The 275,916-nt window shown below is 44.1% G+C and overlaps 3 protein-coding genes across 3 annotated transcripts in view; 2 read left to right on the forward strand and 1 right to left on the reverse strand.

Moving 5' to 3' along the window:
* Positions 1-28,810: 28,810 nt before the first annotated feature.
* DBF4B (DBF4B-CDC7 kinase regulatory subunit) lies at positions 28,811-62,385 on the forward strand. Its single transcript, XM_073607716.1, has 13 exons — positions 28,811-29,194; positions 37,540-37,572; positions 37,905-38,044; positions 40,180-40,317; positions 40,446-40,496; positions 42,153-42,213; positions 43,639-43,691; positions 43,804-43,846; positions 44,717-44,762; positions 45,406-45,528; positions 46,247-46,346; positions 46,445-46,554; positions 59,017-62,385. The coding sequence occupies exons 1-13, from the start codon at positions 28,915-28,917 to the stop codon at positions 60,782-60,784; spliced, it is 2,946 nt and encodes a 981-aa protein (XP_073463817.1). The 5' UTR covers positions 28,811-28,914; the 3' UTR covers positions 60,785-62,385.
* Positions 62,386-122,244: 59,859 nt separating this feature from the next.
* Positions 122,245-220,769, forward strand: ADAM11 (ADAM metallopeptidase domain 11). Its single transcript, XM_073607717.1, has 27 exons — positions 122,245-122,503; positions 136,213-136,400; positions 144,533-144,609; positions 147,111-147,174; positions 157,281-157,375; positions 160,967-161,027; positions 162,152-162,206; positions 163,829-163,884; positions 166,263-166,337; positions 166,841-166,909; positions 170,638-170,804; positions 173,084-173,168; positions 178,803-178,893; positions 178,987-179,038; positions 181,286-181,385; positions 182,236-182,307; positions 183,811-183,906; positions 184,456-184,536; positions 185,857-185,907; positions 188,614-188,677; positions 191,930-192,029; positions 200,362-200,481; positions 201,206-201,374; positions 202,068-202,182; positions 207,059-207,149; positions 213,993-214,010; positions 216,506-220,769. Exons 1-27 carry the CDS (start codon positions 122,443-122,445, stop codon positions 216,519-216,521), a joined length of 2,289 nt encoding a protein of 762 aa, XP_073463818.1. The 5' UTR covers positions 122,245-122,442; the 3' UTR covers positions 216,522-220,769.
* Positions 220,770-254,711: 33,942 nt separating this feature from the next.
* The window catches only part of GJC1 (gap junction protein gamma 1), a 47,480-nt gene continuing 26,275 nt past the window's right edge, over positions 254,712-275,916 (reverse strand). Inside the window, exons 2-3 of the mRNA XM_073607718.1 lie at positions 257,954-258,027; positions 254,712-256,588 (exon numbers count right to left, since the gene is read on the reverse strand). Of these exons, the coding sequence (XP_073463819.1) occupies positions 255,402-256,574 (1,173 nt within the window). The 5' untranslated portion in view covers positions 256,575-256,588; positions 257,954-258,027 and the 3' untranslated portion in view covers positions 254,712-255,401. The remainder of the gene's footprint in view (positions 256,589-257,953; positions 258,028-275,916) is intronic.

Genomic DNA, 275,916 nt, shown 5'->3' on the forward strand with positions numbered 1-275,916 from the left:
GGTGCGCACGTTCGATGACATATGAAAGTGTAGGTGCATCAGTGCCAAAAATTTCTCGCATCCAGGAATATAAAATTTTTTCGGCGTCAGCGCCCTCTGCACGCTCCAGGGAACCCCACAAAGCGGAGGTTCTTCCTGCAGGAACCGTTCTCTAGGTCATCAATTTTGGCGCGGAATGCCGCCATCTCGCTGGTAGTATCATGCATTGTAATTGATAGTGGGTGTACAGTATCTTCTAGGGTGCTTATTTGTTCCTCTGTGGCCCCAGTTCTGTCACGTAAGTTCTGCACATCCTGTTTCAGGAGGGAGAAATCCATGTGCATGGAGGCTATCTGTGTGCTGAGTGAAGCCTTATAGTCCTGTATAGCCATCATGATATTAGACAGTATGGGCTCCTTAGGGGGAGGAATCTATGTTCTGGCAATTGCTGGCTGTCTGTGGGGAGTCCTGGGACAGCAGGGGCTTGGTTTGTCTGCCTATGTGCCGGCGCCATCATGCCGCCAGAACCAAATGAGTTGATCTGCCGCTGATGGGGGGGCCATGGCGGGCCGTATTTCACCATGGTAGCCAGCCTGGTGTATTCCCACAGCCGTGGGGAAGGTTTCGGTGCCTTTTGGGAGGATTTAGGACCTAGGATGCTGGCAGGATGTTTGTCGGGAGCTGGAGCAGTGTTTCTATGTGGCCACTCGCTCCACCATCAAGCCACGCCCCCCTCAGATCTCATTTACACTAAAATTCAAAAAGTCATTTTTTTTTTTTTTTTTTAAGAGCATTGGGCAGAAGTGATGTTTGACATCGCTCCCCCCCCAATGCTATGGAGCCATCTTTGCTTCACTCGGCATCCAGGCTGTGAGGAGAGCAGACGCGATTGTCTCCGGTGAGCGGCGGAAATGTCCGAAGTGGGGGTCCTCTCCTGATTAAAAGTGATCTCAAATCCGCCGCTGAGACCACTTTTATCTGAAAGAGGACCAGAAGCCGTTTTTAAAAATACCGGGGTTATGACAGCTAGCTGCTGCCATAACAATATTTAGTGTCAAAGTACTGATGTAAAATGACAGTGGGTGGTCCTCACATGGTCCAATCTGCATATATGTGAACTCAGCCTAAATGCCATAGGTGCATGTCTACAAAACTGAGTGTCTTTCTACATGGGTAGGAACTCTGGGAAATGGGAACCCTCAGTTAAAAAAGGAAATAAAAAAAAAAAAAAAAAAAAAAAAAGTAATTAATCCTTTTGCATTAAATTTTTTTTATTTTTTTTTTTTTTTTTTTTTATACTCTACCCACAGACTTCCACAACTTCGTTACTGTTGTGGGCTTTGCATGGCAATAGCAATCTTCTGATCCCTGGTGCAATGCTTTACAGGCTTCAAAAAATAAAAAAAATGCACATATTTGCAGGTAAAAAAAAAAAAAACGTGCATTTATTATTTCTAAAAGGTGAACTTATCCTCTTTAACCATCTCCTCTTCCTCCAGACTGGGCTCACAGCCAAGAGGTGGCACCTCCGTTAGGCCTCTTTCACACGAGGGATCCGTATGTCCGTTTTTCATCCTTCCGTTTTCGGATGAAAAACGGACATACATGTATCCCTATGGAGCGCCGGATGTCAGCGGTGACATGTCCGCTGACATCCGACCCGCTCCGATCTGAAAAGTGTAACGGAGGAAAAACCTACTTTTCCATCCGTGATCGGATCGGGTGACGACTGACACTACGGTCCGTCATCATCCGATCCCCCACAGGGGAGAGCGGCTCTCTGACAGGTCCGTAGCTGCACAGTGTGCAGCGATGGACCTGTCATCTTTCTGATCGGCGGAGCAATCCCCGCTGAGCAAGCGGGTGTTCACGGGGCGGATCATTACTGATCCGCCCCGTGTGAAAGAGCCCTAAATGCATGTCTGTGGTCCCTCTCTGCAAACATGGCCTGAGAAGGGCTGATTGCTGACACTGACCCACCCTACTCTTAGATCCCCTTTCGTGCTAAAGGGCTAAAAATAGCACCTGAAAAACGCCTCCCCAATGTGAAAGCCCGAGAGCTTTCACACAGGTGGGCTGTGCTAGCAGGATATTTAAAAAAAAAAAAAAAAAAAAACCCTGCAAACAGCATATCTGGAGCGGTGTATACACTGCTCCTAAACTGCCCCTGCCCATTGAAATGAATGGGCACTGCTGCCAAAGTGCTATGGCACATTTAACCCTTTCTGTTGCCAAATAGTGCCACTAAAACAGTGGTAAAGCACAGCTAAAACTAGCAGTGCTTTACTGCTAACACTGCCTGCAGCTCAGTGTGAAAGGCACTTCAGGGGCTGGTCCTCCTCCTATTCTGCCAAAGGGAAACCATTACAACAATGAAAGAAGTGAACGCCTGCGCGGTTGGTGTATGTGTATTGATAAAGGAAAGTGTAGCAATGCAGAAAATAAAAATTCCAAGGCTCAATGAAGGATGATGATGCTGCTGCAGTCACAAATGTTCCCACAGTGTACAGACTAACTATAAGGTGTGCTGTTCTGCAAATTCAGTGTGTAAAACAAATGTTACTGCTACCTACCATAAATAACTAAAAACAAACATGTCCAAAATTCATATCTTTAATAAAATGTAGGTACACAAGTTAAAAAAAAAAAAATCTGTCTATACAGTAGTGAAAAAAAATGTGTGTAGCCATAGTCTATCAATTTTCTTCACTTCTCGGGGGGGGGGGGAACCCACTAACAGGTCAGGTTTGCAAGATAACTGAAATACATCACAGTATTCTAGTCTGCATCTCCAAGGTAATATGTAAAACCTGGCCTGTTAGTGGGTCCTGAGGACAAGAGTTGAGAACCACTGCTTTTAAAGTCTCCAATACTGATCTAGGTTTGTCCATTGTGTAGGAGGCCAAAAACTCTGGTTTTAATAACCACAATCCAAATGGCAAGAATGCTTAAAAAAAACAAAAAAAAAAAAACACAAAGTTAAGAGAATCTGGCTGTGCCATGAGGTTCTGAAGTAATAGCTGGAGCATCCCTTGTGGACAGGATATCTATGGATTATACAACAGCTTTTTGATAGTCATTTTGTGTATATTCTGTACGGGAGGGTGAGAGTTTAGTGAGCACAGAAGTGACACATGACTGCACTGTCTTTGCCCTCTTTTTCTGGCTGTCTTTTATTAACAGCACTGACATCATGAGATTGAAAGCTGATGATACAGTTCTGCAGACTGCTTGTTTACTAGATTCCCGAGTCCATCTGGCCCACATGGACTGAAGAATCTAGTAAACAAGTAGTCTGCAGAACTGTACAAGTCTGGGCTCCCCCTAAGGCCCCTTTCACACTAGGGCGGGGGCAAAGCACTGCTATTGTTAGCGGCGCTTTACTGTTGGTATTTGGCTGCTAGCGGGGCGGTTTTACCCCCCCCCCCCCAGCAGCCGAGAAATGGGTAAAAACCACCGCAAAGCCCCTCTGCAGAGGCACTTTGCCGGCGATATAGCCGCGCTGTCAAATTGATTTCAGTGGGCAGGAGCGGTGTATACACCGCTCTGAAGATGCTGCTAGCAGGACTTTTTTCCCTGTCCTACTAGCGCACCGCTCCAGTATGAAAGCCCTCGGGGCTTTCACACTGGAGAGACAGCAGCGGCTGTTTCAGGGTGGTTTGCAGGCGCTATTATTAGCACCTGCAAACCGCCCCAGTGTGAAAGGGCCCTAACAACAAGAACAAGCTCTCTAGAAAGGATGATACAAATCATTTACCGCTGACAGCGGTGCTTACAATGATTAACTTTTATTTATGAAAAATATTCATGGAAAAACTGCTGTAACTGTTTTAGAAAGGGTGAGCTAGTGATCAGCTTCCATTTGTTAGTTTATTTAAATCTGCTAGTACATCTAACCATCCCCTCACCTGGACTGTCAATGCTTCTGTCTAAATGGCCTCTGTGCTCCTTAATCCAGAGTGGTGTCACTGTAATATACACTCACTGGCCACTTGGTTAGGTTCACCTGTGCAAATGCTTGGTAACACAAATTGCTAATCAGTCAATCACATGGCAGCAACTCAATGCATTTAAGCATCTAGACGTGGTGAAGACGACTCGCTGAATTTCAAACCGAGCGTCAGAATGGCAAAGAAAGGGGTTTAGAGTCACTTTGAACGTGGCTGGTCTTAGCATTTCAAAATAACTGCTGATCTACTGGGATTTTCACGCACAACGATCTCTGGGTTTACTGAGAATGGTCCGAAAAACAGAAAATATCCAGTGAGCGGCGGTTGTGTGGACAAAAATGCCTTGCTGATGTCAGAGGAGAATGGAGACTTGTTCGGGATGACAGAAAGGCAACAGTAACTCAAATACCCATCTCTGAAAACACAACACATTGAACCTTGAACCAGATGGGCTACAGCAGAAGATCACACCAGGTGCCACTTCTGTCAGCTAAGAACAGGAAACTGCGGCTACAATTCACACAGGATCACCAAAATTAGATATTGTAAAAACGTTTTTTGGTCTGATGAGTCTCCATTTCAGATGGTCGGGTCAGAATTTGGCGTAAACAACATAAAAGCATGGATCCATCCTGCCTTGTATCAACAGTTAAGGCTGGTGGTGAAATGATGTGGGGAATATTTTATTGGCACACTTTGGGCCCCTTAGTACCAATTGAACATTGTTTAATCACCACGGCCTACCTGAGTATTGTTGCTGACCATGTCCATCCCTTTATGACTACAGTGTTTCCATTTTCTGATGGCTCCAGCAGGATAATGCACCATGTCACAAAGCTCAAATCATCTCACCACTGGTTTCTTGAACATGACAATGAGGTCCCTGTACTCCAATGGCCTCCACAGTCACCAGATCTCAATCCAATAAAGCACCTTTGGGATGTGGTGGAATGGGAGTTTCACATCATGGATGTGCAGCTGACAAATCTGTGTGATGTTATGCCACTATGGACCAAAATCTCTGAGGAATGTTTCCAACACCTTGTTGAATCTATGCCACGTAGAATGAAGGCAAAAGAGGTTCCAACCCTGTACTAGCATGGTGTACCTAATAAAGAGGTGAGTGTAGGTGTATGTTATTTGCTAGATGCCCAGGGGAAACAGAAGTAAAAAGCCTAAAAAAAAAAAAGAAACCTATTGCAGCCACCACATCAGATGATTAGTAAGCTGCAATATAATACATTTTGGGGTTTAATAGCACTATAAAGCTGGATTCCAGCCAGAGATAAAAAAAAAAAAACCCTCTAATAATATTTTTTTTTTTTTTTTAAATACAAGCAGCAGAATATTCCCATTTGATGTGTTATGAGACTTGCACTTCCCTGCACTGCAGACCTCGGATTGGTAAAGGGTGAAGTAACACACCAGAGACACTAAATTACTAGAAGGCCATCTTTTAGCAGCTCAGCTTCCCCTTCCCAGCAGCACCTGCTCTGTGTTAAGGCAGGCTGTTGAGTCACTGCTGGGAGGTAGAGCAGGGGGAGCTGAGCTGCTGAGTCACTGCCAGGAAGAGGGAGGAGAGTGAGCTCAGATGCTGAATCACAGTATGTGGGGTGGGGGTGCTGAGCTAACTTGGAAAATAAGACCTGTTGCACATGGGCTTCAGCTTGCATAAGCAGTGTGTACAGCAAGCTTTTATGAAACTTTTAGCAAGTTTTAAGCAGCTTTCTTGAAGCCTTTAGATCAGGGATATGCAATTAGCAGACCTCCAGCTGTTGCAGAACTCCAAGTCCCATGAGGCATAGCAAGTCTCTGACAGCCACAGGCAGAAGCATGATGGGACTTGTAGTTTTGCAACAGCTGGAGGTCCGCTAATTGCGTATCCCTGCTTTAGAGTGTCCTTCAGCTCCTGTTCTGACGATGAATTTCTCCACAGTGCCTGTAGCTACAGAGGTCAGTTGTTTTACCGCTTAACCACTTACCAACTGGCCACTGTATATATACACCTCATTTCTTTGTAGGTGGATATCTCGGTAAAGGCAGCAGCTGCTGCCACAACCGAGGTATCCATCTTTAGGGCTGGCGGTTCTGTTTACGATAATGGTGGTCTCTGCGGCGGATTTGCCGCAAGATCACCGTTATCGGTGGCGGGAGAGGTGCCACCCCCCTCCCGCGCCCTCCACCGCTTACTGGAGCTGTCGGTAACAGCGGAGGCGGTCGGGACCTGTCACGTCCGTAGTATGGAGACGAGTGAGGGGAAGATGGCCCCACCCGTCTCCATACATAGGAGGGCGGAAGTGACGTCATAACGTCAGCTCCACCCATACGACATAAAGGCACATTTTTTTGTTGTCATTTTTTCAAATGACTTTTTTTTTTTTTTTTTTTTTTTTTTGCATTTAAGACCAAATATGAGATCTGAGGACTTTTTGACCCCAGATCTCATATTTAAGAGGACCTGTCATGCTTTTTTCTATTACAAAGGATGTTTACATTCCTTGTAATAGGAATAAAAGTGATCCAATTTTTTTTTTTTTTTAAACAGTGAAAAAATTAATAAAATAAGAAAACAAAAAAAATGTTTTTTAAAGTGCCCCGTCCCGACGAGCTCGCGCACAGAAGTGACCGCATATGTGAGTAGCGCCCACATGAAAACGGTGGTCAAACCACACATGTGAGGTATTGCCATGACCGATAGAGTGAGAGCAATAATTCTAGCCCTAGACTCAAAACATGCAACCTATAGAATTTTTTAAAACGTCGCCTATGGAGATTTTTAAGGGTAAAAGTTTGACGCCATTCCACGAGCGGGCGCAATTTTGAAGCGTGACATGTTAGATATCAATTTACTTGGCGTAACATTATATTTCACAATATAAAAAAAAATTTGGCTAACTTTACTGTTGTCTTATTTTTTTTTTATTCAAAAAAGTGAATTTTTTCCAAAAACCAGTGCGCTTATAAGACTGCTGCGCAAATACGGTTCGAAAAAAGTATTGCATTGACCGCCATTTTATTCTCTAGGGTGTTAGAAAAAAAAAAACAATATATAATGTTTGAGGGTTCTAAGTAATTTTCTAGCAAAAAAACCTGCTTTAAACATGTAAACACCTAAAATCCAAAACGAGGCGGTCCTTAAGTGGTTAAAGTGGAGTTCCACTTTAAGGACTCCTCACCCACTTACATGCCACATCTGGCATGTCATTTTTTTTTTGGGGGGGGGTGGGTACCTAATTTTGACAGATACCCAGCTCCCACTTTAGCTCAGGCTGCCTAGGCGACTCGAGCGGAAGTTCTCTTCCTCCTCCCCGTCACAGCCAGGTGCCCACACTTGTGATGTCAGGGAGAGGCATTGCTGGATCATGGGACAGGCGAGTGTGTGTTTAGTAAAAGTCAGCAGCTACACTTTTTTGTAGCTGTTGACTCTTAATAAACTTAAAAACGTCTGGAACTCCGCAACACATGTCACACTTGAGGCAGGATCCACCCTTTATTCCCACAAATCAAAGATTCAGTCCTAGCACAAAGGTCAGTGTTTCGGGCAGTGTTTTATTTGAGATAATTTACAAATGTATAAATATATTGTCAGTGCAGAAAAAAAAGGAGCCCCACCATTGAGTATGCCAGCCCTCTGGATGGAGACCTACTGTTCATGTTCCATGGTAATGTAGGTTGAGATAACATTTATCTGATCTCATTAGTACATTTTTTTTTTCACATCTTTCCCATGATTGGTTCTTCCCAGCTTGCTCCTGTATTCACATGTAACTTGTAATAATTTGGCAACTTCGGTTAATAATGTTCAGCATTAGAGGAGAGAAACTCAGATCTGAGGTGCTCTAGCAAAATATCATTGTAGAGGTTGTGTACAAAACCGCAACCACTCAACCCGCCCGTGACAAAGTCTGTGTGAATCCAACTTATCGTTTACGTTCCCCTTTTTGTGTGCGTTTCTTCTCCTTTTCCTTACGGTCCACTTTGGCTTGTTTGTCCTTCTCCCGTTGTTGTTTATCTTGTTCTTTTTTCTTTTGGGAAGCCTCCCGCATTGTATCACGTTCCTGCTTCTTTGCATTGACTATGTCTTCTAAATTGGTGTTCTTGAATAATGCTGGACACTAGTTAAAGGCTGAATAAAAGGGTTATACAGAAAACAAAACATTCACAAAAGTACAACTACAACAGAGATTTGAAGGTTGCCCTATACAAGCATCCTACCAACATTTGCTGCCATGTAAAGACTGTCAGGTTACAAAGAATGTTCACTTTGTCCCAACACTGCTGATAATGTCACTTACTAAAAATGAAGATCATATCCAGCATTTGGGGTTGTCACACCCTTCACAAACTGCTAACCAGAGTGATGCTTTCTTATCTATTGTGGGACACAGTAAGTCATGCACCTTCTGGTTATCCTAAAAGAATTGGACAAAGGCAAACAAGAAACTAAAAGCCAGCCCAGGATAACCGCTCCTACTACCAGCAGTTTTCTGCTAGTGTCCTAGGAGGATGGATGGCTTTTCCCTAGCTCTAAAAAAAATAAAATAATTGCTAGCATTTTTTTGTTAATTTTTATTCAGCCATGACTTAGAGCTGGTCCCTGTGATTGAAGCTATGCGGCTCAGCCACCCTCAACCCAGCTTTTGGAGTGCTGCGACCAGACCTTGCTGAAATAGAGGTTGCAGGGCTAACTTGGAAACAACCTTTAGGTTGGATTCACACCGATGCATTTTTAGTCCTTTTTGCACATTTGCACTACAGAACGTGTTCCATAGGAAACCATGTTAAATGGACTGTAGTGCAAATCTGCAAAATGCAAAAAGCACTAAAAATGCATAGGTGTGAATCCAGCCTTACAAACAGCATGCTGCATGGCGCTTTCCAGACCCCATCCTGGTAACTAGCTAGTGTCTCTTTTTTTTAATGTTTAAAACTAACAAACATGTTATACTTACCTGCTCTGTGCAGTGGTTTTGCACAGAGCAGCCCCATCCTCCTCCTCAGTACTCCTGGCCCTTCCCTCCTGCTGAGTGCCCCCACAGCAAGCAGCTTGCTGTGAGGGCACCCGAGCCAAGCTGCTGCTCTGTGTCCATTCATACATTTCATCACTGATTTCCACTCTATGGCCAGGAGCGCTTTAGAAATGCCATTCAGACTAAACGCTCCAAATATTATCATTGCAATGTGAAAACTAAAAGGAGGCAAGCTTTTGAACATTAGTTTGGATCTCAAGCCTGGCACGTCCAAAATTAACTTTTAACATGTAAACCAGGGGTAGGCAACCTCGGCCCGCCAGCTGTGGTGAAACTACAATTCTCATGAGGCATTGCAAGACCCTAACAATCACAGGCATGACTCCTAGAAGCAGAGGCATGATGGGATTTGTAGTTTCACCGCAGCTGGAGTGCCGAGGTTGCCTACCCCTGATGTAAACAAATGCAGTGTTTGCCTTCTACTTTGTAGTAGGCATTTTGTATGTGAAAAGAATACATAAAGATCTGCTAAAACTGGTACACAGAGAATCTGATGCAGTTGTGCATAGAAACCGATCAGCTTCTAATTTAGGCTTGTTCAGTTAAAAGAGATTGTAAAGTCTTGTTTTTTTTTTTTGTTTTTTTTTAATAACAGGTCATACTTACCTCCTCTGTGCAGTTGGTTTTGCACAGAGCAGCCCAGATCCTCCTTTTCTCGGGTCCCACTTTGCTGCTCCTGGCACCTACCATCTAGCAAGTGCCCCCTCAGCCAGCAGCTTTCTATGGGGGCACCTGAGCCGAGTCAGAGCTCTGTGTATCCATTCAGACACAAAGCTCCAACCCAGCCCCTCCCCCTCGGCTGATTGACAGCAGCGGGAGCCAATGGTGCCGCTGCTGTGTCTCCGCCAATCAGGAGGAGTGTTGCGGGCGACTTAGACACTCATGGACATCGCTGGAGAGAGATGGGGCTCAGGTAAGTAATAAGGGGGTGCTGGGTAGGCTGCTACACACAAAAGGTTTATCTGAATGCATTAAGATAACAAAAGCCTTCTGCCTTTACAACCCCTTCAAGCTTTGACAATACCTGGAAGCTGATTGGTTTCAATGCCCAGCTGCACCAGTTTTAATAAATCTCCCCCTAAGTGGTCTATTCACCCCTGTAAATGTGCCTGGATTTGGGCATTTCCTATGAATATGCTCCATAAAAAACACAGACAAGTGCTTGCTGATGTATCAGTGTAAATTTTGCAACAGAAAGGATACATTTTTCAGAGTTCTGGGCGCCTATTGAACTAGTAACAACTTCAGCCTCATCTTCAGTAACCATAATTAAGGAAATCAAGTCTCCAGTGAATGTACATATCAGCAATACATGTGCAATTCCTCATGTATGGTCTCTAAAAAAACCTTTGAAAGTACAGAAAAATACCCACTGATCTGCCAGAAAGTGCTCTTCCTTCTTGGAGCCAAAGACAGTTTCTCTGCCTCACTGAAATCCCAACCAATGGTATGAGCCCAGCCCAGTTCTTCTCTTGGACTACAGACCACCTCCCTCATATGATTTGAGGATGGCTAGAGAATAAGGTATTCTGTATTTAGGAGATAAGAGATCTAAACAGGATTGATAACACTGCTCAGGATTTGGTGGGAGTGATCATCAGGGAGGAGAACTGAGGAAACGCTTCCTGCTGCCTATAGCTGAATGATGACCAGTCCTAGGCACCTCGTCATGATGGGAGCACGAGGACTTTTTTATTTTTTATTATACAGCATTTTGGAACACAATGCTACTATAAAGTGACAAAAGAGTAACACCGCTCAAACTGTGGATAAAGAATTCCTCGTGGGTGCTGGCCTAGGCTCGCCACTGTCAATAGTAATTGAAGAAAAAGGAAGATTGGTCGCACACCATGGAAAAAAGAACTTCTGTTTAATACTAGCTTTAGGCCCCTTTCACACATGCGGACAGTATGTCCGTATTTCATCCATCCGTTTTCGGATGAAATATGGACATACATGCATCCCTATGGGATAGCGGGTGTCAGCAAGTGTACATCCGCTAACACCCGATGTTGTCCGGCTCCGCTCTCGTCCGATTCTGCGGACGGAAGAAAATCCTATTTTTCTATCCGTCTGCAGAGCGGATCGGAGGAACACGGACAGACGGTCCGTGTTCCTCCGATCCCCCATAGGGGAGAGCGGAGATCTGACAGGGCGGTCCCTGCACAGTGTGCGGGTCCCGCCCTGTCATCTGCCTGCTCAGCTGGGGAAAACGGAGCTATCCCCGCTGAGCAGCGGATAAACACGGGGTGGATCAACACGGATCCGTCCCGTGTGAAAGGGGCCTTATTTTAAAAGTGCCAAAGGACATAAACAGGACGGTACAGGAACATTGGTAGACCAATTTCACACAGATAACTTGTCCTTGTTCACAAAGTGTGAAATCGGTCTTCCATTCTTTCTAAGGTGTGCGACCAATCTTCCTTTTTCTTTAATTACTATAAAGTGACATTTAGAAAATTAATATATAAACATTTTTTCATAGTTTCTATTAAAATATTATGCAAATAAGTAATTTTTCTCCTTCACTGATGAGCACTGTAGAGGTGGCACTGAAGGTTAGTACCCTGATTATCAGTGTAAACAACGTGCTGACAGGCTTTCCGGTTAATGGCACTGTCGCCCTTCTCTAGCTGCATCAACTAAGCTTTTTGTAAAATTTTGCTAACAGTGAACTGTTACTTAGTGTACTTAAAGCACAAATTTTTTTTTAGTTTTGAATAGAGAAGGGTTAAATCCCTGCCAGGTTATTTTTGTTCTGTGTACCACTAGTAAAATGTCCCTTCATTCCCTGTCCCAGACACACAATGGGATTTCCCCTCTTAGACAATTGTCTCTGGAACAGATGTCCACATTAAAAGTTTCCCCCTTGCCTCCTCTTTGGAAGACAAAGCTACCATTTTGGATTTCCCTTCACTTCTTTCTCGATGACAAAGTTCACCAGTATAGAGCAGGGGTCTCCAAACTAAGCAAAGGGCCAGTTTACTGTGCTTTAGGGGGGGACAGACTGTGCCCAGTGAGAGTCGAAAATGCCCCGTCATCAGTGCCCCATCATTGGTTTTAATGAGAGAAATATATTGTGACCCATTCTCGATATAAATGAGGAGGATAGTACTTCATTTATGGTGTCAGTAGTAGTAGATGGAATGGTGCCCCATCATTGGTGTCAGTTGGTGGAATATTACCCCAAGGGCCAGATAAAGGCAAGCAAAGAGCCACATCCGGCCCCCGGCCACAGTTTGGAGACCACTGGTATAGAGGGATGAATATCCCATTAGGGGCACAGCCAGCAATAAAAATTTGATAGAACATCAAACTCTTCCCCACTCAAAAACTTAAAAAAAAAAAAAAAAAAAAAAAAAAAAACTTTAGCACCTGGTACCTCTACACCAAGTTTTGATATCAAAATAGGGATAAACACCAAAATATTAACCACTTCCCAGATCAGTTACACTGCGGCAGGTTGGCTCCCCTGGGCGAGCCATCGTAGCTATACATCAGCTCACTTACAGACCACTTGGGGGCGCGCAAGCACCGCCAGAGCTGATGCACGTACCCGGCAGTCATGCACCCGCAATCGCTCCAAACAGAGACAGAACAGAGATACGTCAATATAAACAGACAGATCTCCATGCTGTCAGGGGAGAGGAGACTGATCTGTTGTTCATACTAATTATGAACAACGATCTGTCTCCTCACCCAGGCAGTCCCATTCCCCCACAGTTAGAATCACTCCCTAGGACACACAGTTAACCCCTTCCCTGTCAGTGTCATTTATACAGTAATCAGTGCATTTTTAAAGCACTGATCGCTGTATAAATGTCAATGGTCCCAAAAAAGTGTCCGATTTGTCCCCCGCAATGTCGCAGTCCCAATAAAAATTGCAGATCACCGCCATTACTAGTAAAGAAGAAAAATTAAGAAAAATGCCATAAATATATAACTTTTGCGCAAACCAATCAATATACCCTTATTGCGATGTAATATGTTGAAGAATACATATTTGCTTAAACTGAGGAAGAATTTTGTTTTTTAAAATTTTTTTGGGGATATTTATTATAGCAAAAAGTGAAAAAATATTGTTATTTTTCAAAACTGTCGCTTTTTTTGTTTATAGTGAAAAAAAAAAAAAAAAAAAAAAAAAAAAAATCGAAGAGGTGATCAATTACCACCAAAAGAAAGCTCTATTTGTGGGGAAAAAAAAAGGAGACATCAATTTTGTTTTTGTACAAAGTCACACACCCGCGCTATTGTCAGTTAAAACGACGAAGTGCCGAATTGCAAAAAATGGCCTGGTCATTAAGGGGGCAAATCTTCCAGGGTTGAAGTGGTTAAAGTGGAAGTAATCCCATCCATTTAACCGTTTCAAATAACAGATACATTTCCGGCACGTGCCAGGAATGTGACCCTCCCATTGGTTGTGTTCTCAAACTGACTGTCAAACTATCCAATGGCTGGTGTCATAACTGATCACATGTGCAACATCATGGCAGTTGTAGCTTAACCACTTGCCGACAAGCCGCCGCAATCGTACTGCAGCAACATTGCTCGGCTGCGCGAATCACCGTTATGTTACGTCGCTTCCTTTGATGGCCACTAGGGGCACGCGCCGCTCGCCCCCGCAGCCAATGCGAGTGCTCGTAACATGGCGAGAACCGGGATCTCTGTGTGTAAACACACAGTTTCCGGTTCTCTGAGGGGAGAAGTGACAGATCCTCTATTCATACAAAGTATGAACAGCAATCTGTCATCTCCCCTAGTCAGTCCCCTCCCTCCTTCAGTTATAACACACACTAGGGAACACAACCCCTTGATCGTCCTAGTGTTAACCCCTTCACTGCCAGTGACATTTTTACAGTAATCAATGCATTTTTTTTAGCACTGATCGCTGTATTACTGTCAGTGGTCCCATTATGCTTTACCTTTGCAGGGAGACAAAGAAGAAGTAAAACCCATCAGGGTTTACTTCCTCTTTAAATCTTTTGTGTATTTAGCAGTTTGCCTGGAGTTCAGCTTTCATTTTCAGTTTTGGATGCAGCGTGATTTGAACTGAAAGGTCTACATGATCTGGGTTAGTCAAACATCCAGAAAGCAATAGCTTGCCTAAAAAGATCTCTAAAGCTGTGCTTTAACCACTTCAGCACTGGAAGGATTTACCCCCTTCCTGACCAAGCCCTTTTTCGCGATACGGCACTGCGTCGCTTTAACGGACAATTGCACGGTCGTGCGACGTTGTACCAAAACAAAATCGACGTCCTTTTTTTCCCCACAAATAGAGCTTTCTTTTGGTGGTATTTGATCACCTCTGCAGTTTTTATTTTTTTGCGCTATAAACAAAAAAAAAGCAACAATTGTGAAAAAAAGCAATATTTTTTACTTTTTGCTACAATAAATATGCCGAAAAAAAAAAACACAAAAATGTCTTCCTCAGTTTAGGCCAATATGTATTTCTTCTAGATATTTTTGGTAAAAAAAAAAAAAAAAAAAAAAAATCGCAATAATCGCATATTGATTGGTTTGCGCAAAAGTTATCGCATCTACAAAATAGGGGATAGATTTATGGCATTTTTATTATTCATTTTCATTAGTAATGGCGGCGATTTTTATCATGACTGCGACATTGCGGCAGACAGTGGACACTCTTGACACTATTTTGGGACCATTGACATTTATACAGTGATCAGTGCTATAAAAATGCACTGATTACTGTGTAAATGTCACTGGCAGGGAAGGGGTTAAACACTAGGGGCGATCAAGGGGTTAAGTGTGTTCCAACTGTAGGGGGGGGGGCGCTCACTAGAACATGACAGAGATCACTGGGAGCAGTAGATCCCTGTCATGTTGCTAGGCAGAACAGGGAAATGCCTTGTTTACTTACATAGGCATCTCCCAGTTCTGCCTCTCCATGCCACGATCGTGGGCCACCGGCAGACAGAGTCCGCAGGTCCCATGGGCACACTCCCGCGATGGTCGCGTGCCCGCGCCGCCGATGACAGAGTGACGTATGGGTTTGCTGTTTTGTGCACCCATGCCATTCTGCTGATATATATGGGTTAACCACTTGCTGACCACCCTATAGCACTTTACTGCTACAGGGCGGCACTGTGCATTATACACATGTGATCCTACACTCCCGCCTTCAGGGGCGCGCGCGTGCAGCTGGTGGGCCACTCCTGCTGTGATAATTCACAGCAGAAGCTGATCTGGGGCTCATCGACACCCACTGATCATTAGTAAAACACAGAGAACAGAGATATGTAAACAAGGATTATCTAAGTTCTGGGGGATCCTGTGTCTCTGCAAAGTAAGGACTAGAATAGATCTCTTCCCTAAAGCAGCACACACTATACACAAAAACACTGGCTAGGCACCCAGTTAACCCTTTGATTGCCCTAGATGTTTAATAACCCCTTCCCAGCCAGTGTGGTCAGTACAGTGGCTGCATTAGTGTCACTGGTTCTCGCAAAGTGTCAAAAGCGTCAGTTAGTGTTCGATAGTCCGCTGCAATATCGCAGTCCTGCTATAAGTCGCCGATATTACGAATATTAAAAGTAAATAATTCCATAAAAATATTCCATAGTTTGTAGATGCTATAACGTTCACACAAACCAATTATTTTACGCTTATTCTGATTTTTTTTTATCAAAAATATGTAGCAGAATACATATTGGCCTAAATTTATGAAGATATTTTTTTTAAAAATTGGATGCTTTTTTTTTTAGCAAAAAGTCAAAAAAATATTTTCTCTCGTCTGTCTTTTTTTTTTGTTTGTAGCGCAAAAAATGAAAAAAAAAAAAAAAACGCAGTGGTGGATCAAATACTTTCAAAAGAAAAGCTGTATTTGTGGGGAAAAAAAATTACATAAATTTTATTTGGATACAGTGTCGCACAACCACGCAATTATCAGTTAAATTAACGCAGTGCTGTATCACAAAAATGGCCTGGTCAGGAATGGGGGGTAAATCATGGTGGTTAACACATACCCGCAACTACACAAACTATAAAGTAAAGGATATTCCTCGTCATCTGTCACATTGGCATACTGGGCCAGCAAGGCAGCTTTTCTTTGCTGCTCCGCTTCGGACACCTCTTTGGGCTTGACCACAATCTGTGCCTGCTTCTCTATCATGCTGGCAAGAGCTTCCACCTCATCTAGACAAAAAAAGATAAAATCTACATTATTAAAGGCGAAAACCAAGTAGATAGAAGACACACATTAAAAGCAGCTTTACATTTATGAATTGATCATTAAAGTGATTGCAAAGTCCCCCTCTTCTCGGGTCCCTCTTCTGTGCTCCTGTCCCCTCCCCTCCTGTTCAGTGCCCCCACAGCAAGCAGCTTGCTATGGGGGTACCCGAGCCGAGTCACAGCTCCCTGTGTCCTTTTAGACACAGGGAACTGTGACATTATCACTGTGCTTTATATAGCAGGTGTAGCGTCACATATGGCGACCCATCACATTTGGCTACCCGCTGGAGTGCGCATGTGCGACGCCGCCATACGCGTTCCAACACTTTTACGGCACACTAAAACTGTCAAGATAGTATGACAGAACTGACGTTGAACTGCGCTTGCGCAGTAATTATGTGGCTCCACCCCTAAGTCCAGGTTCAAGCCCCACCATCCAAGTGGACATAGAGTTAAAATATAATTATGCCGAGCGAACCGAAGCCACGCTCGAAGCGTAGCGAGGGACCCTGTTGCAAAGTGGCTTGAACCTGGACTGGAGCCGCTTTTACTGTGCTGTTTAGTCGTAAAAGTGTTGGAACGCATACGAGACGGCGTTGCGCACTCCAGCGGGTAGCCAAATGTGATAGGTAGCCATATGTGACGCCACAGAGGTGCAGAGAGCAGAGCTGTGGGAGGGGCCCAGCAGGCTCCATCCACTACAGGCTGTCTGCAAAAAAAAACTCCAGGAGGGGGCGAAGACCAGAAAAGGCACCTGCATAAGGAGAGCATCAGCAGTGGCCAATCTTTATTATAGGATGGCAGAGTCTCACACTGGATTACTGCAGAGATTTGGAAGAAAGACACAAGGCACACCAACATTCAAGCAACAATTCACATGAGTCTTGTATTTAGACAATATTTACTTATCCCGGAATACGGCTTTAAACATATATTTTTCCAAACATTGTAAGCAGTTGCATTTGACCTGGTATCTGCCTCTTGGAGACACTAAGCAGCAGATCTCGGACAAGGAGAGGGAGAAAAAGCATGCAGATAGAAGAAGAAGGTGTAATCCACCCCCCTCTAAACAGTAAAAAAAAACCTCCCTGAACCTGCCACTTCCTGTATGCCCTCTCTATACTGACCACGATTAACCAGGGCTACTCAGCCCTGACCACCATGATCAAAGTGCGTCCCGTCATACGCTGCCCTGCTCTGCTCCCCTTTCTCCCCCAACACCTCCTTCCTGCCTGTCAGCGCCCTGTTTCCGCTCGGCCCCGCCCCCCCAGCGCTATTGTGGTCACTGCCATCCGCTCCATCAGAAGCTGGCATACCAAACTATGTAAATCCTTTCTAAAAGCGAGCATTCTAAATAGCCATTTAGAGCTGTCTTCAGGCCGGTCACGTGACTCGCAGCCCGCTTTACAGCTCTGACACGGCTTCTGCAGGAGGAGCCGAGTGGCCACATGATCTCCCTGGCTGACGTCAGAGGGAGATTATGGTCCCTCCTACAGTAGCTGTGTATCGGGACTCGAAAATCGTCCGCGAGCCACGTGACCAGCCTGAAGACAGCTCTAAATAGCCATTTAGAACACTCATTTTTAGAAGGGATTTACATAGTGTGGTATGCCAGGTTCTAATAGCAGTGGCTGGCAGTTTTTAACAAATAAGCTTAACAAACACTTTAACTGCAGCATAGAAAAATCAGGTGTCCTCCCCTGCCAGACATGGTTGTATGGCAGAGCTGTGCAAACTTCTGGATGGACAAAAATGAATCCTTTGAAAGATAAATCAGCTCCTCTATATATTTTACCTTTGTATTTAGAGGTTTGCCTTTGAGCTCAACTTAAGGCCCCTTTCACACGATCGGCCCGCTCAGATCCGCCTGTCCGTTTTTCAGGCGGATCCGAGCGGGCCACCCATTGACTTGTATGGGCAGGCGGATTGTCAGCGAAGATATGTCCGCTGACACCCGCCTGCTATCTGATCCGACAAGATCTGTATAAAACAGACGGCTGGCGATACGTTCGCCATCCGTCCGCCATCCGTCCAGCGGATCGGATAAAAAACGGACAGGCTGTCCATTTTTATCCGATCTCCCCATAGAGGGGAGCGGGGCGCTGACGGGTCTGTCCCCACACAGTGAGCGGAGACAGACCTGTCATCCGCCTGCTCAGCGGGGATGAAAAGAGCGATCTCCGCTGAGCTAGCGGAGTCCGTCCAACAGATTAGCTCCGTGTGAAAAGGGCCTTAGCCAGGACACAACTAGCCAAACAAATGTGTATTTGTGCAAAGTGTTGCAAAAAGATTCTATATAACAAACCTATAAAAAAAAATAAAAACGCCCAGCAAGAGTTTTACCTTCCTGCTTTGCCTGGGCCAGCTCCAATTTCTGTGCTTCAGTCCACTTAGTAATAATTTCTAGGCACACATCTTCTATGGAATCTTCCTCCTACCAAAACAAACCAAAAAAAAAAAAAAATTTAGATGGGACATTCATTTATCAAATATCACTGTGTCTTTTGTCTTATATTACCCCTTTTTTTTATTTACATTCTATTCATTTTATAGGCCTGGAGCCATCGAACCATTTTGTTTACAGATATCAGTCAAATTATGTTTTCATTCAGACTCTCGGACGGCTGACACACTCGTGGACATCGCTGGACAGAGAGGGACCGCAGGTAAGCGTTAGGGCCCCTTAGGGGCGCTGATGCACACAGAAGGCTTTTTATCCTACCTTTACAACCACTTTAACTATTACAAATAGTATAAAAACTGGCCTATAATGTAATAAGATGATGGGTTACTAGCATCTTAGCTTATACCTAAAATACTGAATGAAAACATGCAGCTCATCAGTGCCCACCAGTGCCGCCCCATCTGTGCCCACCAGTGTCCATATGTTCAGCCAGGATCGTTAACAGACACCAGCCAGATGACAGAGCAAAGATCTCCGGCTGGGACAGATCTTGTATGTGAAACAATGATCGCCGTAATGTCCTGGTTTCTGGACCGGTCCAGGAGGCAGGACGTTGCGGCAATCAGTGTTTCACATGCAGGATCTGTCACAGCCAGAGATCTCCGCTCTGTCATTCGGCTGGTGTCTGTTAAGAGATCCCCGCTGTGCACAAGAGATGGTGGGCTGATTGGGGGCTGTGCTGTCAGGGAGCAGAAGAGGGAGGAAGGAGGAGAAGGAAACCACCTCCATGGGCAGTACAGACCGGCGTCTGTGAGACCCCCCCCCCTGCCCATTACAGCAAGCGGGATGGAAGTACAAGTCCCCGATTGCTGTAGAGAACTGCTAATGGGAACTACCAAGACCAGTGGCTGGGAGTACAGAAGCCACAGGTCTTACAAACAGGAAATTACTGGAGATTAACGGCTTTTCTGCAATATCATCAGGCTGCTACAGAGGAACTACAGAGCTCAGAAGAAGATATATGGCATAGTTGGTAAAGGTAGAAGATCAGCAACAAGGACATCGGAAAAAAACATTTTTTTCCGGAGTTCTGCTTTAAGAAATGTACACCAATTCCTACTTTGAGCTGGTCATACACTCTAGGAATGAGAATAGCTGCAGCTACTTAACTAATGCAAACCAGTACATGCCAATCATTTCTCAATAACGGTGCAGTAACAAAGAGCGAGCAGATTTCAGTTTACTGTAATCAGATCAGTGAAAGCCAGGATCTGATTGGTTGTTACTGGTTATTATATACTTCCTGACTGAGCACTGTACATCAGAAGTAATCAGGATGCAGAGAGTTTGCAGATCTACCAATCTGAGCACATCTACACTACGCACACACCTTTGCTGTGCGTTAACGCTCGCATTAACATGTGTTGTGTTGTGCCAGCTCATTAAAATGTATGTGCAATACCTGTGTGAGCTGGAAATCACTCTAGCAGGCACAGCTAATCCAGGGATCTCCACTAGTCTCTGGGTCTCGTGCCAAGCAGCTGCATTGTGAACACAAGAGGTCATCTGCTCAACACGGGTGCCATTCAGAGAACACTTTGCATCTTAATGAATGCAAAGTGTTCTCTGATTCGATGAGGTGGAGATTGTGACATCACTGTCCTGTCTCGCCACCCCATCCAGTTCCCTAAATGGCTCCCTGGTTAAGCAAGAGACCTCCTGTGTTCACAATACAGCAGGAGGACTTCAGACGCCATCAGTGATTACTGTAATAGCGGTGTCTACTGATTTCCAGATTCCACAGGTATGGCATATACATCCTTACACTGCTCCAAGCTGCCATACCCAACAGCAGTTCTCTGCTCTGGGGGAAAAAAAAAATCCTGCAGCTGCTGACTTTTATAAAAGGGCACTTACCTGTCCAGGAACTCAGCGCAATCCTCACCTGGGCTAGTTCTTAAAGTGATAGTAAAGGCTATTTTTTTTTTTTTTTTTTTAATAACAAACCTGTTATACTTCCCTTCTCTGTGCAGTTGGTTTTACACAGAGCAGACAGATCCTCCTCTTCTCGGGTCCCTCTTCTGCTCTCCTGGCCCCTCCCTCTGGTGAGTGCACCCTCAGCCAGCAGCTTGCTACAGGGGGCACCCGAGCTGAATCAGAGCTCCGTGTATCCAATCAGGGGCGGGTCCGGGTCCCGTGTCTATCTCCCCTGATTGAACGATTTTGATTGACAGCCGCGGGAGCCAATGCCGCCACTGCTGTGTCTCAGCCAGTCAGGAGAAGTGTCTAAGACACTCGTGGACATCACTGCAGAGAGAAGGGCTCAGGTAAGTAATTTGGGGGGTGCAGGGGGGGCTGCTACACACACTTTTTTTTATCTTAATGCATACAATGCATTAAGATAAAAAGAACCTTCTGCCTTTACAATTCCTTTAATTAGCCATCGGGTTCTCGGTGCCAGAATCTTAACTGTGGGAAGCTAGCTGTGCTGCATGCAGCTTCACACCCGCTGCAAACCACTTGTGAATGGCCCCACACTTTTCTGGGACCTGTGATGTGTCACAGAGGACTGCAGTGAGGGAGGGGGAGAGGAGAACTTCTAGCAATCCCCGCGGAATTAGGTGCAGGTACTTGACAGGACTAGGTACGCGGTCCCCCTGAAAAAAATAACCTGCCAAATGTGGCAGAGGAGGGAGGAGGACCTAAAGCGGAACTCCCCCTTTTCGGTGAAGCTTTGCTATAAAGTGATATTAAAGGCTTTTTTTTTAAAATAACAAACATGTCATACTTACCTGCTCTTTGTAATGGTTTTGCACAGAACAGACCCGATCCTCCTCTTCTCTGGTCCCTTGCCAGTGCTCTTAGCCCCTCCCTCCTGCCCAGTTCCCCCAGAGCAAGCAGCTCGCAATGGGGCTCTTGAGCCATGGCTGTGTCCATTCACACACAGAGCTTGGCCCTGCCCCTCTCTATAAATAAGAGTATCGTACATGCCCTAACCACGCCCGAGGACGCATTTGTTATGACGAAACATTGGGTGGAGCTAAGGACGTGTGATGTAGGATGCTGACCGGGACACAGCGGCCATTTTGTCGGTTGGAAACACCGGTCATTTCCATTTGCCTGTTAGATCTCTTAAACATGCAAGTGTAATAGCTTCTTTTATTGAATACATTTAATACCTGCGCAACGAGCGGTCTTCTTTCTCATATTTATGCGGATGCTGGAGTTTATTTGTGGAATTCCTATTTATGGAGGTGGTCTTAAAAGTCTTTTTTGCTTTATTGAAAGAGGATTATTTTAACTGTCTGTGGAGTGGATCGATCTGTGGAGGAGGATCGTTGGGGCCATAGCCTATAACATTTAATGTGTGTACCCTACACACTGATGGTAAGAGTCGGTAGTATTGGGTGCTGGTGGTGGCGGCTTTCCTATCCATCCCATTAGAGAACTTTGTTTCGATCATCTTCAACCAATTCATTTTTTGAGGCACTTTTTATGATTTATTTTGTTTTTTAGCGCTACACCTCTCTTTATATTTTGAATCATTGTACCTAGCAATATAGTGTCAGCTGCTCTTTTATGAGTGTATATTATTTTTTAAGCACAACAGATTTGTATTTTTATTGTTGTTTCCTGGTTATATTGTGTTGCAGCTAACTAGACATATATACAATAAAACGGATATCTTTGAATTTAGAGTTTCACATGCTATTAATACAGAAGGTATTTTTTGTGAAACAAATGGTCCCACTGATATGAGTGGCCTCTTTATGCGATTAAAAAACCTGGTTGCCACTGAGCTCCATACAAATTGGGACATAGCTTTTTTTGAGCAATATCTTGCTGATAAAACGGTCCTGAGAAGCTTACGGTGGGATGTCACCTCTTTAAATGACATCTTATGCCTCGTTTTCACTGAGCGGATCGGTTCGGGTCGGTACAGTTTGAATGGCCTAGAATGGTCCGGTCTATTCTGGTGAGCGTTTCCACTGCAAGTGGGACCACCAGGGGCCATACAGGGTTTAGAAAAAATGCCTCAGCATAGCACAGCAGAGGGTTTTCTGTCAGACTTTGGTGTGATCGTGTGTAGGCAAGTCTATTTCAGTGGAACTCCTTCGGAGTCTATTCTGATGGAAAGTCCGGTCGTGTGTACGAGGCATAAGAAACAGAAACTCCTCAAGGTTGATGAGGAGATCTGTGGTCTTATGCCGCGTACCCACGGTCGGACTTTACGGCAGACTTTGCCCGGCGGATTTTGACGTACTTTACGATGGACTTGCCTACACACAATCCACCAAAGTCTGTCGAATTCGTACGTGATGACGTACGACCGGACTAAAATAAGGAAGTTCATAGCCAGTAGCCAATAGCTGCCCTAGCGTGGCTTTTTGTCCGTCGAACTAGCATACAGACAAGCGGACTTTTCGACCGGACTCGAGTTCGACGGATAGATTTAAAACATGTTTCAAATCTAAGTCCGTCCAACTTTTGAGCAAACAAAGTCCGCTGGAGCCCACACACGATCGAATTGTCTGACGAAATCCCGTCCGCCGGGCAAAGTCTGCCATAAAGTCCGCTCGTGTGTACGCGGCATTAGGGAAAAGCTGAATCCCTATAAGGGAAATGAGTACTATAAAAAAAAAAAAAAAATCAGAGGTTTTAAGGAAACATCTGGAAAAGGAAGAGTCAGAACAGAAAACTAAAAAGAAGAAGAAATATCTTAGAGACGTTTCCGATTATAAAAATAAGGGAGTCTTTAAATGGCAAACTAAAGATATTGTGGTGGCAATATTTTTCCAACAGAGGGAGCAGTAGGGGGAATACTGAACTCTCAGGGTCATGCTTCAAATGTTCCCCATTTTCCCCTTGCACACCCTGGCCCTAGTTAACAACATGTTCTGAAGGTAAAAAAAACCTTTAGCTTTTAGAAAGCGGTAGTAAACCGCAGGTGGTTAGAAAAAAAAAATTCCCACAAGGCAATGTCATAATGTGCTAGTAAGCATCACATACTAGCACATTATATGATAGACTTATGTTAGAATGAAGCCCTCCAGCGCTGCAAAGTCACCGCTGAGACAGCTGACGTCTTCCCCCGTCTTCCTTCCGGGTTTGTGGCCTCCGGCTACGAGTGGTAGGGGTGAGATCTCACTCTTGCACATGTGCGTGGGAGCCGCCGTTTATGGCATGGGCTCTGAAGGTCCGGCACTGTAAGCCAGATTTTGAGAGCGCATGCGCTGGTGATGTCATCGGCTGCATGCACTCTGAATATGTCCTAAACGGTGAAAGTTTAGGACATATTCACAGTACCTACAGGTAAGCCTTATTATAGGTAGGTAACAAGTGGTGTAACAGAGTTTACTACCACTTTAAGCTTTAAAAAAAAAAAAAAAAAATGCCATACTTAGTTTTCAGCTTTACAGAGTTTCACTATATAATCTATACATATAGAATAGAATTTGGTATTCTTTATACATATTGCACATTAATGTACTTCTTATAATATATTGGGAAAGGACTTGTCTGGACATGTCCTGGGAGAAGAGACTTGTTTACACCAGAAGGCGGACTTATCATTCCCTCTGGAATATTGCCCAACACTATATATTTTAGGTACTTTCCATTTGGGTCATTGAGGTCTTATCTAACTTGGTACATCTGCCCAGGCAGTCAAGGAACAAGAGGTGGGCCATTGATAATTAGCCCTGAAATGTAATTGGATAGTATGGGGGGGGGGGGGATTAATAAGGTTACTTGATGTATTTCAATCTTTATTATCATTGGATGAATCTGAATCTGTAAGATGATTGGTCAGTAATGACCCAACGGTAATTCATTTAGGGCCAGTTCACACCACATGTAGTCCAATGCATTTTTTTTCTGCATCAAAAATACATGAAAAGTAGGTTATATGGTTTCCAATGATATGGTTCTCACCAGTGTGGACAGTTCAAGGAAAAAAAAAAAAAAAAATAGAACATACTGCATTATTCCTGCACTGGAACACAGTAAAACGCATTAAAAAAAAATGCACTGGAACACATCGGACCCCAGTGCTACGCCACTTCCAATAAAATCTCAGGAATAAGAGGGGTTTTTTTCTCCAGATACAACAGAGCACCAAAACTCATACCACCTGCTTCCCCATATACATTTAATTAGCACTGGCAGTTTATTAAGGGGGGTGGGGGCCCACTTTAATGTGCTGGAACCGATAAACAAATATCATGCATACCCCCCCCCCCCCCCCCGGAAGCCATGCCGCAAGGTGGCGTTTTACCATGTGCGGCAATGCAAGCGTTGGGACAACATAAATGGCGCAGTGACACACGCAATCCCACAATGCACTGCACAGGGAAGCTGTGATTGGGCCTCTATGGAGGAAGCCTCACAGATCTCCCATCTACTCTCCACTCCTCCTAGATGAGACTTTGTAGACTTCACTGGCTGCATGCTTTCACCCAGAGAATGATCTGCCCCGCCCCCCGGGCTCTGGAGTCAGTGTTGGGGGCCCCCCGGGCTCTGGAGTCAGTGTTGGGGGCCCCCCGGGCTCTGGAGTCAGTGTTGGGGGCCCCCCCCCAGGGGCTCTGGAGTCAGTGTTGGGGGCCCCCCCCAGGGGCTCTGGAGTCAGTGTTGGGGGCCCCCCCCCAGGGGCTCTGGAGTCAGTGTTGGGGGCCCCCCCCCAAGGGGTCTGGAGTCAGTGTTGGGGGCCCCCCCCCCAGGGGCTCTGGAGTCAGTGTTGGGGGCCCCCCCCCCAGGGGCTCTGGAGTCAGTGTTGGGGGCCCCCCCCCCAGGGGCTCTGGAGTCAGTGTTGGGGGCCCCCCCCCCCAGGGGCTCTGGAGTCAGTGTTGGGGGCCCCCCCCAGGGGCTCTGGAGTCAGTGTTGGGGGCCCCCCCCAGGGGCTCTGGAGTCAGTGTTGGGGGCCCCCCCCCCCCCAGGGGCTCTGGAGTCAGTGTTGGGGGCCCCCCCCCCCAGGGGCTCTGGAGTCAGTGTTGGGGGCCCCCCCCAGGGGCTCTGGAGTCAGTGTTGGGGGCCCCCCCCCCCCAGGGGCTCTGGAGTCAGTGTTGGGGGCCCCCCCCCCCAGGGGCTCTGGAGTCAGTGTTGGGGGCCCCCCCCCCAGGGGCTCTGGAGTCAGTGTTGGGGGCCCCCCCCCCAGGGGCTCTGGAGTCAGTGTTGGGGGCCCCCCCCCAGGGGCTCTGGAGTCAGTGTTGGGGCCCCCCCCCCAGGGGCTCTGGAGTCAGTGTTGGGGCCCCCCCCCAGGGGCTCTGGAGTCAGTGTTGGGGCCCCCCCCCAGGGGCTCTGGAGTCAGTGTTGGGGCCCCCCCCCAGGGGCTCTGGAGTCAGTGTTGGGGCCCCCCCCAGGGGCTCTGGAGTCAGTGTTGGGGGCCCCCCCCAGGGGCTCTGGAGTCAGTGTTGGGGGCCCCCCCCAGGGGCTCTGGAGTCAGTGTTGGGGGCCCCCCCCAGGGGCTCTGGAGTCAGTGTTGGGGCCCCCCCCAGGGGCTCTGGAGTCAGTGTTGGGGGCCCCCCCCCCAGGGGCTCTGGAGTCAGTGTTGGGGCCCCCCCCCAGGGGCTCTGGAGTCAGTGTTGGGGGCCCCCCCCCCAGGGGCTCTGGAGTCAGTGTTGGGGGCCCCCCCCCAGGGGCTCTGGAGTCAGTGTTGGGGCCCCCCCCCAGGGGCTCTGGAGTCAGTGTTGGGGCCCCCCCCAGGGGCTCTGGAGTCAGTGTTGGGGGCCCCCCCCCAGGGGCTCTGGAGTCAGTGTTGGGGCCCCCCCCAGGGGCTCTGGAGTCAGTGTTGGGGGCCCCCCCCCAGGGGCTCTGGAGTCAGTGTTGGGGCCCCCCCCCAGGGGCTCTGGAGTCAGTGTTGGGGCCCCCCCCCAGGGGCTCTGGAGTCAGTGTTGGGGCCCCCCCCCAGGGGCTCTGGAGTCAGTGTTGGGGCCCCCCCCCCAGGGGCTCTGGAGTCAGTGTTGGGGGCCCCCCCCAGGGGCTCTGGAGTCAGTGTTGGGGGGCCCCCCCCAGGGGCTCTGGAGTCAGTGTTGGGGGCCCCCCCCAGGGGCTCTGGAGTCAGTGTTGGGGCCCCCCCCAGGGGCTCTGGAGTCAGTGTTGGGGCCCCCCCCCAGGGGCTCTGGAGTCAGTGTTGGGGCCCCCCCCCAGGGGCTCTGGAGTCAGTGTTGGGGCCCCCCCCAGGGGCTCTGGAGTCAGTGTTGGGGGCCCCCCCCAGGGGCTCTGGAGTCAGTGTTGGGGCCCCCCCCCCAGGGGCTCTGGAGTCAGTGTTGGGGCCCCCCCAGGGGCTCTGGAGTCAGCGTTGGGGGCCCCCCCCAGGGGCTCTGGAGTCAGTGTTGGGGCCCCCCCCAGGGGCTCTGGAGTCAGTGTTGGGGGCCCCCCCCCCAGGGGCTCTGGAGTCAGTGTTGGGGGGCCCCCCCAGGGGCTCTGGAGTCAGTGTTGGGCTCCCCCCAGGGGCTCTGGAGTCAGTGTTGGGGCCCCCCCCCAGGGGCTCTGGAGTCAGTGTTGGGGGCCCCCCCCAGGGGCTCTGGAGTCAGTGTTGGGGCCCCCCCCCAGGGGCTCTGGAGTCAGTGTTGGGGCCCCCCCCAGGGGCTCTGGAGTCAGTGTTGGGGGCCCCCCCAGGGGCTCTGGAGTCAGTGTTGGGGGGCCCCCCCCCAGGGGCTCTGGAGTCAGTGTTGGGGCCCCCCCCCAGGGGCTCTGGAGTCAGTGTTGGGGCCCCCCCCCAGGGGCTCTGGAGTCAGTGTTGGGGGCCCCCCCCCAGGGGCTCTGGAGTCAGTGTTGGGGGGCCCCCCCAGGGGCTCTGGAGTCAGTGTTGGGGGGCCCCCCCCAGGGGCTCTGGAGTCAGTGTTGGGGGGCCCCCCCCAGGGGCTCTGGAGTCAGTGTTGGGGGGCCCCCCCAGGGGCTCTGGAGTCAGTGTTGGGGGCCCCCCCCAGGGGCTCTGGAGTCAGTGTTGGGGGGCCCCCCCCAGGGGCTCTGGAGTCAGTGTTGGGGGGCCCCCCCAGGGGCTCTGGAGTCAGTGTTGGGGCCCCCCCCCAGGGGCTCTGGAGTCAGTGTTGGGGGCCCCCCCAGGGGCTCTGGAGTCAGTGTTGGGGGGCCCCCCCCCCAGGGGCTCTGGAGTCAGTGTTGGGGCCCCCCCCTGGGGCTCTGGAGTCAGTGTTGGGGGCCCCCCCAGGGGCTCTGGAGTCAGTGTTGGGGGGCCCCCCCCAGGGGCTCTGGAGTCAGTGTTGGGGGGCCCCCCCCCAGGGGCTCTGGAGTCAGTGTTGGGGGCCCCCCCAGGGGCTCTGGAGTCAGTGTTGGGGGCCCCCCCCCAGGGGCTCTGGAGTCAGTGTTGGGGGGCCCCCCCCCAGGGGCTCTGGAGTCAGTGTTGGGGGGCCCCCCCAGGGGCTCTGGAGTCAGTGTTGGGGGCCCCCCCCCAGGGGCTCTGGAGTCAGTGTTGGGGGGCCCCCCCCCAGGGGCTCTGGAGTCAGTGTTGGGGGGCCCCCCCAGGGGCTCTGGAGTCAGTGTTGGGGGGCCCCCCCCCAGGGGCTCTGGAGTCAGTGTTGGGGCCCCCCCCCAGGGGCTCTGGAGTCAGTGTTGGGGGCCCCCCCAGGGGCTCTGGAGTCAGTGTTGGGGGCCCCCCCCAGGGGCTCTGGAGTCAGTGTTGGGGGGCCCACCCCCAGGGGCTCTGGAGTCAGTGTTGGGGCCCCCCCCCAGGGGCTCTGGAGTCAGTGTTGGGGCCCCCCCCCAGGGGCTCTGGAGTCAGTGTTGGGGCCCCCCCCCAGGGGCTCTGGAGTCAGTGTTGGGGGCCCCCCCAGGGGCTCTGGAGTCAGTGTTGGGGGCCCCCCCCCAGGGGCTCTGGAGTCAGTGTTGGGGGGCCCCCCCCCAGGGGCTCTGGAGTCAGTGTTGGGGGGCCCCCCCAGGGGCTCTGGAGTCAGTGTTGGGGGGCCCCCCCCCAGGGGCTCTGGAGTCAGTGTTGGGGGGCCCCCCCAGGGGCTCTGGAGTCAGTGTTGGGGGGCCCCCCCCCAGGGGCTCTGGAGTCAGTGTTGGGGGGCCCCCCCGAGGGGCTCTGGAGTCAGTGTTGGGCCCCCCCCAGGGGCTCTGGAGTCAGTGTTGGGGGCCCCCCAGGGGCTCTGGAGTCAGTGTTGGTGCCCCCGAGGGGCTCTGGAGTCAGTGTTGGTGCCCCCGAGGGGCTCTGGAGTCAGTGTTGGTGCCCCCGAGGGGCTCTGGAGTCAGTGTTGGGGCCCCCGAGGGGCTCTGGAGTTAGTGTTGGGGCCCCTCATGTCTCACCAGGAAGGCGGCCAGGATCCCCCTGAGCGCCTCGTCCCTCTCCTCCGGGTTATCCTCCTCCCTCAGCACCCCCTGGATGTAGGCCGGGTACACCTCCGGGTCCATGCCCAGCGCCTCCAGCCTGCAATCCAGCCAGGAACCGAAATCCCCGGCCGCCACCTGCTCGCTGGGCGCCGCCATCTTTCCAGCCGGGCAGGGCTCCTTCCCCGAGGAGAGGGGGCGGGGCCTGGCTCTGATGTCACTCCTCGCACCGCTCCGCCCCCCTGCACGCTGGTTTGTCCTCTCCGGCTCCCCGTCCTCAGAGCTGAGCGGGAGTGGCCGAGTTCAAATCCAGTCAGAGGAGAGAGAGAGGCGGACAGAGAGCCGTGCTGGAGGGAAGACGGGTGAGAGGACCGACAATACATCAATATATGAGACTAGGGGCCCCCAATACCGCTCATAGTTATCCCCCATCAGAGGTGGGGCTCCTGTGTTGTTTTATTGGCTGTGCTCCCCCCATAGGGTCACCACCTTCTCTGCAACCAGAACACCTTAGAGGCTCACAGCAAAGGGGAGAACCAAGGAGACCGGGGGAGAGGAGGACAGAGGAGGCTGTGATTACCAGATCAGAGCTCCTTTATTTTCTTCCAGCAGCTGGGAGAGGAGGAGAAGCCGACATTCAGCTGCTGCAGAAGTAAAATACAACCAATTGGTCGAAACTGGAAGCTTGGTTTAAATAATGTGTCCGGGCTCCAGGGGAAATAAAACCCGGACATGTGATTCAAAACCCAGACTGTCCGGGTGAATTCCACCCTAGTGGCCCTCCGTGTCCTCGCTGTCCTGGCATGGCTGCCCCCTCCCCCCGTGTTGTCACTGTCCTGGCAGTCCCTCAACGCGCCCCATTTAATCAATATGGAAAGTGCAGCAAACACCGTGCAACTGTGCACAATGCGGACCATTCATAAAACTTAACTTCATTTTTTATTTTTTTTGATTTAGTAAGAAAGGGTTAGAAGTACAACACCTGTCAGGTTTATGTTTGCCATCAGTGTCCCCTTTGGGGAGATTCCCCTTCATTTCCTGTCCCATAGCCAAACAGGAAGTGGGAGAAAATTCCTCTAAAGCAGGGATATGCAATTAGCGGACCTCCAGCTGTTGCAGAGCTACAAGTCCCATGAGGTATAACAAGATTCTGACAGCCACAAGCATGACACCCAGAGGCAGAGGCATGATGGGACTTGTAGTTTTGCAACAGCTGGAGGTCTGTTAATTGCATATCCCTGCTCTAAAGTGATCCCTGGTTGTCAGCAGAACTAGTGTCCCCACTGGAAGATTTTCCCCTCTATTCCTTTTCTGGGGACAACCCAAAATGTGGGATTCTCTTCCTCTTTCATTTTCAGTGATTGTGATAAACCTGACAAATAACATTTTCAGACCAGGGCTCCTCAAACCCCAGGTGCCAGGTTGCCAGGATAGTGGGTGGCACCGGGGGGGGAGGCGAGCGGACACCCTTCTAGTTGTTGAAATAATGTATTAACCACTTGCCAACCGCTGCACACCGGCACAATGGCAGCGGTGGGCAAATGGGTGTACCTGTATGTCCCCTTTAATTGGTGGGGCTAGCAGACGCCCGCCGCGTACAGCGTGACCGTGCCTGCGGACTCGATGTGCCGGTCTCCCAGCGATCGTGTCACGGAGCTGCAGAACAGGGAGATACCTATGTAAACAAGGCATTTCCCCGTTCTGCCTAGTGACATGACAGAGATCACTGCTCTCTGTCATCGGGAGCAGTGAGCTCTGTCATGTCAGTGGTAGCCCATCTCCCCCCCCCCCCCCGCAGTTAGGATCACTCCCTAGGACACACTTAACCCCTTGATCGCCCCCTAGTGGTTAACCCCTTCACTGCCAGTGTCATTTACACAGTAACCGGTGCATTTTTATAGCACTAATTGCTGTATAAATGACAATGGTCCCAAAATAGTGTCAAAAGTGTCCGATCTGTCCGCCATAATGTCGCAGTCCCGATTAAAAATTGCAGATCGCCGCCATTACTAATTAAAAAATAAAATAATAATAATAAAAATGCCATAAAACTATCCCCTATTTTATAGACGCTATAACTTTTGAACAAACCAATCAATATACACTTATTGCAGGTTTTTTTTTTGTTTGTTTGTTTGTTTGTTTTTTACCAAAAATATGTAGAAGAATACATATTGGTCTAAACTAAGGAAAAAAAAATAGTTTTTTTATATATTTTTAGGGCATATTTATTATAGCAAAAAGTAAAAAATAGTGCTTTTTTTTTTTTTTTTTTCAAAATTGTTGCTCTTTTTTTGTTTATAGCGCAAAAAAAATTAAAATCGCAGAGGTGATCAAATACCACCAAAAGAAAGCTCTATTTGTGGGGAAAAAAAGGACGTCAATTTTGTTTCGGAGCCACGTCGCACGGGCGTGCAATTGTCAGTTAAAGCGTCACAGTGCCGTGTCGCAAAAAGTGCTCTGGTCAGGAAGGGGGTAAAATCTTCCGGGGCTGAAGCGGTTAACCAATACAGCCCCGGAAAGATTTACCCCCTTCCTGAGCAGAGCATTTTTTGCGAATCGGCACTGCGTCGCTTTAATTTACAATTGCGCGGTCGTGCGACGTGGCTCCGAAACAAAATTGACGTCCTTTTTTTTTTCCCACAAATAGAGCTTTCTTTTGGTGGTATTTGATCATCTCTGCGATTTTTATTTTTTGCGCCATAAACAAAAAAAGAGCGACAATTTTGAAAAAAACACAATATTTTTTACTTTTTGCTATAATAAATATCCCCAAAAAATATATATAAAAAAAACATTTTTTTTCCTCAGTTTAGGCCGATACGTATTCTTCTACATATTTTTGGTTAAAAAAATCGCAATAAGCGTTTATTGATTTGTTTGCGCAAAAGTTATAGCGTTTACAAAATAGGGGATAGTTTTATGGCATTTTTATTAATAATTTTTTTTTTTTTTTTACTAGTAATGGCGGTGATCAGCGATTTTTATTGTGACTACGACGTTATGTCGGACATTTTTTACACACTTTTGGGGCCAGTGTCATTTATACAGCAATCAGTGCTATAAAAATGCACTGATTCCTGTATAAATGACACTGGCAGTGAAGGGGTTAACCACTAGGGGGCGGGGAGGGGTGAAGTATGTCCTAGGGGAGTGATTTCTAACTGTCAGGGGGATGGGCTGGTGTGTGACATCACTGATCTCTGCTCCGATGACAGGGAGCAGAGATCGAGTGACACTTGTCACTAGGCAGAACGGGGAGATGCTGTTTACAACGGCATCTCCCCGTTCGTCCTCTCCGTGAGGCAATCGCGGCGATCGAGTCCGCGGGACCCGCGACCCGACTCACGGAGATCGTGGCAGGCGCGGCGCGCGCACACGGCGGCAAATTCAAAGTAACGTACGGGTACGTTACTTTGCGCAGCCGTGCCATTCTGCCGACGTAAAAGTACAGGAGCCGGTCGGGAACCGGTTAAAGTGTATTGCTGGCAAATAATGTATTGAAGTGCGATGTGCATTACATTCAGTGCAGCACAGAGGAGACATGGAGGGGCTTTTTAGACCGTGGATGTCTTGTTAAAGAGAACCTGTCACCAAAAACACCCCCCCATTCAGAATCATTATCCCAAGACCAGGATAAACAGCTATTTTTTCAGAGCAGAAAAAGGTAGGACTCTGTTAGGTCTCATTCACACGGGCACCGTCAGTTTAGCCGTGTTAAAAATGTATCAGTTCTTATCCGTTGTGCGATGGATTCCAACAATTTTTGGGACATCGTGACATTGTTTGTCATATTTGCCTATCTGTGGAGAAGGGAGAGCAAGAAAAAGCAGATTGTGATTAGGAGCTACTGCTGGGAGACGTCTCTGGCCGTGGTTCTCCTTGGGGATGTACTTCCAATATACTTCCTATTGTCCTGGGATATAGGTTGAGTTCAGAGATGAACAAAAAATAAATTATTTCTTCAAAACGGATCTTAAATGATCGGATGTTGATGGACATTGTCCGTTAAGGTCAGTTAATATCTGTTTTCACAGATCTCGATGTAGCCCTGTACATTTAAAAAAAAAAAAAAAAAACAGATAAAATCGGAAGCAGAGATTAACCGATGGTCATCCGTTGCCCATAGAAATGTAGGAATGCATTGTTGTCCGTTGACGGATGGAAGAAAAACGGATAGACGGTCCATTCGTGTGAAAGGGGCTTTATACAGAATGTTAAAATCCAGAAGGGCTTGTTTACTGTTAGGGGGTGGCAGAAACATGCGGCTGAGCACATTTTTAGCTCCCCTTTGGGCTGCAAAGGCAACGGGGGTGGGGGGTATACACATACCATAGCTAAGCACTGCAGCAGGATACCACCCCCCGTTGTGATTGGCTGGAACTACTACCCGCAAGTGGATGTGACGTTTCAGGGGGTTAAAACAAGCAGTGAGAAGTTGACGTATTGCCTCGTCACCACCTGTCAGACCCCTCTGAAATACAGTCTAAGCCGGGACTCAACAAATCCCAGACGCCAAGTCGCCACGGCAATCAGAAACCCTATCTTGGTGCCCGGGCCACCGTCAGCCCATCCACCGCCAGCACCAAGCGCTAGCAACTCCAACAACCGGACATGCAGCTGACTCAGTTCCAACATCCAAAACACCGGCACCTCTGCGCGCTCTCCGCCCTCCTCCCCCAGCAGATCCCCTGTGCATGTACCATTCCAGGGAAGGAGTGGGCACACAGCTAGATATATATAATGCTATGGAGAGGTTAGGGGCACAGTACTGGTTATGTACCACTATGGAAGAGAGGGGAACAGGGCTGGGTATGTACCATTCTGGAGAAAATGTGGGGGGGGGACAGAGCTCGGTATGTACCAGTATGGAGGGTTTGCAGATCTGGGTATGTACTATTTTGGGGGAAGAAGGGGCACAAAGCTGGGTGTGTACCACTATGGGGGTGGGTGGGGCACATTGGTTATGTGTTATTCTGGACGGGGTACAGAGCTACGAATGTATAAATATTGAAAAGGTGGGGGCACAGTGCTGTGCATGTACCATTCTGGGGAGGGGGGCGCTGGGTATGTACTACTATAGGGAAAGAGATTGGTATGCAAAATTTTCAGGGAGAAAGGGGGCACAGAGCTGGTGGCCATACCCACTGTTAACCACGGCTTGCTACACATGCTGCATTGCTACTCTCCTTGGGGCACTCAAAGGTGTTCCAGGTCTTTATTCTATAGTGCAGTAATGGCAAACCTTGGCACCCCAGATGTTTTGGAACCACATTTCCCATGATGCTCATGCACTCTGCAGTATAGTTGAGCATCATGGGAAATGTAGTTCCAAAACATCTGGGGTGCCAAGGTTCGCCATCACTGCTATAGTGTATACTACAGAAAGAAAAATTGCTGTGCGCAGCTATAAAAGTGTTCGGGTTTGGCTTGAAGGTGACAAGCAGGGAGGTGAGCAGAGTCCAGCCCACACATCATGACACACACACCCCCAAATGGCAAATCCACACACTCTGAAAGCCCCAAAAGGATATGCATCCCCCAAAAACACCCAGTGAGAAAGCTGTCCCACCCAGCAGCATGCCTGGCTCCAGTCCCCTCAATGTGAAAATGTAAGATCTACTGCTGTCGTTGCAGAAAACAAAGCCTTGCTCCAAACTTTTTTAGCTGGCTCCTAGATTTGAAGCAAAATTGTCAAGCACTGGTCTAATTAATATATATATATATATATATACATACACACACACACACACACAGTATCTCACAAAAGTGAGTACACCCCTCACATTTTTGTAAATATTTTATTCTATCTTTTCATGTGACAACACTGAAGAAATGACACTTTGCTACAATGTAAAGTAGTGATTGTACAGCTTGTATAACAGTGTAAATTTGCTGTCCCCTCAAAATAACTCAACACACAGCCATTAATGTCTAAACCGCTGGCAACAAAAGTGAGTACACCCCTCAGTGAAAATGTCCAAATTGGGCCCAAAGTGTCAATATTTTGTGTGGCCACCTTTATTTTCCAGCACTGCCTTAACCCTCTTGGGCATGGAGTTCACCAGAGCTTCACAGGTTGCCACTGGAGTCCTCTTCCACTCCTCCATGATGACATCACAGAGCTGGTGAATGTTAGAGATCTTGTGCTCCTCCACCTTCCATTTGAGGATGCCCCACAGATGCTCAATAGGGTTTTGGTCTGGAGACATGTTTGGCCAGTCCATCACCTTTACCCTCAGCTTCTTTAGCAAGGCAGTGGTCGTCTTGGAGGTGTGTTTGGGGTCGTTATTATGTTGGAATACTGCCCTGTAGCCCAGTCTCTGAAGGGAGGGATCATGCTCTGCTTCAGTATGTCACAGTACATGTTGGCATTCATGGCTCCCTCAATGAACTGTAGCTCCCCAGTGCCGGCAGCACTCATGCAGCCCCAGACCATGACACTCCCACCACTATGCTTGACTGTAGGTAAGACACACTTGTATTCCTCACCTGGTTGCCACCACACACGCTTGACACCATCTACAACCAAATACATTTATCTTGGTCTCATCAGACCACAGGACATGGTTCCAGTAATCCATGTCCTTAGTCTGCTTGTCTTCAGTAAACTGTTTGCGGGCTTTTTTGTGCATCACCTTTAGAAAAGGCTTCCTTCTGGGACGACAGCCATGCAGACCAATGTGATGCAGTGTGCAGCGTATGGTCTGAGCACTGACAGGCTGACCCCCCACCCCTTCAACCTCTGCAGCAATGCACTCATACGTCTATTTCCCAAAGACAACCTCTGGATATGACGCTGAGCATGTGCACTCAACTTCTTTGGTTGAACGACCATGGTGAGGCCTGTTCTGAGTGGAACCTGTCCTGTTAAAGCACTGTATGGTCTTGGCCACCATGCTGTAGCTCAGTTTCAGGGTCTTGGCAATCTTCTTATAGCCTAGGCCATCTTTATGTAAAGCAACAATTCTTTTTTTCAGATTCTCAGAGAGTTCTTTGCAATGAGGTGCCATGTTGAACTTCCAGTGACCAGTATGCGAGAGTGAGAATACCAAATTTAACACACCTGCTCTCCCTGAGAGCTTGTAACACTAATGATTCCCACTGGAGAGGGAAAATGGCTAATTGGGCCCAATTTGGACATTTTTACTTAGGGGTGTACTCACTTTTGTTGCCAGCAGTTTAGACATTAATGGCTGTGTGTTGAGTTATTTTAAGAGGACAGCAAATTTACACTGTTATACAAGCTGTACACTCACTACTTGACATTGTAGCAAAGTGTCATTTCTTCAGTGTTGTCACATGAAAAGATATAATAAAATATTTACAAAAATGTGAGGGGGGTATATATATATATAATTTTCTCTGTCCCCGTGTTTTTTTATTTTAAATGGGCCCCCAGATGGTTAATGCCATAGTGTGCAGACATACCTGTCAAACCGCCCACTCTATCGCTGCGCTGAATGCGCCAAGACCAGCAGGAGCTCATGCACATGGGAGTCACAGCACAGAGCGGGTGCCATGAATGTATGCTGAGCTGCACATGCACGGCTCATTGTATATGACCATTTACAGGCAGAGTTTGGAAAACTTTGGCCGAATTGGTGATTAAATTGAAAGGTTAATGTGTTTCTCGCCCGAACAGTTTGCACTAGGCATATGTAACAAAACAAACAAGAGAGCTGAAGAGAGGGAGACAGGAAAGAGAAAATGATTACGGCTTTGGGGCATGATAATTTAAAATAATGCTATATTGACATGGACCTACACCCCTCCTTTCCCACCACCACTCTGACAATCCAGAATTTTTTTTTTTTTGCTTTGTTTAACCACTTCCGGACTGCCGCACGCGGATATACGTCCTTACTTTAAGGACAGATATCGTTGTTATGGCAGCAGCTAGCTGCCATAACCCCGGTATCCTCGTGTTCGGCTGGTGGTCCGCTTCAAGATAAAAGTGGTCTCTGCGTCGGATTTGCCGCAAAATCACTTTTATCAGCGGTAGGAGAGGGAGTGTCCTCCGCCGCTTACCAGAGCCGTCGGCAGCGGCGGAGGCTATCCAGTCCTCTCTGTGGCTGTGCATGGAGACGAGTGAGAGCAAGATGGTCCCCACCCGTCTCCATGACACTGCAGGGGGGAAGCGACGTCAAAACGCCACTTCCGCCCATAGCTCCTAAAGGGCCATTTTTTTAAATAACAAATTATTTTTTTTTTTTTTTATTGCATTTTAGTGTAAATATGAGATCTGAGGTCTTTTTGACCCCCCCAGATCTCATATTTAAGAGGTCCTGTCATGTTTTTTTTTTTTCTATTACAAGGGATGTTTACAAGGGAATCCCAGCTTGTCCCTAGGACTAATGTCCCAATTGGAAGATTTTCCCTTCTTATTCTTCTGGGGACAGCCGAAAATTTGGGATGTTCTTTCATTTTCAGTGATGACAGTAAACAGAACAAATGATTGATCTCCCTAATTGAGGGACAGACACTAAAAAAAGGTCTCCCAATCCCTCTCTACTCTATCTAAACCCTCCCCCAAAAAATTAATTCTATTTTGCCCTTTACTTTTTGACCGTAAATGTTATACCTGGTGACAGGGGGTCTCCTTATTACACAATGGCAAAAACAGGCCTCTGTCTGTCTGTTTAGACTCTGAAACCATAAACTGTCATTGCTTAGACTGATGTATTTTTTTATGTTCTTGTTTTAGGTGTCATGGCTGCACCAAGCCCAATGCCTGCTGGTAAGTCTTTCACATATGAATATTCTTAGGTGGGAGAAATCTTCCTTAAATATCCCAGAAAGTTCTTTACCATTCTGTGTGTTTTGTCTTCCTCTTGTTCTGAATGAGTTTTTACCTTGATGTTCACTAAACGTTCTCCAGGCTTGGGGGGGTGGTAGTGGTGGTGGTGGTGGTGGTGGTGGGGGGGGGGGTTAGCCATTATGCAGCAAAAGATTATATATAACTGAAATCTATTGCTCTCCTCCATTCTCAGCAAACCGACGTAGCATACAATGATCTGTATATTGTATTTGTGTTCATGTGTAAAGAAAATATCTACCATTTCCTTGCAGCTGAGCACTCCCCAATAGAGAAACATGCAACGCTGGACAGACAGAAAAGCATCACTTTCAAAGGGAAGTTATTTTACCTGGACCTCCCTCACAACAAGAATACCCAACTCCTTACTAAAGCCATCTGCAGATTAGGAGGGGTAAGTGAAGGCTTCAGTAATACAGGAACTTGGGAGGATACAATGTGATTATTAGCAGATTATATTAAACAAACCCCACAAATCTAACAACTGTAAGGTGCTATAATCCTAGATTGTAAGCTCTAACGAGCAGGGACCTCTGATCCCTCCTGTATTGAATTGTATTGTAACTGTACTGTCTGCCCTCATGTTGTAAAGGCCTGCGCAAACTATTGGAGCTATATAAATACTGTATTATTATTATTATTATTATTATTATTATTATAATAATAATACATCACACAGTCTGTCCTATTTAATTCAAAAAAGGAACAAAACATACCGTAATTTTCGCTCCATAAGGGAAAATGTCTTGTATTATGGAGCAAATACTGACCAGGCCAACAGCTCGACCCGATCCCCGTAAAAATAACGTATATTTACAAGCCAGGTTCTCAGAGCCTAAAGCAACATTATCATTTAAAGACCAAGTCCTGCACACCTAAAAATCCACCCTTGCAGTGGGGCTGCATCCGCACTGGAAGGGTTAACTGCTTGTTTATGTCCAGGGGACAGAATAGCTAAGCTAAGCTTTCCTGTGCTCCCATGCTCCAACAGTGGACTGTTCCTCAACATCCTTGCATCCAGTGCATGTTCTTAACCACTTCAATACTGGGCACTTTCACCCCTTTCCTTACCAGGCCAATTTTCAGCTTTCAGCGCTCTCGCACTTTCAGTGAGAATTGCGTGGTCATGCAACACTGTGCACAAATGAAATTTTTATCATTTTGTTCACACAAATAGAGCTTTCTTTTGGTGGTATTTATTTACAAATCTGTTCTTTATTTTTTGCGATATAAGCGGAAAAAAAGAGTGGAAATTTTGAAAAAAAAAAAAATTCTACTTTCTGTTTTAAAAGAAATCCAATAAAATCTAATTTGTCCTAAATTTAAGCCAAAATGTATTCTGCTACATGTCTTTGGTAAAAAAAAAAAAAAAAAAAATCCCATTAAGTGTATAATAATTGGTTTGTGTGATCACGGACGTGTGCAGATGATGATTGGGACATGTGTTTTTACTGTGTGGTGACAGTGTTTTGGGGACATTGTGTGGGGACACTGGGCCGGTGATCAGTGTGTAAAAAAAAAAAAAAAAAAAAAAAAAACAGCTCATACTCACTGATCACCGAACGGCTGCAGTGATCCGCTCCTCACAGACAACTTCCGTGTGAAGAGAGGAGAGCCAGTCGCCTAGCAACCAGCTCTCTATTTACTTCACATGATGGCTGTGATTGTACACAGCCATCATGTGATCAGGAGGGCCAATCACAGAGCCCTCCTGCCAATCGGAAATGCGCCGTGTCCGGGTGACTCAAGCGCATCAGGATCGCGCCAAATAAATAAGACAAACATACGTTTTGTCTTTTTGTTTGTTAACACTTTTAAATTACTTGATCTCCCCCACTGCTGTGATATCCACAATCTCCCCCACTGCTGTGATATCCACAATCTCCCCCGCCGCCGGGTGTACCAAGATGGCCGCCGCTCCGGAGCTAGGCTGAAGCCGCGGCCTTTTCTAAAGGCCGAGGCAGCGGATCGCGGGGTGTGTCGATCCGAACAGGTTGACCCGTTCGGATCATGGATCGGTGACGATCCGTTGCACCCCTACCGTTTGTTAACTAATGAAATTGGGACAAATGTGAGGCAGGGACGTTTACCCTCAAACTAACCTGCGGTTTTTCACTGAGCTCCGCCTACTTCCGCAATCCGTTCCCAGCAAGCAACTGTGTCCCTCCTTACATTCTAACCTCCAGTTTTTGTACTTGTTGTGCTATCCTTTTCCTAGTGTTCATTGGGGAATTAACTCAATAGGACTAAATGGTCTGACAAATTTTGCCAAGAGGCTGCACAGCATGATCTCGGTGGATGGGGGACAGGTGAGTATTAGACTGGGATGGGGGGCTGGCAGCTTATTTAAAGAAGTATGAAAGTCCACATATACTTTAAATGTGCCACCTTTATAATGCTGGTCTTGTATTACATTACTTGTACCCTAAAAGGGTTTTCTGTAATAATATTAACAGAAGTTCTTATTTACATATAGAAGAAAGCTGGGATTCTCGTTTTCAATTTCCCATCTGTGTCCCCCTTTCCCAGGTTATCGAGGGCTTTTTGAGTAGGGATGTTAATTATGTGGTGACTGGGAGCAGAAAGGCTTTGGATAATGTTAATGGAAGCTCGGTGACCAGTGGAAGAGGTGGGCACTGTAAACGGCAAGCTGCAGAGAATGTAGAGGTAAGGGTAAATTGTACAGGGGAACTTCTGCATTTTATTTAATTTACCAGCTTCTTGTGCTCATAAGCCATAGTGGTGACCTGCCCTTTGCTTACTTTCATGTTTCTATTACTCTTCCTTTCTTTTAGCCAGTTCTGTGTCGTGGGAAGCAGTTATTGAAGAAAGCCATCCAAAACCAGGTATGTTATCCTATAAGAACAATATAGAATGTCATTGTGTCTGTGCTTATTTTATTTTTTTTTTTTTAATGACTTTCTTTGCATTTTTTAATGTACAGTTTTTATACATTGCCTTGTAAAAGTAGTCGCACCCCTTGAAATTTTCCACATTTTGTCATTTTACAACCGTAAATGTATTATATTGGGAGTTTATGTGATAGACCAACACAAAGTGGCACATTATTGTGAAGTGGAAGGAAAATGATAAATGGTTTTCCAAATATCTGAAATAGTGGCGTGCATTTGAATTCAGCCCCCTTTTACTCTAAAACCCCTAGCTAAAATGTAGTGGAACTAATTGCCCTCAGAAGTCACCTAATTAGTAAAGAGAGTCCACCTGTTTTGTAATTTTAATCTTCGTATAAATACAGCTGTGCTGTGAAGCCCTCAGAGGTTTGTTAGAGAACCTTAGTGAACAAACAGCATTATGAAGGCCATCTAGATGTGGTGAAGACTTGCTGAAGTTCAAACCGGGCATCAGAAATCTGATCTATTGGGATTTTGACACACAACCATCTCTAGGGTTTACAGAGAGTGGTCCAAAGGAGAAACTATCCAGTCAGCGGCAGTTAAGTAGACCAAAACGCCTTGTTGATGTCACTATGGACCAAAATCTCTGCGAAATGTTTCCAACACCTTGTTGAATCTATGCCACGAAGAATTAAAGTGTTACTAAACCCACAACAGCAAAATCAGTCTGTATATGCAGAATAGCATGCTTGTTGTTCTCACTGAGGAAACTAAGGGGTTAAACCTCTGCATTGTGTAAAAAGGCTGTTTGATCGTGTGTGCACAGATCCTCCCCCTCCTGCATTGTCTCTCAGACAAGTACGGATAAGACACAGCGAGTGGAGTCCGGGTGTACTTGCTCAATTTGATTTCTGTTGCTGGAGAGTACATTTCCTTTTTGATCGGAGCTAGTCAGGTCACATGGTATGACATCACACATTTGGGCTTGCACACAGATCCTAAATGAAAGTCCAGTCCCTCCCTCCTCCATGGGTGGGATGTCACATCTTGATTGATGGATGATCTGCCTCCCATAAAAGCACGAGGACACAGGCTGTAGTGGATTTTAAGAGACCGTAAAACCCATAAATAAGATAACACTACTCTACATGCTACTGCAATGTTCTATATTACACATGCAGTAGTCAGCTATGATGTCCATCCCACCTGGCACCCCACTGCCACCTTACTAACACCCTCCCTCCTGTCATCCTCTTCCTCCTCATACCTGGCACTCTATAGCCACCTTGCTAAAAACCCTACCCCTTAACATCCTCATAACACCTGGCACCCCACTGCTGCCTTGCTAACACCCTTCCTCCTGTCATCCTCATGCCCCCCTATAACCCTATATATATATATATATATATATATATATATATATATATATATATATATATATACAATTGTATTAATGATATGAACGTCTAACTCACATTTTGATCAGGAGGGAGATTCTGTATGACATTATTTAGCTTTTTCTAAAGATTTTTTTGCTTGGCTGGAATCTTCTGCTGTGTTTGTTACTTTTCTGATGTGGTATCAATTTCTTCTTTTCCATATACCTTCTGCACTTGTCCTTCTTCTTTTCTAATGTCCATTTCCCAGGAGCGCAGCAATGTGTTGGCCAATGCTCATTCTTGGGGAGTCTGTATCCTCCAAGTGGATGGTATCCTTTTTGTTCCCAGCCTCATGACTGTAAATATTTGATAGTGCCAAAAACCTATTTTGATAAATGGAAGCTTTTACATTTTATTTATGTACCTTCTCCACATCACAATGGGATATTGCAGTGCTTGTTGGGAAGAGATCTTAGGTGCAGTACCTGCACACAGTCTGTAGGTGGTGCCGGGTGTGTGCATGCTTCATATTTTGTGTTTTGTTTAGATGACTGTTTACATTTAGCTGACCAGCGCCTATAAGAATCAATTACATTGAGCAGTGGAAATCAGACTTCTGTCTGATCAGCTTTGAACATTAAGTCTCGAGTGTGCAGCCAGATGCTGCACACTTGAGACTTAAGCCAGTGCAGCGGCACACTGCCCACCCAAACTACGTAGAAAATGGATTCCTGTAAGGTTTTCTCTGTTTTAATGCAAACTATATGACTTTAGGAATCATTATTTCTGCCTTAAATGACAGTATCACCATAGCCTTTGTAGAAAATGTTAGACATTTGTGTTTTAATGTTTACTTTTTTGACCGTGAATATCTCCAGCAATCCTCTACTCGTGTACAAGACAAAAAGGCTTACCTGTTTTCAGGCCGTACAGTTCTCCAGGACTATAACCCTTGTACCTCCCCCAATTTTAAAGTTGATTTTTTTTTCTGCTGAGTAATAAGAAACACAGCATTCCAAGACTGCAGTTCTGGTGGAAAATGTGTCCGCTAAATGCGTCAGAAGTCAGAACAGCTTCATCAGAGACAGTTTTCTACTCTTGGAGTAATAGCGATTTGGGGTGTTGCATTTAATCGCAGCATCGATGCATCACTATTCAGCCGTCCGTGGTTCGGCATCGATTCTATGACCCGCAAAATCGATTTTTGGATGACTCATCCGCGCTGTGCCCTGCCTCTCCAAACGGAGCCGAAAGTAGCCGTGCCCTGCCTCTCCGAACAGAGCGGGAGTGGCTGGAGGGGGGAGGGGGGGGTTTATGTCCCCTCCCGCTGCTTGTAATAACAGCCGAGCTTAACCGCATTGGTTATTACAAGAAAGCTGACCGTCCACTCTAAAGAACGGTACTGGAGTGATGTCTGCAGCTGCATGTATCACCCCGGTACAACCCCTTGACGTAATATCAGTACGTTTCATACCGATACTATGAAAATTGTGAATATCGCCCGCCCCCCCCTCTTTATTGAGTAATCTGGCTGCCATGCCCATCCTCCTGCTTTAATACTTGGTGTCGCTTGAGCCAGTGACTAAATGTGATACCGAAGGATGAGCACAACCAGGGAACTATGAGCTTGTCAAAGAAGTTGACAGTGGCAGCACTAGTATTTGTAGGACAGGTTCACTTTTTAACATCTGACACATTGATATTCCTCTAGACTGGTATTCCTTATTTTGCTTCCTTAACCGTCTTGTCTCTAGAGGTCCTAAAGCATCTAGAGCATTCCACACACAGTGCTTCTAAGACCGCAGTGGTGAGTTATTGGGGGGGGGGGGGGTGCTATAGAGTATCAAACATTGTTTTTAGTGATCGGTTTGGTCAGAGCACACGTTTACACTGTTTTCCCATTATTTCTATATCTTTAGGGAAAAGGTGCTGAGGGTGCAAAAGGTGTAAAAACTGTTAAAGGTGAGTTTGCATGCTAAATGTTTGTGTCAGATTTATTTCCAGACCAAAACTTAGTATTCACCCAAATAAATTTATGAGCCGAAGCATTAAAGGCTCAAGGTTTTTTTTTACCTTAAACACAAATTGAGGAAAAAAACAGCCCTTTTGGATCTGGTATGGATTCTAAGGGGAACCCTATGCTAAAATGGTGTGGGGGTTCCCACACCATTACCCATACTGTATGGGTTTTGAGGGAAACCCCACTCCAAAATACATTTTTAAATTGTGTGAGGTCCCGAACACAGCATGTACCGGTCAGATGGCGCACTAGCGACCGGTATAGAGGTTCTTTTTTTTTTTTTTCCGGGTTGCGGTGGGGTTCATCATTTTTGACGCTGGATATACACTGAGGGACATTTGTTTTATTTCGAAAATAAAATTGGAAAAAACTGCCTCTTTGTTTTTATTTATGACACTTTTTTTTTTTTTTTTTTTATTTGGTGAATGAGTACAATGTACCCCATACTCATTCACATGGTTGGGGATGGCCAGGATCTAGGAGCCCCCTTGTTAAAAGGGGTTCCAGGTTCCGATAAGCCCCCGCCTGCAGGCCTACACAACCACTGACCAGGTTTGTGGGGAAGAGGCCCTTGTCCTGATTAAAATGAGGACAAGGTGCTTCGGGGGGCTCTAGTTCGCCGCCCTCCCTCCCGCTGGCCTGCCAGGCTGTATGCTCGAATAAGGGTTTGGTATGGATTTGGAACCCCATGCCGTTTGCCAAAATTCACAGTGAAAACGGATCAGAAATTGGCATCTGGCTTGTGTAAATCTAGCCTAAATGTTTTTGATACAACGGATAACAGTTGTGTTAAACCTTTTTGTTTAATGCAGTTGGTAAACTGAAGAGTCCATTTCTGAAGATTGAGGACCAGAGCCGGTGAGTGACTATATTCCCTTTTCTTCTGTAATGCTGCTGCAGAGTTTGTTCTACATTGGTTTGTGTCTGGCTGTTGCCAGCCTAAATTTCCCAGTCTTATCCCTAAAACTAGAACATTCCAAAGTCCCTTAACTAAAAGATTTCATTAATTTTTAGACATGGTCCTTTCTCTTTAGGACATGTCACAGGCCATGCTGCTTCTGCCTAATTTAAGTTGGCCACACACACTTGCAATCTGTTTTAGTCTCCTTTAGATCTGCCTATGACTATGCAGTGTCATAGCCTACCTGCCTGCTTGGATATGAATGAAAAGGACTGTTTGGTAAGCCCTCACACCACAAAGTCATTGGTGAATGTGCAAGAAGGATTGTAATGTGAGGGGCCAGCTTAAATCCCAACTCCAGCCAAAGCATTTTGCTTTGGATAAATTGAAGTGTGGAAGTCTGTCTCAGTTTTTAGTGCTATCTGTATTCATACTGAGGAGAGATTCCCTCACTTCTGGCCAAAGTAGACTCAGTTGACAACCGTCCCATCTCCCGTCCCGTCCCATTTTTTTTTTTTTAACTTTTCCCTGCTCTATCTAAAAAAAAAAAAAAAAAAAAGTTTAAATGAGCCTGCTTGTTAATATTTGTTTTCATTGTAGGAAGTACCGTCCACTCCAGTGCTGCTTATCCAGCTTCCCTGAGATTTCCTTCATCTCTTCAGGCAGGAGCCCCTTTGAGACTGCCGATCCTAACAATAGTACACACAAGGAAAAGGATGCCAGGTAGGCCTGTCATGGTGGCCACATATCGCTCCAATACTTCTATTGCAGCAGGAGTATGAATGTATTTTTCAAGGACAGTGAGATAAGAAATCCCTACAAAATAGAAAGTGATGGAATTACAAGCATCTTTCTGAGCCTCAGTTAACAATGGTGCAGTGTGGGAAACGCAGCGATTCCTGTGCGTTTCCTGCACCGCATAGCAATCGCACTGTGTTCAGCGATTTGCTGCGGGTGGCAATTAAAAGGTAACAACACCTCAAAAGCAGGTCACAGTGCTGAAGTCCACTATCTGCTGACGTCACAGAGCCATTCCAGGTTCGGGCAAGATTGTGACACTGGGGTCGGGATCCGCCCACATGCCTGGACTGAGCACCTGAGCCGACCACTCCTGCCCCCTCCACGCACTTCAGTGAGCGAGGAGAGGGCAGATCAGAGAGTGGTGACTGACATTTATTTACCAGCTCTCTGCTCAGGGAGCTGTGAGAACCAAGCGATCTGCAGTGTTGGATCGCTTGGTTCTCAGTGTTGGTGCCGGTAGGGGACCCACCTAGTTGAGTATAAATCTACAAAAACCCCAAAACTCGTACTTCTATTTTTGAAAAGCATTGAGTCACTTCAAGTTACTTAAAATCAGAAACAAGCTGCAGTTTTAAAAATGCATTGGTTTCCAGCTCTTTGATTTGTTCAGCATGTTTATAAATGTAATATGTTACTTTAGAGACCAGGATGATGACAGAGAGAGGAGCCAGAGACCGCATGCCAGGGAAAAAAGTGGCTTCTGTGAGTGCTGTCGGGTGACCTACACCAAACTCGGTGAAGTAAGAAAACAAAGTGGGATGTCTGTATGCATTGTAGATGTTCAGAAATGAAAACTGCACAAATGACAGTCTTTTTTTTTTTTTTTTCACTTTTTTAGCACCTGATTAGTGATGAGCACACTCAGTTTGCTCTGGATAACTCCAATTACAAAGTCATTGATGACATTGCCAGCAACATGATATGTGACCTAATGGAATATCCTTGTGGGTGAGTACTGCACAAGAGTGCTGAGATTCATTGGGGACTTTTTTTTTTTTTTTGGCTCTAAGCGCACAGCCAAATTCACTCACTGTTTACATACAGTATACGGATACTGTTTAACTGCCATAGGATATATTCTGTTAGGTCAGTCTGGTAATACAAGCTTATCCCCCGCCACAGTGCACAGCCAGGCCCTCAACAACCACCACTGCTGCTAAAGCATGAAAGGACACAGCCCTGGCATGCTAACCATATAATGCATTAACAGGAACGCTTTGGTTATTCCTCTGCTCACTTTGTGCTATTCTTCCTTCCTTTTTTTTTTTTTCTTTAACCGCTTTAATACTGGCCACATTCACCCTCTTCCTGCCCAGGCCAATTTTCAGCTATCAGTGCTGTCTCACTTTGAATGAAAATTGCGCAATCATGCAATGCTGTACTCAAATTTGTATCTTTTTTTCACACAAATAGAGCTTTCTTTTGGTGGTATTTAATCACCGTGGGGTTTTTTTATTTTTTGCTTAAAAAAAAAAAAAAAAAAGCCGAAAATTTTGAACAAAAAATGTTTTCTTTGTTGGTAAATTTTGTAAATAAGTAATTTTTCTCCATCACTAATGGGCGCTGAAAAGCAGCACTGATCAGTACCCTGATTACCTGTACAGTCTGCCCTGCAAGGAGATGCAGCTGATCAGCTCTCCTTGTCTCACACTTTGTCAGTGTGAGGCAGGGAGAGCCGATAAACGGCACTTCCTCTTTCATTTACATGTGAATGGACACAGCTGATCACATGGGTAAAAAGCTGCGTCATCGGCTCTTTACCGAGATCGGGGTCACGCAGTGTCCTAGGAACACTGTGCCATCGCCGCGCTGCGGGCATACGACAGCAGTGACACTGGGGTGACATCATATGACATCGCTTCAGAATGAGAGGGGATCCCGCCCGCCGCCATTTTACTATACGGCAGGCGGGCAGTAGTTGAAGCAGCAGTGCCCTATTGGTTGCTGGTGCTGCTATACAGAGGGTTATTGGAGACTGATTTAAAAGATGACACTTTCAGTTATATAAATTATAAACTGCGCTAAAAATCCAATGAGTTACTTTAAATATATATCTTGAAATAAATTGAAAATCCAAATTAATCCTCAAAGGAAAGCACTCCGGATCACCAGAACACTTCCATGTGCACAAATGTAATTAACAGTCCAAATGTCGAACCAAAACACCGTGGTAGTAAGTTGCCCTTACCGGAACAGCAAGCAATATAGGCGGATGGCTTATACCCAGCCAGGGCCTTTGAGGTAGAGAGTATTCGGCTCCTTCCAGGCTCAGGTTACTGTTCCCTCAGTTCATATACACCAGAAAAGGGAGAAAAGCAGAGACTGGTCATAGTGTAATATTTCTATATATCATATGCAGACCTTCAATAGTGACCAACACCCTGATGTGCACATAAACCAAAAGGTGATATTCCCACCACCGTAGCTGTAGAGTATGCTTTAGAACGCACTATGAATCGATTGAATGGTAATAGGGAAATAAATTATTCGCCCTTTGCAGCCAGAAGATCCGTATCCTCAGTATGTGACCCAAAAAGGAGATAAACTGACCATAGTGTAATACATCCAAGAGACACTTCAATAGATAAAGTAATGCACTTACAATTAAAAGATGAATTTGCGTAAAGGTATATAAAAGACACCGGTTGGCATAACAAACACAAAGCGGAGCCCGTCCTCCTTCTCTGGTCCCCATTGAGAACGTCCGCTTGATGACGAAACGCGTCTGGGTACGCACGCAGTGACGCTACCACGTGACCAGAGAAGGAGGACGGGCTCCGCTTTGTGTTTGTTATGCCGGCCGGCGTCTTTTATATACCTTTATGTGAATTCATCTTATTATTATATTTATCGGCGTATAACACGCACAGGCGTATAACTCGCACATTCATTTTAAGAAGGAAGTTTCAGGAAAAAAACTTAAATTTTTAATAAGGAACTTTGAAGCAAAATAAGGGTCAGTGCCCATCTGCAGCCTCACCATTGCCATCAATGCAGCCTGATCAATGCCCATCTGCAGCCTCACAAGTGCCATTAATGCAGCCTCATTAGTCTACATCAATGCAGCCTCACCATTGCCATCAATGCAGCAGCCTCACCACTGCCATCAGTGGTCCAATGGCGGCCCAGGAGACGGGACTTTCTATTACAGAGGCCACCAAGTAAACAGGAGATTCTCACTGTATTTAATCTGACGGCGCTCATCCCGCCCCCCTCCCTGTCCCCTCCGAGGCAGCTAAAATTGAAGTATTGGCGTATAACACGCACGCGCTATTTGCACCCGATTTTCATGATGAAAAAGTGAGTGTTATACGCCAATAAATACAGTACTTGAGTTGTGCTCTACAGTATAACTAAAGGCAAAACTTTTTTTTTTTTTTTAGCTTTGGATAGGAAGCCAGAGGAAATCCTTTCAGTTTTGGCTATGGGACAGGAAGTGAAGTAAAGTCTCCCCCCCCCCCCCCCCCCCCCCCCTATGGGCAACCCCCCATTACTATATCCAAATAAAAAAAAGAAATGCCTTTATTTCTACTTTAATATTGTCCAAGGACACTTTTTAATATACCTAAACTGCACTTTATAAACCTGTAGGTCTTGGGCTTGCTGTTTTCTGTGTGAAGCCTATTTTCCTAAGTCATTGAGCATTTGGAGTACAGGAATAAATGGTGTATAAATTCCACTGCCAGCTTTCATTTTCTGTGAGCTGTACCTTCACTTTGTTTCATAATTCAGTTCCATTAGCCGAACTTGCATTTTGTTAGCATTAGTGTATACGTTGCATTGGTGTGTATCCAGGCAGTCTACAGTCATCAGACAGATGACACAATTGATGGCTATATTGAGGTAATTTTACTGCCTGTTTTCTGAGAATGGCTCTAAACGGAACATCTCTCAGCCTGTTGTCTTCCTCTACAATAGCTGCATAAAACCAATATTGATTTTATAATGGTGTTTCCTTATTGGATCATTTCACAATAAGTAGGAGGGGTTATTGTGCTGATGAGCTAAGTAAATATTGGGTCCAATTTATAACAAATGTCTGCTGCAAATTGCAACCAGATTCCTGTTTTCATTTTTGAATGCAAGACAGGAAATGAATGAGGGATCTAATTGTATGCAGAGGTCATTTCCTTCCACACATTTTGGGGATAATGTTAATGCAATGGATGTGATTTTATCTATACATTGGTGGTGAATTAATCCTTATTTAAAACACGTGTTTATTTTGATTTAGAATGTAGCATCCAATCGAAGACCAAAGTGTGTGCTTTATTAGGGTATTCATTTAAAATTAATTAAAATTAAAATTCTATGGTCCAATTTGAACTTGCATGGCTGCTAGTAGGTGATCATCAACCCGTACCACCACAACCTTGCTGTTGACCAAAGAGTGCCTGGGTAGTCCATGCATTAACTTTTAATCAGAGCCAACCAGATTTAGCATTGGGCACAGCACTGTAATGTGCAAGTATCGACTGATTGATTTATACCTGTAAGAAGACGGTTCCTGCATTGGAAGGCTGCTGAGGCACTGCTGGGAGGAAGGAGGGAAGCGGAGTTGCTGAAGCACTGCTGGAAGGGTGGAACAGAAAGCTGAGCTGCAGATTCACTATTGAAAGTGGGGAGCTAAGCTGCTGAGTCATTTCTGGGAAGGGGAGCTGAGCTGGCGAGTCACTCAGCAGGAGGGGGAGCAGGGGGTGCTGACCTGCTGAGAGGGAGAGACAGGACTTGGATAGTTTCAGTGCTTCTCTTGTGAATTTTTTTAAAGAGGAATCATTCCCCAGTGTAGTGAATTAATGGGGAGTCAGCAAAGGCTACTTTTTTTAAGGCTCATGTACTGCTTGTCAAAGCGGTATTAAAGTTGTCGTCCTGTAAGTTAATGGCATATTGTGCTAGTATGCATCCCATACTAGCACATTATGAAATGCTTACCTGTGAAATGGATCCCTCCACTTACACGCTGTCACCGCTGATGAGGCTTCCAACTTCACCCAGTCTTCCTTGTGGGCTCCAGCGGTTTGAACTGCTGAGACATGACGACATCACTTCTGCGCATGCGCACGGCAGACATAGGTATAGCACAGGGCTCTGCATGGACAGCACCCTCCAGAGTACCATCTGTTCAAGCGCAGTGCGTTTGTGCCGGTGACGTCACCGACTTCTACAGATATGAATATCTCCTAAACGATGCAGAGATATTCACGTTACCTGTAGGTACAACTGAAAGGCCTCATGCACACAGCATTTTTACAGCCGCTTCTACCAGCGTTGGACGTCGTCTTCTTTTTTTTTTTTTTTTTTTTTTTTTTGCGGCTTAAATGTATGTTTTTCTATGTGTCCATGCACACATAGGCTTTTAGGAGCTGTGTGGCATAGGTGTTTTCTAGTTGCAAAAAAAAAAAAAACCCCAGGGCCAGTACATTCTGAAGACCAGTGGTTCCCTATGAGAGCCGTCTTAACTGATTCCACTTTCAGTCCATTGATTTGAATGGAAGTCCCATCCGACTTATCGCATGCGACTTGTGCTCTGGGTACCCCATGCCAAAATTAAAAAAAAAAAAAGTCCCTTCGGTCTGGCATTGATTTTAAGGGGAAACCTAAGGCATACTCTTCCTTTTTTTTTTTTTTTTTTTTTTTTTTGTACAGCGTGGCCCCAAAATCCATACCAGACCCTTATCCAAGCATGCAGCCTAGCAGCTCATGAAAGGGAAGTGGGGGGGGGGTCGATAAAGCGATTTATTTATTTTTTCTTCCCCTGGGTGAGAAGGGGTCTTCCATATTTTGATAAGCCCCCACAATCACCAGCCAGGGTTGTGGGTAAGAGGCCCTTATTCCTATCAACATGTCCATGTTGAAGGCATGTGGCCTGGTATGGTTCGGGGGAGGGGCTCGCTCAAAGCTGACAGCTGATGACTTATCGATTAAACGTCCGCCCGCTCCTTATTGACCAACTATTGTATTGTACTAGTTTAAGGAGAAAAAAATGTATGTCTATTGAAATCTATTATGTGCAAAACGCAATATGCTGCATGGGGAAATAAAAAGTTCCTGAGCCCTCTCAGAAAAATGTGGCTGAAAAACATATAGATGTGATTGTGTCGCATAGAAAACCATATTAAATGGACTGTAGTGCGTTTCTGAAAAATTGCAAAACGCAAAAACATAGTTTTGAACCTAGATTAACTCTACTAAAAAGTTGTGCTTTGTTGCTGTCGCTGCCACTATAGGAGAAAATTTCCATCACTTCCTGTCCTACCTCCTGGTCACCAGGACAAGAAATGAGGAGAAATCTCCAACGTGGACAAGGATACTCACTTCTTGCCCTTCACCACTGTATCAAAAAATGTTTCCTTATCATACATCATGGGACCCAATTATTATAATTAAGTAATTAATGGGTTGTAGGCCACCTTCAGGTGATGGACACTGGTATACCCAATCCAGGAAGTTCACTCCCTATATAACCCCTCCTCCTTCCACATCAGTTTTTTAGCCAGTGTCTAAGGTGTTGGTCACGAGTGAAGATGTGCTCTGAGGAGCTGCAGGTGGGATCCATGCTGGATTTAAATAGCCTCCATAGACCAGATCCATCCAAAGTGCCACTGAGGCCTAAGTGGATGATATCTGGGGCCTCGTACCTGAAGCACAAGGTTTTTGCCTATAACGCCTCTTTGTAGGGCTGGACCTCGGGACCCAGGGCTTAGGTCTTACATTACCTAAAGCTTTCCTGGTGGGGTGCTTTTACAGGTCCAAGGGAGTGGAACCCCGATATCAAGGGACCCAGTCCTTGAAGGTTTGCTAAAGCAGCCCGCTGTGATGGGTCAAGGTTGGATTGTCTGTTAACTTGGCAAATCCTGCGGCGGGGATAAGGTAAGGGAAGAAACTTAGGAACTGAAAAGTCCACCTATGTATTCTTCTATTAGGGAAAAAATGTAATGCCTTAATTCTCCACTAGAGGGAGTCTATGCACATACCTTTTAATCTGTTATCCTCACTGTAAAGCTCAGTCAGTCTCTTTGTGGCCGCAGCAGCGTGTGCAGGGGGGGAGGGTTAGGGGAACATCAGCGGTGTACCCCCTTACATTACCCTGCCACGGGCGGTGCAGAGGTCCCGCGATTACTGTTGTTTTTTCTATGTCTGCTGCTGACAGGGCTCTGCCCCCCACCCCTCCACCCCCCTCGTGTTGGGTCTATAGACCAGAAAGCCGCCGCGCACAAGCGCGGGAACATTTTAAAAAGTAAACCGGGGGTGGGATTTTTCAGAGGGGGCGGGGTCTAAGCGCAGCACCGTTAACGTCCACAAGGAAGCACGTCAGGCTAAGACAATGAAACAGACCCAGGCTCAATAGAAGTCCTGGGATCGGAAATCTGCAAAGCAGAATCCTAAAGCCTCATCATGAAGAGGCAAACCCCCTCACCAAGGTGGGGGGAAGACTTCTGCAGTTTTCAGAAGTCCTGGCAAGAGGAAATTCAGGACAGATGGGTCATCTCCACAGTAACGCTGAGGATACAAGCTGGAATTTTGCGTCTCGTTTCCTGAGGTCAATTGTTCCCAAAGACCATCTGTTTCAGGTACTAGACCAATTAATATCTCAAGGGGTGATCATACAGATCCCTACAAAAGAGCAAGGTTTGGGGTTTTATTTAAATCTTTTTATGGTACCAAACCTAAATGGAGATGTCGGACCCATTCTAGATCTAAAAAATCTAAATCGGTTCCTGAAGATCCGCTCCTTTCGCATGGAGACGATCAGGTCAGTAGTTTCTATCCTAGAAGGAGAACTTCTGGCATCTATCAACATCAGGGATGCATATCTGCATGTTCCTATATTTCCCACTCACCAAAAGTTTCTGCGGTTCGAGTTAGAACAGCAGCATTTCCAGTTTGTAGCCCTGCCCTTCGGGCTAGCCACAGCACCCCGGATGTTCACAAAAGTGCTGGCCCCACCTCTAGCCAGGTTAAGGGCACAGGGCATAACAGTTGTAGCGTACCTAGAAGATCTATTGCTAATAGAACAGTCGGTGGCTTGTTTGGAGAAAAGCGTACGCATTACAACCAGTTACCTGGAAAGTTTGGGTTGCATTCTCAACCTAGAGAAATCTTCCTTAATACCGCTAAAAAGACAGGAGTACTTGGGTCTGATCATGGACACAGCCCAGGAAAAGGTGTTCTTGTCTCAGGCAAAGATCCACTCCATAAGAGAGCTGGTGCGGATGGTCAGGTCAAAAGGCGATCCCTCCATTCGCCTTTGCATGAGGTTGCTAGGAACCATGGTGGCTTCATTACAAGCAGTTCCCTATGCCCAGTTCCATTCAAGACTGTTGCAAAACAGTATCTTGTCCGCTTGGAACAAAACGATCCAAGCTTTGGACTTGCTAATGCAGCTGTCACAAAGCCTCAGTTGGTGGTTACCAACTTTGGTGAAAGGAAAATCAGACCAGTTATCTGGAAGGTGGTACCGACAGATGCCAGCCTTTCACGCTGGGGAGCAGTACTAGAAAAGACAACTTTCCAGGGACAGTGGTCAAGAGCCGAAAGAACCTTGCCAATTAATTTCCTAGAGATTCGGGCAGTGCATCTGGCTCTAAAGGTCCGGACCTTCAGGTTATGGGATTGTCCTGTCAGGATCCAATCCGACAATGCCACATCTGTGGCCTATATCAATCACCAAGGAGGCACCAAGAGTCTCTCAGCGCAGAGAGAGGTGAACCATATTCTAACTTTGGCAGAAAGGAATGTTCCGTGCCTATCGGCAGTCTTCATTCCGGGAGTAGAGAAGTGGCAGGCGGATTACTTGAGTCGCCAATAGTTATTCCCAGGGGAATGGTCTCTTCATCCCGACATTTTTTCAGGCTGTTTGCCAAAGATGGGGGACTCCGGACGTAGATCTTCTAGCGTCCAAATTCAACATGAAGTTAGTCAACTTTGTGGCCAGAACAAGGGATCCACTCGCATGCGGAACGGTGTGTGTTTGTGTTACAAAAACAGCCATTTGAACTGATACAACATATTCCCCTAGTCCTTCTGACAAGGAAGTTGGTATTTTTGGTTGCTATATCCTCAGCAAGGAGGGTTTCGGAGATGGCTGCTCTTTCTTGTAAAGAGCCATATTTGATTTTTCATGAGGACAGAGTGATGTTACACCCTCGTCCAGACTTTTTGCCAAAAGTGGTTTCAAGTTTTCACCTGAACCAAGATATTATCCTGCCATAGTTTTTTCCAAAACCATGTTCCAGGGAAGAAAAGTCACTACATTGTCTTGATGTGGTGAGAGCAGTGAAAATCTATTTAGAGGCAACTGCTAAGATTCGTAAGACTGATGTCTTATTTATTCTGCCAGAGGGTCCTAAGAAAAAGGACAGGCAGCGTTGAAATCCACTGTCGCTAGATGGATTCGGCAAGTTATAATTCAAACTTATATTTTAAGGGGTGAGAATTTCCCCTTTTCAAGTTAAGGCGCACTCTGCCAGGGCAGTCAGTGCTTCTTGGGCAGTGCGTCATCAGGCCTCCATGACTCAGATCTGTAAGGCCGCAACTTGGTCTTAAGTGCATACATTCACAAAATTTTATCAGGTGGATGTAAGGAGGTATGAGGATTTCGCCTTTGGGCACAGTGTGCTGCAGGCAGCAGTATAGGCCCTCGAGTCTGGGGGTACCCTGCGGGTTGTGTCTCCCTCCCCTCAAGTAGCATTGCTATGGGACGTCCCATTAAGTAATTACTTAAGGCCCTGTGTCCCATGATGTATGGTAAAGAAAATAGGATTTTTATAACCGCTTGCCTGTAAAATCCTTTTCTTGGAGTACATCATGGGAAACAGAGGTCCCTCCCCTCCTTTTTGGGATTTAAGTATATTGCTTTGCTACAAAAACTGATGTGCTCCTGGACGGAGGAGGGATTATATAGGGAGTGAACTTCCTTGATTGGGTATACCAGTGTCAACACCTGAAGGTGGCCTATAACCCATTAAGTAATTACTTAAGGCTCTGTGTCCCATGATGTACTCCCAGAAAAGGATTTTACAGGTAAGCTGTTACCCAATACTATCCAAAAATAGGATTTTTATATTTAAATTATGGAGACATAAAAAAATTAAAAAAAGCCGTCAGCTGAGAAGTATTGGTACTGCTATTGCTGGCCTCTTTATGAAAATGCTGGTTTCCAGGCTTCAGTACATTTGAGTCGCAGACTTAAAACCTCATGGGTGTCAGAATTCCTCATCTCGATTACTTGTACCACATCAGTGAATGCTAAAAACAGTATCAGTATGACAGTTGGCATGATGAGCATTCTCTAAATGGGAGTCTCACAACTGTTTAAAGTTCCCTAAATGAATATATTCCTATAACAAAAGGGAGAGAAAAGTGAGTTGTGTATCTTCTTACCTTTCTCCATTACAGGATTAACAACACTACAGTTCCACTGTAGGACCTACTGTAGACACGTGTCATTTGCTTGTTACCATCTCAGCACTAGCATTTTATCTTTGCAATAGCTGGGCTACATTCACAATGAGGGGAATTCACAAAGAACTGGAGTAGATAGAAATCTGTAGCAGCTGAGCATGACAACCAATCCACTTCTAGCCTTCAGCTCCATTCACACTTGTGCGACTCCAAAGTCACACGATTTCCAGTGCAACTTTGATGTGACTTTACACTGGCACTTAAGTCGCTTGGATATGGAATGGGTGCTGTTGAAACCGATGGGATGCAACTTGTCATGCGACTTTGTGTCCAATGTTGCATGAGAAGATACACAAGTGTGAACGAAGCCTTCATTTTCAGCTGGCAACTGATTGGCTACTCTGCACAGCTGCTCCAGATTCTCTCTGTGAACGGTTAAGTACATTACCAGTCACTTTTATTGTCGCTGTGTCTGGCTGCACAACAGATGCACTGCACTAAAGAAAAGTGGCATTAATACAGCTTCAGTTATAAGAGGTACTTCGTTCAGCATCTCTATTAGACTTAATGATGTCGCACACTTTCACAGCCTGAACTTCCTAACCTGTCCATATGCCTGGTGTACAGTAATAATCTATTCAAAACTAAGTATCTTAGTAAATTAAACATGTCTGCCTGCCCGTCTTCAACTTTTCCTTTATTCTGATACAGGTCTGCTTTCATTTGCCATCCTGGAAGTTGAATTTTCTTTCCGAAGCAGAACGTGCATTGTTAGCTCCACTTAGTATAACTTTGCTATTTTAGAGAGCATGCAGTCAGTGTGCTTTCCCTCCTCCCTGACTGCTCCATGGCCCTGATGGCTTATTTGGCAGAATCCACATCCACATGGCTGTGAGCCCAGACCCAAACCCCCTGCCTACCCTGGCTATTGGATCACACATCCAGAAATAGGATGTGCTTTGTAACCGAACCCCTGCAGCATCCTGTAGACCAGTGAATGGGAAAAGTCCAGGCAACTTAGTGACCTGGGTGACATTTTGTCTGCATAGTTTTTCGTCTAACAAAAAGTTTCTTAAGTTTTCTGCTGCATGCTTCATTTCTGACTTAAAATTGTATTGAGGTTTACAGTTGTCATTTATGCTAAACGCTGTTTGTTATCAGCATTGACTGTGTTAATAGAGGAATAAAGCGATTTTTATTTCCTTTAATCCATGGATGAAGGGAAGAAAATTGCTTAATGTATGGCCTTCCTAAGATGGGGTTGGCTTCAAAGCTGTAGATAATACAAAGTCGTTTTTCGCTTGTCATACATTAGAAATTTCTGGGGGTAAAAACATAATTTGCGTCCTTTTGGCTGGCTAGTTCAAAAGAGTGCTATGAACCCCATGTACTGTTTTGTATGTTGCCCTGCCCATTTACTCCTTTTTCTTTTTATAGCTAGTTTCAAGCAGATCAGAGCACCTGCCATTTTTTGCGTTTCTTTTTTTTTTTTTTTTTTTTATTATTATTATTCATTTATTTTGTGCACCCACATGAGAAGTCTTCAGTTGTTTTGTAAAGACAATGTCTTCTGGTGTTTTTTGAACCTTTTCAAAGATTCGTAGGGCTGCCTCCAGGTGTGCTCGTCCTCTGTGCATTGATGTCTCATAGTAGGGTAATTTTTGAAGTTCGGGGGACCACACTCAAAGGCGGCATTCAGGCTCCCACTTGTTTGCACATGAAACAGATTAGTTAGTTGGGGGACACAGTAATAACTGGGTTTACACTTTAACACTTCTGCACAGGAAAAAAAATGTTTTAACTGAGGTTCCATTATAAAGTTAACCTATCAAGGTGAGGATATATAGGATCTTTTACAACTTGCTTGTTTGGGGTTTTGCATGCTCTGGGATGGTCATCCTAATCTTGGGTTCATTACTTGGTAAATTGCTGACATGTACCTAACTGCTCCAGGTCAGTGACTCCCCTTGTAGTGAAGAAAGAGTAATGGATGTCTACACCAGAGCATGCACAATCGAAATCAAGTAAACACTGGCAATGACCATATGTCTCTCCTGACGTCCAGCTCCCTTTAGGTTGTGTTCACACTTAATTCGGATGCTTCTTGCAGCAGGGGTCCGGTGCGTCCCTGTTCTCCGTTTCAGGGATGAATCGGGCCCAAATTTTTGCCTGAATTTGAAACTGAAATGGAGCCAAAGATGCTCAGGACCCCTGTGTGGCCGCCACAGAGATGTATGAACCGGCTCCATTGAGAGACGGTCAGTCTCCTGTCATGCGAATTGGATGCGGGGAATCCCACATCCAATTTGCATAAGTGTGAACCCAGCCTTAAACTAAAAAAAAAATTAATTAAATAAAAATACTATTCCCTCCCTCTCTGGGGATTTACACTAACAAGACATTTGCCAGCCATACCGCTGAGATGCTGTGTTGTATGTTACTCATTTGTATGTACACTCTATTTTTTCCTGTATTTTTCGTTACTATGTTGTACGTTTTTATGTACTACTAAATATCTGTACTTTAATTGTTCGTGCTAAACCTTTGTCTGATACTGTTACTGAGCGTTAAACTATTGTCTCATTCTATCGCTTACTGAAAACTGACAGGTGACGTAATTTCTACTTGTGAACTTGATTGTTGGCAACCTTCTTTAAGATGTATGTCTTGTTCTTGATGTAACTTTTTTTTTTTTTTTTTTTTTTTTTTTTTATATACCGCACGTTCTGCTATATATGCTTTATCTGCCTTTATTTGCCTTTATTTCTGGTCAAAATGCAATAAAAAGAGTTTAAAAAAAAAAAAAAAAAAAAGGCACGCAGCCTGCAAATTGATGGACAATGAAACTGAATTGTACTTATTATTCAGGCATTAGGTGGACACTGGTGAATTTTACTAGGCTTGCTGTGGTGGTGGGTGGCGCTTGCATGCAAAGCGGTGTTTACTATCCATATTCTTGCAATACAGTGTTCTTATAGTTTGGATTTTTTTTCCCCATCTCTCAAGGATTATGCCTGTCGTGGAGGGAGTTGTTGCTGATGGCCCATTCAATATTGAGGACGCTCGAGTTCCTGTTTTAAAGGAGGAGAGCAAGATGGTGGTGCCTGAGGTACTTTGTGAAGGAAATGGAGCTGTAACTCCTGTGGAAGACAACTGTGCAGCGCATGTGAGTGAGGAACACATGCCGGATATGATACAAAGACAGCCTGTAAAGAATGCTTCTCCCAGTGAACGGGAAGAGGATATGGATGTAACCAAGGATGATAAAGACCCTGTAGAATGCAATGGCCAGATACACCCATTTGCAGAAGACTCGAATAATATTTTGATACAGGGCAATGGGCAATTACAAGAAATCTGTGGCGCAGAAGTAGCGTCTCATGTGGATGTGGTCACGGAGGTCTCCTGGTACACAGAGGAGGCTGGGTTGACCTCTGTATATACTGTGCAGTCATTAGTCATTCCTCCAGATGGGCAACATGCACAAATGACTATGGCAAATGCAGTAGCAACATTTTCCCCACCATTGCTCCTTAGCCCTCTAGCAGATCCACATGGTGCTTTGGGTCCTGAATGCCCGTGTGAAGCCCACAATCCATCAGTATTGCAAGATTCACTTCCTGGCACGCAGGTCACGAACACTGCTGGCGCCCACTGTAGTGAATTACTGGTAGAGCAGATGTCGGTGTTGGAAGTTGGTGAACAACTTCAAGGAATTGCAGAGCCTTCTACTGGAAATCTTTGTAGGGTTCATTTACTGGATACCCTTGTACAGCTGCCAGCTGGGGAGAGGAGACCTGAAGAAATGGTAAATGTACAGCTGGGCTCCATAAGACTGCATGAACAGCTGCTATCTATTGACCAGAATGACCCTTTATTAAATGCTTCTAGCTTGCACACACCAGTGGATAGAGCTTTATGTCAGGAACATCTAAATGTAATCCCTTTGCATGAAGGTCCAGCAGAAACTTTAGTAGTAACCCCCCCTAGCTCCACACTTGTGACAAATAATTCTGACAGAGAAGACCAGTTGGTCCATGGTTTAGTAGACACTCCAGCAGTACCACATGGTACCATCCTTTCAGGGAATGAGGCCAGTGCCCCAGAGCAAAAGCTAGATGTGATAACGTTGAGTCACCACCCTGCAGAGGTGGTGCACAACACTACACCTTTAGACAAAGCCAGTGCACCACAGCATAATCAGGTAAATGTAATGCCCTTGTACCAAGGATCTGCAGTAACACACAACTCTAAATCATTGGTTAACGAGGCCAGCACTCCAGAGAGTGAGCAACAATCTACTACAGACTTTTGTAGAGGTAAACGTAAGCATAGCTGCTCAAGTCCCCCACCTGCCAAGAGACAGCCCTACCAATGCAAACCATTGTCGTTGCCTGCGTGGGCTTTTCACCAGCTTTCTAATTCTGGTCTTGAAAATGTTGCAAATGATCTCCCCAACTTAAAGAAAAGAGAGAAGAAATTTGTGACAAATGAGGACACTGTCGATTCCCCCAAACCTTACTTTAACCCCAAACTCATCCAGTACAATGCTTCATCTGAGTCAGACTGGGATTCAGGTCTTCTGTCTCAGCAACAGTGTAAGAAACAACAAGGTGCACAAGTTGGAGACTTGCGTACAGCCCAGGTCAATCTGGATGAGAGCTGGTATGGGAGAGAGCTTGGCTCTGTGCTGGCCCAGGACCAGAGCTTGGGCTCTCATTCTACCACACAGCCTGTCACTTATGACCTTTATCTTAGTGGCGCGGCATCTTAGGAATAATTTGACGAAGTACTTCTTAATGACAAAAGTTTACCTGAAACTGCTGTTTCCTTTATCGGAGGACACTGGTTAGTTGAATTCCTCAGCTAGCTTCTATCTCAGCAAGGTTTTCTTGACCTCGGTTCTCCAAGATCTAAAATTAACATTTCAGAGAATGTTCCCCTCATAATGGCCATAGTGAGGGGTTGTTGGTGCTTGGACTCGGCTGTAGAGATCTCGCCACTGATGTTCCTGACCTATATAGGCTCCCTTAAAAAAAAAAAAAACTATATATCGGTTTTGGCCTTTTTATCTTTTTTCAATTGCTGCTTCAGAGTCTGGACCTTAAATGCATCCACCCACCCCCGCTTGTGTATTTGCCTTGCTTACATTAAGTCCATTAATGTGTATATCTCTAGCTCAGTCTCCCTCCCTCCTCCTTCCGGGATAGATATGCCGGTGAGCCCTCTGCTTCTACCCACAGCTATTAACTGCATCTTAATGACTCTTAATGGCTTGGAGAAGTTGTAGCTGGAGTTTAAATGTCTGCTTTTAAAGCCTGCGAAGAGCAAGATGATTGTAAAAAAAATAAAATCTCTTCCCCAGAGAGCAGGATGGGAAGAATAGGATCACCGAGTACAGCTCGATCACACCCAGCACTGCAGCAACCAAAAAAAAAAATCTACACTGATATAAATGTTAGTAATTTGTCACTCCGTAATGGAATGCAATTTCAGCTTTCTAAAGCACTCTGAAATGCCAATCTAGGGGTTTTACTATGGAAGTTCATGCCTGGTGATGACCTTCCTTGTGCCTCCCTGTTGCTCCAATGATGTGATGGGCAGCCTCCCTATCCAATAGCGAGCCTAGAAGGGCTGCGCTTGGAACCAATAATGCAGATGAGGTTGTGGTTTTTTTTTGTTTTGTTTTTTTGCATTATTACATCACAATTTAGTGCTCCTGGAGTGTTTTAGGGAAAAAGCTTGAGCTGCACCTAGGCTCCTGGAGATGCAAGCTGTCTTTCTGTGAACAGCAGATTATTTGTTTTATTGCCCGCGTAGATATATTTTTATAGTATAGACTGTTTTTGACCAACGTAGATTTATTGAACTACCTGATCCTTCCCATCCTTCAAAAGGTTACATAAACGACCTCCAAGATTCCGTGTATTGATGCGAGATAGTATTGATTTTCATAAGGGCTGTCCCCCTAACACCAGGGTTGCCAACTGTCAGTAAATTAACGTCTAGTCTGTGAAATCTGCGATATTTACATCTGTCTGTGAATGTTTATTATGGACATGCAAACTGCAGGTCTGTAATGGGCATTCACTGACAGATGTACAAATCATGGAATTTACTAACAGTTGGCAACCCTGCCTAACACCGGTCTTCAGTTGCTGTTTTTTCTAACGAGGAACTCCGTAGTACTTGATGACAACTTAAGCTAATGTGTAGCTAGAGACAATGGCCTTAAAAATAAGACCATGGAAAGGAGTGTGTTTGGTGTCTTGCTGTTGTGCCTTTTTAGTTTCCTTGACTTGGGAGAAAATATAACACATTTTAAAGCAGTGCAAGCTCTTTTGCACTTCTTTTTTGCAGTTGGCTTTTTAAATACCCCAAGAACAGACCAGATTTCTCTGTTTTGAGCAAATCGGGGAGTTGATTTTGCACCCAAACAGTTATGACTCAGCGTTGGCCTAAGTGAAATCTCCATTTGGTTTTAAAAAGGGGTTCTAGGCGCAATACTAAAACTGCAGAGTGCAAAATCTTGTGAAGCTCTGCATATAAACCAATCAGCTTCCAGGTTTTTGGGGTTTTTTTTTAGTTAGTTTTTTTTGTCGGCTTAATTAAACAAGCTGAAGTTAGAAGCTGATTGGCTACCATGCACAGCTGCACAAGATTTTGCACTCTCCAGTTTTAGTTAATCAACCCTGCTGTGTCACACACCCTCTAGTGGATTGTCTAAGAAAGATCTAAAGTACTTTAAAAGACCTTTTTACATCGCTACCGTTTCCCGTAGTTAAGTGTTCAGACTTCAGCCGGTGATTTCTCTTGAGTTAAAGCAGCGTTTCATGACATGAGCAGCAGGAGAGGTGAGTATTTATTTTCTTCTTTTACAGGTACGGCTTTGATTAAAAAAAAAAAAAAAATAGGTTTAGTGATAAACTTTAACATAATATACAAAAAAGTCAAGGGAAAGTGAAACCCCTTAAGGTATTAAATCCAAAAACAGAAATATATATTGTAGCTAACCAATTTTTTATATATTGCTTATCTTTATTTTATATAATGCAGCTTACCAATCCTTAAATGTGATGGCTGCATCTGATTTTCCTTTTACCAGCTTATGATTTGGCTCCTGTCTTATTGTGTTTCAACTCTGGATTGGAGCAATGGAGGCACCTTTGGACAGCAGCATTTTCATTCTGAGAGGTATCTCGTTTGTGCTGGAGAACCTCACTGGATCAGTCGTTGGTCGTGGGTGGGTTGTTGTGTGGGCAAGTAGAAAGGGATTCCTTCAGCAAATTGTGCCCACTATTAGATAATGGCAATGAATCCTTTTGGGGCTTGGGCTGCTGCCTTTTTTTAGTACAGCCTTATGGTAGTTTCCACGTGTAGACTTGGAAAAGTAGGAAGAAAGGAGCGCCCAGTGTCCAAACAAATGCGAATTGGAAGGTAAGGTAAAAGTTGTTTCTTAAAAGTAGCAACAAGTACATTGAGCCAATGTGTTTCAGGGGAAAGAACTCCTCCCTTATTCAGGGCTGTTGCTGCATGCTATTAAATGGGGGAGGAAAGCTCCCAAGCCAGATATATATTTGCGTGGTATCAGAGAGCAGAATGACCGCTGTGCTGGCAGGTGCAGCAACTGCAATCACAGTTGTCATTCTGTCAGCCCGCTCTGATACCACGCAAATCTAATTATGTGTGTGTCGTCCCCCCCCTCCCCCCCCCCCAAAACGCATTGACTCAATGTACTTGTCCCTACCTTTAGTAAATCCTTTTTAACCTCCCTTCCATTTTGCTTTTTTTTTTTTTTTTTTTTTTTTTTTTTTTTTTTTTTAGGCATCATCCGCTCCTTCCCTTTATACTTTTGCAATTCAGTTGGGAGGGTAAGTGTTAGATGCACCAGCAGATTTAGATGGACTTGACTGACCAATAAATCCGGATTCCAGCTAACGCTTCTACAATTTATTTTACCTTTCTGGAGTAAAGGTTTTTACCTGAATTATTAAAGTTGACCATTGTAAGCACCCCTGTCTGTGTTAAATTGGTTGCCTCAACCTGCTAGCAGACTAAGCTGTCCAACAAAAGTGTCAGAGGAAGTTAAAAAATAAGATGTACTGGCAGGACCAACAGGTGAAAATTAATATAATATAAACACAACTTTAAATAATTGGTAAGCTACAACAACATTTTGATTTTTCGGTTGAATAACGCTTGGAAGGTTGGCAGACCTGGGAAGACTTTTTTTTTTTTTTTGATTCGGTGCACAGCATCCACCACATTCTATCAATTATTATTATTGGTGGCCACTCTCCGATTTCCGACTTTTGTACAGCTCCATACAAAAATATTAGAATTGAAAGGGATTGGATGCTGTGGGTTTTCTGAGGAGCAACTGAGTAGCATTTGGTAAAGCCTATGCATGTATCTGGTCCATCATAAATATTGAGACTAAACTGGCATTTAGGATGAATCTTCACTCTTGCCCCAGTTGTGCTATACACAGGTTTGGCTTATACCTCATTAGGAACAACCAGGATTGTTAACAGATTTCCAATGGCTCAGCATAAACAATCCCACCAACTCTGAATTTTTTTATTTTATTTTTTTAAGCTTGCATTGGTTTAAATTATTTTCTAGTATTTCCCAGTACTAGGCTTTTCTACCTCCAAACTGTGAAGTTGTAATCTAAATTAATTTTTTATTGTGATAAAATAAAAGTTTATTTTTATACGTGTGGTATTTGTTCTTATAAGGCCAGGATTGTGTATGTATGTACCTATATTTCATTCTATTTATGAATCTTCTGCCACATTTTCTTGTGGAGAGGTTGTTAATGCGCTCAGAAGTGAGTAAAGCTGGATACACACTATACAACTTTTTAGCTGTTTTTTGATTTCCCTTCAACTATAGTGCAAGGGCCTGCCTGATTGGATACAAATTGAAAGTTTTTAGGTTTGAAGGAAAAAAAAAAAAAATATATATATATATATTTTTTTGGTAAATCTAAATAAAGTTGTATAGTGTGTATCCAGCTTAGGGGCAGATGGGCTTAAAGCCGGTGGTGAGGAGGTGATACAAGGCCTCCTCACTGCCTGTCATACGCCTCGGATAATAAAGCTAGTGTGAACCATCCCTTAAATACAGGTCAGCAAAATCCATTGACTTTTACTGAGCAGTACCTGTGGCAGTTCAGAGGCTACACTTTGACCTGCTTTGCATTGATCTGCATTTTTTTTGGATGCAGCATGTCTTATTCTGGTGCGTTTGAACTGAATGCAAAGTTGGTAAAATATAGCCTTTTTCTTATCAAGTTCTGTGTTTTTTTTCAATGTGAATGCAGCTGCATGCTTTCAAATAGAGTGGTTGACTAGGATGCTCATCAACATTGAACCCTTAGAGACCCATTTTTGACTTTGCGTACATGGACCTTTTTTTTTTTTTTTTAACCTGCATTTGAAACTGATCAAAAGTAGATTTGCTATTAAGGCTGGGTTCACACTAGAGAGCAGAGCAGCTCACAGCAGGGGTCTGGAGTGTCTCCATTCACCGTTTCAGGACTGATTTCGGCCTGAATTTGGACCTGAAACGGACCAATAGACGCACAGGACTTCTGTGCAATTCGCACCGGAGCCGCTGCGGAGATGTGTGAGACGGCTCTAGGCTTTGTGAGGCCTTAGGCAAAACTTAGACATGAGGCCCCACTCAAGCCCTTATAATGGAAAAAACATTTAAGCAATAAAAATGGCTGCAGAAAGATGCACGGATCTAGCACACCGTTCATCAGCACCACTTCCAGGACACTCTCCTCAACCATCAGACATATGCAGCCAATAAGACAGCTGGGACCCAACAAGGTGACAACCCCTCTAGGCATTTTCCCTGTGCCTTGGGAGAACAAGGAGGGGTGTCACTGAGTCATTCTACATCCACATGGGGAAGGAGAGTGAGGGGATTGCAGCGCAGAGAGAGAGGGGTGATGGAGAAGGAGATCCCTAGCTCTGTCCCTGTCTGCAGCCCCTCCTGTGCCCCATGTCCCAGTCTGCAGTCCGTGTGTGTGTGTTGCTCGGTGTGGTATCTTCCATGCCAGCAGGATATCCATGATGGCCAGAAGCAGGCAGGGTCTCTTCTTGTTCTGGATGGGGACAGTGTTCTGCTCCTTCCAGAGGATCTGTTTGGTTTGAGATGGAATGGTCCCTGGCCACCTGCACTTTCTGCCCATCCTCATTTTCTGGCCCCAGTCAGCCTTTCCTGGGAGGTCTTCAGAGCTCTTCTCCCTCCAAGGCTATCGGTGCTTGCTGCCCTCGCTGCTCCTCTTCCTTGCCAGGCCCAGACTGGGACAAAAAATAGGCCTAGCATTTTAGACTGAGCAGCCTATGATACCAGTCCCTCCCCCACTCTCCATCCTGACAGATCCCCTGCAGCAGCCAGCGGGAGAAAGGAGGGGGGAACCTAGAAGAGCTGCAGCGATTGAGGGGGTCCAGGGAAGGGCACAGGGGTGGTGGAGAGTACTGGGGGAGGCAGAAAGAATAGGGCTGGAGAGTACTGTGGGGGGGGCAGAGAGCACAGCAGTTGGGGCTGGAGAGCGATAGGGAGAGCTTGAGAGTACAGAGGGGGGGGGCTTGCCAGAAAGAACAGGGGTAGAGAGCACTATGGGGGCGGAGAGCACTGGGGGGGCAGAAAGAACAGGGCTGGGGGTGCTGTAGATCATTAGTGGAGGGGGATGGAGAGCACAGGGGTTGGGGCTGGAGCACAATGGGGGGGAGCTTGAGAGCATTGGGGGGTGGATAGCACTATGGGGGGGGCAGAAAGAACAGGGGGCTGAGAGTGATGGGGGAGAGCACTGGGGGTGGGACAGAAAAAACAGGGGGCTTGAGAGTGATGGGGGAGAGCAGGGGGGGGCAGAAAGAACAGGGGGCTGGAGAGTGATGAGGAGAGCACTGGGGGGGGCAGAAAGAACAGGGGTCGAGAGTGTTTTGGGGGGGTGGCCAATAAGAACAGGGGTGGAGAGCACGGGGGGGGGGGGAGTGGAGAGCACTGGGGGGAGAGGAGTGGAAAGCGCAGGGATGGGGGCTGGAGAGCACTGGGGGGGGGGGGCAGAAATACAGGGGTGGAGAGAACTAGGGGGGGCATGGGGGAGGAGTCAGGGAGCACAAGGAGGTCTGGAGAGCATCGGGGGGACAGCAAAAGAAGTTGAATTGGAGGAAAAGCGGGGCGGCTGCATATGGAGGAATGGAGCTTTCCATATTCCTCCATGCAGCCGCTGAATGCCTGATTCTCCTCCTCTCCCTCCTGCAAGCATTCAGCGGCTGCATGAAGGAGTATGGAAAGCTCAATTCCTCTACTTCTATCCTGTCTTATTGGAGATGTATCTGCATTGCAGGCAGAGCAGGTCAAATAAAAACCTTTTGCGCTTGTGCTTGAATATAAAAGGTTGTAGTAGACAGCAATGTACACAAGCCATTATAGTAGCGATGGATCTGGGTTCCAACACCAGAATCAAGAAGCTGTGATCAGTAAGTCCTTCAAATGGTTCAACATAGTGGTAAGTTTTATACTACAATTGGACTTTTTTTTTTAATTTTGTGTATGATTTGGTTTGTACAAAATGTAAATAACTGTGAACGTTTCTTTCCACCTACGCCGTCTGAAGACTTTTTGTGACGAGTGAAGGAATGACATTGAAGACTTTGTTTTGCAGAGTGCACCCACTCTGCCAGTAGGACTGAAAAAATAACAAATGTGATGCAGGCAAAATCCTTGTCTATGGGATAGAGAGTGCTTTGTAAAGCTAGAACAGATGTTCTATCATGGGTGGCATTGGGATGCATACAGTGTTGCCAACCTACCAGATTGAAATTTACTGACAAGGCATCCAAAATTTCCTGGCATAGCCAAGATTTTACTGGCATTTCCAAACGTTACAGAGTTAAGTGCAAATTTTAGTATTTAGGCTACAAACAAGTACAATATGCAATTAACAATGTGATTTAAGGTAGATATTAGGGCAAAAAACATATTTCTTATTTTATTTTCGATATAGATAGTAAGTGGCTCAGTGACAGGACTCAGGAGGGCAAGAAATTAGAATATGTATACTGGAAGGATTATTCCTGTAGTGGGACTTTTAAAAGGTAAACTACTCTTGTAAGTAGAGGTGTAGGGTATGAGTATAAGATGTTTATTTAAAGGTGATAGTAGATGAACACAATCTACATGTAAACAGGTGAAAGTACAAAGGTAGACAAGTAAGTATACAGGATGCACAAAATCTGATCACGGAATAAACATGCAATACATAAGGTACAATCCAGAATCCGTTGTATGTGATTCTACAAACATGAAAAAAACAATGTTTTGAGTTTAGGATTGATGTTACTCTTCTTCAGGGGTATAAGATTGTGACCATGACAAAGGATATGTCTATAGATTAAAAACACAGTTGTAAACATAAAATGTAATGGTAGAATAAAAAAATCGTGCAATACTTGTCATTTACAAAGTTCTATTTATACTGACCATAAAGTATTGCTTAGGAACTCAGATATTTTGCATCCACTTAAAAACAGGAGGCGGGTGCTAGTGTCCTGCGTGATGCTGGCTCCAGGATGTCCAGACAGTGGGTGACCAACTGAGTCCCATGGGGGGAGTTTCCCCACAAAGGGCGGCAAGACCCCGATCAGTGTGGCCACGGTCCAGAAAGTGAGGAGTGGTCGCTGGGGGAACAAAGGGGGGAACACAGTGTACCAGGCTTTGCATAGGGACCGAGGGGGTACATAGAAGTAGCCCCCACTAAAGGGAAACCCCCCCCCCCCCCCCAATAGAACACCATACTAGAACCAAAGCAAAAAGTCATGTGAGGTGATCATACCTGATAGCCTGAAAAACACAGATGTCACAGCTATGCTAGGAATATTGCTAACAGTGTTGTGTATAAGTACAAACACTAACACAGAGACCAGGAGCCCATCAGAAATGATTAAGGAGACAGGTAATGGGATGGAGAGGTCTACATATGCGTGTAGTCCAAGTTATGCAGGCTGCTGTGATACCCTGTATGAGAGGGAAAATGAGAGTGTCAGCAGTTATAAGAAGGTGCTCTCCTTGCACAGCGTTAAAGAGTGAAGATATGTCTGGGCTGCATAAACATCAGCCCCTGGCATGAGTGGGAACAACATACCTGTGTAACCTGGGGTTGAGCAATGTCTGGAAGAGGGGCGGTGGTAGCTCCTGTGGATGTCAGGCATAGCGGCTTCAGGCTAAGGCTGGGTTTAAGTAGGGTGGGGCAAAAGACCAATCCCTGTATGTCTGAGGGGTGTGTAGCCGCCCCCCGAGCCATCAGCGTGCGCAGCTGCCTCTGCGCACATGGTTCTAGTAGTTTACCTTTTAAAGTCCCACTAGAGGAATAATCCTTCCAGTATACACATTCATTTGGGATGTGGGTAAACCAGCACCATCCCCTAATATTTAAGAAATTAGAATAGGAAGGCACACACACATGAAGTTGACTCTTTGGTCCCTTTAGTCAACTCCAGTCTAAACAGCACCAACAGTCCCGCTCCTGCCCTGCAGACCCACACAAGAGGCTCTGGCCGCTCTGGCTCCCTTGCACCATGACATCACACAACACCCTCGGGCACTGCCTCCACCAGAGCTGCCCGAACACACTGTAGCAGGCACTCGGATGGTCTCAGCCAGCTCTGGATCGTGCCGAACATCAGACATATATTTTTTACTGGCATGAGAAAATTGCCTGTTTTTTACTGGCTGCCAGTAAAAATACTGACAGTTGGCAACACTGGATGCATAACCTTTGGGAGAATAATGTATTTAGAAGGTGGGGACCAGTCTTATTTATCAAGACTTAAATGCTGGCATCCCCAGTTCTGTGTAACTTGGTGTTGCTGAACCCAGGATCCTGCATTCACTATATCTGGTCTCCCACAGTACACTGAACATGGAAATGCAATTATTTGAGTAAACATAAACTGCTAAATACCTTTTCTCATCAGCAGAATATGACAGTGTTGTGACCTCCGTCAGTGTCTGGCCAAGCACTGGTTAAAGCTCCTTTGTCCAATGAGGCTGCATGACTCCTGACTTTCTGTCTGGACAGTGCAGATTGGCCCTGTGCTGATCACATGCACCCTCCTAAAAGAAAGAAAAAACTCTAGCAATACACACCAAGCTGAGCATGTGCAGATTGCCTCCAAAGCTCTGTTCTATCAGCAGATGGATTGGAGGCAGTAAAAGAAGGGGAGGATCAGAGAAGACGGGATTTTTTTACACCATGCAAAGGCTTTACTGCAGATGTGGACTGATTTGACTGCTGTGGGTTTAGTAACGCTTTAAATTAAAAGGGGTCTTTGAATCACAGCGTCTTTGTATAACTTATTATAGGTTCACATATCTGGGCATGTTCTGGACCCGCAGAGAAATATGCTGCACTTTAGCAGATGCGCAGGGGTGCCATTAATTCTTGATGGCACCTCCATGCATTGAAAACGATAGTGCGTCAAACCACATGGTGCTGCAGCACCTTGCTATTCAGTGTGATGCAATTAAAAAAAAAAAAAAAAGGTCAGGGACTTTTTTTTTTTTTCCCCTTGTATTTTTACTGTCAATGTAATGAATGGGCTGCTTACACACAGATCTGCACAGATATGAATGCAGCCTTAGATACAATTTCTGACAGACAAATGTATTAGGCTCCATGCAGACTGGAGCTCATAAACGGCCGTTCTGAACGTCGGATTGCTGGCAGGAAAACGCTGCTTTAAAAATGCGATATTATCAGCGTTTTGCATTGCCGTTAATGCACGTTTAGCAGCGCTAGCTTTTAACCGCGTTCTCTGCCTCTATTCAAAAGCAATGGTTCCCTATGGGGGCCCATTGATTTGAATAGAAGTCGCATCAGAAGTTGGATCATTATGATCCGACTTGCGGTGCGACTTGTGTGCTGAGGATGAAGGGGAACCCCGCCACAATGAAAAATTGGTGTGGGGTTCCCCCTCAGACAATACCAAGCCCTTCGGTCTGGTATGGATTTTAAGGGGAACTCCCTTCCCCGAAAAAACGGCGTGGGGGTCCCCCCCAAAATCCATACCAAACCCTTTTCCGAACACGCAGCCCGGCCGGTCAGAAAAGGGGGTGGGGACAAGCGAGCACCCCCCCTCCTTAACCGTACCAGGCCGCATGCCTTCAACATGGGGGTAGGTGCTTCATGGCACCCCCCACCTCAAAGCACCTTGTCCCCATGTTGATAAGGACAAGGGCCTCTTCCCGACAACCCTGGCCGTTGGTTGTCGGGGTCTGCGGGCGGGGGGCTTATCGGAATCTGGGAGCCCCCTTTAATAAGGGGCCCCCCAGATCCCGGCCCCCCACCCTATGTGAATGAGTATGGGGTAAATCGTACCCCTACCCATTCACCTGGGAAAAGTGTCAAAAATAAAACACACTACACAGGTTTTTAAAGTAGTTTATTAGTCAGCTCCGGGGGTCTTCTTCCGACTTCGGGGGTCTCTTTCTTCTTCTCCGCTCTCTCCGGCCTCTTCTCCCGCTCTCCGGTTCTTCTGCCGGGCTCCTCCGCTATCTTCTGCTCTTTTGCCGCTCTCTTGCTAGTGGTTGCCCGGTCTTCTCCGTCGTCTTCTCCCCTTCCGATGTTGACACAACACTCTCTCCCGCTGTAATGCCAGGTGTGCGTTGCAGAACGACTTATATAGGCATGGGGCGTGGTCACCGGATGATGTCAACCAGTGACCCCGCCCCCTTATGACATCACCACCTGAGGCATGATGGGACAGTTATGTCTTAAAGGGGGCGGTGTCACCGGATGACATCACCTGGTGACCACGCCCCATACCTCTATAAGTCGTTGCGCAACACGCACCCGGCATTACAGCGGGAGAGAGCATCGTGTCAACATTGGAAGAAGAGCAGAGGGGAGAAGACCGGGTCACCAGAAATTTGCATTCAAGAGCAGTACTGGAAACGCCAGACACTGGTAAAAGGTGTTAAACGCCAAACAAGGCTTAACGCTCTTGTTACAGCGTTAACCCTCGTTTAACCCTCAGCGCTTTGCCGGTGGGTTTGCAGTGCTGCATCATTGATTTCAATGGGAAGGGGCGTTTTAGGAGCTGTGTATTCACCACTCCTATAGCGCTGCAAAGATGCAGCTTGCAGGACTTTTTTTCACCATCCTGCAAGCGCACAGCTCCAGTGAGAAAGCCCTCGGGACACAGGAGAGGCTCTTTATAGGCGCCATTTTTAGCGCCTGTAAAGCACCTCAGTCTGAAAGTACTCTAATGCATACCAAAAAAAAGTAAAACAAATTTCTTCATCAATTTAGGCCAATATGTATTCTGCTACATATTTTTGGTAAAAAAAATCCAAATAAGCGTAATATTGGTTTGCGCAAAAATTATAGGTTCTACAATATAGGGGATTGATTTTGGGACTTTTAATTAATTTTTTGTTTTGTTTTGTTTTTACTGGTAATGACGGCGATCTGCAATTTTTAGCGGAATTGCGGTAGACAAATCTGACTCCAAGTGACACTTTTTGGTGACCAGTGACACCAATACAGTGATCAGTGCTAAAGAAAAACTGATCCTTGTATAAATGACACTGGCAGGGAAGTGGTTAACTACAGGGGTGATCAAGGGGGTTAAATGTGTTCCCTGGGAGGTGTTTCTATCTGGGGGGGTATGGATTCACTGGCAGAAAAGAGATCGTGATTCAGCTTAGATCTCTCTCTTTTCCTCCCTGGACCGAGCAGCAGTGTGCTTTGCTCACTGCTGCTCCATCTCTCCTGTGACCGATCGGTGTATTGCAGCTGCCGGACCCGCTGATTGGCTCCCGCTGTGTCCAATCACACTGGCAGAGTCGCATGTGCGCCCCCTAAACTGCGTGCGCGAAATCACGTACAGGTACGTGATTTTGCGCACATGGGCCGCCCTGCTGCAGTAAATGTATGTGGGGCAGTCCAGAAGCGGTTAAGGGTATCTTGGTGCTCGGATACCTGGAGGACCTCCCCGCTCAGACACCACTCACTACAGCCCCTAGAACAGAGCATAGCCTGCATATGGGTCATAGATACCAAAATGTCAGCCTTGAGACCAGTTCAGTAGTCTGAAGTATTTTGCCACATTTCCCGCGCCCTGCAATGGGTTCGCCCCGAATGCCTGCCCTTGACTTAAGCCTCTCGGTCTGCCTCCCCTTGACTCAAGCGGATACAGCCCAGGTAAGGGTATTTTTGCCACCCGTGAAGGATCTGTGCCCTGAAGGATCAGGTGTGTCAGATAAGGGGCACCAGGCAACCCTCCGTTCGGCTCTATATGAGTCGTCTAGGAAGGATAGTGTCTTCCTTTGAGGCAGTGCTCTATGCCCAGTTCCATTCCTATACAACAGGACATTTTGTTGGCTTGGAACAAGAGTGCAAGCCCTGGATTATCCCATGTCCTTATCTCCTCAGGCGTGCTTAAGCTGGTGGTTGCAGGATCAGAACCTGCAAAAGGAAGATCCTTCCTCCTGGTGTCTTGGAGAGTACTGACCAGACACCAGTCTCTTGGGCTGGGGAGTGACCCTAGAGGGGCTCACAGCTCAGAGGAGATGGTCAAGGGCAGAACAGAGCCTGCCCATCAACATCCTGGAGTGGCGGGCAGTGGGTCTGGCCCCTACGGTCCTGGACAGTGGAGCTTCAGAACTCCCCTATCAGGGTTTAGTCCGACAATGCTACTGCAGTGGCCTATATAAACCACCAGGGCAGTACCAGGAGTCGTTCAGCTCAGGAAGAGGTGAATTACATACTAGCCTGGGCAGAGGGACATGTGCCACTTCTATCTGTGATCCATATCCCGGGGGTAGAGAATGGGAAGGCAGATTATCTCAGCCACCAGCAGATCTGCCCGGGGCAATGGTCCCTACACCCGAGGAATGTTGCAGGAAATTTGGCAGCGTTGGGGATGGCCAGATGTCGATCTATTGGCATCCAGGTTGAACAACAAGCTACATCAGTTTGTCCTAAGCAAGGAATCCCCTGGCAATCCGAGCAGATGCTCTGGTAGTTCCAATGAGCCAGTACGCCCTGGTTTATGCTTCTCCCCCCGATCCCTTTCCTTCCACATTCTGTTGCGCAGGATTTGGAGAGAGGGGGTTCCAGTCATTCTGGTGGCACCAGCCTGGCCCAGAAGGCCCTGGTTCCCAGAGATTGTGATATTGGCAATAGATGGGCCATGGACACTTTCGCACCACCCCGAACAACTGTCTCGAGGTCCTATATTCTACCCCAATTTAAAGTTTCTAAATTTGAAGGCATGGCTATTGAAGCCAGTGTGCTGAAAGATCGTAGCATCTCTGGACCGGTGGTGTCTACCCTAGTGAATGCTAGGTCACTAGGAAGAACTGTCACAAGGTCTGGAAGAATTAGATTGCTTGGTGTGAAGCCAGAAAATGGCATCCTCAGAAATACGTGGTTGGGAGAATTCTCTTCTACAGTCAGCTGTGGAAATCAGATTGGCTTTGAGTACAATCAGAAGTCAGATTTCGGGCCTGTCGGTAATCTTCCAAAGGCCTTTAGCCTCCCATTCGCTGGTCCGAACCTTTATGCAGGGGGCAACTCATTTGATTCCCCCCTTAGGTCACCTACGTGTCCTTGAGACTTAAATTTGGTGCTGTTACAGAATCAACCATTTGAGCCTTTCAAGGAAATTCCATTAGTCTTGCTGTCATGCAAGCTAGCCGTCCTGATGGCCATCACCTCAGCTAGAAGGGTGTCAGAATTGGCACCCCTTTCATGTAGGGAACCATACCTAATTCTTCACCATGACAAGGTGGTGTTGCGTCCTTTTCCATCCTTCTTGCCAAAGGTGGTGTCAGCCTTTCATTTAAATCAGGACATTGTTTTGCCTTATTTTTTCTCTCAGCCTCGTTTGGCGGAACAGAGACATCTGGGGAGTCAGAGTTTATTTGTCTAGATCTGCGGAAATCTAGGAATCAGACTGCTTTTTTGTTTTACGAGAAGGACCCGAGAAGGGGCAGGCAGCTTCTAAAGCTTCCATCGCCAATTGGGTCTGACAATTGATCATTTAGGCCTGTGGGCTGAAACATAAGGCTCCTCCCTTTGGGGTGAGCGCTCATTCTACCTGGGGTCTTTGAACCCTCCTGGGCTTTTCTCTATCGGGTATCTGTGGCTCAGATTTGTAAGGCTGCTACCTGGTCCTCAGTGCATACGTTCACAAGATTTTATCAGGTAGATGTTAGAGCAGCCGAAGATTCGGCTTTTGGCCGTAGTGTGCTACAGGCTGCCTTTTAAAGTCTGATGACTTCTTGTTGTTTGGCAGGGTGTCTCCCTCCCCTCAAGGCTATTGCTCTGGGATGTCCCAGTAAGTAATGAATAGTAGCCTAACTATGTCCCCTGATGTATAGTAAAGAAAATAGGATTTTTTTTATCATACTTTCCTGTAAAATCCTTTTTCTTTGAGTACATCACGGGACACAGAGGTCCCTCCCTTCTTTTGAAGATTCAGTGCTTGCTACAAAACTGAAGTACTTCCTGTATGGGAGTGGTTATATAGGGGTGGACTTCCTGTCTAAGACTTTGTCTACCAGTGTCCATTCACCTGGCGTATAACCCAGTAAGTAATGAATAATAGCCTAACTCTGTGTCCTGTGATGTATTGAAAGAAAAGTATTTTACAGGTAAGTATGATGGAAAAATCCTATTTTTAAAACATAAAGGATATCAAAAGGACATCTATTTAATACAATTGTGCAAATATATAATAATCAGACCTCCAAATGTTAACAACTCATCCTACATGTGGATGTTGAGCCAAACACTTTTCTTGACTGAGTCACATAAGTTAGGGATCTACACGTTTCACAGAATTTAGTCTGCCTCTTCAGGACCCTAGAATATATTAGTAACAGACTAGTTCTTAATTTGAAGAAGCCTAATGGTGGTCTTGAAATATATCTGCAAACAAGATGCATACATAAAAATAAGATAATAGAAAAAACATATTTGACACAACATTGTATCTTGATTTTTAGCTGTATTATGTTAGTTTTACCTCTTTAAAGACCCTGTAAGTACTAAAAAATGCTCTGACCGGCCAGGAATGCACCCCACTTGCTCCTAATTTCCTGTGGACCACATGCCTCTCTCTCTCCCTAACCAATCTTGTCTTTTTAAACCTTCCTATACTTTTGTTTTTCTTGCAGTCTTTAGCATAGTGTGGCAACCTCAGGTCTCTCCTTGTGGACCTAATGGTGTTCACATGTAATGTGAGCACACTCAGGAGTAATGTGAGCCCAAGCTGTGTGAAGAGGCCACCCCAGTGGGAGAGTCCATGACAGCCTGCTTTTTTTTTCACAATAGTATGACAGCCTGCTTACAATAAATGGGTTGGATGGAGTTGACTTTTATTCAACTTGGAAGACTGGCGGCATCTATTGGCTGCGAGGTACTGCAGGGGGCAGCTCCGCATGAAATGCTAGTTTTGCAATAAAAGTTGCATTTTTGTGTGTTTTATATAATTGTGAAGGATTTAAGTGAAATCTTGGGAGTTACACTTTGAGGGGAAAAAACATGTTTAAAGCTTGTAAAAAAAAAAAAAAAAAAAAAAAACACTTGCTGCATTTAATGCTGTCCAAACGATGGAAGAAATGTAGAAAGTACACTGTAACTACCCATGGCCCCCTCTGGCAGACAATGCATAATGATGCTTCATATGTCCCAGCACCACTCCCCTTTGTTGTAGTGGAGCTGCTGTGCTCAGCAGACTTGAATAGGCAACATCTCGTTAATATGCTGATATTCCAGTGACTTGAAAGCCTGCTTCCATTTAACAGCAATGTTGTAGTGAGTCCAAACCCACCCAGCTGCCGAGGAAGTGCGGTTTGATGTACTTTCCCCTTCTTAAAAGAGCACCAGATCATAAATCTTTACCAATAGGATTTTATATTGTACTGTATCCTTATGAGGCTGGATAAAGAGCACTTTAGTGTCTACTGCTGTTTCACAGTGCTGGATGTATTATTATTCAGGATTTATATAGTGTCACGGTGCTCTACAATATAAAGGGAGGCAGTACACTGACAACACCATTCAGTACAGAAGAGCCCCGCTCCTAAGAGCTTACAATCTAATAGGGATTTAAATGGTTTGTTTTCGAGATTTCTCTCTCTTGCTTGGCTACAATTATCAGAGTATCTGTTCCACAATGGCACAAAACTGGAAGATTAATTTTGTTTGCTCTGTTCTTAAAGAAAATCTTTTGGAAATATCTAAAGCTATAGAACAGACACGAGCACACTGATCTTTTTAAGAAGAATTCAAGAAAAAAGGAAGATTTTTCAGGGCACCTCTAAGGCATGATTACATAAAGCATAGCAAACCTTCAATGTTTGAATTCAGATCTATGTTTCGTCATCTCTGTTTCCTGAGCACTGTAATCTGCCATAACTTGGAAGATTTCTCTGATACGTTTGCCTCCTATTGTGAGTCTGTCTGCATTCCACAAGCCTCTTCGTAATTAATTTTCCCACTCAAGGAAGATACTGGTCTCATTATTAGCTGGGGCATCTGGTGGGCAGTAGGTGAGAGAATAGCGAGGGTTTGGTCTGTGTGACAAATACCATATTGTGCTTCCATTGCAAACCGCATCCCTTCCCATTTAAGAACAGAGGGTCCCTGTGCTCCAGTATTAGGTCCTTTCACATTTCAGACCACTATGCACTTTAGCTGCAAAAACAGCCAGACTGGAATTGTATCCTCTCCAAATGTCAAACTTCTATACAACTTTGTTTTTTTGTTTTTTTTTCTAGAGATGTTAGTGTAGTTAAGCTGATCCAAACTACTCACTTTGGATATGCCAGCATGTTCTTAGCTTACCCATTAGGGTCTGATTTGATTTAAAATAGATTCTCTTCAGTCTTTAATTACATAAAACATTCACAATGCTTCTGGTAGTCATAAAACCTAGTAAAGTGTTATTATCAAGTGCTAATTCTTAATGGGTAATTCCACTTTTGTGAGAAAAATTAGCAAATGAAAAAACATAGCATTTACAATTGCTCCACAAGCCATATAGTAATTGAACCCTCCTTACCTTTCCTTTTCAATTTGCATCGGATGTTATTTTCTGTAAACTTCAGTGCTATATGGCAACCTGAAGGTATTCTGTACACAGTTGGAGTACAGAACACCCCCAGAAATGTAATATCCGGCTTGTGTGATTGGCTCACTCGTTTTTCCCAGAAGTCTTCACTAAGATACCAGTCACATTTTAGGCATCCTCTGCAATAGGAATGATTTTCTTGGTAAGATACCCCCCCAATGGTTAATTCTAAAGGGATGCAGACACAAACCTTTCCCAATAGAACACCCTAAGTGCATTCGCTGATTAGAATGAACACAGGCACGCCCATTCAGGAATCAGCCTTCCAAGGACATAGTAGAACATACAGCTTTTTCTTAAAGCGGAGCTCCACCCAAAAGGGGAGATTCACTTGTCTTTTTTGGGGGAGCTCTTCTTTAAGAACAAAAACAAGTGGGACTCTACTATAAAAAGTTTGTTAAAACCCTTACAATGTACAAAGATCACCAGGAAGGTGGGTTTATTTTTTCCTCAACAAAAGTGGAGTTACTCATTAAGTGCAGTTACCTATAGCAACCCATAAGAATGCATTACTGTAATTATCGGCATATAACACACACTTTCCCCCCCTGAAAATAGAGGGAAAATCATGGTTGCGTGTTATATGTCGGTCTTTACCTGGCTACCTCGGAGGGGAGTGACGAGCGCCTCAGAATTACACAGATGGATCTCCTGTTTACTTGGCACTCAGTCACACACAGTCCCACCTCCTGGATGGCTCATAGGATAGACGCCATATGTCCCGGAAGGAGGAGGGACTGTGTGTGACTGAGCGCCGAGTAAACAGGTGATCCATCTGTGTAATCCGACAATGGTGAGGTTGCATTGTTTGGCACTAATCAGTCTGCATTGATGGGCAATAGAGAGGCTGCAGATGGGCACTAATCAGGCTGCATTGATGGGCATTGTGAAGGCTGCAATGATGGGCACTAATCAGGTTGTATTGAGGGGCAATAGAGAGGCTGCAGATAGGCACTGACCAAGCTTCATTGATGGGAAATGGAGAGACTACAGATGGGCACTGACCAGGCTTCATTGATGGGCAATGGAGAGACTGCAGATGGGCACTAATCAGGATGCATTAATGGGCACTGACCCTTGTTTTGATTTAAAGTTCTTTATTTAAAATTTAGGCTTTTTTCCTGAAACTTTCCTCTTAAAATTAAGGTGTGTGTTATACGCCGATTAAATATGGCATGTACAGGTTTGACTTCAGCAGGGTGAGTTTAGTCTGGCTGCATTTAAGAAGTAAAATATATATATATAAAGCTGACTTTTTTCAGGATTGACATACAAAAAATAGGGTAACATGGCGCACTCTGGATATGGCTGTTTGTAACTAATAGATGGATATTGGATAAATTAAACTGGGCAGTAAAATAAGTCACATAAATCAATGAGTCCATGTAAGGAGAACAATGTGCTGTCCTTGGAAATCTGCCAGCTCAAAAGTTAGAAGAGACTCTGGATCATAGGAAAGACAAAGAACAGTGCCTTCTAAGTGTAGCAAGTTAGGTAATTTTAATAGGAAAAATAGACATGGAAATACAAATGAGCAATATATTCCAGCATGGTATACAGTGTGTTCATCCGATCTGTCACCGGGTGATGCCTTGCATCAATGGCTGTGATGGTAGTCCGTATTCTGGCCGCACTGTTGGCTGACAGCGCTTCCGGGTAGCTGGAGCAATGATCGTTGGTGCACAGTGATGATGTTACTTCCAAGGACAAGGTCAGCTGGCGTGAGTGTTTCCTTGTCTATTTTTACTATTAAATTACCTAACTTGCTGCACTTAGAAGGCGATGTTCTTTGTCTTTCCTTTTTTCAGTAATGGACAGAGTGTTGGAGTAGAATACCTGTCAGGTTTTTATTGCTGTCTGTATCACCCCTGGGGAGATTCACCATCTCTATATTTGTCCTTGTGTGCATTGTCACCATGACTGAAAGTGAGGGAAAATCCAAAATTTCGAGTTGAAGTCAGAATAGGAATGGAGGGCAATTAGGACACCTGTTCCACTGCCTGTCTACATGAACAACTCTGCCACTAAAGACCAGTTGCCCTTGATCGGATAGCTAAAGTGGGTACCTGTCTGTCTCTATGGAATCACTACCTTTGAAACCACATGCAGTGAGATATCACTTTGTCGTTGGCCTGAACGCTGATATATATTGATCGACAGCGAAGGGAGTGACATCTTGCTGGCTCGGGTATAGAGGGAAAGATCTACCACAGGGGCAAACAGGCAGCCTCTTGGTAATCCTTCCACAGGTGATTTTGAAAAATTAACAGCAGCTGAATAACTAGTGGAAGAGTCGCCTGTGTGTCATCAGCCTTAAAAAAAATAAAAAATAAAACTTAAACTGGAGTTCCACCCACTTTTACAACTTTGTCTTAAAGGAATGACAACCCCTCCACCACTCGATTTTGGATCATTTTTTTTTCCTTACTTACCTTTTATGAAGTCCCTTGTGTACTTCCGCCCCAGCCTCGCCGTGGCCCAGTGAATCACGTCCTCTTCTCCCCCGCTGCCTTCTGGGACCTTTGTGTGTCCAAGAAGATGACGGGCCATTCAGGAAGTGCCGTGCAACTCGCACATGCACAGTAGGAAACCGACAGTGAAGCCTGAAGGCTCCACTGCCGGTTTCCCTTAGTTGGAATGGTGGCACCTGATCTGATCTGATGGACGGATCGGACTCGGTGGGCCGAAATCGCGGGCTCCCTGGACAGGCAAGTGTCCTTATAAGTCAGCAGCTACAATGTTTGTAGCTGCTGACTTTTTAAAAAAAATAAAATTTGCCGCTGGAACTCCGCTTTAAAAGTGGTTTAACCATTTCTCACACTAGCTAAAGCTGTTTTTGCTAGTGTCCTAGAAGGATGGACACTTGCTTTGCTGAGAAAAGGCTAGCCTGAAATGTCACTTTTGAGCATTGGGCTATGTATTGTGTCACTTTCCAGACCAGTGTGTTCTGTAAAAGTTAAGTACATACTGCTTTCAAGGTCCATAGCCCTGGCACATTCCCAGGGGTGACCCAGTCTCTTCAGTTCCAGAGGGCCCTGGAGTGTATGGTAGTCTCAGGACACTATGACACAAGATTCTGTCATCATGGGATGAGTTAGTTGAATCCATGGACAGATCGATTCATCTGCAACCCGAAGACCAGGTTGTACCCGCCTTGGTAACTCAGGAATCCTTCTTTGGAGGTGGGAAGGTCCTTTCTTCTAGTTTTTTCTGGAAGATTCTCATGGTGAATGACAACCTTTTCAGGCTGGGCGGTAGTCCTTGGCACCCTGTTAGTGCAGGGGACTAGGATGCTGAGGAAGCTCATCTCCCGATCAACAATCCTGGAGCTACAGGTGCTTTGGTCCCTGCAAAGCTGGACCTCCTGACTGGAAGTTCATCTGATCCATATTTGGTTGGACAGTGTCACTCAATGGCATGCTCTAACCATCAGAGAGAATCCAGAAGTCACACCAAGAGAGGTAGAATGGATCCTATCTTGGGAAAATTTCATGTTCCTTGTCTGTTGTTTACATCCTAGGCATAGACCATTAGCAGACAGACTTCCTGAGCTGGCAGCATCTGGTTCCAAGTGAGTGGCCTCTACACCCAGAGGTGTTGTAGGACCTGTGTGAGGGACACTAGATGTGGACCTCCTTGTCTCCAAGTTCAACAACAAACTGGAAAGATTTACAAGATACAAGGATCTTCTTGTGGATGTTGTTGTGGCTTTGTGGAATTGGCACTTCCCAATCTAAGCTTCTCCTCCCCTAAAACTCCTTTTTCATCCAGCTGGAGGACATTCTGGTTATTCTCGTAGCTCTTGTGTGGCCCAGACAGATGTGGAACGCCAACCTGATCTGATAACTAGTAGAAGATATATGGACTCTTCCAGATCTTCTGCCTTGAGGACTGATTTATTATCCTGCTTTATGGTTGCTGGCTTGAATGGCATAGCTTTCAAAACCAAGGTTCTGAGAGAGGGGGGCATTGCTGAATCAGTGATTGCCATGATGCTAAAAGCTAGGAAATTGACTTCTCACAGTATGTGGAAGGCATACTTTGCTTGGTGCAAGTCCCCAGGAAATTCTCCATAGGATGCATCATCTCCTTCTTACAGATGAGTCTCGACCAGCATCTGATCCTTCACTCTATTAAGGGTCAAGTCTCTGTGCTTGTGATCCTTTTCCAAAGGCCGCTGGGGTCCCACCATTGTGCAGGGTGTTTGCCATGAGGCTCCCAGGGTTCACTCCCCTGTGAATTTGTGGGATCATAATTTGGTTCTCTCAACACTTCAAAAACTGCCTTTTGAGCTCATTGTGGATCTTCCCTTTCATTTGCTTAACAAGGTTGTGTTCCTTGTTGCAATCCTGTCTGCAAGGTGTGTTTCTTAGCTGTTGGTAAAATGTTGTAAAGAACCCTTTCTGGTCTTGCATGAGGACAAGGGGGTTGAGGCCTAGAACTTCCTTTTCTTCTGAAGTTTCTGCCTTTAACCAAGACATTGATTTTTTTTTTTTTTGCTTTGACTAACTCAAGTTCATCAGATTTCCCTCTGCTCTGCCTGGATGTAGCTTGTGCTGTAAGTTTACCTCGCAGCTACTGCCTCCTTCAGAAAGACTGGATCTCTTTGTCATTCCTGAGGGTCCCCATGAGGGCGAACCAGCTTCTTGTTCCCTCATTCCTTGGAGGTTCAGACAGACAAGCCATTATTCAGGCTTCTCAATTTAGGAATCAAGTGCCACCATTTCCTGTTGAGGCGTACACCAATATAATTGTAAATGCTTCTTGGGCTTTTCAGCATCAGGCTTCTCAGATCTGTGCCCAAATTCTCCTCCAGGTGGATGCTCGGGCCTCACCTAGTGCCAGGTTCAGGCGACCTCTTAAGCTGCAGGCAGTCCCCAGTTCTCTTGGGATTTTTTGTGGACCTGTAAATGGTTTATTTGCTGTTGCCCATCCCTTAGTTGAATGGCTTTATGATGTCCCAGCAGTCAAGATTTCATGTGTCCCTCCATCCTTTTCTTGGAGTCCGATCAGGACACCGGGCCCACTCTGTTTATAATCATGCCTTTGGTACTACTTTGCTACAAAACTGAAGCATGCTGGTAGCAGGAGGTGTTCTCCTGGGATGGCTTAAATTATATTATTTATTTTTGTTAGCCAGTGTCCAGTCCTACTGTAGACAGCTGTATAACCTGACAGTCAAGACTTCCTGTGTCCTTTAATGTACTCTAAGAAAAAGATTTTGCAGTAAGTGCAAAAATATTTTTTTCAGACATTTAGAATACTTTTTGTGCTAAAACCAATATTCTTCATTAATGCAGCCAAGTGTCCTATTGAATCGCATGAAGCATGAATTTTAAGGTGGGGTCACATTTTAGTGTTCCCCTTTCACTGCAAAAATGCACATAATGTTGTACCACAACAAACAGCAAATAATCCTTGTTTGCAACATGAATGCCACTGCAACGCACTGTACAGGGGGTATAGAAATGAATTGCCCCCCTTTTAAAATAATCACATTTTGTTGCTTTGCAGCCTGAAATGAAGACAGTTTTTTTTGTTTTATCCAGCTATATTTACTCAGTGCAACTTTTAACATCCAAGTGAAAGATATAACACCAACATGTCAGTAAAAAAAAATCAAAAACAGAATCACGAAGTTGGAAAGGATCACCCACTCCTAAAAATGACTTGTAAACTCAATCAGGTGTAGCCAATCACCTTCGGAATGACACGTTAAGCCATTTGACTTTCAACTTTGATCAGCTGTGGTCATTTTGAGTAGCTCAGCATGAAAAGAGCATTCCTGGAGCATTTCAGTCCCTGATAGTGCAACTAAAGCAAACAATCAAAAATGAATGGCAAGGCACTGTCAAAAGATCTCCGGGATACAGTTGTGGACAAGCACAAGTCAGGAGATGGATAAAAAAAAAAGAAAATCGAAGGCCTTATAAATGCCTAGAAGCACAGTGAAGCCTATTATTAAGAAGCAGAAGGTATTTGATACAACACAGACCCTCCCTGGATCAGGATCAGGACGTCGCTCCAAACTGGATGAAAGAACCGGTAGAAAACTGGTCAAAGAGGCTACCTAGAGGCTTACGGCAACTCTGATGCAGTTGCAGAAATTTATGACAAAGAGTGGTCATTGTGTGCATGTGACATCAATATCACAATTCTGCACAGACGTGACTTGTATGGGAGGGTTGCAAGAAAAAAGCCACTCCTCAGGAAAGGCCACTTGCAGTCACCACTGAGCTTTGCCTAATCTCATCTTGAAGATTCTGAAGCCACGTGGAAAAAAGCATTATGGTCAGATGAGACTAAAATGGAATTATTTGGCCTCAACACCAAAGGGTATGTCTGGCGGAAATCCAATACAGCTCACCATCCCAATAACGCCATTTCTATAGTAAAGCATGGAGGTGGTAAAATCCTGTTATGGGAGTGTTTCTCTGCAGCAGGTACTGGAGCACTTGTCAGGATAGAAGAAAAATGAATGGGGCAAAATACTATCAAATTCTTGAGGAAAATCTGTTGCCGTCTGCCAGAAAGTTGTCAATGGGAAGAAAGTTTACCTTCCAACATGATAAGGACCCAAAGCACACAGCAAAAATGACCACATAGTGGTTGAAGGATAAAAATGTGACTGTCCTTGCATGGCCTAGTCAGAGCCCAGACTTAAACTGCATTAGTAGAGACATATCCCAACAGACTAAAGGCTGTAATTAACCACTTCAGCCCCGGAAAGATTTGCCCCCTTCCTGACCAGGCCATTTTTTTGCGATACGGCACTGCGTCACTTTAACTGACAATTGCGCGGTTGTGCAACGTTGTACCCAAACAAAATTGATGTCCTTTTTCCCCCACAAATAGAGCTTTATTTTGGTGGTATTTGATCACTTCTGCGTTTTTTATTTTTTTTGCACTATAAACAAAAAAAAGAGCGACAATTTTGAAAAAAACATAGTATTTTGTACTTTTTGCTATAATAAATATCCCAAATGTGTAAAAAAAAAAAAAAAGTTTTCCTCAGTTTTCAAAAGTTACAGCGTCCACAAAGTAGGGGACAGATTTATGCCATTTTTAAAAATTTATTTTTTTACTAGTAACGGCGGTGATATATATATATATATATATATATATATATATATATATATATATATATATATATATATATATATATATATATTTTTTTTTTTTTATTTTTTTATTTTTTTATTTATTTTTTTTTTTTTTTTTTAAATCATGACTGCGACATTGTGGCGGACAGATCAGACACTTTTGACACTTTTTTTTTTTTTTGGGGGGACCATTGACATTTTATACAGCAATCGGAGCTAAAAATAGCCACTGACTACTGTATAAATGTCATTGGCAGGAGGAAGTTAACACTAGGGGCGATCAAGGCGTTAACTGTGTTCTTACTGGGGGGGGGGGTGGGACTGACTAGAGGAGGAGACTGATCGGTGTTCCTACTTAGTAGGAGCACACAATCTGTCTCCTCTCCCCTGAGAGAACCGGGATCTGTGTTTACACACACAGATCCCGCTTCTCGCTCTGTCACGAGAGATCGCAGGTGCCTGGCGGTCATCACGCCTGCCGGGCATGTGCACCGGCTCTGGGGACGCGCTGCAGAGCGTCTTACAGCTACAACGGCTCGCGCAGGGGAACCAACCTGGTCCGGAAGCGGTTAAACCAAAAAGTGGTTCAACAAAATACTGATACAAGGGGGTGATCCTTTTTCCAACTCAGGGATTTCTGTTTTTTAATTTTTTTTTCTGACCTGTTGACGTTATATCTTTCACTTGGATGTTATAAGTTTTATATATTTTATACAGCTGGATAAAACAAAAACAGTGCGTATCGCCATTTCAGGCTGCAAAGCAACAAAATGTGATTATTCTTTTGTATACCCACTGTACATTAAGCCATGCATGCATTGCAGTAATGAGCATTACTGTAGCACACAGATGTGAATGGACCCTAAAAAAGTGTATGTAAAGATATACATTTTTTTTTTTTTAGTTTGGGATAGAGTAGAAGGGTTAGAACCCCTTTCAGGTTGTTATTGCTATGGACATTTGGGGAAGTCTTTTTTTAATTTTTAAGTTGTCTAGAATGTAAATCAAATCTTGCACTGTGGAAGATTTGATCTGGTGACAACATAAAAGAAATTTCTACAAAGTTAGTTGTATACTGTAAAAGTTTGGGCCTTATGATAGATCCACTTGAATAGTATTAAATTACAAAATGCCTTGTGGTTCACAGAACAAGAGTGGTTCTGTGACTGGCCAAGGGGAGCGGGGGCAGATAAACGACATTACCCCTTTGGTGTATGTGAGCCACAGCTCTCAGCACAGCAGGGTGGAAGTACAACGGACGCTGTATTATCTAGCGTGAAGAAAAGTATAATTTATAGAGTACAAAAAGGCTGGCTGTCATGCAGACCCTTCTGTCTTAATACTTTGAACTACTGTCCCAGAATAAGTATGCAAATAAGAAATTCTGGGCCAGTTCACACCAGGATCACACAGGAACATGTGCATTCCCATTCAATTCCCATGTGTCCCCATGTGGTCTGCTTTGACAGCCCATTAATTTAAATGGGTTGGAAAACACACTGGACTGCGCAAAAAATAGTGCTTTTACTTTTAAGAACGTACTGCACCAGCAAGAAGTTCGCCAGGGCAGTGTATTCACATGCTGTGCAGGATAAGCGCACGGAAAGCACCATTTTTTACGAGTTCTGGTGTCAACTGGCCCTTAAAAGTATTAAAATCAAAGGATTAGTATAACAGCCAGGCAACTTGCAATCCCTAAAGAGGTCAGCAAGGCAGCCCCTTAAGAAAACCTTGTTGAAGAAATACTTGTATTTTGAATTTTGTGTTGGAAATTTATTTTTTATTTTTTTGTCTAATGGACAGGTTGGAGGTGTGATGGTGGCCCTGGAAGATGCTTATGAATACTGGTATCATGCTCTGGCTCTACAGTCTGACGGGTTTATGTGAATATCAAGCGTAGCTAAAATATTTTTGCCAGGTAAAAAAAATTCACGTATGTACATTTCAGCTGTAGATTAAGTTGCCACTTCTGTATATTTACTTCCGAAGGGCTCATGTACACAGGGCAGTTGAAAACGTCTTCTGAATGCTGGAAACTTGACGGTGAAAAACATCCATTTTAGAGAGTTTCAGTGGCGGCTGGTGCTCCATTTTTTTTGCGGGGTGGGGGGCAAACCAACCCCCCAACAGTACCCACCCCCAGTCGGTTGGTCTGTCAGTCATGACATCCCCGTTCAGTCGACAAACCCCTCACTTACCCCATCTGTAACCTCAACTGCCTCTAAACTGCTATAAACGACTAATGCCGCGTACACACGAGCGGACTTTACGGCAGACTGGGTCACTAAGGACGATGTGATCCGCAGCCACCTCCTCCCAGCCATGTACAAGTCCATGGGTTTCTTCGGACTGTAAATGATCCCTTGAAGAAGGCTCTGATGAAGAAGGGTAACCTTCGAAACGCGTTAGCCAGCAGTAGTCCGTATGCCTCCTTCCTGGGACCTGGAAAACTGCTACCACTGGAATAATTGCCTCTGTGCGATTACTATGCGATTGTTCTCTTCGACCTTTGTGAGTAGTTTTTATCTTGTTTTTAATTAAATAAACCTGTCAAGGATAATGCACTAGGCTGGTGCGCTCTCTTTTTTCTTCTTTTCTTTTAACATTAGGACAATCCCATCCTTTGAGAGCAGCAAAGCCGAAATCCATAGTCCTTCTCGAGCTTTTGGGACTTTTTAGCCAACACACCAGTGCGCAAGAGTATTTTTTGTTTCGTCTTTTTAAATGATCCCTTGAAGACTGATGCTGAGTGCCAGGCTCCACCTCCATGCTGACACAATCCTCCTACTCCTCCTCCTCCTCCTCCTCCTCTTCCTGGGTGATCGGCAGGCACGCAGGAACACTGTCTGGATAAAGGGGGCCTTGAGAGGTAAGGAAGTCCTCCTCTTCCTCCCTCTGTTCTGCCTCAAATGCCCTGTCCATTATTCCATGCAGCGTGTGCTCCAACAGGTGGACAAGAGGGACAGTGTCACTGATGCATGCACTGTCACTGCTCACAATCCTCGTGGCCTCCTCAAATGGTGACAGGACAGTGCATGCATCCCTGATCATAGCCCACTGGCGTGGGGGAAAAAAAACAAGCTCCCCTGACCCTGTCCTGGTGCCATAGTCGCATAGGTACTCATTGATGGTCCTCTGCTGCGTGTGCAACCGCTGCAGCATGGCCAACGTTGAGTTCCACCTGGTGGGCATGTCACAGATTAGGTGGTTCTTGGGCAGGTTAAATTCCTTTTGGAGGTCAGCCAGCTGAGCACTGGCATTATATGACCTGCGGAAATGCACACAGACTTTCCTGGCCTGCCTCAGGACATTGTGTAAGCCCGGGTACCTGCCCAAGAACCACTGCATCACCAAGTTAAGGATGTAAGCCAAATAGGGCACATGGGTCAGTTGTCCCTGTCGGAGGGCGGAGAGGAGGTTGGTGCCATTGTCGCAAACCACCATACCTGGCTTAAGCTGGCATGGCGTCAACCACCTCTGAACCTGCCCCTGCAGAGCTGACAGAATCTCTGCCCCAGTGTGGTTCCTGACCCCCAAGCACACCTGCTCAAGCACCGCATGGCATATTTTTGCCCGCGTGCTTGCCTAGCCCCTTGAACGCCTACGGAGCATCGCTGGTTCCGAGGACAAATCAGCACAGGAAGAGGCCATGGTGGAAGAGGAGTAGGTGGAGCAGAGAGGTGTGGCAGAATCACCACTAGTAGAATTTTGGAGGCGTGGTGGTGGAACAACCTCCAACACTACTGCACCCTGTCCTGCATCATTTCCAGCTGCCAGAAGAGTCACCCAGTGCGCGGTGAAAGATAGGTAACGTCCCTGTCCATGCCTGCTGGACCATGAGTCAGCGGTAATATGCACCTTACCGCTGACCGCCCTGTCCAGCGAGCCAAAGACATTGCCTTCCACATGCCGGTAGAGAGCCGGAATCGCCTTCCTTGAGAAAAAGTGGCGTTTGGGAACCTGCCACTGAGGAACCGCACATTCCACAAACTCACGGAAGGGGGCAGATTCTACCAACTGAAAAGGCAGCAGTTGAAGTGCTAGCAATTTAGCCAAGCTAGCATTCAACCACTGGGCATGTGGATGGCTGGGAGCGAACTTCTTTCGGCGGTATAGCAGCTGGGGCAGGGAAATTTGCCTGGTAAATCTGACGTCGGTGTACCTATAGCAGATTGCCCACAAGTACTTGGCTGTGACATGACAGCTGATGAGGATCAATGAGAGGTCTGCTTTGTTCTTTGGCGTGGGTCTTTTAGGAACGCTTCCCAACGAACTGCATGGCAGGTCGACATATGTCTGGTCAAGCATGTGGTGACCAAGTGGATGATGTTTTGGCCACGCGAGATACGCTTGAGACATATGTTGCAAATAGCAGCGGTGGGATCTGATGCACTTGTCTCAAAAAAGGCCCACACCAAAGAAGTTTTGGAATAACACGCAGACAACAGCGCCCTGAACATACGGAGCTCTGCGGTGTGATGCAGTCGGTGTGCTGCCCTTAAGCTGGCCCCTGGAGGGCATCCTGCCTCGTTGGAGATGTGCCTCCTCCTCCTCTCCTATCAGGCACCCACGTGGAGTCAGTGACTTTCTCATCATCCCCTCACTCCTCATCACTGGAGCAAAGCTGGCAGTATAATTTAGCTGGGGGAACATGACTGCCAGATTGCTGTCCCTCTTGGGCACCCCCTCTCTGGGCTCAAGTTTCTGCCTTCCTCTAGCTGGGTACCATCATCGGAGCCTTCAAAACGCTGGGCATCCTCCTGGAGCATGTACCCAACACTGTGGTCAAACAGTTCGGGGAACTCCTCAGGAGGGCACGGTGGGGCTAGGGAAGGAGTGACTGATGCCATTGAGCCGAGGGAAGAGGCCGTGTTGGCAGCTGCTTTGCCAGACAAAGTACCCTGAGCCTGGGTGAGAGAGGATGAAGAGGATGAGGACGGCTTGGTCATCCACTCTACCAAGTCTTCCGTATGTTGCGGCTCAACACGGCCAGCTGCCGAAAAAAAGGACAAGCGTGTCCCACGGCCACGTGCTGATGAGGATGCACCGTCTCCACGACTAGCACTGTTGCCTCTAGACACAGAGCCTGCTTGCCCTCTTTTATTGGCTTGTGACTCTCTGCCTCTCCTTGTTGGCCTTCCAGACATACTAATGGCCTGCAGTGAGATGTAGCTGCACAAAGCTGCGATGTATATATACTGATACTGCAGCTAGCAGAATCAACTGCCTGCCTGTAGTATTATTAGTATGAGAACAGCAATTGTCTTCAAGTATCTTTACGTGCACACTGTGCAGAGGACACAGTACACTAACTGTAAATACTGTAGCTGCCTGCCTGTGGTACTAATAGGATCAGAAGAACACCACCAATTTTCTTCAGGTAACTTTAGCTGCACACTGTGCAGAGCAGGGGCGGATCCAGAGTCTAGTCTCGGGAGGGGCACTGCCAGAAAATATATTTTTTTTGGGGTACATTTATCGGGGAAATGGCTGGTGTTGGCGCTTCAATCATCACGGCACCATGGTTTTTATGGTGTCAGGATGATTGAAGCGCATTATTACCATAATTACATTGTTATAAAAAATTAAATAGTTTAACTCACCATAATGCAGAATCAGTGGGAGCCCCGAGTGTGTCACTTGCCACGTCACCTGTCACTAGATGCAGATTGTCACTTGCCACGTCGCCTGTCACCAGATGCAGATTGTCACTTGCCACGTCGCCTGTCACGTTGCAGATTGTCATTTGCCATGTCACTTGCCACGTCGCCTGCCACTGTGCGGATTGTCATTTGCCACGTCGCCTGCCACGTTGCGGATTGTCACTTGCCACGTCGCCTGTCACCAGATGCAGATTGTCACTTGCCACTTCGCCTGCCACGTTGCGGATTGTCACTTGCCACGTCGCCTGTCACCAGATGCAGATTTTCACTTGCCACGTTGCGGATTGTCACTTGCCATGTCACTTGCCACGTAGCCTGCCACATGTTGCGGATTGTCACTTGCCACGTCGCCTGTCACTTGCCACCTGCTAAGGTGGTCTCTTGTGTCCCAGAGACAGGCAGCAGAGAGATGATGTAATCTCTCTGCTGCCGCAGCTGCCTGCATGGAGGGGGGGAAGTTGAACTGCAGGGATGCAGGGCGGGCGCCGAGAGATGATGTCATCTCTCTGCTCCCCCGCCCACCGGCTCCCTGATTGGTCAGCAGGCAGCAGCCCGCCCACAAACACATTGAGCGGCGGCTCTCCCTCGCCTATGGAGCCGCCCGGCGGCTCCCTCACTTACTCCCTCATTCACCGAGCTGCCCAGCGGCTCCTTCAGTCACCGAGCCGCCCAGTGGCTCTCTTAGTCACGGAGCCGCCCAGCGGCTCTCTTAGTCACGGAGCCGCCCAGCGGCTCTCCCAGTCACCGAGCCGCCCAGCGGCTCCCCCAGTCACCGAGCCGCCCAGCGGCTCCTTCAGTCACCGAGCCGCCCAGCGGCTCTCTTAGTCACGGAGCCGCCCAGCGGCTCTCTCAGTCACAGAGCCGCCCAGCGGCTATCTCAATCACCGAGCCGCCCAGCGGCTCTCTCAGTCACCGAGCTGCCCAGCGGCTCTCTCAGTCACGGAGCCGCCCGGCGGCTCTCTCACACACCCTGCTCTCAGTCACCTGCATTTCTCGGAGGGGGCAATTGCCCCGTTGCCCCCCCCCTGGATCCGCCCCTGGTGCAGAGGACACAGTAAACTAACTGTAAATACTGCAGCTGCCTGCCTGTGGTATTATTAATAGAATCAGAACAACAGCAATTGTCTTCAGGTAGCTTTAGGTGCACACTGTGCAGAGGACACAGTACACTAACTGTAAATACTGCAGCTGCCTGCCTGTGGTATTAATAGGATCAGAACAACAGCAATTGTCTTCAGGTAGCTTTAGGTGCACACTGTGCAGAGGACACAGTACACTAACTGTAAATACTGTAGCTGCCTGCCTGTGGTACTAATAGGATCAGAAATACTGTAAAAACACCTGTCAGTAGGAAGAGAATAACAGGAATGGATCTAGCTAAACTGAATACATTGTGTGCATATATGTGTGATATATGTGTGTGTGTGTGTGTGTGTGTGTGTGTGTGTGTGTATATATATATATATATCTCCTAGGTGGTGTGTGTGTGTGTGTGTGTGTGTGTGTGTATATATATATATATATATATATATATATATATACATACACTGTAAGTGCAGCTGACTCGCCTGCCTACTCTAACTTAAATCAAATGACACTGTCTCTCTGTCTATCTCTCTCCGCCGCAACACACTACACAAGGCCGTCACGCAGGCGGCCTTATATAGTGTGGGGCGTGTACTAAACTCCCTGAGCCATAATTGGCCAAAGCCACCCTGGCTTTGGCCAATTACGGCTCTCTGTACAGACGATGCTGTAATTGGCCAAGCATGCGGGTCATAGTGCAAGCTTGGCCAATCATTAGCCAGCAATGCACTGCGATGCCGCAGTGAATTATGGGTCGTGATGCGCCACCCTATTCCAGAGACCTGTTCTACTATCATTCAGGTCCTGCAGAAGGACTATATTAAGGTAAGTTTTCTCCTTTAACATCACATTATATGTATTTAAATGTATTTTTTAATAAATTTGTATTTTAAACAGAAAAATATTTCCTTTGGTTTATTGCTTGTGTTTCTTTTAGCCGTCTCCTAGGTTCTCCAATGAGCTTTTTTTTTTTTTTTTTGGCCATTTTCTTCAATAGTGCAAACGTAATTTCTTTGATCGATGAGATGACAATCTCTTCTTCAGCTAACTATTATGTTGTGGGCTACACACACACCTTGTTTTTGTTGTTAATGTATGTAATGCGTTAATGATAAAAATATTCATCATTTTCAGCACCATTAATTCATTTTTTGGAGTGCCGAAAATGGCCTGATTGATGCAAATTATAAAGCGCTGTGGGTGTTCTTTACTAAAGGAAAATCCACTTTGCACTACAAGTGCACTGCAAAAGTACACTTGAAAGTGCACTTGTAGTGCAAAGTGGATTTGCCTTTAGTAAATAACCCCCATTGCCACTGTAAACACAAACTTAAGCAAAAAACTGCTATTGAGCATTGAAAGAAGCCACACATTGTTGAGTAGAACATTTTTTACTCTGTGCACATTCACATGTGTGTTTAGAAAAGGGTTTTTGAACAAACCAACATATTTTTGGAATAAATTTTTTTTTTTTAGGACAGTAGAAATATCCTTTTTTTGTAGTAAACAGGCATGTTTTTAAAACCATAAAACAATACACAACTCAGGAACTTACAAAGTTCTACTTTGATAAAGTGAAGGCAATATCAGACATTAGTATGTCCAAACTGTGTTGATATTGCCTTCATCAGATAGGGTGATATCACCCCTGTGAAAGCCAAATTTTGAAGATGCACACGAATTGAGAATCAAAATGGGGATTTCCCTCCTGATCCCATGACTAAGGTCAACATGTGCTAGCTCCCATCATGGCGAGTCAATGGACGAGTTTTGGGGGTGCAACCCCTTCCTCTCAGCTACTTTAGTTGAGAGGAAGGGGTTGCACCCACAAAACGCGTACATTGATATCCCATGATGGGAGATAGCACATGTTGACACATTGTGTGCATCTTCAAAATTTGGATTTCAAAATTTTTTAGAAAAGTTACAAAAATAAAAACAATTACAAAAATTTTGGTGCGTTTTCGATTCTGCCTAAAACATAAATGATGTTTTTGAGTCTTTCTTCCAAATCATTGATGTCTTTCTTGATCTTCTGTAAATCCCTATTGCACACCATGATCTCTCCGATGAGGACGTGTGCACTTGCACATGTGAAATGTATCCACTGGAGCACCTGTGTGGGACACCCTAAAAAGTTTGTTCTGGTGTCCCACACTAGTGCTCCTGCGTCCAGATATGTAAACAGCTGCTGAGTGTCCTCTCCTTACACTGAATCAAGTTTGCATTTCATTCTAGTTACAAACCCATCTAGACAAAAATGTACTAAACTTCTTTGAATACAAATAGGCATAACCAAATGTAGTTAACCTGCATCTGCCAAAAACATTGTATTAGTGGGCGAACGAACGATGTTTACTACGAACGATTACTGTGCCCACGAACCTGAAACTTGCCATTTTAACTGCCATCTTAAACTGTCCAACAGTAAAGAAAAGCACATGGAGCAGCATGCAAGTAATAATAATAATAATAATACGTACACACGACAACTACTTACTTTTTTGCAGCACTCTTGATCCTTCTGTACTGATCCTGCTCCCTCAATTTGAGGTCTGACCAGTGTTTCCTCAGTTGATCCTTGGATCGCCTTACCCCAAAATTCCTGTGCAGACTTTTCACAACTTTAGTTATGATCTTGGCCTTTCTCACATTTGGGTTTGGGTAAGGTCCATGCTTCTCATCATAGTCGGCCCTCTGAAAAATGTCCACCATCTCTACAAAGGACAAATTTGAGGCCTTAAATCTCCTCCGGGATCTGAACGTTCATGGCTCCGGCCTTTCGTTGTTGCTGCTCTCTGCTGCATGCACCTGTTGTCTCTCCGTCATGTGCTCTCCCACTGCGCGAAAAAGAAGGGGCGGGAATATACTAGAAAGAAGGTCAGGGGCGGTCAGAGTTTCACGCATGCGCAGTGTATATAAAGCGGAACACGCGTGCGTCCTACGTATGATCAGTGAGCGGAGGAAGGAGTAGCGGAAGCGCCGATCGTTCTTACGAAGGTACAATTTTAACTTGGGGCATCAGTGGCCTATACTGCTTAGAGATTGAGGCATATATTGGGACAAGATTATTATAGTTTAGCCTGACATTAGGGTTTGTCTTGTGTTGTGTCTTGCAGAGAAAATGGATCGATTCAACCATCATGATTTCCTTCCCCAATTCATTGATTTGTACAGAGAGCTTCCCTGTCTATGGCAGACAAAACACCCCTTTTATACAAATTGACTAAAGAGGAAGGCAGCACTGGATAAATTGTTGGAATTTGTGAAGTTGCAGATCCCCACAGCAGACATCAACTATTTGAAGTGAAATGAAGCAAAATTGGTGGCTTGAGGAGCACTTATAATAGGGAGCACACGAAGGTCCAGGATTCCATGAGATCAGGAGCAGCAGCAGATGACGTTTATCTCCCCAGGCTGTGGTACTACGACAGACTGCGATTTCTGTCAGACCAGACTGAAATCAGGCCATCACTCTCAACCCTTCCTTCCACTCTTCCTTCCACCCCAGCTGAGGCTTCCGACGCCCAACCTGTGGCTTCCACCCAGGGAGATGATGTGGAGGAGCCCAGCTTGAGTCGGGTATAGCATTGTTCAACATATTTCTCAAAATTGTGTGTGATTGATGAACAATAAACTAAAACTACGTCCCTTTTTCGTACACAGGAAAGCCTCAGCCAGGAGGAGACTGTGGAAAGTGGCAGCCAGGAGGTGGCAGGGTAAAGTGGCAGCCAGGAGGTGGCGGGGGAAAGTGGCAGCCAGAAGGTGGCGGGGGAAAGTGGCAGCCAGGAGGTGGCCGGGCCCAGTAGCCTGACCGAATCTCAGGTCCCTCCCCTCCGCCTTCAACAAAAAAGGATCAGGAAGGGGAGGAGCATGGAGGAACAAAAACAAAAAAGTGTAGCGCTATAAAATGATGGGCTGTGGGCCCAAATAACATCTGAAAATTACAAACAATAAATAGAAGAATTATATTGTGCCATAGAAAGTGACATTGTTAATAAAAATGCAAATGATAAAGTAAAACTGGGTGACCATATAAGTGACAACACTAGTAATGCTGCGACTGAAATTTCAATACACGTATAATGCCAGTCTATATGTTTAGAGTTGTGAGACTCTGCAACAAAAGTTCCAGTGTGGAAAGACGTGTCTATCCAAAGATAAATATCTGTGACTGTGATAGGCCCACCACCGTGACAAGAGGAGGCTTACCGGAATGTTTGAACACGCCAGAACATATGTTCTGCGTGTCAAACAGGCTTGTAATGTGGTGGGTAGATTCAGGAGATGTTGATTTCTCTGGGCTGGAGATTCCCTGTTCACATTCAAATGAGGACACGTGGGAAGTAGCCTCTCATATGTAACGGTACTCTGACATTCACAGGTGTAAAGTAGCAGAGACGACACCCTGACACCCGAGACGATGTCCTTGGTGACGAAACGTGTCGGGAAGGTCTCCACTGCTGCCTTTTGATCTAGTACAAGCCCTTTTCCATCTACTATCATGTGAGTGTTTTTAACTTTAATAAACTTTAAACTTTATATACGGAATTACACTATTTGGTCCCTTTTTGCTTCTCCCTCTGCTACTTTACACCTGTGGTCTAAGTGGTGAGTTAAAACCAGAGTTTAAAACAAGAGGTTATAACAGGGGTCATAGTACCTGTGTAGTGTGAGTACCTGATTGTTGTCTGAGTAGTGTGTGTATTGTGAGTGCATGTAGGTCTGCGAGTGCACGTAGGCCTGTGAGTGCACTTAGGTCTGCGAGTGGCCTGCGAGTGCACGTAGGTCTGCGAGTGGCCTGCGAGTGCACGTAGGTCTGCGAGTGCACCAGGTCTGCGAGTGCACGTAGGTCTGCAAGTGGCCTGCGAGTGCATGTAGGTCTGCGAGTGCACGTAGGTCTGCGAGTGGCCTGCGAGTGCACGTAGGTCTGCGAGTGCACCAGGTCTGTGAGTGCACGTAGGTCTGCAAGTGGCCTGCGAGTGCACGTAGGTCTGCGAGTGCACGTAAGTCTGCGGGTGCACGTGGGTCTGCAACTGTTCTGCGAGTGCACGTAGATCTCCGGGTGCACGTGAGTCTTCGACTGTTCTGCGAATGCACGTAGGTCTGCGAGTGCACGTAGTTCTGCGACTGTTCTGCGAGTGCACGTAGGTCTGTGAGTACCTGTGTATTGTCTTGTTGTGTACCTGTGTATTAAGTATTAGTGTCAGGAAGCTAGCTGTTTGGTAATTTGGACACGGTATAATCCCCAATCCTCACTAAATTTAATAGGTACGATGCCCGGCGGGTGTGGAGAGGCGACTCTTTGTACATCTTGCTGCATGTATGCCGATGTATGACTGGGCTGACTTCTCAGTCGATAACCAGTTCTATAGAAGGGACGGACTGCACCTAAATGAGGAGGGTGCAGATCTGCTGGGAATGAAGATGGCCAAAAAGTTAGAGGGGTTTTTAAACTAGGCGATGGGGGGGAGGGTCCAGAGGTAGAGATAGTCAGCGCGGAAGATATTCCAGAGGGTAGTATTGGGGCATTAGTGGTAGGTTGACCAAAGCACAAAAACACGAGGTAAGTATAGTAGCAAGTCCTAGTTGCAATCTCGAAACACCCAATACGAGGACAATATGCGACCGGTCTAAACTATGTGGCATGTTCACCAATGCCAGGAGCATGGCGGACAAGATGGGTGAACTAGAGATACTGTTGTACGAGGAGGATTTGGATTTTGTGGGAATTTCAGAGACCTGGTTCAACAGCTCTCATGATTGGCTGGCAAACATTCAAGGGTATACCCTTTACCGCAAGGATAGAGGGGGTAAAAAAGAGGGGGGTATGCCTATATATCAAGAATAGTGTACAAGTGAATGTGAGAGATGACATCACTGAGGGAGCTAGGGAGGAGGTGGAATCCTTATGGGTAGAGCTCCAAAGGGATGAAGCTAAGGGGAAAATAATACTGGGAGTATGCTATAGGACAGCTAACGTGAGGGAGGAAGTGGAGACAGATCTCCTATCACAATTTGGATTAGCAGCAAGAATGGGAAGTGTTATCATAATGGGGGATTTTAATTATCCAGACATAGACTGGGTGGAGGGAACTGCGCATTCATTTAAGGCTCGCCAGTTCCTTAATGACTTGCAGGACAATTTTATGGGTCAGATGGTAGACGCACCAACTAGAACTAAAACATTACTGGATCTATTGATTACCAATAATACGGACCTGATCACGGATGTAGAAATACGGGGGAATTTAGGTAACAGCGATCAATAGTTTCAGTATAAATCACACAAATAGGAAACATAAAGGGAATACAAAGACACTGAATTTCAAAAGAGCCAACTTCCCTAAACTACAAACCTTGCTAAAAGGCATAAATTGGGATAAAATATTAGGAACAAAGAACATGAACGAGAGATGGGTTTGCTTTAAGAGCATATTAAATAAGGGCATTAGCCAATGCAGCCCATTGCGTAATAAATTTAAAAGAGCGAACAAAAGTCCTGGATGGCTTAACTCCAATGTAAAAATGCATATAAAAGCAAAGGAGAAGGCCTTCAAAAAATACCAGGTTGAGGGATCATCCTCAGCATTCAGACTTTATAAGGAATGCAACAAGAAATGTAAGGGTGCAATTAGGACGGCTAAGATAGAACATGAAATACACATAGCGGAGGAGAGCAAAGAAAATCCCAAGAAATTCTTTAAGTATGTAAACAGTAAAAAAGGGAGGACAGCCCATATTGGCCCCATAAAGAATGAGGAAGGACATCTGGTTACAAAGGATGGGGAGATGGCGAAGGTATTGAATTTATTCTTCTCCTCAGCCTTCACGAGTGAATCGGGGGGCTTCAGTAACCAAAACTGCAGTGTTTATCCTCATGACACAACACAGGAAGCACCTCCATGGTTAACAGAGGACAGAATTAAAATTAGATTTGAGAAACTTAACATTAATAAATCACCGGGACCAGATGGCTTACATCCGAGGGTACTTAGGAAACTTAGTCAAGTGATTGCCAGATCGTTGTTCCTAATTTTTACAGACAGTCTACTGACTGGAATGGTACTAGCTGATTGGAAAAAAGCCAATGTAGCACCAATATTTAAAAAGGGCCCAAAATACATCCCTGGGAATTACAGACCAGTTAGCCTAACATCAATAGTATGTAAACTCTTGAAGGGGATGATAAGGGACTATATACAAGATTTTAGTAATGAGAACGGTTTAATTAGCAGTAATCAGCATGGATTCATGAAGAATCGTTCTTACCAAACCAATCTACTAACCTTCTATGAGGAGGTGAGTTGCCATCTAGATTAAGGAAGGCCCGTAGACGTGGTGTATCTGGATTTTGCAAAAGCATTTGACACAGTTCCCCATAAACGCTTACTGTACAAAATAAGGTCCGTTGGTATGGACCATAGGGTGAGTACATGGATTGACAACTGGCTACAAGGGCGAGTTCAGAGGGTGGTGATAAATGGGGAGTACTCGGAATGGTCAGAGGTGGGTAGTGGGGTTCCCCAGGGTTCTGTGCTGGGACCAATCCTATTTCATTTGTTCATAAACGACCTGGAGGATGGGGTAAACAGCTCAATCTCTGTATTTGCAGACGATATTAAGCTAAGCAGGGCACTAACTTCTCTGCAGGATGTGGAAACCTTGCAAAAAGATCTGAACAAATTAATGGGGTGGGCAACTACATGGCAAATGAGGTTCAATGTAAAATATAAAATAATGCATTTGGGAGGCAAAAATATGAATGCAATCTATACACTAGGGGGAGAACCTCTGGGGGAATCTAGAATGGAAAAGGACCTGGGGGTCCTAGTAGATGATAGGCTCAGCAATGGCATGCAATGCCAAGCTGCTGCTAACAAAGCAAACAGAATATTGGCATGCATTAAAAAGGGGATCAACTCCAGAGATAAAACGATACTTATCCCACTCTACAAGACTCTTGTCCGGCCACACCTAGAGTATGCTGTCCAGTTCTGGGCACCAGTCCTCACGAAGGATGTACTGGAAATGGAGCGAGTACAAAGAAGGGCAACAAAGCTAATAAAGGGTCTGGAGGATCTTAGTTATGAGGAAAGGTTGCGAGCACTGAACTCATTCTCTCTGGAGAAGAGACGCTTGAGAGGGGATATGATTTCAATATACAAATACCATACTGGTGACCCCACAATAGAAATAAAACTTTTTTGCAGAAGAGAGTTTAACAAGACTCGTGGCCACTCATTAAAATTAGAAGAAAAGAGGTTTAACCTTAAACTACGTAGAGGGTTCTTTACTGTAAGAGCGGCAAGGATGTGGAATTCCCTTCCACAGGCAGTGGTCTCAGCGGGGAGCATTGATAGCTTCAAGAAACTATTAGATAAGCACCTGAATGACCGCAACATACAGGGATATACAATGTAATACTGACACATAATCACACATAGGTTGGACTTGATGGACTTATGTCTTTTTTTCAACCTCACCTACTATGTAACTATGTAACTATGAGATCACAAGAAATAATAAAGAAATTAGTTTGTCAGAACTCTGTGTGAATATCAGCAGCAAAACAACTTCATAATTCTAGCATTATAAAGAAGAAGAGAATGCGCTGCATTAAAAGATTAAAAAATGTGCAGCGTCACAAATGTGCTATCTCCATTAGGAATGCTAGTTTTACCAAACTGAGCACTTCCGTCTCGTAGCTTGATTCAGAGCATGCGTGGAATTTTGTGCGTCGGAATTGTGTACACACGTTTGAAATTTACGACAATGGATTTTGTTGTCGGAAAATTTGAGAACCAGCTCTCAAATTTTTGTTGTCAGAAATTCCGACAAAAAATGTCCGATGGAGCCTACACACGGTCAGAATTTCCGACAACAAGCTCCCATCGAACATTTGTTGTCAGAAATTCCGATCGTGTGTACGCAGCATAACAATAAATTCTTAAGCTGGCCATACATGGATTGAAATTTAGCTGGTTCAGCAGAAACCGTCTGAATTTCGACCAATGTATGGCTGTTCCCATTTATGAGGAGTTGATCTAATGATTAACTCCTTGAACGGAACTGTTGGTGTATTGACGCTCGATCAGCCCTTGCAGGTGATCACTGTATTCTGACAGCAAAAGAGTCCCGCTGTCAAAATACAATAGTGCAGTGAGGGGATTCCTCCATCGAGCTCGAATGTGTGCATAGGGGGATCAGTTCATATGCTTTATTATTATTATTATTATTTTATTATTATAGTCTCTATATCTCTTTCGGCTGGTGCTAAAAAAAAATCTAGGGGGCGCAAACTTCCCTCCCAAGTCCGCACTCGCCCTACAAACAGAGCCCTCCAGCAGTCGCGTCTCCCCTGATACCTGGCGCCGCAGTTTGGGGAACTGAACTTTGACGGTGCACTCATCAAAATACTCCCTGACCTTTCCAGAGCCACCTTGCACCGATGGGCTATGCCACACCTGGTCCTAGATGTTACCCATTGGTCAAACACCACATACAGGTGGGGATTCCCCCTCTCGGCCACCTTCCGCAGGGACCAGCGCTCCTTTACCATGTGCACACCAGGAGACTTGCCCGCTCTCTTTACGTTTATGGGAGCTAACTCGTCCCAGTCCAGAACTGGCTGATGTTCCTGCCCTGGCCAGCGCGGGCTCAGGGACACCCTGGTGGACCTCTCAATCCCTGCCGCAGAGAACACTGAGACACTCCCAGGCGCCCTCGATGAAAGTCTAACGTGAGTCCTGTTCCTCGCTGGCCACACCAGAGATGCTCTCCCTCTGACCAGCTCCGATGACCCCACCGGCTATCTCAAGTTCCAAAGTGATTCAATCAACTACGCTTTTTGCTGCACTCCCAACAGCTTCTGGAGGACACCCCGATCCGTCTATGTCCAGGATATGGATGCTGACATCTCATCGCTCCTCCATGGTATACCCAATGCAGGTAACTCATTGCTTATGGACACTTGTGTCTATGGTGCCAGACGGCATAACTACTACCTTACGTACATTCCCATGACTCCTCTCTGTCTGCCTCCCTCTGGGTCCCCTGTTTGCCTGAGCTGCCCACTTCATACAGTCTGAGAACAACAGGGTGACCGGTGATTCCATCACTGCTGTGCGCAATCGTTATTGATCCCCGGCCATTGCTTTATTAACCACCTGTCCACCCCTAGCAGAGCTGACCAAGACTGCGCACCCTAATGGGGGTCTTAGTGGCTTAATTTTTGAACCACATGCTTCTGCTGTGTAACTATAGATGGTACTACAGCGCACTGTGGAACTAACTGTTTGATGCTAAGTGGGACACGGGGAGCAGCCACTGTTGCTGACACCATCTCTTGCGACCTGTATGCTGTTCTGAGGGGTGGGCAATGTCTCCTACAAGTTTTTTTGTTTTGTTTTGTTAATGAAAAAGTGATGAATCTCTGTCCATACTTAGATTGGGGTGAGGGGGGGGGGGATTGTTAGATACGGAGGGATGGCCACTCATGTCTCTGCCTTGACTTCTGCTGACAGCCTCCTGTCTGAAGAGAGGGAGCAGGATGGGACTCTGAAGGGATGGGCCCTGGTGGAGTTTCTGCGGATTCTACCCGGGAACGATTTGAGGCAAAGAGAGCGATGCTACCAAGACATTGCTATTGGGAGACAAAGATGCACAAGTGGTAAGCTATACTGCGCTGGAGACCTACCTAGTAAGTGAGGTCTTCTACCTGGCAACCTACAAAACACCTGAGCCCTAATGCCCGAAGGAGGATCTCTGGGATCTCATTCGGCATAGCTGCCCTCCCTACTCCACTGGTTATTCCTTTTTAGATACATTGGCGCCCCCGGGTGAGACTAGGCCCTCCCTGCCCCGATATTGGAATTGTGAAGTGCCCCATGCTGGTTGAAGTTACACCCCTGAACTGCAAATATGCTGGAGAGGTTGTATTCTTACTGTTTGGGTTGTGTTTATATTTTATATTACATGCTGTTGATGTTGTTTGCTGCTGGGTGGGGTGGGTAGGGGCCACTCCTGTTAGGCTTCTGTCTACCCCCTCCCCCACTTAGATTGGTGCACTTCCCCAACGGCGACGTGGGTTGGAGTGCACCGATGGCAATCTTTTGCCATTGTAGCTTCAGGGGTCGTGTCTAATCACGTGTCCCCCTGAACCTGCTTGCTGATTTAGCACCTGCATATCTTTTTCTTCTCTATTTCCACACTTCTACTCTATCTGTACCCTTTTGATTATTTCAACCCCCCTCTTCTTCCTCTTCTAGGACTAGATTCTGGAAGTTAAACAAAAGCCTCCTGCAGACCCCTGAAGTAGTGGAGGATGTTCAAAAAGAACTGAATATGTACTTTCAGACCAATAAACAACCTGACTATGATGTGGGGATCCTGTGGGAGGCCCACAAGGCAGTTATGAGAGGTATCCTCATCAAGCATGGAACAAGGCTTTAAAAGACAACGGGGGGGGGGAGAAACTCTCATCCCTTCTCAACGACATCTACAAAGTGGAGGCCCAACATAAACACGCCCCAACCCCGGCACTTGAAAGGGACCTCTTATCCCTTCGCAAACAGACGTCAGACTTATTGAAATACCAAGCCAAAGCAGCCATACAAAGATGCTGAAGACTCAATTATGATTCTGGAGATAAATGTGGGAGAATGTTGGCCAGATCCATTAGAGAACAAAAATTTGCTTCATATATCCCTCAAATTAATAATCCTCAAGGCCAAAAAAAAGCAGCAACAGCTCCGCCTCCATGGGAGGCTCCCGCCGAGTGACGCTTCTCGATGACAGCTGTTATATAGCTGAGGGCGGGGCCACTCGGTGACGTAAACAGGCAATCCCGCCTTCCTCTGACGTGACGTGGCATCAGAGGGGGCAGGGTCACCTGTTTACGTCACCGGGTAAGATGGATCTACATCGCGGGACATTTTTTATTTTTTAATAAAGGACTTGTCCCAAGGTGCCTCCTGTCTTTTTTTACTATTTTTGACACTTTTTTTTGTGTGAAATTGTAGGGGTACCCGTTACCAATTCACATGGGGGGGGGGGGCTGGGATCTGGGGTTCTTTGCCTGTGCTTGCTCTTATCAGTTACATTGTTCCAAACTATCTCTAAGCACTACAGAACTATTCCTGCCTATGTTATAAGAAAAGAGGAACAAGTGTTCTGTAATAGTGTCCTTGGGTGACAACACTGCTCCTCAAAATCAAGGCAGTAATGCCTATTTAAAAAGAAAAAAAAAATTACTTGCCTTTTGTTCTGTTTCTACTTACTTTGTCATATGAGGAACTGTTGGTAAGTTTATAGTTATGTTGTTTAGATCAGGGGTAGGCAACCTTTCAGAGGTTGAGATCTAACTGGACAACACTGAGATCCTGAGCCAGCCATTCACACCCTCTCCCCAGCCCACCACTGCTGTAAGCACTGGAGGGACAGAGTAGAGTGGAATACATTAAGGTTTTAAAAAAGTTTAGACTTTAGAACCACTTTAACCTCCTAAATGCAGCACCACAATGCATGCTGTTGCAGGGTGACTCCATTCACTTGATTGGGTCACATTCAACAGGTGATAGTGCCCACGGAACGCGTCACTTTTATAATTCATGCTGCAGCTACAGCATGTGTACACCTCTGCGGGTAAAGGGGGAGAAGTGGGGGGGGGGTAAAATTCGTGCTTAACCCCCCCCCCCATATATATAAAAAACCTAAGGCAGTATCCATCTACTGGAACCTGAATTTTATTTATTTATTTTTTCTATGATCATATTGAGCTAGGATCTCTAATATGTTGATATATTCTATTCTAAGATGGTACTATCACAGTTCTTTGTACCCTTTAAAGGATTTAGTGTACAATTCTCTAGTATTAGGATTGCTTGTCTGTGGCCTCTGACCGTATTCATGGCTTGACTTGCTCTGTGCCAAGTACCACACTGACATCTGTCCCCTTTCCTGCTCGCCTCCATACATTCAGACTGTGTACACTTTGTTTGCTCTACTGGTTAATACACACAGATCAAAGCTTCATAAATTAATTATTCACATCCCACAGGTAGGAAACATTCTCTAGAAATATTCATTATTTATGCAGCGCAGTATGCATTAAACCCAAACATGGACTGTATCTACTCTATACTATTACACAGAGCCTCCATTATTAATGCTGCCTGGAAAGCATTATTACCTAGACCTATACTAGGAGGAGGCCAATAGATCTAGGGGGAGGGGTTATGTGAAGTAATAATAGGAATTATCGAGAGTAATGGCAGGAGTTCGTGGCACTTTAGCTGCATATGGACTCTATATCCTCCCACTTATGCAGGTCATATGGAACAATCATGTTCAAGGTAGTGATTCTATGAAGACATTACGGGAAGATGTAAAATAAAGGGAGGACATAGGGAAATTACCATTTCTAAAACTTACCTCCCTTTTCAATCAGTCAGTACCTTACTGGCATCACCAGAAGCATGTCCACAAGCTATATGCTTCTGATCCCTTACATAGTAAATGTACTTGAACTCTGGGCCACAAGAGCGCCAGGCCTCATCCCAAACCTCACCCAGAGCTTGCAAGTTGGGTACTTATTTGATTCAGACGTGTCCTACTGCTCTTGTGGTCCTGATTTTGGTACACTTATCAATAGGCCCATTCACAATATGAACTGTGTATGTTCCTGTGCAAATCAGCCCCAATAATTTTGAATGGGATGAAGTCACACCGCACCAAAAGTAATCCATGCGCTACTTTAGGAAACGCACTGCAAGTGGATTGCCACAATCCAGTGTGGGCAAACACGGTAAGTTCGGGATGTTGTTCACACCTTGGCGCCAGCCCTTTAAGGGCCATAAAATGCGGGGGGCGGCCGTGATTGGTTGTCACGGCGGTCACATGATCAAAACTCCCAATCGCAAGCAACGTTTGTTACCCGCCGGTCACTGTGCTGTTCTGTGAAGCCCTCAGTAGTTTGTTAGAAAACCTTAATGAACAAACCGCATCCTGAAGGCCAAGGAGCACACCAGACAGGTTGGGACAGGATAAAGTTGTGGAGAAGATTAAAGCAGGGTTAGATTATAAAAAAATCCCAAGCTTTGAACATCTCATGGAGCACTGTTCAATCCATCATCCAAAAATGGAAAGAGCATGGCACAACTGAAAACCTACCAAGACATAACCATCCACATAAATGGACAGGCCAAGCAAGGAAAGCATTACTCAGAGAGAGAATCTGTCCACAAGATAACTGTTAGTCGTGCACTCCACAAATCTGGCCTGTATGGAAGAGTGGCACGAAGAAAGCCATAAGAAGTCCCTTTTTCAGTTTGCGAGAAGCCATGTGGGGGACACGGCTAACTTGTGGAAGAAGATCAGATGAGACCAAAATTGAACTTATTGGCCTAAAAGCAAAACTCTATGTGTGGCGGAAAACTAACACTGTACATCATCCTGAACACACCATCCCTACCGTGAAACATGGTGGTGACAGCATCATGTTGTAGGGATGCTTTTCTTCAGCAGGGACAGGGAAGCTGATCAGAGTTGATGGGAAGATGGATGGAGATAAATACAGGGCAATCTTAGAAGAGAACGTGTTTATAGTCTGCAGAAGACTTGAGACTGGAGCGGAGGTTCACCGTCCAGCAGGGCAACAACCCTAAACATACAGCCAGAGTTACAATGGAATGATTTACATTGAAGCATATTCATGTATTAGAATGGGCCAGTCAAAGTCCAGACCTAAATCCAATTGAGAATCTGTGGCAAGACTTGAAAATTGCTGTTTACAGATGCTCTCCATCCAATCTGACAGAGCTTGAGCTATTTTCCAAAGAAGAATGGGCAAAAACTTCACTCTCTAGATGTGCAAAGCTGGTAGACATTCCCAAAAAGGCTTGCAGCTGTAATTGCAGCAAAAGGTTGTTCTACAAAGTATTGACTCAGGGGGGCTGAATACAAATGTACACCACACTTTTCACATATTTATTTGTAAAAAATGTTGAAAAACATTTTATTATTTTCATTTCCCTTTACAATATGTCAGTCTATCACATAAAATCCAAATAAAATACATTAACATTTTTGGTTGTAACGTGACAAAATGTGGAAAATTTCAAGGGGTGTGAATACTTTTTCAAGGCACTGTATATCTTATACAGCTTCCTGTGATGGTGTAGCAACTATGCTGCACTGCTCCTAAATTCAGAGCAATGTTGTAGCTCTCAAGTAGGCTGAATTTGCTTGCACTACAGTGGGATAAAAATCCTGCAGGAGCTGTGGCTAACCGCTTTTAGGTGTCCTTTTATGAAAGTGCGGTAAAATACCGCTTTTCAGTTCTCAGGCATTCTCAGAGGAGATCGCTCTCCTCTGAGTGCCTGTTTATGAAAGTGTGTAGATCGCTTCTCATGTTGAGTTGAGGAGCGATCTACAAACGCTGAGAACTCCTGAGAATGGCTCCTCTCATTGTATTCTCGTGTGATATAGCGGGATTACAGTATGAGGAACCATAAAATACAAAAGTTTAACACAAATCAGCACACATTATTCCCCAACATATTAATAAAATAATAAAGATAAATTCCCCCTACACAATATACATTAACCTAATTATAAAAAAAACATTGTTTTTATCAATATTTAAAGATCATACATGTCCCTATTTAAATGTGAATGGTGTATAGTAAATGAATGTAATGCACATATGTATTGCAGCTATACACCATTCATATAAATGCAAAATACATTTATAATCATTAAAAAAATAATTTTAATAAAGTATACAAATATAAATATTTATTAATAAATTAAAATAAAATATATTTCATTATAGATAAACATAAAAATTGATAAACTGGTGCGATGCGAGAACACTGCGAATCCACTGCGGGTTCCCGCATCGCACCGACTCGCATGTCAGTTCACACTGCCATATGCTAATCGCTGGGGAGTGTCAATACATTGTTAAGGACACCCCCAGATCAGCTTGCATATCGCACTGCGAACTGACAGTTCGGACATGAATCGGATCGCATATGTGTGAACACACATGCGATCCGATTCTGGTCCGAACAGAAAAAAGGGTCCTGTGCGTGTTTGCACCGAATGCGGTGCGATATCAGCCATACTATCTGTACAGCTGATATCGCACCGCACAGACATCGCATGTAATGTGAATGGCAGTTTGCTGCAAATAACATGCGATGCCTGTGCGATGTCCGGCATCGCACAAGTGTGAACTGGGCCTAAAAGTTAACACCCCCAAATCAGTTCGCATATCGCAGTGCAATCTGCAAACTCGGACAGTAATCGAATCGCATGGGTGTGAACACACATGCAATCCGATTCTGCTGTGGACCAAAAAAAGGGTCCTGTAAGAGTTTGGTCCGAGGGCAATGCAAATTTAGCAATACTATCTGTATGGCTGAAATCGCATCGCACAGAGATCGGATGTGATTTTGCACTGCGGTGCGAATCACATCCGATCTCGGACACCGCAGCAGTGGGAACTGGCCCTAAATCATATTGCATTTGCACCAAAATGGTACAGGACCCTTTATTTGGTCCACACTGGAATCGGATCGCATGGGTGTGAACACCCATGCGATCCGATTCCTGCACCCTTACATAGTTCGCACTGCGATGTGTGAGATGATCTGGGGGTGTCATTAACTTTACATTGACACCCGCAGTGGTGCGCAGATGTCAATGTAGGTGCGATGTGAAAACCTGCACAGGAATCACGCTGGTTCACGCATCGCACAAGTGTGAACCCAGCCAGAGACGTGAACATCTAAAAAAAAATATATATATATATATATATATATATATATCTATATATAGATACATATATATATATATATATATATGTATCTATATATAGCTATATATATAGATATATATATATATATATATATATATATATATATATAGATGTGTATATATATATATATATATATATATATATACATACATACATATATATATATATATATATATATATATATATATATATATACACTATAAATTCCTATCCTGCTGGTTTTGGGGTGTGTAATGGTGGGGAAGATGTGCTCTGACTGTTTGGTGAAAGAAAGAAGTCAAAAGACTTCTTTCTTTCTCCAGAATATCAGCCAGTTTCAGGCTTCTCACTCTGATTCTCCACTTCTGAAATGGTGAATCAGAAAGTGAGAATTCTGTCACAGATCGCCAGTGAGGTGTGGAGATCGCACCTTCATAAACTGGCCGTTTCTGTGAATTCTCACTGTGCTGAGATAATCAGCGGAGAACATGTTCTCCGCTGATTATCTCAGTTTCATAAACTGGTAAAGCGCTGAGATCAGCGGTGAGACTCGGGATCGCCGCTGATCTCAGTTTCATAAAAGGACACCTTAGTTTGTCAATTAGCACCTGGCTGTTGCTTTCTGGATTGAAAACACTGCCTCCTTTGTTGTAACCACCCCTTGGGAGCATGTAATACACAAATGAAGGAGAATTTGGCTCAGTCAGGGAAGGTAAAAAAAAAAAAAAAAAAAGTTTTTTTGTGCTTACTTTAGGAGGCTTGTACATCACATAGTTTGTTTGGCCAGCCAGCGGGACCAGTGTATCTTTCAACGCGGCCCATACTACATCTCTGGTCACAGTGAGGTTGGCATTCTTCGTTGCACCCTCCATTGCATTCGAGCAAGCTGTTAGCCTCCTATTCCATCATTCACTTGCATCACAGCCACAGAGTCTGCCGCTGAGGTTTGAGACACACACAGCATACTTGCTGACATTAACCCCTTGCTTACTGGAGTCATAGCGGATCGCTGTCACTACCACTTCAGAGTACTTCATTTTTGATTTTGATTGTGTTTATTGACTTTTAACCAAGGTTGATTTTAATGTTTGTCTACAATGTCAGACTTTTTATTTTCATGTGCATCCAATAAATTAACTTGATTGTTTACACTCCCTACAACAATCTCTTATTGCTTGCACCCATTGAGCGCTGCATGTTTGTCCACATCACATAGTAACTGTTTTAATTGTCCGATAGGCTGATTTTAGTTTTCACTTTTTAATGTTTTTTCATTTTTACCATCATCTTCAAACTTTTTGCCTATACCTGATGAAATTCACAGTCACCACATGAAAGGCAAGAATACAAAATATTTTTGCTTATTTAAGAGTTATGTGAAAAAAGAAAACTCCTTGATAAAACTGTAGCTGTTACAATCGTAATTTTTATTTTCATTTTCTGCATTTCCATTTTTTTTAAATCAGAAATATTTTTATTGAAAAGCTAATTTCCAACATTTTCCAGAACAAGCCAAAAGAATAACATCTGGATCACATACAAACTAAACCCCATCAGTAAATCTGAACATGTCATATTATACCAATAATGCAGAACTGGCATTAAACCATACGTTTATCATACCTGAGAGAACGCCAATGTCGGCTCACAAAGTACAGCTAGGTAGTCTTCCAGACATATAAAGCAGTATGCTTCAAGAGTGTGTTATCCTACAAGAAGTCTATTCATTACTAGGTGGAGTAGGCTCAATATCGGGCCAGGTTTGCAGCCAGATACCCCAGAGGTTCTCATATTTGGGGGGCCACCACTGTTTTGGTATATATATATATATATATATATATATATATATATATATATTTCTCTAATCACACATACATTGCAACTAGGGGTGCAACGGATCAGAAAACTCACGGTTCGGATCATTCCTCGGATCAGGAGTCATGGTTCAGGTCATTTTCGCATCAACAAAAAAAAAAAAATCTCCCCCACTGTAATAATATCCACAATCTCCCCCACTGTAATAATATCCACAATCTCCCCCACTGCTGTAATATCCACAGACTCCCCTGCTGTATATACAGTATGAGTATAGGAATTAGGAAGGAAAACTAGTGTAGTTTAGTCTTACCTTACAGAATAGAAGCCGCCCAGATCAGATCCACGAGTTGAGGGGTGATGACGTCAGTGCGTATCGCTGCCGCCGGGTATACCAAGATGGCCGCCGCTCCGGAGCTAGGCCGAAGCTGCGGCCTTTCCTAAGGCCGAGGCAGCGGCGCGCTCCGCGGAGAGCATGTGTGCCGATCCGAACAGGTTGAACCGTTCGTATCACGGATCGGTGACGATCCGTTGCACCCCTAGTAGTAGGGTATTGGCAGGGTATGGCAGAGTATTGCAGAGTATTGGCAGGACTGGCCTACCGGGATAGGAAATTTCCCGGTAGACCGCCTGCTCTGGGGCTGCTTTGATCTGTGGCTGCGCTCCCTTTCCTCCCTCTCTCCTTCTCTTTTTGTGTGTCACACACAGCAGGCATCTCCTGCTGTGTGTCACGGAGCTGGGTCTGTGTTCGGCGGCGCTGTAACAAGGTCCTGTCTCCTAGGCCGGCTCACGTGATAGGCGGGACACTGATTCAATCAGTGTTCCATCGACACAGTTACATAGTTAGTCAGGTTGAAAAAAGACACAAGTGCATCCAGTTCAACCTTAAAAACAATAAATAAATAAGGTACAAGATATCGTACAATCCAATATACCCAATTTTATACCCACAGTTGATCCAGAGGAAGGCAAAAAACCCCAGCAGAGCATGCTCCAATTTGCTACAGCAGGGGAAAAAAAATCCTTCCTGATCCCCCTAGAGGCAATCAGATTTCCCCTGAATTAACTTTACCTATTTACCTATTATAAATGTTAGTACCCAATTATATTATGTACATTTAGGAAAGTATCCAGGCCTTTCTTAACCTCCCTGGCGGTATGATTATTTCGGATTTTAGGTGCTGAAAGCGGTACAATTATTTTGCATGGAAATTTGGCGTTTTATATTGTAGGTCTGTAAATCTTAACAATAACACACTTAAATCTGTCCAAACCAGAGTCTAGTAGATATCCCGGGTATGATAAAGTTTGAAACACAAAAACATAAATTATAATATAATAAATAAAAATAAATAATTAAAAAAAATTAAAAAAAATAGTAATAAAATAAATTTCCCCACAATTCACTATCGCTCAATTCTGCAAGTGTTCTAATTTACTATCGCTGTTTTCTAGCTGGTCTAAAGCCACTTTTGACGTAAAGGGACACTTTTTGGTTGCTATGGACAATCTCCAGTTTCCAGGCAGAAAGAACAGTGTATATCATGTAAAACTGCATGCAGGGCATGGGCCAGAGCACTGGGGACAAAAGGGATGTGAAATCATTTCATACAGTAATGTAATCTGTAAGATTACAGTACTGTATGTGTTATGATTTTGACATTTTTTTGAATTTGCCGCCAGGCTCCGCCCCCGTGCGTCGCGCCGCTCGCAGGGAACGGAGCCTGGCACGGAGAGGCTTCGGAGGAGGACGGAGCCCTCGGACACTGCGGGGGACATCACAGGATCCCGGGGACAAGGTAAGTAACGCTGCCCCAGGATCCTGCAATGCGATCACGAGTGTGGCTCGGGGTTACCGCTAATGGTACTGAAATTTAACCCCGAGCCACACTCGAGAAAACCGCCAGGGAGGTTAAAGCAATCTACTGAGCTGGCCAGAACCACCTCTGACGGGAGTCTATTCCACATTTTCACAGCTCCTTTTTGAGAACTGGCGCCTAAAACTGAACTGCATATTCCAGATGAGGTCTTACTAATGATTTGAACAGGGGCAAAATTATCTCTCTCTCTGGAGTCCATACCTCTCTTAATACAAGAAAGGACTTTGCTCGCTTTGGAAACCACAGCTTGACATTGCATGCTATTATTGAGCTTATGATCTACCAAAACCCCCAGATCCTTCTCCACCACCGATTACCCCAGTTGTACTCCCCCTAGCATGTATGATGCATGCATATTCTTAGCCCCCAAGTGCATAACTTTACATTTCTCAACATTAAACCTCATCTGCCACATAGTCGCCCAATTAGACAGTGCATTGAGGTCGGCTTGTAAATTGGAGACATCCTGTAAGGACATTATTCCACTGCATAGCTTGGTGTCATCTGCAAAGACAAAAATGTTACTTTTGATCCCAGACCCAATATCATTTATAAGGATATTAAAAAGTAAGGGTCCCAGCACTGAACCTTGGGGTACACCACTGATAACCTTAGACCATTCAGAGTAAGAATCATTAACCATTACTCTCTGAATTCTGTCTTTTAGCCAGTTTTCTATCCATTTACAAACTGATATTTACATGAGCCGCGTGTGGGGAACTGTGTATTCTAGACTATCACACGAGATGGCCTAGGAGGCAGGACCTTGTTACAGCGCCACCTCCGAATGCAGACCCAGCTCCGTGACACACAGCGGGAGATGCCCGCTTTGTGTGTGATCCAGCCTGGCAATGGTGAGTTTGTATTGATGGGCAGTGAGGCTGCATTCATGGGCAATGAGGCTGCATACATTTTTAACTGTGGTGGTGAAATCACCTCCTACAGCGCTGGAGTCACAGCTTTACGTATTGTGGGAGCAAACGCTGTTGCTGTCAGAGTAAATAAACTCGTTCTGCAGCCGAATGGCGTACCTGCTAAGCAAATGATGGTTAATAAAACAAAGTAACATTACAGTATTTACAGTATAACAATAAGACAATACCATACCTGCAAAGCAAATACAATAAAAAGTGTTATAGTAATACAATAGTAAAAATAAAACATTACAGTTCTAAAATACAGTAACAATAGAGAGAGAACAATAGATATAGAACAATAAAGAGTGAACAATATAGCGGATAACAGAGAGAGAACAATAGAGAGAGAAGAAAAACCACAACTATTTTTTGGCTTTTTTTTTTTTTTTTTGCACTTTTATATAAACTGTAAACGTTCCAGATTAGGGTCTCTTAAAATGTGATGGCCATCTCATCTTTCGAGACCCTGTGTAAGTGTACCCTAGGACTGTGTAGTGCTGTACCCTATGGTAATACTCCACTAGTGTGTGGTAGCGTTTGAAACAGTCACCGATGCAGAGACCAGATTGGTCAGGACAAGAAGGACAATAAAAGTGAGTGTCACGCCTAAATTCACATTTTCTGCAGACACAACATCTTCTTTGGGGTGTTCTTTGGGCAGGGGTACCAGGGAGGACATACGGAAAATGCCTCTCATGCAGCCAGCTCACTGCATTTGCGTTGGGAAGGTGGGGCATAGCACCATTTGGAAACAGAAGGGCTGTGATGATCTCTTCCTGGAATTTAAGGAAGGATCCAGTTCGTCCTGAAACTTTGTATAGCACATAAGCATTCAGCAGAGTCAATTGGAATAAATATACAGACACTTTTTTATACCAGCGTCTGGCCTTATGGGCAAATAGGTACGGCGCCAACAACTGGTCGTTGAGGTCCACCCCACCCATGTTAAGGTTGTATTCGTGGACACAGAGGAGTTTCTACAGAACACCAGTTGCTGTAGGAGTTTGGACTGTCGTATCTGCGTGAAGGGAGGACAGAATGAAAACATTCCGTGAATCCCTCCACTTCACTGCTAACAAATTATTACATTTCAAGCAGGCTCTCTCCCCCCCGTCTAAGTTGGGACTCTACAAGCCGTTGGGGGAAGCCCCGGCGATTAGATCGCATGGTGCCATTTGCGCCAATTCCACAATCAAAAAGGTGACTAAAAAAGTGGCACGTTTGTGTAATAATTGTCCACATACAAGTGGTACCCCTTTCTGAATAAGGGTGACACCAAGTCCCACGCAATCTTACCAGCGCTCCCTATGTAGTCTGGGCAGTTCTCGGGCTCCATGTGACTATCTATTCCCTTGTAAACCATAAAACTATATGTATAGCCTGTTGCCCTGCCACAGAGCTTATATATCTTGACCCTGTATCTGGCATTCTTGCTGGGAAGATACTGTTTGATAGACAAGCGGCCAGAAAACTTAATCAGGGACTTGTCAACACAGACAACTTGATCGGGAGTAAACAAGGCTGCAAACTGCTGGTTGAAGTGGTTTACGAGGGGCCAAATTTTGTGGAGCCGATCGTATCCAGGGTCACCCAGAGGATGACAGAGATCATTGAAATGCATGAACCGCTAGATCTGCTTGTATCGTGTCCTGGTCATGGAGGCAGAGAACATGGGCATATGGTGAATTGGGTCAGTGAACCAATATGACCGCAACTCACTTTTTTTTAACTATAGCCATGAGGAGGGATAGGCCCAGGAAGGTCTTTTTTTTTTTTTTTTTTTTTTTTTGTGAAAAATTCTGTTTATTGGTTTATAAGCATATCATACAACATGTGGACATGCCACCTAGGACATCATCCATATTAGGTCAACATGACCTCATACCTGTCTAACAAAGACCTACTATCTAAAACACTCTCCCCCTAATTCCCCCCTCCCACCACCCACGAACCACAGCTCGACAAGATATCCGGATCTTTAGTTTCCCATCAACAAACTAAATGAGAAGCTTATGTAAGTATTCATATGTTTACGGTCTTAGACGCCTCTAAAGGTAAGCATTGAAATACATGAGACCTCCAGAAGACATATTCGTCTAAATATAGCACCTTCGGTCAGAACACTTCCTCCACTATCCCACCATGGTGCTAGACTTAAACCACATTTGCCACACTCTATCAAATTTTTTCATACAGCCTCTAGCCTCATACGTAGCTTTGTAGTAAGGTAGCATGGAGTTCACTAGGCCCTTCCAGTATGGCCCAGGAAGGTCTTAAATTCGGAAACCATAATAGGTTTCCAATCTCTGGCAAGGGTCAACTGGGGATTAGTGGTGATGAATTGAGCAGCATACAAATTGCTTTGGTCCACAACAGATCTATAGAGATCTTCTGTGAAAACAGTGAATAAAAATCAAGTGACGCAAAATCAACTGTTTCCACCTGAATTCCGGGTTGGCCAGTGAATGGGGGAAGTACAGGTGCGGCAGAAGTGGTGGGCTCTCAATTCGGATTGGCAAATGCAGCAGGAAGGGCACTATGGGCTCCATGGGCCTTTGTTTGTCTTCTTGGTGGCTGTGGGACTCTACTTGTGCTAGCCACCTCACCAGCTTGAACTGCACTTATGGGACTCGCCACATCGCCAAGTGTTACTGCCGTGCTGGTTTGACTACAACCAGGGTGTACTAGGCCGCTGGTGCTTGCCAGTTCACCAGAAGGATGAGCGGCACCAGTACCATACGAGAGCCCTGCGGTTCTTGCACTTCAGCAACAGCCAAAGAACGGTACGCCTGACCTTGGCAGGGACCACTACTACGTCATCAGAGCTATCTGTCAGGGTGCTGTTGCTGTCCACTGGTTCATATTCTGAGCCAGAATCGGACATATGGGCGACTTCCTCTTCACTCATCTGTCAGGCTCAGAAACGTGTAGGCCTCTTCACTAGTGTACCTTCGACTGGACATTTTGGCCTCTAAATTTTCTGGCACACTAATGAGACTCACAGGAAAAAAGGAGCACCTGACTGTCAGCGACTGCTTCAAACGCTACCAAAAAAACTATTACCGTTCACAGGGATCAGGCCTGACTCTGCGAATGTTGCAGTTATGTGTTTAGTGTTTTGTAAGTGACAGTGAGCGATTGATATTGCACTTGGGTGGGCTGGGCTGGGTGTAGGGGCTAAATCCAGGTGCTAGCAGGTACCTGGGCTGATCTTGTTAACACTGCGTTTTTGGGAACCCTAAACTATTGGGGACGCTAATATAGTTCTGATCAGGTCAAAGATAACGATCCGTTCAGACACTATACTACTAAGGGAGGTGTATGTGCATGCGTGGGTGTTAGCGCTACTAGCACTAATCTGATGCTGCCTGGGGCAACACAGACCCTAACTGACGCTAAAACCTAACTGATATCACCTGCCGGGTGTCAAGGGGTTAAACCTTTATTTAGGTAATATACGGCGGGTGCCCTAATGCTATAAAAAAATAACTAACTAACCAGCGCCACCCGTGACACTAATACGGTGATCACTGGTGAAGGGATGATCAAGGGGTTAAACCTTTATTAGGTTTAGGGACCCCCCCTATCTGGACCTACCACTAAGTACCCCAATGCTGATTATTTTCACAAATGACACCAGTACAGTGATCAAAAAATATGAACACTGCATTGGGTGACAGTGACAGGGAGTGAAGGGGTTAAATGGGGGGGGGGGGCAATCGGGGGGTGACAAGTGTGCCTATGTGTACTGTGTCAGTGTGTAGTGTTGGTATAACTTACTCTGAGATGTCTTCTCTCCCTTCTCTGGAATGGAAAAGAGTTCCACGAGGGGAGATGATATCACTTCCCCTGCCAGTGTTTACACTTACACAGGCAGAGGAAGGATTTCATTTGCCAGGACCAATCAACAGGTCAGAAATCATTGGCCTGGGCCTGGAGACTGATTGGTTCTGAAGCGAATCCGATAGTCTAGGCGGCCACGCGCCCGACATACAGCTACGACGCTTCGCCCAGCCGGGCCAACCTGCCGCAGTATATCTGTGGCGGCTGGTCCAGAACTGGTTGAAGAGGAACTGCAGTGTGTTCACATAATTTGTAATAAAAACATCTTTGCCATTCTGAAGCTTCCCTCCAACCATTTTGCTTATTATTTAATATATACTGTGATTCTGTACTTGCCAAATATGCTGCAGCAATCTCCCTCCACTGAGTCTGGCTGAAGCCATTTTAACTGTGGGCAGCTGAAGCTGCTGCCTGTTCACTTCCTGGATTTGCACAGACAGACAGAGGCACACCTCCAGCTCTACAGCCCTGCAGCTCTTGTTGGCCCTCTTATGACTCATCCCCCCTCCCTTCCTGGCAAACTCTCATGAGAGTGAGCGAGAGCTGTGTATGATGTCATAAGCCTAGGCTTTTTACCAGACAAGAAAAAGGAAGTGGGCTGTATAAGGTATTTACTGGCAGAAATAAAATGCTTTACTAGCCGAAGTTAAAACAACAAGGGGAGAAGATTTAATAGATGAAAAGTTGAAAAATTTACTGAAGTTCCGCTTTAAACTAGCATTTTCCATAGATCAGTATTTGTGTGTGGCCATTAAGTAGATTACTAATACATTTTTCTCTTACAGGCAACAACCTGCACTGTTATCAAGCACCACTAATTCATAGCAGACAGGTTAGATTAGACCTAGGCATTAAAAAGGGGGTCCGGTGCCATCTACCGTGTTTCCCCGATAGTAAGACACCCCCGATTGTAAGACGTATCGGGAGTTTCAGAGGGGTCAGCTAATATAAGCCGTACCCCGAAAGTAAGACATATGTCTTACTTTCGGGGAAACACGGGGGGATAGGAAGGTCGGGTGTGTGGGCTGGTTTCTGGTGAATGAATGACCCATGAGAGTGTGTGAGGAATGCGGGCGGTGTATGAATTCCGGGAATAGGGTTGTCCCGATACCGATACTAGTATCGGCACCGATACCGAGCATTTGCCCAAGTACTTGTACTCGGGCAAATGCTCCCGATGCTTCCCCCATACCTTGACTGTCAGCTGTGATCGGCGCGTGGGGGAGTTACAAGATTCTCCCCCAGCGGCTTTCACCAGCTTTAGTGACATACAGCGGTGATCGCTCACAGCTGACTGTCACTGCATCCTCCTCCATGCCCCCTCCTTTCCTCTGTCCCTCTCAGCTGTCCCCTCCGTTCTGCTCTTATCTGTCCCCTCCGTTCTGCTCTTATCTGTCCCCTCCGTTCTGCTCTTATCTGTCCCCTCCGTTCTGCTCTTATCTGTCCCCTCCGTTCTGCTCTTATCTGTCCCCTCCGTTCTGCTCTTATCTGTCCCCTCCGTTCTGCTCTTATCTGTCCCCCTCCGTTCTGCTCTTATCTGTCCCCTCCGTTCTCCCCCTCAGTTCTTCCGTCCTCCCCCTCCTCCTTCCTTTGTGTATGGATAGAGTCAGCTGACTCTGTCCATTCACATAACTGAAACATTGTAATCTTCTGTGATTACGATGTGTCAGTTTATGAATGGAGAGAAGCTGCGGTCTTCTCTCCATTCATTGTCAGTGCAGCTGACGCTGCAGAGAAAGGGACTGGGGGAATCTCTATCCTCTGTCTCTTTCTCTGTCTCAAGGGGGAGATATCAGAGGTCTGTTAAGACCCCTGATATCTCACCAAAGCCCCCCAAAAGGGCTGATTAAAAAAAAAAAAAAAACAATAAAGAATAAAAGAAATATTATTGTAAAAAATAAAAATTGTAAAAAAAAAAAAAATAACACACACATACAACGTTCTCAGGTGATTGCTAACAGATCCCCGCACCCCAGGTAATTCGACAATTTTTTCCCAATATAAGACATACCCCGAAAGTAAGACATAGTGGGGCTTTTAGGGATAAAAAGAAAGTAAGACACTGTCTTACTTTCGGGGAAACACGGTATGATTGTTGTCAGGTGGCAAGAAGTTTTTCAGGCATTGGCCCATCACACTGGAGGAATACTGCAGGAACAGTGGAAAGCCTGTTTTTTAAATATTTTGTGGTTAAATTTTGATTTGGAGAAAGAATGAAGTCCCCTGGCAGTTTTTTTTGTCACTGTCTCATTTGGAAGACTTTGCTTCCTGTTTCAGAGATCCAGCAAGAGGAGATCTCTCCAAAGCTATAGGGTGTCGCCTCTTAGACAGTTGTCATCAGGTGTCAGAAGTGTGTAAAGCTCCTGTTCCATGACAGATTTTATTTGGGGGTGTGGCGGTGTTCATCTTGATTGACGCTGGATCTACAACGGGGGACATTTTTTTTGTTTTTTTAAATGAATTGTCAAAAACTTTTTTTGGTGAAGGGGTGCCCCATAATCATTCACATGGGGGGGCAGGATCTGGGGGCTTGTTAAAGGGGGCCTCCAGATTCCCATAAGCCCCCCGCAGGCCCAACCACCAGCTAGGGTTGTGGGGAAGAGGCCCTTGTCCCCATCAATCCACCCCATATTGAGGGCAGGTGGCCTGGTATAGTACAGGAGTGTGCTCGCTCGCCCCCCCCCCTCTTTTCTGCATGCTCGGATAAGGGTCTGGTATAAATGTGGGGGGGACCCCATGCCGTTTTTTTTATTTTACATTTTAGCATGGTGGTTCCCCTCAAAACCCATACCAGACCGATCTGGTATGGATTTAGGGGGGGGGAGACCCCACGCCATTTTTCTTTTTACATTTTGGCATGGGGGTTAACCTTAAAAACCCGTACGCTGGGTTTTTGTTTTTTTTTTGCTGGTATTTTTTATTTATTTTTTTACATTCAGCTGTTAGCGGGGAACCCTGCTGACAGCTGATGGGTCATCTGTTGTTAAGGACACGGTGGCCATCTTCTCAGCCCACTCCTTGACAACCAGCTATGCCGCTCCAAAAATTCATGAACAGCTGCTTTGGAAATTTACAGTTGAAACAGAGGGGAAATTCGCACTGAACAAAGTTGCTTCCAAGTCTCCTGGCAAAGTTGCACTGTAAGTAACTTTCAGGTTGCGCCAGTGTGACCCGAGACTAATTTATTAATTAAATGAATAATCCCCAGTGTTTCTTTTAGACTTTCAAACACTTTGTTGTTTTTTTGTTTTGTTTTTTTACACCGCATTGGAAAAAATATATTTTATTGTCAATTGACTCACCAACTCTGTTTGAAGTCTGTGCCATTATCAGCTATTCTTTGTGTAAAAACCACTTACAAGGGAACTGTCCTTCATGTAGTTTTTTCATACCTCTCAGGGATTGATAAAATCTCTGCCCTGAGGAATTGTGCCCCATTGTTGTTACCATTGGGAGTCAATTGTGCCCCATTGTTGGTGTCATTGGCAGCAATTGTGCCCCATTGTTGGTGTCATTGGGAGCAATTGTGCCCCATTGTTGGTGTCATTGGGAGCAACTGTCGCCTCATCGATGGTGTCATTGGGAGCAATTGTGCCCCTTCGATGGTGTCCTTGGGAGCAATTGTGCCCCATCGATGGTGTCCTTGGGAGCAATTGTGCCCCATCGATGGTGTCATTGAGAGCAATTGTGCCCCATCGATGGTGCCATTGGGAGCAATTGTGCCCATCGATGGTGTCATTGGGAGCAATTGTGCCCCATCGATGGTGTCATTGGGAGCAATTGTGCCCCATCGATGGTGTCATTGGGAGCAATTGTGCCCCATCGATGGTGTCATTGGGAGCAAATTGTGCCCCATCGATGGTGTCATTGGGAGCAATTGTGCCCCATGGATGGTGTCCTTGGGAGCAATTGTGCCCCATCGATGGTGTCATTGAGAGCAATTGTGCCCCATCGATGGTGCCATTGGGAGCAATTGTGCCCCATCGATGGTGTCATTGGGAGCAATTGTGCCCCATCGATGGTGTCCATTGGGAGCAATTGTGCCCCATCGATGGTGTCATTGGGAGCAATTGTGCCCCATCAATGGTGTCCTTGGGAGCAATTGTGCCCCAACCTTGGTGTCATTGAATAAAATAGTGTTCCATGGGCCGGCCCGATAAAAGCAAGCAAGGAGCTGCATTAGGCCCCGGGCCACAGTTTTGGAGACCACTGCTTTAGGTCCTGTGAATTTTAGGTGCAGTGCATTAAAAAAATCTTTTATCCACTTTTTATGAAAAAGCATGTCAAAATGGTAATGCACCCAAAACGCATTGCACAAATGTAAACCAGTCCTTACATGTGCAGTTTCTAAACGCGAGATAAGCCTTCCTATGCAAGAAACCAAAGCTCATCGCTAGGAATGCAGTATGACGTGCATCAGGTTGCCTGTAATTTGAAGTTCTGTGCAGACTTCTCAGAGAGGCACTAAACCAATTATAAAAAGGTAGTGAGAGGTAGGGATGTTCAGAGAACTTTTATTTGCAAGGAAAAAAAAATGTGCCTTGTCCTGGCATGTATAGAAAATCTTTACTTGCATCAGCTGTAATGGAATTTTTACTGCCATCAAATGCAAAATGTTTTGTGTAGAAATGTTTTATATATATATATAGAGATATATATATATATATATATATATATATATATATATATATATATATACACACATATATATATATATATATATATATATATTATATATATATATATATATATATATATATAGATAAATTATTTTTTATTCATTTATTTTTTTTTAACACTGGAGTTTTCCCTCTAATAAAATCTGTGAAATGCAGGAAGGAGATTGATGAGTGCACAGCAGAGTGCAATGTATGAGAAGGGGGGAGGGGTGGAGAGGAATACTGAAGATGAAGATGGAGGGGAGGAGGGAGGAGGAGAATGGTCCTCACGTGTCTCTATGTTAATACTGGATCTCCCCACACGCACACACTGCAGATCCAGCATCCCTGTGCACACACATCTCTGCACTACACACCCCGATGGTGACAGGCACACAAAGGACCCGGGCTGATGTCCACTGTAGCCGTGCTGTGTGTCAGGCTGCCTGCTGTCCCTCTCCTGTCCCCTTTCCCCGGGGCTGAATGGTTATGTATGAATGATGCGTCTAGAGCTGCTCTGGGTTGTAGCTGCTGTGATCTTTGCCATGTCTGAGCTGGGTAAGTATGATGCTGCAGGAGATGGGTGGGCAACCTGCAATCCTCTCCAACATTGCCTGAGACTTGAATGTGTCATATCTGCCCCAATTACCCCAATCTTTCCACCCCCGGTATGCCCATCTGCTGTGTTTGCTAATGCAACTCTGCTTGTGTCACACATCATCTTCAATTCCCAGCATTTCCATCCTTCACTCATGATCACTAGGGAGATTCTCTGCTTCCCTTCTATTCTCTACTGCTTCCCATGCATCAATTACTCCTTCTCTATATCCATCCTCTAGCTTCTCTTGATACCTGCTATTCTGGAGCTATCCAATTTCCCCCTTTCTCCAACTCCTCTCCAGAACTTCCAGACCTGATGGTTCTCTGTTCCCTAATTCCCAGGCCCACCATTTTCCTACACCCTGAATCCCCAGGCACACCATTTATAGCCATAGCTTCCGATTTCTCTGTACCCCTAATTTCTAGGCCCACCATCTCTCTGTACCTCCAATATCCAGACCCACAGTTTCTTTGTAACCATAATTCCCAGGTTCATCATTTTCCTGTACCCCTAATTCCAAGGCACACCATCTCTGTACCCTTAGCTTCCAATGTCTTTTTTGTACCCATAATTTCCAGACCCACCATCTTTATGTACCTTCAACATTTAGACCCACAGTTTCTCAATTCCCCAATTTCTAGGCCAACCACCTCTTTGTTACCCTAATTCTTAGACCTATCTCCTGCTACCATATCTTTGTAAACCCCCCCCCCCCCCCCCCATTCCTTCATCCAGCTTCTGCTACCTAATTTCCAGACACACTATCTTCCATACCTCTAATTCCAAGACCTATTATTTTTTGTACCCCCAGCCCAATCATCCCCTTGCAACCCAATTCCTAGATACATCTCACAAGCTCGAACTGCCAAACCATCCATTCTCCTGTACCAAATTCCTAACAGTCTGTCTTCCTGTTTTGACACCCTACAACCCAAAAAGTTCCTCTTTTCCTGTTGCCCACATTCTTGGACCACTTTTTAGTGCTCACGTTCTCTACATTTATAAGTCCCATGTCTTAGTCCTCTCCCTAACTGCTCCATGTGCCCTTCTGTTAATTCCTGGTTGCTCCCCTTATTCCCATACCTCAGTTTTCCATGGCTTTATTTTCCTTTTGATCCTGACCACTCCTATCCCTGGTCTGTTTTCTGGCTACACCCTCTCTGTACCCCAAATTCTTCACCCTTTAACCAGTTTTCTATCTTGTGTCTGCATCCAAATTTCCCTTTAGTAATAAAATACAGTTTGTGTGATTGCTAATTTAGCTCAGCCCTGAATGTATCCCTGATCCTAGACCTATGTCACCCCCTGTGCAACCATCCTTGCCTGTATATCCCAGAATTTTCACTCTTGTAACAAATTCCTCTCTGTAAATCCCGGAATCCTCTCCCTATGTATCTCCTGGGTTCCTCCTGTACCCCACATTCCTGCATTACACCCAGTTTGTTCGTCCATCATATGCTGCAACCCCCTTGGCCGGCATGATTACTTGATCTCTGTGCATGGGTGACTCTTGTGTATACTTAATGTTTTTGCTAGATGACCTGTGCTGAATCAATAACGGTTAAAAATCAGAGACCCCCCCCCCTCCCTCCCCCTTCCCATTTGGTATTTTGATGGGGGCAACTCTAGGCCAGCACACAGGAGGTATAGAAACCGCAGCAGATTCTGCACTGTTAAACCCTTGGCAGGCGCTCAGGGTTGCCCTAGAAGCAGGTGTTCAGCTGCAATCGTTCCTGGAAGGAGCAGGACTCCCCTTCCTCCCCGCGCATTCTGTAACATCAACAGATATACTGCAATGCATCAGGTAGATCTGTGCAATGCTGGGAGGAGGGAGAAGAGAGGTAGCTGATTAGAGGAGCGGGTGGCGGATTGTTAGAAGGGAGAGGAGGTCATCCTACTGGCTCTCCTGGGACAGTAAGTGATTGGTGGAAGTACAGGCTGGAATTGTCAATGGATTTGGTAGCTGAACAGGTGCTCTTACCTCTGATCCCTGGTCTGCAACACATGTATTTACATCCGTCTGTATAGCTGTTACTCTGCATCATCCTTCTGTTACTCCCTACTCTTCCATTGCTCCAATTTGCTTCTTGCAGTATTAGAATTATTCTTGATTGTTTGTGTCTTTTTTTTGCAATGCAAATGTTTGTGGTATCGTTCTTTTACAATTGTTATATTGCAAATGTTTTAAAGGAAGCCTGGCATTCGAGAAATATGGGTGCTGCCTTTTGCTTCTTTCTCTCTGACAATACTGTGTACCTGGTTGCTATGTGGATCCTCCTGCCTTTGGTTTGTTAGTCACTGGCAGCACAAGTATGCAGATCAGGAGGCCTCCCTTCCCTCTGACTCTAGGCTTAGACTTGTTGCAGGTTAGTCATTCCGTGTTGAAGACAGATCCAAGAAGCTAGTCTTTTTAGGAGGTCGACAATGACCGTATTTTACGTGTATGTGGGAGCAAAAAAAATAAATAAGCAATACATGCAAATTTCCCAGTGCTTTTTCCCTTTAAAGACCCTGCAAATACAGCATACCTCCCAACTCTTTGATATGGGGATGAGAAACACTGATTAGCAAATGTAGGCATAGGACACCCACCACCACCACCAAACCCCCCCCTTAACCACTTCAGCCCCGGAAGATTTGGCTGCTCAATGACCAGGCCGTTTTTGCGATACGGCACTGCGTCGCTTTAACTGACAATTGCGCGGTCGTACGACGCTGTACCCAAACAAAATTGATGTCCTTTTTTCCCCCACAAATGTCGGCGATCTGCGATTTTTATTGGGACTACGATATTGCGGTGGACATATTGGACATTTTTGACACATTTTTGGAACCATTCACATTTATACAGCGATCAGTGTTATAAAAATGCACTTATTACTGTATAAATGTCGCTGGCAGAGTAGGGGTTAACCCTCACTGTGTTTTAACTGTAGGGGGGATGGGAGAGAGAGATCAGTGTTCATACTTAGTATCTGATCTGTCTCTACTCCCCTGAAAGAACAAGGGTTTCTCGCACTGTCACGAGCGAGTGCCCGGCGGTCATCGCGCCCGCTGGGCACTCAGTTTGGCTCCGGGCCCACGCTGCGGGCATGCCCCTAGTGGTCAAAAGGAAAAGCGGAAAAGCAACGTAAGGAAACGTCGATTTGCCCAGCCGAGTCAACCTGCTGAAGTAAAACTGCGGCGGCTGGTCCGGAAGTGGTTAAATGAGATTTAACCACTTCAATACAGGGCACTTAGACACCTTCCTGCCCAGACCAATTTTCAGCTTTCAGCGCTGTCGCAGTTTGAATGACAATTGCGCGGTCATCCATCACTGTACCCAAGCTAAATTTTTATCATTTTGTTCCCACAAATAGAGCTTTCTTTTGGTGGTATTTGATCACCTCTGCGGTTTTTATTTTTTGCGAAACAAATAAAAAAAGACTGAAAATTTTGAAAAAAATAAAAGTTTTGCTTTTGTTTTTGTTTAAAAATTTAGTAAATAAGTAAGTTTTCTCTTTCACTGATGGGCACTGACAGGCACTGATAAGGCGGCACCGATGAGGTGGCACCAATGAGCGGGCACTGACGATGGGCACTGATATGCGGCATTGATGGGCACTGGTAGGCAGCACTGATGGGTGGCACTGATATGCAGCACTGATGGGCATTGATCGGCGGCACTGATGGGCATTGATCGGCGGCACTGATGGGCACTCATGGGTGGCACTGGTGGGCACTGATGGGCACTGATAGGCGACACTGATGGGCACTGAAAGGCTGCAAAGATGTGTTCTTGTGGGTGGCACTGATGGGCACTGATAGGCGGCACTGATGGGCACTTATACGCGGCACTGATACGCAGGACTAATAGACATCCCTGGTGGCACTGGCAGTGGTAGGCATTGGAGTGGGCACTGACTGGCAGCTGCTTGGGCATTGATTGGCAGCTGCCTTTGCACTGATTAGTATTTCCCTAGGGGGCATACCTGGTGGTCCGGTGTGGCTGGTTTCTCTGGTGGTCCTGGGCGGCTTCCCTGGTGGTCCTGGGCGGCTTCCCTGGTGGTCCTGGGTGAGATCCGAAGGGGGGCTGTGCTGATAAACAATCAGCACAGACCCCCCCTGTCAGGAGAGCAGCCGATTGGCTCTCCTCAACTCGCGTCTGTGAGACGCGAGTGAGGAAAAGCCGATCACCGGCTCTTCCTATTTACAACGTGATCAGCCGTGATTGGACACGGCTGATCACGTGGTAAAGAGTCTCTGTCAGAGACTCTTTACCTAGATCAGTGTTGTGGGGTGTCAGCCTGACACCCCGCAACTACGATCGCCGCGATGCGCGCCACCCGGGGGCGCGCAGCGGCTCAATATCCTGCGGACGTCATATGACGCCCAGTCAGGATATTGAAACCACTTTGCCGCCGTCATTCTGCTATATGGCGGGCGGCAAGTGGTTAAACAAAAAAAAGATTAGTTGAACCCACAAGTTTTTTTTTTTTTTTACCACTAATATTCCTTTTATACTGGCTTTTGGAATTGACAAATGCAGCAATTTAGAAATTGGATGAAAGGTTTAGCACTGGAAAACACTTTTTGAAAGATAAATAGTGAATTTTATATACAACTATATAGATCAGACCAAATGAGGAGGAAAAGAGGGACTTTGTTTCAGATCAGGGACAGTCCCTCAAAATCCGAGACAGGAGCTATGGAAAAGTACCTGCTGACCTTCCAGAAATTCCCTCCGGGTGTTGTCAGCCTTGCCCAGAGTTTTTGCTAATTACTTCAACCACTTCCACTCTACAACACAAAGGCTAATTATTTTGTAGTACATGATAAAAACAAAAGCTGGCTATACAAGCATTAAAATTTGGGCGGTTCAGCAGGAACCGGATTAATTTCGATCCATGTAGGGGCCGTTACCATTTGAGAGGAGTTGTGTCTAGTGATGGATTCCTCCCAAATAGGACTGTCAATATTTTTGCTCAATCACCGCTTGCAGCCAACTGGCCGCAGTGCTGATCAGGCCACAGCGCTGTCAAAATACAGTAGCACAGCAAGGGAATTCCCCCATCCACTATCACAGTCCCACTATAAGTCACCGATCACTGCTGTTACTCGTATAAAATAATACATAAAAATTCCAGTATACATACCATTGTTTGTAGGTGCTATAACTTTCACACAAATCAATTAATATACACTTATTGGGATTTATTTATTTATTTTTTTTTATAAAAGACATGTAGCAGAATACATATTGGTCTAAATCTATGAAGAAATTTGATTTTTATGTTTTTTATTGGATAGGTTTTATAGCCGAAAGTACAAAATATTTTTTTTTCCAAGATTGCTAAATAACCTCTTTGCGATAAAAAAGGGCACAGGACAGCTCCAAATTTCTGAAAAGATAAACCGGTATTTGTTTGCACTAATCGATCAAATCTAAAAAATGCTTTCAATGGTATATTTAAAATGGAATTTCTACCTATGCGATAAGAATATTGGACGAACGATCATCCATTTTTTGTTTGTTTTTTGTTTTTTTTTCTCGTATGGAAAACCAATAGGTTATTGAAGTTACGAAAATGCTCGTAAGGCAGAATACAACTTGGGAAGTGATTTAATGTATTGTATTCGTTTATTTCCAAGCATACGTGACCCCTGGTCACATGATTTTTTTCGTACTATACTCTATTACATGAAAATCATTAATTCTGTTATCATCCTTTCAGATATTTTCGCATGAACTGTCGTGATCGAAAGCTGTGTACTAACACAGATTATCAGACGATCGTTCTGAAAGCGGTATTTTTTGTCCGATTTTCTCATTGTGTGTACTAGGCTTAACAGTAAAGCCTTGTACACACAATGAGAAAACCAGGTGAAAAATTCTGCTTTCGACGCGATCATACAGTAATCTGATCATTGGTACACAGGTGTCATCTTAAATTTTCTGAAGGGACAAACACAAATTTTTTTTTCTCGTACGATACCAGATCGTACGTTTTTCCTTTTATCAGTACAGTTTGCGTCCGAAAGTACAATACAAGTACATGACATCACATCCGAATTTTTTTTTCTGTTGTACAAGAATTTTCGTACTTTAGTAACATATTCGCATTCGATATGAAGACTAGCATGCAAAAAATCATTCGTCTGATAATCTCATTGTGTGTATTAGGCTGATACTTACCTACTTTAGTCTATTCTGGCCACGTGATCCACAGTTCTGGCTCCCCTGTCAGTGAGCATCAGCTGCAGGGAAGAAGAGGGAGCGCGAACATTGGCTGGGATGTGGAAGCCTTTGAGTGACGCCATGGTTCCAGGAATTCACTGCTGTTGTTGGGCGATCCCTCTTCTTCCCAGCAACCACTGCTCACTGATACAGGGGATCATGTGACTGGAGTGGACTAAAGATAGCTAAGTTTACACTTTTTTTTTTTTTTTACGCCGATAGATCGCAGGAGGGGGAACTAGACACTTTTAAAAATAGCTAGTGTTCGGCTCAAATTCTACCAAGAAGGAGTAAATAAGAGAAGCTCAGTATTTGGGGTTTACATACACTTCAGGTAAGTCCATTAAAGGGATATCTAAAGCCAAACTTTTTTTTTTAAAATTAGTTTTGTATATAGAAGGAAATGGTTAAAATTCCTGTAAATTTTTATTTTTGTCATCTGGGTCCCATTGGGGAAATTTCCCTGTACAGTGGCAAGAACAAATATGTGAAGCCTTGGAATTACCTTTTTTTCTGCAGTAATTTGTCTTAAAATGTGATATGATCCTCATCTAAGTCCCAACAATAGACAAATCCTGTTCTTAACCACTTGCTTACTGGGCACTTAAACCCCCCTCCGCTCAGACCAATTTTCAGCTTTCAGCGCTGTCATACTTTGAATGACAATTGCGCGGTCATACAACACTGTATTCAAATGACATTTTTACCATTTTTTTCCCACAAATAGAGCTTTCTTTTGGTGGTATTTAATCACAGCTGGGATTTTTATTTTTTGCTAAACAAACAAAAAAAGATGGAAATTTTTGAAAAAAAAAAAAATCATGTTTCATAGTTTGTTATAAAATTTTGCAAACAGGTAATTTTTCTCCTTCATTGATATGCGCTGATGAGGCGGCACTGGTGGGCACTGATAGGCTGCACTGATAGGCACGGATAGGCACAGTTAAGGCGGCACTGATAGGCACAGTTAAGGCGGTACTGATAGGCACAGTTAAGGCAACACTGATGGGGACAGATAAGGCGGTACTGATGGGCACAGATAAGGCGGCACTGATGGCCACTGATGTGCGCTGATGGGTGGCACGGATAGGTGGCTACCACTAATGGGGGGCACTGATGGGCGGCACTGATGGGGGGCAGTGATGGGCGGCACTGATGGGCACTTATGGGCACTGGTAGGTGACACTGATGGGCAATGATAGCTGGCACTGATGTGCAGCACTGTTGTTGCACTGATTTGGGGGCGCTGATGGGTGGCACTGTGGGTGCTGATGGTGGCACTGTGGGCACTGATGGGTGGCACTGTGGGCACTGATGGATGGCACTGATGGATGGCACTGTGGGCACTGATGGGTGACGCTGGTGGGCACTGGTAGGCAGCACTGCTGCCTATTGCTTTGTCACTGTCAGAGGGCAGATGATCGCCGTGACGGCCGCCGGTGATCGGGGTTTTTTTTCCTCAGCGTGAGGAGGAAAAATAGCCGATTACCGGCTCTGTTTACATCACATGATCAGCTGTCATTGGCTGACAGCTGATCATGTGGTAAGGTGTCGGGACCGACCCCTTACTCTGATCTGTGATCAGGCGAGTCTCATAGACTCGCTGATCACCGAGCGCGCCGCGCGCGCCCTGCATGGGGCGCGCAGGCCGCTCTTGCACGGGACAACGTCAATAGACGTCCTCCCGGCAATGTAGGTCCGCGCTGTTGCCGTCATTTGGCAATAGTGCGGATCTGAAGAGGTTAAAGCGGGACTCCGTCGACCAATCTTTTTTTTTTTTTTTTTTTTTTTAGGTCATTGAGACACTTTGCTAACCCCAAAATAATACTCACAGTTTGGGTGTAATATTTCCGCCTCTGTCTGTTTTCATACTGAAGAATAACTTAAAAAATGTGATGCTGGCTGTTTCCATCTTGCTTGTGGACATGTGAAGCCCACAAGCATTGATTTCCTGGATGCGGTGAATGCTGTTCATTCACAGCTTGTTCACACGCATGATCATTGTTTCCGCACTGAATCTTAGGAAGCCTGACACTAAGCTCCCAGGAGACAGTGCGGCGCCGGGGAAAGGCAATAAACAAGCCTACTCCCATGGGAAAAGAGACAGGAAGTGCCACAATAAAGTACAATATAAAGGTAATTACAGCGATTAAAATTTTTTTCGTGTGGCATTTGAACATCTATGCAATTAACTGAAGGGGGTAAGATTAAGTTAAAAATTTGAGTGGAACCCCGCTTTAAGCTGATAACACACAAACAATTCTAATTTGTTTGTGACTTAATTGTGATTGTGAACACACCCATTAAACATTGACAGCGTTGAAGGAAAAAGTAAGTGAACCCATAGACTAATTACTTTAACGAAAGATATTTGGAGTCCAATTAATGGAATGAGTTTGGAGGTGTGATTTATAGCTATAGACATTCAAACATTTTAAGATTTCTGTTTATAAGAAGCATCAGCTAATGTGAACTATGCCTCACAAAACAGAGCTCTCTGAAGACATACAATCAAGCGTAGTTGATCTGCATAAGGCTGGAAAGGGATACAAAGCAATCTTAAAATACTAGGCATCAATCAGTCAACAGTAAGACAAATTGTCCATAAATGGAGACCTTTTAGTACTGCGGCTGCTCTTTCTAGAAAATCCTCAATGAGGTAAAGAAGAGTAAGAGCTAAAAGCTTGGAGACATCACTGGCAAACTGGCAAACATCTCTGTTTATAAATCTCATGTGTACGTCTTTGAACAGGCAGGGTGTCCATAGCAGAACACCACGGAGAAAGCCGCTAATCACCCAAGAAAATTATTGCTGCATGCCTGAGCACCTTTGCAAACTTCTTCTGGGAAAATGTTTTGTGGACAAATGAAACCAAAATTTGAATTGTTCAGGAGGAATACTCAGCACTATGTATGGCACAGCTTACCAACATCAAAACATCATCCCAACAGTGAAGTATGGTGGAGGGAGCATCATGATTTGGGCTTGCTTCCCAACCTCAGGGCCTGGACCACTTGCCATCATCAGGGGAAAATTTATTCCCAAGTTTACCATAATATGCTAAAGGATAATGTCAGGGTGGCTGTCTGTCAGCAGAAGCTCAGTAGAAGCTGGGTGATGCAGCAGGACAATGACCCTAAGCATTGAATTAAATCCACTAAACCTTTCGTGAGTGGCCCAGTCAGAGCCCAGGCCCTAACTCCATTCACACCAGTCACCCTACAAATGTATCTGAGCTGAAGCAGTTTTGTAAAGAGGAATGGTCAAAAATTCCTCCTGAGCATTGTGCAGATCTGAACCAGAGCTCCTGAAGAAGTCATTGCTGCCAAAGGAGGTTCGATCAGCTATTAACTCCAAGGGTTAATTTACTTTTTTCCTCCAGCACTGTGAATGTTTAATAGGTGTTCTTGCATAAAGATGCAAGAAATTAGAATTGTATGTGTGTTATCCGCTTAAGCATATTGTATTTGCCATAAAATGATCTGATCCTCATCCAAGCCACAACAATAGACAAATTACTACAGAAAACCAATGGGTTCACCTACTTTTTCTTGTCACTGTATATCCTGTCCTGTAGACACAATAGGAAGTATAAGGAAATCTCTTCCAAAGAGAGGGAACTCGTCTTGCCACTGGAATGTGTATTTGTTAATTCCTCTCTATTCTTATACTGGTGATAATGTAAAAGTTTGCAATTCCCATTACTTTAGGTCTCCGTGACAACGGAGGGAGCAAATCTTTCCAGGAGAAACACAGACCTGAGTAAAAATGAGGGGGTAGCCTCTCACCGCTCCCAAACAATTAAAAATGGTTTTACAAATGTGGCATGACCCAAAAATAGGTTCTGCTGTTTCTTCTATTTCTAAGGCACTATTTCTCTTTATACTTATACATTGACTTCTGTATTTGAGTTATAGACATAGAACATGAATGCTGATCAGAATAGCCAGATTTAAGGCCCGTACACACGATCAGAAAATCTGAAATTAAATTTCTTCCAATTAACGATCTGCCGATTTTCTGAACATTTAGTATGCTGCTTTTGACAGCCAATTACAAATTTTCATCCGACAAAAACTGGATGTGCAGGCTCCAAAATTTTTGTCTGTGACCACAGTAGTATATTTTTCTCATTAAATAAACTCATTGGCAGTAAAGTGGGGTGTGTTGTAAGAGGATTGTTTTCATTGACGATTTCTGCAGGTTAATGTGACCATTGAACTTTCTAGAGGGCATTTGGCCTCCAGCATATTGCCCCACCACCATATGCAGTAAAGGCAGAAGACTAGGTTGGACAGTTTAGGCTTATTGTTTGCCTAGTTGAATAGAAGTAATGCAGAGTTCAGTCTCAGAAAAACGAGAAGTAATTCTGAACAATAAAAAGCACCTTACAGAGTCCCCATTCCCCTATAGCTGGCTATAGAGAATAGACATCCCAGAGAATGATGACACATGATGACACTTTCCAACAATGTTTCCTGGGCCAATTTCTCAAATAAACAAGAAGATTCTAGCTCCTCATTTTAGGGTGCTATGGAAAAGATATCTTAACCAGCCAGATTCTTTTGTTGCCCATGAGCATTTGTTCAGGGCTGTTGTGTGCAGCCTCCATATATTGTCTTCTAATGTACACGGCACACTAAACAACAATGCATGGGACTTTGAGTGAGGTGAGCACGGGGGCCAACAAAAGTAGAAGTGAACATGGTTACATAGATGAAATAATGAGTAAATACATGGCCAAGCTATTGAGAATAGCATAATGACAGATTGCTTAAAAACATTCACATGTGTTGTTATACTGGATATAAGGAGTTATACAAGCATTTTAATCAATGTGTTTAGCTGTTTGTCTGGAGTACAGCTTTAAGGGTGAATTTGAGAGTTTGGAATCCATCGCTGACTCTTTACAAATTCTGCGGATTCCAGGGGTGAAATGTCTACTCCTAAGCTATCAAGACCACCCTCTTACAATGGCCATTAGAATTTGTAGTCCTGCACTCCTAGAGTGTTTTTAAAAATTGATTTTATAGTACTGACACTGCAGCAAAAGTGATGACACTCCATGGTGGGGTGTGGGAGAACAGGAACACTGGCAAGGAGGTCCCACTGCAGAAATCCCAAAACAAGAAGCCACTGAGCAAATCAGTCTACATGTAAGGGGAGGCACAGTGGTGTAATGGATAGCACTTTCACCTAGCAGTAAGAAGAGTTGCTGGTTCGAATCCCAACCACGACACTACCTGCCCGGAGTTTGCATGTTCTCCCTGTGCCTGCGTGGGTTTCCTCCGGGTACTCCGGTTTCCTCCCACACTCCAAAGACATGCTGGTAGTTTAATTGGATCCTGTCTAAATTGTCCCTAGTATATGAATGTGAGTTAGGGACCTTAGAGTGTAAGCTCCTTGAGAGTAGGGACTGATGTGAATGTACAATGTATATGTAAAGCACTGCATAAATTGATGGCGCTATATAAGTACCTGAAACAAATAAATAAATAAATGTAAACTCTAACAAGCAGGGCCCTCCGATTACTGCTGTATTGTATTGTCACTGTACTCATAGCTCCCAACTGTCCCTGATTTCGAGGTTCTGTCCCTGATTTGGAGCAATGTCCCTCTGTCCCTCATTCCTGCTCATTTGTCCCTCATTTTGTTCTGATCTATATAGTTGTATATAAAATGCACTTTTTATCTATCAAAAAGTGTTTTCCAGTGCTAAACCTTTCATCTGATTTCTAAATTGCTGCATTTGTAAATTCCAAAAGCCAATATAAAGGAATAGTAGTGGTAAAAAAGCACTTGTGAGTTTAATCAATCTTGTTTTTTTTGTACAATTCTCTTTTTAAAGGGACGTGGCAAGGGGTGTGTGTTTTATGCCTGCATACTTTTGCTGATAGGTGTCCCTCATTCTCAAAAAGTTGGGAGGTATGCTGTACTGTCTGCCCTCATGTTGTAAAGCGCTGCGAAAATTGTTGGCACTATATTAAACCTATATAATAACGCATACACCCATTATTAACATCTGCATTGGTTTTCCTCCCCCCTTTTTTTTTTTTCTTTTTTTTTTTTAAAGCAGAACGATTTTCTCCCCTTTTTAATGCAGTTCAGCTCACATTAAATGTCACAATTGGATGTGCAAAACCCTTTTAGATCTGCCAACCTCTATGTAACATGAAAGACTCCCTGATTGGATATGATATGAATGGAATGATTAGTTAGGCCCTCACATTAACCAATTTGGTAAATCTAAAGAAAGCTGTACAGAGATTGTTTGTTTGTTTGTTTCAAAGGATTATAAATTGTATGGACAGTTTTAGGCTGATGAGGACTGGATGATACAGAATATTGAAATACATTTCATCACCATCCCTGAAATATTCAACAAGTTTTGATGACCAATGATTTTTATACAAATATATATTTGAAATCAAATAGTTTTATTTTTTGGTAATAACGTGGTGTGGGTGGATTTCTGCCAGTCACAGGCTGCGTCATGCCCCTCCAGCCTGTGTCTTAGAATAAGAGGGAGATGAAGCCTCCATCAATCTACATGTAATTTCCTGCCCCCATTGTGTTTAGCTGGGGGCAGGAAAGAGGGAGTGGGCTGTCATTTACCACTGTGTATACACCCACATGTGTGACTCTATAGTCACATGGGCTGTTAACATGTGATTAGGAGGAAATGCTCAGGGTAGAAACACACTTAAAACTGAGCACGTGCACAGCTGCCAACACAGCTGCAAAATCGCTAGCTGAATTGGAGACTTGGACAGATGGTGGAGATAGAAAACAGCAGGATTAACCAGGTTATTTTGCAGAATACAGAAAATGAATCCTATAGTGACCGAGTGAGTATAAACGCTTTAAAGCGGAGGTCCGCCCCCCCCCCCCCAAAAAAAAAATTAAAAGCCAGCAGCTACACATACTGCAGCTGCTGGCTTTTAATAATAGGACACTTACCTGTCCTGGAGTCCAGCGATGTTGGCACCGCAGCTGATGTTTCCATCAGCTGTCGGGTACTGCCGCCTCCATTGCAGGTAAGGGAACCCGGCAGTGTAGCCTCACGGCTTCACGCCAGGAACCCTACTGTGCATGCGTAAGGCCCCGTTCCTTTCTCCTACTGGCCTGGCGACAGGGGGAGGAGGAGGGAGCCCCATGGTGATGTCATGGGCTGCGGCGCAGACTCCTGGAAGTGGGAACAGGATACCTGTCAAAGACAGGTATCCTCCCTCCCAAAAGGTGCCAATTGTGGCACCAGAGCGGAGAGGAGACAAATAACCCACTTTTGGGTGGAACTCCGCTTTAAGTTGAACTCCAACCAATAAACGTTGTTGTTTTTTTGTTTTTTTTTTGTCTGGACTTCAATTTTACGTAACCATGGTTTGTATGTCATATTAGATAAGAAATGTAAATTCTTACAGTATCTCTCTCTATGCTTTCTGTATTAGGGTTTCCTCTGGAGAACTCTTCATTCCCCACTGACACTGCTCAGCCTGAAAGCCTCACCCAATGGCACCAGACCCTGGAACTTCCCCAAGTCACTTACCCCAGCAGGTTGGTTGGGCGGACCTCAGGATCCGAGACCCCCAGATATCAACTGGACACCTGGGTCAGAAATGATACCAGTCCATATTTGGTAAGTGTTTACTGACCTAGCACAATGCAGAATGCTATCACTTAATATACTACTTGTGTTTTGTTATCTACGTCACATTAAGGTATGGTGTATGTGGACTTTTTAGGTATGTCTGAATTTGGCTGTGGCACATCGACAATCTCTGGTGGTTTCCTGTGACCAATCCCTAAAGGTCTTGTGAGAAGTTGGCAGTCTCTTGTGATAATTTGACAGTCTCTTATGACTTGTTGGCAATCGTTTGCAGTTTCTGTGATGCGCTGGTAATCTCTGGAGGTCTCTTTTGACTTGTTGGCAATCGTGTGGCAATTTCTGTGATGTGTTGATAATCTCTGGTGGTCTTTTGTGACTTGTTGGCAATCACATGGCAGTTTCTGTGATGTGTTCATAATCCCTGGTGGTCTCTTGTGACTTGTTGGCAATTGTTTGGCTGTTTCTGTGATGTGTTGGTATTCTCTGGTGGTCTCTTGTGACTTGTTGGCAATCGCGTGGCAGTTTCTGTGATGCGTTGGTAATCTCTGGTGATCTCTTGTGATATGTTGGCAATCTCTGATGGTCTTTTCTTACTTAGGCAGTGTCTCACAGTTGAATGTATAACTGGGTTAAACTGTGTTGCTAATGCACCTGGTGTTCAGCTTTTCTTCGTACAGTTCCAGACTCCACATAGAGCAGATTGACCTTTCTCCATTGTCTCTAAGGTTGTTAAAGTACACTTTTTAGGACCACTTAGGTCAGAAGTCATTTTACCATCCAGTATGTTTTTCATTTTGGTTGGGGGAGAAAACCACACCACTTGCAGGAAACCTGCATAAACATAGGGAAGATGTATAAACTTCATATAGATGGTGTCATTGCAGGGAAACTGACCAGATGACTTGAGGCAAGACTTTCAGCTGCTTTGGCACCATGTCACCTATGTCATCAGAGACACAAAGGCAATTAAAAAAAGTAAAACATTGTAACAAGTAATAAGTTTGTTGCTCATAGCAATAGCTGAAGAATTGGCTTTCAATTTTTGACTTGCTGTATAAAACACATAAGATCTGGAATTGCCTCAGCTAAACCATTTTCCTATCTTTGCTGATTAGCAGTGAGATGGATCTCTCTCAGAATTCTTATACATGCTGAAATCGGCCAAATGTTATGTATGAAAAATATCGCTTTCGAAGTGATCGTATGATAATCTGATCATTATTACACAGCTTTCGAGAGCCGATCACGACAGTACATGCAAAACTACCTCAAGGGACAAACAGAAATTTTTCTAGTATGATACCAGAATGAACACCTCTTTAATGACTTCAGACCAACCAGGGACAACGGTTCAATACTTTATTTGGCAAAAGTGCAAAAACAGACATTCGGACAGAGTTCGACAGACAAGACACTATACTTTCCTAGTTCCCCAACTATAACTACAGGCTGATGTGCTGCCTCGGCATACCTGCAAAAGTGCATTCCAGTATTCATAGTGCTTTACAGGCTCTCTCATGCAAGTGTAGGTCCTTCGGAGGCATACTCCAGTGCTGGAGACTTCAGGGCGAAGCCCAAGCTATAAGTCTCTATTGCACGCCATGGCAGACGAGTCTCCAGCTCCTATGGGCCTCTTCTTCTAAATCCATCCCCTGCGAGACTCGCACTTAAGGCTGAACTGTGCTCAATAAGTGTCTCCTGTGAAACCACTGACGACTCCCCGGACACCCACAGGGGACTCTCTCGGACCAGACTACTGTCCCAATTTATATCACACAGGCAAGTGGGCCGGACCCAGACAGGAAACCCGTCAAAAAGATCAGGAGAGCAGGCAAAACATGAACCACGCCCACTAGTTTTGCCGCTTTACGTGGCGGTTAATATACAGTAGGTGTGTACTTTCCTTTTTCCAAGTCTGCATTTTTAACAACCACTTCACTACCCATGATTTGTCCTGTACACCATGGCTTTGAAAGGGTTGAAATTGGCAAATAAGCTGTGATCTTGCTAAATAGCTCAGGGCTATTTATTAAAAATTATCTAATATTAAAAATTAAAAATTATCTAATATCTGGGTGGCTTTAGAAAAGAATAGATTTTTATATTTATGGGACTCATAATGTGCTACCCCCTCCCCCGGGCCCCCCTCACCTCCCACCCTCCATGATTTTCAAGCTCTCCTGCTCCTCCTGGGAGCCAAAGACCACAAAAACGTTGTCAGGATGGTGAGCAGGAGGAACAATCAATGTTCTTTGTAAAGCGTGAACCTACAGTAGATGCACTCAGTTAAAATCTTGGCTGAACAGCTGAGTAAACAGCAAATCTTGCGCTCTACAGCATAGTGCTCCATCGACCGACGCAGAGGGCAGAAGAGATATTAGGGGATAATAGACTCCACCGCCACCTGCTAAATGCTGTTATATAGCGTATAGATTTGTTAGCCCCTTTCTGATCATCTGATTAATTAATAAATTAAAGTGGTTAATATATATATATTTATATATACACACACACACACACAGTATCTCACAAAAGTGAGCACACCGCTCACATTTTTGTAAATATTTTACTATATCTTTTCATGTGACAACACTGAAGAAATGACACTTTGCTACAATGTTAAGTAGTGAGTGCACAGCTTGTATAACAGTGTAAATTTGCTGTCCCCTCAAAATAACTCAACACACAGCCATTAATGTCTAAACCACTGGCAACAAAAGTGAGTACACCCCTAAGTGAAAATGTCCAAATTGGGCCCAAAGTGTCAATATTTTGTGTGGCCACCATAATTTTCCAGCACTGCCTTAACCCTCTTGGGCATGGAGTTCACCAAAGCTTCACAGGTTGCCACTGGAGTCCTCTTCCACTCCTCCATGACAACATCACAGAGCTGGTGGAAGTTAGAGACCTTGTGCTCCTCAACCTTGCGTTTGAGGATGCCCCACAGTTGCTCAATAGGATTTAGGTCTGGAGACATGCTTGGTCAGTCCATCACCTTTACCCTCATCTTCTTTAGCAAGGCAGTGGTCGTCTTGGAGGTGTGTTTGGGGTTGTTACCATGTTGGAATACTGCCCTGCGGCCCAGCCTCCGAAGGGAGGGGATAATGCTCTGCTTTAGTATGTCACAGTACATGTTGACATTCATGGTTCCCTCAGTGAACTGTAGCTCCCCAGTGCCAGCAGCACTCATACAGCCCCAGACCATGACACTCCCACCACCATGCTTGACTGTAGGCAAGACACACTTGTCCTTGTACTCCTCACCTGGTTGGCACCACACGCACTTGACACCATCTGAACCAAATAAGTTTATCTTGGTCTCATCAGATCACAGGACATGGTTTCAGTAATACATGTGCTTAGTCTGCTTGTCTTCAGCAAACTGTTTGCGGAGTTTCTTGTGCATCATCTTTAGAAGAGGTTTTGTTCTGGGATGACATCCATGCAGACCAATGTGATGCAGTGTGCGGTGTATGGTCTGAGCCCTGACAGGCTGACCCCCCACCCCTTCAACCTCTTGAGCAGTGCACTCATACGTCTATTTCCCGAAGACAACCTCTGGATATGACGCTGAGCACGTGCACTCAACTTCTTTGGTCGACCGTGGCGAGGCCTGTTCTGAATGGAACCTGTCCTGTTAAAACAGCTGTATGGTCTTGGCCACCATGCTGCAGCTCAGTTTGATTGTCTTAACAATCTTCTTATAGCCTAGGCCATCTTTATGTAGAGCAACAATTCGTTTTTTCAGATCCTCAGAGAGTTCTTTGCCATGAGGTGCCATGTTGAACTTCTAGTGACCAGTATGAGAGAGTGAGAGCGATAACACCAAATTTAACACACCTGCTCCCCATTCATACCTGAGACCTTGTAACACTAACGAGGCACATTACATCGGGGAGGGAACATTTCTAATTGGGCCCAATTTGGACATTTTCACTTAGGGGTTTACTCACTTTTGTTGCCAAAATTAATGGCTGTGTGTTAAGTTATTTTGAGGGGACAGCAAATTTACACTGTTATACAAGCTGTACAATCACTACTTTACATTGTAGCAAAGTGTCATTTCTTCAGTGTTGTCACATGAAAAGATATATACATATACATAACATATAAAAGCACCCCTGCTGCCCCATGCACACCTACAAACATAATCGCCTACAGGGGGCACACACTTTTTGTAAACAACAATTGTGCAACACATATTGGGCATCGCTGTGCATGCCAAAGTGAGAGAAATCATTTTAGCTCCCTCATTTAGACTTAAAGTGATTGTACACCCTCCATTTACCTAGTGAAGTGACTGGCCTCAGGTGATACAGAGGTGAAAAAAATCCTCCTACATAAGTTTTACTTGTTTATCTGCAGTCTTTTTTCCCTACACCCCTTCAAAAGGGCAGAATCCATGTTAAAATCCTTCTCCATCTGTTAGTATCACAGAGGAGGGGCGGAGAGCTGCAGTTACACTGTGTGAGAGCTGATTGGAGGAAAGACACACACCTCCCTCCACACAGCAAAACAGGAGTGATGGAAGGATGTAGAGCTGTGTTCTGAATAGACAAGCTGTGTGCTGAGCTCCCTCCCCCATCACAAATGTATCTCTTGTGTAGGGAAAACTTCTTAGAAGTGACTCATGCTGATAACAGAGGAACAAATCAACAGAGAGAAATGACAAAATCTAAGGCTGCATTCACACCTGTATGTTCCAGGAACGTGTGCAAAAATGCAGGTCACGCTTGCAGTATCATTAATTGTAAATGCGACTCGCAAACACATGAGGCTCAATGCTAGAAAATGTCCCAAAGCTTCTTTTGGTGCGTTTGTCTTAGGTAGGGCAGCCCATTCAAATGAATAGGCTGCCCTATGCAGTCATTCAAAAAAATCATGACAAATGCAACACAGCGGTATGAATGGAGCCTTCATCTTTAAATTATGAGAATAAATACATTGTGTCAATTTTATGTATCAAGTAAATCATCTTTATATGTAGGCACCTTTTGAATAGAGACATGTTTCCCGGTTCACATTCAAATATGTTGAGCGCTAACATTTCCCATGGGTCTATACTTACTTTTTCACATGACTGTGAGGGATGAGCTGATGGAGAAAATAAAAGGTTAGTTGTTAGGTGGAGGCAGGAAAGGCCCCACTGAAGAGAAGGTTTTTCAAGGCATAATCTAAAAGTGGACAGAGTAGGAGATAGTCGGACAGATTGGAGTCGGGAGTTCCAGAGGATGGGAAAGGCTCTGGAGAAGTCCTGGAGGTGAGCATGGGAGGAGGTGACAAGGGAGCTAAAGAGCAGAAGGTCTTGGAAGATACTTATATCTTAGATACTCCAACAGTGGAATCTCACTGCCATAATTCCCAACTCTGTTTTAGGTTTTTGGGTCTTCCTGCCCACCGTTACGTGTTCCAGCTGCTCCTGTTACATTATCCTCAATATTAAATAATTGTATTTTTTATATCAGAAATATCAAATAAATGTAAAATGATGTAGTACCCCTTATAATGGCCAAAGCCATTATACAGAGCTGGCAAGAGGTCTTACCAGGAGAGTCTGCAATGGTCCCTAACAAAAACTGTCAGCTAGTTTAACCAGTGGTAGCTGGTGCTAAAACAATTTGGGGGGCGTAAACAAACCCCCCCAGGTCTGCACTCATCAGAGGATGCCTGGAGACTGAGACTTGCCTACAAACAGAGCCCTCCAGGTCCGCACTCACCAGAGGACGCCAAGAGACTTGCCTATAAATGGAGTCCCCCAGTGGTCACGGCTTCCCTGATATGCAGCGGCTTCCCTGTTAACCTGGTCTTCTTTCCAGGTTCCAAATCTTCAGCCTCCTGTCCTGGTTGATTGGGACGAGAAGCCAGAAACCGTAAGGGGCGCAATGGCGAATATTGATTTGCTAAAAATTAACAAGTGGGAGGGTTCAGAGGACAACGTAAAACAAGCCAATTAGAGCCTCAGGCTCTAATCACATGCTTGTAAAAAAATGAGGGACCTAATGAAAACCCATTAGTCTGGCGCCTCACACACTGCAATGAGTGCACACACATAGAACGATTGATTTTTAAATAAATGATAATATGACTAACATTTTTTAACTTTAAGATGTTAAAAAATGTTAGTCAAAATATCAGTTATTTAAAAATAAATCGTTCTATGATTATGCAAAAGAACTTAGCATCTTCCAACAATGGATTTCTGTGGACTGATCCTTTAAGCAAGGTATATGTAACATTAGATCACCTATAATAACTGTATTGCATTATTCCGCATACTTAGTCTCAGGTTACACTAACCACATTGGAAGTATTATAACTGGCTAAGAAAGCACTTAGTCTTGTCTGTAATTAGGTTCACATTGATATCATTTGATATTGCTACTGCAGCAAACTGACCTGTGTGCTTAGACACCAAATTGTTTACAAGGAGAGAGTTTAAAAGGAACCTCATTTCCAGATGATCTGTCTAACGTCAAACAGATGAAAATTCTAATTTTGGTTGGATGGTCATCAAATCTTGCAGTATATGGCAATTGTTGAATTTGGCCCTACCCCCACCCCCTTGCAAAGTTCTGAAGTCGGTATCTCGTGAAATGGGTTCAAGCCTGGTTTTAGTTTTAGTGGTCACTGAACTGAGTGTAGCAAGGTCCCAGGCCTTCTTCAGTCTAATTGGAACCTCCAGAGCCATGAGCTGCTGACATCCTTCCATATAGAGTGGGTTGTAAGGTATAGTGGGTGTAGTGTAAAGTAGATTCATGGGCGCCAGACACTTCTTGAATGCAAAGAGATTTTATTTCTCTTGAACAGAACTTTGGGAGAGAGGGTTAGGGCCAGGACACCCTTAGGCAGTTGCAATGTTAATTTGGCAGACTCCTACAGGTAGACAGCCATGCAGGGAAAGGCATCCAGCAAGACGCTACATCTGCATGAGTAGGAATGCTGTCTCCTATGGCAACAGTCTTTAACAGTTTCTAACACAAGATAACAGTTCCTTCACTTCCACTACAATCACTTCTTGTAGTTCTTCAACCCACTGAGCTCCCAGTCTCTTTTAATAGATTAGATGATTCACTGCCTCTGAATCCCTTGAGCTCCTCCAATCTTCACTGTAGTATCTTCCTCAAAGCGTCACCCCGCTTCTCTGCTGGGTCCCTAGCTTGGCACTCCAGATACTTCTCAAGCTTCACCCCATTGGCCTGCTCGGTCCCTGGCTTGACACACAAGGCTGCTCTGCAAACATCACCTCCGCTGGCTGAGTCCCTGCTTTGACACCTGCTGAATTTTCCTGATTCTTCAGTGTCCCCAGTTGGTGAGAATACTGCTCCAGTACTTACTTCAGCTACTCATGGTGGTCCCTGGTAACAAGGTGGCTGGTCCTTTAGTGGCGACAGCTTCCCCTCTACCTCTGACCATGACAGGTTCTCTGGCCGGCAGAACCGCCAATTCTGGTTGGACTGCAAGCCACAATCCCAACCCTGCGCTGCTCTCTTGCTTCTGGATAGGCCCTCAGACAGCCTAGAAGCCAGATGTCCCCCCCTGGGATAGGCCCAAACTCTGGCCTAGCAGCCCGGGCAATACGAGACACATCCACCCAGACAGCCGTCAAGGGGCACAGAACACTTATCACGTGACTCCACCCAAATATATATAGGTTTTCCCAGCAAGCCAAGGGATTCAAGAAAACCCCTACACTTTGGCTAAGATACCCAATATACTCCTAATCTGCCCTTGCTTTGCCCTTGTCTTATCTAATGACACCAGGTACCCGGCCATCTAGCGGCAGAATTGAGAAGTGCAGCAATTCTAGAGTTAGGATGAAATCAACTGATCCTCAACAATGAGCCAAGGTAACTACACCTGGCAGGTAAATTCAAGAGCAACCCTGCCTAAACATCAGGGTGCTACATGAGGATACAGACTGCATTCCGCTTCTCCTCTGCACTACAAGCATAAAACAGCTGTGTTGATTGGTTGTTAGAAACTACCCAGGCAGTTCATTTAGGCCTTGGAAAATGTATTGTCTCTTAGTAAATTCCCGCTCTCCAGTTGTTACATATCTTCATATTTAATAAACAGTGTAAGGGTGATGCACAAAGTGATGCATCTTTTGCCAACTTTTTTCCTTTCAGTTTGCGTTATTCTCTTCTGTCTCTGTATTGCAGTCCGCCCATCTCGCCAGAGTCAGTTTCCTGGTTCCAGCGTTTAGGAAAGAGCTTATCCTGGACTTGGAGCTAAAGCAGTAAGTATTTCCTATCATTATACAGTTATGCATTCATCCACAGGGCAGGCGACCATATGTACCTTCCACCTGTACTGTACTAAGATGAAAGAATCCAGGAACAGCAGATTGTGATGCTACAGGGCTGATGGATGCTTATATTATACAACACCAGAGTACCTACAACAGCTAAATGTTACCACAGACGTTGGAGACATGCAGTGACTTCTGTGGGAAAAACTGTGGTAGATTTTCCCAGGACCTGCACAGGACAGCTGCAACAACATACAGATCAATAAAGTGTCTGATGAACACAACATGCTGTATACTATATACTTCACACTGCTCCTCTGTGCACTGTGCTATTCATTATATTCCACACTGTACCTCTGTGTATTGTGCAGTACATAATATACTTCACCACACTCCATCTCTGTACACTGTGCTGTAATTACATATTTTACATCACTCTACTCTGTGCACTGGGTTCTACATTACTGTATATACTCTACATCACTCTACTCTGTGCACTGGGTTCTACATTACTGAATATACTCTACATCTCTCTACTCTGTGCACTGGGTTGTACATTATATACTCCATGTCTCTCCTCTCTGTGCATTGTGCTGTATATAATACACTCCACTCTGTACACAGTACCATACATGATATACTCTATACTGCTCTTCTTTGTTCTCTGTGCTGTACAATATAGACTCCATACTGTTTCTTTCCGCACAATGCGCTGTACGTTATATACTCCACTTTGCTCCACTCTGTACACTGGACTGTACAGTAAATATTCCATAGCACTCAAATGTGTGTGCTGTGCTATACATTATATACTCCACATTGCACCACTCTGTGAGCGTACATGACATTTCCCTCATCACTCCACTCTGTACATTGTGCTATAAAGTATACTGTATGCTCTTCACTGCTATATAATGTGCTGTACGTTATACATAGCTCCCAACTGTCCCTAAATTTCAAGGGACTGTCCCCGATTTGGAACAAAGTCCCTCTGTCCCTCTCCCCCCCCCCCTCATTTGTCCCTCATCCCTCATTTTGGTCTGATCTTTATAGTTGTATATAAAATGCACTTTTTTAATCTTTCAAAAAGTGTTTCCCAGTTGTAAACGTTTAATCCAATTTCTAAATTGGTGTATTTGTAAATCTCAAGAGCCAGTATAAAGGAATAGTAGTGGTAAAAAGCACTTGTGGGTTTAACCAATTTTTAAAATTTTTTTTATTTGCATCATTCTCCTTTAAGGGGGTGTGGCAGGGGGTGTGTCCTATGCCTGCATACTTTTACTAATAGGCATCCCTCGTTTACATTTCAAAAAGTTGGGAGGAATGCGTTATATACTTCACAAATACCTCCCAACTTTTTGAGATGGGAGCAAGGGACACCTATTAACAAATGTATGTAGGCATAGGACACACCCCCTGTTACGCCCCCTTAAAGGGGAATCGTACAAAAAAATTATTAGTTAAACCCACAAGTGCTTTATTTTTACCATATACTATTCCTTTATATTGGCTTTTGAAGTTTACAAATGCAGCAATTTAGCAATTGGATGAAAGGTTTAGCACCGGGAAACACTTTTTGAAAGATAAATAGTGCATTTTATATACTATAAAGATCAGACCAAAATGAGGGACAAATGAGGAGGAAAGAGGGACAGAGGGACATTGTTCCAAATCAGGGACTGTTGGGAGCTATGTTCACATCACTTCACTCTGTACACTGTCCTGCATATTTAATATTCCACATCGCTCCACTTGGTATACTGGTGCTGTATGTTATATACTCACTGTGCCATTAAACACTCTACTGTATGTTATATACTCTCATGCTGCACACTGCACTTAGATGATATATTCCATAACACTTCTTTTTGTGCAGTGTGCAAACTCGAACTCTATATGCTTAAAAAAAAAAAAATATGGTAAGCAGAGGGCAAAAGACTACTCTCCACTACTTCCTGCAATCTTCTCCCTTCTGCTGGTCGTTCCCCCATTTATAAATGAATTGCTTTTTCTTCACTGTGTAGAGGTGGCCAACACACCAAAAGTCAACCTACTAGCAGGGCAATGTTAGATCAAGAACCTGCAGATGAGGTTTAGAAAGCACAGATTTGCAGAACAAAATATGTAGAGAGATCCTTGCACTGCAAGGCCACAGGTACAGCTTCCTCTCCAGCAAGGTGAGCAGCTAGGGTTGCCGGCCTCATCCCTTTAAAACTGAACGCACATGAACAACACAGGTTCTTGGGTTTAGTTGAATGCAGGTAAGGTACCAAAGGAATTTAATTACCACCTTAATCGGCCACAGAACCTGTGTAATTTAATATGTGCGCTTTTTTAAAGGGATGAAGTGGCAACCTTATAAGCAGCGCAGTAGTGACATCACCAAATCTCACTCTAATCTTATGAAATGTGGATATATGGCTGTTAAGCTGTAGATGCAGGTGTTGTATATTTATGTACTTGGACTATGACACCTCTTTCTTTTTCAGCCATCTTTTATCATCTGGCTACACTGAAATAATCTACAACGATCACAATAATACTCGGGTGCAGGTGAGTGTTTCATTATAATGTCACTTAGGCAAGAGAACTCTGGTCTATTAGAAAATCAGGAAATGAAGAGCTGCTGAGATCGCTAAATATTCATTTCATTCATTTTTTTTTTTACATCTTGCTTATGTGATTAAATAGAATTTACCATGCAATCCATTACCCGACACCCTTTCATATGTGGTGTCTATGCCCACCCCCTCCATCACATTATGCTGATTGACAGCACAATTTTCATTAAACAAAGCTATTTCGTTGCCTTAACACTAATGCCGCGTACACACGGTCGGAATTTCCAACAACAAATGTTCGATGTGAGCTTGTTGTCGGAAAATCCGACCATGTGTAGGCTCCATCGGACATTTGTTGTCGGAATTTCCGACAACAAAAATTTGAGAGCTGGATCTCAAATTTTTCCGACAACAAAATCCGTTGTCGTAAATTCCGATCGTGTGTACACAATTCCGACGCACAAAATTCCACACATGCTCGGAATCAAGGAGAATAGCCGCACTGGCTATTGAACTTCGTTCCTCTCGGCTCGTCGTATGTGTTGTACTTCACCGCGTTCTTAACGTTCGGAACTTCCGACAACATTTGTGCGACCGTGTGTATGCAAGATAAGTTTGAGCCACCATCCTTCGGAAATAAATCCAGGATTTTGTTGGCAAAAGTGTTAAATTGTATCAAATGTCAAACCTTTGTAAGTTTTGAAGTTAGTAGGTAATAGTTAAATACCTGGTTGTTTTTTCTCTTTTGTTTTTTTTTTTTGTTTTTCCCTTTTAGACAGTTGTCTGGTATTCATATTAGAAGATTCCCACTTGCCTCCTATTCTACTGACAACTGTAAAATGTGATTGTCCCATTGTTATATATCTCATTGACATTGGTACCCTGAGCATCCAAAGCTAAATCTAAAGGTTTTTGCCTTTAGATACACTTTAAACTCATTGGCTGTGTTTGTATTTATCACTTTGTATCACATGCTAATTAACACTTAGGTGATAATTACAAGTACTACTAATATCACATCTGTGTTTTCTGCTCAATAAGGCGTAACCAAGTTTCAAAAAAACAATCATTATTTAAACTACTAAAGTGATGGAGACCATTGACCTAGCAAAGTGTATGGTATTGAACAAGATGAAGTGGTGTTCAATTTAAACCATGTGCTAAAACAAAATCCAGTTTTTCATTGCGCTCCCACATGACTCGGTTGTTCAAAGTGAACGCAGCTTTACCTTCTTCACTAATATCCACTTTGCTGGGGGAGCAGGCTATTCTGTACACCTTTTATGAAAGAGAGCCCCGCTGTACCTCGCAGAGCCATGCAGTGCTGATCTGGTCTGTCATTTTTAAAGCTTAATTTTCCTGCTTTTGTTTTTTTTTTTTCTATTTCTTTCAAGGATATCAAACCTCTTTCTTTCTGTAGCCATCAGATTCCAGCGGTCACGTTTGTAGAGGAGTTCCAGCCTCCCACCCTAAAAAGTAAAAGTCAGCAGCTAGAAACACTGTAGCTGCTGACTTTTACTATTAGTGCACTTACCTGTTCAGGGATCCAGCAGTGTGTCCTCCCCCGAGCCAATTGTTGAGTTGGCTCTTAGGTGCTGGCGCCTCCATCCTGACTAAGGGAAACCGGCTGTGAAGCCATGCGCATACACAAATCATGCTGCGCTTTGTGAATGGGCCGGCTGTGGAGTGAAGGAGGCCACAGCGAAGTGAGCCAGAAGTAGGAGCGGGTACCTGTCAAAACCAGGTACCCTCTCCCCCCCTCAAAAGGGGCCAAACGTGGCAGGAGGCAGACGATCGGAGCTTTCCATTTTTGGGTGGAGCCCTGTTTTAAGCTCACCATCTGGCAGCTGTAAGCCTAGTTGCTGTTTGTTTTACAATACCTTCATTGATCCTTTCCTTGAGGTTTTTAGGGCAAAACATGTAGATAGAAATTCTTTGGCTGCCACTGCGGACTCCGTTTCTTAAAGTCCAGCTAAGCTTTCTGTTTAAGGGCCTGGGTTGAACGTTGGCTTTGGGTTTGTGTCGACGGCATCATTTTTGGTTTGAAATTAGTCTGAGATGCTTCTGAGATTCATAATCTGACACTTCCATTTCACCTCCTTTTAACCACTTCCTGCCCAGCCTATAGCAGAATGACGGCCAGGAAGTGGTTTGGTTATCCTGACTGGGCATCATATATGATGTCCAGCAGGATAACGAGCCAGCACGGACGACAGTCAGTCTGACACACCTCAACTCCGATCTAGGTAAAGAGCCTCTGACAGAGGCTCTTTAGCACGTGATCAGCTGTGTCCAATCACAGCTAATCACAGTGTAAACGGGAAAAGCCGTGTATCGGCTTTTCCTCTATCGCGCCTGACAGGCGCAAGTAGAGGAGAGCCGTTCGGTTGCTCTCCTGTCAGGGGGGGTCTGCACTGGTTGATTATCAGTGGAGCCCCCCCGAGGATGCCCACCCAGGACCACCAGGGATTACCACCAGGGATGCCCACCCATGACCACCAGGGATGCCAACCAGTGCCCATAAATGAGGCCAATCATTGCCCATCATAAATGCCTGCCGGTGCCTCCTCATCAGTGATGCCCATCAGTGCCACCTATCAGCGCCCATCAGTGCCAACCATAAGTACCCATCAGTGATGCCTTTCAGTGCTGCATATTGGTGCCCATCATCAGTGCCCATCAGTGCCACCTCATTGGTGCCTGTCAGTGCAGTCTCATCAGTGAAGGAGAAAACTTAGTTATTTACAATATTTTAAAACAGAAACAAAGAAAAACTTTTTTTTGCTGGTATTTGATCACCACTGGGGTTTTTATTTGTTGCTAAAAATTAAAAAAAAGAAAGGTTAGGTTTAGGAGTGTGTCTATAGGAATGTTTGACCATTCTTTCAGAAGCGCATTTGTGAAGTCAGACACTGATGTTGGATAAGAAGGCCTGGCTTACAGTCTCCACTCTAATTCATCCAAAGGTGTTCTATCGGGTTGAGGTCAGAACTCTGTGCAGGCCAGTCAAGTTCCTCCACCCCAAACTCGCTCATCCAGGTCTTTATGGACCTTGTTTTGTGCACTGGTGCGCAGTCATGTTGGAACAAGAAGGGGGCCATCCCCAAACTGTTCCCACAAAGTCAGGAGCATGAAATTGTCCAAAATGTCTTGGTATGCTGACTCCTTAAGAGCTCCCTTCACTGGAACTAAGAGGTCAAGCCCAACCCCTGAAAAAAAAACAAAACACACCATATTCCCCCCTCCACCAAACGATTTGGCCCAGTGCACAAAGCAAGGTCCATAAAGACATAGATGAGCGAGTTTGGGGTGGAGGAACTTGACTGGCCTGACCTCAACCTGATAGAACACCTTTGGTATGAATTAGAGCAAAGACTGTGAGCCAAGCCTTCTCGTCCAACATCAGTGCCTGACCTCACAAATGCGCTTCTGGAAGAACGGTCAAACATTCCCATAGACACACTCCTAAACCTTGTGGACAGCCTTCCCAGAAGAGTTGAAGCTTTTATAGCGGAAAAAGGTGGGCCAACTCAATATTGAACCCTACGGACTAAGACTGGAATGCCATTAAAATTTGTGTGTGTAAAGGCAGGCGTCACAATACTTTTGACAACATAGTGTATCTCTCTTTAAATCTCCAGTGTTCTGCCTTCGTGTTAATTAATTGGGTCTCAATTAATAACGGACTTGGGAAAAAAAAAGTCTTGGCATCCATTATTTATTGCTGCTGAAGAGATGTGGGAGAGGGAGCAGCTCCTGGAGCTTTGTGGATAAAATGGGTCATAGAGGGAGGTATGGGCTCTCACCGCGCAGCCCCGAACTTGGCACATCTAGTTCTTTTAACTGCGGCGCACTAATAAATGAATCTTCAGTTTACCTCGGGCCACGTTCTGTGGGGAGGTGGAGGGACCCAGATATTGTCTTATCATTATTTCCACTTCACTTCAACACTTGGGCCCGTTATGTAAGGAAAATCAAATGTACGTGCTAAGACAGAGGACGCATAGAAGGCATCCTATTTCCACTGTGAGCCTTACCCATTCAGAGATGACCTACATAAAACTGGAGCAAAGAGAGACAGTATGGGCTCAATGAAAAATGGATGTTCCTGTTTGTATGTATGCAGAAAGGCGCGTTCGCCTACAATTGGCGATCCACCCGCTTTGATGTATCTTTTTTATACATTGTCACAGGTACACTGTTGCAGCACCTGTCCTGTAGATCACAGGCCTTTTCTATCATCTGCTTGTGATGTGAGCTGCAGCAACATAGAGTGGGGGCCCTAAATTAACTCCTGACTCCCTTAGTCTCTCCTTACCTAGTTTTTCATAATTTTTAATTTTTTTTTAATTTTTACATTTTGTGTGCCCTTTTTTTCTCATTTATTTTTTAGTAGTGTTATGTTAATAGTCAAAACTTTCTTTGCTTTAGATGGAATTGTAACCCCATGGCAGGTTTTTTTTATTGCTGTCTGAAAATTCACCCTCTCAACTTGTCCTGGTGACTATTGTCAAGTGGACAGAAATTGATGGAGAATCCAAATTTAAAAGTGGTTGTAAACCCTAAAAAAAAATTCCAAAAAAAAAAAAAAAACCTGCAAGACAAAGGCATAATGAGCTAGTATGTATAGCATACTAGCTCATTATGAATTACCTGAGATCGAAGCCCCCCATAGCGGTCCTCATTCACCGCTCCGGCGGCTGACTTCTCTCCTGGGGGGGTTACTTCCAGGTATCGTGGCTCCGGCGCTGTGATTGGCCAGGGCCACGAAGACGTCACTCCTGCGCATGCACGGGAGCCATCGGTAATGGTACAGTCTAATTGAAGCAATGGCACGTACGTGCCATTGCTTCAGTTTGCTTAAGTGCACATGTACCGATGACGTCAGCACATGCAAATACAGGGGATATATCCCAAACCGTGCAGGTTTAGGAAATATCCAGTGTAGCTACAGTTAAGCCTAATTATAGTTTTGCCTGTAGTAAAAAGTGGTTGTAAAGGGTTTACAACCACTTTAAATCCAATGTTGCACTTGTTCAGAGGACAACTGTCCACAGCCTTGTTCAGACTAGCGAATGAGGGAGGCTAGCAGCGCTTAGATGCAGCTAAACTCCACATGTGGGCACAGCAGCACTAGGGCCGCATACAATCTGGATGATCAGCAGAGTCTTAGTGGCCTGAACTGCCACCTCAGGGCCAGCCAGAGACCCTTACTGCAATTACTCACCTGGATTAGAGCTTGTCGGGTTGAAATGAATAGGCCATGCACAGATTCCAATACCTATGTAAAACCAGCTCTATTATAATTAAGTAGAGGATACAAAGAGGTTGATTTACTGAAAGGAATTTTGCAAGGAAAAAAAAAAAAAAGCATTTTTTTTGCACACGATTGGATGATGGAAGTCAGAAGAACTCCCCCTCATTTACTAAGTGCTGGAGCGAATGCGCTTGTAAAGTGCGCAGTCTGTTTGCCTTTATTAAATTAATCCCATAGTTTCACTTGTCCACCTCCCATGAAGGGCTTGATCATGGAGACAACATAGTGGTTTCCATGATTAAGCCTTCTGTGGGGTAAAAGGCATTGGAGTGGGAGGTGAACAGGCAAGACTATATATTAGGTTTCCTCTAGTTATTGGGCCTTATCCACACAGGCATACCTATGCTTCCACCTATGCAAAGGGTCACCTGACCTTTGTCTACACAAGTGTTCCATTCAATCACGTGCAGGCAGCCAATTAATGTCTTTTTTGACCCACGGACACAGCCACTGGTCCCAATTTGCCAGCTGTGTGGGTGTGTGTCCCTGAACAAAGACAGTGTGCGTTCGTGGGCGCACACCCACAGGGCTGGCATATTGGGACCAGCAGCTGTGTCCCATTAGACATGAATGGGACTGCCTATATGCACAAAACTCCTGTGCAGGCAAAGACGGTCCTTTCCACAGGTATACGTATAGGGATGCCTTTGTGAATAAAGCCTTATATTAAAGCTGGTTTTACATCGGTAAGGGCATCAGTGTGCTGCCTGTTCACTTCTTGACAAGTGAAACAGCTGAACGGGAATGCGCTCCTAGGTGTGTATCTGATGAGAGATGAAGGTACACGGAAAGAAGCAAGTTTGGAGCGGCATAGCTCCTATTGATTTGTTTGGATGAGTAGTTCGATGCAAAACAGTGGCCATTGATTTGTATAGTCTGCAGCTGTTCACACACACAGGTAATTTCACCGCCTGTAAGAATCACACATTATGGCAGCTGCCCATCTGAATGGGGCCTCTCATTTTAGAGAAATATCCTCTCACTTCATGCTGAGTCTCCAGGACAGGAAGTGATGGGAAACAAAAAAGAGGGGGTATTCCCACGCTGCATTATATATATATATATATATATATATATATATATATATATATATATATATATATATACATATATATATATATATATATATATATATATATATATATATATATATATACATATACATATATATATATATATATATATATATATATATATATATATATACACACACACACACACAGGGAATCTAGCTGCAGCAAACACCGAATAGGTCAACCTTAACCCAAAAATAAACTGAAATAAAAAAATCAATGAATGATGTTTCGCTCTAGGTAGTAATTAATCAAATAGTATTTACGCACATAAAGAATCAGTCCTAAAATGCTAAAAGCCCAGTACTCAAATAAATATGTATAACCACTGTAGGCAGATTAGGATATATAAAGTGCAAGTGATAACAGTGACAGTAGTGAAATTCAATCTTCAAGTAAATAGTAATAAAGTCCTAGTGCTGAAAACCACATAAATACTATTACAACTATATCTAAAGAGCTAATAAAACAATGTCCATATAACGGTGAGCTGGAGATGTGAAGTGCTGCTCCCAATAGCGCTTTGTGCAGATCAGGTAGTGAATAAAGTGACTTTAGTGATTCGTTTGTTCAGTGTAATAACACCTCTGTATAAGGTGGTCCCTTACCTTATCGCTGTAAGGTAACAGCGTTAAATATTATATAGAGACGGCCAGAAGGATCCTGGCTCCTGCAATGAGTAAACTTATGCCGCGTACACACGAGCGGACTTTACGGCAGACTTTGCTCGGCGGACTGGATTTCGTCAGACAATTCGATCGTGTGTGGGCTCCAGCGTACTTTATTTTCTCAAAAGTTGGACGGACTTAGATTTGAAACATGTTTTAAATCAATCCGTCGAAATCGAGTCTGGTCGAAAAGTCCGCCGTCTGTATGCTAGTTCGACGGACAAACAGCCACGCTAGGGCAGCTATTGGCTACTGGCTATGAACTTCCTTGTTTTAGTCTGGTCGTATGTCATCACGTATGAATTCGACAGACTTTGGTGGATTGTGTGTAGGCAAGTCCGTTCATTCAGAAAGTCCGTCGAAAAGTCAGCCGGGCAAAGTCTGCTGTAAAGTCCGACCGTGTGTACGTGGCATTAGATCTCTCTTCTTGAGGCGGTGAAATTCAGTGATGAAAAATATATAGAGGGAGTTCCAGTTCAAGTGCAGTGCATAAAGGAGCGGGAAGAAAGGAAGTCCCGAATCTCGAAGTATGTAAGGGCTAAAATGCGTTTATTATAAAAACAGCCAATAGGGTACTCACATTAGGAGTGTAAAACACAAACACAGCACCACGAGCGGCGAGCTCGCAACCTATGCCACTTCCGGTGCCTGTCTGTTCTGATGCGTAGTGTCACGATCACATGACTACATTACATTATCCATTAAGCGCTAAAAATAGAACCTGTAAAGCATCTGAAAAGCACCTCTCATGCCTCCCCAATGTGAAAGCCCGAGTGCTTTCACACTGGGGCGGGGCGCTTGCAGGATGGAAAAAAAAGTCCTGCAAGCAGCATCTTTGGGGCAGTGCAGGAGTGGTGTTTACACCACTCCCAAAACACCCTGCCCATTGAACTGAATGGGCAGTGCTGCCGGAGCACCTGCAAAGAGGACACTTATAACCCTTTCTTCGGCTGCTAGCGGGGGTTTCTTCGGCCGCTAAAACTAGCGGTGCTTTACCGCTAACGCCGGCACCACCCCAGTGTGAAAGTACTCTTAAGAAGAGTCTATATTAAAACTGTAAAGTATACATTGAATGGTAATGTTATTCTCCAATAATAATCTTTACACATCCACTGCTTAATGTCCCTGTAATCTATATTTCATTCTAAGAGACTGGTGAAAATGTAGAGCTAAGGAGTGAGAAGCAATAATCAATAGCAATATATACCAAATAATAAATAAAAATGGTGAAAACATATGATGAAAATCAATCATACAATGAAATTAACATGTGAAAATATATGTATATATATATATAGTAATGAAAAACAAGTGTAAAGTCCCAAAGGTGGAAAGACCTTAAGGTAAACTGATATAGTGTCCACTACAAAAAAGGGTTGTTGTTCAGAAGTAGGGTTTAACGGCCTTAGCAGGCATGTAGAGCACCAGGGATAATGTGTCCTCCACCCAAGATGAGGGGTATGTACTCTTACCAGAAGCAGTGGACTTGAGTGTCAGCGACAATGAGTCAATCATGCAAGAATGGCCCGATCAGCGGATTTCCGGTAACGATCTAGGGAATCCAGCGAAGTCCAAGAAAGGATCCAGGAAATCATGCAGATGGACTTGAGGCTGGAACTCAGATGTTAAACAGCCGAATTGGAAAGCCAAAAACTCTCATCCGAGGGGATATAGAAAGAAAAAATGTCTCCATATGGTGTAGGTCAAAAAGGTGCATTTTACTGAAAAACCAACATGCATCCATGAATATAAAATTGTGATCACAGAATAAAAAGCAATGTGGGGAGTTGAAAGCCAAGACCAATGCGTTTCGTCCCAATGGACTTCAACAGGGGCTTACATCAGCTCCCCCACATTGTACATATTTATAAGTTACAAATAAATTGAGAAGCCAATCAGCAAAACATCGTATGCGGCATCGACCTGGAAGGGGCGCGGCCGGCATAAATTCCACGCCCAAAATCCCAAGACCAGTGATTGGAACAAAGCTGATCACATGACAGCATGAGTTCCAAGCCTCGTTCTGGGAGCCAGTGAACAGAGCAGACCCGGTCCCACGACACCAAGAATAACATCATGGGGACACGACTGCACCTGTGGCCTGAACCCAGAAATGACACGGCCAAAGAGTACATACTTCTCATCTTGGGATCTTGGGTGGAGGACACATTATCCCTGGTGCTTCACATACCTGCCACTGCCAAGGCCGTTGTACCCCACTTCTGAACAACAACCCTTTTTTGTGGTGGACTCTATATCAGTTTACCTTAAGGTCTTTATATATATATATATATATATATATATATATATATATATATATATATATATATATATATATATATATATTCTTCACATGTTAATTTCATGGTATGATTGATTTGATTGAAAATCATATGTTTTCACCATTTTTTATATTGTTTGGTATATTGCTATTGATTATTGCTTCTCACTCCTTAGTGCTACATTTTCACCTGTCTCTTATATTGAATTTTTGTCACATTCTTATGTGGAAGCTGTTTGTTCCTTTTCACACACCGGGTAGCGCAGTAATATCCCCCATTCACATTTTCCATCTATATTTCATTGCATTTTTTCTTACTGTGTTTTTCAGCCTCCTTGTAATGTCCCCCTCGAGCTCCGAAACCTAACCTTCTTTTATTTGGAACGAGTAGTGCACGTTAGTTGCGATCATGTAAACTGCTCTATACACACTACACATCCCTTAGTCCCTAATAATCCATCTCTGGAGCAAGCAGGAGAAGGTGGCTAAGTTCCTACATACAATTTTACCATGGAGAATGTAGCCATTCTTTAACAGGAAATCAGATTACAGCAGCAAAAAAAAAAAAAAACAATTTCGAGGAGGCTGCGGGCAATAGAAGAATATACACATTTTTTTTGTAAACCACAATTTGTCAACGATTGTACAATGAGATCCTAATGCATGTGACCAGCTTTAAATAATTTAGCTCTGGTTTAGCCTTCATTGATCTTTATTTTTGGCCTAGTGTTGTAATTTTACATTGTGTGTGTTTTGCAGAGTCCTGGTTCAGTGGGAGATCACTGCTATTACAGCGGTCATGTACGTGGGGTAGAGGTGTCATGGGTTGCCATCTCCACTTGCTACGGGCTCAGGTGAGTTTCTCCAATGAGACGCGCGTTGGCTGACTGTCAGCGAAGCTCTCTGCTTCTCTCTAATGACTTCCTACGATGTGGCTTGTGGCGCTGAGACATTTGGTGACAGCAGGAGGTGTGTGGGGGTGGCGGAACAGCGTGGAATGTTACTGCGGAACTCTCAGTTCATTCCGTCCTCTGTGCAGAAATCTGCTACTGACTCTTTATCATTATGTCTGATGAGATCACCTGCTCTCTGTGTTCAGTCATTACCATCATCAGAGAAGACATCCCTGAGGTCATCTATTGTAAGGACAATGGATCACAGAGACAGCTGAACAGCTCTCAAGAGAATAAAATCTATATACAGTAATTACATCACATGCATCATAGCTGCTGGTCCTTCCAGGTTTCCAGAAACAGTTTCAAGTTTTCAGTGTTTGTCTTTGGAATTTGTTTTATGCCAGGAAATCTTTTGAGGTTTTGAGGTCTGACAAAAAAAAGCCCCCCTTTCCTGCATGTTTGATTCAATTTGTTGATTTTATCTTCAATTGGGGTTAAAGGAGAAGTGCAGCCAAAGCTCGTTTGGCTGTACTTCTATGTATCACAGGAGTGCAGTTCGTTCTGCTCTCCTGTGACCCCTTTTCAGCAGATAGCAGGCTGAAGTCCTTTGTCTACTGACGTCACAGAGCCGGTCCAGGTTCGGGAAAGATCACATGCCTGGACTGGCACCCTTTCTCAGCACGTCACTGAGACCCTCCACAGTCCAGTGCTCCAGTGAGCGAGGGGGCAGAGCAGAGAGCGGTGACGGACAGTCAACAGCTGTCTGCTCACAAATCACTGATAGATCAATGGTGTTTGATCGCTCGGTTTTCAGCCTTAGAGCCGGCAGGGGACAAATGCAACATTGGACCAATGCTGCATCCACCTAGGTAAAAAAAAAAAATCCCATACTTCTTTTAAGTGAATATTTAAAGCCGCACTCCAGACGCAAAAACTTTTATTCAAATATATTTAAAATACCCAAAATCTCACAGGTGGGCCAGTCATTTTGTCAAGGAGATCTCGGTGTTGGAACATGCAATATATACAGGAAGCTGGGGCTGACTCAACCTTCAAAGCACCTCCTATCGCTGAAATATAATTTTTAGGGGTTAACTTGTGACCTAACATTTTAATAACAAGTTTGAGGCAGATAATATAGTGAAAAATATAATAGTTCATGGCTGCCATAGTATCATGCAATTATCTGACTTGCTTAAAATCAGCACCAAATGACCATAATTTTTTTTTTAATTTTGGCAGCTCACATAATTGCTCATAGACTTTGGATGACAAAAAACGGATGCAACATGTGATCTAATGTCTGCAGGACCCTTGCAAGTGCCACTGAGTGATGCTCACATGCAAAAATAGTGATCAGGCCTTGCATATCGCAAAGTATGCTGAGTCTGATAAGAAAGCCCAGCACTACCTTGATGCCTTCTTGCAGACTGTATTAACCTATAGCTGTCCATTTAACACAAATGTGCAGCGGCAAAGAGGTGGGCCTTGACATCCTTTTTATGCTAAGACAGCTCTTGATCCATACTAATGAACGTGAGCCAGCAGGACTGACTCCCAATCATGTGACTACTGTGACAGCCAATCACAGTAACCATGTGATCAGCCGTTCCTGTGACCACTAATCCCTCCCCCGTCCCCAGACGTAGAGACCCAGTTAAGGGGCGGGAAGGGATCGAGATTGTTTCGCTTCTTCCCTTCCCTATGATTAAGCTCCAAGGGGCGGGGTGAAATGCATTGTCTTTTTAAGTCATAAGGAATTAAGATTGCCATCTTTGCCAGCATAGGAAGAGGGATCATTCCCTCCACTGGATCATTCAGATCTACCTTTAGCATAGTAGCTGCTCTCTGATTCGTTGACCACTTTGTGACTTGCTTATAGCGTCACCTACTTGCTGCAAGTGGTAAATATCAAAAATGAAAAATATGGTGCCTATTCAGTTTTTAATAAAATTTGTAAAATATGTTTTACATTTTTGTTAGTACTGAACGTCAAGAGAATCTAAAAAAAAACTATAGATTAAATTGTATAAAATGCAGGGTAATGTAATGGTCAGGAGACCTTGCCCCAGGTTTGTTGCAAAGCCACACAGGCCTGTGCCTAGCGTGAACATTTCAGGTGGGTGGTGCAGGACCTAGTTTTATTTTTATTTTTATTTTTTTGTTTTTTTTTCTGCAAGTCAGGGTAAAGAAACAATTTTGGAAAATAAAATTATATCAGAAAACGAAGGGTTTTGGACTGTTCTCAAAGAGGAGCAAATAATAAATACAAGTGTCTGTAGGTTCTGTGCAACTGTATCTGTTGTATCTCACATCACATTGTCTGTATTTTATATAGGATTTGTCACAGATTAGACTGCACACAGCAGGGGGTGAGGACTAGTGGAAGACCTATATACGAAAGGGCCCCTTTATGCAATAGACTATAGGTAGATATGCATGTAGATTTTGTGATAACCCCAAATTCTCTCAGGGTCGATAATATACAACTGAGGTGACACAGCAGACACCCCTTTTACTTCCATTCCAAAGGAAGAAATGGCAAGCATGCTGGATGTCTTAGTGCTGGTCAAGAAGGGGGTAAGAGGTCCTGTTGTATTCTTCACTTGGATATTATAAACCAGGAAAATAGTGAGGGCATCATGAAGAATGTCTCCCACTTCTCTCTCTGCCCTGGAAGTTGTCAGTATCCAAGTATACATAATAGAAGAAGGTGGCCTCTGCACTTATCCAGCCATAAAGTATAAATGGACCCTTAGGTCTCAGAGGGCCCTTATGCAGCTTTTCAGTCTGTACAGATGGTATGTCCACCCCTGGTGTGGACTGTCCTACAGCCAGAGTTGTCCATGTATGGTTAGCTTCTCTAAGGGTTTGCAACTTTCAGTTACCTAAAGTCTACTTGAGTTAAAATGCTTTCCACTGCTATAGATCCCTGAGAGCATTAAAAATCCTAGCTGTGACCTCATAGTATGATGGTTCTCTTTATGACCCTTCCCATGGACAGCGCAGACAGTAACACAAGTGTGAGGAGGTGGTATGCAATCAGAGAAGAAGGTAGAAGTCCATGCTGGATTTAGGATATAGTATCCACATCTCCTTCTTGTCTCTTTATGCACAAGCCCTGTGTTGCTGGACTACAATTTATTTGTGCATAAAGCTCACACTTAAGTCAGAGGGAATTGCATGACAATGGAAATCACTATGTTTTCAATGGTACCTGTTCACATCAATGCAACTCAGAGCAGTGCGATTTTGGAAAAGGTTCCTGTACTAGTTTGGTGCTATTCCACTGCGAATTTGGCTCCATAGAATATGCAATCCACATCCAAGTTGCACTACAACATCACACTGAAAGTTCAGAATCTGATTGCAATAGTGTGCACCTAGCTGAAAGCCCAATCTGGCCTCCTGCTCTAGAAGTAAAACTAACTTGTGTGGAAACCTAGTTGGATGACCTGTTCTATTACTTCTAGCCATGGTTACATAGGGAGTGATCAGGATATGTGTGGTTCCTGTGTAATTTTGTACCCTTTTCTATATCTATTGCAGTGGGGCATTTTCGGACGGCATGTTCACCTATACCTTATACCCCCAGGAACACAGCACTGAGGTAAGTGTGTCTGTCTGCTTCTTCCTGTCTTCATTTTATGACAGGATGTTTAGATTTATAGCAATACCTATGCATCCCAAACTGGAAGATCATATTATTGCATGGAAGTTCCATTACCCATGTCACCCTAGTGGGGCAGCCAGGTAATATCTCCTCTGGTGGTCTTCTCCTCTATATATGGCGCTTTTCATGCGTTTTAGCGCTAAAAAGAGCGCCTAAAAAGCGCCTGTCAAGCCACCCCAGTGTGAAACCCTGAGTGCTTTCATACTGGAGCGGTGCGCTTGCAGGACAGGAAAAAAAGTCCTGCAAGCAGCATCTTTGGGGCGGTGCAGGAGCGGTGTATACAGCCCTACTCCACCTCCCCTGTCCATTGAAATGAGTGCAACTCTCGCCACAAAACAAGCACTATTAACCCTTTTCGGCCGCTATCAAAACCACATAATTCAACAGTGCAGTTTTAGCTGTGCCAGTACCACAGACCAGCTTTTATTGTGCGTGATTAAGCGCTAGAAAATCTCACTACTATAATGAAGAATTTTTCAGGCGATGTTAGGAAAAGGTGACCAGGTAGGGTTCCTGTGCTGTAGATAGCAACAGACCGGTCCCTGTGTCATTTATATGATTTTTTTGCTCATAAATCGTTTTTAAAAATGTAAATATCGTTGTGGCACTTTTGTATTGCTTGATAACTTAAAACGTGCAACCTGTAGTATTTTTTAAATGTCGCCTATGCAGATTTTTAGCGGTAAAAGTTTGGCGCCATTCCATGAGCAGGGGCGCAATTTTGAAGCGTGACATGTTGGGTATCAATTTACTTAGCGTAACATTATCTTTCACAATATAAAAAAAAAATGGGCTAAATTTACTGTTGTCTTATTTTTTAATTCAAAAAAGTGTATCGTTTCCAAAAAAAGTGCGCTTGTAAGACCGCTGCGCAAATACGTGTACCTTTTTATATGTTAAAGAAACCCACTAAAATGCTGATATTGGGCCAGTTGAGCTCAGCGCTGTTCTATGGATTTTGTTCTATGTGCAGCTACAAAAGTTTGTTTAACTGATTTCCCGAATATACAGAGTCAGCAGGTTACAGTTCAGATCACTGACATTCCATTTCTTCTTCACAGAAGTCTCTGCCATGGCCTCATGTCATTCAGCGGACCAGGATGTGCACAGAACCAGGTATCCAAACCCCCCATATAACATAGCTAAGGCCCCTTTCACACTTGTGCGACTTGTCCTGCAAAGTTGCATGACAAGTCGTACCCCATGATTTCCAATGCGTACCATTCATATCTGTGCGACTTCAAAGTAGTCCCTGCACTACTTTGGTCCGACTTTGATGTGACTTGAGGTCCACAGCCCTCAAGATTACACAGGCATTGCTTCAAGTCGTGTCAAAGTCGCATGAATATCAGGCCATACAAGTGTGAAAGGGGTGTAATTGTTTAGAACTAGTTGTTGTAGTCTGCTTATTTATTTATTTTCTTAAAGAATTACATATTTGAAGTTTTAAAAGATCCCCTTTATTGGCTAATAACTTAAATTTTAAAAGACACAAGCTTTCCAGGTGCCTTAGATTTCTTCTTCAGGCTTTATATATGATGAAGAGATCCTCCATCTTTACTAACTTCCCCAATAAAAGCTATCACTTAAACTCCAAACTTTCTGCATTAATTGATAGCTAACATCGTACAATATTCTACTACTCCAGCCAGTTAATTTATTAAATGGTTTGGGAGAGGTAAGTGTAAATGTTGCTTAATTGCATAGCCTCAATGTCCTGATTCCCAGCTTGGCAAAGAAGATGTTAAAGGTTATCTAAACCCCAAAACACCTGGTGATCCTGCCAGTAACACTCTTCCTGTCCCAGGATGACAACACTGACTCACTGTACTGTATCTACCGAGGAGCAGCCCTTGCGGTAACTTGCTCCTGATTTGGGCTACATGACTTCTCCCCTTCTCCTCATCTCCATAACCACAAAAAAGACAACGTACGCAGAAAATTACAGGCTCACTGGATTTCTGGACAAATCAAGTTTTTTGTTTGCGCTTAAACTATATTTATTGTTAGGGTTTGCATTCACTTTACATTAGGGAGCATTAGTGTTAGATTCACTGTTTGGGCTACAGGAGAAGTTAGTGTGAAGGTTAAGGCTAATGTTAGGGTTAAATGAAGGTTGTAAGGGTTACAGGGAAGGTTGGTAATAAGCCCACAGGAGGGTTTAGTGTTGGGCTTAGAAGGAGGGATGATGTGAGAGTTGCAACGAGTTTTAGCATTGGGGTTACAGGGAGGGTTGGTGTGAGGGATACAAGGAGAAGTAGTGCAGGGGTTACATGAAGTGAAGGCCTGAGGGTTACAGGGTGGTTTGGTGTGGGGGTTAATGTGGGGTTACAGGGATGGTTAGTGTTGGGGGTTGATGATTAGTGTTGTTAGTGTGAGGGTTAAAGGTAAGATTGGTGTGAGGATTACAGGGAGGGCTAGTGTGAGGAATATAGGGGAAGTTGATGTGAGCGTTCATCTGAGCAGGACCTTAGGGTAGCGTATGGTTCCAAGAGCTCTGCACATAATATGTCTGTATAGAATTTTAGGGGCTTGAATTTAGTATTGGGGGTGCACTGAAGCTAGCCAGAGTCTCCCCCCCCCCCTTTAGATTCTACTACATGGATAATACTTTGATTCTGAGTATTGCTCCCCTTCAATTTTCAGCAGCTTTAGGTTTAAGCTTGAGATGTCCATATAACTATTTTTCATTTGCATTAAAGACGTTGCTCTCACTTTCTCTTTTCTGTTTTCCACAGATTGTGAGCACCCCACTGACATTCCAAGAAGCTCAAAAATTCGCAGGAAAAGACAGGTTAGTGCAATACATGTATAATCTACTTATGTATGTCCCTTCAAACTTTGCATTGTGGAGAGCTGTAAATATGCTGTGTTGTCAATGAATAAAGCATCTTTTATGATACAGAAAAAGACCGTATTACAAGCTATATTTTATTCCTAGTAAAGTAAAGCAGCAGTCCCAAATCTTTTTGACACCAGGGACTGGTTTTGTGGCAGCCAATTTTCCCAGGGACTGGGGGTGGGGGTGGGGGGTTGTCGTCGGACGGGTCGGGAGGATGGGATATTCACGGAGTCTGTCCACAACCCCCCTTTATATCCGTGTCCTCAGTTCCCCTTTACATCACAGTCCCCCTTTACAATAGTGCCCCTTTACCAGGGCCAGTGCTACCACTAGGCAAACTAGGCAGCCGCCTGGGGCGCACTGCTGCCTAGGGCGCCCAGCCACTGGTGTTCCTACTCTCTTCTCTCTGCAGCAAGCAACTAAGTCTCAGCATCAGCAGGCAGCCGCCGCTCCGTTCGCACATAGTGTCAGAGGCGCAGTGGTGGAGGAGGGCTGTGTCTGTGTCCAGACTTCTGAATGAATGGAAGCAAGCAAACATTCATTGATGGGCGCTGGTTGGATGCATTGATGGGCGCTGGTTGGATGCATTGATGGGCGCTGGTTGGATGCATTGATGGGCGCTGGTAGGATGCATTGATGGCCGCGGGTAGGATGCATTGATGGCCGCTGGTGAGGCTGCATTTGATGGGCACTTAATTAAAAAGGTGGGGTATACATGGATAGGGCAAAGGGGGTGGAGCCAAAGGGGGCGGCAAAATGAGGTTTCGCCTAGGGTGTCAAAAATCCTTGCACCAGCCCTGCCCTTTAAAGTGCAGTCCCCTTTACATCACTGTGCCGCTTTACATTATTGTAACAGGGACCCCATTGTTAAGGGGGCATTGTGATGTAAAGGGGGCACTGTAATATAAAGGGGACTGCACTGTAAAGGGGCACTGTAATCATTACAGTGCAGTCCATTATACAGTGCTCACAGATCTCACTGAGTGTTTGTTTTATTTAGAGAACCCAGCAGTAGCCTCTCCCTTTCCAGCACAGTCTTAAATTAAACATCATATGAAGTTCTATAAATTGGAATAGGGTTTCCACCTGACTCCTTCAGCAGTTCTACTTACAGCCTATCACAGCAAAGATAATGAAAAACTATGTTGATTGCCCCAGCTTGTTGCTTTTTCTACTTATATACAATATTTACATTTACCTGACAAAAAAATACATACAGTTTATTTTTACTAATTTTTATCTCTGAAGATAAGCACTTGAGTCGCCAATCACAGGACCCATGCTGTGCCAATGGGATGGGGGGGGGGGGGGACCAGGCATAACCCTTAGCATTTGTTTTGGGTTGCTCTGGGTATTTTGTACTTGCTGGTTGAGGATGGTGGACTGGAAGCCGATGCATAAGAAGACACTCGGCTTTCACCAACTGGCCATACACTATCAGATCTCAGTTTAGAGCTGGCCATAAATGCATAGTCACATCACTGGGAGACAGTGGCGGCTGGTGCTCAAAATTCAAACGCAGCCACTGTGCCCATCAAACGCAGCCACTGTGCCCATCAAACGCAGCCAGTGTGCCATCAAACGCAGCTACTGTGCCCATCAAACGCTGCCAGTGTGCCATCAATTTCAACCACTGTGCCATCAATTTCAACCACTGAGCCCATCAAATGCTGCCAGTGTGCCCATTAAATGCTGCCAATGTGCCGTTGAATGCCACCAGTGTGACCCCCGACTGCTCGCCGTCTGCCCGGCACTTACCCTGTCTTGGTGGGGCAGCGGGTGATGGCGACGAGCAGGGTCCTTCAAGCCAGCATCTCCTGCCGTCCTCCTCTCCCAACTCCCGTCCTCTCCTCCTGATAGGGGTCCAATAGCAGCGCCTGTCGTTTCAGCCAATCAGGTGACAGGCAACAGACCCGAGCACCTGATTGGCGGAGAGGCGGTTCAGTGTTAGGAAAGCGAAGATTAATTTGCTTTCCTAACACAGCTGAGTGAAATGGCGCTGGCAGGTCACCGTTTTCGATGCCTATTAGAGCCTGTTACTTCAATCAGGTGCTTCAGAAACACTCCCCGCGGCTGTAATTCAGATGCCCGGCGCCCAAAAAGGGGCCGGATGCCTGAATGGGGGGTGGCAGCAGTGGCCATGGATAGATTCATGCAATGCACTAATCTATAGTGCACAAAGGGGGTGGAAGGAGAGAGTGGGCGGCGCCCTTAATGCACGGGCCGCCACTGCTGGCAGATATAATTTGTCCAGGAATTAAATACATTGAAGGCTCATGTTACTGTAAATCCTTTAACTGAGCTGCTCGTGAATCTGTTTGTTCTCCTAGGTCCGCCGGATTGTACGCTCTGCTTTGTCTGAAACCAAATACATCGAGCTCATGGTGGTCAATGACCGACGTTTGGTAAGTGACACAACAGGCAGAAAAATGGCAATAAAGAAAATACAGCCATATAGTTACATAGTCAGATTGAAAAAAGACACAAGTCCATCTAGTTCAACCAATAAAAAGGGGGGAAAAAAATCATACAATCCCATATACACAATCCTATACCCGGTTGATCCAGAGGAAGGCAAATTCTGGACTTTGCACAAATGTAGAGAAGAGAATACTGCAGATAGACAGGTACAACTTATGTAGGAGGATTTGTTTCATCTCTGTGGATCACTGGAGGCCAGTCACTTAACTGGGTATATGTCAGGGTTTGCAACCACTTAGGGAAACATGCCTCAAACTCGTTATTTTGACACCTATGTGTAAAAGAAGCCAGTCTAGATAGGAAATAAACAAAACAATCTGTTTTATTTTTTTATTTGCAACAAAGTAATATTATTATAACAGAAATGATCCCCAGACCCTTTATTTTTTTTTTTATTGTTCTTAAAGCTGTTCCTTGTTTCCTTCAGCTTGATCAGCGGCAGTCTCTGGGTCTTACAAGTAGTTTTGCCAAATCAGTGGTGAATTTAGCAGACACTGTAAGTATAGCCTGCCTTGTATGTTACATTTTGATTGTCATTGTCAGTCTGCTCGGGTGCCATGACTGTGAAATCATTCAAATCAGTGGCCGGTACCAGGACGTCTCATTGTCTATCCAGAAGCATTCATAAGGGACAGGAAGTGATGAGAAATTTCTGCAAAAGGGACACAGACAAAAAAACTTTTGGAAAGGTTACACCATCTAACAATGTCTCCATTGCTGTCTGCATTCCTGCCCTGGTGACAGCCTTTCCCGCCCCTATTTATTGTCTCGGTGTCACAGGATGGTAGGACAATCCCTTCAATAGGATCAAAGGCAGAATGTTTGTCATTTTTTGCCCACCCTATCCAAAAAATGTCTTGGGTTGAGTGAAGGGCTTGATGGGAGATATAACCCCTTCACCCTCCTGCTTTCAGGAGTGCTCACTATTGTGCATATCCAGTTGCTTCAGACTGTAGAATTTCAGACCACAAATTTTCATGCGCTGAATCACTATATATATATATATATATATATATACATACATACATACATATACACAGTAATAAAGTATCTCACAAAAGTGAGTACACCTCTCACATTTTTGTAACTATTTTATTATATCTTTTCATGTGACAACACTGAAGAAATGACACTTTGCTACAATGTAAAGTAGTGAGTGTACAGCTTGTATAACAGTGTAAATTTGCTGTCCCCTCAAAATAACTCAACACACAGCCATTAATGTCTAAACCACTGGCAACAAAAGTGAGTACACCCCTAAGTGAAAATGTCCAAATTGGGCCCAATTAGCCATTTTCCCTCCCTTATGTCATGTGACTCTTTATTGATAAAAGATCTCAGGTGTGAATAGGGAGCACGTGTGTTAAATTTGGTGTCATCACTCTCACTCTCTCATACTGGTCACTGGAAGTTCAACATGGCACCTCATGACAAAGAACTCTCTGCGGATCTGAAAAAAAGAATTGTTGCTCTACATATAGATGGCCTAGGCTATAAGATTGCCAAAACCCTGAAACTGAGCTGCAGCACGGTGACCAAGACCATACAGTGGTTTAACCAGACAGGTTCCACTCAGAACAGGCCTCGCCATGGTCGACCAAAGAAGTTGAGTACACGTGCTCAGCGTCATATCCAGAGGTTGTCTTTGGAAAATAGATGTATGAGTGCTGCCAGCATTGCTGCAGAGGTTGAAGGAGTGGGGGGTCAGCCTGTCAGTGCTCAGACCATACGCCGCACACTGCATCAAATTAGTCTGCATGGCTGTCGTCCCAGAAGGAAGCCTCTTCTAAAGATGATGCACAAGAAAGCCCGCAAACAGTTTTCCTGAAGGCAAGCAGACTAAGGACATGGATTACTGGAACCATGTCCTGTGGTCTGATGAAACCAAGATAAACGTATTTGGTTCAGATGGTGTCAAGCATGTGTGGCGGCAACCAGGTGAGGAGTACAAAGACAAGTGTGTCTTGACTATAGTCAAGCATGGTGGTGGGAGTGTCATGGTCTGGGGCTGCATGAATGCTGCCGGCACTGGGGAGCTACAGTTGGTTGAGGGAACCATGAATGCCAACATGTACTGTGACATACTGAAGCAGAGCATGATCCCCTCCCTTGGGAGACTGGGCCGCAGGGCAGTATTCCAACATGATAACGACCCCAAACACACCTCCAAGACTACCACTGCCTTGCTAAAGAAGCTGAGGGTAAAGGTGATGGACTGGTCAAGCATGTCTCCAGACCTAAACCCTATTGAGCATCTCTGGGGCATCCTCAAACGGAAGGTGGAGAAGGGAAAGGTCTCTAACATTCACCAGCTCTGTGATGTTGTCATGGAGGAGTGGAAGAGGACTCCAGTGGCAACCTGTGAAGCTCTGATGAACTCCATGCTCAAGAGGGTTAAGGCAGTGCTGGAAAATAATGGTGGCCACACAAAATATTGACACTTTGGGCCTAATTTGTACATTTTCACTTTTGCAGCCCACTAATGGTGCGAAATTCATCTGAAAATTGTTTGATACGATTTTCGAAAGAAAATTCTTTCAAAATTCGAACCGTGTATGGCCGGCATTAAGTGAATTTCACATATTGCTTAAGGTAGAGCATAGAGTCAGCAAATAAACAAATGTCACCAAGAAGGCCATCGGAGCCTACTGGCAGGGTTCACATACTAGGAGTAATACGGGGTCTGGCCCCCATCACTGAAAAGACAATAAATAGAGAAATAAGAAAGCAGAAAGAAAGACCTAACTGGGGAAGAGAGCAGAACATAGAAGGAAAGAAGGAAGGTAGAAAGAAGGTGAGACAGAGGGGGGAAACCCAGAGAGTGACCCAAAAAGATATTCAAGCGGAAAGGAGTCCTAAAAAGGGTAAGTAGCATCCCTAAAGTTCTATATTGATGCAAAAGATTTCTAGAAATATTTAAGGGGGTACAGTAGCTTGCAGCAGGTTAATTCAGAATTTTCAGCATGGAGTTGCCTGTATGAATGCAAAATCTGCATGAAGCAGATCAAGTACAGGCCAGAAGAAGATCAAATTCACTATATTTATATAATATGAATATATATATATATATATATATATATATATATATATATATATATATATATATTTATATATATTTATTTAATGTGTGTGTGTGTGTGTGTATATATAGATAGATAGCACATACATATCTCTTCCATTCATAGACAAGTTTTTGAGAATGCAAAACTCATTTGACGCAAACAAAAGCCCACTGACACAAGTCCCTAAATTGGTCCTAAAGTCAAAACTTTTTTTACCTTAATGTATTCTAAAGCATTTAGCTACCTTTTCTAAACTCCTCTGATTGATCCAGCGCTGTGCCCAGCTGCAGGTCATCTCTCTTCACTTGCTGGTCTTACAGGAGACTCAGGCAGCAGCGGGGAGCCGGTGGCTCCTGCTGTGGTCAGTTATATGCTGTGAGGAGGGAGTAGGGGTGTGTGGCTGAGCCGTGCTGTGTGTCTATGGAAGCACACAACCTGACTCGGGACCCCGCATTCATGAGTGCCCTCATAGCGCAAGGCTTGAAATGGGGCACTTGCAGGGAGATGATGCAGGCCATGCCTGCGGGGGACCCGTAAAGAAGAGTTAAGGGACTACTCTGTGCAATATTGTTGCATTGAGCAGATAAGTATTCACAAAAGATGTAAACAAATTGTAAATTTAAACAGATAGTTCCTTTGTTGGTGCATTAGGGAAGAAGACAGGTACTCTTAATGTTCAAGTCAAGTCACTGCACCTCCTTAGGGCGACAGGCAGATATTAGCTCTACTCTAATGGAATGGGGTATCAGAGTCTGGATTGTGGCTCGTACCTGGTATTTTGAATTGGGTACACAGATGACAGAGATATTTTTTGGTGTATGGCCATTTATATGTTTTGACAGTTGGCATAATATACTGTACAATCAAACCTGTTATTTACTTTCTTTTTAAACCTGTTTTGTTGAATTGAAGATGATTGGATAACCCCAGGAATCGGTGGATGTAGATAAGTAATGAAGACAATCCCAGCAATGGTAGTTTAGACTGTCATCTCCCTGTTAGTTCTCAATGCCTATCTGAACCGATTTTCTAGTCTAGGATTGTCAGTGTTCTGCCCCCCCCCCCTCCACCCCTCACACCTCTAAAGATCCCCTCACCAGTTCCATTCCCCTCCTGTGGTTTCCCCAGCCCACCCTGGTTTATTCCTGGCTTCTCCTCTTAGATTTTCAGGGAGCAGTTAAATACCAGGATCGTGCTGGTCGCCATGGAAACCTGGACTGCAGGAGACAAGATTGCAGTGAGTGAAGACCCTCTGCAGGTGCTGGCTGATTTCATGAAGTACCGAAGTACAGAGATACCTGAACATAGTGATGCCACTCACCTCTTCTCGTGAGTCCAATGGGGTTAGCTGCACCTTATTATATAATCCATTAAGCATCCCACTGTTGTCACTCCTAGTCTTTGTACATTACGCCAGAGTTTTCTTAAAGCCCCTTTTCATCTGGTTAAACCTTGTTACTCATACATTGTTCTAAACTGAACCTGTCCTGGGCTAAAAAAGTGCCTGGGGGTAACCATAGTGTTGATGTGTAGAACCTTGTGGTGCATGCAGATATTTGAGTCTTTAGAATGGTTCCCTGAGGAAATGCCTTGGATCCTAGGCTTGGGCTGTACACAAGGCTTGATGTTAAGTCCCATACCTATCATTTAGCTGTCAAACGCCAAAACCTTAGTGGGCACTGCAGCTCTGACAATTGAATGACAGGGGCCAGAAGAGGGCATGGTTTAATCTTGCTTCGAGAGAAGTCATAGCCCTTTGTACAACGTAGACTGCTGATCCAAGGGGCTCTACTCGGACATGATGATCAAATTGAAGACCAGCCAGGTACTTAATGCTTTGTAGTGTCACTGCACTTCATCATGCTTACCTTTTCAGGCTTGAACAGGTTCTTTTGAAAGTACTGCAACATATACAATTGTAGTGCCATTGGATTTGGGATAGTGGGGGTGTACTGGAATCCTCATAACCAAAAATATTTACCAAAAATAGCCAGATTTCAACTAGACCTTGAACGCCAAGCAACTACTTACTCACTATGGGCAACTACTTACTTCACCATGTCAAACCACTGCACAAAAGAAAAATAAACTGTGGGGAAGGGGGGCAGGGAGTTAGTTGGTATACCCTTTCTTTCCTCCAGCCTCTGCCAGGGGGTGATGTCCTCATCCAGACTTCCTGGAGAATACTGAGTAGTCCAAATCTATGTTATGAGTTGATGCTTCAGCACAGTGCAAACTATGGGCTGCTTGGGATTTCCTAGGACCCTGCCTAAAAGATGGTGATGTCACCCTCGCCTAGGGTTAAGCATATTAGCTAACTTTTACTCCACTGCTTATTTTTGTGCAGCATTTTGAGATGGGGAAGGGGGCTCTCAGTGTACACGTGGCTTTTGCTATATTAGTGCAATGTCTGCTTTAGGAATTCTAATGTCCTTTGTCTGTGTGCCCTGGATTTGCTAAGCCTCACAATATACCTAAATCAAGTCCTTTCTAGAACAATAAAATTGTCTTGTACTATATCATATCCATAACACACGGTTAGCTATGTACTATGATATTTCCCAGGGCACTGACCCTTGTGGTAAACACGGCCCTGTCTAGTATCGGAAGTAGTGCCAGTGGGCATAACAGTCAAGGTTGTGGTAGTCCTAAAACACTGGGCCTACTAGCCTATAAGTGGGTAATATGTTTTCACTTCCCATCACATGCAAGTGTCATTGGTGCATACTGTATGTCCTCTGCCCCACAATGTATTTCCCTCTATGCCTTCTATTTTGTTATATCAAGTAAAGATGTGACTATAAGAAACACGTGAAAAGAGAAAAAAGTCCTTCATTGTAATGTTCTGTGCCTCAATAATGTAGTTTAGAGTTAATAACCATCTTGGTTAAAAGGCAAATAATACAAATAATTGTTTTCTTTATTGGAAGCGATGTTACGTACTTGTTTCCTTATTAGGTTTATTTTTATGGCATTCTGCTCTGATTATCTGGAATGGTGATAGTCTGCAGCATGTTCACATTGGATATCTCCTCTATTGCCTTATGAGACATTGATGAACAAATCTAATTACAAATCTGAAAATGAATAAGACTGTTCTGCCACTGTTAAAATAAATATAAAAAACAGACACACACAGAGACACACACACGGGTTGGACAGTAAAATATGGAAACACTAAACATGATTTGCAGGTGTGAAACTGACGACATGTTTCACGCTGAAAGCGGAAGTGATGGAACAAGGGATGTAACCGTGCGATTTGCACTGGTGATTTCATTGTGGCTTGCAGCTTAATTTAACAGAAGTCTATGCAAATCACAATTAAATAGTCAAAAAGTACTGCAGGAACAATTTTTCATAATTGCTGTGATCTGAAGGGGTTCCATTGCCGAAAATAGCCTGTGCCTTGCCATGCGATTTGAAACTGTCAAATCGCGTAAGTCGCACCGGTGTGAACGGGGGCTTTAATCCGCTCCCCATTTTACCAGAAAGCAAGAATCCCTGTCCAATGTATAACAATAAACTTAACATGCCATCTTGCTTTCAGCCAGGCATCATTCTCACTCAGAACCCTTCCACTAACTCTTGCTCTTTCTTGCCTTTAGAGGGCGCACATTTAAAAGCAGTCGCAGTGGAGCAGCCTACTTTGGTGGAATCTGCTCTCTGAGCAAAAGTGGAGGATTGATAGAGGTCAGTGCTCTTTATTTTCCGGTCTCCTCTTCTTTTACAATAAATTAAACACTGGTTTCATACAAAACTGACTTGACACATGTTCATGGTACACAAGCCTTTTTGTTAAAAAGTACCTTTCGATATCAGTGAACAGCTTCACCTTCTATTTTATCTGACTGTTCAAAAGAATAAAATGATCTATTTGTAGTACAGGGAGAGGGACTGGCAGGTGAGAGGAGATCAATTAAAATGAAAAGACTGCAGACCAGCTGCATGTTACCTACTTCCGAGAGGAACGATAATGTCTTTAAAGTGGACCTGTTTCTTTTTCCTGCCATGGACGAAGCCCAGGTCTCCCCAGAAGCGCGTAGGTGCCTTTTTTCTCAGGTCTACCTTGACATTTTTTCAGAGAGACATCTGAAAGAGGTCAGCTTGCTGTAAATAATACTTCAGGTGTCTGAAGTACTATTGACATAGTAACATGTAATATTTCCATGTAAATTTGTAGACTTATGTGTACACGAGGGCAGCCATATTGACTCATGACATACCTTAGAGACTCTGCAGTGCTGCACAGAGGTTGTAGCTAACGGACCCTCCTATCTCACACTGGGATTGATATAAATTGGAGAGTGCAAAATCTGGTGCAGCTGTGCATGGTAGCCAATCGGCTTCTAACTTTAGCTTCTTCAATTAAGCGTTGATGAAAAAAACCTGGAAGCTGATAGGTTTCTATGCAGAGCTGTACCAGATTTTGCACTCTTTAGTTTTAGTAAATCAATCCCAATGTGTCTATTGGCTGCCCAAAGACCAGAGCACTTTTTGCGTTTCGGCACTGCGTCGCTTTCACTGACAATTGCGCGGTCGTGCGACGTGGCTCCCAAACAAAATTAGTGTCCTTTTTCCCACAAATAGAGCTTTCTTTTGGTGGTATTTGATCACCTCTGCGGTTTTTATTTTTTGCGCTATAAACAAAAAAAGAGCGACAATTTTGAAGAAAAAGCAATATTTTTTTGCTATAATAAATAACCCCCGAAAAATATAAAAAAAAAATTTTTCTTTCCTCCGTTTAGGCCGATACGTATTCTTCTATATATTTTTGGTAAAAAAAAAAATCGCAATAAGCGTTTATTGATTGGTTTGAACAAAAGTTATAGCGTCTACAAAATAGGGGATAGTTTTATGGCATTTTTATTAATATTTTTTTTTTTTTTACTAGTAATGGCGGTGATCAGCGATTTTTTTACCGTGACTGCGACATTATGGCGGACACATTGGACACTTTTGACGCCATTTTGGGAGCATTGTCATTTATACAGCGATCAGTGCTATACATTGCACTGATTACTGTAAAAAATGACACTGGCAGTGAAGGGGTTAACCAGTAGGGGGCGCTGGAGGGGTTGTGTGTCCTAGGGATGTGTTCTAACTGTGGGGGGGGGGGGGGGGGCTATGTGTGACACGAAACTGATCACTGCTCCCATTCACTGGGAGCGGTGATCAGTGTCCTGTCACTAGGCAGAATGAGGAAATGCTTGTTTTACATCAGCATTTCCCTGGTTCTTCCTCTCTGTGAGACGATCACGGGGCTCCTGGCGGACATCGAGTCCGCAGGACCTGCGGTCACACTCACGGAGCTTGCGGCGGGCACGCCCACAATGCCGCGTCTTAAAGGCGACGTACCCATATGTTGATATGCCCAGCCGTGCCATTCTGCCAACATATATTGGCATGACACAGTCCTTAAAGCCGTAGGTCTACTCAGTCAGGTCTTAGGATTCTCCATAGGCAGCTCTCCTGGGAGTGAAGTCCAAAGGTTGGCTCTTTGAACCCCCAAAATGTATTGGCTTTTTGAAATATAAGAGTTTGGATGAAGTTATATCTGGACTTGATATGTATGGTTTCTGAGCAAAGGGCCCCTCTTCATTAGGGATTGTTAATGTTGAACTAAGTATGTACTAACCCAATAAAGTTGAATGGGACCCAGAGGGCTAATTAGTATGATCGCTTCAGATTCCAGTTACCGTATATACTCGAGTATAAGTCGTTCCGAGTATAAGTCGAGGCCCTAATTTACCACAAAAAAATGGGAAAAACTTATTGACCCGAGTATAAGACGAGGGTGAGAAATGCACAGCTACTGTAAGTGGAAAAGAGGGTCAACAATGCCCATTTGCATGCCTCACTGTGCCCATTTGCAGCCATAGGTCTCCTGAACTTCAAACTCGGTAGTTACGGGTTCCTAGATGCCCCCTAGCTGAAGCCAAAATTTGGGGTCTCTGAACCCATAGGGTCCTGAAATGACATTGCTGAAGATGGACACAGTAGACCGAATTTGGGGCCCTGTATCTCGGGGCCACTTAGTGCTAAGAACCCCAAATTTGGTGTGCAAACCCAGTGGAACTAGCCCCATAAAATTTCCAAAGCTGGGGTTTCTAGCACCAAGTGGCCCTGAGATATGGGGCCCCAAAGTCAGTTCAGAAAATGTCAAGCACTTTTCTGCAGCAGAGAATGACATTTTCCGAACCGATTTTGGTGCTAGGAACCAGCTTTGGATATGTTGTGGTACCAGTTCCACTGGGTTTGCACACCAAACTTGGGGTTCCTAGCACCAAGTGACCCTGAGATACGGGGCCCCAAATTCGGTTCAGAAAATGAAATTTTTTGCTGCAGAAAAGTGCTTGACTCGAGTATAAGTCGAGGGAGGCACTTTCAGCACAAAAAAATGTGCTGAAAAACTCGACTTATACTCGAGTATATACGGTAAGCTTTAACCTTTCCAGCTTGCACACCCAGTCCCTATGGGTTCACCTTTCTGAAAACAGTCTCTTAGGATATGAAAGATCTACAATGCTGCTGGTAGTCACACCATGTGATCTTTGTCAAGGCTTTATCTCATATGAGGTAGCTCAGTTTTCTTATTCACGGCAAGAGAAAGTTGCCTAAAGCTGGCAACACATTATGCAACTTTTTTTTAATTCAGTTTCCTTTAGATTTACCTTCATCTATGTAGTGTCAGGGCTTGTCAGATTGTATACAAATTAAGAGTGTTTAGGTCTGACCTCTTATTATATGGTACAGGGGTCCCCTAGTTACAAACATCCGACTTACAAACGACTCCTACTTACAAACGGAGGGAGACAACAGGAAGTGAGAGGAAATCTACCTCTAGGAAGGAAAATTCACTCCTGTAAGAGCTATTATGGGGAAAAGGTACCTCCACTGATGCTTTATCACCAATCCTAGTTTCCACAACAACCCAAAATTTTCAAAATCCAATTGTCATTGGGACAGAAAGTGAGGTGAAATCTTCTGAACAGGGGCACACACAGCAAAACAAATGTTACAGGGGTGTTAACCCTTCCCTATGCTATTAAAAAAGCTTAAAAAAAGTTTTTTTGGCTGGAGCTACACTTAAAAAATGTACCTGTTCCGACTTACAAACAGATTCAACTTAAGAACAAACCTACAGTCCCTAACTTGTTTGTAACCCGGGGACCCCCTGTATTGGTAAATCTAAAGAAACATTGTACAAGAAAATTGTATTATGTGCGGCCACTCTCATGTTGTGCACAAGTGTTTAGAGCCTAGTTGTTGTACAATGTTGTAACCACTAGATGACGCCATAAGTGCAAGAACATTTCGTGTCATCTAGGTATTGCTTGCAGAGGTGTTGCCAGCTGTTACTTGCTTTACACGGATGACTGGCGCAAGTTTAACTATCATCTCCAGGTTTTCCTTTGTTCCGCCACACTGCACAACAATTACATCCCCGTATGCTTTATTAAACATTTATGCAGCATATGATTTACTCAATGTGCTGCAATTTTGTCAGTCTTGCGCTTCAAAATATCCTAGATCTCCTCTGTTTGTTTAATGATATGCTTTTTAGTAATCTGAAAGGATTTCCAGATCTGTCTATCTTCCAGAGAGGTGGTCCCTGGAAACCGGTGCCATCTCCGCTGTGCAAACGTTAGCACTTTTTTCCTACCCGCTTTGATAGAAAGTCTCTGCTCATAAGAAGCAGCCAATTGGAAATGAGTGGAGCATTTGGTCTGTTGCCATGGCAACATCTTTTTAGGCAGGACTGATTTTATATTATGTCCATGCTGATTTTTTTTTTCTTTAACTATAAAGTGTACCTGTCACTTTTATACTTTAATATACTATATAGGAGGAGGATAGAGATGATGGGCTTTTTCATTTTTTATTGATAAAGGTTTTAGAGTTTTCGAAAACCATTAGCCTGCATCATCGTATATTACAATATTAAAGCCTAGGTTTAGTTTTAAAAAAAAGGAAAATCCACACAGAGGATGGTACATTCAATGCAAAGTGTCCCATGTGCTGCTGGCTGCACTCTAATGCCCAGTACACACGGTCGGATTTTCCGATGGAAAATGTCCGATCGGAGCGTGTTGTCGGAAATTCCGACCGTGTGTGGGCTGCAAAGTTTGAGAGCAGGATATAAAATTTTCCGACAACAAAATCCGTTGTCGGAAATTCCGGTCGTGTGTACACAAATCCGACGGACAAAGTGCCACGCATGCTCAGAATAAATAAAGAGATGAAAGCTATTGGCCACTGCCCCGTTTATAGTCCCGACATACGTGTTTTACGTCACCGCGTTCAGAACGATCAGATTTTCCGACAACTTTGTGTGACCCTGTGTATGCAAGACAAGTTTGAGCCAACATCCGTCAGAAAAAATCCTAGGATTTTGTTGTCGGAATGTTCGAACAAAGTCCGACCGTGTGTACGGGGCATTAGATGAAATCTGAAGCCTGCTGACCCTCCTTCATACCCTCTGCAATGGTAATCTTCCAGTGCTGTGGGGGTAGTATGAATAATAGAAACTCTGGACTATGCCTGGCCTTTCTGCCTTTCTGGACCTTTATTCATCTGCTTGTCCTCCATTCATAGAGCACCAGGTCAATTGCTTGTATTAACCTCCACAACCCAGGAGGATTACAGCTGTGGAGGTATGAGAATGTAAGTACCGTCCCTTGTTGGTAGGTTTTCAAATGAATGTTCACACTAATAGCGGTACAAAAATTCTAATTTTTTGGTCACATTACAAATGTCGTTCAAAAGTACATTAAAAAAAAAAAAAAATTGCTTATGGAGTGAATGCACTTTGCCTAAGGAAAACCACATTCACTGTTATAAATTCGTTCACTCGAGAAACATTTTCCATCCTTGTCTTTTGCATTTCGTCGTCGATGTGGTTGAAAACAAACCTCGACTTGACCCCACCAACGACAGAAATTCTACTAGTGTATGGCCGGCTTTAGGCTTTAAGTCGTGAAGACGACTGTGTTCAGATGAGCTTGTTACACTTCTACAGCCTAATCTGACAGTTCCTCTGTGTATATGATGTCCCTTTCCCTGCACTCCACCTAAAGTCCATACAATTATCTCTGACTGTGGTAGGACTGTAAGCTAGAAGCCTATGCCTAGAGAAATACCCCAATATTCCATTGCTGATGTGTCATTTTCCTGGCTGCAGTATGTTCTTGACTTTTCTTGAGTCAGTGAAATTCAGCATTTGCAGTCTTTTTGAACTGAAACTGTAGTTGCTACACACATCCAAAGAGATCTTATTTGAGGCCACAAGATGACTTTCTTTTCTGTTTCTTTTGCCCCATGTAGTATGGAAACATTGCTGCCATGGCAGTGACACTGGCACAGACTCTGGGACAAAACTTAGGCATGATGTACAACAAACCCCGACCGGCTGCTGGTAAGATCTCCCCTAGAGGGCTGGGCCTGGGTTAGATGGAACTTTTCTACTGCTGATGGGCAGTGCAGTGGTAACATGGCTTGTCCATTGCAGGCGAGTGCAGCTGTCCGGATCTGTGGCTGGGCTGTATTATGGAGGACACAGGGTAAGTGCAGTATGACATACATTTAAGGGAAGTCTGATTTGTAGAATTCACAATTCAGCAGAATGAAGTTTTTCTATCCCATAAAGTGAATCTGTCAGAATAACTTTTCTAAATGCCTTAATAGCAGGCCTGCAGACACATTTATTTTGCACCTCACTATTGGTCTATCACTATGATAGGTGGCCAAAAGGACAAGATAGCCTGACTCTGGGAAACTTTTAAATTGCCCTTGCTTGTTCAGGACTAGGGCACGTAGAACAGAAGATTTACTTAACGCATTCTCCACGCTGCTAGACCAGTCCCTGCAAAATCTTTTCGCCCATGCTCTAGCAGGCTACTGTACATACATCATCAATACCAGTGGCATGGTCCATAACCTTGCATTGGATGTGATGACATTAAAAGAGAAGTACAGTAAAACCTCGGATTGTGAGTAACGCGGTGTAGGAGCGTTTCACAATATGAGCTGTGTTTTTTAAAAAATCCAGACTCGATTTGCGAGCGTTGTCTCGCAAGAAGAGCAGGATTCAAGCCTCTGAGGTGTGTAGTACCGCATGTGGCCAGAGGTGGGGGGGGGCGCTGGAGACACTCAGAGTGTTTTTTAGTGTCTCTGGCACCCCCGCATTTCTGGCCACATGCAGTACTACATACACTAGCAGTGTAACTTACTCCTATGGGGAAACTCACTTTGATATACGAGTGCTTTGGATTATAAGCATGCTTCTGGAACAAATTATGCTCGTAATCCAGGGTATTACTATATGGGAATTTTTTTTGTGGGGGAATCATGCTTACTTAGGTGAATGCAGCATTGGTCCCCCATTGAGAACCGAGAGATCAAACACTGCCGATTGCTCGGTTCTCACAGCTCCCCGAGCAGAGAGCTGGTGCCTCTGCTCCCTCCTCCTTGCTTACTGGAGCGCTGGGCTGTGGAGGGGGGTGGGAGCGGCCACTCAGGCTCTCATCAGAGAGGCTAAGCCGGGTGAAAGTCCAGGCATGCGGGCAGATCCCAACCATATGTTCGCAATCTTTCCCAAGCCTGGACCAGCTTTGTGATGTCAGCCAACAGTGGGCTTCAGCGGGTCACAGGAGTGCAGGACGAACAGCATTCCTGTGATCCATAACAGAAGTACAGCCAAATGAGCTTTGGCTGTACTTCAACTACCTCTGGCCCACCGTATAGTAAAATGACGGCGGGCAGGATCTCCTCTCGTCGCCCCAGTGTCACCGCTCTCGTCGGAGCGCAGCAATCCCGGGCGTGCTGTGTCCCTGATCTCAGTAAAGAGCAGATGACGTGGCTCTTTACCCATGTGATTGGCTGTGTCCAATCCCAGCCGATCACATGTAAACACAGAAGTACCGTTTATCGGCTCTCCTCACTTCACACTGACAGGGTGAACTTGTATATTCATTTTTACATGTGAATGCAGTATACTGTATATATATATATATATTTTTTTTTTTTTTTGAGTTTTAGCCTGAGTTCACACTATTGCGAACACAGATATCACATGTGATTCGCACCGCATTGCTGTGCCAATCACATGCAATGTCTGTGCAATGCAAATTCAGCCATACAGTTGTATGGCTGAACTCGCATTGGATTTGCACGAAAAAGGTGCAGGAACTTTTTTTTTCCCGCACTGGAATCGGATCGCATGCGATCCGATTGCTGTCCGAATTCACAGTTTGCACTGCAATCTGCAAACAGATCTGGGGGTGTCATTAACTTTGTATTGACACCCGCAGCGGTTCCCAGAGGCCAGTGTGAACTGCCTGCGGGAGATATGCAATGCGGGAACCCGCACTGGAATCCCGCTGGTTCCCGCATCGCAATAGTGTGAACCCAGGCTTAATAAATACTACATTTAGGTAGTGGAGCTTGGCACTCTCTCTCCCTCTTTCTTTTTGGTGTTTACATGTTCTGCTGGTGGGAACTGTCCCAGATCTTACATGAAGGAAAGAATGCTGATGCTGTCTTCATATGAACTTTTCATGGTTTTTATGGACTTTCCTTATGGACTCATTGTTCTAATGTAATAATTTTTCCTTTTTTGTGTTATACGTATTGAATTTGTGCGCCAGAACAGTTTTGCACCTGGGTGTGTATACCTGACAACATTAGGGTAACGAGTGCAGTTTATTTATCTAGGTAGCTCTAAAGTCATTAACTCATGTTTGTCCAGTCTGTGCTCCTCCTTAATTGTCTCTGCAAAAATATTTCCTAACTTTATTCTCTCATTACAGGTACTACCTCCCCAAAAAGTTTTCCCGCTGCAGTATTGATGAATACCGCCAGTTCCTGCAAAATGGAGGAGGGAGGTGCTTATTTAACAAACCCCTTAAGGTAGATCGCTGTCTTCTCAAGCCTGACTGCTAGTGCTGATTGAACATTGTACAAAGCAAAGGACTGCAGTGTTATATATTTTTAATGACATGGAGTTTGGTGGGAGTCCTGTTCACATAAGAGTGGGTATGCCAATCAAAAAGCCACCCACAAAACCTGTGTTGCTCTAGTATTGATGGCCTTAGTACATAGTGCAAGGAGCAAAGTTCCAAGTCCTAGTCAACAAGAAAAGTAACAGGTTTACTTACTTGCCTACCCACCCCCACACACCTATACTGGCATTCTACCCACCAGAGCAATATGAAATGCCTATTTATGAGGCATGTGACCTTCTTGGGCAGCATTGGGTCCAAACATCACCTCGAGGACAAGGATAGAATCCTTTAAAATGTACCTGCAAGTGTGGCTTTCCCAGATTGCTTTCCTTCAGCACTTTTCTTTTCTTATACTCCATATGGAATAAGGACATTGTTTGCAGCAAACATGCCATCCAATAAAGATTGGTATACTATAGTGTTACCTCCGAGGAACAGAGCCAGCAGTAGCTCAAGCACTTGAGTCTGAAGCAAGGTAAGAGTGAGGAAAGTGGCCCTGTTGAGGTCACTTTGTGGAATAAAATTTTTGACAAGGGTAAAATGCAATTGAAGCCATAAAGTCCATTGCGAGTATGTGTATTTATAAAGCTCATCCTATTTGTCAGATCTGGGAAGTTTCCATCTGTCACCTTTGAACTTCAAAGATGACAGCTGGCTACTATGGGCATCCCAGATAGTGTTTTTTTTTATATCAGCTCCATTGTTATGTATTGTGCCGTCCACTTGCATTATCAGTGTTCCATTTCCCCTCTCAGCTGCTGGACCCTCCATCCTGTGGGAACGGATTTGTGGAAGTGGGGGAGGAATGTGACTGCGGTTCTCCTGCTGTGAGTAAATCACTGACACCTATTACGGTCTTCCATCTGTAAATGCCATTAGTCTGTGAAGCTCAGGATTGTATTTAGTTCACATTATAGAAATCGGAGTACAACTAGACTGAAATGTACAACAAAATTCTACACAACATTTTATTGCAACTGTGTTTATTACAATGCTATGGTTTCTTTTGTGTGTTAACGCTTACCCGGACTAGGGAAAGTACCAGGTCCTCTATATACCAGGGGCCACAAGGAATGTATACTTACCTTCCCTGCACTCTTCGTGCCTCAGCTACTTCCAGGTATGGGGAAAAATTAGACACTCACCTCTTCTTTCTGCAGAGCTCAGCTCTCTTGGCCTTGTCAATCATTAGAGCAAAATGTTCCCAGACAGTAGGGAGGGTACGCAGCCTGGGCAGGTTTGGACTTTATATTTTTAGATGCTGCTGTTTTGTGCGTGTATGAATGTGAGTTAGGGACCTTGGATTGTAAGCTCCTTGAGGGCAGGGACTAATGTAAATGTATAATACATATGTAAAGTGCTGCGTAAATTGATGGCGCTATACAAGTACCTTAAATAAATTACCTGGGGCATCAGGAGAGTATGGGAAGAGGAACCATTTACACTTTGTTTGGGGTCTACTATTGAGTGGACCTTTTACTTTGCTTAGTCCAGGTGAAGCCAAGTAAAACACAAAAAGCACCCGGAGCAGTGTCTCTTTGCTGGTGATGACCACAACCATTGACTGAAATCAATTTCAAACAAACTTCTTTCACGTTGTCATTATGGGGTATTGCTTGTAGAATTTTGAGGAAAATAATTAATGTAATCCATTTTGGAATAAGGCTGTAACATAACAAAATGTGGAAAAAGTGAAGCGCTGCGAATACTTTTGGAAGGTGTGTGTGTGTGTGTATGTGTATAAAATAAAATTCTCCAGGCATGAAAGCAGAATGCCAGACCTACATCATCTCACAACAGGATTTTTAAGTCCATGTATATCATTCTTTTATGGCCCAGGGAGCCATGTTTCCACACTACATAGAGCTGTATCACCTAAGTCAGCCAGTTCAAGGATGGGATTCATGTCTCTGCTATTCAGAATCCCCCCTTCTTTTTATGACATAAAAAAAACACACTTCATAACATTTGTATCTTTTTTATTCAAAAGAAAATATTCTGCTAAATCACATAAAGACACAGATAGTACAGTTGTAGTATTACCAATCTAGTCATGACTGCATAGGTCACAGTGCACATAAGGGAACTGCAGATGAAAATAGCAGCAGAGAGTGAATAACGTTATGTTGGAAGTTGGAACATCCCTGGGGTGAAAAGCAGTACAGCATTAAAAGGTTATAGATCAAAAGAAATAGTTGTTGTTTTGAAGGAAGCATAACATGAGCATAACATGTCCAGCTTTTGGCTCCTGTTGGAATTTCTCTGTAAGTAGTGTATGTTGTGTTGGGAGTATTCTACCACTATACCTATGACTTCTGTCTGAATTGCAGGAATGTAACAGAACTGGAGCTGGAAACTGCTGCAAGAAGTGTACACTCAGCCATGATGCCATGTGTAGTGATGGTCTGTGCTGCCGCCGATGTCGGGTAAGGAGATTGGGTCAGACCCTTTGTACAAATTACTTCCACAGAGTAGCCGAGAAGGTGTGCAGATTGTAGCTGTGACCAGTAGTTATGTTTCTTTCCTTAATATTTACCGATGGAGCCACCATTGAGTTTTAACACCACGTAAAGGTTCGTGCAGAGATGTGGGTCATGCTGGCTGCCGTTCTGCAAGGGTTCTCATGTACAGTAGCCGGCTTACATCTCCCCCCCCCCCCCATGCGGCCATGCAATATGTCACATCACCCTGGCCCAAGGGAATGCATGTCAAGAGTTCCCACAACTCTTCTGACACCATGGATCTTGAGGTTTAATGGGGTAGAGGTTTACATTTAAAATGTGAGCCAGTACTTTTATTTAATTTTGCCTGTTTATATTTCAACTCCACCTACCATGTGTGCTGCATCCTCATCATTTCCTCCTCTTTCCCTCAGAATTCCAGAAATGTACCAGTGCTACACTGTAATAAAATCAACACTTTGTAAAGTTTTTGTTATGATGACTTCAGTGTGTATTGTCTGTTCATATTCACAGCATGAGCCTCGAGGAACCGTCTGTCGGGGGTCTGTTAATGAATGCGACGTGCAAGAAACTTGTCCAGGAGACTCCAGTGTGGTAAGGGTTTGTCTTATGAATCCTAGTGACTTTTAGGCTTCGTGTACACGGGACGTTTTTACAAACTCTCCTGTACCATTTAACTTGACAGATAGTAACCCACGTTTAAAACGTCTGTTTTGCCACGTTTACATGCCTTGTAAACGAAACACGGCTCAACGCGAGTTACCGCGTTTATCAGCGTTTGCCGCTTGAAATGCCTCTAAACACAGCTTCTGAACACATTTTTTTTGGTTCCAAAAAAAGCCTATAAATGAACCTGTGTACATGTAGTGATAAGATAACATAGAGGAGAGATCAGGAGCAGTTGAAAAAAATGCCCAACTGCTCCTAAACATCCGTTTACCAGCAGCAGTGTACACGAGGCCTTAGTCTTTCCACCTCTGGAGAGCAGCTTGAAGAATGGCTGAGAAGCTGTTCTCTAAATGTTTGTGGAATATACCTTGTGGTGGCTGAATTTAGACAGGACTTCCCCTTTTAACCCCTTCCTGCTGGCCGTACGCATATACGCGGCCTTTCAGCAGGTGGGCTTTGTTTATTTATCTTTAGTTTTCAAAGCTTTGTTGAACCTTTTTTTTTTATGCTACACACTTAGTCACATATAAAAATCAGTTGAACTTTAACGCTGAGAGGCCACATATATGCGTCACAAATGTAAAAATTTCTCTGCTCATAGTACAGTTACCGGCAGGTACTGGAGAGCTCCCAATGCCTACTTGCGATCGGGAGCTTTCTGATCAGGTGACCGCCAATCACAGCAGTCACATGATCAGAATGCCCGCCTCCCAGCATTTGGAACCTCTTAAAGGGCTAGAAGGTGGCAGTGGGAAGGGGTTAAAATGAATCTGCTGCATTACGTTCAACCTGGCCGGACTTCAAACATGTCTGCCTTTATCACCATTATAGAGAGGATAGGGAAATTGGTAGTTTACAGAAGAACACGAACATGGTCTTTGCTTTCAGTTCAGTTATTTTCTGTACTTGCTGAAAAGGTTCCTATGCTGAATAAGAAAACACATTGAAGGACGGGTTAACTACAATATAATAAAGAAAATGAGACACAACTGGTAAACGAGTGAGAGAAAATTTTTGCCTGCAATTGCGGATCTCCTAAAATGCTAACCTTTGGGTCAGACTGAAGTCAGAGCTTCTGATCTGCATACTCGTTTCTCCATATTTCTCTCCATATGGGTTTTATTTTATTGGTCTCAACAACTTTTCCATTAAAAATTATAATAATGTTTCTCTTTAGATTAGAAACCCTTTTCATTCATTGTGAAATTTTATACTGACGATCATTGTGTATCTTTGTCTGCACAGTGCCCACCCAATCTCCACAAACAGGATGGATACTTCTGTGATGATGAGCAGGTGAAGGACAACTCTGTCAGTGTGTTTAGAACCAGCTGTCTGTCACTTTTTAATGCCATAATGCAAAAGCAGAACTCTGACCCTTGTTGTTTTGTTATAATATCCGTATTTTAAACTTACGTTTTAAAGCCTAAAAAATATTGACTTGCATGTAAATTCTGTTACAATCTTTTTATTCAGTATTCAAAATAACAGTATAAACATTACAGTTTAATACAATAAAAAGTGCAACATGGTTTAGTTGACTTGCATGTAAATTCAATCTATTATAGTACGATACAGACACAGGACTTTGAGTCACAGACCATGGGTTTTATGCTGCAAATTTCAGATTAGACACTGGAAACAGCTTTGCTGGGATTATCTCCCCCTCCCAGTGCACTTGTTTCTGCCATTGCTGGGGTACTCACAAAATAGATGTGGATCGAGAGGGTGTCCAGGAAAGGAACCACTACAACCCAGGTGCTGACCTGTAAGTTCGTCTCTGGAAAAGCAGGTAGGAAAGAGCAGTTGTGCTTGAAATTGTGGACAGAAGTGTGCCAGCTATCAGACATTTGCAACTATGTCACCCCCCCCCCCCTCCAAGCAGCAATGTTGTGTGGCAAAAAACCCACCAAATTCAAAAAAGTATAAGTTACCTCCAGCCAATCTACAGAGGAGAATAAACACTAAATGTTACCCTTGTCTTACCTTACCCATGCAGGTTCTTGAAGGGGACCAAACTTTATCTGTCATGGTGGGCATACCCTTGAAGGGGTCTTCAGGGGCTAGGTGCTATAGGAATGGACCTCCGCCTCTGTATAGCACCTTGTGCCTAATTACATTGATTCCACCACTTGCAAGGCGAGCGCCAAATGCAGGTTCCAGCATCCTTTAACGAATATTACAAGCCAGTCCACTGTTGCGGGTACAGTTGCCAAGATGTACCAGGCAACTGATCTGCAAACTGCTATGAGCCCTGAGGCAATAAAGTAAGTTGGATCTTGATAGAAAAGTCAGTCAAAGTAGTGAAGAAAACTTTAAAAAAGTATGGTGTAAAAATGTCTCCAGAGGAGAGGTGATTCATCACCTAAGGACACTACCAAAAATCTGGAGTCTCAAGGAGTTTGTGAGGTTATGAGAATGCACTGGGTGGGGGGTGGAGGGGCACATTTCCAGCAGAGGTTTTGCCACTGTCCAATCACCTGAAAGTAGTGGCATATGTAACCCATGGTCTATGACTACAAGTCCTGTACTGTACAGTTTAATGTTCTTCTAAAGGCAAGATATTTTTTTTACCTTAATGCATTCTCTACGTTAGGGAAAACTACTGGGACATTTTTTACCTCATCTCCCTAAACACCCGAGTCCTCACTCAATCCAGTGCTATGCCCGTCTGCAGTGGCTCACTCTCTCTCTGCTCTCACAGGACACAAGGCAGTAACAGGAGCCATTGGCTCCTGCTGTTGTCTGTGTTTATGGACTCACAGGGGGAGGTTTACTAAAACTGGAGCACTCAAAATCTGGTGCAGCAGTGCATGGTAACCAATCAGCTTCTAACTTCAGCTTGCTCAATTAAGCTTTGGCAATAACACATGGATGCTGGTTGGTTTCTATGCAGAGCTGCACCAGATTTTGCACTCTCCGGTTTTAGTAAAGAACTCCCACACATTCCAGCTCGGAGTGCGCCTACAGCTTGCTATGGGAGCACAGGCAGGGAAGGAGGAGTGTACAATGCTGGTGCAATACCATTTGCACAGAGCAGGTGTTTATCTCAGGCTTGTTATTGTGGGTAAAAAAAGAAACTTTAAGATTTATTGTTTAGGTTTTTGAATACAATGGGGGAGGGTTGCAATTTCTGTCTGTGTCCCCAATAGGGAGATTTTCTCTGTTACACCCACACAAGAAATAGTGGAAGCAGTTATCAAGACACAGGAAGGCAAAACCAGATATAAAAACATTGTTAAAAGTTTAACTCTTTCACTCTACTAGAAATACATCCCTGTTGGAAGAGATATTCCATAGTTCCCTGTCTTGGCATGAAGTGAATGGAAATCTCTCCAGCAGGGATACACGTGCATAAATACCTGACAGGAGCGCAAATTCTTCCCTTCTCTCTCCAAAATAAAATAAAAGGGAAATATTTGCCTTAAAATCGACTTTCCTGATTTATGAATTTATATGACCCTGTTCCAGTTTTACTTTCCAATCATATTTATGTACATGGTGTCAGACGTATTTTTTTTTTTTGTTGAATAAAACTTTGTTTTGACCTTACCTGGTCCCTGAAGCTCAGAAATGGTCATCTTTGCCCCGGGACAGCACCACAAGGGTTGAAGAAGCCTTTCTGGGATATGTGATGTAGGAAGGTACCTGCAGAGCCAGGCTAGCTCCTCACTACTGGCAGTGTGGACTGCACTATGCCCATGGGTGATATTCCTAGAAAGATCAGGCAGAGATTTATGCTCTCACTTAACAAAGTCTAAGCTTACCAGAAGTCCACTACGTTAGAGACATTTCCCAACATGCATCACAGACTCTGGTTTGGCTCTGAATGGTCACACACAGTTTAGTGCAACAGTTCCTAGAAGACTGCTATTTTGCTCTTTGTATTTCTGGTCAGTTATTTCGACACAATGGGAATGCACATCGTTGTACTTTTAACCTAAAAGAATAAAGATCAGCTTGGATAAACATTTTTACTTATAAAATATATTTGTCCAACAGGGCCGATGTTACGGAGGCCGATGCAAGACCAGAGATCGTCAGTGCAATACAGTGTGGGGACGCAGTGAGTGTCATATCATTTACTAGAGCCATACATGTGGAACTTTACCCAAAATCTGTTTCGGTTTTGGGTGGAGTAGGGCAGAATGCAATCCTATACTCGGTCTTCACACTTTTGGGACATCTGCTACAATCATAAGCATGGCTGTGACAATCAATGGGTGTGACCGGTCATGACTTCTCCAACTAGTTGTATGTAGACATTCCCAGGAATTTGAGGAATCTACTTCTACAGGTGACCCTGGAAGATAGGTAGAGTCTGGCCAGTCAACCCAGGAGAGGCAGTGGCATGCTCTTTGCACAGGGTATACAGGCTGCAGTTTACACCCCCTTCCCCCAAAAATATTGGTTCTTTTTGGTGTCATGAGTTGCATGCAATTTCTGCTTTCTTGTGAAAATGCTCGTTGCCTGACCCCAACACTCAGCAAACATTAGCAACACATAACTTGTATAGTAACACTTAAGCTGGCCTTTAGGCTGAATGAAGAAGCACTAAACTGCTCCAACAGTGCCTTCATCTGATTGGATGCAGTCACTGTTCAGCCATCTATTTTCTACCAGACTCCTAAGAATTTTCTTTTTTTTTTCTTTTTAATCAAAAGTTGTTGGGTAAAGTGATGCTGATGTGGCCATCCACTCTTTTGGAATTTCAGCTGATTCATTAGGAACCAGGTGACATTAGCTCAGCGTACAGTCAGCTTTACCAACTTCTTCCATTGCTGTAGATCAATCCAGCAATAATTTTCTTGACCTGTTAATTACTGATAAGTGAGCTGATTATTTGTTTTACCTCCCTTGTTTTCTGCATCAGCCAACGTAGTTTGACACTTCTCACGAAGAAGAGAAATGAAGGGTACAGTAGTTGTAATGCGTCTTCCAGGGTTTTCCTGATAAATCACATGAAATCACTTGCAGGTGTTGTGACTAATATGATCCCAACATGCATATCTATACATCTCTGTCCCACTGGTTTATACATTAGCCATCAATCATTAAACCTACAGAAATATAAAGTTCCTCCTTGATGCTCACAGCAGGGTTGTTATGCTGATGCAAGTCAGGTTACACCTGACTGGTAGACAGACAACCACACATAGTTCTACCAGGCTTCTGATCTGCTCACGTGGAAGTGCATTGTACGCGTGTAGTGACAAATGTCCACACAAAATTTCCTGGGGGAAAAAAAAAGGGGGGGGGGGTTGTTATGCAGAAATATAAAAATATGCTTAGTACTGTATATTTAATATTCAGAGGTGAGTGGTGGGTAGGAATGTGCTGCATTTTGCAGTGTAAATGGTGGGTGCAGTGTATAAGAGGGAGCATGGCTTCAAGGTGTTTGTAAAGTCAAAATTTTTTCTTTTTTTGGACAGAGTATTGGAAACAGTTGGGGTTGTTATTGCTATCTGTGTCCCTGACCCTCTGTGTCCTGGACCATAGTCTTCAGAATAGTGATGGAAAATGTTTGAGTTTCCACAGGAACAGGAGGGAAGACAACCCTCTAAGATGGGATAACCCAGCTTTTTGGAGAGATCGCCTCTCACTTCCTGCTGTGTCTCTGGGACAGAGATGCAGCAAGTTAAGGATAAATGCATCAATACTACATGGATAGCAAAAGAAAAATAATAGTGATTGAAAGGGGTCTTAATCTTCCCTAGTCTATTCAAAACAAATAATTAAAAAAAAAAACCTCTCTACTTTAAGCACTTGCCGCCTGCCCACAGTATACTTACTGCAAGTGGACAGGGAGCTACATGCTAGGCAACGTATGGATTAGTTGCCCAGCATTTGTGCACTGCTGGGGCCCCCTGGGCTGCATAGCGGTGCAATTTCATGACTGCTGTGTCCGGTGGATAATGGCGCTCTGTACCCGGCCGCTCACTATCATGTGATCAACTATGACCAATCCTAGCAATCATGTGGTTACAATGTAAGCAAAGCTGTCATGAATGGTTTCCATTCATTATAACTTTACTTACTATTATGATTCTGTGATTGGCCCACAGCTATCACATGATACCTGGGCCAATCACAGCACCCTGTGATTAGCTGTAGTTAATCACAGCATCACAAATAGTAAGCAAGCCGTCATGAATGGAAGCCATTCATGACCGTTAAAACTATTGCTTAGAACAGTGGTCCTCAAAAAAAGAAATCCCTGAAAAAAATAAAAATAAAAAAAAGGAATATATCCCTGATCACCCCCAGAGTAGTAGTGTCACTATGGTGACACTGCACTACTCTGATTACAGTATGTAAAAAATAGAAAAGAAAACAAATGTTTAGAAAATTAATAGAAATTTTTTTTTTTTAACATACTGTGACCAGTCCTGATCACCGCCACACCAGTCATATGATGACACTGTAGTGCACTGGTGACAGTACGTAAAAAGAAAGTGAAAAAAAATATTTTTATTTAATAGTTTCATTTTCCAAAAAACTGTGACAAAAATTACAACTTCAAAATATTTGCCATGCCTCGTACTAAATACTTTGGACTGTCTACTTTCCAAAAGGGGGCCATTTGGGGGATATTTGCACTGTCCTGGCATTTTATGGCCGTCAGTACATCAGGAGTGATTGATTTTCAGATATATATATATATATATATACCATAGTTTGTGGACTCCAACTTTCACCCAGACTAAATAATATACACTGATTTGGGTTATTTTTTCCAAAGAAATTTAGCAGAATATATTTTGGTTTAAATTTATGAGGAAAGATTTATTTGCAAAATTGTATAACAAACTATGACAAATGCGTGTTTTTTTTTTTTTCAAAATTTTTTTTTTTTTTTTTTAATTTATATAGCAAAAAAAAACAAACAAAAAAATACCAGTACTGCTTAAATACCACCAAAAGAAAGCTTTATTTGTGTGAAAAAAAATTATATAAATTTAATTTGGGTACAGTGTACAGTGAACAGCAAAAAATGCCCTGGCCATGAAGGGAGTAGAACCTTCCAGAGGTCAAGTGGTTAAATACAATTGTAAATGTATGGGTGGCCCATCCACTGCCTGGTGAATATCGAGAAAATATCAGTATAAGCTATTGTGTCTGCAGTTGGTCAAGGTTGCGTGGTCAATTTTTTTACTGACATGCTAAAAATACTGACATGTTTAAGACCCAACATAATTAGAGAAAGTGCCACATTAGGGTTTCTATAAAACGGAGAGCACCGGCCCTGTGTCTAGGATTCAACTGGTAAAAATACCCAGGAGTTGTGAGAGCTGATACTGTACCTGCGCTATTCCAGGTGTGTCTGACCGGCTTTGCTATGAAAAGTTAAACATTGAAGGGACAGAGAAGGGGAACTGTGGGAAAGATGGAGATAAATGGCTTCAATGCAGCAAACAGTAAGTACAAAAGATATTATCTGCATAGCTTCTTTACTTTAGATTCCCTAATAATTCAGAAGTATGGTTGTGGGGGGTGTTCTTGTAGCATAGGCCTTGCATAATGGCCTGTCTTTGTGCAGGTTTTGGCTTAGTAAGGGGAGGCGATAGGGTATTTTTCAGGGGTACAAATTTGAATTTAATTTTGCAACATTTCCCCCACAAAAAAGTTTTGCTTTCATACCTGTATTTGCTTGCTGTTCATATTTTTTTATTTCTTTATTTAAAAGTATGCAACATAACACAATATTATGACATGACCTCATGTTAATGTTCTGATTATTTTATTCCATATACAATTTTGTAATTGCTCCACCTAGTGGTCATCTGTATATGACAGAATGATACCCTTGGGTAGTCTAAAGCTGGCCATATACTAGGAGATTTTTTTAACAAGCTTTCATATGAAAATTACTATCAGTACAGTCAATGACATAGTACATGTCATTTAAGAACGTGTTTCTTTCTTTATCATACATCATGGGAAACAGAGCCATAGATATTAACTTAATGGGTATATAGGCACCTTCAGGTGATGGACACTGGTATACCTAATACAGGAAGTGTACTCCCCTATATAACCCCTCCTCCTTCCAGGAGTACCTCCGTTTTTTCGCCAGTGTCTAAGGTGTTGGTCACTAGTGAAGATGTGCTCTGAAGAGCTCCAAGCTGGAGGGATCCCATGCTTGATTTAAACAGCCTCCATAGACCGGATCCATCCAAAGTGCCACTGCGGCCAAGGTGGATGGTACCCGGGCCTCATATACGAAGCATGAGGTTTTGCCTGTAACGCCTCTCTTTGCAGGGCTGGGCCCTAGGACCCAGGAATTTTTTGGTCATGCTACATTACCTAAAGTTTTTCTGAGGAGTGCTATACGGGTCCAAGGCAGTGGACCCCCTATAATAGGGACCCGGTCCTTGAAGGTTTGCCAACACAGCCCGTCATGATGGGTGAAGTTTGGATCTGTTTGTTAAAGCAGTATCCTGTAGCGAGGAAAAGGTAAGGGAAGAAGCCTGTAAAAAGTCCAACTGTGCATTTTTTTCTTACATAAAGTAAAAATGTTGTCATGCCTAATGTCTCCACTAGAGGGAGTAAATGCCTTAGTATGTTGCTTCTCAGTCAGCTCAAAAGTCCCAGCTAAATAGCATGTGTGTGGTCTCAAAAGCCAGGGGGGATCCTTATCCTGAACATTTCCCCCCTGGGGGAGGGAGGTACAACTGAAGCTTGTATTCCCCCCTTCCCCCTTCCACCCCGGGGGGTGCGGCGGCAGCGGCTTTTTCATTTAGAAGTTATTCTATTCCCCACAGAAAGTTTTTTTTTTTTTTCAAAATTCCCGCCGCCCAGCCCTCCCTTGCCTCACCTCTCGCTCAAGGAGCGTGTCAGCCGTCCGTGCGTGCGCAGATTAGGGCTAATGAAAGACAGAGGAGGAATGTTGATTGACGGAGGGGGCGTGGCTAAGGCACGCCGGCATGTGCAGGACATAAGTACACGAGGGGCACACGGCGCAGGTGCTGGGGACAGAGACAGACGCTCACATCTCACAGCTGCAAGCGGACACACAGGACACAAGCGCTGGGGGCACGTAAGGGATGCATGGCATTTCCAGTACAGGAAATAACATTTGAAACAACTAAAAGCTGAACTTTATTAGCATTTTCTTTTGCTAACTATTTTACTCAGCAAGTGTGCAAGTCACTACATTGTCTTGTTTACCTAGTGCCTCTTTTTTTTGTGCTCAGCACTATGGCTCTCAAAAAAGGTACCAAAAATTCCACCCCCAGGCGCCGGGAACTCCAGTCATGTCTCCACACTGTCATCCTCGCCTGAGATACCAGATATGGCAAGCCAGGGTGAGTCATCGGGACCAATTGGTGGTGCAACTGCTTCTCACACTTCAGCCCCTGTATACGTGACTGAAGTTGCATTTTCCTCCGCCCTGCAGGGCCTAGAAGGAAGATTAGCAACTTTAATCGCATCCGCTATCCAAAAGGATAGGAAGCGTGCTAGATCCCCCTCCCCCACCTCAGACCCCTTACCAAGGGTGCAACTGCTTCTCACACTTCAGCCCCCTGTATATGTGACTGAAGTTGCATTTTCCTCCGCCCTGCAGAGCCTAGAAGGAAGATTAGCAACTTTAATCGCATCCGCTATCCAAAAGGATAGGAAGCGTGTTAGATTTCCCCCTCCCCCACCTCAGACCCCTTACCAAGGGAACAGTGGGTAGAGGATGAGGGGTTACCCTCAGGGGATCAGGAAGAAGGACAAACCGATTACTCCTCTGCAGAGGAAACAACAGTAGATGAACCCTTTTTTCAGCCTCGCAATCCGAGAAATTAATGATACAATCTCTTACAGAGATGGTTCGTGCCTCTTTCAAGCTACCTCTAACAGAGTCAGCTGATAGTTTTGTTTCTTCTTTAGGTTCCTTAAAACCTTCACAGCCTTTTCATGCGTTTCCTGTACACACATTATTAGAAGAGCTTATTTATACTGATCACCCAGATAAGCATTTTCTCCCTCCAAAGAGATTCACAGCACTCTATCCCATAGAGGAGAAATTCACCAAAAGATGGAAGGTACCAGCAGTTGGCGCTACGATTTCCAGTGTGAATAATAGCCTAACTTGTCCAGTAGACAATGCACAAATGCTTAAAGATCCAACTGATAAAAGATTGGAATTTCTGTCAAAATCCTCTTTTTCTTTGGCAGGTGCGGTTACTCAGCCTGCAGTTGTGGCAATAGGCATCTGTCAGTCCCTAAGGGACCAATTTAGACAGGCCCTTAAAGAGGCCCCTGCACAACAGGCCCACAATTTGGCCGAACTACCAAAGGCACTATGTTTTGCCATAGACGCCATGAAAGATTCTATTCACCAGGCGTCCCGTCTTGCGCTTGTGCTAGTACACATGCGTAGGACCCTGTGGTTAAAAAAAATTGGTCAGCCGAAGCAACTTGCAGAAGGCTTCTTACTAGTTTCCCTTTTCATGGGGATGGATTATTTGGGGAGGATTTGGACAAATACATCCAAACGATTTCTAGTGGGAAGAGTACTCTTTTGCCAGTCAAAAGGAAGTATAAACATCCTTCATTTAAAATGGACTCTTTCCCCTGCGCCAGGGGCAACCGCCTCTAGGCAGTGGCGACGGCCTCCACCGTCAGACTCTAGAGGAAAGCCTCAGGGTCAGGCCCAGGCACAGAAAAAGACCTGGGGCCGGAAATCTGCAAAGCAGAATACTAAAGCCTCATTATGAAGAGGTGCCCCCCTCGCCAGAGTGGGGGGAAGACTTCTGCAATACTCAGAAGTCTGGCAAGAGGAAATTCAGGACACATGGGTCATCTCCACGGTAACGCTGGGGTACAAGCTGGAATTTCAGGACTTTCCACCGTCTCGTTTCCTGAGGTCAATAGCTCTCAAAGATCCAGAGAAAAGACAATCTCTGTTTCAGGCATTAGACCGATTACTAGCTCAGGGGGTGATCATACAGATCCCCACAAAAGAGCAAGGTTTGGTGTTTTATTCAAACCTCTTTACAGTACCAAAACCGAATGGAGATGTCAGACCCATTCAAGATCTAAAGAATCTAAATCAGTTCCTGAAGATCCGCTCCTTTCACATGGAGTCGATCAGGTCAGTAGTTTCTATTCTACAAGGAGGAGAACTTCTGGCGTCTATGGACATCAGGGATACACATCTGCATGTCCCTATATTTCCTGCTCACCAAAGGTTTCTGCGGTTTGAAGTAGAACAGCAGCACTTTCAGTTTGTAGCCTTGCCCTTCGGGTTAGCCACAGTACCCCGGGTGTTCACAAAAGTACTGGCCCCACCTATAGCCAGGTTAAGGGCACAGGGCATAACAGTCTTGGCGAACCTAGACCATCTATTGGTAATAGACCAAACGGTGGCTCGTTTGGAGCAAAGTGTACGCATTACAACCAATTACCTGAAAAGTCTGAGTTGGATTCTCAACCTAGAGAAATCTTCCTTAAAACCCCTAAGAAAGCTAGAGTATTTTGGTCTGATCATAGATATAGCCCAGAAAAAGGTGTTCTTGCCTTAGGCAAAAATCAACTCCATAAGAGAGTTGGTGCAGATGGTCAGGTCGAAAGTAGATCCCTCCATTCGCCTTTGCATGAGGTTGTCAGGAAAGATGGTGGCTTCATTCGAAGCAGTTCCCTATGCCCAGTTCCATTCAAGACTGTTGCAAAACAATATTTTATCTGCTTGGAACAAAACGATCCAAGCTTTGGACTTGCCAATGCGGCTGTCCCCAAGGGTGTCCCAAAGCCTCAATTGGTGGTTACTAACCCAGAATCTGCTGAAGGGGAAATCCTTCAGACCAGTTATCTGGAAAGTGGTAACAACAGACGACAGCCTTTCAGGCTGGGGAGCAGTACTAGAGAAGACAACTGTCCAGGGACAGTGGTCAAGAACCGAAAAAGCCTTGCCCATCAATATCCTAAAGATTCAGGCAGTGCGTCTGGCTCTGAAGGTTACGTGATCATCCTGTCAGGATCCAATCTGACAATGCCACAGCAGTGGCCTATATCAATCACCAAGGGGGCACCAAGAGTCTTGCAGCGCAGACAAAGGTGAACCATATTCTAACTTGGGCAGAAAGGAATGTTCCGTGCCTGTCGGCAGTCTTCATTCCGGGAGTAGAGAATTGGCAGGCGGACTACTTGAGTCGCAAAACAGTTATTCCCGGGGGAATGGTCTCTTCACCCCGACATTTTTTGGGCTGTTTGCCAAAGATGGGGGACTCCAGACCTAGATCTTCTCCAGATTCAACACGAAGTTAGTCAACTTTGTGTCAAGGAAAAGGGATCCACTCGCATGCAGAACAGATGCATTGGTGACCCCGTGGGATCGGTTCTCACTGATCTATGCGTTTCCCGATATTCAGTTGTTGCCTCGACTTCTTTGCAGGATCAAGCTGGAAAAAAAGCCGGTAATTCTGGTAGCACCAGCATGGCCCAGAAGGTAATGGTATGCAGAAATCGTAAAGATGGCAGTGGGGGATCCATGGTCCCTTCCACTACGGCCAGACCTACTCTCACAGGGGCTGATATTCCATCCTACCTTACGAACGCTAAATTTAATGGCTTGGCTATTGAAACCCACATTCTGAAGAAACGTGGGCTTTCCGGGTCAGATATCTCTACTTTAATTAATGCAAGGAAGCCAGCTTCCAGAACTATATATTATAGAGTCTGGAGGCCTTATGTTTCCTGGTGTGAATCCAAGGGTTTGCACCCTCAGAGAAAAATCATAGGCAGAATTCTTGCCTTTCTACAATTAGGGGTAGAGATGAAGTTGGCCTTGAGTACTATTAAAGGCCAAATCTCAGCTTTATCTGCCTTTTTTCAAAGACCGCTTGCTACACATTCTTTAGTCCAGGGTTTTATACAAGGGGTAATGCGGATTAATGCACCAGTTAGATCACCTTTGAACCCTTGGGACTTGAACTTAGTTTTGTCAGTGTTACAAAAACAGCCATTTGAACCGATACAGCATATGCCCTTAGTCCTGCTGACAAGGAAGCTGGTGTTCTTGGTTGCTATATCCTCAGCAAGGAGGGTTTCGGAATTGGCTGCTCTTTCTTGTAAAGAGCCAAACTTGATTATTCATGAGGACAGAATGGTGTTACGCCCTTGTCCAGATTTTTTGCCAAAAGTGGTCTCAGGTTTTCACCTGAACCAAGACATTGTCCTGCCATTGTTTTTTCCAAACCCACGTTCCAGGGAAGAAAAGTCACTACATTGTCTTGATGTGGTGAGACCGGTCAAAGTCTATTTAAAGACGACTGCTCAGATTAGGAAGACTGATCTCTTATTTATTCTGCCAGAGGGTCCTAAGAAAGGACAGGCAGCGTCGAAATCCACTGCCGCTTAGTGGATTTGGCAAGTTATAATTCAGACATGATTTAAGGGATAAGATTCCCCCTTTTCAAGTCAAGGCGCACTCTACCAGGTCGGTTAGTGCTTCTTGGGCAGTGCGTCACCAGGCCACCATGGCTCAGATTTGTAAGGCCGCAACTTGGTCTTCAGTACATACATTTAACAAATTTTATCAGGTAGATGTAAGGAGGCATGAGGATCTCGCCTTTGGGTGCAGTGTGCTGCATGCAGCAGTATAAGTCCTCAAGTCTGGGGGTACCCTGCGGGTTGTCTCTCCCTCCCCTCAAATAGCATTGCTATGGAAAGTCCCACTAAGTTAATAACTATGGCTCTGTGTCCCATGATGTACGATAAAGAAAATAGGATTTTTATAACAGCTTACCTGTAAAATCCTTTTCTTGGAGTACATTATGGGACACAGAGGTCCCTCCCCTTTTTGGGGTTTAGATATTTTGCTTTGCTACAAAAACTGAGGTACTCCTGGAAGGAGGAGGGGTTATATAGGGGAGTGAACTTCCTGTATTGTGTATACCAGTGTCCATCACCTGAAGGTGCCTATATAACCATTAAGTTAACTGCTTCAGCCCCGGAAGATTTTACCCCTTCCTGACCAGAGCACTTTTTGCGATTCGGCACTGCGTCTCTTTAACTGACAATTGCGCGGTCGTGCCACGTTGCACCCAAACAGAATTGACGTCCTTTTTTCCCCACAAATAGAGCTTTCTTTTGGTGGTATTTGATCACCTCTGCGGTTTTTATTTTTTTGCGCTATAAACAAAAAAAAGTGACAATTTTGAAAACACATTATTTTTTACTTTTTGCTATAATAAATATCCCCCAAAAATATATGAAAAAACTTTTTTTTTCCTCAGTTTAGGCCGATATGTATTCTTCTACATATTTTTGGTAAAAAAAAAAAAAAAAAAAGTCGCAATAATCGTATATTGATTGGTTTGCGCAAATTTATAGCTTCTACAAAATAGGGCAAATTTTTATGGCCTTTTTATTATTAATTTTTTTTTATTATTAATGGTGGCGATCTGCGACATTATGGCGGACACATCGGACAATTTTGACACATTTTTGGGACCACTGGCATTTTACAGCGATCAGTGCTATAAAAATGCATTGATTACTGTAAAAATGTCACTGGCAGGGAAGGGGTTTACCAGTAGGGGGCAATCAAGGGGTTAATGTGTTCCCTATTGTGTGTTCTAACTGAAGGGGGGAGTGGACTGTGTAGAGAAAGATAGATCGCTGTTCATACTCTGTATGAACAGACGATCTGTCACGTCTCCCCTCAGAGAACTGAAAACTGTGTTTACACACACAGATCCCGGTTCTCCTAGTGATCGTGGGAGTCCGGTGGTGATTGCAATCGCCGGGCACTCGCATAGGCTCCATGGGCGTTGCATAACGTCGTTTCACCCAGCCGTTCCATTCTGCCGCAGTACAACTGTGGCGGATGGTCGGCAAGTGGTTAATAACTATGGCTCTGTGTCCCATGATTTACTCCAAGAAAAGGATTTTACAGGTAAGCTGTAAAAAAAGAAAAAATAGGATTTTTATAAGTTTACACTTAACATATTTGATTTCAGAGTGAAAAGGACTTTCCCTGACAAAATTCACTAATACAAAACTCGTTTGTGCGGGGGGAAAAATATTCCATTCTGCTTGTTTGAATTTTCCTATCACTATGGTTCAAAACGAATCTCAATTTGATCCCACTAAGTATTAGAATTTAGTTTGAATTTTTTTAATTTTTATTTTTAACAACATTCTTTTGATTTTTTTTTTTTATATAGTGTATGACTATTGTTTTCAATTAGGCCCCTTTTACACTGCTGCACTGTGGTTTGGCCATAGTGTAGTGTACCTGTGGTTGTGGCATGCTGCATCTTCTGTGCCCTTTCAGAAAGCACACCAAAAAAAACACAGGACACAATAGAGGTCAATGGGAAACTGGGTAACCCACACGAAAACTGCGGGTACATTGTGCTGCAACACCACAGTGCAGTAGTGTGAAATCGCTCTTAGAGTTCCCCCTTATCAAGTACAATATTTACAAATTAAACATAGACAAGGTTTTTATAACCTACACAGCAAACCGCAAAACCTATCGCTGCTTGTGTCTGTTCTTAAGATTTCCTTTTCACATCCTGTGCTGGGGCCAACAAAAGAGGAAGTGGAACGAAATCTCCCAATGCAGACACAGACCGCAAATTAAAGACCTGATCATGCTATACACCCTTCTCCATGGTCGAAAACTACAAATGAGAGAATCAGACATCACCTCTGATTGGCTGCTGTGGCTTACTACTCTTCATCTGTCATATTAACTGGCCCCTTGTCTATAAAAACACCAGGTGACCTATCCATGTGTTTGTTTACTAGAGATGTGCTGTGCGGCTACCTCCTATGCTCCAATATCTCCGGAAGCCCAAAGATTGGAGAGCTGTACGGTGACATCACCAGTATGACCTTCTACTACCATAATCGATATCTGGACTGCAGGTAGGACACCGGCTCAGTGACAGCACTTCTACATTAGGAAAGGAATTATGGATTACTTTGGTTCCATGACAGTAAAGACTTGCCTGAAATAGAAGGGGTGTGCCGCTGTGGCCATACTGAACACACAAAACACACCTAAATGATGATAACTCAGGAAACAGAAGGGTGGGTAACAAGTCATCAGGTCCTAATTAAGCCGGACATGGGGCTCAGGAAGTAGAGTATAGGGCGAGATAGGGCTGTGGGAAGTTCCCTACTAATATTATTACTGCTCTGATGAGATTTATTTACCTATGCAATTCTGTGACTAGTAAACCCCATAGGATATATTGCATTAAAGTGCACCTGCAACAAAACGGGGCATTTTATAAGGAGACATATTAACTTATTAATTATATAAGGAAATCTTGACCTTTTTCTTGTGAAAACCAAACTTGGCCTTGCACAGGAAAAGTGTCACTTGTACAGGAAAAGTAGCGGTTTCAATATACTGTCAGGTACCTCCTGGATTAAAAACCAGTATATATATAATTTGTCAGAACTGATGTATTTTGTCATGCACATGTCACTTTTCTTCATAACAGACATCTGGGCCTGTTTTCCCATAGATTAGTTATTTTGCCAAAAATGGTGGCTCACATGTAAGAAATGTGTGGTTGAGAGAATACGTTTCTGTATATTTCTGATTGATTGCCTAATGCTGTGCTGTGTTTTGGTATTACAGAGGGGGTCAGGTGATGCTGCCAGATGGCTCAGGTTTGGGTTATGTAGAGGATGGGACACCATGTGGACCCAACATGATGTGCCTAGATCGGAAGTGCCTACTGGCAACCATATTCAACTTCAGCACATGTCCAAGCAGTGGGAGCGGAGATGTGTGCTCTAGCCATGGGGTAGGTTCTTAAGTGTCAATGAGTTATGGAGAACACAAATTGTGTAACCCACCATTAACATGACTTAGTTTTTTTTTAATACACTGTAATTTGAAGATTCCATTTTGGTAATCTAGAATGGTATTTATCAGAAGCCTATTTTATATAGGAAAAGTGCAGAAGACAAACAGTAAATCAAACTTGCATCTGCAGCCCTAGCATGCTGTGCTTAAAGTGAAACTATATACACTAATCAAACAGTTTCCCAAAAGGGATCTCAAGTAGAAATGTTCAATAAATGTTAATAAATCCTTAATCAAACATACCAATTTATGTTTTCATTTACATTTTGCATATTAAATGCATGTGCAGTGTATGCTACATTCAAGGCATGCTTCTGGCGATAACAGTTGCCAGTGTACCTCTGTCAGCTTCCAACCAAACTCTTAAGGCCCTCAAATGGCTGGCCTCATAGCTGATCACGTGTGCAGCACCACAGCAACTGGAGATCTAAAAAAAAAGTTAAAATGGCACCATCCTCAGCTGCAAAAGGATAGAAGGGTTTAGTTTAATGCTAACCCAATTAGGCTTCAAAATCTCCTCCTCTGTAGACTTCAGTTCAATCCTGGCTAGTCACATTTCACACCTTTACATTCTCTTATGATCCCTATGCTTTGTTATTGGCAATTTAAAAGTTTTTTTTTCTGTTTGCAGGTTTGCAGTAATGAGGGGAAATGCATCTGTCATTTAGACTGGACTGGAAAAGACTGTAGTGTATTTGATCCTCTTCCTGTTCCTAAAGTCACCGGGCTGGTGGACAAATATAAGGGTACAGACTTGGCTCTATTTTCACATGACAAGCTGATTGATCTACTAATATTTTCTCCTCTTTATGCTCTAAGTTTTGGGTTTTTCTCATTGGATAAAAAATAGCATTATACGTCAGTGTATGCAAGTGCTGTGACCGATTTGAATATCAGTTTTGCACAGAGTGGCCCTGATCCTCCTCTTCTCAGGTCGCCTGCTGACACTCTCCGCTCCTCCTCCTCCTCTCAGGTTGCCTGCCAACACTCTCTGCTCCTCCTCTTCTCTGTGGGCGACCATAAGAATCTGCTTCCTATGGGGTCACACCTTCGTGTTCACTCCCAAGGCACGCTGTTTGTGTCCATAGGCACAGACAGTGTGGCTCGGCCCTGCCCCTGCTCACAGAATTTGATTGATAGCAGCAGGAGCCACTGACTGCTGCTGCCTCTGTGAACAGCGAAAGGGCAGAGAGCTGAGCACTGGCTTGAGAACAGACACAGGGTGAGGGGGAAATACTGATGTAGGGAATGCATTAAGGTAAAAAAAAAAAATGTCCTGCCTTTACAACCACGTTAAGCTGGCCAAACACTAGTAGATATTTTTTTTTTTTTTCTGTTTCAATATTTTTATTAAAGTTTTAAGAATCATAGCATGCCATGGTTTGCCCACGCAGGGGCATCTTCAGACAAGCATGTGAAGAAGCAGAGTATGAACGTGTAATGCATAACTAAACAAAAAAACTTTTACCAAGACCATAGAGGAGCAATTAGGTATTTGGTAGATATCACAGGCTATAATACTCTACTCCTTAGAGAACAGCAATCTGTACTGATAGCCTTCATATCAAGAATGAAGGGAGAAAAGGAGCAAACAGAGAAAGAGAGAGAAAGAAAAGAGAAAAGGTGAGCGGCCCCAGGAGAGGGCGAGCACCACGGACACGGGACCCATGCAAGCAAGCTTTAAAGTCGACCATACATAGTCATGGGCAGGGACGGGAAAGAATAACTTATCCACGGTTCCCAGATTTTAAAGAATTTTGCATGCGAGTCCCTCAATATACTGGACATCTGCTTACTAACCATCAGAGAGGTCATTCTGATATTCACCCCCTGGAAGGTAACAGCTGGGGTCTTCCAGGCATGGGCGAGAGAGCCAGTCGGGCATCCTTTCGGACCGTCACATGGAATGAAGTCTGCAATAGGCCAAACACTATGTACCAGAAGCTGATCAAACGTGGGCAGGACCACCATATATGTAGGACGTCCCACGCTGACCACAATTCCGAAAACATCCATTGCTGCTTTCAGGATGAGCGTGGGCAAGCCTAGCCTGGACCCAGTACCACCGCAGGAGCACTTTATAAGCAGCCTTGAGGGTGGCAGTGTTGAATGAGCAATTTGATATTGTTGTCCAGGCTTTACTCAAGTCCTCCCCCTCAATACTCGATCCAAGATCTCGCTCACATTGTGTCACATAGGAAAGGGTTGATAAAGACAATCTACCATTATCAGAGGTGTAGAGCGACGAGATGAGACCAGGGACGCTAGTGGATTTTTGAACAAAACGTTCATACAAAAATCCTCATCAATATATTCAAGGACATGACAAATGTCATTAGAAAGTTCATGTTTAACATCTGATTTTGGATTAAATTGACTTTCCCAAACAAAGACAAAACAAAAAGTGACAAAACAAGACTGACTTCTGCATTATCCTCAATGGGAAAGTGAGGTGTGCTGTGAAACCAAAACACTAACTTTATAGCCTTCTTATTATTCTGGAGGTTGGAGCGAATTCAGCAAGCAGTTTATCAACTAATAACCAGCAGAGAAAGGACACGCAGAATGGTTCACTGCAACACTGTAAAAAACAAACAAATGGTAGTAAACTCACAAATATCATCTGTGTGCTCTAGTTTTGGTCCTCTCATGGATTAGCGTAATAGATGAGGAACATTTTCTGCTGATGTGTCAACTGTACATTATCTGATTACTGCTAACAAACGACACTGCATATAGCTAATCTTAGGTCCAGGTGAACTGGCTACTGCAAAGGTGCTTGTATTCTTTGAAGCAAATCGTTCACAGTCCAGGCCAATTTAAACTAAGCCCATGATGAAGAAAATACATAAGCAGCAAAAACTGCATGTCAAAACAACTAAGATTCGGAGATATAGGCCGATATATACAAATTTCAACTAGTTCTGTAAAGTTGAGCTCGGTCTCACCACTTCCTCCTCTTGAAAGCAGCCTATTGGTCAATAAGGCCACTCCAATCAGAATGAAGAGCCAATCGTAGGGCTTTAGAGTCAGGAGGAGCAACTTCAAACCTTACAGGAAAAGTTGAGGCTTGCATACGAGATCTCTGGTTCTACTTATAGTTTTAACAAGCAGTTTTCGCCGCTCACGGTATCTCTCTGCTTTTGTATTTTTCCATCATTCACTCTGAATTGTACAGCTTTAGCTTAAAGCACATCTATCAGGTACAGTTAAAAACGAGTATAAACACCCCCACTACACTACATAGAAGGCACCATCTGTGGCTATATGACAGTGGTTCTCAACCCTGTCCTCAAGTACCCCCAACAGGCCATGTTTGCAGGTTTCGCTTTATCTTGCACAGGTGCTTTAAATCAGAGTCAATGACTTGGTACTTTGAACAGCTATTTTATCTAAGAGAAATTCCCAAAACATGGCCTGTTTGGGGTAGTTGAGGACAGGATTGAGAACAACTGCTATACGATACCTTTAGCATTCTATTCTACCGGACTTTTCTTGAAGTTAGTATTTTACTGGGGCAATGCAACCCCCCATTTTCCCCATGTGAAGTAAGGGCATAGACCTGGCTATACAGTGGGTATAGAAAATAATCACCCCCTACCTCTTTAAAATAAGCACATTTTGTTGCTCTGCAGTCTGAACTTATAACATCCAAGTGAAAGATAGAACACCAACATGTCAGAAAAAATAAAATTCAAAAACAGAATCACTGGTTTGGAAAAGTGATCACCCCCTTGTGTCAGTATTTTGTTGAACCACCTTTTGCTTTATTACAGCCTTTAGTCAGTTGGGATATGTCTCTAATAACATTCCAGATCTAGACTCTGCAATATTTGCCCACTCTTCTTTGCAGAATTGCTCAAGGTCAGTTAAATTTGATAGTGACCGTTTGTGGACTGCAGTCTTCAAGTCATTCCACAGATTTTTAATGGGGTTTAAGTCAGGGCTCTGATTAGGCCATGCAAGAAAAGTCACTTTTCTTCTCCTTCAACCACTGTGTGGTCATTTTTGCAGTGTGCTTTGGGTCATTGTCATGTTGGAAGGTAAACTTTCTTCCCATTGACAACTTTCTTGCAGAAACACCCCCATAACAGGATATTACCACCTCCATGCTTTACTGTAGGAATGGTGTTATTTGGATGGTGAGCTGTATTGGATTTCCAAAATACATATTGTTTGCTGTTGAGGCTAAATAATAAAATTTTAGTCTCATCTGACGATAACCCCTTTTTCCATGTGGCTTCAGAATCTTCAAGGTGCATTTTGGTAAAGCTCAGGCGTGACTGCATGTGGCCTTTCTTGAGGAGTGGCTTTTTTCTTACAACCCTCCCATACAAGCCACATTTGTGGAGAATTTGTGATATTGATGTCAAATGCACACAATGACCACTCTTTGTCATAAATTCCTGCAACTGCTTCAGAGTTGCTGTAGGCCTTTTGGTAGCCTCTCTGACCAGTTTCCTCCTGGATCTTTCATCCAGTTTGGAGCAACATCCTGATCCAGGGAGGGTCTGTGTTGTACCAAATACCTTCCACTTCCTAATAATAGACTTCACTCTTCTTCCAGGCATTGATAAGCCTTTGAAGTTTTTTTGTATCCATCTCCTGACTTGTGCCTGTTCATAACTTTATCCCGGAGATCTTTTGACAGTACCTTGCCACCCATAATTGATTGCTTCATTTGCACTACCAGAGACTAAAATTTTCCAGGAAAGCTCTTTTCATGCTGAACCAATCAAAATGACCACAACTGATCACAGTTGAAAATCAAATGGCTTTGTGTGCCATTGAGAAGGTGATTGGCTACACCTGTTTAGTTTACAAGTCATTTTTAGGAGGGGGGTGATCCTTTTTCCGACTCAGTTATTCTGTTTTTTATTTGTATTTTTTTATTTCTGACATGTTGGTGTTATATGTTTCACTTGGATGTTATAAGTTGCACTGAGTAAATCCAGCTGGATAAAACAAAAACTGTCTGTCTTTATTTCAGGCTGAAAAGCAACAAAATGTGATTTTAAAGGGGGGTGGTTCTTTATTATACCCACTGTACATTGCTAAGCACTTCATACTTTAGATGGTATGAAGTAAATTTGCCTCATTCTAAATTTTAAAGCTTTGATGACAGGTGTGCTTTATCAAAGAATTTGGTGAGTTATGAAGCACTGATTTAAGCCTAGTACACACGGCCCACTGGGTTGAACGGAAAAAAAAATCTGACAGCTCAGGTCAGAACCACTGTACTAACTATCCGATGTTAGTACAGCAATCTCCCCTCCTGTGCTTTTGTGTTCTGAAAGGGGGACAGCCCCCCTGCCAGAACACTCCGATGAGCACTCTCAGCCAGGGCAATTAACCTCTGTGTCTTTCATTATGAGATAGAGAAGAGAACTATTATTAGCCCCTGTGCATTACCTAAAAATAAGTGCACATTTTTTTTTTTTTTTTTGCAGGGAAAAAATATGTGCGTTTATTTTTCCCACCAGGAGCCTGCAAAGCATTGCACACGTGATCAGTGCAAGTAATAAGCAGAGACTGAAGGGAGTTCAAGTGAAATCTGTTGGCTGTGTTACTACACTTTGTACATCATTGATAACCCTTATGACTTGTATATGTTTACTGCAGGTCCAAGTGGCACAAACATCATCATTGGGTCCATTGCAGGAGCTGTGCTCATTGCTGCCATTGTACTGGGGGGAACGGGCTGGGGATTCAAGTAAGTGGCAGACTGATTTTACTATTTCTTGTAAGTTAAGATTACAATATGACCTAAATCACACCTGTCATAACTCTGAAGTGATTAAAGCAGTGTTCCGGCCAAAAAAAAAAAAAAATCCAGCAGCTACACATACTGTAGCTGCTGGCTTTTAACAATAGGACACTTACCTGTCCTGGAGTCCAGCGATGTCGGTACCGCAGCTGATGTTTCCATCAGCTGTAGGGTGCTACTGCTTTATGGCTTCACGCCGGGAACCCTACTGCGCATGCGTGAGGCCCCGCTCCTCTCTCCTACTGGCCCAGGGACAGGGGGAGGAGTGAGGGAGCCCCGTGGTGATGTCACGGGCCACGGCCCAGACTACTGGAAGCGGGAACAGGTATCCTGCCCCCCCCTGAAAGGTGCCAATTGTGGCACCGGAGGGGGAGAGGAGACGAATGAGCGGAAGTTCCACTTTTGGAACTAAATATAAATATATAATATACTAGTATAAAAAAGATAAAGAACAAATACACATTTTTGTACATCCTTCACTTACTCTTTTAACCCACCACTCCAACATTTAACATACATACCTTTATTTATATAATGCACTACCATTCATTTTTCCCCTATCAAAAATAATATACTTTTTTTTTTTTAATTTACTATACATAATTCCAAAAGGCATAAAAGGAGAGAAAAAAAAATAAATAAAAATTTCCTGGAATCCACAAGAGAGAGGGCCCCATTATCCTTAATTTTACATCGCACCCTTACCTTATCTGCTAATCCAGCATTCCCATATTTTTTTAAACATTTTGGCATTTCCCCTTTTATTATACACAAATCTTTCCTTTCTGATTGTTTTATTAACCTCATCCTCCCATTCTACGCGGGTTGGTGGATTTAACGCCAACCACCTCCTTGCTATCAATTTCCGTGCAAGAAAAAGGCATCTAACTATTGCAGTTTGTTTCCCCCACATGTTATCCTTTTCCATACAACCCAGTAGGCATATCTTGGGGTCTAGGTCAAGAGTTATTCCAAATACCTTATTTTTCCAATAACTTCATTCCAGTACCTATTTAGCTTGGGGCACCTCCACATCATATGAACTAGGTCTCCTTTTGGGTCCCTACATCTTGGGAATTTAGCATCCATCCTCCACCTATATAAAAATAGTTTTTGAGGTGTCTTATATGCTCTATGCAGCAGCATTAAGTATGACACTGATTGTGATGGTGACAGGGTGCTTAAAGGACCTATTTCCAGGATATGCTTCCACTGTTCGTTTGATATATCCCTCAGGACTTCCTCCCATCCCCTCCTGCAATACACATTCTAGCAGGCAACAGACAGACAGGTGGCTGGAATTGACATCAGCATCTCCTAACAGTATTTGTCCCAGCATTATGAATCAGCCACTATTTCTAATATGGCAAATCCAGGGTCCCCAGAGTCTGTGTGTCCTGGGGTACCAGGATCCGAATCCACAGTAATACCACCTCAAGGGTCCCCAGGCATACAGCTCACAAAGAGCACCGTTCCCCCAAATGCCAGGGCCCACGATCGATCGGCAAGAGGTTAGCATTCAGTCCCCTCCAAAAGTCTCTCTCCTGGCTAGGTCTGTCACACCCCCAATCCTAATTCTCATATAATTTGTGAGAGCGTGATAACCCCTTTTCCAGCCTGATTTCCTGGTGGACATTTATCTGCCCATCCAGTACCATGTTGAAATCTCCTACTGCTATTATTGGGACATCTGGTTTGTCAGATAGATATAAATTTCATCAATTGATATAGAACCTCCGCTTTAAATGGGGGGATATATATATATATATATATATATATATATATATATATATATATATATATATATATAGGCCAAAATACAAGTCATACTCCCAATAGTACAGTACAAGAAAATATACCGGCCTCTCTCATCTATACTAATCTGCCTGCAGGAGAACTCCACCCCTGTCCAAATCAAAACACTCACTCCCCCGAGTGATATTGGGTCTGGAAGTTTCTTCTTTTTAAATGCGATATTGACTCTCTAGTTAGGTGCGTCTCCTGCCGGCAGACCACAGAGGCCCGGTGAGCTATCACTGCAGCAAAAACCACAGCTCTCCTTATAGGGTCTCCCAATCCTTGAACATTCCAAGAGCATACATTTACCACTTTAGACTGCATACAAAAAAAGATTCAGTTATCAATAGCTTAGTATCCCCAATCCTAACTATGTTTTTTATCCTCATTATTCTACTATTTCCACCTTCTAACCTATTTAATATTGTGTTTCCCTGTATATACCATAATAAGTGAGTACTGTGTTTTTTAGACATGTTTCCACATGATTCTCAAATCCCTTTATAATATTTTTAGTGCAATGTTTTTTAGACATGTTTCCACACAATTCTCAATTCCCTTAATAGTGTTTTTAATACAAAAAATAAAAAGTTAACCAGTTTTATCTAACCTCTTACAGCACTCTTTCACCACCCACACATGAACCTCACTAAACCTGTACAACCAATATTTAAATTGAAATTTCCCATACAATATCTTTTCCCCATCAATACTAAACAAAGAAAAAAAGACAAACTTACAAACAACATGCAGTACTATAAAAAAAACAACAAAGGAACAACACCAAAAGAAAACCACATAAGACAACGAAAAAAAAAAAAAAAAAACCTTTCACACCCCACACCTGGCCCTCACTAGGCCTATACCAAGGGCATTTGAAGTGATCCGTTCCTGTAACAAAAGCATTTCCCATCTCCTCTCCCTTCCCTCCCGGGGGAGGAAAGACAGAGGGAAAGGGAAAAAACAAATCCAACCCAACTGAGAACGCACAACAGTCATTCTCCTCCCCTAGCTAACCAAAAAAAAAGAAGAAAAAAATAAATAAATAATCGCTCATTCAGAGCTAAATTATTATGCATCATATTTAGTCTCTAGGACTCCGCTCTTGATCTTTCTGTTTACTTCGTATCTTCACTTCATTTTTCTCCAGCCACATAAGTGCCTCATTTGGAGCATAGAAAAAGTGTGTTTCACCTAATGCCACTACCCGTAGCTGAGAGGGATATAACATAGCGTATACAATTTTGAATTGCTGTAATTTTTTCTCGATCTCTGCAAACTTGGCTCTTTTTTTGCAGTTCTGGGGAGAAATCTGGAAAGAATAAAATCTTGACTCCATTGTAGTATATAGCTCTCCTTTCCCTAGCCTTCTGGAGTATAGTCTCTTTATCTTTAAAAAAAAAAAGTAATTTTACCAAAAATGATCTAGGCTGACCCCTGGAAGTGGCGCTCTATATGGAACTCTGTGTGCTCTCTCTATTGCAAAAAAAAATTATTGTATCTTAACCGTCAATCAAAATCAACTTCCCCATATGTGGCATGTTACTCATTCTTATTAGAAGAGATTGAACAGAATAGAAATAAATAATTTATCAATGCCACCATTATCATTTTACCCCATCAAAACAGGGGGGGAATCCCTCCTATTCTCCAGAGGGGAGGAGAAGGGAGCAGACAGTGATTATTGCTAGTGGCTCTAGCAGCCGCTAGCGATAATTGCAAGTAAATCTGGCAGGCTGGTTGTACCCAGGTTGATTGATTAACTTGGTACACTCAGCCTGCCTACACGCAGTTCAAATATCAGCCGGTTCAGCAGGAATTTGGAGTGCAATGGTCTATGGCCGGCCTTACATAGCACTGCATTTCTCACAAATGAACTGGCTTACAGTATATTGTCTTTTAAAAATAAATTGCATAGAAAAAAAAAGACCCATTGACAGGCTAAATTTGTCTAATTGCATCCACTGAATCCATTGTTACAGAGTACAACAAATTTGCAATTAAAAGGACTTATCTGCCATTAGTCTCACTGCACCACTAAACACCTCCCCGATTCATAAAGCTTTATGTAGCTGAAATCCTCTCAACCATTTTGTATGCTGTATAAAGGCCTCTACTTTTTCCTTGGCTCCAAGATCCACCATCTCCTTCCCGACAGCATTAGACTGCGGGGCGGTAGGGCCCATGACAGATCACCACCAGCCATATTCGTTAAGCCTGTATCACATGCCTGTAGCATTTGGTTGCTATGCAATATCTGTAAAATCTGGTGATACAGTAATGTTCTGAGACGCTGAATGGTAGATGACCCCGTCACACCTAAACTCCCACAGCATAACCTGCCAGCACTGTCCTGGTAACAGACAGGAAAGAGGCAAAAAAAAAAAAAAAAAAGTAAATCCAATCACTAAGCCCTCATATAAGCCTGAACATGTTCATCATTTCAAAAATTATTTTTAGTATTTTTAAATGTGCAGCTTTATTAAAACACCTAGTAATGCTCCAATGCATACATCCTTGTTCTGGCACTTCCAGTCATAGAGGGGCAACGCTCAGTCCCTGTTTCCCAGTTGTTCTCTGCTGGGAGAGCCCCATGTGACAACACAAGAGATTACAGGTGGCTGTGCCAACACTTTACACAGGCATGGTCCACTGTTATCGCTACCTGGAAACTGCCAATAACAAAATGCTATGCATCCATCACCACCATGCATATAGACAGGAAAGGGCTACAGGGAGAACAGCAGCACTGAGGTGCATCAAAGTGTAAAACAGTGCTAAAATACTGTGTGCCCTATTAAAAAAAAAAAAAAAAATAAAAAAGCATTTGATTTGGGTTTACATCTAATTTAATTTAGCACACTTAGTATGCAGAGAGCTGTACACTATGAAAGACTTTTTTATAAACAGTATCTCACAAAAGTGAGTACACCCCTCACATTTTTGTAAATATTTTCTATCTTTTCATGTGACAACACTGAAGAAATGACACTTTGCTACAATGTAAAGTAGTGAGTGTACAGATTGTATAACTGTGTAAATTTGCTGTCCCCTCAAAATAACTCAACACACAGCCATTAATGTGTGAACCGCTGGCAACAAAAGTGAGTACACCCCTAAGTGAAAATTTCCAAATTGGGCCTAATTAGCCATTTTCCCTCCCTGATGTCATGTCACTCGTTAGTGTTACAAGGCCTCAGGTGTGAATGGGGAGCAGGTGTGTTAAATTTGGTGTTATCGCTCTCACTCTCTCATACTGGCCACTGGAAGTTCAACATGGCACCTCATGGCAAAGAACTCTCTGGGGATCTGAAAAAAAGAATTGTTGCTCTACATAAAGATGGCCTATGATATAAGAAGATTGCCAAGATCCTGAAACTGAGCTACAGCACAGTAGGCAAGACCATACAGCAGTTTAACAGGACAGGTTCCACTCAGAACAGGCCTCACCATGGTCGATCAAAGAAGTTGCGTGCACGGGCTCAGCATCATATCCAGAGGGAAATAGACGTGTGAGTGCTGCCAGCATTACTGCAGAGGTTGAAGGGGAGGGGGGTCAGCCTGTCAGTGCTCAGACTATATGTTGCACACTGCATCAAATTGGTCTGCATGGCTGTTGTCCCAGAAGGAAGCCTCTTCTTAAGATGATGCACAAGAAGGCCTGCAAGCAGTTTGCTGAAAAAAAGCAGACTAAGGACATGGATTACTGGAACCATGTCCTGTAGTCTGATGAGACCAAGATATTATTTGGTTCAGATGGTGTCAAGCTTGTGTGGCGGCAACCAGGTGAGGAGTACAAAGACAAGTATGTCTTGCTTACAGTCAAGCATGGTGGTGGGAGTGTCATGGTCTGGGGCTGCATGAGTACTTCCGGCTCTGGGGAGCTACAGTTCATTGAGGGAACCATGAATGCCAACATGTACTGTGACATACTGAAGCAGAGCATGATCCCCTCCCTTCGGAGGCCACAGGACAGTATTCCAACATAACAACCCCAAACACACCTTCAAGACGACCACTGCCTTGCTAAAGAAGCTGAGGGTAAAGGTGATGGACTGGCCAAACACACCTCCAAACCTAAAACCTATTGAGCATCTGTGGGGCATCCTCAAACGGAAGGTGGAGGAGCGCAAGGTCTCTAACATTCACCAGCTCCATGATGTTGTCATTGCGGAGTGGAAGAGGACTCCAGTGGCAACCTGTGAAGCTCTGGTGAACTCCATGCCCAAGAGGGTTAAAGCAGTGCTGGAAAATAATGGTGGCCAAACAAAATATTAACACTTTCAGCCAAAGTTGGACATTTTCACTTAGGGGTGTACTCATTTTTGTTGCCAACAGTTTAGACATTAATGGCTGTGTGTTGAGTTATTTTGGGGGGACAGCAAATTTACACTGTTATACAAGCTGTAAACTCACTACTTTACATTGTAGCAAAGTGTCATTTCTTCAGTGTTGTCACATGAAAAGATATAATAAAATATTTACAAAAATGTGAGGGGTGTACTCACTTTTGTAAGATACTGTATATATCTGTATATAACACACACTAATCAATGAGAACCTGTGACTTTATACTGGTAGCCGCACATCTGAGCGATTACTTGCATACAGGGATGTACGTGTTCCCCTGAACAGACAGTTTGCTCTTATGTGTGGTTACCAGTGTATAGCTTCAACCTTTTCACTAATTTGTACAAGCGACTGTAACAAACACCTGTCACTTCCAGGCACAGAAATACTCATTTATTTATTTTTTTTAGGTGTATGGCGCTCTGCGCCTATGTGAATAAGCCCCATCCTTCACTTCTGGATGAACCCAGTACAGCCTCTACCTACTCTATGATATTGTTAAACTGTGTTTTTTTTTTTTTTTCTTCTAAAGTGTTGTAGAATTTTTGTTTATATAGTGATCTTTCTAAAACTGTTTAAAGGCTGCAATTTGTGGGATTTTAGAATTTAATGCATCCATTTTTCTCTTTTTTACTTGGCAAGAAATATTCGGAGGGGAAGGTAAGAGAAATCTTTTCTGTTACACAAATCTCATCCTTGTACACCTATATTATACAGTATTAATAATTGTACTGGTTAATGAATGTATTGAGATCATTGAATTATTTTTAATTTTATATAACAGATATTTATAGTTTATTACCCACACTTACAGCAGACCAAACTGTCCAGGAAAATGGACAGTGGTGTGGACAAATTCTAAAGCTGGTCATGCAATAGTTCATTCTGCAGATTCCTCCAGCTACATGATGCAATCAGCTGCTCATTTTAACAGCCAGCCCTGCTGGCTGTCAAAATATCCAAACAAAAGCTGCAGCTGCCACAGGCAGGCTGAAAATCTTACGCAAGCTCCTTCGACTAATGACGAAAAAGCCTCAATCCTCCTCTTCTCGGGTCCCCTACCGGGGCTTCTGGCTCCCCCCCCGCTGAGTGTCCCCATAACAAGCCACTTGTGGTTGATTGCTCCCAAGCCCTGCTTTGTGTGTCCTTAAGAAAGACAGAGCGGGGCTTGGCCCTGCCCCCTCACATGCCCTGATTGACAGCAGTGGGAGCCAATGATTCCTGCTGATGCATCTGAGCCAATGAGGGAGACAGCCTCAGCTCTTGTCCACATTACTGGAGCCAGATTGGACTCGAGTATGTATCTATGGGGGGTTGGGGAAGCTGCATGCAGAAGGTTTTTTTTTTTTTTTAATCTGCACAGAATGCAATAAGGTGAAAAACCTTCTGCCTTTACAACCACCTTAAAGCTGCCAATACACTGATCCAAATTTGTCCAGCCCAGCAGATTAGGATGACAAGTTGCTGCAGCCACGGATTAGTGTATTCTGACAGCAGCGGGGTGCCGCTGTCAGAATGCATTGTCCTGTCTGTTTGCATAGATGGTGGACTTAGTTATGTTTCATTCAACTAACTGGCTGAATGAAAAAAAAACATTGTATAGCCAGCCTAAGATTTCTCCATCGATTTCCCATCCACACTACATGGCATGGATGAAGGAATCTCCCCTACCAGGTAATATATTTTGATAGAGATCCCCATGGCTGTCATTGTGTCTGAACAGTGACTACAAATGATTAGATGGAGCTGCTTTTCAGCTGACAATTTTCCACCTGGCTCCTTCAACAGGGCCACCCATGGCTCACATTTCAGCAGATTCCTTAGGAACCAGCTAAAATGTACACCAATTTAACACTGCCATCTTTGCTTGGGCAGCGGAAGAGGTTTTAAGTTAAAAGTGCACTTTGTCCATTTAATTTTTTTATTACCCCCCCGATCCCCTGAACTTTCCATTTGCCAGGAGCCTCATGGCCTCTGTCTGAAGTCTCCCACAACCTCTATACCCATCAATGGAAAACATTGTCAGGATACAGAAGGCTTTGTAACGAAGTGAATGGAAAGCTGAATTGCGCATTTGAGAAGAAAATTGTCAAATATTTCAGTGCCATCCTGCCATATGCACCCCTAGTAGGGTTATAGTTTGTCCCAACACCTGTCGGTGACATTTTGCTGGATAGTCTGGTCTTCATGTAATTGTGGAGAAAATTCTAAAATAAAAAATGTGATATAATTGTGAATTGATACCATGACAGGGATACTATATACAGTTGCATAAAAGCATCCCTTTCAAGCCAGACTGCAGCCATTTCAATGTCATGCATTTAACTAATCCAGGACTATCAGCATTTGTAAACCTTTAAGTTCAATATTTGTTTCTTTTACAAATATATATTGCACCTCCTGTACATCTGCCCATCTTCAATTATATGAACAGTTCTCCACATTGAGTTTGGTGCAAAAATTCAGCTCCATAAAAGACACGGTTTGAAGAGCTTAGAGCTGAGGAACTTGAGTGACTGCGCAGAGGCCGCACCCTACTGAATAGCTATGGGATCAATTGCTAGTACATGACCTCACAAATCCCCATAGACACATTCAGACATTTTGTAGAAAGCCTTCCTAGAGGGGTGGAGATTATTCTAGCTGCAAAGGGGGAAAACTCCATATTAGTGCCTATGGTTTTAGAATGGGATGTCCAACAAGCCCATGAGTTTGATGGTAAAGTGTTCACAAATGCCTGGCCATATATATAGGATCAACGTTCTTGCAAAAACGACAGGTTGCAGCCCTGTCTTCCCATCTAGAAGGCAGAAAATATAATGATGTTCCTCTGTAAAAATTATACAAAAATCACCCAAAAAATGTTTTAGCCTTTGTCTGCCAGGATATACAGTATTCATTCTTGGCAGTCCGAGGGGCTGTATTTAATAAAATTGCATACCCGAAAAAGGGGGTGGGGGGGGATGGGGGGATGGACCGAAAGTTCTCAGAACATATTCTCTGCAGATTGAATATGTGAATGCAGAAAATACAAGGTTATGGCTACTAGATGGAACTGAGGAGCATACTTGCCATACCATGGCATACCATGCATTTTTTTTATCCTCCAAACCTCAATTAAAAGTCAATACATGTCTTTCTTGCTTTGTCTTTAGGTCTGGAGGTGGATAGCCAACTGCCTGGGACCTCTGGCACACTCTCTTCTGGCCATTTCCCAATATTCTCTATCATTCCCATGACACCTCTAGGCCTTGCTAAGACAGACAAGATGGCGATCTGTTGGAATGCGGGAAGAATGAACGGGATGCAGCAGGGAAACTACAATGACTATTTATGGGATCTCTCTCCCTGTCTTCCAGAACCGGAAAATAAACTGTCTTTCCTGAAGGACAGTGAAGAACTGCTAGTGGGCTTCATACGACAGAAGCCTCAATGAACTTATCAGTCTTAAAGGCTGGAGCAATGTAATCCTAGAAAGGACTGACCCCTAATTACATGTCACTGCCATTAGTCCACTTTGATATTGGGGAGATATGACCCTTGTAAAGGAAAAAAAAGGAAAAAACTATTTACTAAAATGGGATCAACAACTACCCAAATTATGTATCCCTCACCTCTATACAAGGGATATTTTACTGCCCAGCACTTAAGTACAACGTTTACACAAGGCCACAGCACACCAGTCAGTCACTAATTTTGTTTTCTAAAGCTAGCCACAAACAAGACTAAATGGTCAATTCCACAAAATGTATCAAAAAAGTATGTAATGGAGTCACCAGGATTAAAAGTCAAAGCCAGCCCTATTTAGATTTGTCACGTTTAGGTTGAATCCCTCTTTATGTGTCCCATAGACTCCAGATGTGGCGCTTTCCCCACACTATTTTGGCTTCACCCCCTTACTTAAGGTAAAGTTACATTAAAGAGGTCTCTTTGGATTCCTTACATATCTATTTTACCCAATGGAGGAGCACAACATGGCTGTATGGCTTTCCAATGGCTGTGAATATGGAACGGGCAGTGCTGGTGGGAATAGCTCATCACTGGAGTCTTCTCTGAGATATTTACCATTTATAACAGGTTTGACTAAAGAAAAACAGAGGCTGCCCCTGTTCACTACCAGTTGCTGGGCCGTTACACTGACCCTCTGACTTCAGTACTTAGATTTTCCTGGTTAGCATACTTGTTGCACGTCACTGAGCCACAGAGGAGTCAACAGACCTTATCTGCATGCTTGCTAAAAAAATCAATAAAGTACTGAAGCAAAAGGTTCAGCATGACATCCAGGCAACTAGCATTTACACATTGAAGAGTCAACAATGGCACCCTTCACTTATTTAAGCAGAGAGAAATGTTAAGATGGCCCGGTACTATATTACATGCTTTTTGGTAAATTTTTTTTGCACAAAGTTGACCAATGCTAGTTTCTGATTGGTTGCTGTGGCTACAGTATCCATTTAGCTTGCATTTTAGTGAATATGAGCTGTAGAGTGGTGGCAGCCTTTTTGGAATTATCCTATACCAATAAGAGCACAGCTAATCTGTTTATCAGCGTAGTAGTTAATGCATAGGGCTTTGTGAGGTCCCGGACACTGGTATGGATAGCATATACCTTCTGAATAACCATTTTTATAAAATAAGTTCATCTACAGCCTTATAAATTCAAAAAAGCTGCAACTCCCAGTCAAGGAGCTGTAAGCAGAGCCACACAAAGCATTCTGCATAATGGGACCACCCACACATAGTGTACATACAGGAAAAACCACAAAGCAATCTACCTAGCATGCAGATACCCCTTTACAAAATCTCAGAAGCCTCTATAGAGTAGGATTGTAGATTAAGTGCCACTGTTTCGGAGAGTTAAAGCAAAAGCCAACATGCACTCCGCCGTAAACATCAATGTAGTCGTTCTACCTCAAAAAAAAACACAAAATTGCCCATAAAAGGGTGAGAAAGTCAGTGCTTGACTGAACATGACCTTCTCTTCCTACAAAAAGTAGAAATACTTTTCTAAAAGTCTTAACCTAGTTTAGGGACACCGATATGCCTCTTTTTTTCACAATATTGTTCCAAAATGGCTTCCACCACTAGCAGCGGGGGAGAACACTTTATGCATCACTGCCATTGAATCATCATCATGGTCCTGGAAGGGACTGTTCCTAAAGTCAACATTGCCACTGGGGCACTTTAAGGCTCCTGCAATCTGACCATATAATCAAACTGCCACATTTGTACTCTCTTCGGGAACCCTCTGTGTACAAACAGCTAGGAAGTCTTGGTTTTTACCCAAGGCAAGTGACCCAGCACTGACCATGTGGTGCCACCAATCTGATCTATCTACCGCTTACAGAATCTTGACTTGCAATCAGAGTTTTGTAAACACTTATTGCAAATAGGCACTAAACTATTAACACACACTAATTGCACTAACAAATGGAAAAGGGGAAGGGGGGGGAATCAACAGTTCTTTACCTAGTACTCCAACCTATACAGCACAAAAATGTATTATCAACAGCCTGTAGGCAAGTTAACGAATACTCATGATTTCCGTTTTAGCTTTTTTTTTTTTTTTTTTTTTTTTAAATCCCCTTCTAAATATTATGCATGTTGGCAAGTGAAGGTCTATCACATTGCTGTCATGTGTGCCAGTAAGCACTGCTGCCATTCAAGAACTGAGTGACAGCAGGCTCTTACTGCGATTGTGATCATTGGCTCTTCATGTGCCCAATAACAAACACAAGTCAGCAGCACACAGGACTGTTGGCAGCAGCGTAGTATATTCCATAACCAGCTGCTGCTGTCCTATGTATCATTCCTTGTCTATAGTGTGCTTGCTGAGGGGGAACAGCAACTGCATATGCAGAGACCGTTTGTTTTGCCTTTAAAAGAAAACGTGTTCCAGGCATGAATCCCATATGTATAGGATGCGTTTTCGACAAGAAACCTTACACATCTTTTTCAAAAACTGAATTATGGGCTTGTTCCAAATGTAATCACTCTGCCATTACTATTGAGGTTTTATTATTTAGTACACAATTCTATGCCATCTAAACACACAACAAATTAAATCGTCTACAGGATGAAGATACTGGGAACGCCCACCAAACGCCACAACTAGATCTTGTAATAAATCCCTGGATTGTTCAATCATTTTTCACATTTTTAACAAAATGACACAATACATACATCATCATCATCCACTCCTCTGCTCTGAATGTAATGCCCAACAATATTTGTGAGAAACTGATGCCTTGGAAATGGCTAGACAGGTTGTTGCTGCATGGATGTACATGTGTTTCTTGCTCCCATGTTTCTATGTTATTATTGAAGGATTTGGTTAATCATAGTGTCATGGCTGCCCTTCAGTTCTTTCAGTCAAACTGAGATCTGAAAATGCCCAAAACCAAGCCTAACAAAACTGGCCCTCTAGTCTCTAGCATTTTAACCAACACCGGAATAGAATCTTTTATTTTTCCCAAAGCAACATATGATCCCTTTTTTACAAGTAACTCACTGCCAGAGCAGTCATGATTGTAAGATGCTGCACAGAACACGGTCCAGCCAACGTTAGGAGGATAAAATAACCGGGACAGCACAATACCGCAAGAAAAACAGAAGAATGGGTGGAGCCTTGACCATCTCTGTAAAAATTGAACTCGGAAAATGAGTAATGAGGCAACAAACAAAAGGGGGTACAGACCACACAGAACGCATATTTGTGCCCATGGTAGCGAGTTGCATCACCCATGTGCATACGTTATCTACTCTGTGCTCTGGTTTGTTCACCTGATACAACCGTTACCAGGATCTTTCAGCTTTGTTGCATAATATATTATGGAAAGAAAGGGTGTAGACTCCCTATACTGTAGCAGGAGGGACACTCCAAGATCAGAGATGCAGAGGCAAAATATTTGCTAAGTATCTGCCCATTAGAGGCCCTAAAAGATAGAAGGCTGCTGGCTGACTTGGCTGACCAGTGTCCAAACAAAAATGAAATAACAGTTTAGAATGGACTGCCCCTTTAAAATGTGTGATACAGCGTGAACTGAGGTCTGTGCAGGGAGAGGAGACTAAATGCTAAGACACACATGTAAGTTTGGAGAAAAACTGCAAGCTCTGGGACATAGTTCCTATTGTTCTATGGCTATATACAGACTTCAAGCCATCACATCCGTGTCCATTGGGTATTTGGATACTGGATGGAGAGAATGGGTGAACAAGACTTCCTTCCAAAGTAAACACTGAATGTCTTCTCTTCCATTATGGGTTTAGGAGAGTTTGATTCGTGAACTGGTTTCGAACCGACTTCAAAACAGCTTTTAAACTTTAATCCTACAGAATGGTTACGCAGACAGGGTTAGGGTCTTAATAAATTGATTTTTTTTTTTTATTATGAAAACTAATAAATTGAATGTCCTCACAGTGACAGGTCTTTGAGAGTACATCGTTTCTTGATTTTGCATTTGATATTGTATTATATTGGGAAATGATTTTGCAGCTTACAGGCCTTTGATGTGGCGGCTGCATTGATTTTCTTTTTTTCAAGCCAAAAACATTTTACACAATTACAGGAAATACCTGTTGATCTTGCCAGAAATACAGCATCCTTGTCACTTCCTGTGAGCTGCATAGAATATCTTCCTTCTTAGCCATCTTCTGTAATCTATCAATTGCCTGCCCCCCCCCCTGTAATGTAGATGAAGAGGCAGGTTTGTAACCCATATCAGAAGCACAGCCAAGATTGACCACCATGGCTCTCTCCATACATACATTGGAGGAGGGACATAGCAAAGAAGCTTGACAAAAGAAGGAATGGAGCCATCACAACAAAGGACTGGTAAGCTGCAATATATAAAATTTTTGGTTTTGGGGTTAGATACACTTTAAACCTATTGAAGCCAAGATGCCTAGCCCAAATTTAGCAGTGATACTGAGACATGCATAGTGCATTGGTTAACTGGACTATAAACCTATGACTAATTTCCATAGCTAAATAATTTCTACATACTTTTATGGCATATATGTCTTATTTGGTACATGCTTCAATTGAAAATATATAATTTTAAACATTTTAATACTGCAATTGTATCCGACAATCACATTAATAAACAAAGACACACTGCCAACTCCAATTTGTATATGATCAATATGTCATAGCTTATATAGTTAGTACAAGATTAGGAACCACTCTGATTGCCTCACGGTTGTTAGTAGGGGCCCACATTGTCATTGACAATGCAGTACAACAAAGGGAGGATACAGATTCATATACCTCCAGCATGGGAAAAAAAAAAAAATCCACAGCTTGCAGGTGGGAAAGTGTGAAATAAAGGAAAGGAGGGTATGATTCTTACAAGACTTTTGTTTCTTCAGGAAAAAAAGGACACAGAGTACATTTAGATTCACCCATGGATTACCACTGTTAAGCTGCTTACAGTATAGGACAGATCCAAGCAGGCCCCAAAAAATGGTAACCGAGTTGGGCTCCAAATTCCTACTAAGTGCTCCCTCAGATGCTGGCGTCAAAAGGTTGTACTGGATAAAAGGGTAACATGTACATAAGGGACACATTCTCTTCACTGTTCATTCAATAGAAACTTCAGCATCTGATGAGTAAATGCTATGGTACTAGTTAGAGCCAATGGCTCCTCTAAAAATCTACCTCAAGCAAAAAAAAAAAAAAAAAAAAAAATCAGCTGAGCTGGAGCAGCCAATTTAAAAAGACAAAAGTACTTGATGAAACTGAGGAAAGAGGAAATTGAGCAAGTTTCAAAGCTCATATTCAAAATAGAGCTAAATATATAAAACTATACGCAGAAAATAAAAGTATTTGGATACCTGACCATTACATCTATATGGCCAAAAGGTACATGGCCACCCCTCTACAGCTCAGGTGTTTCTGGGTAGTGTTGATGCTACAGCATCCAAAGTCATTGTACACAACGGTGTGCTGCCATCCTTGTGGAAGCAGTTTGGGGAAGGCTCTTTTCTGTTCCACCAGCTCCACAAAGACTTGGTTTGATGAATTTCATGCAGAGGATTTCACATTGCCTGTACAGAGCCATGACCCAAACCCTACTTAAAGGATAAGCTCACCTTTCATAACATGTTACATCCATATTCACTCTGTGGATTGAAAACTATAAGGTCCGGCAGCCTTTGGTTTTCAAGGAACAACCACGGCGCTGTGAGCGCCGTGGTAGTTCATTTCCTTCTACCTGTCAGCATGTATCAGCTGGCCCGTAGGAAGTACGAAGAAGCAGATACACTGACAGGTCTGCAAGAGACCTGCATGGCATCGGTGATCTGCTGATCGCTGGTGCAATGCTTTACAGGCTCCTGCAACAAAAAATAATAAATGCACTTTTTTTTAACCTGAAAAAAAATGTGCATTTATTATTTTTTCTGAAAAGGTAAACTTAGCTTTTAACATTTTGACATGAACTGGAACACCAACTGCGAGCCAGGATAGGCCAAAATTCCCTTAGACACACTCCAAAATCTAGTGTAAAGTCTTTCCAGATGTAATAATCACAAGGGAAGGGGGAGTCTACTTCATATTAATGTTCATGGCTTGGAATGGGATGTCCAATAAGCTTATATACTGTAGGTGTGAGAATAGGGTGTCCACAAACATTCAGTCATACAATGTAGGTTGATCTCACTAGAACCTGCAGCTTTGACCTGCTTCCAAAGCCAAAATGGATGGTGCAACTTTGCACTGGGAAGGGGAAAGAGGGAAAACTGCTCCAGCAAAGTCTTGCCATGGCTTCCAAGAAGAAAAATGTGCAGACGATACAGCATGCTGACTGTCACCTGAAACTGAAATATCACTTTTAGGTGACAAATTCTTAGAAACAGTAAAAGTGTACAAAAATATGTTAGGGGGTTAGCAAAGGCTGAATACACAACCTTTCTATTGAGGTTTTATTTCCACCAAGATTGTTTTACCCAAAGTCCAGTCAGGGAAACACTAACGAGGATAGGAAAAGGGATGTGCTCTGTCATTACAACGAGAAGGTGTGACATTTACCAAATTAGTAGCGTTTTCCTGTGTGACTTTGTAAAAGAAAACAGGAAAGCATGTTCTATTTCTAAGGCCAAAGCTGGGAAACACCTCTCTAAGTGAGCAGCATGCTTTATTTAAAGTCTGTCATTTTACCACAGGGGGGCGCCAGTGTCATAGGTCTACAGCCAGAGATCCCTAACTTCTGTATGCCAGATTCCCACAGCACAGGTGGACAACCACACCAGCCGAACCTTCAATACAACTTGCAGCACCCGTAATAAACTCAGAATTTGATTTACAAAAGTCAAGATTATTATGGGCTACTGTACATCATTTGCAATTACACAAACCTGTAAATCTAGTCGGTCATGTTTAATCCTGAATGCAATTTGTATACATTATGCTACCCCTACCTGATGTCATGGTTTCAAAAAGTTTGTAATACTGAAGTGTACCTAAGACCCCATACACTATTAGATTTTCTGCAGATTTTTGTCTTCAGATTTACCAAAACCATGTAGTGCAAGGGCCTGCCTGATTGCATACAATTTGAAACTCTTAAGGTTTGACTTCATATTATATGGTTTTGGTAAATCTGAAGAAAATCTAATAGTGTGTATGGGGTCTAAGAGCTGCTGGTAGTTATGTCAAAAAGTAGCTATTAAAAAAAAAAAAAACAAGTACCAGACTGTCTAGCGTCTAGGTTAAAACTGCAGTCCTTAAGAGTATACCTGTCATTTAAGGAAACCAAAATCGCCATTGTGTACACATTGCCGGTACCCAACAGTGCTTACACATACCTTCAGGAGTCTTCAAGGGACCCTTAATGTGTTGACCAGGGGTGTCAAACTCAATTTCACAGTGGGCCGCATCGGCATTATGGTTGCCCTCAAAGGGCCAGTTATATATTTACGATTATGTATCTACTTAAATACTTAGGAGTATACAAAGTTTAGAGTTTACAAGTGCGCTACATACAGACTGCCGAGTTCAGGGGTGAACTGTGTATAGAGTGCAGGGTTGAGGAGTGTGTAACATACAGAGTGCAGGGTTTGGGGGTGTACTATGTACAGAGTGCAGAGTTCAGAAGTAGGTGACCGTGCAGAGTTCAGGAGTGTGCTGTGTACAGAGTGGCGGGGGGGGGGGGGGTTTGTCAGTTTTTCACACTACCAGAAAATTTTGAAGCTTGCAGATTATAGCGTCCCATAGCACTCAGAAGGTTTTAGCCCCACCATGACCAGGCTATTTACTGTAACACTGCACTACTTTAACTGGTAATTGGACGGTCATGCACTGCTGTACCCAAACAAAATGTATATAGTTTTTTCACACAAATAGGAGATTTCTTTTGGTGGTACTTGATCACCACTGGGTTTTTTTACTTTTTGTGATAAATGAAAAAAAAAAAAAAAGTTCAACAATATTTTTTACGCTCTGCTATAAAGCATATCCAAAAAAATAAATAAACAAATAAATAAATAAATAAAATGTCTTCATAAATGTTGGCCAAAATGTATTCTGCTACATGGCTTTGGGGTAAAAAATAAAAATAAAATCCCAATAAGTGTACAACGATTGGTTTGCATGAAAGTTATAGCAATGAACAAAATAGGAGCTGCCTAATTATTATTCACATTAGACAAAGTGCGAATCCACCACCACCTGAAGTGCACACTTACCAGCTTGCACAAGCTAGCGTGCTTTTGGCTAAGACACAGCCAGGGCCTTTTCCTCTAGGGATGGCAACTGAATGGCACATCTATCCACTAACGCCTCCACACACCACTGTCAAGTGGGTACTCTCGTGTAGTCATAGGAACACTGGCAATCCAAAGTCCTCACTTGACATTAGTGTTCATACAGCCCAAAAGAAAGGAAAGGATCGCCATAGGTAAAAATTGACTGGTGTTTATCATATAAAAAAATAGTACCACTTACATATAGGTAAGGTTCTTCCAATAAAACTAAAGCTGTCTGGCTACAATACAAACGCCCGTCCTGTCGGAACGTCGAACAGCGCAGTGATGTCGCTCCTCCCGACGCATTTTTGTCACAAGTCTGACGTCGTCCTGGGACAAAACGCAAGTGGTTATGACACCCTGCACCAACTTTAAAAAATACAGGTAAGAATCACGGAGGAAAAAAAAAAAAGCTTTTACATGCTACATTCATCTTTTCCATGAATGATTTTTTTTTTTTTTTAATTCACTCGCTTGGTGCCCTTAAACTTGCTAGAAAATGTGACTAGTCATTTTCCAAGTACAGCCCTCTCCTGCATCTGGAGGTCCACATTTAGTGTCCCCAACTGTGCACCCAGGTGTTTCAGGACCCGTGTCTGAGAAAACTCTTCCAGATCCAGCACAGGTCCTGGCTGAGTAAGTCTGCCTGCCAACTGTTCACCCAGGGGATGTATATGGCAAACAAGGCTGAAACATTTTCTGTCCAGGACAGAATTTGCTCTATTCTTTTTGCCGCAGTGAGGCTTCTTGTCTCTCCCTGATTATTGATGTACACCACTGCCATCGCATTCTCTGAATCTGGAGTGAATGATCTGATACTAGGTCAATCAAATGCTGCACACAGCCAAATCGCCTAACTGCCAAGATGTTTATCGAGAGAGGAGATTCCGATGACAATCAAGTTCCCTGCACCAACACAGTGCCTCCTACCGGCACCTGTTGTCAGGATCTTCCAAAGCATAGGGTGGAATGTCTTCTGATGTGTGAACCAGATTGAAGCCACCAGAACAGGGACAGCCTGGTCCTTGGAAACAAGTGAAGCTTTCTGTCCAGTAACAGGATTGACTTGTCCCATGATGACAGAATGTCACGTTGCCCACCATTAGACTCAGGACTTTTGTGCAGCGAAGACTCGGACAGCTCCTGGACTGCAGCGCTCAAACCTGAGGCTGGAGTTTTTCCTGAGGAAGGAATACTTTTGGCCTAGGGAGTGCTCTGGAAAACTCCTAGATATTTCAAGAGGTAGGTCAGAGTCAGGATCCATCCAAATCACTAATCTATGGACAGTCAAGGGCACATTGTCCTCCAGAGGCCTTTGCCTAGGAGGTCATCCAGGTAGCTCAAAATTATCTCAAGAGCGTAAGAGGGCCAACACTGAGCCAGCACCTTGGTGTACACCGGAGGTGCAGGACAGGCTAAAAGTAACGGCCACAAACTGTTAGTACAGGTACCCTACCACAAAGCACAGGAAGCACTTAGGCCAGAAAGTCGTTTTTTTCAAATATAAATTTTATTGAAGATTTTGAAAAGAATAGAAAGGAATACCATGAGGTTATAGTACAACAGTGGTCAGATCCATTCTGACAAATATAACCATTATATACGTTTTAAGTAAAAGATTCTCATTCTATCTGCAGCGAAGATAACATACCACATAAAATTACATCCTTTAGCCCGTAAGCCAATCTTGGCAACCTATATAAAACCATGTAGTATTTCTATACTTCGTGATTAACATATTCCAATGGGCTGTTCGATTCTGCATAGCTCCAAAATATCTGGTGTGGATGGAAAACCATCGATTGACTGAATATTAGACCACTAATTGAAGAAGTCGGTATGTGAAACGGATAGAAAGAATAGAAGGGGTAAGGTGAGAGGGGGGGGGTTGTACTCAACACGAGCGTGATGGACCAAGCCAGGCTCCTGTCCTGTAACAAATCTACAGTAATGTGACTCTCAAGTATTTAGTAAGGTTTGTCCTTCATCGGACAAAATGAACATGTTTCAAGATAACCAGGTTTTGGAATGTTTGTCTTGGGCTGCGAGTACCAGATCTTCCATTTTTTTAATGTCCTCAACTCTGCGCAGCCACATCCCCACCGAGGGGGGTACATTTTGTTTCCACATAGCTGGAATACAGGATTTTGCTGCGTTGAGCAAGTGTCTAACCACTGATTTCTTGTATGATCTAGCTGGGCTTGGGGTGGCGTGCAACAGATAGATCGCAGGATCTCTCGGAGTTATGTGGTCTGTGAATTTCTTAAGAATCTTCTCAATTGTTATCCAAAAATTTTGTAATAGTGGGCAGGTCCAAAAAATATGCAGGAGTGTTTCTGTGTCTGCACAGCACCTCCAGCATCGGTCAGATGTGTTAGGAAAGAATTTATGTAGTAGTTGAGGTGTATAGTACCACCTAGTCAGAATTTTATAATTTGTCTCCTGTGTTTTTGTGCAGATGGATGACTTCAGGGAGCATTGAAGTATGTTTTGTTTTTGTGCCGCTGTAAAGTTACACTTTAGATCATGTTCCCATTTCTCCAGAAACAGCAGATCTGGTTGTTCTGCCGGTGAGTTAAGCAGAGAATATGTTTTGGACAGTGCCTGAGATAATGTACCTTCATTTCTGCAATATTCTTCTAGGGTTGTCAGGTCACGTTTAAAGTGTGTTGGGTCTGGCAGTGAGTGAATAAAATGATGCAAGCGAATCGCTTTCCAAAATGGCAGCTGAAAACCACCATTAACGTTTGTCAGTGATTGAATTGAAGTCCAGTGATCTCCATCTACATAGTATATTGCGCAATCTTTATCTGCCGTCCAGAGCATTTTATACTCTGAGTAGTCTAGTCCTGGTTCGAACGCTGGATTACCCAGAGTGGGAAACAGAGGGGACTGTCTGGATGTCAGTGAAGTGGTCTTCAGTATTATTGAGCCTACCAACAACATGGCGCCTATAAATCGGGTGTGAGGTCATGTCTCGGGGGAGTCGATTGTAGCACCAGACTGCCCCTTTTAGTGGGACACTTCCTTGGTTGCTTTCCACCTGGACCCATAATTTGGTTTGTTCATGTCTGTTCCAGTCAATGATCCTCCCTAAGTGTACTGCTTGATAATAGTGTTTTGCATCAGGGAGGGCAAGACCACCATAATGTTTCGGTAAAGTCATATAACGTCTTTGTAGTCTGGGTTTTGAATGTGACCATACAAATTTTATAAATAGGGAGTGTATTTGTTTGAAGTATATGGTAGGTATCTTAATTGGCAGAGCTTGGAATAGGTATAAAAATTTCGGGAGAATGCACATTTTGATTAAATTGCATCTCCTGAACCACGAATGTAGACCCTTGCCCTATTCTTCGAGCAGCTCTTTAGCTTTGGATAGCATTGGTGGGAAATTCAAATCAAACATGCGTTTTAAATCTCTAGGTATGTTTGTTCCTAAGTAGGTAAAATGACTGTCGGACCATTTAAAATTGAATTTAGTCTTCAAGGGGGACAGCTGTTCTGTCGTCATGTTAATGCCCATCGCTGTGGACTTGTCAAAATTAATTTTTAGATTAGATATGTTCCCATATCTCTTGAATTCTTTAATTAGATTTGGGAGGGATATGGTCGGATTGGTCAGGAGATCGTCTGCATATGCAGAAATCTTGTACTGCCTTTGATCTATAGTCATTCACGAGATATCAGGATTTCTGCATATCGTACTTAGAAAGGGTTCAAGTACCAGGGCAAAGAGAAGGGGTGACAATGGGCACCCCTGTCTGGTACCATTAGAGATGGTGAAAGGGTCAGACAAGACTCCATTAGCTTTGACCCGGGCTGTCGGTATGGAATAGACATTCGAGATCCAATGTAGTATGTGGCTACCTAGTCCGATGTGTTTGAGAACTGAAGTCATAAATTCCCAACTCACCCGGTCAAATGCTTTCTCAGCATCTGTGCTGAGAAAAGTGCATGGTGTTTTAGTCACAGTGGCTCTATGTATCAGGTTGAGTACTTTGGTGGTGTTGTCCCTAGCCTCACGTGTTGGGACAAAACCCACCTGGTCAAGGTGTATCAAGTCTGTCATGTGGTGGGATAGTCTGTTAGCTAATATTTTAGTGAGATGTTTGAGATCTATATCTAAGAGATATCGGCCTGTAGCTACCACAGGCAGATGGATCCTTCCCCTCCTTGGGTATGAGGGAGATGTGAGCACTTAAGGTGTCTCTCTGTAGATGACCACCGTCTGTAAGATTGTTAAATAGTTTTAACATGTATGGGCCTAAGATCAGTAGGAGTGTCTGATAGTATTGGAGAGTCAGTCCGTCTGGTCCAGAGTATGGTTTCATACTCTTAATAGCGCATTGCAGTTCTATCATTGTGATGGGTTCTTCTAGTGCAGCTGCATTTTCCTCTGAGAGTTTGGGAAGATTAGATAGTGTAAGGTAGTCCCCTACTGTGGTGTCATTGGTATGTGGTTTCGGGAGGTTGTATAAGAGGAGTAAAAAGTTCTGAATTCATTGGCGATTTGTGTGGGTAAAACCTTCTTCTGTCCTGACGATGTAATGATTTGGGGGATATATGCACGGAGTCTCTGTTGTCTAACTGCTCTCGCAAGGAGTTTTCCACATTTATTCCCCGACTCGTATGTGAGTTTCCTACATGATTGTAATGCTGCTTTTGCCTGATAGTGTAGTAAATCAACCGTCTGCCTACGCAAAGTTAGAAGTTCTGTTTCTAGTGTTAATGTCGGGTTTCTTTTATGTGTTTTTTCCAGGTCATGAGTTTTCTGTAAAAGCAACAATAGTTGTTTTTCCCGTTCCTTTTTAATATGTGCTCCATGTTTAATCAGGACCCCTCTAATCAGAGTCTTATGGGCTTCCCACAGTATTGGTTAAGCTCTTTTGTGACATCAGACAGTACTGAGGGATTCTGCAATAAACTTTCATTCAATTGCCAAAATTTCATTTTAGTCATCTTAGTCTGCGAGAGGGAGTATCTTAAGGTAATGGGTTCGTGGTCTGACCAGGTGACGGTATCTATGGTAACTGCACCCGCCTCCTCCAGTTGGTTATGTGGTAGTAGGAAAAAGTCAATGCGTGAGTATGATTTGTGTGGGGACGAGAAGAATGTGTAGTCCTTCTCCCCTGCATGCAAAAGTCTCGACACGTCTATCAGTCTGGCCTCATGGAGCGCCCGACTGATGCTTTTATGTAGACCCGCACGCAATGAAGAGGTTCCAGCTGATGTATCTACTGCCGGATTCAGGGGGATATTAAAATCGCCGCCTAGTATCAGCTGTCCTTCAGCGAAGTTCATCAGATCGTTCAACGTTTTATGTATGAAAATATCTTGTCTATCATTTGGAGCATAGACTGTAGCTAAAGTCACCAACACATCGCCTATCAGCCCTTTGAGGAACACATACCTCCCTTCTGTGTCAATTCTAGTGTCCCGGCAAGTCCAGGGTATCTTCCCTGCAAGGAGTATAGAAACTCCTTTGGATTTAGCAGAGGGATTGGTGGCATGATATGTGAGGTTTGTACCGGTTTTTCAGGCACATCGGTGCACCAGTTTTAAAGTGGGTTTCCTGAATGAACGCTATGTCTGCTTTAGTTCTTTTAAGATCATTCAGGAGCATGCGCCGTTTCTCAGGTACATTCAACCCCTTAGCGTTCAACGAGAAAATAGTGATTTGGTCCATCACGCTCGTGCCAAAAGATAAAGATTTGTTTGGGAGGGGGGGGGGGGGAATGGGGAAAAAGAGGAAGAACTTAGTATAGGAAATTAAGGCTGAAAGAATAAAGTTTAAAGGGAAAGAAAAGAGAGGGGAAAGAGCAGAAGAAACTCAAGAAATAGAGTGAACAATCAACACTATGAATGGTCCTTTCTAGTATTAATTGTCGATAGACAATTATGTGCAATTATATGCAATGAAACGCACTCCAGTTATCACCAGGAAGGTGCTTCGGCCTAGTGGGGATGAGGTTAGACTATGACCAGGGGAGCCAACCCCGATCCACCCCCTCCCACCCACCCTTAGGTATAATGTAGGCATGAAGCATAGTAAACACATAAAACCTAGCAAAAAATTAGATGAAACAACAGATAACATCCCATATATGTCCCATGAACAGTTTACCCCAACTCCAGTGCTTAGAACCTAACTCACTTAACTAAGATCCTCAAACTGGCCCATCCTAGTTCAACATGGGTATTGTTCCCGTCCTCCCCCAAACTCGCCCAGCCTTAATAGAAGCAGGTATACATTGTCTCTAACTGCCAACAATACGTGGAGACGTGTACCCAATCCTAAAAAAATATTCTCATCTATTTTGGCACATCACGGGGAGATGACCCCACAGTCCACAGGGCAAACCGTTGAGTGATTTGTAGAACACACTAATGTCCTCTGATGGGTTTCCCAATCTGATAGATGGATATTGGGTGAGGGTGTTTCTGTTCCATAAAGAGGATCAAAAAGTCAGGTTATGATACATTGACAAATCTTGCCCAATTCCTCCCTACAAATCGCATTTTAGCAGCCAGTCCAGAATTGGCACAGAGCTTAGTGTCCCAAATGTTCCCTTCCAATCAGGCATGTTGTCTTCTCATTATTGCTGTCCAGTAGGTCTAGCACTCCAGGGTAAGCAACCTGCTTGGGTCCTGTCTGTCCTGGCACAGCTACAGGCAGTTTATAGATGAATCCGCCCAAAATGTGCCCTGTCTCCCATTTTCGTAAGGATGAATGGTGTATAAGTGCGTATGGGTTGTCTTCAACATATGACCACACCAAGGGTTCACGTCAGACATCCATCACACTAGGTAAGGAGACTTCGTGGGTAAATGCACGTAAGTGGGCACCCCTGATCCCTGCCTGTAGGAGTGCAATGGGTAAATCCCTCTTCCCTTCTATAACTCACCCCAAGAGCAACTTTACCAACATACCTAGACCCCAAGAAGTAATGAGGCAGGAAAGTCATTGTCTCGTGTGGTTCACAAGAGGGGGGAGGGCGGTCGTCATCTCCAACAAGGTGTCAGGAGGGCTCAACAGGGGGAACACTGAAATTGAGATATCAAGAAGTGCACTGGATAATAAAACGTGTGAAGTAGTGTACAAAATCTCACCACAATGACGGCCATTATTAGGCCTCCCTGGCTTCTTCTGGCGAGGTGATGCGGGATCTGTGTCGACTCCGTTGTGGTCTCGGCGAGCGTGGTCTCCGATGATTTGACCCACCTAAACGATGAGTGAATCTTGTAATCAGTTGGAGCCAATCTGGAACATTCACTGGGTTTCCAAGAAATCAAACAGTGCAGGGAGCTCTGCAGGGGATCGCAGGATGAAAAATTGTGATTGCTTCTTGAAAGTCACCGCTATGGGAAAACCCCAACGATAAGTGATGCCAGCATGTTGAGCAAGCTCAAGCACTGGTTTCAGCATTGCTCTGAGCTGCAAGCTGGCTCTGGAAAGATCCAGCATAATCTGGATAGTTGCTCCATCAAATTCCACCTCTCTCATCTCCCGAGCTTTCCTCAGAATGATTTCTTTATGTACATACTGGTGTATCCTGCAGATCACGTCTCTTGGGCGATTCGGATCAGTCGATCGCGGGTCCCAGGGCCCTATGGATCTGATCGAATGACAGTGTGGCTGGGAAGTCATTCCTTGCTATATCCCTGGATATGGCTATAGCAGTAGCTGTTAGGTCCTCAGAACCAGTGGCTTCAGGCAGACCCCTAATCGTAGGTTGTTCCTCCTGCTGCGGTCCTCCATCTCTTCTAACTGTAGTTGCTGGGCTAATACTGACATAGCCTGAGTGGCCTGAGTGTCCTCCATTTGCTTTAATCGCTGTGCTAGATCCGTCACAGTAGCTTCCCCTGTTCCCATGCGCTCTGACAGAGCAGTAATATCTGTACGCACCGCTGCTATGTCCCTGTGGTGAGAGGCTTCCAGTCTGCTGGCTAGTGATTTAAAGTCAGCTCTGGTCGGCAAGGCCTGCAGCAGTGCTCTTAGCTCCCCATCTGCGTGCAGGGTAAAAAGTACAATGTGTGGGTCCTGCATTTCTTGAGAGCCGTCCCGGAACAGCACAGGGGTAGCAATGTTTCTGTCTAAGATACAGGGGGCCATGGATGGTGTCAGGGAGCAGCGCTGTGCTGTACTCACTTGGAGCGGGGATGAGTCCTGAGAGCCAGGGAAGTACTGTCGGATGGCTCCAGTCTGTGGCGTTTTCTGCTGTGCTTTGGGAGATGCTTTCTTATGCTGTCTGTTGCTCTTCCCTCTGCGTCTCCCAGCAGAGTACATGCCGCTATTTACTGATGATTTTACAGAATAAAGGGCAGGATAGGCCGGGATGGACCGGGAGCTCCTCAGAAGTACGTCTTTACACGGCCATGTCCAGACCACGCCCTGGCCAGAAAGTCTTCTTGATGTAGATGGGCAATAACTGACCTGACTGATTACATCCAGAACTTGTGGACACAAATACAAGCATTTAACGCTTTGAGGTCCATAATAAGGCAAATGTCTTTGTTGGGCTTGAGAACAGTGATGACCCCTTCCTCCAAGAGACCAGAAAACACACAATGGAGATCGTCCAGGTGCTGTGGAGACACCAGAACATTGGAGGTGAGAAAGCAGGGAACGAAAGCTTGTAACTATGGAACACCACCTCCTGCACCCAAGCATCAGAAATTTAATTCTGGAACATAAAGGGCTTTCTCCAAACTGTTGCCACAAAGTTTTTTTTGTTTTGTGTATCATTGACAATACTCCTTACTGGAAACACCTAAACTCAATAGTTTTGCAATATAGTGTAGTTTTAAAATTTGCCTAGAGTTAAAGTGGGAGTAAACTTCCATGCATGACTTACCTATAGGTACAGTAAACATCTACTAAACATGCACCATTTATGAGATATCTACTTTTGATGCAGCTGGTGATGTCACCGGTGGTATGTATGCCGTATGGCAGTCCTGTGCCCGCATGCGTGGGAATGATGTCATCGTGGCTCTGGCCACTTACACAGCCGAAGTCCGTGAACCCGGTAGGAAGACCAGGTGAAGATGGAAGTGCCTTCAGCGGTTACAGCTTAGCGCTGGAGGGCTTAGTTCTAAGGTAAGTTTCACAGTATGGGATGCATACTAGCACATTATAGCACTGCTTTGCAGGATTTAAAAAGAAAAAAAAGTGGTTTACTTCCGCTTTAAGCTTGAATTACATACATTTGATTACCAATTGGGATAATATTAACCCTTATGCCGCGTACACACGGTCGGACTTTTCAGCTACAAAAGTCCAACAGCCCGTCCGACAGACTTTCGACGGACTTTTGGCGGACTTTCAACAGACTTTCTAACGACCGGACTTGCCTACACACGATCACACCAAAGTCTGACGGATTCGTACGTGATGACTTACACAGGACTAAAATAAGGAAGTTGATAGCCAGTAGCCAATAGCTGCCCTAGCGTGGGTTTTTGTCCATCGGACTAGCATACAGACGAGTGGATTTCTGGGTCTGGCGGAGTTACGACGTAAAGATTTGAAGTATGTTCCAAATCTAAAGTCCATCAGATTTGTGACTGGAAAAGTCCGCTGAAGGTCTGGTGAAGCCCACACACGATCAGATTGTCCGCCGGATTTGGTCCATCGGACAAGTCCGGTTGAAAAGTCCGACCGTGTGTACGCGGCATTAGAGTCATTCCTAAAGATATCAGAGGTCCATATGTATTGTGACCTAAAATCTTAACCTCACTCTTGCAATACCCAAAGCCTGATAATTCAGTAGTAGAGAGGATGGGAACTGATTCCATATATATTTGGGGTAGACTCTACATTTGCAGAGTGGCAGTAACATGTACTTCCTGCAATAAATACAAAGGTGTTAGACTGATTCTCACAATAAGATAATCAGTTGATTTCTACCCTGCTGTGAAGATTTTTTTATAAGAGATTATCCGTTACAAAGTCATACTGTAAACTTTAAGAAAAGACCTACCCTGAGCGATTTAAAAAAAAATTGCTATGATACATGTGGGGATCAGGGGTCGATTCACATACAATTAAACCCTCTGGCACCTGCTGTACTTTTTCGTACAAGCTGGGGAATCCACCTTCCATGCTGGGAGATCCAAAGTCATTTGCCGTTGGAATTTGTTTTACTCTGTAATTACATGCCAGGCTATGGTAACAAGGGTTCAGTGGAGCGAGAGGATAGATAGGAACCGACAGTGAAGAGGGGAACAGGATAGCTGCAGGGGGGAGGAACATCAGTGGCTCAGACTGAATGCTGGTGGCTAATGCAGACGTTAGCCTGAGCTCTTGTCATAGTGGGTGGTCAGTGTAGGCAGCCAAACCAGCCACCCCCCTGGAACAGAGCACAGACAGCGATCATAGAGTAAGTGGGGCGTGAACAAGGTCTGATCAGCCAACTCCTGGAAAAATGCTCTTTTTCTTTAACTCCAGCCTGTGCACTTATTAACCTTTTTATTATGCACACACAACTAAATGCCATCACATAAGAGAGAAACATTTTGCTTCTGGCAGAGTACAACTAATGAAGACCGGGTACAAAACAACATGCTAACGCCAAAGCACACATTTTAAACCCTCACCACAAGAGAGCGAACCTAAGAAAGAAAACCCGACAAGACGGTATACTGCTCAGACGTACAGACAAATGAACACAGGCGGAAATAGTTCAGCATTGCCCCTGTCTCCCTAAGCCCTGGTTCACATCAATGTGATTTGTCATGCAATTTGACAGGTTCAAAATTGCATGACAAGTCGCACCCCATTTGCTGCGATGAGCCGTTCAAATCATTGCGACTGAAGTTGAAACAACTTTGAAAAAGGTTCCTGTGCGACTTTTCTGCGATTTCATTGCCACTTGCATTGACTTCCGTTAAATTAAGTCGTAAGCTGCAATGAAATTGCACATCAAATCGCACTGAACAGTGGCTGAAGTAGTGCAATTCCAAAGCTGCACTGGTGTGAACCAGATTATACTAACTTCTGAATAGCACTATAACAAGGTTTCTAATTTATCTGCAGTATTGTGGGAAGTGATATTTTCCAACACACAGCCACCATGTCCAGTAAGCCATATGGAAGCACACTGCCGCCTGTATTTTTGCTGCCATCATGTATTAATAGGTTAACCATTAACCACTTTAGCCCCGGAAAATTTTCCCCTCTCCTTGACCAGAGCATTTTTTTGTGGTCGTGCAATGTTGTACCCGAATAAAATTGATGTCCTTTTTTCCCCACAAATAGAGCTTTCTTTTGGTGGTATTTGATCACCTCTGTGGTTTTGATTTTTGCGCTATAAACAAAAAAAGAGCGCCGATTTTGACAAAAAAGCAATAGTTTTTACTTTTTGCTATAATAAATATCCCCCAAAAATATATAAAAAAAAAACAAACACACACATTTTTTCCTCAGTTTAGGCCGATATGTATTCTTCTGCATATTTTTAGTAAAAAAAAAAAAAATAATCGCAATAAGCGTATATTGATTGGTTTGTGCAAAAGTTATAGCATCTGCAAAATAGGGGATAGTTTTATGCCATTTTTATTATTATTTTTTTTATATTAGTAATGGCGGCGATCTGCGATTTTTATCGTGACTGCGACATTATGGAGGACACATCGGACACTTTTGACACCATTGTCATTTATACAGCGATCAGTGCTATAAAAATGCACCGATTACTGTGTAAATGACACTGGCAGGAAAGGGGTTAAACACTAGGGGGCGGTCAAGAGGTTAAGTGTGTCCTAGGGAGTGATTCTAATTGTGGGGGGGGGGGGCTACCTAGGACATGACAGCGATCACTGCTCCCGATGACAAGGAGCAATAGATCTCTGTCTTGTCACTAGGCAAAACGGGTAGATGCCTTGTTTACCTCTCCACACCGCAGTCGTGGGCTGCTGGCGAACATCAGTACTGAAGACTTACAAAGCCATTGACAACTCTGCCCCCAGCTACATCACTAACCTAGTCTCAAAATATCAACCTAATCGTTCTCCTCATTCTTCTCAAGACCTCCTGCTTTCTAGCTCTCTCATCACCTCCTCTCATGCTCGCCTGCAGGACTTTTTCAGAGCTTCTCCAATCCTATGGAACTCCTTACCCCAATCTGTCCGATTATCTCTTACTCCTACCTATTAGCTTTTAGACGATCCCTGAAAATCTTTTTCTCTTCAGAGAAGCCTATCCTACCCACACCAGCAGCTGCATTTTCATCTTCTCCATCAGCTCATCCCCACAGCTATTACCTTTTTTTCCACTTGACCCTCCCTTCTAGATTGTAAGCTTTAACGAGCAGGGCCCTCTGATCCCTCCTGTATTGAATTGTATTGTAAATGTACTGTCTGCCCCATGTGGTAAAACACTGCGCAAAATGTTGGCGCTATATAAATCCTGTATAATAATAATAATATTAAATGATCAGATGTGCTACAGGTGGGGTTTGGAGACTGGAGTCCTGCTGTAGGAGACCGTCAGAAACTGGAGACATGTTACATGAAACTGCTAGAGATCTCTGCTATTACAGCCCCATTACAAATCAAAGCTCCCACCGATGACTGCTTGGGTCTGGGGGCCTCACTGTAAACAAAAGGGCCACTGGTTGGGCACCAAGGCCCAAGATAAGCACTTGACCCATGCATGGGAAAAGGTTTGGAGGGTGGGAGTAGGTGCACTGTATGGCTAGGAGTGGGGCTTTAATAACATTGAAAATGACACTTACATGTTCTAGCGAATATATGATATTTTAGTGATTTTGTTTACGCAGAGAGTTTAACCTTTCAGCCAGCCTATTTTTCATGGAGTCCTTTGTTTTCATAATGAACATGTGCATTTATACAAAGCCCAGGCTGAACTCACCAATATTACTCCAAGCTGCTGTTGGTCTATGCTTCACATATTAATCTTCACCGTCTGAGTTGCCTTTCAACTGGTTACCATATAAGGAGAAAGGAGCACATTTTTCTTCCGCAAAGGTCTCTGCTTTGGTTGAAGCCTAAGAGAAAATGTGAGGCAGAAGTTAAATGCGTTGACTAACAGGAAAAAAAAAAATAGAAAATAATAATAATTCAAAAATTCTAAACTTTGAAGCTCTTATTATGTACAAACATTGGCCCTAATATATTATTTAGTGTCATTTGCTTTAAGGACACAAGTATTTAAGATCACAGAGGTTTCTTAAGTTTTCTTCCACAAGTCCTCCATTTATATGCAGCATAGAAGCCTAGATGTCTTATACATTTTGTACAAAATAAATGACATCAAGGGAACAGAGAAAAGCTGGAACTCTGCTGTTATGGCACATTCATGAATACTCTGCTGTAGTCATTGCATGGATTGCACATCAAAGTGGTCCTTTCAAAATCAAACACCTCTGGGCATTTGTTTTTCAAGCAAACTTACACCTGTATACTCAACTCCAGGTAGGTAGCTAAAATCCGAGTTGAAATGTGTGTGTATATATATATATATATATATATATATATATATATATATATATATATATATATATATTATATATATATATATATATAAATAAAAAAATAAAAATAAATAAAATTGTCTTATGTACTTAACTGATAATCTGAAGCAGCCAGGTTTGTGATCCAGGCACTCCTGCCAGACAGCATAGCTCTCCTTTGCAGTCTGCCAACTGGATGGTGAAGGACCAGCAGCACACTGTTGAAGTCATCCTCCTGCTCTTTACTCCTGTCAGCACATGCTCATTGCAGCTGAACCGGAATGGTTCCTCATTTCTGTCCCTCCCTTCCATAGTTTATATGCTTCAGAGGAACATAGACAAGAAATAATATAAGATATAAGAAATATTCTTTTTTTTTTTATTGAAAAAAAAACACATTTGAAGTTTTTTTTACACACACATACATATCTACACATTTTTTTTTTTTAATATTGTGAAATATAATGTTACGCCAAATAAATTGATACCCAACATGTCACGCTTCAAAATTGCGCCCGCTCGTGGAATGGCGTCAAACCTTTACCCTCAAAAATCTCCATAGGCGACGTTTAAAAAATTCTACAGGTTGCATATTTTGTGGTACAGAGAAGATCTAGGGCTAGAATTATTGCTCTCGCTCTACCGGTCGCGGCGATACCTCACATGTGTGGTTTGACCACCGTTTTTATATGCGGGCGCTACTCGCGTATGCGTTCGCTTCTGCGCACGAGCTCGTTTTTAAAATTTTTTATTTTTATTATTTATTTTACAATATTTTATTTATTTTTACACTGTTTACAAAAAAAAAAATTGTGTCACTTTTATTCCTATTACAAGGAATGTAAACATCCCTTGTAATAGAAAAAAAGCATGACAGGACCTCTTAAATATGAGATCTGGGGTCAAAAAGACCTCAGATCTCATATTTACACTAAAATGCAATAATAAAAAAAAAAAAAAAAGTCATTTAAAAAAATGACATTTGAAAAAATGTGCCTTTAAGAGGCGTGGACGGAAGTGACGTTTTGACGTCGCTTCCACCCAGCAGTGTCATGGAGACGAGTGGGCGCCATCTTAGCCTCACTCGTCTCCAGACACAGGACGGAGACAGATGCGATCACCTCCCCCACTACCGACGGAGAGGGGGGCCCCTCTCCTGCCACCGATAAAAGTGATCTCGCGGCGAATCCGCCGCAGGGACCACTTTTATCTGAAAGCCGGCCGCCGCACGAAAACGGGGATACCGGGGTTATGGCAGCTGGCTGCTGCCATAACAACGATATCCCCGTTCAAAGTTTGGACGTACATCGTCGTGCGGCGGTCAGTAAGTGGTTAAAGCATGTTAAACCGCATAGTGCTTGTGTGGAGTCATTCCTCTGTATGCTGTAAAATACCTGGTTGATCCTACCTGTTTATGTGTCTCCCTATGTAAACTGACCATGGTAAACATGGCCGCTAATCCATAAGCTATGATAAGCTATGATTAAGCACTGACTACAGTGTGAAACGCGTTAGCTTTCCTGCATTTTTCTGCTGTGGCACGTATCTTTGATGGCTTTTATTTAATAAAGGCAACATATCAGTTTGAGTGCGGCTGTCCAGGACTTTCTCTAATTACTTCATTGTACAAGCATTGTCAGCACCTGTTGCTTCCAGCATGGAAGAGATGTTTGCTTTCGATCGGCCTTCCTAGAGCGGTGATAATTCTCTCTTTCTGCTGATCCATAATACTGTGGTCAGTTTACGTGTCTCAGTCATCCCGCAGTCTCCCCCTCTCCTCCGACCTGCCTGTCAGTTCCTGTGTGTGAGCTGAAAAAAGCCCAAAAAAACTGCCCCTCCCACCACTACCCCATGCAGTAGTAACGTTACTGATCTGAATTCCTGCCAGCCCCTCTGTAATAATAACATTTACTTCAGTGTATGTGTGTTTTTTGACTTGACCGCCCAGCTGATGTTAGAGGAAATTCTCAGCCACCCCAATGTAAGTCCTTAGATCGGGAGAGGAGAGCGGAGGGTGGTCACTTTTGAAAAAAATGGGAAAATATTATAGCCAATAAAAAAAAAAATATATATATATATATATATATATATATATATATATATATATATATAAAATAAGAATAAGAATACTATAGTTTAAACAATTGCTACACAAGCCATGTTGTAACTGAATGTTAAATGACCTTTCCATTTCAATGTGCAGTACTGTAATATTATATAAAATTCAATGTATTCTGTACACAGTTGGTATATAGAACGCCTTAAAAAAAAATGTAATTTCCTGCTTGCGTGATTGGTTCACTGATTTTCCCAAAAGTCTGCACTAAGGCCCCTTTCACACTGGGGCGGTGGGGGCGTCGGCGGTACAACAGCGCTATTTTTAGCGCTGCTGTACCGTCGTTCTTGCAGCGGTATTCGGCCGCTAGCGGTGCGGTTTTAACCCCCGCTGGCGGCCGAAAAAGGGTTAAAATCCCTCGTACAGCGCGGCTATAGCCGCGGTATAGCCGCGCTGTCCCATTGATTTCAATGGGCAGGAGCGGTGAAGGAGCGGTGAATACACCGCTCCTTCACCGCTCCAAAAAAGCGGTTTGCAGGACTTTTTTCACCGTCCTGCCTGCGCACCGCTTCAGTGTGAAAGCCCTCGGGCTTTCACACTGAACACACAGCGGAGGCTGTTTAGGGGCGGTTTGCAGGCGGTATTTTTAGCGCAATAACGCCTGCAAACCGCCCCAGTGTGAAAGGGGTCTAAGATACAGGTCAGATTTTAGGTACCACGTGTAAGAAAAATGCAAGGTTAATGAGATACTCCCCAAGGGTTAAACCACTTCTAAAAAGGAAGGCAGACACGGCATTGGAACACAGAAAGTGCATCAGCCGATTTCAATGAGCCAGACCCTCCCATTCAAAATGAGAATGGTGAAAAAAAAAAAAAAGCGTGGTTTCTTCAGAGTAACCCAAGGTAGAAATCTGCTACAAAGTTTTGTTAAAATCCCTGCAATGTACATGGATCACCCAGAAGGGAATGCCTTTTTTTCTCAATAAAAGTGGAGTTCCTCTTTAAGTTCGAACACAGCATCCTGGAAGGTGGTCACACTCTTCCTCCATATGCAGAACACTGGGTACTTCACATGGGCTAAGAGCGAGAGTTTGGTGGATGTTATTTTTCAAGAGACTCCATCATGTGCACTGTCTAAGTAACAGAGTGTCTACTATAGCATGCCTTATCTAGGAGTATACCAATGTACGCACTTTTCCTTTTCTTACCTTTTTGTCCACAGTGGCTTAAATGGCACAAGAGTAGCACTGTACAAGAGTGAACACAGAAATAGGTTTAATAGTACATTGCATTCATGTTAACTTACCTGAACACCACAGCCTGATAAATCCAATGGTGCTTCTGAGGTCCCTTTCACCTGGCTGCCCCTCTAACAAAATCCCTGCAGCTCAGTATCCTTAGTTTCCAAATAGCCCTGAATTGGTTTGAAGTCAGGCCAAGTGTGTCTCTGGATAAAGCATGACTGACTCAACTGGAATCTTCCAGCACACAGTTTTGAGCACAAGATGGAGGTTGCACAATTATGTGATAAGACGACGCCGACCTACACAGCAGTCCTGTGAACAGCCCATTGAATCTGTATCTTCTAAAATGCAGATTTACATTGGTACATTGAGGAGATGTTGGGATAAGCACATGCATCAGCAGCTTGCTGAAAATCATACCAAATAAAGTATAAATGCATTATGGGGATTACATAAGCCAAAACTTCATTTTTTTTTCCCCTATGACTTTTTGTTTCTGTGACAATGGTCACCAAGACAAAGAGGGTGGGGGGGGGGGGGGGGGATAAATACTAAAACCCCGACAGACGTTCTAATCCTTCCTCAGTCTATGCAAGTTGAAAATGTTTTTGTGAGATTCTGGTGTAAACTCTGAGGACTCATCAAACCATGTCTTTATGGAGCTGGCTTTGTAGATAGGGACACAGTCATGCTGGAACAGAGAAGGGGTTCCCCCAAAATGTTGAAACAAAAGGTTGCAACAGTCTAAAATGTCTTTGTATTCTGTAGTAGGACTAGTACCCTTCACTGCAAACATCTGATCCTGATGGAGCGTCAGCCTTTTTTTAATCCATATAGCAGTATCGACTGCCATTGCTGATTTCGCCTACTTAAAAAAAAAAAAAAACCTATCTACCTGCAGTCATCCTGATCCAAGAATTGTAATACTTTAAGTAATTTACCTGGTTCCATACAAGTTATCAACTTATCCAGGTTACAGAATGATTTTAAAAACTTGTCATAGCATTTCTTAAAGTGTAAGAAAATCCAAAACTATAAGTAGTCTTAAAAATTGTCCTACCCCATTCTTCCTAACTAACCTGTATAGAAAAAACAAAACAAACAAAAAAATTACCTACTTATCTATTGTTGATCCGCTCACGTCCAGTCCCAAGATCCTGCCGCTCTAAAAGGAGCACTCAACAAGAGCTCTGAATTCTGGGAGCCATGACATCACTCATAGGCTCCCATGGGCCAGCCGCTTTCCATGTTACCTCCTGTCTCCTGCAGAAGCTGCTGGGGAGCCAGAGCGGATTAGAAATAGATAAGTACATAAATCTTTTTTTTTTTTTTTTTACACAGGATAGGTATGAGGAAGAAGGGAACATTTAAAAAAAAAAAAAAATCGTTATAGTTAGGCTTTCTTCTACAGCAGGACTCAGCCCCGCCCCCCACATCACTGGATTTGATTGACAGCAGTGGGAGCCAATGGCTGCGCTGCTATCACTCTATTCAATCAGGACCCAGACATGGGCTGGAGCTGGTGTGCTCATCCCCATCGCTGAAAAGACCAGGTTCAGGTAAGTAAAAGGGGGGCTCTGTGGGGGGGGGGCAGCTGCATCACAAGAGGTTTTTCACCTCAATGCATTAAGGTGAAAAACCACCAAGGTTTAGAACCCCTTTGAAAGAAAAAAGTTTTGCCTATAGTTTTACTTTATTTTGGATGGAGTAAGGGAGGTTTATGACCCCTGTAAGGTTTATTTTTGTCATCTTTGTCCCATTTCAGAGATTTTCCTTCACTTCCTGTTTTGACTATGGGACAGGAGGTAAGAAAAAATCCCTGCAAAAAAAGGGAATCTCTTGGGGACCCCCAGGTAACCAGAACTAGTGTCCCCATTGGAAGATTTCTCCTCTATTACTTTCTGGGGACAACCCAAAATTTGGGATTTTCTTTTACTTTCACTTTCAATAATATACAGGACAAAGGGTGAATCTCCCTAAAGGGGACACTGACAGCAAAAAAAAAAAAAAAATAAAAAATAACAGGGGTCTAATCCATCTCTACTCTATCCAAAACTAGTTTTGCTTTTAGTTATACTTTAAATATCGGTAAATAGTTGCTGCTTTGTGGTTTTATATTAAATACCCACCAAAAAGAGATCTCTAAAACTGCAACATGCCAAAAACTAGGTCCACTGCAAAACATTAAGAATCATCTTCTTTCTAAAAAGCAGAATGGGTCTTTGGCCAATTGCAGAGCTGCCGGGGCAACCAGCTATGTCCAGCCTTCTCAATTAGCAAAAAAGAGATGGCACTTGAAGGGTCCAAACCCCCATCGGGTCTTTAAAGCTTTCTGAGATTATGGAAAGAAAACTTTCAAGGCCCACTCTGGTGGGTTCAAAAAAAAAAAAAAAAAACTGGATTGAGTTCCCTTTAAAGCCAAAACATTATTCTTGTGTTTAGCCCTAAGAGGCCCTCCAATTATCCTACACTATTTTTAGACTTCCAGCATTTCAAAATGATAAATGTTAAAGCTTTCACTGGTCACAACTTGAAAGAGAATGTTTCTCTCCATTTTATTTCAAATTTAAGAAAATGCACTTTAATTGATCTTGGTTCCAAAACACTAGACGGAAATTAGATTCATATGCAACATATTCTATATAAAAATAAACACACAGAGATTTACCAAAGAAATGAAATAAGAAGCAGTACAGGAAGGAAATGTGTGTTTAGTAAGCGGACATTCCAATACATCAGATCACATAGTAAACCAGAAAGTCTTTCCCTGCAGATCTTTTCATTTTTTCCGGTAGTAGCTTAGCCAGAACTGTTGGGATGATATCAATATATTTTTAAAATTCCGCTACACCAAGCTGAATCATAATCCTCCGCAGGTGACTACTTACCTCCTCTGACTGGGTCTACAGATGTACAGATCTCACCACTGTAGAGCACAAAAGATATTTTATACATAATACACACACAAAAAAAAAAAAAAAAGTAAATTGTCCTTCCAATTTTTCTGACTGGCCATTTAAACTACTGGCTAGGGTGGATATAAATCAATGATTTAAAAAAACAAAAACAAAAAAAAAAAACAAAAAAAAAAACAAAATCAGATTTTTTTTCATTTAAAATCGATTTTTTGGATTTTTATCAAATTTATTTTAATAAAATGCTTTTGGAGTAAAAATCTATCTAAAGATAGTTTTCTATGTAAGATACATTAGTAATTTAGTTTATTCAGCATGAAATGGAGCTTAGATATGTAGCATGAGGCTGTATATTCTGAAATATTTACATTTTTAGTAAACTCATTCAATGAATCCAAGCTCTGCAAGCTGAGATAACATGCACTGCATTGATGCATTCACACAATTTCACAGTAACCATGCGATAAAACAAAGTTCAGAAATATTCCTTTATCCCATTGTTTTGCAAATCTATGTACACTACAAACTGTATGATTGAATTGCTTCCAATATCGCTGTTTTACTAACCTGACAGTTTATTATTCTAAATAGGAAACCTTCATTTTGTTTGCAAATACTAAAGATTCTAACTACTACTAAGAATAAGTCCTTACATTTAAAGAGCACCTGTCATTTCAGATCCATCATGGCAGCCACTGTTTAGCGGGCATCCACTCACCTGCTGCCGCCATGTCCCTCACCTTGTTGTGTCACTGCCGCATCACCAGCCGTCCCATTAAAGTGAATGGGACTGTCGGTGAGTCAACAGCGGGTCAGAGGAGGAGCTGCTGCAGTTGCTCTTTAAAAATGATTTAAAGTTGATTTAAATCAAGCTATTTTACTATTGATTTAAATCATGATTTAAAATCGACTTCATTTAAATCAAATCCACCCTGCTACTGGCTGCCACATTCAGGGGAAATATACACCAAAATAATCCAGTTCATTTTGCATACATCAAACATGCCTTGGTTATTCAACCAATTTGTTCTCCTGTTAAGCTGTATTTACCTTTAGCTAAAAAACTTTTTTTTTTTTTTATCAAACAATATATCCTTTCAGGAAATGCATACATGCAGCCACCCTCTCAATGTATATATTTCAATGTTACACCCTTTCCTGAACTCGCATATACATACACAAAATACAGACACAAATATAGATTTGTGCTTCTCTTAACAATAATTCATTTCTGCAAAAACAGGCTTGTACCCCTTTGGTGTCAAATCAGTATTTTATTATTTATAAAAGAAAAAAAAAAAAAAGTCAGATCCATTGTTTGATCTGACCTAGTAATACTTTTGGCAATGAACAACAAAAGAAGAAGAATACACAGCAATAGAATAAACATGGAAGATGCATTATCTGTAGAGTTTTATAAAAGACAGGTAAAGTTGGGTCATACTTTATACATGCAAACAACCATAGTTATTTTTCTACATTTTCAGTGCTCTGAGAAGACGTTACAAAAAATAAATAAATAATGCATAGAAGAAGTTTGATTCAAATAAAACAATAAGGCCCCTATATGCATGAACACCAAAAGGGAGCTTGGTATCTTTTTTTTTTTTTTTTTTTTTTACCAAGCCAAATGTTGCATGTATGGCATATACGCACCAGGCCGTAGTGTTTGCTTACCGGATGATAGGTAGTCATGGGAAATGTATCATTTAGCTGAGTATATGCTTTTAGTCGCTGGGGCAGAGGCTCAGATATGCCTGGCAAGCACCCTGCAGCAACCACTGCTTAAAGAAGCCCTAACAGTTGATTATACAATTCAGGGCCACTGGTAATGAGACCTCTGCTCTTCAGTCTGCAGAGCTGCTGTAGCCATCACAAGGGGCTTCCACTCTCCCTGTTGGATATATATTTTGACTATATAACATGATGAATGCAGCTGAGAGAGTTAGAGCAGATCTTACCACTGGAATTCTAAGGGGACATAAAAAAATTAAGGGTTTATCTAGCCCAATAAACTTAACTGAAATATTTCTGGGTGAATTGACCCTTTATCTATCATGTAGCTGCTCATTTCTGGTTAATTCACTGTCAGCAGTCATTTCTATAAAGCACATGCCAAGCAGTGCCAAGAGCAAGACCATAAACAGAGGGGTGGGACTGGTGTCCCTATAGACTTTTGGGATGTCCAAAAGCAGTCCAACAGAAGAGTGGTCAAAACACCAATAGGCCTACTAAAAAAAAAAAAAAAAAAATAATATGGGGACTGATAACAGCTTGAAGAGTTGCCTGAGGGACCTTGCGCCCAAAGCTGGCATCGACCAAAGGCTAAACTTCCATCTGGTAGAACTTAAAAAACATGTTAACAGAAGACCAGGTGGCAGCTTTGCAAATCTAAGAAACAATTCTCTAACGCCTAAAAGCCCAAGAAGCACTTATAAATCTAGAAGAGTGTATCTTGACAAGGGTGCTACCCAATCCTTAAGACCACAGGCTTGAACAATAATGTGTCTGAGCCACCAAGAAAAGGTGGAGTGAGAAGATGGGTCCTCTTTGAGGTTATCTCACGTGGGATGACAAAGAATAAAAGTCAGTCTTCTCAATGGTAGCAGTGGCTGCGAAGTAGACTCGTAGAGCAGGAACTACATCCAGATAATGAAGGGGAATCTCCTTCTGATGTACTGCAGCCAGGCAGATTTATTAAGTACAATGTCCTGGTTGGGGGAAAAAGTTGGAACCGCCTTGGGAAAGAAAGAGGCTGAAGGCCTCAATACAACTTTGGCTCAATGTAAAACCAGAAAAGGTTCTTCACGATGCAAGGCTACCAGCTACAGCTAAGGCTATAAGCATACCCCAACACCTTCCACTCCAAAATCATTATCTGTTCTGCCTGAAGCTTTAGTGGCCTTTGATATAACAATATAAGTCAGAAATTAAAGCTGCAATTCATCCCATGAAACCCTGCATAACTGAACTCTTCCAGGATAAGGCCAAGGAGGGGGCCACACTCTACAGAGCTAGGACAGACTCAGAGGAAGCCATAGAGACTCAAGCAGAGTACAATTTTCCAGACTATTGGAATCAGGCCCTTGAGGTGAAGCACCACAGGCCACTTTAGAACTTTTAGTGAATTGTGATCTAGAAGGACCTGATACAGCAGGACTGTTCCCCATGTAATTTGGGTCTGGCATTTTGCACTGCTTGACAGTCAACTTCACTCAGAAAGTGATGTAAAAGGCTACATCCACACTGGCAATTTAGCCCGATGCGAACTGCAGCGGTAGGAATCTTGTGATTGCTGCTACTGTGAGTGATTAGGTGCAGTTTATAATGACAGGTCGCCAGCGGCCACAGCTTTTCGCTGCTCTCCGCACAGCCAGCAATTAATTGCAGTGATTGCTACTGGACGATATTTTAAAAAAGTTACCTCAAAAGTAACTTTTCAGGTGACTTCCACATTACTTGTGTTTATCTTTTCGGAATTGTAATAAAGTGGGGATTTGTAGATTAGCTGCTAGGAGATCTTAGAAGCTCAGTGCATTTACAGACTCGCTGCTAAAAGAAACACTGTCGCTTTGTCCATTTAGGCCAAATGGATAGGGTCCGCATATAGCCCAACCCCAAGAAATGTACAGTAAACCTACCTTCCAAGCTCCAACACCACCTTCCCAGTGCAGCATCCTTGCCTAAACTTTGTGGTTAACTGGTGTCGAAGTTTAATTGGGGGAATGACATCACATCACAGTGTTTGGATCTGGGGACTGGCTGCTAAGGTTGAGAACTCTCACCTAAGTGAAATCACATTCCTCCCCACACCTGGAAGCTTTGCTCATTAAGACCGCTTTCACACTGAGGTGCTTTACAGGCGCTACAGCACTAAAAAGAACGCCTGCATAGCGCCTGTAAAGAGCCTCTCCTGTCTCTCCAGTGTGAAAGCCTGAGTGCTTTCACACTGGAGCAGTGCGCTTGCAGGATGGTAAAAAAAAAAGCCCTGAAAGCAGCATCTTTTCAGCTCTGTAGGAGCAGTGTATAAACCGCTCCTAAAGCGCCCCTGCCCATTGAAATCAATGGGGCAGTGCTGCTGAACTGCCGGCAAAGCGCCCCGCTAACGGCCAAATAGCACCACTAAAATGAAGGTAAAGCGGCACTTTACCGCCGACGCCTCGGTGTGAAAGCACCGGACAGTTATAAAACTTGGCTCGGTAGGCATACTTGTCTTGAGGGGTTTGTGGGACAATATCTGACAGTAAAAACTGTCACGATAAGTCATTCACATACATGTCCAATGGCGGACTGTTTTCTAGAGTCAGTCGACGCACAGGCACGTCAAAAGAAGAAAAAAAGCACAAAAATTAAGTTAATTGCAAAGCGTAAAGCTGCCCGCGTGTACATATATTATATACACACACACACACACACACACACACACTTATACTTAAAAAAAAAATCCCCCTTAGAACCAGGTATAAAAGATTAACATATGTTGATTTAAGAAAAAAGCCCACTACAGCCATGAGTCATATTTATATTCCATGCATAAGGAAAAGGAATGTAAAAACAGATTTAAAATTGGAATGTTTAAACAAGTATAAAAAAAAAAAAAAAAAAGTGCAATATAGGATATTTAGCTTCAGAGTAGATACATATATACAGTGCCTTGAAAAAGTATTCATACCCCTTGAAATTTTCCACATTTTGGCATGTTACAACCAAAAACGTAAAATGTATTTAATTGGGATTTTATGTCATAGAACACAAAGTGGCACATAATTGTTAAATGGAAGGAAAATGATAAATGGATTTCAACAATTTTTACAAATAAATATGTGAAAAGTGTGGCGTGCATTTGTATTCAGCCCCTCTACTCTAATACCCCTAACTAAAATCTAGGGGAACCAATTGCCTTCAGAAGTCACCTAATTAGTAAATAGAGTCCACCTGTGTGCAATTTAAGCTCAGTATAAAAACAGCTGTTCTGTGAAGACCTCAGAGGTTTGTTAGAGAACCTTAGAGCCCTTTTCACACTGGGGCGGGTGTCGGCGGTAAAACGGCGCTATTTTTAGCACCGCTTTACCGTAGTTTTAGCGGCACTATTCGGCCGCAAGTGGGGCGGTTTTAACCCCCGCTAGCGCCCAAAAAAGTGTTACAACCGCCCGCAAAGCTCCGCTGCATCGGCGGTTTGCCGGCACTGCCCCATTGTTTTCAATGGGCAGGGGCGCTTTAGATGCGGCTTGCAGGACTTTTTTTACCGTCCTGCAAGCGCACTGTTCCAGTGTGAAAGCCTCAGGCTTTCACACTGGAGAGACAGGAGAGGCTATTTACAGGCGCTATTTTTAGCACTGTAGCGCCTGTAAAGCGCCTCAGTGTGAAAGGGCTCTTAGTGAACAAGAAGCATTATGAAGGCCAAGGAACACACCAGACAGGTCAGGGATAAAGTTGTGGAGAAGTTCAAAGCAGGGTTAATTTATAAAAAAAAAATCTCAAGCTTTGAACATCTCACGGAGCACTGTTCAATCCATCACCCGAAAATGGAAAGAGTATGGCACAACTGCAAACCTACCAAGACATAGCCGTCCACCTAAACTGACAGGCCAGGCAAGGGGAGCATTAATCAGAGAAGCAGCCAAGAGGTAACTCTGGAGGAGCTGCAGAGATCCACAGCTGAGATGGGAGAATCTGTCCACAGGACAACTATTGTGACCTGTACACACGGTCGGACATTGATCGGACATTCCGACAACAAAATCCATGGATTTTTTTCGACGGATGTTGGATCAAACTTGTCTTGCATACACACGGTCACACAAAGTTGTCGAAAAATCCGATCGTTCTGAACGCGGTGACGTAAAACACGTACGTCGGGACTATAAACAGGGCAGTAGCCAATAGCTTTCATCTCTTAATTTATTCTGAGCATGTGTGGCACTTTGTGCGTCGGAATTTGTGTACACACGGTCGGAATTTCCGACAACGGATTTTGTTGTCGGAAAATTTTATAGCAAGCTCTCAAACTTTGTGTGTCGGAAATTCCTAAGGAAAATGTGTGATGGAGCCTACACACGTTCGGAATTTCCGACAACAAGGTCCTATCACACATTTTCCATCGGAAAATCCTATCGTGTGTACAGGGCATTAGTCGTGCACTCCACAAATCTGGCCTTTATAGAAGAGTGGCAAGAAGAAAGCCATTGTTTAAAAGAAAACATAAGAATTCCCGTTTGCAGTTGGCAAGAAGCCATATGGGGGACACAGCAAACATGTGGAAGAAGGTGCTCTGGGCAGATGAGGCCAAAATTGATCTTTTTGGCCTAAAAGAAAAATGTGTGGCGGAAAACTAACACTGCACATCACCCTGAACACACCTTCCCCACTGTGAAACATGGTGGTGACAGTATCATATTGTGGGGATGCTTTTTTCAGCAGGGACAGGGAAGCTGGTCAGAGTTGATGGGAAGATGGATGGAGCTAAATACAGGGCAATCTTGAAAGAAAACCTGAGTCGGCAAAAGACTTGAGACTGGGGCGGAGGTTCACTTTCCAGCAGGACAACGACCCTAAACATACAGCCAGAGCTATGGAATGGTTTATATGAAAAGCATATTCATGTGTTCGAATGGCCCAGTCAAAGTCCAGACCTAAATCCAGTTGAGAATCTGTGGCAAGAGTGATGCACCCCACACATTTCACATATTTATTTGTAAAAAGTTTTGAAAAACATTCATCGTTTTCCTTCCACTTCACAATTATATGCCACTTTGTGTTGGTCTATCACATAAAATCCCAATAAAATACATTTATGTTTTTGGTTGCAACATGACAAAAATGTGTAAAATTTCAAGGGGTATGAATACTTTTTCAAGGCACTGTACAAGCTACAATACCTGACATGTAGGATAGCCACTCACTACCCATAGGTTAAACAGAAAGAACGGTGGACATCCATAGACACCTTTCTCTAAACAGGTTCCTGAAGTATAAAGGAAGTGCAAATTCAGGATATGGAGGCAGAGGGTACAGGCCTCCCGTAGTACCACAGATTCACAGAAAGAATACTGGGGTAGCATCAATAACAGATACAAATTGCAAGCAGACCAAAAGGCTGGGTTCACAAATATGTGAATTGGATGCGGGTTTCCCCCGCATCCAATGCGCATGACAAGCAAGTCTGACCACCTCTCAATAGAGCCGGTTCACACAGGTCCGGGGGGGTCATGGTCCGGATTGAAAAAGGGTCCGGTGCAGGTGCGAAATCAGGCTAAAATTTGGACCTGAATCACACATGAACAGGTATACAGGAACGCACTAGACCCCAGGCACGAACCTGCAGCCGCACATGTCTGAACCCAGCCTAATCATAGATCCAGAACAAAGCATTCAACAACTGAACACAAAACTCCTGACCGGCATATTTTTCTTCAGCATGGTGGTTGAATAATCCTAGAGCCAGAGAATAGCCATACAACCCAGAATGCTACATTTTCAGGAGATTAGAAAAGGCAGTCTGCATATTTATCCCATGACAGCCTGCCTTCAAAGCTCAACTCTTTCCCTTCCTATATCTCAGCCATGTCCTCTTTGGTCAGCTGGAATTTTAACATTTGATGGATGTGTCGCGGAAAGGGAAGTAAGAAGTCTGGTTTCCATCTACATGCCTTCTCCCCCCTTTCAGCGAGACGTGCTAGTTTGAGCACAAGACAATGAGGAGGTCTACTAGAGTTTGTCATGAACAAGTTTTAGCCATGACGTTAACTTAGAAGATGCTAAATATACATATACTGTACTCTAAAAAGCACCAGAGGAAGGCACATGTACTCCAAGGGTCACAGCTTAGTCCTGAGACAGAGTCCACCAGTGGTGGGGTTAAGGCGACTATTGCTAGCTATGGAGCTCCAAAACCGATATTCTAAAGGTGTATTCAATTAATGTTGAGATAATCACCTACCAGTCGGGCAGCAAGGTGACCCCGATGATGGCTGCTCCCCAAAATCCCTGCAATAACGGTTTATAACATTTGCCAGGTGGTGAGCAACATTTCTATACAACTGGTGGTCAGCCAGAATAAACATTAAAAAATAAAGACTGAAAGTTAAGTTGTCCTGAAGGGAGATAATGGGGGCTGCCACTGACCACCTCTTTCTGAAAAACCTCGCTATCAGGTTACTATGCTAATCAGCTGGCTTCAATACTCAGGAGACAGTCACCCAGAAAAAAAGGTGATCTTAGTAATGGCAGCCTCTATGCATCTCTTGTGACAAGTTTTTTTCTCTTTAATTATAAAACACAGTGGAACTACACCCCTCCAATGTAAAGGTTTTCCAAAACAGTTACATTCAAGGCATACCATGAACAATAACTGTTACAGTTCCTTCTGCTCTTTCTCAAACTGTAGAGCCATCACATGGCTGGTGTCATAACTGATCACATGTGCAGCACCTTGGCAACTGCAGACCAAACAGAGGCCAAGATGGCAGCTTCCTTGTCTTGTAAAGGACAGGAGGGTTTAGTTCCACTTCAAGCCTACCCATGACTGATGTTTTGGTTTTGAATAGATGTCAGTGGGTACAATCAGTTGCCAACCTCTTATTGTCTTCAGGGACTCCAATATCAATTTGCTATAATTGTTAGCTCTGCCCCCTGCAACAACAGCATTAAAAGACAATCTTGAGGGTCTGGCTCATCCCACTGCATTCTCCTGAAGTACAATCCCCCCACCCAAAATAAGGTTTTTATTTTAATGTTTTAGTACCTTTTTAGTCTGTTAAGTAATTGATTTTTGGTTTTATAATTGATTGTTATGATGGGTATTGTTACTTTTGGCCCATATCATTTTTTTTTTTTTGGAGAGAAGAAGGAAGTCTACGAGGAAAGATTAGTGCAATAAAACATTATCTAGGATAGGGGAAAGAAAATATATATTTTGTGGTGAAGGTTTAATGTAAAATAAATGCACAGTATTATGAGAAGCTAGGAACACTGGTGTGATGCGACCCACGGACAGCCAGCCAAAAGTAAAATGTCAGTTTTGTGTGGACAGACTCATAAGTGAACCATTAGTTAACAAACACATCTTGGCTTAAAATGTAACTCTAGCCAAAACTATCTTATTATAATATTGGATACAGTTGCCAAGCATTTTAACCTTAGGTTAGGTTTTTATTGCGGTCTTTGGTTCCATTTGACAACAGGGTCTTCTGTCAGGGACAAGAAGAAAAGGGAAATGTCTCCCAACAGGGACCCAATAGCATTTAAAATATGTGACCTGTGATATTGCTTTTGGCATCGCTCAAAGTAGAGGTGAATGTATATCCCTGTGTCCAAAACATGGGGTGCAGTCTTATCCGGATACCAATCCAGAGGGCTAGTAAATGTAAAGAGGAAAGGATTGACTCTACTCCCAATCAGTCCAGGTGAATAAATGATAAAGAGCAGCCTCAGCCTACATGTCTCCACCATACCATGCACCATGATGCATTTCGCCCCGCCCACAGAGGTTTAGTCAAAGGGTCAGGGCTGGTCGGGAGTATCAGCGATCCTTTCCTCTTTGCATTTAAAATATATTAGAGTGGTCTAATGCAAGTAGCTCTATTGGGCACCAATATATACAGTTATCTGTGCCCCCCATGGGAGATTTCCCCTCACTTCCTGTTCCAATGTAAACTTTTTCACCAGGTTAAGAAGCAAATGAAAAACTCCACATTGAAGACCTTACAGGGTTTATAAAGGTTCTCATTTATCCAGGTCATGGTATAACTAGTAATAGTGTAAACGAGAGGCATATCCCATGGGCTGCACATCAGAACAGACCAGCTGTGATGAAGTGAATGACAGTCTTAGCCTAGGCCTCTGGCGGGCCACGTCCCCCCATGGCCTGGTTGGAGCCCAGGCTGAGACTGCCATTCACTTCACCACAGCTGGTCTGTTCTGATGTGCAGTCCATGGGATATGTCTCTCGTTTACCTGGGCATTTGGAGCCAAGCAAAGCTCCTTCCCTGGCTGGCACTCAACGGTGGGCACAGGATCAGCATCCCTTGCAACCTGAGTGGAACACACCTTTCTTTTATTGGTTCATAGTATTAGTTAGTCACATTCAGCTGGACTTGTTCTGCAAGATTGAAGAGGTTTTATTAATCATTTAAGTAGGCATTAGAACTGAGGAAGCCACTTGGATGAGCAGTGAAATGTCTTCAACACTGCAAAAGAGGTCCAATTAAAATTGGTCAGAGTTACACTTTAATGGTTCCACCATGTAGGAGGAGGCTCAGATGGTAAGGGATTAAACACCTACCCAGCCAAAGGTAAAAAAAAACAAAAAAAAAACATTGAACTGTATAAAAAGTTTAGCATTTAACAAAACAGGATTGTCATAATAATGGTCATGTTAGAACATTAGATATAAAAGAACAGCCTGACATACTGCAGGTCACTGTAATAAAGTCTCATGATACAAGAGAAATAAAGGACTAGCAGAACCCATAGTTTTTCTTCTCGTATCCAGGCTGTGCAGTCTGTGCTTCTCCAACATTAACAGAACCAAAATATTTACACGACTGGAAGACATCATTCTGCCTTCTGTTCCTCCCGGAGACAAGGAGTCACAACTTTCTGTTGTAGCAGGTTTAAATCCACACAGAGGTCTTTCCGTCTCCGGACCGACTGCTGATGCTGCTCTTATTAGACCCTTTTTTGGATCGTTTCTCTTTGGTGGATGGTGGGTTACTCTGACTTGTGTATGCATGAATTGCCGTTTCCAGGCGTTCTTTTGCCATGTGTACTTCCCGATGAAGGTGTTCTAGGTCAGCAGGGAGGGTGTCCTCACTTGTTCCATACTGCTGCTCCTGAGCTATGTTGGCCCTGTTTTGCTTGTATGCCATTTTGGCATTGGTCAGTTCTGTATAATGGATCTGATCTGGTTTCACAGCTATGTTGTATCCAGGTGGAGCTGAAGGAGTGTTCCATGAGATAGGATAGTTATAGGTAGAAGAATCATCCACTTGTTTCCCCCTGTTGTTAAGTGCGTCCCGTATGGTCCCAAAGCCAAGGTGGAGCATTTCCCACACATTGAGGAGGAGGCACAGGCAGCTGACACCATACATGATTAACAGGAAGATGGTCTTTTCAGTAGGCCGGGATATAAAGCAGTCCACTGTGTGTGGACAAGGCTTTCTGTGGCACTCGTATCTCGCGATAACTTCAAAGCCATAAAGCAAATACTGCCCAGCCAAAAATCCCATCTCAAAAACCGTCCTGACAATCAGCTGCAAAACATAAATCCTCAACAGCCCATCAGCTCGAATACGCCTTCGCCCATCATGCTTAATCTTGCCATGGCTGTGCTTTCCTCTGTCACTACCCAGCTCAGTCTCTGGGTACATCATAGGGTCTTCTTCATTGTCATCTTCTACCTCCTCTACAGAACGATTCTGCTTCCACCGCATGGACAAGGATCTAAACTTTGCCTTCTTATCATACTCATAGCGCTCCTCCATTTTTGCTATTTTGTGGATTGCGTAACCCAAATATAAAAGAGGCGGAGTGGCCACCAAGATGATCTGGAATACCCAGAAACGTACATGGGAAAGAGGGGCAAAGGCGTCGTAGCACACATTCTCACAGCCCGGCTGATCCGTGTTGCACTCAAACTTTGATTGTTCATCGTAATAAATCGATTCCCCTCCAACGACAGTCAGAACGATTCGGAAGACTATCAGAACTGTCAGCCAGATCTTTCCAACAAATGTGGAGTGATTGTGGATTTCCTCTAGCAGTCGTGTCAAGAAGCTCCAGCTCATGTTGCCAGTTCCTCCTTGAATGGAGATCAGAGAAATCCAATGAATTGGCAAATATGTAATTGGCAGATATAAAATAAAAATAATAATTGCAGCTCGTCTAAGAAGTACATAAGTAAAAAGTCTAAATAAAAAAATGGTTTCAAAATAATTTAAATGATACATTTGCCCACTTAATTAGAAAACCAAAGTCTAATGGCAGCATTAATGTAAGCCTCTTTCGTTGATTATGTTAGAGAGCCAACATCGGCTCATTCAGCCCTCACACATCTGTCTGTGGCAAGCAAGGTGAATGGACCAGCAAGTATGGAACGTCAGGTATCTCTAATAGATTTTGGTCATCTCTCTCTCTCTCTCTCTCGATAGATAGATAGATATGTAGCCTACTCTTAGTGACCTCTTGCTGAAAATTGAGCCTCTTGTTATAATGTCACTCTGGCTTCAATATTTGAAGTCACAGAGTAATTATGCAGAGAAGTTGGTTTGCTTTTCTCTGAACTCACTGGTTGCATGCTTGTTAATTGTCAGTGGAGGCGGGAAAAGCACCCAGGGCCGGTGCTACCACTAGGCAAACTAGGCAGCCGCCTAGGGCGCACTGCTGCCTAGAGGCCACTGGTGTTCCTACTCTCTTCTCTCTGCAACAAGCAACTAAGTCTCAGCATCAGCCGGCAGCCGCCACTCCGTTCGCACATAGTGTCAGAGGCGCAGCGGCGGCGGAGGACTGTGTCTGTGTCCCGACTCCCGAATGAATGGAAACAAGCAAACATTTATTGATGGGCACTAGTAGGCTACATTGATGGGCGCTGGTGAGGCTGCATTTGATGGGTGCTGGTGAGGCTTCATTTGATGGGTGCTGGTGAGGCTGCATTGATGGGCGCTGGTGAGGCTGTATTTGATGGGTGCTAGTGAGGTTGCATTTGATGGGCGCTTCATTAAAAAGGATAATGTATACATGGGCATGACAAAACGGGTGGAGTCAGGGGTGGAGCCAAGAGGGGTGCGGCAAAATTAAGTTTCACCTAGAGTGTCAAAAATCCTTGCACCAGCCCTGAAAGCACCTTACTTATCTGATCCTCCACAAGCAGCACTCCCCTATGCACTGGCAGTGGACTTTACCTCAGCGTCTTGCACTGGTCTTCATGATGGCTGAGGACCTTTGACTGACGAAGCATAGGGGGTGAATAAGCTGCAGGGACCAGCCTAGTGGTGCAGAGGAGCCTGTGTCAGCAGACGATCAGGTAAGTAAAATTGCTGTACCCAGTTCCCCTACACATAATTCAGCAAATAACCCTTGCAGCACGGGAGCAACCCCACTGCAAGGGAGGACTCACAGGGTTTAGTTTTAAAGGTGTGGAGACACAGAATGCGAACACATACTATACCTGCAGTGCCGTGTTTTTTTCAGCTGGTGTTGCAGTAGACATGAGGGACTCATCTGCAGCTTCTTGAAATCCCACTGGAAGAGAAGAGAAAGTTATTTCTTAACAGCACCTTAAATAACCCACACACAGGCACATACCCGCTTCTTCATAAATAACTGATCTTGTCAGTAACAGAGGTTTCTTTTCCCAACCCCACCACCAATATGCTGAGCAGTGGGGACACACACAGGTCCTAGTGTTCACCCCCAGTCCCCCCACCAGTCTTTAGACCACCAGTCATTAGGGAGTCCCTCTGACATGAGGATGTAAAGCCCTCCCTCTACAAGTTGACTGCCTCTACATTGAGGGGCAGCATAGTAAATGCAGGGAGCCTACAGGGAATCCTGTTGACTATTCTCCTTTGCCTCTGCTTGCCATTTAAGGCACAGCATTCACAGTTCAGAAGGTCTTCTTTAAAACAGGCAAACCTAAATGTAAACTCTGGGCAAAAATCTTGGTGCTCCTTCTTTTACAAGTGGATCAGACCGGCTTCATATCGGGGGAAGGGCACTGACAAAATATTCATCGCCTTTTTCTCAATCTTTCGGCTGCTCATGACAATGCTGGCACAAGGGTGGTGGCCTCTTTGGACGCGGAGAAGGCCTTCAACTCTGTCCAATGGCCTTTTCTCTGGGGCGTGCTGCGCAGGTTTGGATTCTGGCCAAGATTTCTCCAATGGTTAGGCATGCTTTACAAAACTCCTAAGGTTCATACTAACAATAGGAATTCAGCATTATTTCCCCTGGGCAGAAGTACCCGACAAGGGTGTCCTCTATAGCCGAGCTTATTTGCTTTGTCACTTGAGCCTCTGGCCATTCTCGTACAGGACTGCCGGCTCGTTGGAGGTTGGCGGATCGGCCCCCTGGAGGAGAAGATCGCTATATGCTGATGACACCCTGCTTTACTTAAGCAATGCAAGCCCCTCCCTGCAGGCTGCCCTGGCAAGCTTTGACAAATTTGTGCATTTTCCCAGCATACGGATAAACTGGAACATGATGGACCTCTTTCGGTTGGACCCTGAGGCCAAGGTCGCGGCAGCTCCTACCCCCTACTTTGGATTGAAGAAATTAAATATATTTGGGCATATGAGTGTCAAGAGATTTCAGTAGGTGCCCAGCGTTATTATCCAGAGGTTATCTTTGTGAAATAGACGTACGAGTCCTGCCAGAATTGCTACAGAGGTTGAAAGGGTGGGGGGTCAGCCTGTCAGTGCTCAGACCATACGCTACATCACATTGTTCTGCATGGCTGTCATCCCAGAAGGAAGCCTCTTCTAAAGATGAAGCACAAGAAAGCCAGCAAACAGTTTGCTGAAGACGAGCAGACTAAGGACATGGATTACCGGAACCATGTCCTGTGGTCTGATGAGACCAAATATAAACTTATTTGGTTCAGATGGTGTCAAGCGTGTGTTGCGGTAACCAGGTGAGGAGTACAAAGACAAGTGCCTACAGTCAAGCATATTGGTGGGAGTCTCATGGTCTGGGGCTGCATGAGTGCTGCCGGCACTAAGGAGCTACAGTTCATTGAGGGAACCATGAATGCCAAGATGTACTGTTACATACTGAAGCAGAGCATGATCCCCTCCCTTCGGAGACTGGGCCGCCGGGCAGTATTCCAACATGATAACGACCCCAAACACACCTTCAAGATGACCACTGCCTTGATAAAGAAGCTGAGGGTAAAAGGTGATGGACTGGCCAAGCATGTCTCCAGACCTAAACCCTATTGAGCATCTGTGGGGCATCCCCAAAACAGAAGGTGGAGGAGCGCAAGGTCCATCAGCTCAGTGATGTCGTCATGGAGGAGTGGAAGGGGACACCAGTGGCAACCTGTGAAACTCTAGTGAACTCCATGCCCAAGAGGGTTAAGGCAGTGCTGGAAAATAATGGTGGCCACACAAAATATTGACACTTTGGGCCCAATTTGGACATTTTCACTTAGGGGTGTACTCACTTTTGTTGCCAGCGGTTTAGACATTAATGGCTGTGTGTGGACTTATTTTGAGGGGACAGCAAATTTACACTGTTATACAAGCTGTACACTCACTGCTTTACATTGTAGCAAAGTGTAATTTCTTCAGCGTTCTCACATGAAAAGATAGAATAAAATATTTTACAAAAATGTGAAGGGTGTACTCACTTTTATAAGATACTGTATATAGGGTTGCACCGATACTAGTATCGGTGCAGATATAGCAAGCACTTGCAGACCGTTCACAGACGCCCTCTATGCAATCTGACAGAGCTTGAGCTATTTTGCAAAGAAGAATGGGCAAAAATGTCACTCTAGATTTGCAAAGCTGGTAGAGACATCCCCAAAAAGACTTGCAGCTGTAATTGCAGCGCACAATGGTTCTACAAAGTATTAACTCAGGGGGGCTGACTACAAATTCACGCCACACTTTTCACATATTTGTATAAAAAAAAAAAATTGAAAACCATTCATCATTTCCTTCCACTTCACAATTATGTGTCACTTTGTGTTGGTCTATCACATAAAATCCCAATAAAATAAATTTATGTTTTTGGTTGTAAAATGTGGAAAATTTCAATCGAACAGCAAACTTTCACAGTAAATAAAGAAAAAAAGTGCTGAGGAAAATAGTTGATCCATGCCTTACAGATGGGAACACTAAAGAAATACTACAATGCCCAGAGTTTAAACGATTTTCCTACCACCACATCCACAAAAGATAGCAACAAATAATCAATACCTCCTCAAAACTGAGAACAGAAATTTGTGTGATTTTTAGGTCTCATACACACGGACGTTTTTACAGTGGCGTTTTTGAGCTATTTTTTTTGCAGCTTAAAAACACCACTCCATGTTATTTAATGGCCTCATAAACAACATAGTGTTTCTGAGCTGTAACAGGCATTGGCGTTTTTAAGCTCCAAAAAAAAACCCAGGAGCAGCTCGACCTGAGGCTCCAGCGCTAGAGCTGTAAAAATGGCAGACGCCAGTAAAAGGTGTTAAACGCGGTTTAACAAGGCTTATCGCTGTATACACAGTGTTAAGCCTCGTCCAGCGATTCTCTGCCTCTATTCAAAATCAAATGGTTCTCTTTGGGAATAGAAGTTGCACCAGAAGTCGGATCAAGATAATATGACTTGCAGTGCGACTCGTGTGCTCAGAATCTTGAAGGGAAAAACCCTGCCAAAAATAAAAAAAAATAAATAAATTTTGTGTGAGGTCCCCCCCCCAAGACGATACCAGACCCTTCGATCTGGATCTTTAGGGGAATTCCCACACAGCAAAAAAATGGCGTGTGGGTCCCCCCAAGATCCATACCAGACCCTTATCTGAGCACACAGCCCAGAAGGTCAGGAAAGGGGGGGGGGTGAACGTGCGCCCCCCCCGGATACCAGGCCACATGCCCTCAACATGGGGGGTGGGTGCTTCGGGTCAGGGGGCGCCCTGCACCCCCCACCCCCAAAGCACTTTGTCCCCATGTTGTTTAGGACAAGGGCCTCTTCCCGACAACCCTTGGTCGGTGGTTTTCAGGGTCTGCGGGAGGGGGCTTATCGGAATCTGGAAGCCCCCTTTAACAAGGGGCCCCCCAAATCTTGGCCCCCCACCCTAGGTGAATGAGTATGGGGTACATTGTACCCCTACCCATTTACTCCAAAAAAGCGTTAAGAAATAAAAACACTAGGTTTAAGTAATTTATTAAATCAGCTCCAGCGTCTCTTCCGATTTCATCTCCCCTCTCCGGCGATGTCTTCTCCCTCTTTTCCCTCTGTTCTTCTTCCAATGTTGACTCGACGCGATCCCCCAGTGTAATGCTTGGTACGCCGTGTGCAATGACTTATATTGGCATGGGGCAGGGCCAACCGATGATGCAATTTGGAGGCCATAGAAGACCGGCAGAGGGAGAAGACGTCGCCAGAAGTAGGGAGAAGAGCCGAAGCTGCCTTAATGAAATACTTTAAAAACTGGTGTAATGTGTTTATTTTTGACACTTTTTTTTCTTTTAGGTGAATGGGTAGGGTAACGATGTACCCCATACTCATTCACCTAGGGTGGGGGGCCGGAATCTGGGGGGCCCCCTTGTTAAAGGGGGCTTCCAGATTCTGATAAGCCCTCGCCTGCAGACCCCGACAACCAACAGCAAAGGTTGCCGGGAAGAGGCCCTTGTCCTCATCAACATGTCCCAAAGCACCCACCCCCCATGTTGAGGGCATGTGGCCTGGTATGGTCCAGGAGCGGGGGGGGGGCACTCGCTCGTTCCCCCCCCCCCCCCCCCCTTTACTGACCTGCCAGGCTGCATGCTCGGATAAGGGTTTGGTATGGATCTTGGGGGGAACCTCACGCAAAAAATGTTTTTACATTTTGTCGGGGTTCCCCTTCAAGATTCTCAGCACACAAGTCGCACCGCACGTAGTGCGACTTCTATTCAAATCCATGGGCTCCCATAGGAAACCATTGATTTTGAATAGAGGCAGAGAAGCACAGCTAAAAGCTAGCGTAGCTAAACGCGCACTGACGCCAATGCAAAACGCGGATAAAATCGATTTTAATGCTGTTTTTTTTCCTGGCGTTGGTACTAGCTTTACAGCTCATTTTTTAAAACGTCCGTGTGTATGAGGCCTTATGGTGGATAGTCTGCTGAAGAAATGTCAATACCAACCTTTTATTGACATTTAGCCACTAGACAAAAGGTTTAGCCGCTAAAAGCAATTTACTTTTATTTCAGAACACCCCCTATCCTGAAGAAGCATTCCACAATGAGTTTGAGAACTCTTCCACAGCAGGGAATGGGATTATCGGACCTCTGTATGTTACAGTTATATTTTGAGACTCAGGTGGTACCAGAACCATTGTTGACCCCCAGGTTAAATTTGTTATGTCATGATGCTGTGGATGGGTCTCTAAGGGTTGTGTTAAGAGGAGCCATATGGTTTTGAATATTGTTTTTAATGATAGTGAGGCTAGTGTTGCCTTTTTAGCAGATCTGTTGTACTGACATTTATTTGAGACTATCCACCTTAAAAATCCCACACATTTCTCGGTTTTTAGGCTGTATTAGTTATTTGAACACAGAAGAACCTCACCCTTTTTAGAACATGCCTCCTAGAAACTGAAGGACCAAAAAGTTCAGGACAAATGATTTGCCAGGAACAAAAGCGCATAAATTCTTTTACATTTTTTGGGCCCAAAACGATCACTTAACTATTTCTTTTGAGCAGTGACCTGTGCTACGTTTTAAACCTTATGCTAGAAGTAAATATGTTTTACCATATTGCTATTTGTCACTTTCCCTTTCCTTCTGCTGCAATGGTCCTCATGCAGATAGGGTAACAAGGCTGCCTTTGCATGCGCTGTATGTGTGCCTACTCAAGCAGGGACACCAATGATGGGGAACTATTCCTCCCACTGACACCAATGATGGGGTTTTATTTCACCCACTGACACCAATGATGGGCTCATACAGTGCATCCGGAAAGTATTCACAGTGCTTCAGTTTTTCCACATTTTGTTATGTTACAGTCTTATACCAAAATTGATTAAATTCATTATTTTCCTCAAAATTCTACAAACAATACTTCATAATGACAACACGAAAAAAAATTTGTTTGAAATGTTTGCAAATGTATTAAAAATTAAAAAAACGAAAAATATCACATGTATATAAGTATTCACAGCCTTTGTTCAATACTTTGTTGAAGTACATTTGGCACCAATTACAGCCTCAAGTCTTTTTGAGTAAGATCCTACAAGCTTGGCCCATCTATTTTTGGGCATTTTCTCCTACTCTTCTTTGCTCCTCTCAAGCTCCATCAGGTTGGATGTGGAGCGTCGGTGCACATCCATTTTCAGATCTCTCCAGAGATGTTCAATCGGGTTCAAGTTTGGGCTCTGACTGGGCCACTCAAGGACATTCGCAGAGTTGTTCCGTAGCTACTCCTTTGTTATCTTGGCTGTGTGCTTAGGGTTGTTGTCTTGTTAGAAGGTGAACCTTCGCCCCAGTCTGGAGGTCCAGAGCGCTCTCTGGAGCAGGTTTTCATCAAGGATGTACATTGCTGCATTCATCTTTCACTCAATCCTGACTAGTCTCCCAGTTCCTGCCGCTGAAAAATATCCCCACAGCATGATGCTGCCACTATCATGCTTCACTGTAGAGATGGTATTGGCCAGGTGATGAGCGGTGCCTGGTTTCCTCCAGACATGACGCTTGCCATTCAGGCCAAGGAGTTCAATCTTTGTTTCATCAGACCAGAGAATGTTGTTTCTCATGGTCTGAGAGTCCTTCAGGTGCCTTTTGGCCTTTTACTGAGGAGTGGCTTCCATCTGGCCACTCTACCATACAGGACTGATTGGTGGAGAGCTGCAAAGATGGTTGTTCTTGTGAAAGGTTCTCCTCTCTCCCCAGAGAAATGCTGGAGCTCTATCAGAGTGACCATTGGGTTCTTGGTCACCTCTTTGACTAAGGTTCCTCTCCCCTGATCTCTCAGTTTGGCCGGGTTATCCACTCTAGGAAGAGTTATGGGGGTTCCAAACTTCTTCCATCTATGGATGATGGAGGCCACTGTGCTCATTGGGACCTTCAATGCTACAGACATTTTTCTGCACCCTTCCCCAGGACTGTGCCGATACAATCCTGTCTCTGAGGTCAACAGACAATTCCTTGAATTTCATGGCTTGGTTTGTGCTCTGACATGCACGGTTAACTGTAGGACCTTATATAGACAGGTGTGTGCCTTTCCAAATCATGTCAAATCAACTGAAATTACCACAGGTGGACTCCAATCAAGTTGTAGAAACATCTCAAGGATGATCAGTGGAAACAGGATGCACTTGAGCTCCATTTTGAATGTCATGCCAAAGGATGTGATTACTTATGTATATGTGATTTTTTTCGTTTTTATTTTTTAATAAATTTGCAAAGATTTCAAACTTCTTTCACGTTGCCATTATGGGATATTGTTTGTAGAATTTTGAGGAAAATAATGAACTTACTCCATATTTGAATAAGGCTATAACATAACAAAAATATGGAAAAAGTGAAGCGCTGTGAATACTTTCCGGATGCGATGTATATCCCAGGCTGGTCAACAGACACGAATCCGCCTGAAAACTTTATGTTAAGCATCATTCACTTATTTTTTGCAGGTTTAATAACCTGCAGCTTAACAATAACATTCCAACCATATTTCCTTAAAGGCACAAAGGATCAGTCAAAATTAAAACCAAGGCAAGGCTCCCAGTATTACTTATGAAGGATAAGTGAATAGGGAATACAATTCTATGTTTTTACAAAGCAAAGTCTAAACATCTGCTTTAAATTGATGCATTTACAGGCTAAACAACCCATTGGGCCCCTCACCTCAAACTGCTGCGTGAAAATGGCCTGTCGTGCAAACTAATTAAGACAACCTTCAATGACAGTTAAATATAAACACAACTAAAATAATTAATCTTGTGTCACTTTAGTCCGCTTAATTGAAAGCTGGTTAAAATTGCCTGAAAATATAGTAGTGTGCAAGGCCAGCATTAGAGTGGTCACTGGGACAGAACAAAGAGGAAGCCTTTTCAACAGGGACACAGATAGCACTAAATCCAAGTCATTGGTTCCAATCTTTCCCCACTCTACCCAAAATGTACACCTGGCATGTACTGCTATTTACAGGGGTGGACTTACCATTTGTGTAGACCAGGGGTCTCCAAACGTTCTAAACAAAGGGCCAGTTTACTGTCCTTCAGACTTTAGAGTGGCCCAGTCAGTGGGAGTAGAACATATCCTGGCATCAGTGGGAGTAAACAATGCCCTATTTTGGGTATTTGAGAAATCGTGCCCCATCATTGGCATTAGTGGGAGGAATAGTGACCCATCATTAGTGTCAGTGGGAGGAATCATGTTCCATGGATAATGTCAGTGAGAGGAAAGGTACCCCAAAAAGGAAGATAAAGGCAAGTAAAGGATACCACTGTTGTAGACTGAGTAACTCTACAAGGTCCTTCCGAGACTTAGGGGTCCATTCAGGACAGATGTGGGCCAGATAGGTGTAGGGACAAACTGACTCTCCCCCCCTTCATCATTTTTACACAAACATGAGCACTGTTCAGTTCTATCTAGCAATCCATTCAATATTATTATTATTATTATACAGTATTTATATAGCGCCAACAGTTTACGCAGAGCTTTACAACATGAGGGCAGACAGTACACTTACAATACAAAGCAATACAGGAGGGATCAGAGGGCCCTGCAAGTTAGAGCAATACACCGTAAATATGTATTTTACTTGGTCAACAGTTGAATGAGAGGGCCAAAGTCTGGTATTGCACTGGGGCCCCTTAGTGGATGGGGACAGAGGACGTTTTCTAACATCCCGCATGTGCACCGCCTGAGTGTGAAAGCACTCATTGCAATGAATGGGAGGCAGTTTTCAGAGGCTATTTCTATTGCTAAAACGCCTGAAAACTGCCTCAGTGTGAAAGGGGTCTTACGAGTCAATTGCCACAGCCACCTATGGAGAATTTGGGGCCTCCTGGAACACACTAGAGCCATAAATACTGATGACACCATGTGTACAGTCTTTTAATCATTTTCCATTACATGATTAAAATAAATAAATATAGAGTAAGGCCCCTTTCTCCAGCAGACTGATTGGGTCCGCCTGTCAGTTTTTCAGGTAGACCCGATCGGACCACCTATTGTCCTTTATGGGGCGGCGGACGTTAGCAGAGATGTGTCCGCTGACACCCGCCGGGCATCCAATTCCAATCTGACGAAACCTGCTGAAAACAGGACGTATGGCGCTACGCTTGCTATCCATCCAGCAGATAGGATCGGATGACAATCGAATGGAAACGGACATGCAGTCCGTTTCCATCCGACCGCCCCATAGGGAGGAGCGGGCTATGTCCATGTCTGCTCTGTATAGCTGACACGGACCTGTCATCCACCTGCTCAGCGGGGAACAGGCAGATTCCGCTTGGATGGATTTCCCCCATGTGAAAGGGGCCTACAGCATTGTTTTTTAACCATTGCCGACCGTCCGCCACAGTTATACTGCGGCAGAATGGCACAGGCAGGCGAATCGCTGTCATGGTACGTCGGTACCATAGGCAGCCACTAGGGGGGGGATGTGCTGCTTGCCAACAGATGCAAGTGCCCGGGGCACACGGAGAACCGGGAGCTGTGTGTGTGTGTAAACACACAGTTTCCAGTTCTGAGGGGAGAACTGACAGATCGTCTGTTCATACAGAGTATGAACCGCGATCTTTCGTCTTCCCTGCACAGTTCACATCCCCCTTCAGTTAGAACACAAACTAGGACACACATTAACCCCTTTACTGCCCCTAGTGTTAACCCCTTCACTGCCAGTGACATTTTTAATCGCACTGATCGCTGTATTAATGCCAATGGTCCCAAAAATGTGTCAAAATTGTCCGACGTGTCCGCCATAATGTCGCAGTCACGATAAAAAATCGCTGATCGCCGCCATTACTAGTAGAAAAAAAAATTAATAAAAATGTCATAAAACTATCTCCTATTTTGTAGACGCTATAACTTTTGCGCAAACAAATCAATATACGCTTATTGCGATTTTTTTTAACCAAAAATATGTAGAAGAATACGTATTGGCCTAAACTGAGGGAAAAAAAATGGGTTTTTATATATTTTGGGGGATATTTATTATAGCAAAAAAGAAAAAAATATTGTGTTTTTTTCAAAATTGTCACTCTTTTTTTGTTTATAGCGCAAAAAATAAAAACCGCAGAGGTGATCAAATACCACCAAAAGAAAGCTTTATTTGTAGGGAAAAAAGGACGTCGATTTTGTTTGGGAGCAACATTGCATGACCGCGCAATTATCAGTTAAAGCGACGCAGTGCTTTGGTCTTTGGCCAGCCAAATGGTCCATGGCTGAAGCGGTTAACAAGCTCTCTTTAAGCTGGGGATAGACAAATCCATTAACCACTTCCCTACCGCGCATAGTGATATGACGGCGGCAGGAACCCTTTGTCCCTCCGGGCTGTCGGACGTCTTTTACTTTCTGAGCTTCTAGGGGGTGTGCGCACGCCACGTCACTAGGCACCCGATGCGCACGCCCTGTGGCCGCGATGTCCGCCGGACACCCATGATTGCCCGTGAGCACAGCAGGACTGTGGATCTGTGTGTTTGCACACACACAGATCCACATCCTGTCCGAGGAGAGGAGACCGATCGATCGGTGTTCCTCTGTACTGGGAACACATGATCGGTCTCCTCCCCTTGTGAGTCCCCTCCCCTTACAGTCAGAATCACTCCCTAGGATATACATTTAACCCTTTCCTTGCCCCCTAGTGTTAAGCCCTTCCCTGCCAGTCACATTTACACAGAAATCAGTGCATTTTTTATAGCACTGATCGGGACCATTCACATTTATGTAGCGAAAATAGTGTCAAAAGTGTCTGAAGTGTCCGCCGAAAAAAAAAACAACAATAAAAATGCCATAAATGCATCCCCTATTTTGTAGACGCTATACATTTTGCACAAACCAATCAATATACGCTTATTGTAATTTTTTTTATCGAAAATATGTAGAAGAATACATATCGGCCTAAACTGAGGAAAAAAATTGTTTTTGTTAATGGGATATTTATTATAGCAAAAAGTAAAAAATATTGTGTTTTTTTCAAAATCGTTGCTCTTTTTTTGTTTATAGTGCAAAAAATAAAAAACCCGCAGAGGTGATCAAATACCACCAAAAGAAAGCTCTATTTGTGGGGAGAAAAATTATCAAAAATTTCATATGGGTATAGTGTTGCATGACCACGTAATTGTCATTCAAAGTGTAACAGCGCTGAAAGCTGAAAATTGGTCTGGGCAGGAAGGGGGTGAAAATGCCCTGTAATGAAGTGGATAACAATGCAGAAAGAATGATGTAGGAGCCAGTAATATTTTAACTGGAACAAGACCAAGCATTCGCTTTAACTCTAGGCTCACATCTATGCGGCGTTGGTTGATGCGTTTTTGCTGTGTATTTTGCATTTTTACACCCGTGTTTTTGAATGTAGTTTTCAAGTCATCAGCTGAATGTAAAAAAAAAAAAAAGAAGAAGAGGAAAGAAGGAATTGCTGGCAAAAAATTAAATATGTCATAAATCGGGAAAAAAATGGCAAGCCCCCCCCCCCCCAAATCCATACCAGACCTTTAGGTTCCCTGCTGATGGCTGAATGTAAAAACAAGCATTTAAAAGGCAATTAGAAAAATAAATGAATATAATAAAAATAAATACAGCATGGGCTTTCTGCAGGTCACCGCAGCTATACACAGTTTGCTATGAAGAAAAAAAAAAAAAAAACGCAATCCTTAAAGTCTTACATGCAAAATGCAATCAGCTGCGGGGAAAAAAAGAAAAAAAAAAAACTCACTAGCTGAAGAACTCATAGATGTGAATGTGTACCACAGGAAACCATGTTAACTGGACTGTAGTGCATTTCTGCAAATCGCACTAACAAAAAATGCATAGGTGTGAAAGGTAAAGATCTGAAAAAGCTCTGGAGCCAAATTTTAGGATTTGTCCATCTCTGCTTAAATACAGAAACTCACAAGCTGCATTTAATTTAGCTATTAAGAATCCTTCAATAAAAAGGACAAAAATTATAACCCAAGCAGAGCTGAAAGACAAAAGCATACCACAAAAGAAAAAAAACACACAATAACAACCTTAGAAGGAAACCCAGCAGAGAATTAGCATTAAGTTAATTTAGCACATATTTGACAAGCTTCCAAAAACTCCAAACTTTCTCCAGCAGGCTACAACAGAATATATAAACAACTTCAAATCTATGCCAGTCTAGCAAAACAGGAACCCTAAAGAGCTACAAATTAAGAGTCCACAGTCCAGCAAGACACTGACATGGAAACCTCGAATCCCTTTCAGCAAGATAAATTGTGGCACAATCTTTACATTGGGTCACGTATAGGAGAGCATTTGATATGAGCATTAACTCAATATTTGCACAAAAAGGAACATGGAAATATTTGCAGCGACAACTGTCAAAAACAAATGCTAAGCAGACACCAGAATCCTCTTCTTTAATTAGCTCATAGAAAACGTTGATGTCAACAATTGTCACTGTTGAACATCTTTCTGAGCTGACATGTTGTGAAGGGCGTGCTGACTCCGCAAGAAGAAAGGCGGCACATACCAGATCACCGGCTAGGCATTAAACAACGTCTATGATCATTTCTGGTCATAGGCACAAGTAAACCCTGAAGTGCGGAATTACAAAAAAAAAAAAAAAATGAAATAAAATTGAATTAATAATAGTTACTTGCTTTTGTTGGACAGAAAACCACTCAACAGCCTCATAAGCCTGATAATGCCTATGATAAATGTAATAATGAACACTAAAACTCGGATTAATGATTTTGGTTTTATTCTGAGGATTGTTTAGGCCTGGATCTCCAAACCTCCAAGTGGAATATCCACCCAGAGTGTGGAATTTAAGACCATATCCAACCAGTAATATCACACATGTATGATTGACGTTGTTGGAAACCATCCCCATCGTGTTGTTCATACCCTGTGCCTGTTCAGTTACAAGAAGCTGAAATCCTCTTTTCTCCCATGTGACTGGGAGCCATTTTTTTTCTTGCATAATAGAAAAGTAAACTTGGATGGTGAAACAGCGATTATTATGTGTAGCAAGAAGAATCAGACCTCCCAACCGTTCTCAGTCCTGGGTACATTACTTATTACAGCACAGCAACATGCTGCAGACTTAGCAAATGAGTATTAAATTTGGGTATCTGATGAACAAGTTAAGAAGAAATTACAGAAAGGAGCAGGGAAGAGAGAAAGGTATTAAAAAAAAAAAAAAAAAAAAAAAAGGGAAGAAGTAGTGTATGTGTTAGTTGGGAGATGTGGCCCCAGAAAACAGAAAATTTTGTTATCAAATACTTACCGTAATTTTCCTTTCCTGATGGACTCCATGGCAGTCTACGTGTGGGTTAACCCTGCCTCCTCTCCAATGCTATAGGACCCCAATCCCATAAACTTGCGCTCACAGGCAGTGACTGTGTTCCGTAACTATCCAACTCTTGATCAATAGGTGGGAACTCTGTCTGCCACAGATTCCATCAGGAAAGGAAAATTACGGTAAGTATTTGATAATAAATTTTCAGTTTTCCTGACAGGCTCCATGGCAGTCTACGTGTGGGAAATAACTAGCCAAACCACACGGGTGGGTATGCTGATCAAAAATAAATTTAATTTGCCCCATCAACCGACAGGATTCTTAAACCAAAGTTCACAGAAGACAGAGAAGCAGGTTCTATCCAATAATGTGACATAAAAAGGTATTAATGGAGGCCCACGAGGCAACTTTGCAGATGACCTCTGGAGCCACATGCCGGGCTGCTGCCCACAAAACCGCCATACCACTGGTGGAATGTGCCGTCACCGCCTCTGGAGGAGCCAAGTCCTTAGCCCTATAAGTCTGCTGGATGGATTGGACGATCCAGGCCGCAATCCTTCTAGTCAATGCCCGCTTCCCTCTTTTATTCCCAGAGTGCAGAATAAACAGGTAGTTAGAATGTCTAAAGGAGGAAGTAGCTTGCAGGTATTCCTTCAGTATTTCCCCTGCATCCAGAGGGTGAGCTTCAGTGGACCCTGGGGCCCTGAATGTAGGTAGGACAATTTATTGGTTCTCATGGAACACTGAAGTAACTTTCGGGTTTGAGCCAAGCATAGGGATGAGGACCACCCGGTCTGGGAAGAAAGTCAGGAATGGTTCTTCATGACTCAAGGACCTGATCTCATAAACCCTTTTGGCCAAAGTAATGGCTACTAGGAAGGCGACTTTTGCAGAAAGGGCTTTGATAGAAAGCAGAGCGGATCCCACGGTACTGAGTCCAGTCAGTGAGTCGAGAACAAGGGGAAAATCCCATTTGGGGAATCTTGGCCTTCTTTGGGGCCCGAGTCTTGCCGCCTCACGGAAGAACTGCCGGATTAGAGGATGAACGGCCCATGATGTTCCGGAGAAGGCTGACAGGGCTGAGACTTGGACCCTGAGAGAGCTGATGGATAGAGACAGATCTAGGTCGGATTGAAGGAAGCCGAGGATATCTTGGACTCCTGGATCTCTGAACGATCTACCCGTAGAGGATGAGAATTCAACAAACTTGGCCCATATTCTCCCATAGACCTTATTTGTGCTTGCCTTTCTCGAGCTCAAGAGGGTAGAAATAACTCTTGATGCGCCCCCCTTGAGTTTCCAGCCTCTCCCTCTCAAGAACCAGACCAGCAGTCTCAGTAACGCTGGGCAAGAGTGCAGGACTGCCCCCTGAGAAAGAAGGTCCAGTCTGAGAGGAAGAGGAACAGGGTCCCAGAAGCTGAGCTGGGTCAGGAGGAGAAACCATAGCCTGTTCGGCCAGTAAGGCACTATCACCACCACCTTGACCGCATCCGCTTGGAGTCTCCATAAAAATCTGAGGATGATCGGGAACGGGGAAAAGGCATATGCCCTGTTGAAGCTCCACCGATCTGTCAGGGCATCTATTCCGAAGGCCTGGCTGCAACAGCCCAGACTATAATACATCCTGATCTTGAAGTTCCAACTTCCAGGACAGGACTTCCAAGGACAGGATCCACTCGAACGTCTCCACATGAAGGGACCACTCGTTGTCCAACTGTGTGCGAGACAGAAGTCCGATTGGACGTTCAGGACTCCGGGGACGAAGACTGATGAGATATTGGCCAGGTTTTTCTGGGCCCAGGACATGATTGGCTCCGGGTGCCCCCTTGCCTCTTCACATAGGAGACCGCTGTGGTGTTGTCTATTCTCAATAAAACGGATTCCCCTTTCAGGAGATGAGTGAAGATTTAAATGGCACACCAGGCTGCCCGTAGTTCCAGGACATTTGAGCCCGGGTTGCGAAAACGGGCATCCCACCTGCCTTGTGCAAGTTCTGACCAGCAGAGGGCTCCCCATCCAGAACCACTGGCATCAGTCGTGACCATGATCCATGAGACGGGGCAATGGAGTAGCATGTGAGCAGATTTCTGCGCTGAAGCCACCAGAAGAGGCTGTTCCTCATCACTGATGTTATGTGAATGGATTGATTGCTGTCCCGAGTTCCATTGCTGGAGAAACCCTGTCTGGAAAGGGCGTAACCTCCACAGAGACCATTTGACCATGGGGGGTCGTAGAGATCATTGTGATGATAATTTATAGGCACTGAGGCCCTCAGGCGTGAGGAGCTCAAAGCCTATGATATTCTCTCTCGAATGACTGGGATCTTCTCCACTGGGAGAAAGATGGTACTTTCCACCGTGTTGAACTGGGCCCCTAAGTATATCAGGCGCTGACCTGGTTCTAGATGGCTTTTCTCCAGGTTTAGGAGCCAACCGAATTCGAGCAGTGTGGCGATAACTTGCTCCCTGTGGATCAGCAGCTGCTCCTCGTCTTGAGATAATAGCAGGAGGTCGTCGAGATGGTGGTACAACCGTATCCCTTTTGTTCTGATGAGGGCCACCACGGCCAGAAGAACTTTAGAAAAGACTCGGGTTAAGGTTGTCAGTCCGAAAGGGAGGTAGGTCAACTGTAGATGCTCTTGCCCGACCCTGAGCCGGAGGTATTTGCAGAATTCGTCTGCCACAGGTATGTGGAAATAGGCATATTTTAAGTTGATTGAGATTAGCCAATCGCCTGGCTGCACGGCTTGCTGGATGGTAGACATAGTCTCAATTTTGAATCTTTCGCATTTTAGGTATGTTCAGGTAAGTTAGGTCTATCACAGGGCGCCATGAACCATTTTTTTTTCTTTTGCACTAAGAAGAGAGGGGAGTATACTTCCTGGAACTCTTCACCTTTCGACACAGGCACCACGGCTCCCTGTGCTATCAGCGAATCCACGTAGGACAGTAACATCTGCTTCTTTTCTTCTGACCGTGGTAGCAGGGTAGAAATAAATCTGGGGGAAGAGTACTGGTGAAAGACCATGTGTGGCCTGTAGAGACCGTCTTAATGGTCCAGTAGTCCGAGATTGAAACCACCCAGACATGCCGGAAGAGAAGCAGGCAAGCCCCCACCCGACCAGCCTGGGAGGGCCCAAGCTCAAAACGACTTAGTCGGCTTACGTCCGCTGGACGCCTGGCTTTTAGCGGGCTTTTGGAAGGATGTCTGGCTTCTATTCCAATTCCTTCTGAAATTCCGGCCGGGCCTGTAAGAGCATGCTTCCCTTGAACGCTCCGTACTGAGTCTTCTCGGCTTGGGCCTCTTCTGTCCTAGCAGATGCCTATCCTGGTGCAAGAAGCCCGACTTCCCACCCGTGGCCCGGGCTATGGTGCTATCCAGCCTGTTGCCAAACAATGAGAGCCCTTCAAAGAGGATCTTACACCAGGCCTGCTTAGATGCTGGATTAGCGAGCCAAAGGCGCAATCATAGGGCCCGCTTAGTCGTGACCGAGGACAGCACAGCCCGGGCCAACAGGCGGATCAGGTCGATAAAAGCTTCTCCCAGGAAGGATGCTGCGAACTTTAATTCCTGGACCGCCGAGCCCCGGGCCAGTTCTTCTGAAACGCCCTTGAGCACGGAGTCCACATCTTCTATCCAGGCTTCCATCACCTTAGACATGGCTGCGAGGGCTAAATGAGGGTTTGCAAGCCATACCAGCGAACCTGTATATCCTCTTGAGGTCTTGATCTATTCTCCTCTCAAGCCCGTCTTCAAAAGGACACAGCATCCTCTAAGGGGAGAGTGACATGTTTGACTAATCGCATTAATGCTGCGTCTACTAGGGGAGCGTTTTCCAGATACTTCACCTCTGCCTTGAAGGGGTATAATCTGCAGGTCTTGCCTGACAAAGGTTTTCTTGTCTACTCTGCTCCATTCTTTGTCAATGATATCCTTTAACTCTGAAAGGAGAGGGAAATTGGAGCGCTCCCTCCCAGGTGCTTAAAGAATTTCTTCGGCTTAGCCGGAGGAGTGGAAGATTCTTCCCACTTAAGGGCCTCTAGTGGTGAAACCAGGGCGAAGTCGAAGCCTCCGACAAATTCATCTCCTTCTTTCTCGCTGTCTGAAGACCCGGGAAATGCGTCGTAAGGCTGGGATGGGCCCGGATCCTCATGGGCCTCATCAGCCAGGGAGCCTGATAGAGTGGTGGACTGGTTCCCCGAGCGGGTTGTACCCCACTTCTTGAGGATTACTGCACCACACGCTTAACTAGTGACTCTGTCAGCTTTCAGCCTCTTTTTCCCCGACCGCCTTGGCATAACATGAGTCACATAAGGACTTGCCCTCTGGGACTTGAGTCCCACATCCTCAGCAGGCTCTGCGATCAGCGGTGGGTGCGGTGTCTGGAGGAGGAATGGGAAAATCTCCTCTGTTGATGGGTCCTAGACAGAGAATCACCTCTGGACATGGATGAGGAAGGTTGACGTTGCGGCCTGGCAAGGTCCCTGCCATCTCGAACGGTAAACTGGCAGTCCTACTTGGACAGGCTAAAAAGGAGAAGGGTAAAAGCATTACATTTGGGGATATGTCCATTCAACTGTGGACCTGGCCCCCCCCCCTCTCACCCCACATACCTGGAGTGTGAGGGCTGGCAGCACGGAGGCAGTGATCTGTCCATGGTACCCTGGCAGACGAATAGGTGACGATCCTGCAGCCTTGTAGGAACACTCATCCTAGGAGAAAGGAATACAAGTGGCAGCGCAGAGAGAGGGAGATAGCTTCCCCTTTAAGAACCATCTGCCAACTCCCGCACCATGGCCCTGGGCTGGAGCTTACCTTAACCTGAGAGCCTGGTGGAGCTGCCCCAAACTGCTCACAGGAATCCTCAATGTGACAGGGGCTCACAGGGATTTTAAAACCCCCCATCGTAGTGACATCACTGCCGTGTCCCGTCTGCGCCTGCGCGGCCACTGGGTCCCTGGCCACACCGTGCATGCGAGAAACCAAGGCTTGGTTTCATTCGAGGAT

This window comes from Aquarana catesbeiana, linkage group LG12 (assembly GCF_042186555.1).
Source record: "Aquarana catesbeiana isolate 2022-GZ linkage group LG12, ASM4218655v1, whole genome shotgun sequence".
Classification (NCBI taxonomy): domain Eukaryota; kingdom Metazoa; phylum Chordata; class Amphibia; order Anura; family Ranidae; genus Aquarana; species Aquarana catesbeiana.

What these genes read in the sequence shown, in the direction of transcription:
- DBF4B (XM_073607716.1), top strand. Translation starts at nt 28,915, where the DNA reads ATGCCCAGCGCCTCCAGCCTGCAATCCAGCCAGGAACCGAAATCCCCG. An exon ending in CCGTGCTGGAGGGAAGACGG is followed by an intron (nt 29,195 to 37,539) that starts GTGAGAGGACCG and finishes TTCTTGTTTTAG; the next exon opens with GTGTCATGGCTGCACCAAGC. An exon ending in GTGCTTCTAAGACCGCAGTG is followed by an intron (nt 43,692 to 43,803) that starts GTGAGTTATTGG and finishes CTATATCTTTAG; the next exon opens with GGAAAAGGTGCTGAGGGTGC.
- ADAM11 (XM_073607717.1), top strand. Translation starts at nt 122,443, where the DNA reads ATGATGCGTCTAGAGCTGCTCTGGGTTGTAGCTGCTGTGATCTTTGCC. An exon ending in TCCACTTGCTACGGGCTCAG is followed by an intron (nt 157,376 to 160,966) that starts GTGAGTTTCTCC and finishes TATCTATTGCAG; the next exon opens with TGGGGCATTTTCGGACGGCA. An exon ending in TGGTGAATTTAGCAGACACT is followed by an intron (nt 166,910 to 170,637) that starts GTAAGTATAGCC and finishes TTCTCCTCTTAG; the next exon opens with ATTTTCAGGGAGCAGTTAAA.